General features: G+C 39.5%; 3 protein-coding genes, 1 long non-coding RNA gene and 2 other non-coding genes across 25 annotated transcripts; 4 read left to right on the top strand and 2 right to left on the bottom strand.

Moving 5' to 3' along the window:
• The first annotated feature begins 31,076 nt into the window (after positions 1-31,076).
• Positions 31,077-144,163, top strand: RNF38 (ring finger protein 38). Of its 12 annotated transcripts, none has more exons than XM_032477989.1 (13): positions 31,077-31,417; positions 80,096-80,166; positions 99,254-99,301; positions 111,095-111,288; positions 117,277-117,490; positions 127,608-127,775; positions 129,019-129,189; positions 132,126-132,287; positions 132,742-132,848; positions 134,133-134,217; positions 137,336-137,457; positions 139,129-139,228; positions 140,722-144,163. In XM_032477989.1, the coding sequence occupies exons 1-13, from the start codon at positions 31,165-31,167 to the stop codon at positions 140,782-140,784; spliced, it is 1,758 nt and encodes a 585-aa protein (XP_032333880.1). In that variant the 5' UTR covers positions 31,077-31,164; the 3' UTR covers positions 140,785-144,163. The 12 variants fall into 12 exon arrangements, with proteins under 12 accessions (XP_032333880.1, XP_032333879.1, XP_032333878.1 ...); XM_032477988.1 differs by having other exon boundaries at positions 99,254-99,316; XM_032477987.1 differs by having other exon boundaries at positions 99,254-99,403.
• Positions 144,164-169,622: 25,459 nt separating this feature from the next.
• On the top strand, positions 169,623-169,695 carry TRNAT-GGU. Its single transcript has one exon. It is a non-coding gene; the product is annotated as a tRNA-Thr (tRNA).
• Positions 169,696-174,936: 5,241 nt separating this feature from the next.
• Positions 174,937-222,100, top strand: GNE (glucosamine (UDP-N-acetyl)-2-epimerase/N-acetylmannosamine kinase). Of its 5 annotated transcripts, XM_032477981.1 has the most exons (13): positions 186,811-186,888; positions 190,159-190,330; positions 191,808-192,013; positions 200,753-201,204; positions 204,761-204,913; positions 207,007-207,219; positions 210,275-210,362; positions 211,124-211,334; positions 213,397-213,526; positions 213,889-214,110; positions 215,978-216,160; positions 218,427-218,543; positions 219,104-222,100. In XM_032477981.1, exons 3-13 carry the CDS (start codon positions 191,850-191,852, stop codon positions 219,337-219,339), a joined length of 2,169 nt encoding a protein of 722 aa, XP_032333872.1. In that variant the 5' UTR covers positions 186,811-186,888; positions 190,159-190,330; positions 191,808-191,849; the 3' UTR covers positions 219,340-222,100. The 5 variants fall into 5 exon arrangements, with proteins under 5 accessions (XP_032333871.1, XP_032333874.1, XP_032333870.1 ...); XM_032477980.1 differs by lacking the exons at positions 186,811-186,888; positions 190,159-190,330 and adding an exon at positions 174,937-175,054; XM_032477979.1 differs by lacking the exon at positions 190,159-190,330 and having other exon boundaries at positions 186,715-186,888.
• LOC116663431 lies at positions 195,414-195,515 on the bottom strand. Its single transcript, XR_004319686.1, has one exon. It is a non-coding gene; the product is annotated as a U6 spliceosomal RNA (small nuclear RNA).
• A 943-nt stretch (positions 222,101-223,043) lies between the features above and the next one.
• LOC116663189 lies at positions 223,044-232,414 on the top strand. Its single transcript, XR_004319312.1, has 3 exons — positions 223,044-223,954; positions 224,253-224,381; positions 230,827-232,414. It is a non-coding gene; the product is annotated as an uncharacterized LOC116663189 (long non-coding RNA).
• On the bottom strand, positions 224,114-245,866 carry CLTA (clathrin light chain A). Of its 5 annotated transcripts, XM_006187815.3 has the most exons (7): positions 245,520-245,866; positions 238,818-238,855; positions 236,488-236,605; positions 232,254-232,365; positions 227,734-227,787; positions 226,594-226,629; positions 225,185-225,635 (listed from the first exon to the last, which is right to left on the bottom strand). In XM_006187815.3, the coding sequence occupies exons 1-7, from the start codon at positions 245,734-245,736 to the stop codon at positions 225,464-225,466; spliced, it is 747 nt and encodes a 248-aa protein (XP_006187877.1). In that variant the 5' UTR covers positions 245,737-245,866; the 3' UTR covers positions 225,185-225,463. The 5 variants fall into 5 exon arrangements, with proteins under 5 accessions (XP_032333876.1, XP_006187877.1, XP_006187879.1 ...); XM_006187817.3 differs by lacking the exon at positions 227,734-227,787 and having other exon boundaries at positions 245,520-245,865; XM_032477984.1 differs by lacking the exons at positions 225,185-225,635; positions 227,734-227,787 and adding an exon at positions 225,686-226,080.
• Positions 245,867-254,538: the final 8,672 nt, after the last annotated feature.

The following is a 254,538-nucleotide window of genomic DNA, read 5'->3' as shown; positions in this document are numbered from 1 at the left end:
CCTTGTATACTGTTGATGGGAATATAAATTGGTACAGCCACTATAGAAAACAATATGAAAGATCCTTGAAAAATTAAAATTAGAACTACCGTATGGTCCAGTATTCCCAACAACTGGGATTTCAAAGAATTGAAATCAGGATCTCAAAGAAATATCTGCACTCCCATATTTATTGTAGCATTGTTCATAGTAAACAAGATATGAAAACATCTGTCAACAGATGAATGGATAAAGAAAATGTGGTTGATATATACATATCAACCATTGAACAACATGGGCTTGAACTGTGAGAATCTGCCTGCACTGGGATTTTTTTCAATAAATACGTACTACAGTACTGTACCATCCACAGTTGGTTGATTCTGCAGTTATGAAATCTTGGATAAGGAAGGCTGACTATAAACTAATATATAGATTTTCAACTGTGGCGTCCCTAATTCCCGCATTGCTCAAGGGTCAGCTCTGTATAATGAAATATTATTCAGCCATAAAAAAGAAGGACATTCTGCCATTTGTGACAGCATGGATGAACTTGGAACACATATGCTAAGTGAAAATAAGCCAGACATGTAAAGACAAGTACTGCATGATCTCATTTATATTTAAATCTAAAAAGTTCAGCTCAGAGAAGCAGAGAGTGAAATGGTTGTTGCCAACGGCTGAAGGTGGAGGAAATAGAGATATTGATCAAAGAGTACAAACTTTTACTTATGAGTAAGTTATGGAAAGCTAATATACAGCATGGTAACCATTGCTAATAGTACTATATTGTACACTTGAAATTTGCTGAGAGCAGATCTTAAATGTCCTCACCAAAAAAAAGTAACTATGGGATGTGATGTATGTGTTAATTAGCTTAATTGTGGTGATCATTTTACAGTGTGTATGTATATCAAATGATCACATTGTACACCTTAAATATATATGATTTTTATTTGTCAGTTATACCTCAGTAAGGCTTGGGAGAAATAAAGAAATTAAACTTTATTCTTCCTGAAACTTAAGTTCTGTTATTTCTGTAGCTTGGTAAAAGCTCCTCTCAAGTCACATGGGAATCCTGCCCCTTTCCTCTTCTAAATGTTGCCATCACCGAGATGTGCTTCTCCCCAGCTGGGCTTCAGTCCCTGTCCCATGCTTTGCTCTCACATCTTCCCTTGATCCCAACCATGTGACTTTGAACCCAGGCCTCTTTCAGCTACCTCTGTGCCCCTCTCAGGTCCATGGCGATCAGTCAGCATCTCCAATGCTGTGCAGAGTCATAGGGCCTTCAAGTTGCTGTCTGAGGCCTTGCCTGCCTAGTTTCTCAAATTTTTCAGCTTCAGCATCACCAAGATGGCTTGTTAAAACACCAAGTGCTGGGCCCAACTTCTGATTCAGTGGGTCTGGAGTGAGGCTCAAGAATTTACATTTCAAACAAGTTCCCAGGGGATGCTGATGCTACAGATATGAGGACCAGGTTTTGAGAACCAGGAGCCTGGACTTATTCTCTGGTTTTACCCCTCTCAGGGGCTCTAATCAGGAAGAGGGTCAACCCTCTGCATTCAGATTACCTAAACAAACCAGAAGTTTTATTATTTGCTGTTCTTCATTCTTTATCTCCCAGGGTTTGGTTTACTGGGGAAGAGAGACAGGGGTCACTCTGTGGAAGACCCACAAAATCTACACATTCCTTACTTCTCCAACTGTCCTCCTCCCCTAATTTGGAAGTCTTTATCTAGACCACGGGTCAGCAATACTTTCTTTTCTGTATGAGGCCAGATAATAAATATTTTAGGCTTTGTGGGCTATATAGTTTCTAATGCAACTACTCAAATCTGCCATTGAAGTGCAAAAGCAGCTATAAACAATATATAAATGAATGGTTGTGTTTGAATAAAACTTTATGGACCCCAATTAATTCTTAGGATTAGTCTCATTTTGACTATTTTCAATCATTTAAAAATGTAAAAATCATTCTTAGCTCATGGACTTTATAAAAACAGGCAGTGAACTGGATTTAGGCCTCAGGAAGGATGTAGCCTAGTGGCCATAATTTTCTGAGACTTAACCTAGATCATAACTTTTGCACAAGCTTTCCCAAATTTGAAATCTGGCTTTTAGGGGATGGAACTTGGTAGTAAGTTACAAATATATGGGATGTCTCCACTTCAGCTTTAGACAAGAAATAAAGATGACTTTTACATCTCATTTTAACTGTTGGGTGGAGAATGTGTCTAGAACTTAGGGCTAAATCCTTACTTTATTTCAAACATTATTATTATAAATGAGATGAGGTTTTGAGAGAATTGTGAAGCCAGGAAGGAAAAGTAACTGATCATGATTCACATTCTGCAGTTTGATATTGATAAATAAATAGAAATCTCCAGCTTCTCTAAATAACTCGCCTATGTGAAAAAGATACCTAATATTCTGTTTAAATGAGCACGGTGGTTTAGCAAAATAACATAGCAGAAGTTCAGTAATATGTGAGTATCTTTACCTTTAGAAAAGTGATTCTCAACCTTGGCTGCATTTTAGAGTCGCCTGGAAAGCTTTTTCAATTCCAAATGCCTAGGCTGCACTGTCTGACACAGTTGAGTCAGAATCTTAGGGATGGAAACTCCCCAGGTGACTCTAATTTATATCCAAGGTTGAGAACCACTATAGTATATTATTCAGAATTTCTGCTCTTTGTCCAGGTGCTCTGTGTCATGTTCAGTGTCAAAGGACACAATTTGCTATACTTGTACAATCCTGTGTACTCTAACTCCTAAGTAGATTCAGATTCTTCGATTATAGACATCTGGCCTGTCTTGTCTTGAACATGTGTGCTAGGGCCAGGTGATCTCCAGGTGGGCTTCTGGATTCCATATCTGTAACCTTGGCAACAAAGAATTCTGTATGTACAAATGAGCTTTTTTTAAAAAAGCAAAAGGCTTGAATAGACACTTCATGAAAGAGGTTATATGAATAAGCACATGAAAAGGTTCCCAGTGTCTTTAGTCATCAGGGAAATGCACATTAAAGCCGTAATGAGTTATGATTTCACACCCACAGACAATACCAAAAGACTAACAATACTAAATATTGGCAAGGATAGAGCAACTGGAACTCTCATACAATGCTGATGAGAGCATAAAATGGCACAACTACTTAGATAAACTGCTTAGCAGTTTCTTCCAAAGTTAAATGCTCACTTATCCCATGATCCAGCAATTCCACTCCTGGGAAATAAAAACAAATGTTCACTAGAAATGTTCAAGAGTGTTCATAGTAGATACTAACTACTATATATAAAATAGATAAACAACAAGGTTCTACTGTATAGCACAGGGAGCTATATTCAATACCTTGTAATGGCCTATAATGAAAAAAGAATATGAAAAGGAATATATATATAAATGAATTACTATGCGGTACACCAGAAATTAACACAACATTGTAAATCCACTATAATTCAATAAAAAAAGAATGTTGATAGTAGCTTTATTCATAATAGTTCAAAACTGCAAACAACTCCAATGCCCATCAACAGAGAAATGGATAAACAAACTGTGTTATATTCATACAATGGAATAGTACTTAGCAATAAGAAGGAATGAACAATTAATCCACACAAAAACACAGCAGAATCTCAGAAACATTATGTTGAGTGAAAGACACAGAGTACATACTGTGTAATTCCACTTATATAAGGTTTAAAGAGAGGCAAAACAAATCTATGGTAATGGAAACCAGATCTATATCTGGGGGATGGGGAGGGGAGGTGCACAAGGATTGACTGGAAAGGGGCAAGGGAATAAGGGAACTTTTAGAAATGATAGAAATATTCTAAAGCTTCATTTGATTGGTGGTTACCCATGTGAATACAACTGTCAAAACTCAGAACGGTACACTTAAGATCCATGCATTTTATCATATATACGTTATACCTCCGTTTAAAAATCAGGTAGGAAGAAGGCTGGAAGCCCTAAGACCACATGTCATTGATCCCTCTCTCCAGGAGGCTTATCGACCTTGGCTGAGGTGAGGATGGGCATAAGGTGAGGAAGAGCACTGTGACCAAGGCTGGTGTCCCAGAGCTTCCTCCCCACCAGAGCAAAGGCCCAGAGGTGGCCCAGAGGAAGCAGCTTTTGGAGAATATCAAGTCGTAGTGTTCTGCACATCACAGTTCTGCTGGAGCGTGGGATTATGTAAAGGGGAGTCTGGGAAATAGAAATGGCAAAGAGACCCTTGAATGCCAGGCTGAAGAGCTTGATCTTAACTGTAGGTGATGGAGTCTGCTGGAGGTTTTGAACAAAGGGTGCTTCTCAAATAAAAGCCTTCTTCTTGAGGGTTTCACTGATTCACCTTTAATTCCTTCTTAATGCCTTTTGGAATTCAGAGGAATTAACAAAACTTACTAGCTAAAGTTCTTCCTCCTGGATTCTATCAAACTCATAACCTTCGTCCTCCGATAATGAGCAGAAGCATGAGGGCTGTTGTTTGCTTTGGATTCAGATTTGTTTTATCCTCTCCCAATACCAGGGAGATGCTTTCATGGAAATTTTCTTGAGGAGCTTACTTTCTGGCTCCATTTTCCTCATCTCCAATTCACTCTTCACACTGTGCAATCTTATTCTTCATTCCACTGTTCTTCTTAAACCACTCTCACACACGAAGCCTATTAATTAGGGCTCTATATTAGTTCATCAAGTGCTGTGGAACAAATTACTCAAAACTTAGGTTCATTAAAATAGTGGTAATCATTTATTATCTTTCATGTTTTTTGTGGGTCAGGATAGCAGACACAACCACCAGAATGACTTGTCTCTTCTCCTTGATGTCTCGAGTCTCAGCTGGATGACTTGAAGACTAGAGGCTGGAATCATCTGAAGGCTCATTCATTCACATCTAGTGATTGATTCTGGCTGTCAGCTGAGACTTTAGCTGGGCTTGGTGATAAGAACACCTACACATGGCCTCTCTAAGTGGCTTTGGTTTCCTGAAATATGGTGTGTGGGTTACAAAGGCAAGTAGAGAGAGAGTAGTGGAATCTGTACCTTTTTATACCTTAGAGTCAGATATCACACAGCATCACCATACCATCCTCCACTGGTCTGGACTGTCTCTATCCCCACCCAGACTCGAGGCCTGGGAACACAGACCCCATCCCTCAGTGGGAGGAGTACCAGTCACAATGCAAGAGGAGCACATGGAATGGGATAAATATATTGATGCAGCCATCTTTGCAAAAACAATCTGCTACACTCTTTCTGGTTTTCTGTTTATTGACTCACATATGTGAAAACTCCAGAGGTAGGGCTGACTCCAGATGAGGCTTGAGTAAATCTTAAGATATGCCTCTTGAAACCAATTTCTCTTTCATCGTCTCTGGGCTCAGTTTCTTCTGTAGAAGCTTGAGTCTCAGATTCTCCCCTCATAGTGACAAAATGCTGCCATCTACCTTCTCTTGCTCAATTACTTCAGGAAAAGAGAAATTTGCTTTTCTGACATTTCACAAAAACATCCTAGAAACTGAGTTTCTTTGGCTCTAATTGTCCTGATGACTTGGCCTGTGCCCATCCCTGGACAATTTGCTGTCGTCAAGGAAATGTTCTGTATGAACTGGTTTAGGCCTGAGTCACACATCCACCTCTGGAGCTAGGGGCAAGGTCAGCATCACCCTAAATCACAAGTCTTCTGCAACAGAGATTAATTCAGCCCTACCCCTGGAGTTTTCACATATGTGAGTCAATGAATTTCCTCCTTGTTTAAGCCAGTGAATCTTGAGTTTTCTGTAACATGAAACCAAAAGAGTCAGTAGCAGATTGTATTTTCCAAAGATGGCTGCAGGAATGTATTTATCCCACTGCATATTCTCTTCCTGCAATGTGACTGATCCCACTGAGGGGTAAGGTTTACATCAGGAGTTTATACTTCTCACATCACAAAAAATCAAGGGTCGTACAGCTACTGGTGCCCATTCAGCCGGCCAATGATTTAGGGCTGGTAGAGCTGTGATTCTCTTGATCTTTTTGCATTTTCTTACAAGATAAACATCCCAGTTCTAGTCATCGTGTTTGTCTAGACAGTCTGTCTCCTTTGTAAGTACCATACATCACATTGCCACTGCTTGCTGTAAAGTGTGAAAGTGAGTACAGGTGAGGCAGGCAAAGGAAAAGCTGGTTGGGAATGATGTTAGGTTATCCAACCCACAGTGCTACATCGACCTGGGACAAGGAAGCCACCCATGGAAATCCAGTTCACCTGAACCACATGGCTGTAAGTAAGAAGGGCTGTCACTTTCATAGCAAAATTGGAGTGCACTTAGCAAAAGAAGCCTAATGAGATGCTGGATGGCAAACATAAGAAATGATCACTACCTCAATGTCCTTTTTTTAATTCTGGAAAACTCTTTTCTTTCTGTGGGAAACTCAGAAGAACTCTAGTGACCTCTTACTGGTAACTGCCAAATTCTATAGAAATTTAAGTAATGTTCTTACTGGATCTCTCTTTTGCATTTGATGTTGTTGGTTATTCTCTCCTCTCTGCAACTCATTACTTCTTCATTAAAACTTTGTTTCCCTTGCTCTGTGATGCTGAGCTCTTTTGGTTGTCCTTGAACCCTCTTGCCATATGATTTATGCATTTGAGAGGCTCTTCTTCCTCACCCTGCCCCATACCCGTGGACCTGACTGCAGCCAAACACCTTTTTTATTCTGTCACCCCCCTTCTCTTTGTCAAGTTTCTTAACTTGGCTGCTCAGCTCAAGCGTTTTCATTCATATTTCTATAATAAGGAAATTTAAAGTTGTTAATCTTCCTATAAGTAGAGATTTGGCCCATTCCCATAAGCTTTGTTATATAGTGCTCTCCCTTTTGTAAATATCTAAATAGATTTTGCTTCCCTTGAATTTATTTTGTAATATGAATAATGCATATTCTGCTTTCTTTTTGTTTGCACTTGCCTGTTGTCTTTTCCTAAAGGTTATGTTTAATGTTTCTGCTCATTCATATGTTGCACACACTTGACTTAAATACACACACTTGACTTCCATCTAGTACACAGATGGACCCTTGTTATTCTCCATGTTCCTTAGTTTAAATGCCAGTGACTGTACATCCAGAGGTTTCTGAACTTATGGCCCTTTGGATGCCTTTGATAAACTTCATGGAATAGGTACTGAGGGAGCTGTATTAGAGGGTTCTTTGGTTGCAAGCAACAGACAGCTCTGGCTAACCTAAGAAAAAATGATATGGGCTAGCTCTCAGAAGAAAAGGAGAAGCTGAAGAATTCAACTCATTCATCACCCCCAGGGAAACATTCACATTTGTTAAACAGTGGAAAATGACCCTTATTCTTTCCCTGAGTCAGACACTATTCTAGGCACCAGAAAGTCAGTGGGGAACATGATGAATATGACCCCTGCTTTCAAGACACATATGTTTAGCATTGATCTAGACCCAAGGTTATGGCTCAACGGCCTCGTTTCCTGCCACTTTTCAACATTCATCCTAAATCATCAGCCATGCACATTCCTGGTGCATCCGATTCTTTAATGTTTCCATAACTTTGATTATGCTACTCTTTCTGCCTATAATGCCTTCTCCCCCATCTTTACTTGGTAATCTTCTATTTCAGTCTTCAAAAATCAAGCAAAATGTCACCACTATTGGGAGGTCAATACATGACTCTCACCTTTTCCCTGCTCAGTTCAGAATTATTTGAGATGTAGACAGAGGAACTGACTGAGATTAAAATGTCATTTTTATTATTAATAAAGTCTAGATTGGAGAACCTGGGCTTATGTTTGAGGCCAAATGACTTTGTTAATATTTGTCCCTATAATTAGTCAGACTTTTAAAAAATTACTCAAAAAAATATTTTATCTTATTTTATTATTAGGTGTAGAAAATACCTATTTTAAATAATTTTTAATAATTTGTGATGATACAGAAATCTGAAGGTCTGTTCTCATTTCAGCTTTTTTGGGTGCTTTGTTTTGAGGCTGTCTTAGCTAAAAAAGATGCTTCACAATGATATGTAGATCCAAGACTTTGATATGTATATCAAAACCTGATTTCCTCTTTCAATTATATACTCCCACTGCTTTTTGTTGAAATTCAGCAAGTAAATTTCCATCTTCCTTTATGCTAATCATTTTTTCCTACAAACTATTTGCAAGATGTGGCATTTTAATTTTTAACAAATCAGCCTTTTAAAATCCCACTGATACTCTTTATCTTGAAGATTTTAAAACTAGTTAACAGTTTTTTTCCATTTTCTATGTATGTATATGTAAATTTTATAGGCAACTCTCATGCACTTTTACAATAAAATCATGTTATTATAGAAAATCCTTTTTCACAATTCTCTCTACATTTACTTATTTAGTTTTTTCCCCAACTTTACTGAGGTATAATTGAGATATAATAAACTACACATCTTTCTAGTGTGCAATCTGGTAGTTTTGACATTCCTGTATACTTGTGAAACCATCAACATAATCAAGATAATGAACATATCCATCACCCCTGGAAGTATCCCATACCCCTTTCTAATATGCCCCCTGACCTTCTCCTCATTCGGGTCCAGGCAATCATTGATTTCCTATAACACTTGAGGTATAAAGGAACAGTTCAGAGTATCTGCCAGGTCCATGTGGGCTTGTACCAAAGAAAAAGCCCTGTATGTGATATTCCTTCCTCCAAACTCACCAGGCACCAGTCATAACCCACTACTTCTCCATTTAAGTCCCTCCACGGGAATGCATGAAACCTGGGATAAGGAAGTTCCTTCCTCAGTAATCCCTGTGATGCATTGCCCTCATCCTCATACGGAGTCCATAACTCTTGTGGACTCCCACTTTATGAACACCTCTGTAAGAAGATGGAAAAAACATTACTCAGCAGAATTCCTGGAGGACTGGGAAAGGAAATATTGAAACTGCTTTCCATCAGGGAAGCAGCAGGGTGTAGGATGCCAGGAAAGTGGGCTTTTAGAAGGTGGTGGACTATCAGAGATAGTTTTCAGAGACAGCTGAAAGTTGCATCTTGTGTGATATCATCCCACCTCCATTTACTCTATGATAATAAGCATAACTGGATTTTTACACATGTGAGAAAATGGTGTTGGGCCAGAGATCCAAGATCAAATTTGATGAGGTGCAGAAGAGAGGCAATGCACCAGTACTGAGAGAACCACAAATTTAGATATCCAAAGGTTTTTCCAAGGGGCATTGTGGTAACACCTCTAAGGTGGCCTCAAATGATTCTCCTCTCCTGGCATTCACTCCCTTCCACAATGAACAGAGTGGCTTGTGTAACATACAGGATGTTTTGGTAGTGATGGGGGAGTGACTTCCAAGATGAGGTCATAAAAGACAGTGTGACTTCTGCCTTGCTCTTTCTTGGATCACTCACTCTGGGGGAAGCCAGCTGTCATGCTGTGAGGACACTCAAGCAGCACTATGGAGAGGTCCACATGGCAAGAAACTAAAGTCTCCTGAGCAGTTACATGAGTGAGTCCATTCTCCAGCCTCCAGGCCAACATCTTGACAGCCAGCTCACAAGAGATTCTTTACCATTGACCTTATCTCATGCTTTGCAAGCTGTCTGGTTACTCAGCTGCCTCCCTGATGGACTCTGAGCTCCTAGAATCCTGAGCCTTTGACTTAGTCATTTTATTAGTCATTTAACTCTGTCCCTAACATAGTAGACAAACTAAAGACTCAAAGAAATTGCATGGAATGTGTGATAGCTGTCCTCTAACCAAATGAATAAATGAATGAGTGAGGAAGAGATTCCTAGGGATCTTAAAGTCAAAAGGCACAGACTTCATCTAAGGGTCTTTCTGAAAAAACCAGACCTAGATCTCACAATAGCAACATCCAAGGGAGAGACTACTTTCAGACAGACTGTGAAAGACTGCCAAACCCCCAAAATAATGGGTAGTAGGAGGAGTCTAATTGGGCATTCTTTAAATATATATTATATTATGGTACTGTGCTCAGAACTTTATATGCTTTTTTACTTAAGTAGTTCTGCCCTCCTGGGAGGGAGGTGTAGTTATTCCCATATTAGAAATGAGGAAACTGGAGATCAGAGGGCTAATTAATTGCCCAATGTCACACTACTAGAAATGTGGAGTAACTAGAACCTAGGTCCCTCTGACCCTCCAGTTTCAATCCTATGTCACCTGTGTGAATTAAAAACAGGTACCTCTGCCTCGGGAAGAGCTCATGGACATGGGGGAACATCTTCTGAGCACTGGTCGTGCATTCTGCTTCCAAGCTCATGGCCCTTAACCACTATGCAATAATGGTTTATCAAAAGAATGATGATATTTTCAATATGATAAATCTGTATTAATTCTGCAATTTCTCTCTTTCAATTTTTATTCTGTACTGAGAGAATGGGAAATAGAGATTCAGTATCTGCTGGCATACTATAAGAAGCAGATACAAGAAAAGGGAAGAGAGTCATACTGCTCAGACACAGTGACACCACATCTTGGTCAGCAATGAAGAGAACCCTAGAGATCTGGGTTCTAGGGTTACCTTCCAACACAATCTAGCTATTTGACTTCTGTCTTGGTTTTCTCATCTGCACAGTGGTATAAAAAAGGGATTGAACCAAATGAATTCTGAAGTTCCTTCCAGCTCTAAGGTCTATGTTCCCAAGAAAAGATGAAGGTGCCCAGTGGGGAGATGTTTTAAAATCAGCCAGAAACCTAACAAATGAAAGAGAATAGTAGAAGATAGGCAGACTACAGAGATCTGAGACATTGAAAAGTGGTATCTAGTCTCAGCTGAAATGAGCCCTTGCCCCCGTGAGATGGGCCATGGCATTGTTGGCTAGTTCTGATGGTTAGAATTCCTTATAATGAGTCAAGGTTGCTTTCTTAGTCCAAGCTGTGCCATGGGGACACAGAGACCATTTCAAATACACTTCCCCAAGATAGTTGTATAAATATTGGAAAACAGGAGTATGTCTTCCCAGAGTTATCTCTTCTCCAGGCTAAATGTCCTCTGGACTGCCATTCATCCTTCAAAGAACATGGTGTTAAGTCCCTTGACCTAGGCTCATTCATTCAACAAACATTAATTAAGCATATCACATGTGCCAGTTTCTGTGGGAGTAACTTGGAATACAGAAGGGGAATAAGACACAGTCCCAGCACTCAAAGGGTTTAAGTATGGGCCCAGTTCGTGGCACCCCAAAACAAATACAATAGTAATATCAAAGATCACTGATCACAGATCACCATAACTAATAAAATAATGACGAAAAAGTTTGAAGTACTACAAGAATTACCAAAACAGACATGAAGTGAGCTGTTGGAAAAGTGGGGCTTTTAGACTTTTTAAGACTTGCTCAATGCATAGTTGCCGCAAACCTTCAATTTGTAAAAAACTCAATGTCTGTGAAGTGCAACAAAACAAGGCATGCCTGTATTATCTAATGGGGATGACAGACAAAGAAGCTCCTAAACTATTGCACCAACCCTAGTAGAAGGTGTGCAAGTATAGTGGGAGTCCAAGAGGAGACAGTCAGTTCCACCCAGGAGGTCAGGACGGCTTCATGGAGGAGGTGAGACTTCTGCCTCCGTAGGTCCATGCATAAGTCACTTTATCTTCCTCTTCATCCAAGGACTTTACCTCCTTCTGCATTCTTTTCTTGGCATTTCTCTGACACATCCTGTTGGAGTGTTATGTTTCAGGAAAATTTTTTAAAATATATTCATCTGCCACCTTAGAAATGTTTTCATAAGAAGAAAATATAGCAGCTTGTGACAAGAATGACTATTTCAGCACAAAGTCTGAGATAATTTCACCAGCTCCCATTCTTCTGACAGTCCATCCAACCTGGCTTCCTCTCTTTTTTCTTCTCTTTTTTTCCTCTCTCTTTCAGTCTTTCTCTCACTCTCCCTTTCAAGGCATTTTTATAGTCTCATGCTTATTCCTTACAACACAGCTTTTTGATAAACTCAAAGGGGTTAAGAGACTTGGCAGAGGGCACAAGCTGGGAAGTGGCAGAAGCAGGATTTGAACCTAGGTCTTCTGATAAATATTCACATTCAATTACAGGAAAGAGATCACCGGGTTTCTACCTGACCCTTTGCTAATCTAAGAGTGCATATTTGAAAATATAATTATTTCCATGACACACCAAAACTCAGGCCTAAGTCTCCCATCTAATTGTCATCTAACCTTCCTGAATAAAATATCCTCTCCTAACTGCTTTTAACCTTTTTCTGCTAAATGTACATATATTCAACCATTCAATCATCACTTTCACATTAAAAACTTGTCTTCTCACAATTTCCTGAGCAGGTAAACTTTTAAAAGTCCTTTATCTTATCTTGAAGGGATGCAGCATGATATAATAAACACACTGTTTCCTAAACTTCAGTAATTTGCATACTTCTTTCATAATTTTTATCACGTTCTTGTACCAGTTGCAGTCCTTTTAAAAATATTTAAATTTTAATTCATTCACATTTTCTACCTAAATTTTAAAAGAAACTTCAGATCAGTATATAATATCCCTATCCATAAAATCAAAGTTTGATGTGCTTTTTATGTTTCCTAAACATTAAGATAAAGGCATAATTATTCGTATCTTTAAACATTTGCCCGGCACTACTTAAAGTAATCTCAGGAGCACATCAGTGAAGCCAGGGCTGCTGCATTTAAAAGTCTAAGTGTGCCATTTACATCATGGTCACATCAGAGCTGTTCAGGGGCACACACGACCTGTGTAACCCAGAGTAAATCTTGGGAACTTTAAAAAAAAAAAAAAAGGAAAATAAAGAGAGCATATAATGGGAGCCTATAAACCTGTGCTGTAGCTGAGGCACTGCCACTGATTTGCTGTGTGACTACAGGAAAATCCTTTCACCTCTCTGGACTCCAGCTTCCAGATCTGAAAAATGAGAGTGTTGGATTCGAAGAGCTATAAAGTCCCCTTTTAATAGCCATAATCCTTCTTTTGAGTAGCTCTTGTCTTGCATATCGTTTTGAGGCTTTTCCTAACTTTTAATCCCAGAGGAAAGCCTTGTTATTACTATAATTCAGCCAGACACAATGGGTACTTACAGACCTAAGGAAGAGAATTTTCTTTGCTCCTGTGTTCAGTTGGGGTTCATGTTGTGCAAGAGGGCAGCTCCAGGCAAAATTGTGGGTTTGATGTTATTGTACAGAATCAGATGCTATCACTATGGTTAAATATATTGCTATTTATGAACTTTTCCCCCTCTTGACTAGAGAATAAACTCTTTGAAGGCAGAAGCTGAAATCCTCATAGTACATTAATGCAGTAGGATCTTAGTAACTGTTCAAAATTGGGAGCAGAGGGGAAAGAGATGAAGGAGAAGAGAGGAAAGGAAGGGAAAGATGGGAAGGGAGGGAGATGGGACTGGAGGGCTTACCCTTTTATTTCTTAGAATAAACTAAATCATTTTGGTTCATCACAGGAGTAACACCTAGATCTGAAGGGGGATTTTCTTCACTATTTCTATTCACTGTCTTAATTTTCAACAGTGCATTATTTCATGTAGTAGAAATCTCATGTAGGATGTTTTTCTAATCCTTTCACCACAGTTAAGGCTATTTTGAGATTTCCCTTATGTATCCTCAACCTATTATTCACAAACGCACCTTATTTAAACGACTTAAATGCATTGCTAATTATTATATATTTCCATTCATTTATTCATTCATTCATTTATTCCAGAAATTCTTTTGAGCCCCTACTATGTGTCAGGAACCATGTCAGATATTGTCGAAACTATAATGATGATTAAGATATGGTTCATGACTTAAAAGTTTTCATAAGCTATTTTGGGAGACAGGTAATTTAGAAGTGACCCTTGACATTTGTGAATTATTATTCATTGTTTCAGCTATTCAATTTACAGCCTCAGAGACTCATGAAATGAATTTAATTGTATTGAGAATAATTGTACTGATACTGTGGGCTGTTGAGAGGATTAACTGAGATAATATATTTTAAAATACTTAGCATGAATATGAATCAAGAACATTGTAAGAATCTTGTACAGTTGGGACTCACATGGCTGGCCAAGACAAACACAGAGTGAACAAATGGGATAGGTTGCAAGAAGAGGGAAATGTGGGCAGAATATCCAATCCTCCAAGTTTGGGGGAGAGATAACATTTCTTATAATCAATAGAAATATGGCAGACCATGAAAAAATATATGAAATCAGTGGTACAAATTATAAAACATAAGTCACAGTCCAGGTTCTTATGTGGCACTATTTTAAAAAATCACAAGCTACTTACCAAGACTGAAAAGAAAAAGCATGAGCACACTGGTGTAAGTCCGATGAAGATCATTCCTCTCGCCATCTCTTCCTGGATGATGTTCTGCATCCCTGTGTACACACAGAGTTATTCATATCAATACTTACACAGTTTTGCATCATTTAGGACCAAATTTGTGATTCAGCTGCCAACCTTTGTTAACTCTTATTACATTATTCAAAATTGTCAAAAGAAAGAAATTTTTTCTTTTTTCATTTTTCCTCCCTGGCCTCCTTTCATTGGGAATATTCTGAGCAGCCCCTGTTCCATGTCTGTTTGTCTCTCTTTCAGCTCTTACTGTTTTGCTTTGTTTTGTTTTTCTGGCCATTGCTTCTTCCTTACCTCATCAGAATTGTTTGGTGAGGTGGTCATATGGAATTAGTGTCTCAGAGACTGGAGAAAACAACTGTGTCCTAGTGTTTGAAGGTTCAGGACCTTGGACAGCAACACAAGTGCCCTCCCCATTTAAACACTCTCATTATGCTATGCCTATGCAGACAATAATGAACCGGAATCACAAATGTGTGTGTCAGGGACCCGCCATAAGACTCAACTTGGTACGTGTTATCCTAGCAGAATAAACAAAGTTTGTAGAAGAACCAAGGAAGGAGAGATTTAAACTTCCTAAAGAATCCAGGAAAGTTTCATATAGAAGGTGACACCATACTGGGACCCCACAGAATAATAATCATAGTATCCAGCGTTATGAGCTAAAAGGGATCTCAATTTCATTTTATACAATTTTAGGTTTAAAAACATTTTGCTTTAGTGTGTCAGGATTAGAATTGGCTGCTTATAACAGAAAGCCTAAATAAATAACTTTAAAAAACAAGACAGAAGTTTGTTTATTTCATATAAATGAAGTCCAGGGATAGTTTATATAGAGCTGATACAGAGACTTCACAGTCATTAAAGACCCAAGATCATTATATATTTCTCTTCCACTATCCTTAGTGAATTCAGTTCTGTGGAGGGCAACTCATGATGCAAGACAGCAGCTCAAATGTCAGCCCTTACATCTATATTCCAGGCAGAAATAAGGAGAGGGCAATAATGATACCTCTATTATCTAGGTGAGTCTCTTTTAAGGAGATGTCCTGGAAGTCCCTCCCTACAACTTCCATTCACACCTCTATGGTCATCCCTAGCTGCAAGAGAGGTTGAGCAAAGTAATATTTTAGCTGAACACATTACAGCCCATGACAAAGTCAGAATTTTGTCAGTAAGATAGACGAGGAGAGTAAATATTAGATAGGCAATCTTCAGTCTCTGCCACATTGAGTAGCCTCTGTAAGGGACCTTGTGGACCATGTTCTCTGTATTCCAGAGAGTAGCACAGTGAATGAAAATGTGTATGAATAAACTGCATTTTGGGAAAATTGCAAGGTCTCTGATTCCCCATGGAGGGTTCTCCTCACTGCACTCTATTTCCCAGAATTTCCATTCACTGGTCCTTTTTCTCCTCTGAAGTCATCGGGATCAGTTCTGCCTTTTTCTTACACGGCAAACGTTCAGATATATCTGGAGACACTTCTCTTGTCCTATCCTTTTCCCCAAACCCTTAATTTCCCAGAACCATGATCTCCACCCTCTTAGCCATTTCTCGTAAGATGTGACCACTGGATTCTCCCTTTCAATTTAGCTTAATGGCAGAAGCCAGGAATGAATGAATCTATTTCAACCATGGGCAGGACCTAATTTCAGGTGCTGTCTGGGCTCCAAACTGACTAAAATAAGGCCTTATAAATTATTTTATTAAGTTTCCCTGCAATTAAACCTATTACAAAATGGATGGGGGGAAAAGACATGTGAAAATTAAAACAACATCCCCAAAGCTGTTACTTGATATTCACAAAATATTACCTCCCTTGTGTTTTATATTAAAGCCCCTGGCATAGTGGAGTTTTGCCTTTTGGTTGCAGTCCCAGGTGCTGCTTCCCTGCTTCCCTTGGGAGTTGAACATCCAGCCCCCACACCCTTATTTTTCTTCTCTTCAAAGCCTTGGGTCTCTCTTATTGAGACACTATTCACACACTGTATTGTGGGGCTTGTATGCAGTATCCTGCATAATCAGTGGGAGCTTTTCTAGAAGATGCAGCCTCCAGCCCAAGGCCTCAAATTTGCCTGATCTCCCATTAATCATCCCACGCACCCCTGGGTCCAGCCTACCTTTCTGCTCTGGATTCCCTGATTAACTCTTCCTCCACATATTTTATGAATATATACACCCACTCATGTAACCACAACATAGATTAAGATACAGAATATTTATAGCTCCTAGAAGTCTCTTTTGTACCGCCTTCTAGTCAATACTCACCCCTCAACAATAGCCACTGTTCTGGTTAGTTTTGCCTGCCTTTGGACTTCAAATAAGTGAAATTAGCCTGTACATACTCTTTTGTGTCTGCTTCTCTCCTTCATTATTATGTCAGAGAGGTTCATCCATGTCATATATAGCAGTTTTTTGCTCTTTTCCATTGCTGTGTTCATTGTAGCAAGTGATTCAAATATCATTTCAATTTGAGTCTAGTGCATAGCCAAGATTGAGAAGCATGGCTCTAGAGTCAGAAAAAAACAGGGTTGGAATCCTATCTTCTTAACCTGGATTTGCCCCTGAGATGTCCATCATCAGGTGGTCTTTGGGCTCAGATAGACATTCAGCCTCACTTGGTTACTATAGGCCTCACTTGGTATCAGATTAACTCACAAGGGACCGAGGTAAGAAACAGGATGCCAGCAGGACAGCATCTGGTGCTTCTCTTCAGCAAGAGTTCTTTTCTTTTTAATTTAATTGAAATATAGTCAGTTTACAATGTTGTGCCAATTTCTGGTGTATAGCATAATGATTCAGTCATACATGAACATACATATATTCATTTTTATGTTCTTTTTCACCATAAGTGACTGCAAGATATTGAATATAGTTCCCTGTGCTATACACTATGAACTTGTTTTCTTCAGAGTTCTTGTAGTCATCCAGTCTTTGGCCCCACCAAGTACCAAGAGACAAAATCACATCAGCAAGTGTGGTGATAACCTTAGCTTAGAAATGCCCTGTCCCAAATAAGAATCAATACTTTGTGTCCCATAGGCATAGCTTTCAGGTTCTCTGTGGAAGATGAATCTAGTCACAAGAGTCACTGTGCTTAGGGAGGCCCAAAGCCATGGCTTCCCACCTGGTAACTTATATATCCTCGCCCAAGATGCACTTTACTAATCAGGGGTTATTTTTACCATAAGCAATGCTGCCTAATACTATAGCTGACTTCACACCTTTATTAGATTCCAGAGGGACAGAGCTATAAAGTTAGACCAAATCTGTCCTAAGAGAAGGAGAAAGGAAAACACTCTATTCATACCTGCTTCAGCTGACATGCTGAACTTTACAGAGTAGTTAACCAACAAGATTAGGTCTGAAAATGTCCCTGTTCCTTGAGTCAAAAACAGTTTTAGGCACATGAAGATGCTTCATCAATATTTGTTAATAAGCAAATTAATGATAAATAACAACAACAAAACTACTTGATTTTATGTTACCTTGGGCAAGTGTTAATTTCTCTAAATCCCTGCTACTTCTTTTGTAAAACGAGAATAATAATAGTTCCCTTCTCATTAGGAGTGTTGTGAGGGATATGAGATAATGTATATAAAAGATATTACAAACAGCTACACTGAAATTTTATTATTATAGATGGAGAGAGGAGGTCTAGAGAGAGAGAGGGATGTGCACTAGGTCCTATATGGTGGCAGAACAGTTCAGGTCTCCTGACTCCCCAGTGCCTGTCCGTAATGCCATGTGGGTCCTTACCCAGTTAATGTATCAAAAATCATAAATCTCAAACCAATTAGGATTTTTGTCCAGGAGAGAAAACTTTTGTGAAGATCTATTTTGCATTGTGTTCTCATCACCCATCCTTCACAGAACACAGTCCATTCAGGTGCATTTCTCCAAGTGTTCAGGATGAAATCAAGATTTTTCTCAAGGGCATGAGAAAAAGTGAAAATTATGCCCTTAGCAGACAAACGGCAAACAGAACCTCTAAGCATTCATTCTTGAAAGCTCTGGTTCCTTTTTCCTTTCCATCAGCCACTGCAGGGAGGGGGATGTGAAAGCAATATGATCAGAAAGTAATGAAGGAACAAATCTCACTGGGAGTCAAATACCATTGTTTAAAAAAAAAAAGGCACCATGGGCAGAAGCCCAAAAATCAGAGGCTTCCCCCAGTGTTCTTTGAATCCATTTTTTAAGCTGTTAAAAACACCCTTAAAATAAACCTACCATCTTGTGAGGACAGAAAGAAGGTTACCCATCTTTCCACCACCATCTGCAGGGCTAGCTCAGCTTTAGGCTTCCTTGAGCCACACTCTCCCGCCTCCAGCCTGTTCTTTACAACATGTCAGGGTGGGGTTGAGTATAGTCTTTTCCCCTAACTTAGCAAAATTCAATTACAGTTAAAATTTGAAGTGAACCAAGAAGAGACCATAGAAAATGTAGTTCATTTCACAATGCATTTTATTCTTGCGGCTTCACATTCTCGAATACAGCTGACCCCTCAACAACGCAAGGGTTATGGTGCCCACCCGCCGCGCAGTGGAAAATCCCTCTGTAACACAGACTCCGCACTGGCGGTTCCTTTATATGCGCGGTTCCACATCTGCAGGGTCAGCCAATCGCGGATTCAACAAACAGTGGATCCTGCAGTACCTGAGGAAAAAATCCTCTGTAAGTAGACCTGTGCGGTCCAAACCCGTGTTGTTCGGGGGTTAACCGTAAGTTCTACTATTGTGCTTGGCCCGCTTGTATTTATCAGTCTGGGTATGGATCGGTTAGTTTGTGAGTAGGTTCAGGGCTCAGGATACATCCAGCATTAGAGATCAGTCTGCTGCTGGGGTCATGGCTCAGACTGTGGTTGGGATCAAGGTCCACCTGGCAGCTGTGATTAGGGCCCAGTCTGTGGTGGGCTATGTGTATAGTCTGAGATTAGAGAAGAGACCTGTCTGTGATCAGCGTTAGGGCCCAGTCTATATTGGAATCAGGTCTCAGCCTGTAGCAGAAATCACATTTGTCTGTGGTGAGTGCTGCGATTCAATCCATAGCTGGGGTTATAGCAGGATAGATAGGGTTCTATTCAAGGAAAGACGGGCAGGAAGCATTGATCAGGAGTGAGTAAAGTCCACTGAAGGGCCTATAGACCAGAGGACTGAACAGATGGGAAACAGAGAACCGAGGTGGGGGTGAGAGGGTCAAAACAGAGTTAGTTACCCCCATCAAAATGGCTTAAATTAAAAGGACTGACAAAGTGTGGATGAGGCTGTGGAGCACCTGAAGCTTTCTTATATTAGTGATAGGAGTATAAATTATACACCAACTTCGAACAACTGTTTGGCGGTATATATAAAGCTAAGTATATGTGCACTCTGTGGTTCATCACTTCCACTCCTGGGATGAATAAAAACAACTGCTACATACAACATGGGTAAGTCTCACAAAATAGTATTAAGCAAAAGAAGCCAGACACCAAAAAGCAGACATCTTATGACTCCATTTATGTGAAGTTCAAAAACAGGCAAAATTAACCTCTGGTGGCTAGGAGTCAGAATAGGAATTACATTTAGGGGTGGTATGGACAGGAGGGGCCTAAAGGAGCCTTCTGGAAAGATAGTATGGTCTATATTGTGAAATGGATGGTGGTTACACAGGAGACCATATATAAAAATTCACTGAGATGAACATTTAATAATCGTACACTTTACCATATGTAAGTTATATTTCAATGTGAAAGAAAAAAGAAACAATATAGAAGTGTGGTTGGCTAAAGACTGGGGAGTTAATTCTACAGTCATGATTTTTCTGCCATGACAATTGTGATATTACTGCCAAGGCTTCTTGAGCCTGGGAGTGGGCCTGAGGGGTTTGGGGGGTGCAAGGGGGCAACCCTTGAAGCAACCACATTAGGCAATGATGTAGTATAAAAAGCTGCAGACTCGGAGTCAGAAGTCCTGAGTTTGGATCTCAGCACTCTGCTTGGTATTTAATCCAGTGGAAAGCACTGGTGTGTTATAATCGGTCATGAAGTGAGTTACAAATTATTCATTGGTAATTATAAATCACTGAAGCTTTTAGTAATTTTCTCTTAATTCATTTGAATTCATAATACATGCATTTGGTTAAAAACAAATTAAATCTTATAAAAGAGTATACAGTGACAGGTCCATTTTCCTCCTGTCCCTGACTCCAAACATCAGTCCCCCAGTCTCCCTCTTGAGAGGCAACCCCTGTCATCAGCTTCTTAAATACCCTTCCAGAGATAGCCTATGCATATTCATGAATGAGTTCCTTGAAGAAAATGAGAGCAGATTCAAGGTATTCCTATAATAATGTTGCTGGCATACTGAATACCTTATTTTCAAAATGGAATTAGATTTTTGTTATAAAAATAATACATGATTATTTAAGAATTGTATGAAATAAAAGTAAAAGCTACCCCCATACACTCTGCCACCTCTCACTCCTCAATTCCAGAGTTAACCACTGTGAACAGTTTCCTATGTGGCCTGTCTAACAACTTTATGCATGTGTAAACATACATAGGATATTACATAAATAGCAAGTTTGCAATCTAATTTTTTTCATCAACAATATATCAGAGATATAATTCCACATCAATTGCATGTAGCATCTTCTAACCCTTCTGCAAGCCTGTGTAACATTTAATTCTTTCTAGTGGGAGAGAAAGGAATGAAATATGGCAGAAATTACACAGGGGAGTATGTCCACCTGAAAGCATCATCTCTCAAAATGTCCCAGAAGAAAAATGTTGACAGCAGCTGATTTACTCCATCTGGGTCTCAGTTTCTTATCTGCAAAATGGAGACAATAATGCAAGCCCTGATTGCCTAACAAGATTGTCATGAGGATTATATAGGAGAATGGATAACAGAGTACTTTGAAAACTGAAAAGTACTGTGCAAATGTGAGACACTATTATTCCTGGAGGGGAGAAGGAAGGTGCAATAGTTGCAGGGTCTAAAGTCTAACAACCAGCACTAATAATAATTGCTTTTCCTGCCTTTCTTAGCCAAATGAATTGTTCATCTTTACACAATAATTGTGAACATTTGTTGAGTTCTTACTTTGCCCAGCATTCTTCTAAGATATACATATGTGTGTGTGTGCACATAGTATATATTATGAGGTAGGTACTCTTACTATCCTCATTCAACTGTGAGCCAACTGAGGCTGACATAGTTAACAAGTGGCAGTCTTATTTCTGAACTGCACCAAACGCTGTGCTATTCATTTTAGAGGCTTTTGCCATACTTCAACTATGTGATTTGCCTGTAACTTAGACAGTTAGAAAGTGCATTGAAGAAAGAAGTGGCTCACTCTACTGGTACTAAAAACTAAAAAGCAACTAAGGAATCAAAACCCTGAGTCTCACAGATAGTCACACAGGTGGTCACACTGTAACCTGCTCCAAGACCCTTCATGACTCCCCTCTTGGCTAAATAAAAGCCAAGCTCCTCAGCCTGGTGTTCCAGATCTTCCTTAGTTCAGTCAAGTGCTCTTTCCAGGCCTTTGTTTTATACTAGGAACTTCTTAAACCATCTTCCCCATTATTTTGTACCTGTCTGGGAACCTGTTAGAGGTTAAATTGTGTCCCCTGAGAACACATATGTTCAAGTCTTAGCCCCCAGTACCTCAGAATGTGAACTTGCTTGGAATAGAGTCGTTGCAGATGTAATTTGTTATGATGAAGTCACACTGGAATAGGGTGGACCCCAAATCTGGGATCTTATCTTGTGCTTTTGCCTGGAATATATTCCTCTGCCACCTCATTTTGTCTAAATTTCTATTTGTATTTTTATGTAGGTTAGTTACATTTCTTGACCTTGGAGAGGTGGCCCTCTGTATGAGACATCTTATATGTCTCAGCAGTGCACTCTTCTCTTGCCACCCAAGGGCCAGGGTCCAGCTAGTCCAAGGGTAGATTCTGGCCTGTGTTTGAGGACTCTTTCCACAGGCTGTGGAAGTATTGTTTTCTTACTTCTGGTGTCTGTCCCCTGGTGGGTGAAGCTGAATTAGAAGCTTATGCAGGTTTCCTAGTAGGAGGGGTGGGTGCCTACCCACTGCTGGGTGGAGCTGGGTCCTGGTGGGCAGAGCCATGTCTAGGGATGTGTCTAGAGGTGACTGTGGGCTCAGGAAATCTGCTGATGGGTAGGGCTGGTTCCCGCCCAGGTTTTTGTTTGGCCTGAGGCTTCGCAACACTCAAGCCTCTAGGCTGTTGGGTGGGGCCAGGTCTTGGCACTAATGTCCAGCCTCCAGGAAAAGTTCATGTAGATGAACACTCCCCTAATATCCACCACCAGCTTCTATGTCCCCAGGTTGAGCCACAGCCTCACCCCACCTTCCCAGGAGAAACTCCAAAACCAGCAGACAGGTCTGGCCCAGGTTCCTATGAAATCACTGCCTCTGCCTTTCTGGACCCCTAATTCAATATGACTGATGCCCTTATAAGAAGAAGGCCACATGAAGAGACAATCAGGGAGAATGTCATGTGACCACAAAGGCAGACAATCAGGGAGAATGCCATGTGACTACAAAGGCAGAGATTGGAGTTATGGAGCTGCGAGCCAAGAAAGGCCAAAAATTGTTAGTAAACGACCAGGAGCTAGGAAGAGTAAAAGAACGATGATCTTACAGGTTTTCAAGGGAGTGTGGTCCAGCCAATACTTTGATTTGGGGCTTCTAGCCTCCAGAACTGTGAGACAATAGATTTCTGTTATTTTAAGCCACCCAGTATGTAATACTTTGTTACCACAGCCCCAGGAAACCAATATAGAGCCTTAGCCATTTAACCCCCTGATACTGCCTTAGGCCTTTTTTTCTCCTGTCCCATTCCTGTTCTCTTAGCCAGCCATAGCATCCTTGGAGGTTTGCTTTTACAACACAATCACACCCATGACATTCCCCAGCTCTTCTGGCAGGCAGCACACCAATGATCTATTTACTTCCAGACACACTCTGCGCAGGGCCAGTCAGGTCCCCTGCCCCCTGCCTCTTTCTGGCTCAGGGCCAGCCCAGCCCCTCTGGGGAGACAGTAGATTGAAGCCCCCTTCTGGGTTGCCTAGGCGACAGTGCCGTCTGAGTGCCCTGGAGCCAGGCAGCTGTGGCTGCAGGGAAGGGAGGGACCAGAAGAAGGGGGAGGGAGGGAGGAGGACTACAGGAAAGACCCAAGGAGAGTCCTTAAAAGTGGCTCTAGTACAAACCCAGAAGGTGAAATTAAAACTGCCTCTCCATAACCAGCATTATAAAGTAACATGCAAGACTTGAGATTGAGAGGAAGTCTCTACTCAGGGGATTTTATACAGAGATCAGCTCTGTGGGTCTTTGAGTCCAAACCCCATTTAAACATATGCTTTGAGGCCTTTTGACAGCATAAGAGATCAAAAGATAACAAAATTCAGACAAAGAGGGACTGGCATTTTGCATACCAAAGGCAAGTCATCTATAAACTGCTTTGAGGTGTACAATAATGAAGGAAAGGGTGCCTGAGATTTTTAGTTCAAGATAAGCATTGCCTGCTGTGTGCAGGGAAACACACAAGGTGTTGGTTAGTTGGGGAGGGAGTACAAGGAAGAACAAGATGTTATACTTGCCCTCAAGTAGCCCATAATCCTTCCTTCAATCATTATTGCAGGAATGGACTTCTATCATTGCATGCTGGAACACTCCAAGACAGTTTTTCTTAGTCCATGGGATTAGATCGGGCTTCAGGGGGGCATGGGACTTAGTCCTAATCAATCAGGTTATTGCATTGCCCTGGCTACAGATTGGTATGGAGGTGAGCACATACACAATCTTAGCCAGTGAAGAGTACTAAGTCTTTCACTAGGACTGATGAGAGGAATACATGTTCTCTTTTCTGTGCTAGCAGCTGCCATCACCATCTTGCGACCACATGGATTCTTGCATGAAGCCAGTGTGGTGGCGAGCACAGTTGAGAGATGCAGGAGGGTTGGGGAGCTGATGACATCATTTGAGCCTGCTGAATCAAGCCATGCCAGATCCACCCCAGATTTTGGGTTATAGAAGCTAATGAGTTTTATGTTTCTTAAAGTGGTTTGTGTTACTTCCAATTCAAATGGTTCAAAAAAATATGTATTAGAAAATCTTTTAACTGATTAACTGGATTAACCAATGCTTTTCATTTCCTATGTAAAATATACTGATTTATGTCTCTGTATACTGAACACTCAGGGTCAAGAGGCTGCTTTCTGGTATTTTGTCCCCCAACCTATCTATGTTAGTTGTATTTATTACTGCAATTATGTTATTTAATTAAATACTAAGTAAACTGAAGAAACACAAGTGCAAAAGGAAAGAGTTCCTGGTTCTATGAAAACTAAATTAAATGCTTTTGAAAGACCTGATAAAAACCGAGGATTTCAAAACTGCCTTTGGGTTAGATATGGATACACACATAGTTAAAAATGAAACAATAAAAATATGAATGGGTTTTGCACTCAGCGTTGGAAGAGTCTTTAGATTTTTTTTCTCCTTTAAAGAACCCAGTGCTGGAAATAGTGGATGATGTATATTGGATGAGAAAGTGACCATTAATTGTCTTATAAGAAGCCTTTTAGTTTTGACCTGGGACACTTGGAACATTTTCTCTAGGGGAGCCAGGCACTATATAAGAAGTCCATGTAGCCTGGGACCACCATGCTGTTAGGAAGCCCAAACTAGCAACATTGAAAGAAAGAGAGATGCCCTGCTAACCTCTAGCTCTTCCAGCCATCTCAGCTTAGGGACCAGACAAGTGAGTGAGGAAGCCATCTGGGGTATCTGTCCCAGTCCAGCTTTCGGATGACTTGAGCCCTAGCTAGAATCTGACTGCAATCTTACAAGAGATTCGGAGAAAGAACCACCCAACTGAGCTTAGTGTATGTACAGAACCATGAGAAATAATAACAAAAATTATTGTTTTAAGCCACTTGATATTAGGTTGGTTTGTTATACAGAAACAGATAACAAGTCTTTTGTGGATGAAAGAAGAGAGTTACAAGAAAAAGGAGGTGGCCTCTAATGTCAAATATCATAAAGAGATCTTGGAAGATGAGAAAAGCCCATTGTATTTATCAGTTGAGAAGTCACCGTTGTCCTTCAAGCACTGCAGTTTCAGTAGAATGAGGTGGGCAGAAGCCAAATTGGAGGTGTTCTAGGGCAAGTGAATGGTAGGAAATAGATATAATGCTAGATTGGTCTGTCTTTCTTTCTTTCTTCCTTCTTTCCTTTCTTCCTTCTTTCCTTCCTTCTTTCCTTCCTTCTTTCCTTCCTTCTTCCTTCCTTCCTTCCTTCCTTCCTTCCTTCCTTCCTTCCTTCCTTTCTTCCTTTCTTTCTTTTCTTTCTTTCTTTCTTTCTTTCTTTCTTTCTTTCTTTCTTTCTTTCTTTCTTTTTTCTTTCTTTCACAGTTTAACATTTACAAATGATCCTCACCTGAATCAATTATCTCATTGGAGATTGCAAAATGGTGACTTTTCCAATCCTATCAGTCTTTCTACATTTATTAGCTGACATTCTTCTGTAAAGAAGAGTTCTCCCTCATCAATTGGGAATGAACCTAATTTCTTCCAAAAATGGCAGGTTAAATGCTTCATTCTTTCCCTTTAATTACCAATTTCCTGACAAAGGAGCTGGTGTCATAGTATTTCTATTGGTTACAAATGAGTTTTTTTCTCCCTTCTCTCTCTTCTTCTCTCTTTTGAGTATCATTATGGACTCACGTGTGGACTCATGCATCACATTTATTCAATGCGTTACAATCAATTACAGACTAAATTAGTCTTTTAAGAAGCAATGGAGGATAGGGCTAAGGATGTGGTCAGATAATTCCTGGAAGAATATATTGGTTAAAAATATACGCACCCACACATTTATCCTTATTAGTAATCAAAAAATGAAAATCAAAACTATATAAAGGAGAAAAAAGCTATAAAATATTAGTTCTAATTCTACTACTGGATATATAACCCCCCCAATTCTCACACAGGTCCCAATAAGGGACATGTATGAAGATATTCACAGCAGTGTTGTTTTGGGTTGTGCGGAGTTGGAGACAATTTGGATGTCCATAACTGAAGAAGTCCTTAGGCAAAATGTAGTGGGTAGAGTACTAAGCAGTAGTTAGAAGCAATGGACTAGATCTTTAAAATATATTTTAAATAAACACCTACAAACAAAAGGATACACATTAAACACACTGGAATGATTTTCTATGGTGGGAAAGAGGAATGAAGTTGGAGAATATGAATAAAAGAGAATAATAAATAAATAAACCAATGTGAGTGGCTTTGTAAGTGAGGAATAGGATGAAGTCAATTCCCTCTTTTTAAGTATAAATAAATAAAGTGCTACTACAATCATTCTGCAAAGTAAAATACTTTGACCTAGAATTCTACTTTTAGTACTCTAGCCTAAGGAGATAGAAATTAATGTTTATTAGTGTTATAACAGTGAGAAAAATGGTCAGTATGTGTTCTTTTGCCCCCACTCACACCCTGCAATATGCATCCCCACATGCTTTAGGGAAATCTGAGAGATATTTCATAGGTGTTGGTGATGTGCTTGTGAACAAGTGTAGTCACATGGTATTGGCACTTAAATTCATCATTTCCCGCTTCCAGCCTCTTCCATTTGGCATTGCTATTTCCACTGCCTTTACTGGGCACGATTACAACCATCAATGAAGTTCCATCTCATCTGAAGTCCTTCAGTTGTTAAGGCTGTGGAGTGTTATTCTACAGCATAGCCAAGACTATCTTGCTTTTATTTTGGTTTCACATACTTTTAGAAGTCTATTGTTGTTCCAATTTTTCAGGATATAACTCTTTCAGTATTGTCTTATAACCTCCTTCCCTTACCAACACCCTGCCTACCCTCTCTTTCACAAACCAAGCTGGAGGACATATATAAGTAACAGATATGCTGGACTTGAAAGTGAAATAAGAAATGCAGATCAAAACCACAATGAGATACCACTTCACATCCATTAGGATGGATAATATAAAAAAGAAACAATGGAAAATAACAAGTGTTGATGAGGATGTGGAGAAATTAGAGCCCCTGTGCATTGCTGGTGGGAATGCAAAATGGTGCAGTCACTGTGGAGAACGGTTTGCTGTCTCCTCAAAAAGTAAAGCCTAGAATAAACATATGATGTGGCAACTCCACTCCAAGGTGAAATTTAAAAGCAGGGACTCAAGGAAATATTTGTACACCAATGTTCATAGCAATATTATTCATAACAGCCAAAAGATGAAAGCAACATAAATGTCCATTGATGGATGAATGGATAAACAAAATGTGGTATATACGTACAATGGACTATTATTTAGCTTTAAAAAGGAATGACATTCTGATACATGCTAGAACATGGTTGCACCTTGAGAACATTATGCTAAGTGAAATAAGCCAGACCCCAAAGAAAAAATATTGTATTAAGTACTGACAATAGCAAATTCATAGAGACAGGGAGTAGAACAGAGGTATCAGGGGCAGCAGGGAGGGGAGAGTGGGTGTTTTTGCTTAATAGATACAGAGATTCTGTTGTGAATGATGAAGAAGTTCTGGCAATGGATGTTGGTGATGGCTAAATAATATTGTGAATGTAGTTTCTATGGACTGAATTATGCCCCCTTCCCTAATTCATATGTTGAAGTCCTAACCTCCCAATGTGATAAAAATTTGTAGACAGGGCCTTTGGGAGATTTTACATTTTGAGCTTATAAGGGTGGGGCCCTCAAGATGAGATTAATGACCTTATAAGAAGGGACACCAGACAGTTTGCTCTCTTTCTCTCCCCACCATGTGAAGACTCAGTGAGAAATTAACCATCTATAAACTAGGAAGGGAGCTCTCACCAGGAATCAATCATGTTAGCATTTTTGATCTTGGACTTCTAGCCTCTAGAACTTTGAGAAAATACATTTCTGTTGTTTAAGCCACCAGCCTATGGTATTTTGTTATGGCGGCCTGAAATAAGACAGTAGCTAATGCCACTGAATTGTATACCCAAAATTGGTTAAAATGATAAAATTATGTTATATATATTTTACCACAATAAAAAAAAAGGAAACAAAAAAGCAAAAGGGCAATTCTGCTATCTTGCCTCTCCTTTGCAAATCTCTGGGTCTCAACCTCAGAAGGACATTAGTAATTTTTAGGAATGACTCAAGACAACTCCCTGAGCCCTTCTGCCTTGTATGAATGAGGAGAGTGAGAGTTACAGAAATGAACTGATTGAACTAGGATTGTAGTTCTGTTTCTTATCCTGTATTCCCTATTTTTAGAAATGGCTCCACTATCACCTAGTTACCCAAGCTAAAAATCTTTGTCATCTTTGATTCTCTCTCACCTTCCTCAACTACTATGTCTTGGTGATTCTACCACCTTACTATCTCTCTATTCCTACCAGTGCTGCCTCAGTTTGGGTCACTTTCATTCCTTGCCTGACATGATAGCTTTTTAGCTGGTTTTACACATCTCTTCTTGTTCCCTTCCAATCGATTTCCTACATAGCAGCCAAAATCTTTCCAAAATCTAATCTGATCATGTCATTGTCACTAAACCATTCAATAGCTCCCTTTAGTTACTTGGGTTAAGTTCAAACGCCTCAAAGTGGCATTCAAGACTCCTCATGATCTTCTGGTCTCCTCTTAACTCTCCAGTCTGATCTCTTCTCTCAACTCAACCAGGCTGTGCTCCAGTCCTATTAAACTTGTGGTTTCCTAAACACATCATGCTCAACTCTTCCTGCTTATTGCTGGAGGATGGAAATTTTCAGAGATAAAGTTCACAGCACACAAGGATGTGGTCCATTCTTTCTTTTGCATCCCTTAACTGGCAAGGTGAGGTGGCTTAGGGCCTGGCCTAGCCCTCTCCCTTATTTCTTCATGTCCTGGAAGGCAGCCTCAATGGGCTCCTTTGGTGACTGGCTTAAACTGCTTGCCTGTCCCTTTTTTTCTAGGCATGGTAGGCAAAACATTTGACTAAATTAAATTTACTATAGCTGAAACTGGAGTTTGGGCTTTGGAGTGGAAATAGGCCTGATTTTATTTAAGGCTGTTAGGGCTATCAAAGGGGAGAAAAATGTCATAGTTTATGGGCATTCTACAGTAGGCATTGGGACTAAAGCCCCAGCCAGTAAATGTTATCTGTCTCCTCTGTGACCAGAAATTCAAGGATTCAGGAACTACTAGGTCCCTTGGCCAATTATAATCTTTTTTTTTAATTGAAGTATAGTCAGTTACAATGTGTCAGGCCAATTATAATCTTAATGTCTTCCCAGTCCACTTTCCCCCAACCTGCTCCACCTGGTGAAATCCTACTCATCCTTAAGTTCTTAACTTCTAAGACTATATCTCATCGGCCTCCAAGGAGATTGTAAACGCTTTGAAGGCCTGGACTGTATCTTTATCATTGTACCCCCAACGGCTAGCATTGCTCACGACTGTATAAATGAAAAGATCACACACCTAGTTAAGTGTCACGGTGGTATTTGAAATGTCTGTTGACAAGGGTTTATCCACACTTCTCTCTCAAGGGGTCAGCCTATCACTGTAGCACTGTGCCTTGTCAAGTTGTAGCTCTCTCTGCTCAGTCCCCAGTTGGCAGCTGCATGTGGGGAAAGGCTAAGGATAATACTTTATTGAAATGATTTAATTGTACCCTCACAGACATGGCTGTACTTAGAGACACTCCTAGTACATGATTGAGTTTGTTTTGCTCCTCTATGGCTTTGATATTAGAGTTAGAGAAACATGAAAGGAAAATGGGTTCAATAACTAACATCAATCCAAGGAGAGGAGGGTGGCCAAGGGGGTCATGAATCTGCAGAATTCTTCTCTCATAGGAAAACTGTCAGCATAGCTCAATAGCATTTCCGCACCTCACAGTCTTTCCCTCTGTCGGGACTAGGCCCAGCCGGGTTGGATGGTTTCCTGTAAGTCTTTTAACAACAAGGGCGTTTAAGTAAGAAAGAGGAAGAGAAAGTCAGAGAAAGGGGCGAGGGGCCAAGGCTGAGCCAGGCTGGCTTCTGTTCATAATTCAAGATGGGTCTCTGGACTCAGAGAAGGCAGCACATCTCCATCTCTTTCGTTTCTGCTTCTGCTACCCACTCTGGGTCCGCGGGGATTGATTAACTACTGAGGTACAGCCCAAGAAGGGAAGGGAGTTTCTTTCCTTAGTGTCTGAAAAGGAAAAACTTTGAGGGAGAGGGAGGAGGAGAGGAGACTGTGGCCCCAGTGTGGGGAGAGGTGGAGGAAGGAGGCCGAGGCGGCACAACCCATGGAATGGGAGCCCGTGGGCGGGCGCGCGGGCGGGCAGCGGCTACCCTGGCCAAGCCCTCCGTACATTCGCGGGCGCCAACACAGGCGCCAGAGGTAGCCGCGCAGCGGACCCCAGACGCAGCCGGGCCTGGGTCGCACGAGGCCTCGCCCCGGAGGCCCGGGGCGGAGCCCCAGGGGCGGGCCGGGGGCGGAGCAGCCCCCAGAGCTGGGCTTTCCCGGCGGACGGCCCTCAGCCTCCACGCCTGTGCGAGCGGCAGCAGCAGAGGATGCCCCACCGCGCCGCCCGCCCAGCCCGGGAACCACGGCTGGCCGAGGAACCCGCCGCCCATTGGCGGCGGCGGCTCGGCGTCCCCGCCCTCTCGGCGTCCCCGCCCCCTCCGCCGCCGCTTCCCGGCTCCGCCTCCTTCCCCTCCGGGAGCCGCCTCCGTCGCCGCCACCGCCACTGCCGCTGCCGGCCGGGGCCCAGCCAGCCCCCGCCGCGCCGGAGTCGAGTCGCAGCCGGAGCCGCTGCCCGCGGCCCCGCCATGAGCGGAAGCGCCGCCGCCGCGGTCGCCGCCGCCGCCGCTTCAGCAGCTGCGGCCGCCGCGCACTTCCAGCCTCAGTCGTCGTCTCCCAGGCCGGGCCCCGCCGAGCTCGGGCCCCCGCGCCGCCCGCGCCCCCCACCGCCGCCGCCCCGGCCCGAGCCCGCTGCCGCCGGTCGCCTCAGCCCTCAGGGCCACGGGCCTCTCCGAGCGGGCGCCCAGGGTGGCGGCGCCTGCAGCCGAACGCCGGGAGCAGGTACGGGGTCCAGGGAGCGGGCCAGGCGGGGAGGGGCGTGGGTTGGTCCCGGGGTGGGGGGGCCCGGAGGCGTGTGGTCCTGCCGCCCGGCCCCACGGAGGGGGTGGAGCGTTGTCCGGGTCAGCTTTGTCCGGCCCCGGAGCCCCTGTGAGCTCTGCGTCCCCGCCGCGCCGAGCGGCTCACAAAGCGTTTTCCCACCGGGTGGGTAACCCCCTCCCCTAGGGTGGGCAGGGCAGGACCTCTCTAGGTCTCCGCTGGGCGGAGGCTTATGGGGGGAAGTGACTTGCCCAAGGTCACATAGCCGGCGAGAGTCGTAGCCTGCCTGGGACCCAGGGTCACTCTGGGCCGGCCCGAGCCCCGAGCAGGGGAGTCTGGGAGGAGGAAGCGCCCCCAGCCCGGGAGAACCGAGGGAGATTGATCGCGGAGAAGCGGGCGCTAGGCCCCGGTACCAGGCACGCCCACCCTGCGCGTTTTGGGCTGGCTTAGGAGAAAGAATCTCCTGCAGGCTGGGACCGAGGAGCGGGGGCTGCTTTGGGGGCGCAGTGGTGTCCTTGGGAGCCGATTTGGGGAACTGCAGGGGGAGAGACTCCTGTGAGGTTGTACTCTCTAGGAAGAGGGCTTTCTTGAGTGAGTGGGTCAGAGCTTTGGAAACTTCTCATCGCGGGGACCATTTCATCTCTGCCAGGCCACCTTCCTCACCACTGCACAGACTAAACCAATCCAGCTGGAATTAGTGTAAAGGAGGCCTGTCTGCTTTTGTGGAGACGCACCCGTAAGGTGTCTTTTTCACGAAATGGCCCGAGTTTCGTTCACGCCCCAAACAAGTGGCTCTAGTAGAGGCATTTCTGCCACAGAAGACCGAAGGAGGTTTTCCCAGGTAGTCTGGACCTGTCACACTTGAGGACCCTCCAGAGAAAGAACAGCTATCCCAGACGTGAAGGGGGAAGGAAGTAAGAGGATTGGGACCCGCCTGCTTGGCGTGTAATAGGGCCATGTACCGCATGGTGTTCCCTTTTTTCTTTTGGGTGGGTGATTGGGTGGGTTGTTTTCACTGTGGATGCATCTTGGAAAGGGACTTGCGGTTCTAGAGGCCAGAGAGAGAGAGAGAGCAGAGTTTTAGGCAATGAAGAGGGCCCTGTGGAGCTAGAAAACAAGCTGTAGAATTAGGGGAAAGGAGAGGATATTTAGTCATTTTGGGGGAAGGAAGACGAAAGGGTTGCTGAAGGGAGGGGGACAGTGTCTAGTGTAGGGAAAAAAATTGGGCTGTTCCAATGAGGGAGCCAAAGGTAATGAATTTGAAAGGAGTCTGTTAGAGGTAGATGGTATCTTACAAGGTTGAGTAAAAGGTATTGGTCTGCAATCACTTCATATTCTTTGAGTAGAGACAGTTGTAAGCACTTTGAAGATAAATGTTTTTGCTCGGTACTCCCCACCCCCATTCTCTCTTCCATTCTAAGGCTGTGGGTTCGTAGTATTGTCTTGGAAGTAAGGCTTGACAAAAGAGGGAAGGGAAAGACTAATTAGCAAATGCATTAATTAGGGCCCTTTGTCCTAGATGGTTCCATGTTTAAGCCAGCTGTTTGCTTGTTGCCCTCCCATACCTCAGCTTTCCAGCTGTGGCGGCTGTTGGCAGGGTTCTTTGGGAGGAAGTGCCTTGATTCAGACAAGATGGATTAAATTTTATTAAAAAACTGAGAAACATATATTTGAGAGATATATATCTCTCTCTCTATATATATATAAAAGCATGAGAACTTACCTGTCAAAGACTTAAAATCAAGGAAATGCAAACCAAAACATCAATGAGATGCCATTTCACACTCACCAGATTGGCAAAAATTTAATGTTGTGATAACCAAGTGTTAGTAAGGTTTTGGGGAAATCACCTTTTGTATACTGCTAGTGGGAATGTAAATGGATGCCACCACTTTGGAGAGTAGTATAGTGATGTCTAGTTGAAGGAGGGCAAACTAAACCTATGTACCTAAAATGTCCATTTCTGGCTATATACTCTAAGAAATCTTTGCACACTTGTCTAAGAAAATAAGTACAAAAGTTCAAGAATATTCATTGCTGTCTAAGAAAATAAGTACAAAAGTTCAAGAATATTCATTGCTGCTTAAATGTCCACCAACAGGGGAATACATAAATTGTTAGACAGTTCCACACAATGGAATATTACAGCATTGTGAAAAATAAACTATAGCCACATGCATTAAAATGGAATCTTACAAATATAATATGGAGTAGGGGAGAAAGTAACAGAAGAGAATGTTTCTACTTGCATAAAATCATAAAAGGTGCAAAATAATATTGTCTGTATCTGTGTACATACATAGTAATAGTATAAAAACATGCATGGTAACAACTAACACCGGATTCAGAGTAGTGGTTATCTCTGCCAAGAGCAGGTGAGGAATGGGATTGGTCAGGGGTACACAAAGGGCTTTAATTACATCTAGTATTCTATTATTAAAAAAAAAACTGAATCAGATAATTGCAAATGAAGATTTGCTTCTTTTGGATGTGGGGTACAGAGATATTCATTATATTATTTTAAATATTTTTCAGATGTTTGAAATATTTCTCACATGTAAAAAAATTTCTTGTTTACAAAGCCCAGGGTTTTTAGTCCCATAATAATGAAACTAGCTACAGGCTCCAGCCTAGCACAGCCTGTTAAGCATGCAGGCTGGTGATCCTTTTCTCACCCCTTTCTGACCTGCAAAGCCTAGTTTTGTGATGGATGACTTTTATTTTGGAACAGCTGATAGGCGTGGAGGATTTCCCAGTCTTTCTAAACTTCTAGTGGACCCAGGTCAGCAGTTTAAGCTTTGTCAAAATATAAGTGCTCCAGGACATTCTGATCTATCAGATACAGGGAGGGACCCAGAAATCTGATTCTGAGCAAGTTCCCCAGTAGATTATGATGCACACTAACTGAGAACTACTGCCTTAGGTTTCTTATGACTCTGGGCTGTGTTCCTTTGCCCAGCCTAGCCCCCAGGCTGCCTTCTGTTGTCCCTCCTGCATGACTGGGACTAATTTGGACCCATGTGATATTTAGCTTTTTTGTAGGGCGTAAAAGAATGGTAGAGTTGGAAGCCATTGAATGTTAAGCCCTTCATAATCCAGTTTGTCTATTCCTCTTATTTTCATGCAGGTAGCTAAGGGGCCCACCATCGAAGAGGGTTGTTTATCAGGTTTTATAAACCTTAACCACTTGTCAGTATATATGGTTTTAATAGTTAGAACAGAAGCAAAGAAATGTCTGACTGAGAAGGAAAACTAGCAAATTGGAGAAAGTAAACCCCCAGAAGTAAATGCATGTGATCATACCTTTCTCTGCAGATGTTAGTGATTGTTTTAGTGTTTTAGCTTAGAACATGTATTTGAAGTTCAGCTATTTGAACCTGTAGTCAAAGATTAGGGGCTTTAGAAACTACTGATTATCCTTCTAGGTGGAAGAGTTTTCTTCTCCCAAATTTGCTAGTTTTCCTTCTCTGCTAGACCTTTTTTGCTCTTGTCCTAATTGAATGAATTTATATTAACAAATGTGAGGATTTCTGATAATGAAATTTGTGAAATGCCTGTTTGTCTTTGGTGAGGTTCTTTTGGAAACCTACTTGGAGGTGTAGTGTTGCCCCAGGTACATTATTGCAGGGCTGCTATATAGCTTGCATCCAGCACAAGGGCACTTGTTTTGGTTAGCAAGTGGGAGTGGAAATCCATTTTGTGCCCCAGTTACCAAGATGAACACCTTGTGTGAAAGAAAATGTGTCCCCTTAGAAGGGGCACCCCTTTTTCATCCTCACAAAGGTGCTCTATGAAATAGCACGGCCCTGCGACTTTGGAACTGTTGGTCCTGCTGTAACCTGACCATACTCACCATAGGCTCTGCCAAGAGAGATGGTTTGTGCTGGACCTGGGGCTCCCAAAGAGTTATCTCCACGTGAACTTTTCATGGGAAGGGACCTACCCCTGGCTTTTCATCACCATGCTCGGTTGAACCGAAGAGTTCAGCTCAAAATTGTAAAATTTGTTATCGAGCTAGAGAAGTATATACAGACTAAACAGTTTGAAAAAATACCGTTATTTCTGAAAAGAAGAGAGAAATCATTAAAAAGATGAGCATCTGGCAAGTGAAGGAGAGAAAGTAGCTGTGCACCACATTTGCTCTTGCATTTGTACAGTGCTCACTTTGAGGGGGAATACGATATTATTTTTCTCTCCCTATTTCCCCCTACATCAGCATTCCTGAATTTCTTAAGACCTGAGGCTTTTTAGCCAATTTTGAAAATATTTACCCATTTGTATTTTCCATTAAGTGGTTGTTTATGCTTCCTGCTGTTTCATTTTTTTTCTTGGAGAGAGGAAGGGGGAGTGCTGAACCAAGGACAAGGCTGGACTTCCTACTGCTTTTGCAAATAATGGCAGTGTGTTTTACAGAACAGTTGTCATGGAAGAGTGCTGTTCTGCGGGCTCAAGGGAGAGATACAATTTGAAGTGGTTTCTGTTGGATTTTTTTTATTATTATTTTTAAACATGATTGAGGGTGATGGGTAGAGAGTTCCATTGTGTTTTTGCTACTGTCTTGAAGGAGTTTTTTTTTGAAGAAAACATACGTAAACAAAAGCTGAGAATGTTTAATGAAAATGGTTGTGCCTACACAAGGAGAATAAATAGTTCTTACCTATAGGCCTTACCCAAAGCAGTTTCATAGTGTTTTTTTTTTTTTTCCTGTTCTGTTTAAATGGATATTAGTGCTATTCTACAGACTGCTTAGAACGAACAGTTAACCAGAGTGTTGTTGGGCAAGTGGAGGAGATTGATGGGATTATACTAGGGTTTATCAGTAGCTTCCTCCAGCCGTGATACGGAGAGCTGTCACTGCATTGTCCGCTTTTGTGAGAGAGATTTGTGGAGAGATTGTGAGTTTTGATATAACCTTCTGACCTTGATGAAAGAAGGGAAGTAGTGGTAAGAGAAGAAATACCTAAGTGGAAGAGAGAGCAGCAAGCAATTAAGTCCTAGGACATTTTGTAGGGCTTCCAGGATGTTCCTTGAGTTGAGAGTTACCTGTCTGTGTTCTGCTTCAGCACCTTTGATTTCAGTGTTTGTAGTTGCTGCTCACTGATCTTCAGTTGAAACTTGTTTCACTGTCACAGAGCTGGAAAGTGAGCAGTTTTGGAGATAAGACTGAAGTAGCAGGGTATGGTAAAACAAGCATTCATTTCATAATCACTTTTGCAACTAGGAGGTGGGACTCTCATAATTAACAAAAAGTATTTTTGGTGGGAGGGTATAGCTCCAGTGGTAGAGCACACGCTTAGCATGCATGAGGTCCTGGGTTCAATCCACAGTACCTCCTCTAGGAATAAATAAATAGACCTAATTACCTCCCCCCACATAAACAAACAAACAAAATGTGCTTTTCAGTTGGCTTTTACGCTATCCTATTTTTAAAAAAATTTTAATAGATTTGTCTTCCTGTGCAGATTTTTGTTGATGTCTCAATACGTATTTGAGTGAGCACCTATTGCTGGTAATATCAGTACTAACGCTGATTCATTGGGGTGATAGCTTCACTGTCCAAGACTTCATTACCTGCAGTACTGAGCGCAGTATAGAGGATGATGCTTCAGCTACTGCTTTCTCTTCTGCCTATTTTAATTCTTCCTTTTGCTCCCTGGCCTTCTGGGCTTGGTGGTGATCTGCCCATCTGTCAGGACAGGCCCTGTCCCTTCCTCTCCTTGTGGGAGGGGTGCAGAGGCTCTGCTGAACCTTTGGCCTGGGCTCCCACAAGTAAAACCCCTTGAACAATATTGAGCCAGACCCGAGGGCCACCAGCGTGGCCCCATCTTCTCTTCCTTCGTTGCTGTCTGTGTTGCCACCACCCACCCTTTGCTGTGGAGCCTGGAAGGCGCCCCCCTCACCCCCAATCATACAAAGAGGCTTTGTGCTCTGAGGATGTTCTAAAGGCGGGATCACTGTAATTATAATTCCCTAAGCACAACCAAGTAATGGGGGAAGGCAGGGTAAAGATGGTATCCAAGTACTTGTTGGTAGGGAGAAGTCAGGCGGGGATTAGAAATCATCTGGAGACAGTACCAAAATGGATAATGGAGTGTTGTTGGTAATGCTGACTGGAACGTGTTTAAGTGAATACATTTCAGGGTTTTAAATTCTAATACTTGCAAGATACGTGAAGCTTTAAAAAGCACAAGACAGCTGAAACTTTTTTTTTCTAGTCTAAAATTGTAACTGCAAAGTACTTTAGAAGAAGGTATGTAGAAATCCAGGCCTACTTTGTTTAGCCAGAATGATTGCCCAAGAAAGCCAAATACATAATTTGCTTACTATCTAGGAGGTGTTCTTACTAATCTGTTTCTTTTTTGTTTGTTTTTTTTTTGTTTTATGTTTCTAAAAGTTAGCACTGACTGACATTTTGGGAAGCTGATTTTCCCCTGCCACCACTAGGAAAAAATCAATTTACCTGAAAATATGTGCTTAATAAATTTATATCAACCATCCTGTCATGATGTGCTTCTAAGCTCTGTTGGCAATCAATCTTCGAGTGAACACTTTTTTTTTTAACTATGTTAACTATTAGTATAGTACTCCTACTAGTGTCTCAAACAAAATTTTTTCCTCTCCTCTTCTCCCCCCACCTCTCCCCTCCCCTCCCCTCCCCTCCCCTTCCCTTCTTTCTTTTCTTTTCAGAAATGCACCAAGCAATTGACTGCAAAGGTTATCTTTAGACTTTAGGATAGTGGACTCCAATTGTCCTCACTCAAGGTGAGGGGAAAGGAGTCCTTTTTGTTGCATTTAGCACTGATATCTGTGGTTGATGAAGCAGCCAGGTAGATAGTATATACGCCACAGAAACCTACAGCTACTGTGAGCTGACCCTTCCTCTACTTGTTGGAGTCAGGTCAGGAGTTGTACCTTTATTTTTGTTGTCTAGCATGATTTTTTTTTCCTGTTTGAAATCAACCTTTTTTATTGACGAGTAAAATTGTGTATATTTATAAACTGTGCAATGTGATGGTTTGATATTTGTATACCTAGTGAAATGAAGACCACTATCAGGTTAATTAATACATGCATCACCTCACAGTTACTTTTTTTTATGAGAATGCTTAAGATCTATTCTCAGCAAATTTTGAGAAACAGCAAGTACAATATTATTAGCTATAGTCACCGTGCTGTACATGAGAGCCTCAGAACTTATTTATCTTATAACTGAAAGCTTGTGCCCTTTGACCAACATCTCATTTCCTCCACTCCCCAGACCCTGGTAACCACCGTTCTAGTCTGTTTCTATGAGTTTGACTTTTTAAATTAAAAGAATTTTTTCTTTTTCGAGTCTGCGTATAAATGAGATATACACAGTATTTGTCTTTCTCTATTTGGCTTATTTCACTTAACATTATGTTCTCCAGTTTCATCCATGTTGTCACAAACGGCAGGATTTCCTTCTTATGGTTGAATAGTATCACACTGTGTGAATATACGATGACATCTTCATCCATTCATTCATCAGACACTGAGGTTCTTTAGCTTAGCTCTTGTGAGTAATGCTGCAGTGAACATCGGAGTGCAGATATCTTGAGGAAATCTACCTTAAATTTATCTTCACATAAGAATATGGGGAAAGGGGGTGGGAAGGGATAAATTTCGGAGTTTGAGATTTACAGATGTTAGCCACTGTATATAAAAATAGATTTTAAAAAGTTTCTTCTGTATAGCACAGGGAACTGTGTTCAATACCTTATAATAGCCTTTAATGAAAGCAATATGAAAATGAATATATGTATGCATATACATGACTGGGACATTGTGCTGTGCATCAGAAATTGATACATTGTAATTGACTATAGTTCAACAAAAATAAAATAAAACAAGAGCACACTGGTAAGAATCATTAAGTATTTAAAAAGTTATTAGAACACATAAATCTCTTTAACGTGTTATGATTTCACTTATTCTACTACTGTTTTGTCTCATAAACGTGAGTGCAATAAAATTCTAAAATTCAGGGGAAAACAATAATACTGGGGAGTCCATTACAAAGATATTGCCCAAGTAATCCTTGAAAAGACTGTACCAATTTGACAGCTAAGTTTTTAGGAGATTTTAAAATATGCAAAGATCCATTTTATCTGCTTTTAATGAAGTCAGGTTGATTCCCGTCCCCCTCCCCCACACTGTTTTAGGCAAATGTATTGATCAGCAGTGACATACGTTTTAGCTTAATTATGAACTGTTATTTGGCAACTTTGTTTGCTTCATTTATCATTTCTTTTCGAGATTAACCTCTGTTTACTTCACAGCTCTCTGGAGGCCAGTAAAAGTAATGATAAAACATTTTGAATGCCTACTATGTACCATACACAGTGAAGGTTTCAGATATGATTCAGATATGCAACAGTTTAGCAGTAGACTCCTGCAGTGTTAGCTGAATGAGTGAATTTTGGGGTCTGCTAACCCCTAATAGGAGGGCAGAAAACATCAAAATTGCACTAATGGTAGTGATATTATATAACCATTTATAATTAACATTGCTGAAGCACAGATCTAATCAGATCAAAAGTTTAAGTGGCTGCCTTCTAAGTAAAAGAAACATTTTTTGGTCTGGCATTCAAGGCCAGCATAATTGAATCTTCATTATTCCAGTCTCTACTATTCTTCATGAATATTCTCCAGGGAATTAGAATGCCCTGTTGTCCTTATGTGCATCACTTCTTTCACCTCTGCTCTGTTGACTGTTACTTGAGCTTGGAATGCCTGTCTTCCTTCAGTTTTTCCAAATCCTACTTATTTTTTAATGTCTAGATAATAATGGTCACTTATTGTGCGCTGATTATGTGCAAGGCTCTGTTCTAAGTGGATTAATTCATTTACTTTTCACTACAGCCCTCTAAGATTGATGCTATTATTATCCCTTATTGTGCAGATGAAGAAACTGGAGCATAGAGAGGTTAAGTTACTTACTAGAGATGATGCAGTTATTAAGAGTGTTATCTAGGATATGAACCCAAGTAGTCTTATTCCAGAGTCTGTATTTTTAGCCAACGTGCTTTACTGCATCTCACTTTATAGATAGCCTAAGCAAACATAGCAGTTGGTTTTGGTAACATAAGGTTGAACTAAAGAGATTTCAGTGTTCAATTTTACCTTCTGTCTTCCTGAGAAATACACCTTTTTTTTTTTAAGTTCTGAATTTTTGTGTTAGGATTATTTAATTGATTTTCTTTTTAGTCATTCATTACTTCTTCATGTAATAAGAAGTAGGAGTACCTGCATCAGAGTGGGTTCACTTCAGATCAGATATATTTAAATTGCTTCTTAGAAAATCTCCCATGTTCTATGATTCTGAACATTGGTCTTAACTGAGTGCTTATTTGAGCACTTAAGCAGATACAAACAGAACTTCCCCTGGAAAAATTTGGTCCCACTCAGAGGAGCTTATGAATCCTACGTTTCTGTGGGTATGAAAATCCCTTTTCCCAAAATTAGCACAGGAATGGATGTTAGACTTCTTTTTAGCCTTCTTAATTTCCATAATAAACTATGATTTGTCACAAGCTAAAGCATAAACATATCCCTTTATTTAGCAGCATAGAATATGGATATTTCAGGCATCACTTTGAGAGTCTTGTGCTGTGTTGATGTTGTCTGACCCAGTAGATTATTTGAGGAAGATAATGTAACATAGAGGTTCCCAAAAGAACTACTTCAAACTTGGTTGGAATGCTTGTTAAAAATTCTCTGTCTTTAGGTGGCCTAAAGTTGGAATCTGAGTTTGAGTAGATTTTTCTCAAGCACTTTTAGTATTTCTAATATTTTGTCCATGTTGCAGGCTTAATAGGCATTTGTGGGCCAACCATTTAGAAAATGTTCAATGGGAAAATAGGATTCTAAGGTCAAAACCAGGTACAGTAATAGACTTTTGGAACATGGTCTTTTTTTTTTTAAGTTGTGCACTGCCAACTCAATCTTTTTCTTCTGCTTTGTTTATGGATACCTGTAAAGGAAAAATGAGTTTTCCGTCTTTCAAATTACTAAGCAAAATGAGAGTTAATTCATAGGAGGAAGATGGTCTTTCCATTCAGGCAGGATGAAAGCTGATTAAATCCGGATAACTCAGGAATTTCCACCCATTTACTGGTTTGCATTTCTTTGAGAACTTTAGCTTCAGAACATGTCTAAGAGTTACAGTATTTTGGGGGCTCTAATTGAAGACATTATTATTACTGTCTTTACTATGTATGAAGAATATGAATCATGAACTTTTGTGATCTAATTATCCAATGTTTCTATTAAAAACTGTGCATGTATTATTGAAATATATAACAGGAATTACTATTCCATGATAATTTTGAGCTTTAATTTTGAATAAAAGCTACCATTTTGTGCTTAAAAACAACAATGGCAATAAATCCAAAACGCAACAAAGGCAACAGGTCAAAAGATTTGCTTTCTTAAAGTGAATTTGTGTGCAGTTCATGAAGTTATTTATTTCGCTGTTGAAATCAAAACTAAAGTCAGAATTTGACTGCAGAATATTTAGATAATTCTGTATATATTTTGAGTCTAACTATTGGTAGAATAAAATCTTTTAAAAAATGAACGCTGCCTCAATTGACTTAAGTGGTTTTAACATAAATAATTCTGTGATGTGGGGGTAGAAATCAAACTAGTTTTACCATACCAAAATCTTTTTATAGCACTTTTGAGATGTAAACATGTTTCCTTTTGAAATCAAATTATTTGATAGAATAGTTATATTATTTTTCCTGATGCTATGTAATTAAAAATCCAAGACCCAAATTTAAGTCTTGATTAAAACTTTCTTTCTATAGAAGAAAAGATAGCAAATTGAAAAGGGGCTTTAGAAATTTTGATTCTGAGATTACTTTAAGAAGGGAGAGGCAAGTCAGATTGGGTTTGGGCCCCACAGAATTTACCGTGCTAGTTCCTGAGTCAGGAAAGCTTGGAATTGAGGGGGCTGTGCTGCACTGGGGCGGGGCATAAGCTTGGTAGGAACTAGAAGTGAAACTGGAAGTGCCTTAAAAAAGCAGATCTTTGTATTAGCCTGAGTCAGGCTGCAATGAGCAGTTGAGACAGTATGATTCTCAAGCACAAACGTGAATGTAGTTACCCTGGCAGATTTCCTGAGAAAGTCAACATGTTTTTGCCTGTGACCCAGGACAGACCTGAAACTCAGTGGAGGAACACGGGAGAAGAGCAAAGGAAGAGGCTGAGGTAAGGGCTTTAGGGTGCAAGTTTTAAAATAAGATTTCTGAGCCTTAGAGGGAGGCAGTGGGGAGTTAAACATGAAATTCCGGGGACCTTTTCCCTTCCCCATAAGCTATGTAGAGGTGGAGGCTGCAGCATGGAAGTGGAGGGTTGATACACTTGTAGATGTTGATAAAGGTATCCTTGTTAAAGTGGAAAAGGTGTATCTCAGTGGTTTGTTTTAAAATGGATTCCTGTTACAATATTAGTGATACAAACAAAGGTTAGCTAGTCTTATATAATTTTATTATGCCTGGGGTTAAAATTGGAGTTCACTTATTTTAAAAGAAAAATGAGAACTTATGATATAACATTGACACCTAAGAGCAATACATTTCCAGAGTAGTTTAATGGTAGTTATGAGCTATCTGTCACGCACCAAAGATGACACTGCTAACATGCTCTGCCTAACTAGGGCATGCAGTGATGATGTTTTTCCCACAGGAGTGATAGATTTAAGTGCAGAGAGGATAAAAACCATTGCTCTTTCTGCTGGCCTCCCCCCTTCCCATCCCCAAAGCCAGTCACAGATACTCTGTGGGCAGGTAGGTGCAGGTAATATGTATTGGGGTTAGGTTTACAGCTCAGAGCTAGACTGGCATTTCACAGTTTACTTCTGTGTCACCCTGGGATGTAGTTAAAAAGCAGATTTCTAGCTAGGGCACAGGTGATGGAGAAGTGGCCCTCAAACTTTGAGGCTGCATAATAGGGGAGGGCTGGTTAAAAGGAAGATTACTGGGCCCCACCTCCTGAGCTTTTGATTCACTTCACGGCGGGGTGTGTGTGTGTGTGTGTGTGTGTGCTTTTAAACAGATTCCTAGGTGATGCTAATACAGCTGGAGGGGGAGGGGATATTTTGAGAGCCACTGAGATAGAATATAAATAACCCAGAGGCGACTCAAACCATTCATCTTGGTTTCTTGAGTGTTATTTTATAACTGAACTGAAAGTGGTGAAGAAAAAAAAAGGTTACAAGAAGTAATAGAGTAATTAATACTGTTCATGTTAAGCAAATAACACTTCACAATTCTATATAGTTTATTGTGGTGAGTGTGTGTCAATGACAAACCCCATCAAATGATGATAATAAAGGTGATTACTTCTGGAGAAGGATTGAGGATTATGGAGGATGGGATTTTAGCTTTCTATGTAAGGTTTTAACTTTTACTGAAGATACTGTTCTTCTATTTATATAATTAATTTTATAAAAAGATAGGGGAAATCTGGGCCAGATACCCTCCGCTTACTTCTCCAGACCTGTCTTTGACCCCTTTTTCTCCTGGCTATTTACCCCAAAGAAAGAGTTCGCAGGTCTTCTGGCTTCTGTTTGGTTCAGCCTTAAGAGGAGAGTGAAGGGAAGGAGGAGGGTGAGGTCAGCATGTTTATCCCCTCTCCTCTCAGGGTAGCATGTGTTATCTTACCTGGATTCTGGTGCTCTCTTGTCCTGATTTTTTTGGGGGCCAGAGCAGTAATTGTTCTGCTATTGCTAGTCCTGGTTCCCGTTCATCCCTGTGGTTTCTGTAGGCCTCACCTCCCAATTTTGTAATTATTCCTTTCCTAAATAAAGCCCCTTCAGATTATTCTGAGTTTCCCATCTCTTCACTGTGAGGACAATGACTGATGGACTCTCCATTCTTGTTCCTCTCTTTATTGTAATCCCAGAGGTAGTGACAGTACTATTTTGGTATGTGTATCTTTCCAGACATTTTCTATACACGCTTGGCTCTTTAATTAATCAATCACAAGGGATCACATTGTACTTCCTATTCTCTATGTTGGTGGATTTTTTTTTTTTTAAACATACTATACTGTGACCATCTTTCTACATTGGTATACTCCATCTCATTCTTAAAAATTCTGCAATATTCCATTTTATTTGATAATGGATTACCTCAATTTAACCAGTTCCTTATTTAGTTAACATGACATTTTAAATCATACTGAATTTCCATTAATGCTTAGATCTGTTTCTGCACTCTGTTCTATTGATCTGTCTCAGAATTCTGGCACCAGTATTGCACATTTCACTTGTTGTAGTTTTGTATGGATAAATGCATGGTAGGGCAGCTCCTTGTAGTTATTTTGGAAGCAGACTTGGCTTTCATAACATGCTTTTTTTCCATTTCCAGATATATTTTTTAAAAAGTTTTTGTCAGGATTATTACAAAAATCCCAGTGATACACAGATTGGAAAAGCATTATATTTATTAAGTTGGAAATAATCAATCTTTTCACACTATTGAGTCTTTTCATCTATTAACTTGATTTCTTTCCACTTGCTCTTTTTATGCGCTGTAGTATGTACCTTAGCAGAATTTTGTAATTTAATTCACCTGATGTCAGTTCCATAATATTTTACATTTTTCTTGCTTTTGACACTGGGATGTTTTTCATCATACTTTTTGAGCTTTGCTGATGTTAGGAAAAAACTGCTGATTTTTATGTATTTAAAAACCTGCCTGTTTGCTGAGTTCTTTTAGTTATTTTAATAATTTTTTTATAGATTTTTCCTGGGTATTCCAGTTGGACAGCTTTATTATTGGCAAATGTTGCTAATTTAGACTCCTTTTCAATATTTTCCTCTGTTATTTTTTTCTTGTTTTATCGGCTAGACTACAACATCCAGAAAAATGTCATATACTTGACTATAGTCAAATGAGGCTGCCTCAGGTATGCATCACTGTTTTTCTTCACTGAAGTGTGCTTCATTGTGAGGTTGGCTGTGTGGGTCTGAAACGTCACAAATTAAAGAAGCAGTATTTTTATTTATAAAGTGCTTTTCTTAGAAAGGATGTTTGTCAAAAGTCTTCCAACCCAGTTATCTACCCTTAGAGATTATGTCTCTTTGACCTATTTATGTGCTGAGGTACATTAATCAATTTTTAGTACGGAATTATCCCTGAATTTTTGTAATGAATCTTACAGTACTAGATTGATTTGTTAGTATATAGGGCTTTGGTATGTCCCAAATTACAAAATTGTAGGAGAAAAGGCCTGTAATTTTCCTTCCTTGTGCCGTCCTTGATACCAGGATTTTGGTAGCATGAAAAAATAGTCTTTTTGGGAGGATGAGGCAGTAACCATTTCTGTTTTGTTTTTTGGCTTATTCCATTCAGTTTTCAGTTGGGGAGTGTGTGGGGGAAGTAGTTAATTTTGGTGAATTTTTTTTTTTAAGAAAATTATATCATTTTCTGGCTTTAAAAAAGTATGAGTGAGTTCATTGTGTTATGTTTAAAAATTTTCTTTGAAAATATGATTTTATGAGCTTTCTTATTCTTAATAAACTGTATTTTATTCTGTTCTGATTGGATTAAAATCTCTCTTTTGTCCTATTACCTGTAAAATCTATAAAATAGGTATAATGAAAGTTAGCTAATGTATATGCCTATGACATAGTAAGCAATCAAATGATGGTTGCTATTATTTAAAAAAAAGATTGTCTTTTATTCTTGGATTTATTATTTCTATATTTTTGTAAAATGATTCAGGAATTTCTTTTCTTACCTTTATTATTTTTGTATGCCTTAAAAGTTTTTTAATGTATGCATTTATTATCTTCTGATTACAAAAATGCACATGGCAAAAAATTCAAACATTACAGAAATATGTGTAAGAGAAAATAAAAGTCCCTTTACTTGAATTCTTCAGAGATCACTGAGAACAGGTTGGTGTGTATACTCGTCTGTGTGTGTGTGTTTTACTGTGCACACACATACATGTATATGTGTAAATTTATAAAAAATGGATCATACTGTATATAGTGTTTTGAAACTTGCTTTGTTTCCATTTTATATCTTGGATCTCTCAAGTTAGTACTTAATAGATCTAGTTATTCTTTGCTGGAACCTTTATTGGATGTATGATATACATATAAAACATGCACGTCTTGTAAGTTTTCAGCTTTAAATCATCACAGTGTGAATACACTTTTGTCAATTCGTAGGTCAAGAAGTATGATATTACAAGTACCCCAAACACCTCCCATTGTGCCCCTCACCTCATTCTTTTATAAAATTCAACAGCTTTATTGAGATATAACTCACATATCAGATAGTTCACCCATACAAAGTATACAATTCAATGACTTTTGTTATTTTTGTATATTCACAGTTGTACAACTCTCACCACTGTCTAATTTCAGAATCTTTTCATTGCCTGGAAAAGAAACCCTGTACCCAGTACCCATTGGCAGTTACTCTCCATTCCTCCCACCTTAAGCCTAGGAAATGACTATCTACTTTCTTTTTCTATAGATTTGCCTATTCTGGACCTTTTATACAAGTGGAATTATATAATATATAGTCTTTTATGATTGGTTTCTTCCACTTGGCATAGTATTTTCAGGTTCATCCATGTTGTAACATATATCAACACTTTGTTCCTTTTCATAAACAAATAATATTCAGTTTGTATATACTGCATTTTATTTTTCCCTCTAGCAGTTGATGGACATTTGGGTTGCATCCTCTTTTGGACCTTTATGAATAATGCTGTGATAAACATTTGTGTACTAGATTTTGCATGGACCTATGTTTACATTTCTTTTAGATATGCACACACACACCTAAGAGTGGAATTACTAGGTTAAATTATAACTATGCCTACCCTTCTGATGAACTGCTAAACTTTTCCAAACTGTTTGCACCATTTCATTTTACGTTTCCACCAGCAATGTATCAGAGTCCTAATTTCTGCACATTCTCATCAGTACCTGTTTTTATCTGTCTTTTTGATTCTAGCCATCCTCCAGGGGGTACATCGGTAGTTCATTGCAGTTTTGATTTGTATTTCCCTAGTGGTTAACAGTATTGAGCATCTTTTCATATATTATTGGTCCATGTAGATTTTAAAAAGCCCTTTAAATTTTCTCTAATTGTCAGAGGCAGAGCTAAATAGTATCTTTTGTATCCTTGTAATTATTATTTTTTATTTTTTTAACATTTTTTATTGATTTATAATCATTTTACAATGTTGTGTCAAATTCCAGTGTTCAGCACAATTTTTCAGTTATTCATGGACATATACACACTCATTGTCACATTTTTTTCTCTGTCAGTTATCATAACATTTTGTGTATATTTCCCTGTGCTATACAGTGTAGTCTATTCTACAATTTTGAAATCCCAGTCTATCCCTTCCCACCCTCCACCCCCCTGGTAACCACAAGTCTGTATTCTCTGTCTGTGAGTCTATTTCTGTCCTTTATTTATGCTTTGTTTTTGTTTGTTTGTTTGTTTTTGTTTTTGTCTTTTAGATTCCACATATGAGCGATCTCATGTGGTATTTTTCTTTCTCTTTCTGGCTTACTTCACTTAGAATGACATTCTCCAGGAGCATCCATGTTGCTGCAAATGGCATTATGTTGTCAGTTTTTATGGCTGAGTAGTATTCCATTATATAAATATACCACATCTTCTTTATCCAGTCACCTGTTGATGGACATTTAGGCTGTTTCCATGTTTTGGCTATTGTAAATAGTGCTGCTATGAACATTGGGGTGCAGGTGTCATCCTGAAGTAGATTTCCTTCTGGATACAAGCCCAGGAGTGGGATTCCTGGGTCATATGGTAAGTCTATTCCTAGTCTTTTGAGGAATCTCCACACTGTTTTCCATAGTGGCTGCACCAAACTGCATTCCCACCAGCAGTGTAGGAGGGTTCCCCTTTCTCCACAGCCTCTCCAGCATTTGTCATTTGTGGATTTTTGAATGACGGCCATTCTGACTGGTGTGAGGTGATACCTCATTGTAGTTTTGATTTGCATTTCTCTGATAATTAGTGATATTGAGCATTTTTTCATGTGCTTTTTGATCATTTGTATGTCTTCCTTGGAGAATTGCTTGTTTAGGTCTTCTGCCCATTTTTGGATTGGGTTGTTTATTTTTTTCTTATTGAGTCGTATGAGCTGCTTATATATTCTGGAGATCAAGCCTTTGTCGGTTTCACTTGCAAAAATTTTCTCCCATTCCATAGGTTTTCTTCTTGTTTTATTTCTGGTTTCCTTTGCTGTGCAGAAGCTTGTAAGTTTCATTAGGTCCCATTTGTTTATTCTTGCTTTTATTTCTTCTAGGAGAAAATTTTTGAAATGTATGTCAGATAATGTTTTGCCTATGTTTTCCTCTAGGAGGTTTATTGTATCTTGTCTTATGTTTAAGTCTTTAATCCATTTTGAGTTGATTTTTGTATATGGTGTAAGGGAGTGTTCTAGCTTCATTGTTTTACATGCTGCTGTCCAGTTTTCCCATCACCATTTGCTGAAGAGACTGTCTTTATTCCAATGTATATTCTTGCCTCCTTTGTCAAAGATGAGTTGACCAAAAGTTTGTGGGTTCATTTCTGGGCTCTCTATTCTGTTCCATTGGTCTATATGTCTGTTTTGGTACCAATACCATGCTGTCTTGATGACTGTAGCTCTATAGTATTGTCTGAAGTCTGGGAGAGTTATTCCTCCAGCCTCTTTCTTTCTCTTCAGTAACGCTTTGGCAATTCTAGGTCTTTGATGGTTCCATATGAATTTTATTATGATTTTTTCTAGTTCTGTGAAATATGTCCTGGGTAATTGGATAGGGATTGCATTAAATCTGTAGATTGCCTTGGGCAGTGTGACCATTTTAACAATATTGATTCTTCCAATCCAAGAGCATGGAATATCTTTCCATTTTTTAAAGTCTTCTTTAATTTCCTTCATCAATGGTTTATAGTTTTCTGTGTATAATTCTTTCACCTCCTTGGTTAGATTTATTCCCAGATATTTTATTACTTTGGGTGCTATTTTAAAGGGGATTGTTTCTTTACTTCCTTGTAATTTTTAGATAAGCATTTCAGTACATCTGTACTTCTCCATTCTCTTTTTTCTTTGTAAATATTATCTATAGTTTTATTTATTTGTCATTTTTATATGTTACATATTTTCTTTTTAGAATGATTTTTTTTTTAATGGAGGTACTGGGAATTGAGCCCAGGACCCAGCACACGCTCTACCATTGAGCTATACCCATCTTCTTAGATTGATTTTTTAAAAATGTTTTCCTGCAATTATGTAGCCAAATTTACAGTAGTTATTTAGATTTATCTGTATTTTAAATTGTTTTGCTGTTGCCTTCCATTCCTAGCTATACAATAAATGTACATCAGTTCATTGGGTGAGTACTGTGAATTAATTTGTTGGATGAGTACTGTAGTTTCCAGGATCCATATTTTCACAGATTCTGTATAGGATTACATGAGTTGATGATCTATATGACTGATAAACCTGGTTTAAACATTTAAAAGATATGATTAAGGTTTGCATTTCATTGACATAATCCAGAGCTTTGCTTGCTCTTAATTCATCAAGAGTTTCAGGGTAGTGTTTTTCAGTCACCCTTCCTGGGAGAGCAGCCTGAGTTAGGGATTTTGCAGAGAAAAATGATACAGTCTGTTTCTTCACAATCAGGGAGATGAATAGGGAAACCAGATGGACAGACTGGAGAGTGTAGTTCCGTTATTTGGAAGAATAAGCTAATCTCAGAGCATCATACCTACTTGTCTTTGTTCAAATATAATATGTACATATCTTCATATACGTGTGAGTCAGTACCGTCATTCCTCCATTACTCCTTCTCTGAGTTGTTTCAAATAATTTTTGCCCAGTATAATTTGCCTTACCCCAAAGTTCATATTGAAAACAATTGATAATGAAATCTAAATGGAAATACTTCTTGAAGAGCCTCTGGGTTATGGCCCCCAGGATGATACTGTTGTGAGTTTTCCAGGGCCTGGGGGCTAGTATTCAATTTCATGGGCCCAGAAACTGGACTTTTTTTTTCTGCATATCTATAGGCAATCAGATTCACACTGTCTAGATAACAGGAGACTTGTATCCAAATTGAAAGTACAAGTTTATTAATTTGTAACATGGAAAGTCTTTTCTAATCACTTAAATGCAACAAGTAAATATGTCTGCTGTGTACCAGGTCACTTACTGGATATACGGTAGTGAACAAGAACAGGTTAAAACCTCTGCTCTTATGATGAAGTTTACATTCCAGTGATGTAAGACAGACAATAACTGATAAATATATAAGATGTCATAAATATGGTAAGTACTAAGAAGAAAAATACAGCAGGGTAGGGAAAGATGAGCAAAGAATGAAAGGAGTGGGTGCTATTTAAACCCATCAGCCAAAGAAGGCCTCTTTGGTGTGGTGACATGTGAGCTGAGACCTGAAGGAAGTGAGGATCAAACTGTAGGTGGAGAAGCCCTGAGGCAGAGGGGTGCTTGCTGTCTTCAAGAGGCAGGAGGGAATTCTGAGTGGCTCAAGGAGGAGAGTAGCAGGAAGTAGGGTGATGACCTTCTTGGCCATTATAAAGATTTTGTTTATGACTTTTGTTCTGAATGAGATGTGATCACTGAGCAGAAGAATGATGATAGGATGTGACTTACCTTACAATTCTCTGGCTTCCCTTTCATTTTTTCTGCACAGCAGCCAAGAGAGCTTTTAAAAGAATGGATCATATGGCTACTTAAAACCATTCATTGGTTTCCTGTTGCACTTGAACTTATCCAGTTTTTCCTTTCCCTCTCATAAGCTGTTTTTCCTGCATAGACTGTTCACTGTGCCCTTTGAGTGCTCAGTTCCTACTCCTCCATTAGCATTCAGCTTTCCTTGGCCTCCCTGTCTAGGGAGGTTCTGCTTCTCTGCTGTCTCATTACACTGTTTTTTCTTCATAACCCTTAACTAAATTTACAATTACTCATTTATGGGTTTCCATATGTGGCCCTATGCTTGTCCCACTGTGTCTGGCAGGACTGATGAGTCTGTCCTTTAGCAGAAGAGTTTGGTCTTGATTGTAACTGATCACAAAGAAAGTGAATCAGAAGAGGCTGCAGATAATTTTTCACTTTGTCTTGAGTGAGTTCCCAGAAGCCCATTCTCCTTTGACTTCCCTTCCTTTTCTATAACCTTTTTTTTTTTTTGGCCAGGAGCAGGGCAATCTTTGACAGCTTGTGTTCAAGCCTGGATTAGCTACTTCCTGGCTTCATCTAGTAAGGTGGCTTTGATCATCATATTCTTCAAAACTGAACATTTATAGGACAGACCAAGACCTCTCTCTTATTTAGCCGTCTCTCCTAATATAACTTTGGTATGTTATCCCAGTGAACGTTCTCCTAACCAGGAGTTTGGCATGGGAAGAATGACTCTTGTGTTCACCATCATGATGTTCCCAGTGCTTATATAATGCCTGGCACTTAGTAGCTGCTCCGTATGAAATATGCACAGAATGGAATTAGAGCAAAAGCAGGTAGCTCATCTTGTGAGAATTTCATGTGGGTGATGGGGGATTTCATGAAAAAAAATCTCTTTCTCTTAGTGGTATATGCCTCTAGTATCCAGAATATTTGTGCCTGTTCCCCTCTTCTCCCATCTCTCATCTGGGAAAGCTGGACATAACGAGTGGTCTCAGAAACTGTTTCTCATTGCTGATGGCGACCTTCTGGTGGCCCTTTGTTTCTTTATACTTGTTTATCCCTCTGGTTACACTAGTTGCTTCTCCCAGTCCATTACGTGTTCCTGGGCCTAGGAAAAGCCTGTTTTCTACCACTGTGTTTTGATTTCTTCACTCTCTGAATCAACCCTGTTCTTGTGGTGGGGGTAGTGTGGGGCAGGCACTTGCACCCACATATTTTGTTGTCACTCCATTTGCATTTACTCCAGTATGTATATGTATATGTGTATGTGATAGCTTGACTAAACCAATAGAGATAAAAGTTCTTTTTTTTTCTGCCTCTAAATTTACTATTTGGTTGCTTAAATTTTGGGCTAGGTTAGTTTCTTCCTTCTTATGGTCACTTATGCTAGAGAAGTAAACCATCAATTTTGCAAAAAGCAAAACCTATTCCTTCTCCTTCCTTCCTTCCGATATATATAATTGTTTATTTTGAGGTAGCATTGGTTTATAACATTATGTTTCATGTGTGCAACATTGTATGTCTAATAATGTATGCACTACAGCATGCTTACCACCAAAAATTGTTTGTATCCATCATCATATAGTTGATCCTCTTTACCCATTCCACCCTCCACCCGCGCCTTCACCTCTGCTAATCACTAACAACACCCTATTTTTAATACTCTCCACTACCTTCTTTGTTTGTCAGACACCTGTATGGAGTTGTGGAGAAGGTGTGCTTATATCAAATAATTGTGCTGTGCCTATAAATGGGAGAATTGGAATTTCTAATGTGTTTATTGGTCATTAATGTCTTTAATCCTCAAATTGTTTTATAGGCAGTTTATCAGGAACTTAATAAACCACAAGAAAAATTTTTTTTTAAAATACATTTGTGATCTTTAATTAGAAGCACTGATACTGGCCCTGAGTATAGTTTTCAGATATTAAGAGGTATGATTTTGGTGAATGAATTGAATTTCTCTGCCTTTTAAGTTAAAAAAAATTTTTTTTTGCATCAAGATAAGAATTTTTCCTCTAAAGTATTACACAGCAATAGTCTAAAAATACATAGGTGTAAAACAGCATTTGTGCTGTGTTACCACTGTGAAGAATCTTGTGTTCACAGATTTCCTGAATAAATAATTCTTTCTCTGTTTTTCTTTTGGAAGAACACCGATATCAGTTGAAACTCATTCTTAGCATTTTACATGGTAGTAGAAGATGAATAGGAAAATAAAAATTTCAAAGATCTACATGCCTTTAAAGTGAAAAATTAATAATCATTAGTGGTGGTGGAGGGAAAGGATTTCTGTATAAGCAACATACAGTATTTAGGGTTAATGTTTTATGCGTTCTGTATGTAATGGAATGTGGAGTATGTACACATACTCTCTAATACACACATATACACACTTTCTTTTTCTCTCTTTCTCTTGCATCCAAGGTGTTAAACATTAAATAATTCTTCAGTGTTGAAAACTCTAAGGGGATTGATGATCACAGCTTATAAAATCATGATAATGGATTTATTCTCAAAATATTAAATATTCAAAGTACCAGATGAGGACAATATTGCATCCCTGATGTTTGACAAAAAGGTTTTATTTTTGAATGAATAAAAGGGATTAATATCTTAATACAATTAGTAAATTTAACCCTAAGAGGAGATAGTACTAATTGAGATGAAGTAATTTCAGGGTAGGTTTTTGCAAGTTTGTGGTTGCTAGAAGGTTCTTTACCTTAGGGACTCCCCCATCATGTCTCCACCCCTTACTCCTTTTCAGTGTATGGCCATGGAGGGCAATCTTGCTTTCTTAAAAAATATCTTGGAGGGGAGGGTATAGCTCAGCTCAGTGGTAGAGTGCATGCCTAACATGCATGAGGTCCTGGTTTCAATCCCCAGTACCTCCATTAAAAATAAATAAATAAACCTAATTACCCCCCCCCCAAAAAAAAAACAAACAAAAAATATCTTGATGCTCTATGATTAAGAGACAGAATTGGTGATATGTTGGTGGGAAGATATAGTAGACTTAGTATATATAATGGACTTGTCTCCCAATCTTGTGACTGGGGAACTCTAGTTTCTCAAGATTACCACTGTTTTGAAGTTCTGCATACCAGAAAGGTTGGTGTGTGAAGAGAGCAAACTTTTGTGTGTGTATGTGGAGGTAATTAGGTTTATTTATTTATTTATTTGAAAGGAGATACTAGGAGTTGAACCCAGGACCTCGTGCATGGTAAGTGTGCAGTCTGCCACTGAGCTATACCATCCCACCCACCTCTCTAATCCCCCAGAGCAAACTTGTTGTTGGGCATTCTGCAGCCAGCAGTGAGCTAGCTGTCTTGCCTCCACAGCCTGAAAACTTTGTATTACTGATAGTGACTCTGATCCTTTTGATACAGCTGTAGATCTTCTCTCTTAACACATACATGTGTTATTTTGAACAAAGACTTTTAAACTATTTAAATATTACTGTCTATGCCCATTTGCAGACTATCAAAATTTCATGGTGTGAGCATAATTCTGTTGAAAGGATAGATGCATGCCGTTCTCTTATAACTCAGTAGAAAAAAGTTAAAAAATAAAAGATGAATTGCCAAATGAATGGTTTAAATTCAGAGAGAGTCTTTTTAAAGCATGTCCTACTCTAAACTATTACCTGAATGCAGAATGTGTGGTTCTGTGAGAGAGTTATAGCTTATGTTTGGTTTAAATAGGACTGAGTCCTGAGTCAGGTGCCTCCATGTTCTGGAAGAAAGCGAGCACCTGTGATAAAGCTAGTCCTACCTTAACACAAGTTCATCTAGCAGAAATCAGATTTCTGGGTTCTGTTGTCTTATTCCTAGAAGCACTAGTGTGCTTGAACTTAAAGAATTTTGGTAAAGTTTGGTTCCCTTAGTGGTTTTGTCATCTTGTACCTTATTGTATGATAATCTTGGAGGCTGTGAGTGTTAATGTAAGTAGTGCAAAAAGCACTTGGACTAGAAACCAGCAGTTCTGAAATATTAGTATCTTTTCTGCCACTAAATAACCCTGTGACTGCAGATGAATCACTTCATCTTCCTGGAGTTTACTCATCTATAAAACAGGGAGATTGAATTCTTATCACTAAGGTTCTTATATCGTATAATTCTAAAATACATTTGTCATTAAAGAAGTCAACACGATGATCAAAACAACCCAGTCTGCTGGTCTTCATATCTGGTAAAACATGGATGTAGCAATTCTGGACCCACCCAGGTGTGGGGCTTTTGAGCTAGCCAGGAACAGAGGCAATGGGCACTCATAAAGAGTCTAGTGTGCTAAGAGCTGAATTGCAGGAAGAGGCCAAGAGAAACCCTCAGCCCAGGAGGGACAAGTCAGAGCTTAGATCATTGGAAAAAAAAAACCCCAAGAGCCTGGCATTCAGGAAAGCAAATGTCTGGTTCTCCTTTGATTCTATAGTAGCATATATTAGAGTTTGATAATTGATGTTAATGATGATATGTATCTTGAAAATTTTTTAAATACTTTGGATTTAATGTTTTATAAAGCAGAGGAATGTATGTTATATTTTGGAATAGTATCAGTAAAGATGGCTGAAGTAAAAATTATTTATTAGATTAACTGATATAAAGAAAATTAATCAGGTGTAGCTTCTACTCCCTACTGATGCTAGAAAAATTAAGAATTACTGGACTGATTTTTCTGTGATCTGGTCAAATGGTGATCTATGTAAGAAAAAAAGAATTAGGGAAAAAGAGTGCAATTTTAGATTTATTGGCCTCCTAGCTTCCTTCCACTGGAGATGGTTGAGAGTTGGCTCCTTTGTATATTTGTGCTTAAGAAACAAAACCTTCTTAATTGAGATAAAGTTCAGTACCGCATTTGCAGTTCCTCCTGAATTTATTTCTGTGTACATTTGAGAGTTGAATACTGATAAATTTTGATTTTTCACATTTGTAGCTAATGAAGTTTAGTAGGATATAACACAAAGTTTTTGTTAACTAGTATAAATATGTAACCTTGAATATCTACTATCTAGTTACAAGATTTAAAATTAATGTGGCAATTATTTCCCCAGGTTTTAAAAATACCTGAAGAAAACAGTATTTGTGCAATATTGATGTATGAAATGCAACAGGTACATTTTTTTCTAGAGTTTAAAAATTGAAATCTGTATATTTCTCTATTAGTAATATTGTAGGCATACTTCTAATGTTTGTAATAGAAAATTTTAAACATGTGCAGATGTAGAGAGACTAGTATAATGAACCTCTGTGTACCTATCATCCAGGCTCAGCAGTTACCAGACTATGACAGTTTTATTTCATCTACACTTTCACTTACTTCCCTGTACCTACCTTGGATTTTTTTTCTTTTAATGAATCTTTATTATTTGCTACAGAACAGTGTCTTGAAAGGATAGAAAATTTGTTCAGAGATAAACTCCATTTAGAGCTTGTCTAATTTTTTTTTTATTGAAGTATAGTTGATTTATAATGTTGTGATGTTGTGTTTCTGGTGTACAGCATAGTGATTCAGTTATACATATGTATTCTTTTTCATATTTTAAATTATAGGTTATTACAAGTTATTGAATATAGTTTCCTGGATTATTTTGAAACAGTTCCCAATCTTGGACAGCCATGACACTCTCTTGCCACCTGGTGGCAGCATACCATAGTTTGAAAATTAGTAAAACCTTTGAGAATGTAATTATAAACAATAAAGGACAGGGGAAGGAGGAGTTATTGCTAAATGGTTACAGGGTTTCTGTTTAAGGTAGTGAAAAAGTTTTGAAAACTGGTGGTTGCACAACATTGTGAATATAATTAATGCCACTGAATTATACACTTAAAAATGGTTAAAATGGTAAATTTTATGCCTTGTATATTTTATCACAATTAAAAAATACCAGGAAAGGTGGGGATAACCTCATGACAGTGTATGATAGCATACAAATACATGAGGAGATTCAGTAGTATGGTTCTTGTGAAAGGAACTAATACGTGTTTGTCATGCTGTCTTCTTTTTGGGGAGAAAGACCTAGACTAGCTTTTAAATCAGTGAGCTTCCAGAATTTGAACAGCAAATCCATGGTAAATTGTTAAGAGAAGTATTTGTAGAGGAGATCCAGGTATCAGATGGGTGTTTTAACTACTTTATCTTGTTCAAGTCTATTTCAACCTAAGATAATTGTATAGTCAAAACTTTTTGGTGGCGGAGGGCGTGGATGTAGGTACTTTCTGGAGAACGTTGCAGATTACAAGAAAACGTGTTTAGTGTTTTAGATGCTCTGAGTTTCAGAGCTGTATAAGAGGTCTTAACATTATTTAGTTCAACCTCTTTTTAAAAAAAAATGTGCAAACTGAATTCCAGAGAGATTGGCTTGAACAAGTACCACACAGGTAGGCAGTCAGTGGTAGGGCTGGGCTCTGTACTGTACCATTACTGCTTTATAGCATGTCTAGAGACAGGACTAGTTACTCATTCTGCTTTATCCCTTTTCTCATGTTCTTTTTCCTGATAAATGTGAGGTTCAGTTATCAAAACTAAACTGGTAACCAGAAAACTAAATCAACTAGAATATATGGTTCCTCTGAGGAGTCTGCTTGGGAAGGTTTTGCTATATTTGATCATTTCAGCTTGCATTTGCATAATACTTTGAAATAGTTTATCACAATAAACACAGATCTAGTAACTGCAGGGAGGTGGTTTGGATTATTAGATCACTGGCCTTGGCTTTTAAGATTTCTTCTGCCCTGGCTCTGCCATAAACTTTCTGTATGTCCTGAGACAATTATCTTCCCCTCAGTGGACCACAGTTTTATGCTAAGTGGAAGAGTAGAGGTTGATTTGATGAGCTTTAAAGGTAACTTTCAGCACTGCCATCCAGAGCTGTTAAGCTGAATGTAGGCTTCAATACTGAAGTGAAGAATCACCTTCTTCCATGCTTTTAGCTAAAAAGAATCCACAGGGTAGAAGCTGCCTCTTGGTTGCCCATGACAGTAATTATGCATGTAGTGAAAACAAACCAGTTAAGAAGTTTACATGAGTGAATTTTTATTTAGGTTTTAGTACAGTTAATAAATTTTTTGAATGTTGAAATCTCAAGCTTCTTCTTGGCCTATGTCCTAAGGTTACTGGATTTGAAAAAAAAAAAGTAAATGGTAGTTGCAAGACCACTTCTTTCTGTGTTTGCATTTCTGTTACTTATTCAGTAGTTATTTTGAATCCCAAGTACACTAAGAGGGCTCAAGAATTCAGAGTCTGTAGAATACTTGTATTTTTTTTTGCTTCTCTAGGGACTTACTCCTTTCCTTGGTTATTTATTTTAGCAGGTCATTTGTTACTTAACATTTTTTAGCATCACATATTTCCAAATGCCCACACATCTAGGGCTTGAAGTATGTAGCTATTTATTGCTAATTTGAAATCCTTCAGAGATAGCAGAATTTTGGTTAGAAATTTGTCTTCTGAGTTCATAATGAGTATCATGTCTTTCCATTCAGAAGTGTTTATTTACCTGTTATGTGCCCAGTGCTGTACTGGGCTTGGTATATCAAAACAGTAAGTCTTGGCTTCTGCTCTCAAGCAGCTTTTGGTCTGGAAGGAGAAGCAAAGCGTTGTGGTGTGTTTTGACGTGTTCTGCAGAGGTCTGTGGCAGCACAGAGGAAAATCTAGATCATGCTATTTAGTCTTAGTGGTAAGACTCTGGAGTCAAAATTTCTAGCCACACTTAGTCACGAGAGCTTAATTAGTCTAACTTGATGTGTACATATTTAAACTTAATAAACAATTTTTAGATTTCATTTTTATTTTAATGCAAAGAAATAAACAGTTGTTTCCAAACCATTATTCCAGATTTTCTTTCTAAGAAGCACAGCAGGAGGCAGCGGGGTGCAGCATTTCATATAAAATGTTTTACTGAATTCATATTGTCCTCAATTCTTAAGAGATTGTCAGGAAAATCCTTACTGTGTATATGAGCCCTTTATATTAACTCCTTGCCCTAAACTCCAGGAATAGAAAATAACCTTCATGTGATTAAAAATCAGTCTAACGTTGCCAGAGCCTACTCTTGAAGGGCAGAAGTCCTTCCTAGAGGCTGTTGACATGGTTAGGACTTTGCAGGGCTAGCTCACGGAGCAGCTCTCAAAGATGAGTGAGGTCCAGTTGTGCATGTGGACCATACAGAGCAGCATGTGAGTTCCTAGTGCATCACAAAGCTTGGTAGACTTTCCTGGGAAAGGACCAAAAGTTTAGGGGAAGGGGAAGGAGGAAGACAAGGAATGGATTAGAGCAGAATGTGCCTGGGAAATTTGACGATTCAAGTCCTAAATGTACTTTGTGGGACTGGCTCATGTTATACTTCAAGGTGAAGTGTTTCAAGCTTGGATGAGAGTTGAAAGGGAAAAGAATTTCAATACATCTTCTCCTAGGCTGTCATTTCAGGTGACATGTTGAAGCTGTGAGTTGTTTTTGTAAAGAAACATGTTCGCTGCTGGTGTTTGTTGTTTTGTGACACTTCTTGAGATCAGCTGACACTCAGAAGTACCGAATTGAAAACTTGGTTCAAGTAGTTGTGGCCTGGTTTTCAGAGAGCCACATGCCTCTTTGCTTAAGGAGAGTCTTTCAGTAGCTGGTTCTCTCTCTCTCTGTCTCACCTTCCTCAGGTCTTCCTGGTTTATGGTTTGACTCCCTTGTCTTAGCATGGACTGTTTTCTTACCCTGCCTCTCATCCCAACTCCATAATTCATTTGTAAGCATCTCTGTACCAATGTAGTAGGCTCCATTGCTTTGATACATATGGCAACCATTTATCCAGTCTCAAATTGTGTATGCATTTGACAGAGTATTTCTTGATTTATAAAACTATTAGTGTGAAAAAGAATGGAGTAAATGATAATTAAGTCCATTTAATTATGCAATTAACAAATAACTATTATGGAAAAGAAAAAAATTACATGAAATCATATTCTCTCAAAACTGGGGATTCATGGCCATGATACCTACTTTGTATGTCTACTGTCTGTTTCTCTAACCATGTTCAGTTTCTCTGCCATGTTCAGATTTTCTCAGCAAGCATCTCATGTTTAATTTCTAACCACCTGGAATTTTTTTGGTTGTTGTTCTTTGTTTCTACTTGATGTTTCTTGTTGATAAGGTGCCTTTAGGTGTTCCTAAGTCACATCATTTGTGTGTACCCTCTCTGTCATTATAGGATGGAAGCATCTTGTCATAACATGCTGTCACATGGTAAGAAAGAGTGAGGTGGTCCACCCTTATGGATGCCGAACCCTGGTAAGGCACCATGTGTCCTGGGTCAGCTAGTGTAGTCAAGAAGATTTGAGCCTTTTGGTCTTTGAAGAATTTACTGGGGCCTGAGGAATAATGGATTAACCAGAGTATATCATAAGTGATCTCCAGAGATGGCTATGAAGAGAAAGAATGATTCTTAAAGCTGCAGTATGAAGTCAGCATTTAACATTAATAGCATTTGGTGGGGGTGGGGGAAGGGAGAGCATTCCTTTACTTAGATTTTACTCTAAACTTTTTTCTTCTGAAAAACTAAACTATATAATTGTAATATTTGTAAAGCTGTTGATTTTAGTCAAGGATATGTAGAACATTTTATTAGATTAGCAAGATTTTCTGAACTACACATTCCCTGAGTTCTCAAAAATGGCAGTTTACTGAAGTATTTTGCTACAAAGTAGCTTCCGGCTTACTGTCTCTTCCAGGCCTTTATTCCGTCAGTGAATTTCTAGTGAACTGAATTCTTTGGACACTTTTCAGTCTTGATTTTTATTTGAACTTCCTTTTTATCACTATTTTTGAAATCCTGCTCCTTTGTTCAGTGAACTGTTCTGTCCTGATCATTCACTGTCTCTGTTTAGTATTCCTATTTAGGTGCTTTGGTTGCTTTTTCTTTGTTTGTGCCTCAAATCAGCAACGGCAAACTGGCAATCTATGGTTCAAATTTGTTTTGCTAACATGTTTGTCTGGCCCTCAAAGTGTTTTGAAAATGTTTATAGTAGTTGCCAGTAATAAAAATACAGCATTTTACATTAAGAATCTGAATGTAGCTTTTGGGGGGAAGTGCCCTGGCTGCACTGGGTGGCCATTCCCCTGTGGCAGTGATCCTCAGAGCTGCTCCTCTGGGAGGGGCACGTGTTTGCTCCGGTGGCCTTGGCTCCTTCCAACGATGTATGTTAATTAAGACTTTTTATCTGTTTGTAGTGATTCCTAACTCATTTGAGTCTTCTGTGTCCCAGCAGCTGAGTGGTTGTCATTATGTGCATATAAATGATATAAAGATTGAATTGCTTTGTTTTTACTTTTCAATAAAAGTATATAGCCGCACTGTCAGTTTTCTCACTCTGGCAACTTTCATAACTTTGCTTTAATGCCTTATGTAAAACCCTGTTTTTGAGTTTTATACCATATTGCCCTTTACCCCTCTTTGTGATTATTTACTAAAACTTCTAGCACAGACATTTCTTTCATCCTGCTCCCCTCAAGTCATGAGAGATTTTGTTACCTGGTTCATAGTGTTGCTATCCTCACTCTAAGTATTGCCGCCTCTATGTCTGTGGACAATCCATTTAATATGCCACCCTGCCCTCTAGGAGTGTAAAATCTACTTGGAGATAATACACATAGTAAGTACGTAAAAAAGGCTTAAGTAAAAATAACATTTTAAGGCATCTATAAAAGAAGTGGCCTAGGTCTACGGTTGATAAATTCCTAATCAAATTATATAAGCAGTTTTCTGAAGGGCAAAAATCTCTTTTAGCCTAGATTTCATGTTTCCATGTTGAGGGACATCACTGCTTGTATTCCCTTGGCCTATCTTTGTCCCAGGGAGGAGTGGCTGATCTTACTGGAGAATTCAGGCAAAGAACTAGTTGGGGCCTAACTCTCAGTCCTTTTCCTTTTCCCTTTCCTGGGGAGCCAGCCAGTGGTGTCTGTTTCTCCAGGGTCTCCAGAAACAGCTCCATGTGGGGAAACCTGTGATATTGTGACTTTGACTGTGATTGGATGGGTGAGTTGGCTCAATTCTGGGATGAAGTTTTAGGAAGTTTTAGGAAGACATTGTTGCTATGCCTTTAAGTTATGTTTTAAAAATATGGGCTTTATCTACAATAAAGCCAACAGTTTGATCTCCATCTCTTTGACTTTTTTGTCTTATTTCTCAATTATTCCAGAAGTAGGTGGGTAGATAAATGGAAAGAAGGGATTTTAGTTAATGATCCCCTAAGGCCCAATAGTAATCTGCTAAAAAGTTCATAGGGAAATTATTCTTTCTAGCTTTTTTGAGGTTTGAGCTGGGTGTTGAGAGATGGCAGAATTCAGATAGGATTTTAAAAGTGTAGACTTGAGAAAATTCAGGCAGATAAAGCTGAGTTCAAAGAACAGGAAATTGATAGCCGGCCTAAGTAAAGGGCTTTGGTAAGATGTTGACAGTGATGAGACTAGGAAGGTTGGCCAGGGCAGATCACATAGGACTTTGAATGCCTGATTAGAGGAATGTGACTTTTTTATCTTTAAGTAGCAGCAAGCAATTGGTGGTTTCTATGTAGGAGGATGATAATGTTAAAGAGATGTGTTAGGAAAGAGTTTTATGAATTGATGTTTTAATATAGTATAATATATAAAAGAATATATTATCATTAGTGGCTAAGAGCAGGCTAACATTCAGTGGTAACAGATAATAGGGGACAATCTAATGTTCGCTGTAAATCATTTTGGAAGTAAAAATGATTTAATATACCAGGAAATAATTTTCTTGAAGGTAGTCATTCCTTAAGTAGCTATGATTTCTTTGAACAGAAGGCCGCTTGACAGGCGAATTTAGATGGATTTGAAGTCATCCTTCAGCGTTAGTATTAACTTCCCAAAACAAGCCTTTTGAAGGTGGTATACAAGTTTTTTATTGAGGGGTGTGTTTATGAATATATGTTGGACCGTTTGTAGTGTCTGGCAAAATAAAATGAGGTGAGAAAAATAGTTTTGGAATCCATTCAAGGTGATATAATTCAATATTAAGAAAGATTTGGCAAAGTAATTTAGTAACCCTGAACAAGTAAGAATCCTGCTAAATGAAATTACATAAATTACATCTTTACTTACCTGCTGACATTTGTGGAGAGGTTGGCTGTATGGCATATAAATAGCTGAGTTCACAGTAGGTACCTACCAGTGTGGGCAAAGACCATTTGTTGTAACCTCAGCAGTACAGAATGAAATAGAGGAGGGTACTCTTTCCGCTGAGCTTTTTCCTTCTCATTACTCTCACTTTCTCCTCTACCATACCAACACCCCATTCCCCACCCACTAGCCCCTATTGTGGTTAAAGAAGCCATGCCCAGCTTTGCCTTGGCTGTGTTAGATTGGCTGGCAGATGGAGCCAAAAATAAATCTGCTTGTGGGGTTTTCAGGACTGTCAGACCATGAGCTACTTTAGGAAAAAAATGTTTTGGGTAGAAAGGTTAAATTGGTATCTGAGATTATATAAGTGTTTTGTATAAGTAGTTTTTATTTTAACTATACAAGTAATACCTTTTCTCTCTTGTTACTAATTTTCAAGTTTGCAAGTAGTGCTTGTAATTGAAGATGCAAACAATACAAAATATGTAAATACCCCCAGTCCCATTATCCTTTTCAAGGATAATTACTGTTAATAGTTTGTGTATAACCCCAGATACACTGGACCTTTTTATATTATTGTTCTGCAGCTTGCTTTTTTTCACTTAACAATGTATCTTGGTGGCCTTTCTGTGTCAGTAACTTTCAGGAGGGCTGTATAGTAAGTATATCATAGGAAGGAACAGCTATGATTTATTTAACCTATGATGGATACGGATAAGATCTTCCCCATTGCAGACTATGCCAGACAGTTTCTGGAGGGCTAGAGAAAGGAGGTCGGTACTTTAACTTTTCCCGTATAAGATTAACCACTTATTAACCTTTTTTAAAATGCCAGACACAGTGCTAAGTTCTTTACATACATCATATAAACTTTGCAACAACCTGTGTTGTAGGTGTTACACCCCTTCCCAGAGCAGGGAAAAAAAATTGAAGCTCACTTTCCCAAGATCTCACAGCTTATGATGGAAGAACAAGGATTAAAAACCAAAGCCTGTCTTATCACAAAACCTTGCTTCTTTTCCACTTCTCATTTCTTGTTTTAAATATATTATTAGCAAGTAAAATGTTTTGTTTTGTTTTGTTTTGTTTTCTGCCAGTGATGTTAGAATTAGTTTGAATATAATTTTTGTGTTCTATTTAAAATTCATTTCTTGTTTATTTGTAGTTCTGTAGTTTTACTTTCTATTGCTTTTCATGCATAGCACTATTCTGCATAGATTTGAAATACGGCAATGTGAAGTGGCCCCTATGACTCATTTTACCTCCTGTTCTAGTTTGTGAGCTAGAGAGTAGTTGATTTAAATGTCCATGTAGCAGTATTCAAAGCTGAGAGAAATGTCTAGTAATATTTCTTAAGCTTCTGACATCTGTGCTGTAAAACTTACCTCGTGTGTTGCTTTGCCCTCCCCCGGGCTATGGCACTCTAAGGTAGTGAGAGCAAGAGGGAGTCTCTCCCCAGGCAGGGGAAGGTGCCAGGCCTCTTACCTAGCCAGCTGGGTGAGAGGGAGGTTTTCCCTCTCAGTGAGGAATGGCGTTGACACTTCCCCCTCCCCCTACCTCTTTGGCTTCTGGAAGGTAAAGAGGTAAATACATGGGAGAATGAGTGTTGCTTTCCTACCTCCGGGCCTTCTGCTCAGGGCAGTGAAAGCACTGCTCTGTACTGTACTCAATGTCCTGAAACTCTTCTGCTTGTAACTGTATTGGAGTGACGTGGGGAGGAAGGAATCTTGAACATTTGGTTATAGAGTAGTGAATCTTAACTTTTTGAGAATCCTGGACTGCTATGAGGATTTGTTAAAAACTACTCACTGTATTGCCTTTGCACTTACAATCTGAAGTAAACCATCTTGACACGCTATTTTAGGGTCTTTCTCTGATATTTAGGCTTTCTTCCCCTTCCTCAGTTGAAAGCTGCCTGAAGGTGGGGACCATCTTTTTGCTGCTTTTACCCTCCTTCCTGCACCAAGCTCAGTCTGACAGGGAGTAGCACTGATTGGCTTATCACTCTTCAGGTGATAAGTGAACACTTTATGTTAGAGTGTTGACTGTAGAAAGCTTTGAACTCAGGTGGAAAGGATTAGTTACACAGATCGAAGACAGACATTTTACAACCAAGGATGTGTGAATAATTTTCGGCGAGATACAACAGTAACTGACCAAGCTTAGGTAGATTTTCCTCTGAGTTGATTTTACTTACTGGTATTTATACTTGGGTTCACTTGCCTCGTCATAGATAACCAAGCTTTGATATAAGAAGATATTTTAATTGTAAGATTTGTTAGGGAAAAAAAAGCAGATAGTATACATATGACCCATCTGATGCTGTGTGAAGAGTGGCATCTTTGATAATAAGATTGACACATGAATTCTTACTCTTTCTGCCCTGCTCAGCTGAAATGCCAGGAGAAGGAGGGAAAGCCTGGCCTCCTGCCAGTGCAGCCTCAGTGACCTTGTTAAGTAGCCACTCCTATCCTATTTGCTTCCTCAGTGTTTCTCTGTAGGGGCAGCAAAGAGGGAAAAAGGAAGGGCCTGACTTTTTGCTTCTCTGGTGGTAAAAAACTGCTTTCTCTCAGAATTAGCAAGTCAAGAAACAAATGTCAAAGATTACTGGCCCAAGTTGCCATGACAAAGCTAGAAGATGGATAATTATTCATTTTTATATTATTTATTCTCATGTTCCGATTCTTTAGTGCTAATCTTATTGTGACTGTTACCTGCTATTGATTATGCTTCTATAAATTAGTGTATTTCCCACACATATAGGAAGAAAAAAAATGGATGAATCTAAGATGATAATTTAGAATATGCTGTGTAAATCTGATTACTATTTTAATATTGGGCAGTCATCTCTCAGAAAAGAAGTTGAGTGGGTTTAGCTCTTTCCCAACTGAATTGAGCTCTCTTTTCATTTAGATTATCAGTTTAATATCAGCTTTCGCATGGAGATCATTTGTCATCCCCAGATACTTTACAGGGAACTTTTCCAGTTTTTTACTTTTCTACTCCTCATGTTTTTGTTACCTTCCTCATAAAAACAAAACAACATCCTGCTACTACTTAGGAATGATACAAGCCTAATTTCAGTGGAAGATTCATCTGCAAAATGTTATTACACAATTGGGAATACACATGCAGAGAGTACCCTTAGCGTGAGGAGCTGACAGCTTCAAATGGAAAGCTTTATATTTAAATGAATTGCTTTGTGATTTTGATGTTTTTTAGGAAATAAAAATCTGCAAGTCCTAGTTGATAAGAAAATAGAATTGCAAAGAAATAGATTATATTTGTTGCCTAGAAAACTGCTATCCTTAGAGCTTATCTATTTCTGAAATTTTGATGACTATCATTTTGATACAAACACAGACTGTGACATAATTATGTTGGAGTACTGGACGAGATAGGAGGTGGAACGAGAGGGATGGAAGAGTTTAGTTCTCTGATAGCATGACAGAAGCTCAATAAACAGCTCATAAAATTTGATGACCAAGAAATAGTCATATAAGCACATTATGCAGGAGAATTGAGGTCAGTACTGGAGGAAATATCTGTAAGATTTGAGGATACTTGCCTCTGGGAAGGGAGACTAGAAATCAGGGAAGGGGGGTTAGTGGAGTTCTTTTTTTTATCATAAACCACCTCATTCTTCATTTTATTTTATAAACTTAGGTACATGTATTACTATTACATGCTGGTATTTCACAGAATTGACTGGGAAATGCATCTTTATAGAATTGGTTAAAATAATAAGGTACATGAAGGGCAGAGACCTTGTCTTATATATTTATCCCCTGTCCCTAGTGTCCAGGATAGACCTGACACAGAGTGGGAGTTGGATAAATATTTATTGAATGAATGAAGCAGTTGCAGAGATGAAATTTCTGGAGAATGAATGAGATTAGAATCTTCAGGATAGAAGGCAAATGGTCTTCACTGAGCTGTAAGCTCTATAGAGCAGAGTCTTGCTTGCTTTTTGCTGTGTCTTGTACATAGGTGTCTGCTACAGAGCACATACTCAATAAATGCTTTAAAATAAGCCATTCAAGCATTACAGCTCCGAGAGTGAGAAGGAAGGGGACTTCCCCCAGCTGTGTCTTGTTGCATCTATCCAGTTGTAGTGTGCTGTTTGCCTCACTTGATTGATTCCTTTACTAGGCATAAAATCAGTTATTCAATTGCACGAAGTCTTTATATATTCGGTAAACTTTTTTAGTGAGGCTTTCTATGAACAAAACTTGGCATTAGCATATTTATAACTGCTGAGGTTATAAATATGAATAAGTCTCAGTCTCTAACTCCAAAGAAAATGTAGTCTAGAGGGGAATATCAAATTTATCTATATTTAACTATTATATACAAAACATGAGGCCTAAGCAGCTTGTGTGGGAGAAAGGAAGGTGTAATTAAATCTCACAGGGGCAGCGGGGTTGGGGTAGTGGGAGGGTAGAGAGACTGATAGAAGTGTAGACTAGAGAAGGGAGAGGATGAATCAGGAAGGCTTCCTTTCCTTCCTTCCCCCCATCCCTTCCTTTATTGTCCATAACTCTTATTTCCTTTCTGCCTTCCTTTGTTTCTGCATTTACTTACTGCCTGCTATGAGCCAGGAAACTCCGTGCTAGAATATGAAAAGATAAATTAAGGAACTTATGGTCTGACGGTTGGAGAGACAGACATGTAACCAAAAAATTACAGTATGATGAGTGCAAGGAAAGAGTTCTGGCAAAAAATTAAGGAGTTAGGCAATGTCTCACAGGCAAATCAGCAGCCTTGGTTTGAACAGAAGTGTTAATTATAACACCATTTCTTGAATTGCTTTGTCCCAGGCATTGTGCTGTGAGCATTTTCATACATTTAATCTCTTTTTTCCCTTTTTAAAAATTTTATTTTTATTTTATTGAAGTATAGTCAGTTTACAATGTCGTGTTAATTTCTGGTGTACCGCATAGTAATTCATTTATATATATATTCCTTTTCATATTCTTTTTCATTATAAGCCATTATAAGGTATTGAATATAGTTCCCCATGCTATACAGTATGACGTTGTGTATCTGTTTTATATATAGTAGTTAGTATCTACAAACCCCAGACTCCAAGTTTATCTCTTCTCACTCCTTTTCCCCTCTGGTAACCATGGTTTGTTTTTTAAGTCTGTGAGTCTGACTCCGTTTTGTAAGTAAGTTCCTTTGTGTCCTCTCACCTTTTTTTTTTTTTTTTTTTAAAGATTTCACATGTAAGTGATATCAAATGGTATTTTTCTTTCTCTTTCTGGCTTTCTTTACTTTTTATGACTATGTCCAGATCTATTCATGTTGCTGCAAATGGCATTATTTTATTCTTTTTTATGGCTGAGTAATCTTCCATTGTATAAATATACCGCAACTTCTTTATCCAGTCATCTGTTGATGGACATTTAGGTTGTTTCCATGTCTTGGCTGTTATAAATAGTACTGCTATGAACATTGGGGTGCATGTGTCTTTTTGAGTTAGAATTTCCTCTGGATATATACCCAGGAGTGGGATTGCTGGGTCATATGGTAAATCTATTTTTGATTTTTTAAAGAATCTCCATAGTGTTTTCCAGAATGTCTGCACCAGTTACATTCCCACCAACAGTGTAGGAGGGTTCCCTTTTCTCCATAGCCTGTCCAGCATTTATCATTTGTGGGCTTTTAAAAGATGGCCATTCTGACTGGTGTGAGGTACTCCCTCAATGTAGTTTTGATTTACATTTCTCTGATAATTAGCAATATTGAGCATTTTTTTCATGTGCCTGTTGGCTATTTGTGTGTCTTCATTGGAGAAATGTTTGTCTAGGTTTTCTGCCCATTTTTTGATTGGGTTCTTTGATTTTTTTGTTGTATTGTGTGAGCTGATTGTATATTCTGGAGATTAAGCCTTTGTCAGTCGCATCATTTGCAAATATTTTCTCCCACTCCATAGGTTGTCTTTTTGTTTTACTTATGGTTACCTTTGCTGTGCAAAAGCTTATAAGTTTAACTGGGTTCCTTTTGTTCATTTTTGCTTTTATTTCTATTACCTTGGTAGACTGCCCTAGGAGAACATTGCTAAGATTTATGTCAGAGAATGTTTTGCCTATGTTCTCTTTTAAGAAGTTTATGGTATCTTGTCTTATGTTTAAGTCTTTAAGCCATTTTGAGTTTATTTTTGTGTATGATGTGAGGTAGTGTTCTAATTTAATTGATTTTCATGCGGCTGTCCAGCTTTCCCAACACCACTTGTCAAATAGACTGTCTTTTCTCCATTGTATATTCTTGCCTCTTTTGTCAAAGATTAATTGACCATAGGTGTGTGGGTTTATTTCTGGGCTCTCTATTCTGTTCCTTGATCCATATGTTTGTTTTTGTGCCAGTATCACACTGTTTTGATTACTCTAGTTCTGTGGTATTGTCTGAAGTCTGGGAGGGTTATTCCTCCAGCTTCATTCTTTTTCTTCAGTATTTGGCAATTCTGAGTCTTTTGTGATCCCATATGAATTTTAGGATTATTTGTTCTAGTTCTTTGAAAAATGTCCTGAGCATACATTTAATTTTAATAATAATCCTCAGAACAGCTCTGTGAAGTAATGTAAGTAGATATTACTGTTCCCACTTTAGAGATGAGGAGCACATGTGATTTGTTAAATGACTTGACAAAGATCACATATTAGTAAATGACTGAACTGTATGTCTGACTCCAGGGTTCATTCTACTCAAGAAACAACCAGAGGGATCTTTATATACTGCTGGCAGAATTGTAAAATGATGCAGCCACTTTGGAAAATATTTTGGCAATTTATTAAAAGGTTGAATAGAGGTACATATGACCCAGCAGTTCTACTAAGAAATGAAAACAAATATCTACACAAAAACAAATGCCATAACAGCATTATTCATAATAAGACTGAAATGTCCATCAGTTGATGGATAAACAAAATGTGGTTATTTATACACTGGACTATTATTTAGTCATAAAAAGGAAGTGATGTATGCTATAACATGGATGAACTTGGCAAAAATCAAGCTAGGTGAAAAGAAGCAGTTACAAAGACCACATACAACATTATGATTCCACTTATATGAAATGTCCAGAATAGGCATATATTTAAGTTAGATAAGTGGTTGTCAGGGGCTCATGGAAGGGGAAAATGAAGTAATGGCCTTTGGGTTTCTCTTTAGGGTAATAAAAATGTTCTAAAATTGATTGTGGACCCCCCCAAAATTAAAAAAAAATTCCTTAATGGGGAGGTTATAGCTCAAGTGGTAGAGGGCATGCTTAGCATACAAAAGGTTCTGGGTTCAATCCCCAGTACCCTCTCTAAAATTAAATAAATAAGTAAACCTAATCCCTCCCATTTTTTTAAATTAAAAAAATTAAAAATTTATTGTGATAGTGGTCACACAACTTTGTGAATGTACTTAAAAATTAATTTTACATTTTAAATTGATGAATTATATGGTGAATGAATTGTATCTCAACAAAGTTGTTTAAAATAAAACATCCCAAGACTCTGAAATTGAATTTTCTGAGTTAGAAGTATCAAAAAGACCTTACTGTAACAGTAAATAATTGGGTGATCATCACTTACAGAGTAAGAGTGACTTTTTTTCTCGTATGTTTTTTTATCAACATTTATTTCACATTAATAATGTCTTCAAGTGTGTTAGCTAATAGTGTTGTGTAGATTTTAAGTAGGATTTCTAAAAATGGTGCCATCTGTTTTTATTTTTGGTTTTTTTCTTTTTTTGAGGGGGGGGGAGATTTATTTATTTGTTTGTTTTTTAAGAGGATGTACTGGAGATTGAACCGAGGACCTCCTGCATGCTAAGCATGCACACTAAGTACCATATGAGCTATATCCTCCCCTGTGCCGTCTGTTTTATAAGTTCATTTGGAGAAAGCTTGAAACATTGAGGATAGATAAGTAAATAAGGTTGGATTTTTATCAGTTGGATGATACTTGAATCTTTGGAGCAGATATATGGAAATTGTTAGTTGGTTTTGAAGACTCAGAACCTTCTTGGCACATTTCTTTGCAGCTGTGCCATAGACTCTGCTATCCAGGCAGCAGTTGTGAAGGCTACTGCAAGTGATGTGATTAAAACCCAGAGAGATCATGTTCCAGAATTTAGTAAACTTCAGGCCAACTATTGGATAAGGCTCAATATGTTTTTGTGTCCTGCTATAAAATCAGGCACTTAAAAAATTCTTTCTGCTAGAGTGAAAGGAAAAGAGGCCTGAAAAAACAGTAAATGGGAATAGAACCAGAAAGTTAGACTTAAGTGTTGTGTCTCTTTTAGACAGTAATTACAGTGCCAGTTGCTTTAAAAGTACAGGCAGATTTCCTGGGTCTGGATTTTAAAAATGTCTATTGTCTTCGTGTAGAATGAACAAAAATGTAAATATTTAGTTTTCTTTTTTTTAAATAGTATTGAGTTCAAATGCTTTTTAGTATCTATATCAACTATTTGGATCATGGTGGCTGGCAGGCTAATTAAGTTTTTGAAAGACTGATTTGGAAGGGTTGTTAATACCTTAGAAAATGGAACCAGATTTCAGAACAATGAATTAAATTGTATAGAATACCCACTATGTGCAAGGGCCTATCCCATTGTCCGAAAGGATCTAAACAGCAGTGTGAGACCTAGTATCTTTTATCCAAATTGTACAGTTTCTTTGTAAGAACTTGTACATCTATCTGCCACAATGTATGACTGAATTCTGCTTTGCTAGCCTGTCTTTGAATTATCAAGGAGATCCTGTCTGAGACATGGCTTCCATTTTGGTCCACATGTGACCCCAAGTTAACCACTTGGCCTCCTTGGAATGTATGAACAATAGTTGTTCCAAGCCTTGATCATCATCTTGTATACTTAATTGGTGTATAAGAAGTTCTGGTTAAATCACTGAGGCATGAGGTTTTGTCCTACTTGCCCAGGGTTGTCCTTGAGCCAGCCCAGGTCAGTGATTCTATATTTCTACTCCCAATTCTCTGTATGTGTTTGAGGGAGGATGGGGTGGAGAGGAGGGAGACGTCGCCTTTGAGGAATTTCATGAACAAGCCAGGCAAGTGCTCATAGGTTGGTCTCAACTGCCTTCTCCAAGGTACTTTTTTCAGAAGCCATTACAGATTTGGACTGGAGCTTAATAACAACATGAATGGAGTAAAAATATCCCTGCCTAAACTTGGGCTAACAATTGAATCTTAGCAGAGTAGAGCATCTTCTTAATAGTTGCCACCAAGATCATTTTGCGGATAGAAGCTCAAAGGAGAGAGAAGGTAATGGATAGTTCACCTCAAGAATCCTGGGGTCATGGGGTAATGTTGGAATCCTCTGCCTTTTTTTCTTAAGTCTGTTTGTCCCATTTGGTCTAGTATTCCTAGAGATACTGGGAGCTCACTTGGAACTAGGCTCTTTTTTTAATGGGCATCATAGAAAATCAGAAAATAAAGATGAGCAAAAATAATTTAAAAAATTTCTTCCTGTCACCCAGGGATTACCATTGTTAGTATCATAGTGTATATTCTTCTAAATGTTTCCTTCACATATCTATGTACATGTATGTGTACTTACTTAGCTATCATGAAATCATACTATTCATATTCCTCCTTACCCTTTTTAAACATTTTATTTCAGTAAGTTTTTATCTCTTCTAATTTTACCATATTCATATTTCTCCAGTTCTCTCCCCAAAATCCTTTTAAACTTGTTTATTTAAACTAATATACAGTCTGGCATGCACATGGTATTTGATTATTTCCTTTAATCTCTTTTAATCTAGCACAGTTTCTGTCTTTTTCCTTTTAGAATAATAATTACACTGACTTACTGAGAACTTCTGCAGAACCAACTTTTGGATGATCTGATTGCTTCCTTGTGATGTCATTTGTTCTTCTATCCCTGTATTTCCTGTAAACTAGAAATTATATCCAATAGTTTTATGGAGCCACGCATTCTTTGCTTGAATGCCAGAGGTTAAGTCTGAATTTCACAGTGTGTCATATTAGACATCATATCTGGTTGCCCCACTGTTAATAATGCTAAAATTGGCCGTTGGATTAAGATGATGGGAGTTTGGTCTCTTAACAGTGTGGTTAGGTTCTCCTTGCAACTGCAAATAACCTGTTACACACCCCCATCAGCCATTCATCTAATGATTTTAGCCTGTTTGATAACCGTTGCCTGAATCAGCAGTTTTCTGGGGTTGGCAAAATGGTTTTCTAATTCTGAAATTTCTATATGTATTAGCTGGCATTCTTCTACAATGTAGAATTAGGTAGAACTAGGGCTTTCAGTTACCTTAAAAGGTAGGATAAATGCATGATTTTTTGGTTTTAATGACCAAGTTTTGAAATGAGAGGTTGTTTTAATAGACACCTTAAGAAGTGATAGTTGAGATTTTACTTTTCCCTTTTTAAAAAGTTACCGTTAAGGGGCTCCCAGATTTTCGTTGATACGATGTGTTTTGGTCAGCTACAGTCTTACCTTTCTTTTCTTGCTTAAACTGGTAGAACTTTGGCCAGTGGGAGCTGTTGCTCTTGGTCCTGTAGAACAGGTATCAGAAAGCATCAGGTTGGTGCTGTTGTTCTCCCCACTGTCCCATTTTGTAGCTTAAAACTTTCACTTTTAAACCCTCAAATCTTTGTTTCTGAGGTGACAGGCTGCTAGCTGTTGAGTTCAGGAAATGCTTCACTTTTCCACTTCGTACTTCACTTTACAATGCAAACCCCCATCTCAGATGTGCACATTGAGAAATAATTCTAACGGTGCTCAAGAAGCCACACTTCCATGACAGCTTTAAGAGCCTCACCACTTTTAAAGAGATGTGCACATTTTGCCCAAGTATCTGTAATTCGGTTTTGTGGTTTAATGCCTCTTGTTTTTTATACCTAGATTTCAAGGAATATGCATATATCTCAAAGTGTTTTTCTTCTGATGTTTATATAAAAAGATTGTATGTTTATGTTTCACAAACTCAATACAAGTGGTTGTTTTTTTTTTTTTTTTAACAAAGCAATATGCCAAAGTCCAGTTACATTCCAGCTATCCTTGAGAGAGCTTGTCATTTGGAAAACAATGCTGCCTGTCAACAAAGGGGATGTGAGTTCTGGATGAGCCTGGCACTAAGAGGCCATATCGCTGCATATAAAGAACTGTTCATGGTATTGTCTGACAATGTTTTAAGTATATTGCATACTAGCATGATAATTTGCTATGGAGTTTGTTTACTGTGTTCTAGTTTCCTTTTAGGAAAGAAGTGGTAGGAGATACAATCAGAAACGTGTAGGATAGCCAGGTCATGTGATACCTTGTAGACCAAGGAGTTAAGGATTGGATTTTATTTTGAGTGAGAGAAGGAACCAAGGTTTTAAGTGGAAGAGTGTCATAATCCATCTGAACCTTTAAAAGGGTCATTCATGCTACTACGTGGAGAACAGACTGGGGAGGAGGTAGGGAAAGTTCACGGGGAAGAGTGGAACTAAGGACACTAGTTAGGAAACTATTACATCAGTCCAGGCTTTGGCTTGGGTAGCAGCAGTGGAAATGATGCTATGTAGTTAAATTTCAGGCATATTTTAAAAGTAGAGCCAGCAGGATTTGCCAACTCATCAGCTGTGGGATGTGAGTGAAAGGGAGGAGTTGAGGAAGATGCAAAAGGTTTTGGCTGGAGTAGCTGGCAAATAGTTCTGCCATTTACTGAAACTGGAGGTAGGTTTAGAGGAGAAGATCAGAAGCTCAGTTTTGGACGTGCTGTGTTTGAGATGCTGCTTAGATATCTAAACAATATTGAATAGGTAGCAGAATATACAAATCTGGGTTTCTTTGGGGTGGGAGGTGGGGGAGTCAGGGCTTGGAGATAAAAATTTTGGAGTCATCAGCCATGGGACTTGTTGGAATCCCTAAAGGAGTGAATATAGATAGAAAAGAGAAGTCTGAGGTCTAATCCTTGGGATGTTCCAACCTTTGGAAATTGGGGAGATGAGAATCCAGCAAATAGACTGAGAAATTGCAGTCAGGGATATAGGAAGTTTTCCTGAGGCCAACTGAAGAAAAGCATTTCCACAAGAGTGAAGTCAGCTGGGCCAAATGGTCCCAGTAGGTCAAGAAAGACAAGGATTCAGAATTGACTGTTGGATTTTGCAGTGTAGTGGTCTCTGGAAACGTGACAGTGTCTCTGCTTTACCTCTCTACCTTCCTCTGAGGACTAAAGACTCTAGCTGATATTCATGGCAGTTGCTCTGAAACTTCTCCACTTCCCCCACTGTTTCAAACTCGACCTCTTTGTGTTCCCTAATTCTAAACTTTGGGCTTCACACCCTGACTTGAGTCCTCACTTCTGTTCTCTTCCCTTGATTTCACATATTTGCCTGACTCTTCCTAGAATGTTACTCGTCTCTTTCCCCCTATAATGCTTCTTATCTAGTTTGTTACTCTGGACCCAGTATCTTCTGCTAGCCAAAGTAGGGTTTGTAATCGTTTAGATGTGTGTCATGGACTCCTTTGGTAATCACGTTTTGCTTTTTTTCCCCTTCTGTTTTATGAGGGGGAGGTAATTGGGTTTATTTACTTATTTATATTTGGAGGAGGTACTGGGGATTGAACCCAGGACTTCGTGCATGCTAAGCATGCGCTCTACTGCTTGAGCTATACCCTCCCCCCTCCTTTGGTAATTGGATGAAGTTTATAGGCCCCTTTCTAGGAGAATATTTTTAATTGGATAAAATAAAACACATGAGATTATAAAGGAAAACACGGTAGTTATCAAAGTATTAAAAACTAATTTGTGATAAAAATATATTTGAATCCTTATTAACGCATTAAATAACACATTCTAGCAGTGGGCCTAATGCTGTTGTAAATTCAAAGTAGTGATAAGTATAAATGATATTTCAGTATATCTGAAATATCAGCAGCAACTGTATTATATGAAAATATATGTGGTTTTTATTAGGGACAAAGTCACAGGTCCTGTCAGTCCTAATGTGATTTGTTCCTATGTTCATAATAGAGTGGAGTTTTACATTTCAGTTTCAAGTGAAGGAAAATAAAGTTAAAATTTTATTGTTCATGTAAGTCTTGGGTCCCAGGTTAAGAAGCTAAATAGGTGAGAGCTGTCGTGCTGGTGTGAGCAGAGCACTGAGCGCTCCCTTGCCAGGTAGAAGAACAAGCTTTGTCTGCAGGGAAGCATACTGCCACCTTCTTCACAGAGGAGGGGTCAGACATGGACTTTATGGCATGAGTTAGAGCGCCAGGGTAGGTTCTCGAGCAGGAATAATAACTTTATAAAGTGTATTTTGAAAAAAATCAGAAAACTCATGGTAAACACTGTCATTTAATGTAGAATGTTTGGCTAGATTCTTTTAAGTTTCAAAAATTGGCCCCCTTATTTTAGTATGAAAAGTTTCTTCTTTTGCAGCTGTGTACTCCTTTCTCTGATTACCTTATTCAGAGTTGCCTTGAGACCTGTATTTTATTCTTTAGGAGTTCAGTTTGGGTGATCTTGTCTATATCCTTTGTCTTGTGGGTTGGGGACAGCTCGAGAGGGAAGTAGTGCTTGTGTCCATTCATTCACCTCTAGGATGGTTCTGCATTGTTTTCCAGCAAAAGGCTTGTCCCTTAGTGCCAAAGGAGTGAATTTTGATATTCAGGGGAAAAGGTAAAAGAGAAGCCCAGCCCAGCCCATTGAAAAATTGGGTTGTATGTTTTCTTACTGTTGAGTTTTAAGAGTTCTATGAATACTTTTGGATGCCAGTCCTTTATCAGATATACATTTTGCAAATATTTCCTACTAGTCTGTGGCTTTGTCTTCATTATTTTTAACAGTGTCTTTCATAGGGCAGTTTTAAATTTTAATAAGAAGTCCATCTTACCAATTTTTTTTCTCTCATGGATGGTGCTTTGGTTTTAGATCTAAAACTCATTGTCAAAACAGTCACTTAGATTTTTTTTCCTTTTATCTTTTAGAAGTTTTATAGTTTTGCATTTTACATTTAGTTCTATGATGTGTTTTGAGTTCATTTTCGTGAAAGTTGTATGGTCAGTGTCTAGGTTCTTTTTTTTTTTTTGGTATGTGGCTATCTGTTTATTTATTTTTAATGCTCTCTTTTGGAAGAGATTTTTAAGTTGCTGAATAATGTCTCTCAACCTTCATTTTTCCAGCCCTCATGGAATCCAAGTTTTTGACAATGGTCCCAAATGGTGGTCCCCCCATAGTCACTAGATGGTAGTATGTGAACTGTTGGAAGCACAGTTTTCATTTTTCTTTAATTGTATCCAGTAGAAACACATATAACATGATATGTTAAATAAAAGGGTTTTGTATAAGAGTAAGATAAATGTCAGTTTTGGTACCTCTTTGGAAACCTATCTAATGTATGCTTAAAATCATCAGCTCTTAGGGTTCTTTTCACCAGTCTAACTTTATTATTATATGATATTAGATTAATAGGAGACTGAAAGTATAATTTTTACTAACTCCTTGAAAAACATCTTCAATATTTTTGACACAGCAGTTTACGTTGTGATTTGATTTGCCATTCTACTATCCTAGGAGATTTTAGTATTTAAGGACATTGTTGTATATATATTCTTTCTTCCAAATCATGGTTGTTGAATATGTTAAATGCTGTTAACTGATATCAGTATCAGCAAGAACTCTATGGTTTATATTATGATTATCCATAATTATACCTTTTTGACAACTATACCTTCCCCCTCCTCATCCTTCCTAGAATTGTCATCCAGCAAGTTTTTCACTTGCTAAGCTTATTAGTAAGTTTATTTCTGAAACATAGAAATTGATAATAAATATTAGCAAATGCTTTTTCATCATTTTAATGTGATCAAACTTTTAAAAATTGTTTTTTGATCTAATACTTTGTTGATAAATTTTCTTTGATTGAGTTAGTTTAGGAATCAGGCTTTCCTTAGGCAAACATGAATGGTTTATGGTGACACATTATGTTACATGTGTTGTCACTATACTCTGTGTGTGTATATATATTGTATGCTGCAATTTTATTTATTATTTTTATTCTTGTTTGAGATTAATGTTTTCTCATTTTAATGCTTTTTATATTTTATAATCAATATTATATAAAATGAATTGTAGACAGTTTACACTGGGAAGTTAGGAATAGTCACTGTCACTGGGATTATTTCTGTACATTTAAAGAAAATAACTGGTAATAAATCTATCTAGTAAGGAATTTTTAATCCTTTGTAATTTTTAATAAATTTCTCTGCTATTGCCAATTTCATTATTTCTCATTTTCTTTTTATGAATGTACAAGAGTAATATATGATAAAAACCTATCTTTAAACAAGTCTAAAACAGTTATTTCAGTAAGTGTAAAATAAAAATTTTTAGTATTAAAATGTGTCAAAGTTTGGTTGGCTGCATTCTTTCTGAATGGCGCATGGAATGATTGGACATCTGAATTGATAGCATTATAAATTTTACCAAATATGGTGTTTGTCAGTATAATGTCCACAGGAGTGGTGGTGGAATGTCTTCTTAGGTTCAACTAAACATTTATACATTTAGACTGGTAAAATCATCGTAGGTCTTCCTGGGCAACACTTTGTTAGAAGGATATAGGACAGAAACTATAATTTGTCAGTACGACAGTGGGAGTCCTTGCAGCAGTTCATTCTTTCTGAAGTGCTGCCCTCACAGCTTCAGAGAGAAGCTCATAGGTTCAGAGAGAGGAAATCCACACGGAGTGGTGTGGAGAACTCCGTGGGCATAGTTTCCAGGGTCCTCTGCAAAGGACTTGCCTAACTAATTACATGTCACCACGCTCTGAGAAGCTCAAAAACATGGCTTCCTACTAAGTGTTTATTGTACTTCCAGTCTAGATGCAGTTTACTGATTTGGTCATTTCTTTTGTAAGCAACATTACCAGGTAACAGAGGTGGCATGCTGTCTTAATCAGGTTAACAGGGATTAACCTAAGGTCAAGTTCTCAGCAAAGAAGGGGTTTTGCTCATCTTTGGTCCACACTCATGCGTGCTCATTTTTCATTTATGGCTTCTTGTTTTAGTACCATCTTTTAGAAGGTTTTTCTTACTCCAAGTTTAGTTTTTAAATCTACATTTTCTTTTAAAATCAGTTTTATTTTTTACATTCACACAGATCTTTGAGCTACCATCTTCTGTATGGTGAGGTAGGAGCTAAAGCTTTTTTTCAAATGGCTAATCAGTTGTTCTAATCATTTATTGAATAGTTATTTATTTTCCTGTTGTTTAGAAATGTCATTATTAGAGGAGTTATTAGGAGATCTTCAAATTAACAAACGGTTGGTTATATTAAAAATGTGCACTTTCTAAAGTAATAAAAACCTATTTATAATCTTGTGAATGTGTATTAGATTTTGTTATTTGTATACTGAGAATTTATAAGGTCAGTTATTTTCTCAGGGAAGGTATGTGTAGTCTGAAAAGTAGTATAATTTTTTTCTTAAAAGGAGTTTGCCTTAATGAAGGCTGTTGTGCTTATTTAGGTGGCCCTACTCTGAAAACTAACCACTCCATGTACTGGAAAGTACTGAATTAGGAGTTTGAATAATGGGGTGTGGTTTCAGACCTGCCATTTCACTGACTGCTGTTTTGTGCAAGTCAGCCTCTCCTGTGTTTTGTTTTGCTCAGTTAAACTGCACCAATAACAATCCCCATCCTTCCTACTTCCGAGAATTGTTGAGGATTCGATGAGATAATGGATATAAAGGCACTTTTAATTGGTAAAGCAGTTTAAATGTAAGGAATTATTGCATCTTAATTTTTCCTCCCTTTCTCTTGTAGGTAGTGTTGGTGCTTCTTTTCAGTGCCAGTCCATCCATCACGACCACATTTGTCATGATGACAGTGACAAGGTGAGGTCCGTGTTGATGTCTACAATGGTGAAAATGCATGCTGCCCTTATGTTGCTGAATTCACTTGCCTAACTCTGGACGGAGGGCGAGGAGAGTGTGACTTGGGGAGCACAATGTTGTGATGGCAGAGGGCCTTGCTGGTTTGTGTGCCAGATTATTAGACTGCTCCAGAAAACTTGAGGATAATTTCTCAGGATGTGGGCTGGACTCCTAATAAACCTTCCATTTCCTTGCCCCCATCCCTTTCTCTGTCACCATGCTTCCTCTTTTCCTGCACAGCCTGGATGGATTATCTTAATATATGAACAGGCGCTCCCAAAGCTGATAAGTATCTCAGCAATTTCTGTTTCTAATTTGAAATATCTTAAACATTCTGATTTGGTTTGTTTCTGTAGTAGATTGTATTGTAGTTTCTTCTCATACTTACTTTTTTTGGCTCTGTTTCCAAAGCTTGATCTAAATGTTGAGGATTGAGCATGGAACCTGTCTGATTCATGCAAAAGAAACGTGCATTGGGCCTGTTTTGTTTTTAAAATCAGGTCCTAACTTTTGGTAGTTTTGTTTCATTTTGGTATTTTGTTTCTGTTCTTTTTATCTCTAAAGAAACTGGTCTTTGAGGGGCTTTCCAGTACACATCAGTACCCTTGATGGCCCAACCCTTGCAGTAGTTACTAATGTGGGCTTGGTGTTTGGAACATCTGGCAGCTAATATTGGATGGGCTTAAATTTATTCTTTTCCATCATCAGTTTCCAGTGGTTTCCCTCCCATTTCCTGTGTCTCGTATGCAGGAATCTATCACTCCCTTGGTAGTTTCCCCAGGCAGACCAATCCAAGCGATCTTTTTCTCTGCTGTTTTAATCAAGATCCTCCTCCCTCATCCTTTTGGAGCTCAATCAAGAAGTTGGTTCATCATTGGGATTTTCCAAATGGCCTTCTTTGTTCGGTGTGCTGTTTTGTCTCTGAGCTTTGCTCAGTCAGATTTCAGTCTATTTACAGAGAAAGTGGTATGCTTTTAGCATTCCAGATTCTCTTTTATTATTAGAGTAATCCAGAGGGTTTAATTTTTAACTTCTTTTAGAAGCAAGCCACTGAAGGAGACTTCTAGACTATATAGTTAGCTCCATGAAATTAAGTGTACCAGATTTTAGAAATGAACATTTGAAAATAAGACTAGTGATAGAAGGGAAAGGTAAAATCACTTTAGGTCAGTAATATTATAAACAATTGCATTTCATAATTGTAAAGATGTTAGAAAGTTAAATTTTCTTTTCCCTGCTAAGTATAATATGCCTCTATTCATGTTTGTTTATGGTGGAGAAACCAGACTATGCTCTGTTCTGTCTCTAGGTTTAGCATCTAGAGATGAGATTTCTGTCCACCTCTGCCAGATATTTTTCATCTATTTTAAAATGGTTTTCCTCTTAATTTCTGAATCTTTGTATGACTGAATTTATGCTTTTAGGAGATGGGATCTTTCCTGAAATATATTGGGAGGGGGAAGAGAAATTTTAAGGGATTTTGTCACTTGATCAGCAGATCAGAGAACTCAGAAATTGCTTTCCTGTCTCTCCTGCCTACGAAGGATATACATATGATTGTTTCCCAGAGGGAAATGGAGAGAATGGATTAGGGTCTCTTGACTCTGTTTATAATTCAACTGGTTCAGTCAGCAAATAATATTTGTTGATTGGCAGCTATGTTTCTTGGCACTTCGGGAATACATCAGGATACAAAACAAAGATTACTGTTTTTTTATGACTATGTAGTCTAACTGGGGGAGGCAGACAATAAAAATAAACATAATACATAAATTTTATAGTATGTTACAGTAAGCACAGTAGGTTAAAGAAAATGTACAGCAGAGTAAGTGGGATGAGGACCACTAAGAGTTGGATGGTACAGATTACAGCTTTGAATAGGATCATTAGACATCATTCTGGGAGGCGAGTGGTGGATAGATAAGATAAGAATCAGACCTCTGTGTTTGCAGCAGTTTCTGACTTCTTTCTATGATAAATGGGTGTTGGTTTTGCAAAGCGTTAACAACCTGGGTGTGTGTGTTCTCTCTCCCTCCATCCCTCCCTCCCTCCCCCTCTCTCTGAGAAGTGAAGGGATTCTAGAGCACAGCTAATTCAACCTTCTTTTTAAAAATAAACTTGGAACCTGTAACCCTAGTGGGAGAAAAGACTTGTTCAGGAGTCACCGTGCAGGGCTGGAGCTAGATCAGATCTTCTATCTCTGATGCAAGCCGTGTAAAATAATTGTCTAGCTATTCTGAACACACTGTCATAACACATGTTGATGCTTTGCTTATTATCCACACTTTCAGGCATGGTCCATTTCTCAGATTTGGGAACAAAAGGCGATTTTTCTTAAAAGTTGTCTTAATTTTAACTAATCTGTGTGTGATGGTGGTGGAACTAGGGTTCAGGCAAGGAGAAAGAGGGTGAGTCCATTTGTTGGACCTCCCTTCTACAATCTTGGAAATGGTGGCAAGTCCCCAAATTCCATGGTTTGGCCTGTTTTCCAACTTAAGTTTCTCTGCTGATGTTCATTGGTTTTTACACCTTACAGTGCTGATTCCAGCTGTGAGGTTTACTATTAAATACTGTGAGTTACAAACTTTCATATTATCAGTTTATATTGGGCTTAGCAATTCACACAAGCCCTCCAGCAATATTTTTATATTCATTCATAATGTCATAGCCCACAATTTCCAGGTAGCAAACATTTATTTATTATATATTTGAGTATCTACTATATACTGAGCATTGTTCTAGGCATTGGGGACAATGCATTGACCAAAACAGACAGGAATTCTTACTCTTACGAAGCTTGCTTTATGTTAAGTGGGTTAGGGAGGTGGCAAGACGGTAAGTAAAGAAATTGTTAGTTCATTTGTGTTATGAAGAATAATAGATCAGGGAAGGGATATAGGAGTATATATACCCTGTTTTAGTATATATATATACTAAAACAGGGTAGTCACAACAGGGATTTAAAATAGGGGTGGTTTTATCCTCATTTGTGGATAAAGACTGTGAGACGAAGATTAAGTAATTTGCCCAATTAGTAAGTAGTAAAACTGGGATTCACTCCCAGGCTAACCTAACTCCAGAGTCTGTGCTTGACCATCTGAAGAAATCTTAGCTTCACCCACTCAACTGTGACATGCTCAGAGCAAAGTTTATCTTCAAGCAGAGAAGGTCCTAGGGAATCACAGTGAAACCAAGTCAGTTGTCAGGCAGTCTTTGCCGGTCAGTTTTTTCTTGCCCAGCCTCTTTTGGCCTCCATTGTGATTCATGACTGTTTACTACTATTACTCCAGGCTTCTCTAACCCAACACCCCTGCCCTGCTTCATACTCAAAATTCTATGTGTCTTTATAAGAAGCCTCCCATTGTGTGTTACTGTATTGCACTGATCAAATGTGATGGTTATGTAGAAGTATACTTTAAAAATAGAAAGTATAACACAAAAATGTGATTGATTGTGAGAGTGTATTTGTTTCACTTAGATACTGAAATTAACCTAACTCAGCTAATGTCACCTTAGGATTAAATAGTCATATCTTCAGAGCAAGAACAAGCTTGGCATGGGGTCACCTGTCCTGAGGATGAGATAAAACATTGAACAGTTTGATAAAAGGAGACTATTCCTTCAAGTGAGATGAATTAATTTGTAGCCTCAATGGTATACTTTTCCAGAGTGGCTTGGTATACTTACAGGAAGGCTGGCCATTTGAGAGAAGGAAATGAGAGAATTCTTTCTGAACTGCCGGTATGTGAGTGACTACTCAGAGCAGAAGTCTTTTCTGGACAAAACTTCCTTGTGCTAGCCTTCAGTCCATTTGTCATGGAAGAAGACACCAATCCAGTTTGCGTACAGGTAATCCCACAGAGACTGCTTTCAGAAAGGTGGGAAACATGCTACTGGTTTTTCTTCTATGACTGTATACTTCCTTTTATCTTAATCTTTTAAGTTTTTAGTTTTTATAAAACTACATGTTGATTGTAAAAAGATACGCAGCACTATCTTCAATCCCTCTCCCCAGAAGTAACAGCAATTGGAATTTTAGTTTTAACGGGACTTTAAAAAGTTATATTTGTATAAAAATGTCTCATCAAAAAAAAAGTCTCATCTTTGCAAACAGTGGTTTTTAGTATATTCAAAGAATTGTGTAACTATTCCCACCATCTAATTTTAGAACATTTTAATCAACCCCCCCCCCAAAAAAAAAAACCCATACCCTTTAGCAATTACTCCCCTTTATTCCTTCTCTCCCAGCTCCTGGCAACCTCTAATCTCTCTGTCTATGGATCTGCCTATACTGCACATTTCATATAAATGGAATCATGCAATATGTGGCCTTTTGTGTGTGACTTCTCTCAGTTAACATGATAATTTCATGGTTTGTCTATGTTGTAGCATCTATCAGTACTTCATTCATTTTTATGGGTGAGTAATATTCCATTGTATGGATCTAGCACATTTTATTTATCCATTCGTCAGTTAGTGGTTATTTATTTCCATGTTTTAGCTATTGTAAATAACACTGCTGTGAACGTTTGCCTGTAAGGATGTTTATTGGTCACATGATAGATTTTTAACATTTTGAGGAACTGCCAGGCTTTTCCAAAGTGGCTGCACCATTTTGCATTCCAGCAAATAAATGCTTGAGGGTTCCAGTTTCTTCACATCTTTGCCAAAACTTATTTTCCCAGTTATCTTTATAGCCATTGTAGTGTGAAGTGGCATCTCATTTTGGTTTTAATTTGCATTTCTCTAATAACTAAGTAAGCTGAGCGTCTTTTTATGTTTATTGACCATTCCTAAATATTGTATGATCAGTTAAAAAAAAAGTCAAAGATCCTTTTATTGTTTGACCCTTGTGCATTATATAGTTAGGGAAATGTGGGGAAATAGAAATAGACCCATGTCATAAGTAAACTCACCATCTTTCAATAGATAACACCCCCCTCTTCTTTTTTTTGGACAGTGATAAGATCTATTTTTATTAATTTGTTTTTTTTTATTATTATTAATGAGGCATAGTCAGTTTACAATGTTATGGATAATACTCTTAATATGCATTTTTTTCCTTCAAATTTTTCTTTGCATTCTCTGCTTGGATAATAAAACTAAACTGTTCTGATTATCTGTGGCTATGTAATGAATTATCCTAAAACTCAGTGATGCAAAGCATATTTTTTGTATCTTTCATGGTTCTGGGGTTTCCCGTGCTCAGCTAGGTGGCATGGGCTTCCTCACAGTGTGGCAGCTTGATTCTAAGAGTGACTGTCCCAAGAGGACCATGCAGATGCTGTATGGCCTTTTATGACCTAACTTCAGAAGTCACAAAGCCTCACTTCCACCATAGTCATGGGCCTGCCCAAATTCAAGAGGAGAGAGTATCAATCCCACCACTAGGTAGGAATGTGTACATAATAAGAAGAGAATAAAGGATGAGGGAGCTTATTATGGCCATCCTTGAAAATATAATCTGCACATTAGATATACATGAAACATCAGTTAAGATGGCTGCATGATGTTCCACCACAAGGATACATGGTAATTTATTTTTCTTGTCTTTACTTGTGGAGCTTTAAGTCATTTAAAAATATTATGCATTTATTCATTCAGCAAATATTTATAAATGTCTACTATGTGCCAGGCATTGTTGAATCACCAGGATACCATGGTGAAAAGACTGACCAGGAAGTTCTTTTCATGCTTATTTTTTGTGGAAGGGGCAGAAAATGAACTGTATATGTAAACCAGTAAATAATCAGATACTTTTAAGTACTATGCAAGTACTTGGGCAGTTGGCTACTCTAGATTAGGTGTTAGGGAAGGCCTTTAAGAAGGTGACAGTCTGAATGATGAGAAAGAACAAATCAAGAAAACTTGGGTCATAGGAGAACATTCCAGGGAGAGGAAACAGCTAGTGCAAAGGCCCCAAGGCTAGAAATATCATGCAAACCAAAAGAAAGCTGATGTGCATAAGGTGGATGAAGGTGGAAGTGGTATGAGATGAGGTTGAAGAGGTCAGTACAGATCAGTGCAAGAGAATCTTGGTAAGCCAGGGAAAATAGTTTAGATTTTATTTTGTCTCTTATGAGAAGGCTTTGGAAGGTTTTAAGAAAAGGAGTGACATCTGGTTTATATATTTTAAAACATTCCTTTTGTTGCTGTAATGAGAATTTTAAAAAATTGTGGTAAAATATGCCCAACTTAAAATTTACCGTAACTATTTTTAGGTGTACAGATCAGTAGTGTTACATTGTGCAGCCAGTCTCTAGAGTTCTTGTCTTGCAAAACAAAAACTATACCCACTAAATAATAACTCATTCTCTTCTCCTCCCAGTCCCTGGCAATCACCCTTCTACTTTTTGTTTCTATGAATTTGAGTGCTCTGTGTACCTCATATATGTGGAGTCATACAATATTTGTCTTTGTGACTGGCTTATTTCATTTAGCGTAGTATGGTCGAAGTTCATCCATGTCTCAGAATTTCCTTCCTTTTAAAGGCTGAATAATATCCCATTGTTTGTATATAACACATTTTGTTTATTCATTCAACCATGGATGGCCACTTGGGTTTGCTTCCACATTTTGCCTGTTGTGAATAGTACTCCCAGGAATATAGGTGCATAAATACCTCTTTTTAGACCCTTCTCTCAATTCTTTTGGGTATATGCTGTGGAATTGCTGGATCATTTCTATTTTAATGTTTTTAGGAACCGCTATTCTGTTTTTCAAAGTGGCTGCACCATTTTACCTTCCTACCAACAGTGCACAAGGATTCTAGTCTTCTATATCCTTGCTAACACTGGATGGTTTTTGTTTTTAATAGTAGCCATCCCTATGAGTGTGAGATAGGTAGTATTTTATTGTGGTTTTGATTTGCATTTCTCTCCTGACTAGTAATGTTGAGCATCTTTTCATGTGCTTATTGGACATTAGTACATCTTTGGAGAAATGTCTATGTAAGTCCTTTGCCCATTTTATAATCGAGTTTTTGTTTTTGTTTGGTTGTAGTTCTTTGTATATTCTGGATATTAACCTCTTATCAGACATGATTTGCAAATATCTTCTCCTGTTCCATAGGTTACCTTTTCATTCTGTTGCACTGCTGTTTTTATTTTGAAGTAATCCAATTCATCTGTTTTTTTCTTTTGTTGCCTGTGAGTTTCAGAATGAGATCGTCCTTATATATGTTCTAAGATTCTTTTGTTAGAAATAAGGAAAAGACAGAAAATCTGACAAATCCATAACTACTCAAGAAATCTAATTCCAAGTTCAGTTGGCTAACTAGCAAATTCTAACAAACATTTAAAGAAGGCGTCTAACACCAATCTTACAGAAACTCTTGTAGAGAACAGAAAAAGAACACTCCCTGATTCATTTTCTGAGGCTAGCACAATCTCTAACAAAACTTGATAGGGACATTATAAAAATGGAAAATACAGTTAATTGCACTTAAGAACACAGATGTAAAAATTCTAAGCAAAATATTAGCAAACCAACTCCAACAATACATAGAATAATGCAGTATGACATGATTCTATTAGGAATGTAAAATTGGTTTAAAACCTCCAAAAAACAATTATTGTAATTCACATAGTAACAGAAAAGTCATGATCTCATAGATGCAGAAAATTTTGATAAAATTAAACATCCATTTATGATAAACTTTTTATGAGTTACCAAAAAAAGAGAGAGAACTCCTTTCATTTCCTAAAGGGATCTACAAAAAACCTATTGCCAACATCATACTTAACAGTGAAATGCTGGAAGTTTTCCAGTTTTGGAATAAGACAAAACTGCCTCTCTCACTGTATCTAATAGCACTGTGCTGGAGGTCCTGGTCAGTGCAGTAAGACAAGACAGGTTGGAAAGGAAATTGAACAGTCATTATTGGATTGTATGTGTAGAAAACACAGAAGAATAGAGATAAACTGTTAGAATAAATAATTATATATAAAACCTAGAGTAAACTCAAGAACAAATGTACATGACCTCTGCAGAAAACTGTGAAGCGCTATTTAAAAAAATTAACAACTCAGGTAAATAAAAGAATGCATCTTATTTATAGACTGAAGACTCAACATACCAGTACCCCCTAATTCATCTCTAGATCCATTGCAGCCCAATAAAAAAATCTAAGCTGTTATTCCCATGTATTAGAATGGTAGGGTACCAGGGTAGACAGTCCCAATCACCAGATACATTTGAAGGAACTGCAATATTTTCATGTTTGGTAAGCAGCATATTGGTATATTTTTATTTTTGAAGTTGAGGGGACTTATATGACTTGGGTGCCTCAGGAAGAAGTTTTTAGTAGTCATTCACAGTTTTCACTTCTGTCATGAAAACTAATTTTAAAGGGCAGTCTTGGAGTCAGAATTCTTTAAAAGCTCTTGGTACAAGCAACTACTTTTTCTAAAAGTGCTGTGCTGTCCCCTAGCCACATGTGGCTATTTAAACAATCCTGTTAGTTAATTAGTTGTACTAATCCCATTTCATGTGCTCAGTGAAATATAGCTAGTGGCTACCTTTTGGGTGATGGAGATGTTGAACATTTCCATCATTGCACAAAGAGTCATTGAACACCTCTCCAACAAGACTTCCCATCTTTTTGGATAAACGTTAAATAAAATTTTAGGTTTCATTCTGAAAATGACAGGCAACAAAAGAAAAAACAGATGAATTGGATTACTTCAAAACCGAGCGACTGGTCTGTTATAATGTACTCCCTACCACATTTGGTAGTCAGTGGCTCACCTTAAAATTTAAGCTACTCATTGGGTGTTTAATAGCAGGGTACCAGATTTTCTGATCAAGAAAATCAATTAGAGAAGAAATTGCAGTACAGATTTCAAACTATTCAGCATTGAAGTTTGGAAGCATTGTTTACATGCAGACAGACTTTTTGGGTGAACGCTTCAGATGCCAGTTAGCTAAGATCTCAATCATTTGAGAAGAGTTCTCAAAGAGTTTGCCTCACAAAGGATTGGCTGAACCCAGGAAGAATTCACTGTAAACCTAAGGGCGAGGAACCTTAGAGGGACTGTAATAGATTTTTGCTGCTGAGATTCAGCACTTGAGGAATCTGACTCTTATGATTGGACAGCTTCCAAATGGTAATTTCCCTCCCTGTTTCCAATTTTTTCCCTTCATTGCCCTCTCTCATCACATACTTCATATCCAAGTAAACAAGAAAAGCTGTTTCAAGGTGATTTGCATTATGAAAGGAAGCTTGTATAGCTAAGATTCTGTTGGGAGATCTGTAATGCTAGGTGAATCCACAGCAGTGAAGGAGGAATTATGAGAGATTCAGAGATTAGAAATGGATTACATTGGATGCCTAAAGGTGATTGGGATTCATGACTCTGTAGTATGAAATGAAAAAACAAAACAATTTGGATGTAATCATCTGTAAATCGACTACTTTGGAAGACTGGCAGAGGGCTTTGTGGGAAGAGTTAGATAACTGGGCTACATAATGGGGGTGTATCGGGGGCTCGGGGGAGGAGACGTATTCATGGGACCCTGTTATTTCATTCTAGCTTCTCTTTGCCCAGGAGTTGCAAAAGCCCGTGACGTTATTGCTGGAACTTTGAACTTAGCAGTTGCTAAGCACCTGCTGTTGTGTTTTAGGCTGTAGGTTTGGACCTTGGGGTTACAGAGTCAAAACGGCTCCAGCGCTCAATCTAATATGGGAGAGAAATGTACACAAATAATTACCATTTCGTGTTATTCTACGTAGAAGTGCAGTGGGTCCTGGAACATCATTTTCGTCTTATTCCCTAATTTTCTACCGGAGGCAGCTGAGGCCCAGGCAGGAAGGAGACTGGCTTAAGTAATGCCAAAACAACTAGCATCTGAGTTTTTTGCTGATGGGACTAAAATATGACCACCATCCTTGAAGACATCATCGAATTCCTATCTGCTTAAAGATAACTTCTCCGATAATGTCCCCTTGACTGCCCTCCTGTCCTCCGATACCACTTACCTTGTCCTTATATTCATTGTGCTTTTTATGGAAGATCTTGCTTCCTCTTTTAGATCTTAAACGTGATTAGGAGAGGCAGCATGCTAGCTTCGGCCTTCATACCTATCTCATTTCCCATCCTCAGAACAATCTGAATAACTGTCAGGTTAATTGAGCCTGACAGTGGGACAAGTTGGGTTCAAACCTGCTTGCTCTATTGTGAGACTCCTTGTACTACTCATCTCCCTCTACATCAGTAAAAATTCCTCACATTCGAGCCACATGGATACATATATTGGGAACTTGAGTGAGGTCAGTTACTGTCTGATGGCTGAGGTTTGGAGGAGGGAGACACGGACGAGCAGCAACAATTAGGCAGAGATGTATACGAATTGGGGACCCGCCCGTCCGCGGTCCTGTGTGGCAGCGGCCTTGCCAGGCGCGGAGTGGGCGGGGGAGCGGCAGGGGCGGGGCTGCGCAGGGGTGCTGCGCGACAGCTCTGTTGCCGGAACTAGTCGGAGTCGCGCGCCGGATCGCGCTCCACGCGCCCCATCGCGCTCAGCGCGCCCCGCCTCTCGCTCAGCCCGCCCCGCCCCCCCTCCCCTGCGGGTGGAAACAAAGGGGGCTTGGCGCGAAGAGACTAGCCCAGGGGGGAAGGGGCGGAGCGTCTGGCAGTCTCCGGCCTTCCTCTCGCTAGGTTTGTTCCAGCAAGAGGGCGGGGCGGGGCGACCCAGACCCGAAAAGTGGGAGGGCCGCGTGCTCGCGCATTTTGCGGCCTAGCGGCGGGGGGCGGTGCCTGCGCGCGCAGCAGAGGGTAGTGCGCCGGCGCGCGGCGAGCCCCGTCCGCGAGCACCGGGGTGGGGTGCAGCGGGGCGGGGCGGGGCCCCCCTCGTGCAGTGGTGCGGGGCCGTGAGGCGGCCGGGGCGGTTAGGGCGCGGGGGCGGAGAGGATGGGGCCCCCGAGGCGTTAGCTGATTCTGTCAGCTCTGGGCGTGCAGCTGTCGTTTCCTGGTGCGCCCCGTGTGATGGTGCCGGGAGGAAGGAAGCGCCGTGACAGCGCCTCGGTCGGAGCCCGGGTTCCGGGGTTGAGGAGGCCCGGGAACGGAGAATCTGGCGAGCTGGCCGCTGGCTGGGCGAGCAGTCACAATAGGAGGCGGCGGCCCAGCGAGGAGCCGCGGGAGTAGCCCCGCAGGGCGGAGCCTCCCCTCGCAGGTACTGGCTGCTGCGGCCGTTGGTTCCCGCGCGAGGGCGGGACGGGCCGAGCTTGAGGCATTTGGGAGCCTGCTGGGACACGCTGGCTGGAAATGTGGTTGTTCCATGCTTGGCGGGGCGCGGCGCGGCCGCCTGGCGCTCTTTGTTCCCAGGGCAGCGGAAAGGAGGTGCGGGCACAGCCCGCAGGAGCGTCGGCCCGCAGCCGCCTGGCAGATGGCCTCGCTCTCTGGATCCCTCCCTTTTTGCCAAGGCGCAGGTGAAATGATGTCACCCAGGAGAACGCGGAACCCGGTCGGAAGGGTCTTCTCTCGCGTCCTTCTGCCGCCGCGAGTTTCCGAACAGGCTGCGTTTTGTTCTCGGGATGGAAATTCTTCCTTTCAGGGCTGAAGAATGAGAGAGGTTGGTTTTAAACCCAGAGTTTTCAAATTATTGAAGGCAAAAGAGAATAAAGTTTTCGTTTCCATATGTAGGACTTGTAAGGGACCTTACTTTTTTTTCTGCTGTAAAAATGATGTATCCTGTTATTCGGTAAAAGTTGGGTATGCTCATTCTTCCACCGTAAATAGAAATGAATACTGTAAAAATGAACTGCCTTTTCTGCTTTCTTAGGCGCACTTAAAACAGGAAAATTTAAGTGTATGACACTCATGCACAGTCGTTTTGTACCTCAGAATTGCAAGCGTTATAGGATTCTGTTTGGCCTTGATTGAAAATTCCATTAAATAGCTAGCAACCAAGGTAATTAGGCTTAAATTAAAAAAAAAAAAAAAAAAAAGGAAGAAAGAAAAAAAAAACAACACCTTCCCTCAGTTTTTAAGAAATCAGAGCTTAATAAGGATCTGGGGACAGTTGGAAGAAATTGGACTTTTGTAGAAGTACCAGTACAAGACCAAGTGTTGATGTGAGATCAGTTGCAGTGCAGCTGGCATGAACTTGTGATAAGTAGATGAAATTACTTAGTGGATTTTTAAGTGGTTATTGTGTCACTTCATGTAATCCTTTCTCCCGGTCTTGCTGGCTCATAAATTCATTAGCACAATATATTTCACTTTTCGAATACCCATTATTAAATGTATTCATTATAGGGGTTCAATTTTAAGTTGATATATGTAATTTTCTGTAAGGCTTGTTTCTAAGGGGCTTGGTGGCCTTTTGAGGCTATAGTTAACATAAATTTTGCCACAAACTAGCCATGTGGGCCTCAGGTTCTCATCTATAAAGTATGAGAGTTAGATTTAAATGAACTCTCTGGCCCCTCCACTTGTAATATCTTCTGTGACTCTGGAAGGTAGTTTGTTTCTGTACTTGAGATTTATATTCCCATGTTGTTTTTATAGTGAGACTGAGTTGGAAGTTAATTTTGAGAATTTTTTGTACTAGAGCAACCTGATTTTTGAGGAGGGGTGGACAGGGGATGGCATAGTTAGACATAACTGGATATATTAGCATTATAATGTGCAGCGTAGGTCTATTGTGTCTCTGCCAACTGCTTTGGGTGAGGCTTTTAGTTACTTTCCCAGACTCTTTTCATTTGTGCTTTTTCACTTTTTCCCCCTCTGAGCCTGGGGGTTAGGAAGTATGAGTGAGAAATCCTTAGATAAAAATCTCTGAAATGATTGATCAGTATAGAAAGATTATTGGTCAAGATTATCTTTGCCTTCTACTTCCAGTCTATTCCATCTATTTCTCTGTGCTGCCCCACTTTTGTTTAGGCCTCCACCATTTTGTAATTCATTTTGCTGGAATGGTAGTTCTTGGTTAGTCTTGTGATTGTTGTGTAATGTCTGGGTCTACTTACTAGTTTTTTGATTGTACTTAGCACATATGTCAGACATCCATTTTCATATCGGTTCTACTTTGGTTAAATCATAGTTCGCTGTATTTTTCTCTGGGCAGAGCATACAGATTGTAAAAACACATTTGAGCTTTTAATTCTAATCTAGTTCATTTTTTCAGCAAGTGTTAAATTCTTAATAGGACATAGTTTATGTGGAGATCAAGCAAGTACTTGAACTCTGTATAGTAAATTAACAAGTGAGAAATTTGAGCAGTTAGAGAGGGGCCATGTACATAGTCTTATTTTTTCCCCAACTCTTCTATCATCTTGTGTTCCTTTTTTAAGGATCTGAACACCTTACCTTCTCCCCTCTGGCTATGTTAGGGGGCCCTATTGTCTTCATTTAGTTCTTACTGAATTGCCCGTCACTAGGCTGAATCTCTTTGAGGGCAAGAAATATTTCTTTTTGTGTTTACAGTATCTAGCACATGATAGACATGCAATAAATAGGAGTTAATTATGACTTATTTAATACGAATCGTAAAGAGCTCAGTCACACTTCATCTTATCCAATGTATGTGTTTGTGTAGAAATTGTTTTTTATTGATTTGGACTGTTCATGGGCTAGATATTTGCCAAATCCATGTAATTCTTAGAGATAATTCCTGAAGAGATACATTAGAGCAGTCTACTGAGAGGCTACCAGCCTAAGTAAAATGATTTTAGACACAATTCCTTGAGAGGAGAATAATCTTTGTGCAGGGAAATCTGTATTGTGGAAGTGAAGGAAAGAAAACTTTGTTAAAAGGATGTGTAACCCTTATTTTTCCTAACCCTTACGGTACCCTGCTCAATATATGTAATGGTTAGACCTTCGTTGCATGTACCTCCCTTGCCCCTCGTTCCCTTTAATTTGTGGTACTGTGGTGTGCGGTAGGCAGAGAGTGGAGCCTTTCAGCTATTTTCATCAACCCTGGTTCTGCTCTGCTCCCAGAAAGACATGGGCTCAGTTTCTTGTTTGCTTTAACTCAAGAGTGGAAATAGTAGTTTATTTTTAAAAATGCTTGTCTCAGTGCTGGGCAGTAATAATCCTCCCCAGGTAAGTAGTACTCATTCTTGAATGGTTTAATGACTGCATAATAGTCCGCTGAGCATACATACCGTAATCTTGCTTACCAAATAATTACTTGTTCAATGTTTAGGTTACTTCTAGTTCCCTTTTAAATTGTGGCTCTGATGTGATGACCATGTTTGTGTATGTGGCTTTTCTCATATTTTGGAATATAGTCTGAGAATTTATCAGATAAAAGATCACTGATTCAAACTGTTAAGTTGTTAATAAAATCTGCCTGATTACTTTCCAGGAGATTAACATTTGCCATCATGGAAGCAGTGAGAATATTTGGATTTTTAGATAATTTGAATTTGACCAGTTGATTTTGTAGGTACCCAGACTTGGATCTAGAGGAGAAAGGGAGTTTTTGGACTCAACACCAAGCCCCTGACTCATCATCTTTTGTTTTGTTTTTTTCTCTTCTAATAGGTTATGATTTGAGTACCTGTGAGCAGTTGGTATGCAACTAATAACAGTGAACAGTTTTTTTTTCCTGGAGAGTAGTGTGTCCATTTTGGGGAAGGCTGTTCCACCTTCTGAGCAATTTGTTTTGTAGAAAGTACATTATTTAATACTAGCCAGAGGTCATATACCTGTATGTTCTGTACTTCACTTTTATGAGAAAAAATGCAAATGATTGAGGAAGGCAGTGGTCATCAGAAGCAATTTTGGAGGAAGCAAGTTCTGGGACAGTATCTGGACCTAAGTCCCATGTTATTTTTAGCACAATAACTGGTAATACTGCATTCTCCAAGACAGAGGTTAAATTGTTGATTACATTATGGTTGCCAAGACTGGGAAAGGCCACATTAACCAAAAGATGTCCTTAAAATAGAAATGTGTTGGTACTTAAAAGGTTAAACTGTTTTCTATAATTTTAGTCTGGTGAAATGGGGAACAGTTTTGCTGGGTGAATTAGTCATAGTTATATGTAAATAAACATTAAAAATGAGAAGTGTGGGGAGTTGCAGATTTAATTCCATCTCAGGGATGTTTTCATGGCAGGGCTTTTGAAACAGGTTGCATCTTGAGAGACTGCTGAAGTTACCATGTCTTTGTAATGCTCACCAGTTGGTAGGTTAGGGGAAAATAGAATTGTGTATCGATTTTCAGATATAGTATAACCTCAGTAATTTTAACGAAGGAGCAGTTAGGGAAGTTTATGTCAGAAACAACTTAGAAAGAAACATTTATTTTCAAATACTTAAAATAGCTTTAAATAGGCCTTGAGGAATAATTGTTAATTACTAATACAACTAAATTATAAAGAAGGGTGTTACTTTAAAGTTTTTTCAACTACATGGTGTTTGAGTTGAGTCTGAAGCTTAGAGCCAGATAGACTTGGCTTCATATTATGGCTCTGGTATTTATGAGATAATTCACTTTAAACAAGTCACTTAACCCTAACTTACAATATGTGAAGATCAGAAAACCTCGTTCTGTTCCTGGCATGAAATTAACTATTACCAGATTGAGGTTTTTAAAAATGCTGTATTGAATGGGGAGGGCATAGCTTAGTGGAAGAGTGCGTGCCTAGCATGCACAAGGTCCTGGGTTCAATCCCTGGAACCTCCATTTAAAAATAAATAAAAATAAATAAACCTAATTACCTCCCCCCCAAAACAAAACAAAAATTTTTTAAATGCTGTATTACTTAATTTATATCTTCATAATCAAATTAATAGAGCTAAAATTCTGGAGAAGAAATTTTCCTTGAGTATGGTACAACAGTTTTTATTTTATCATATACGTTTATGTTGTGTTAGTTTTCTGTTGTGTGTAACAAATTACCACAAATATAGTAGCTTAAAATACAAACCTACTATCTTACAGTTTCCATGGATTGAAGTCCCCGTATAGGTTAGGGCCTTGTTTGGCTGGAGCTGTGATTTCATCAGAGACTTGATGTCCTCTTCCAAGCTTACTGGTGGTTGTTACAATGTGGTTGTGATTGTAGGACTGAGGTCCCCCATTTTCTTGATACCACTCTCAACTCTTAGAGGGTGCCTTCAGATCTCTATCACATGGCCCCCTTCATATGCCTTCTCACAGCATAGCAGCTTAGTCTGCGGGGTTGACAGGAGAATCTCTTTAAGAAGGGCTCAGCTTCTCTTTTGAGAGCTTTCTCTGATTATGTCAAGCCATAATCTCCCCCTTTGATTAACTGAAAATTAACTGACTTAGAATCTTAATTATAGCTGAAAATCCCTTCACCTCTGTGAAGGGGTTTATAAATTTAGGTCATATAATTTAACCTAATCATGGGAATGAAATTCACCATATTTACAGTCCTACCCACACACCAAGGAGGGATGGATTATACAGGAGATGTACACCAGAGGTGGGAATTCCTTCTTCCCTTCTCTCCTTCTCTCGCCCCCCCCCTCCCACTCAGTGTATGATTTTATTTTATCCAGTGGGGGCACTTGGTTTTGATCAAACTTATCTATCATTTTGTCCTGAATCTATAGTAACTACAGAATTTGAATATAGCTTTTCTCCATTGTATTGTTTGTCCTCCCTTTTTATGAACAAAGTGGAGGTCTGACCAATGGAAATTGATGTGGGTAGGAGAGGAATATGCCTGAAAATTATTAACTTGTGGTCACAAGGGTCAGATTTTGCCAGTTTTTTACTTGTGTATTTCTGAAATCTGTTTTCTCAGCCAGCTACTTGTACTAGCAGTTTGTAAGAGGGCTACTCACAGACTGCTTTAGTTTGGTAGTTGGAAGGTAGATGGCCTTATTAAAACACTCTTTAGAGATACTGTGCAAATTATAAGCATGAGAAAATTGCAGAATATGAAACCTACATAAAGGAATAGACTATTTTGAGAAAGGAGGGAATTGCTTTAAAGTGGTAAAAGTACTCCTTAGATTTGAGTAAGGAGTCAGGAATGTGAAATGTACTTGTTCCTATGAAATATTTTCTTACTCTTGCCGTCAGGTAAACCCAAGGCTCCTACCTCTATTCTAATTTTTGTCTGTATTATGATGTTTATTCATTTAATATTTTTATTGAAGTATTTTTTATTTAATAATTTTATTGAAGTCAGTTTACAATGTGTCAATTTCTGATGTACAGCACAATACTTCAGTCATATAGGAACATACATATATTCATTTTCATATTCTCTTTCACCATAAGTTACTACAAGATACTGAATATAGTTCCCTATGCTATAGAGTATAAACTTGTTGTTTCTCTATTTTTTTTATATATTAGTTAATATCTACAAATCTCGAACTCCCAATTTATCCCTTCTCCTTCTTCCCCTGCTGGTAACCATGTTTATTTTCTGTGTCTGTGAGTCTGTTTATTTATTTTTTTTAAATAAATTTGTCTTTTTTTTTTTTTAAGATTCCACATGTAAGTGATATCATACGGTATTTTTCTTTCTCTTTCTCGCTTACTTCACTTAGAATGACATTCTCTACGTTGTATTATGGCATTTAAGACATTATTCTATAGTTGGCTGCTTGTATCTATTTTTTTTTTTTTAACTAGAATAAGCTCCTTGAGGGCAAGATCCATGTTTTATTTCTTTTTCTAACATAACTGTTTGCTTACAGGAGGCAGTCAGTAAATATCCCTTGATTCAGCCATTCATACTTCATAGTGGTAAAGGAATGAGCACATTCCTGTTTGTTGTACAGAGATAAGCTTTAGTTCCTGTCCAAAACATTTTGTGGAGCAGTGCTAATGAAATCTAAAGTTACTGCCCTCAGGTGTTTTGCTTTTAATCCTCAGAAGGTCTCTGGAAGTAATTTTACTCTTAGCAACAGGCCTGGTTATCTCTTTACCAGGTTCATAGCAAACCAGAAGCAAAAATTTGTGAGAGGACTAAGGAAGATTGTTATAGCAGGATTATTCATAAAATTAGCATGCCACTTGATGATCTGTCTCTGCCTTCCTCTCTGGCAACTTCCTAACTACCAGCTATGCTGAACATTTTGCAGTTTCTTGACTATACTGCTGTTTCTTACCAGTTACCTCTCCATAGCACCAGTGTGGACCATTATCACAGAAAGATGATACGTTTTATATTGTATGGTGATTTGCTCTTGTTTCATTTTTTATAGCATATACTTCTTGAAGGTAGGAGACCATGACTATATTTTTGGTTTAGTGCTTGGCACAGAATAGACGCTTATGTGTAAAGAAATGAATGAGGCCATGAAAGTAAAAACAAGACTTCCTTAAAGCACATAGTCTTTAGTGTAGGGACAAGCAGGTCCACAGACCTTATCCTCAAGGGCAGTTCACTCCACAGCACAGTAGAATAGGTGATATTCTTGATACCTGAGATTTAAAATGTTACAGATTAAGTATACATATAAGTTTAAGGAGATGAACTCAAAATCTAGTCACACATTTAAAACATGCCGTTGTTTACTTTTGAGCTTATGATCTTTTTTAATTCCTCAGGAAAGTTGCTAGGTTTGTATTGACTATAGCTGAGATCTCCAGAGTCAAATTCTTGTTTTTTATACCTATGGTCACTGTGGAAATTTTGCCACAGATGTTCTGAAATCTCTTCCTCTTCCCTTCCATGGTCATTGAAAGGTTGATTAAAAAATAGAATGAGAAAAAATTAATCATAGTCCAGGTTGACACAATCTTTCCCTACTTAAGTGATTTTACCTCAGGTTTTCTTAACATGAAGTCTTATCTGTCGTTTAGGATTTCCAAATAATGCCAGCAGAAAAGATAGTAATAGATACTGTATGGGAAATATAGGAAGGACTTTGCATTCTTGAGCAATGCTGTTTTGTCTTTAAAATTTTTTTTTTGTCAGATCCATTGCCAGAGGCAACCTTTGTCATCCTTATATTTGTTTTGATGTTTAAGATTAATATTTTCTTTCCAGTCTCTGCTAACAAAATCATCAAATACCTAGAAAATCCTGACTGTCCTTCATAGGCATGATTCTCCACATTGGTGCAGCTAGCCATGAACTATCCTTTTCTTCTCCCTCTTTTTCCCAGATATCTCCCGGGGCCAATTCAGCACCTCTACCTGGCCATCCTAACAAGGTGATTTGTGAAAGGGTGAGACTTCAGAGCCTGTTCCCTCTCCTCCCAAGTGATCAGAACACTACCGTTCAAGAGGATGCTCACTTCAAAGCTTTCTTCCAGGTTCTTATATGTTTACCCTTTCCCTTCATAGGGCTGAAAGTCACAAGATACATTCTAGGTTGTTTCTAGGAAGACAAAACATTCTCAGTATCTTCTTGCTTTTTATTGTATGTGGGAATGAGTATTCTTCTTAGAGGACCTCTTTAACATAGCTTTTTCAGCCAGCTTTTCTGAACAATGTTTATCTTCCCTTGAGATGCTGTTATTATTTGACCACTTAATGTTCCTTGTTTTTGATCTTTTGGTCTTAATCGCTTGTCTTAATAGGTCAAATTCTGTACAAAAGCAGCTGATATTACAAAATATGTGAAACTGTGTAGGGAAGGAAAAATGGAAGCATGTAAGATACTTTCAAAAGCCATTACTACTTATTTGCTTAGCATCCAGAGTTTGATAGTAATGCATATTTCAAAGAGAAAACATGGTTACTTGCCTTCTATAACTTTTAACACCTGTGGGTAAAGTGTGTTTAAAAATTTTGTTACATATGAAATGAAAACAGAGTGAGGTATGAATGGACTGAAGCTGTCATTAGGTTATTAAAAGATTACTAGGATGTATTCACATAAACATTGGCTGCTATGTTTGTAATCCATTACTCCTAGGAAGCGTGTTTTGGTAATGGAAATCATTATTACCACAAAGGAAACAGTTCCCAAATTGCTTATGGATGCTACGGTTGGGGGCCAAGTTATGTATTGTATATGTGTGTATAAACCTGAGGTAGTTGAGAGTTGCTAATCAAAGCTAGGACTTTTGGATAGAGCCAGCTCATTTTCTGTTTGTGTGGGAGTGACAGGCTGGGGCCTGGGACTAGCTCTGAAAGAGAAATGCTTAATGACACATTAAATTGGAGATGTAGAATTTCTGAGGATAGCTATGCAGGTGATACAGGGCTCTTCAATCTGATATTCCTCGTAGGAATTTGTTCCAGGTTCTCTGCTTTGCATGTATTCTCTCCTTCTGTTTTTAACCCTCATAATAAACTAGTCATGGATGGTTTTCTAGATAAAGAAAGGCTCAGAGAGTCTCACAGAGATGCCCAATTACATATCTAGTTTAAATTAGCAGAACAGACTCAGATCCAACTTTTGCGATTTCTTCTCTACTGTGTCATATCATACCACCTTTGGATGTCAACAGGTATTTCCGTAAACACAATTCAGTGTGTGTTAAGAGACATCATTGTCTGTATTGAATGGAATGGCATATTGACTGCTATTTTGGATACAGCATTAGCTTGTAATTGCTTGATCTTTATTAGTAGACCAATATAGCTAAGGAAGAAATTGACTTGGTACCTTCACTACTGCCACCAACAAACAGTTATTTGACACTTTCTGTGTTCTCCAACCTTCCTTTGAGTCTTCAGGCATTAACTTAACATTAACTTTAAACTCAGAGGGTAGCTGCCAAATGCAATAGATTTAAACTCATGTTTTGAAAATAAAACCAAAAAGTTAGAGCCAGTTCCATTTGGGTGTTGCAGAAAGGTGAGAGGTATTATTGTTAAGGTTTTTTTGTGTGTGGGGGGGTAGTTAGGGGATTGAACCCAGGACCTCCTGCTTGCTAATAAGCATGTGCTCTCCCACTTGAGCTATACCCTCCCCCTGTTAAGTTTTTATTTATAGTCCTTATTTAACTTAAATCTTAACTTTTCTGTAACTATAGAACAAGGCCCACAGTGTACTTTGCTCCTAAGAGAGACTGGAAATTTTCTCTGTCCACTTACTGCCCTACCATTGTTCTGCATGAAGCAAAGTACAACCTTCTCACATCCCTTTTGAGTTACTAGGATACCTTCAACTAATTCTTACATGAAAATGGGTGTGATTTCTCAGTTTCAGTTATGCTTCACTTCCTTAAAAAACTTCGTTGCCATGTGAAAAGCAGAACCTACTCAGCCATCTCCTATCCTCAGAAAGTTATTCCCTTAACGCTTTGTGTTTTCTTAGCTCTTGGCTTTCCCCCACGTTCCTTCCTTCCCAGAGCTTTCTACTTTTCTTTCCCTTTGAAGCCCTCCATCTATTCTAAATAGACTCACCTACTTCCATTTTTTTCTTAAAGCACCCTCTTTACTTCATATTTTAGCTGAAACTAGTCTCTTTTCTGAGAACATTTTCCCTGGAAGCAACCTTCTTTAGGGATAAAGAAATTACTGAGTTTTTCCTACTTTGAGCATGCAATTGGGTATGTGGCTAGTAAGTAGGATGGTCATAGAGGAGAAGGAAAGTGTTGAAACTTCCTTGGATCCTTGTTTCTAACCACCAGTCTTCTTTGAACAAAAAACTTATATTTGTTTTTTTTTTGTTGTTGTTCCTTTTTGTCATTCATTTCCACTACTTAACAATTTTGTATCACTATCCTTGTTTAAGTCTTTTACACTTTGCTCCTTTTTTACTTGCTTGTTTTTCTAGTCAAAATCTTTCAAATTTTGCATGCTTTTTTACTTTTTAAAATTATGAAATATTTCATATATTCAAGTTATAAAATATAAAGAAAACACATGTATAATTTTTAAAAACCCACCATCCAGTTTAAAAAATAGCTGTTACCAATGTTTTTGAAGCTTCTGTATTACTTCCAGGTACTGTACCTTGGGAAAACCTCTGCTGAATTTTGTGTTTAGCATCCCTTTGCTTTTCTGTATGGTTTTTCCACAGAGTATCCCTCAGTACTGTACTGTTTAGTTTCTGAACTTACTGTAAATTGTATCATACCTTGTATATTTTTGTCATATTGAGATTCATATTGATGCATGTGGCTGTTTACTGTAGCTTGATTTTCCTGCTTTTAGTATTCCATTTATGTAGATGTACTACTGTAGTTTATCCCTTCTCTTTTTGATGGACATTTGAGAATTTTTTAGTTTTATATTAGTATTACAAGCAGTGCTGCCATGAATATTCTTGTATGTTTCTTGGTGTACATGTGGTTGGTATTTTAATGTTTCTGTAAAAATGATGGCTTTGTGTACTTACTGCTCTGGATTTTTTGTTTCTTGTTTTTTGTTTTTTTCTGGAAGAGGTATAGGTATAGGCATATTTGCATCTCCAAAAATAAGCCTATATTTAAAATTAGGATTGAAGTGCCTCCTATAATTTTTTTAAATTAAAATTAACGTCTAGTTAACGTACAGTCAAATTCACCCTTTCTGTGTACCTGTCTGTGTTTTTGACAATACAGACAGAGTGGAACCACTGCAATCAAGATATAGGACAGTTTCATCAGCATCCCCAAATTCCCTCACGTCTCCTTGCTATCAATTTTAAAATTAGCAGTTTCTGTACTACCAACCAATTCAGTGATTGTGATTAAAGATAGTATGGTTTCATGAAAACCTCAGGTACATTGTAGGGAACTTGAATTTCGTATGTGGCACAACCCTTGATTTGCGGGGTAGGGGGTGCATGTGCGCACACGTCTTAATGACAACTGTGATGCTTTATTTTGTACACTTACTAAAATTAATTAGGTGATTGAATTTTTCATGACTTAAACATGTAAAGAAATATACTAGATTTCTGAAAGAGAATACTAATTACTGTAAAAGTATCTTCTCCAGCAAATTTATAGACTTAATAAAAATATTAGCCAAAAATATTGGAAATTTTTTACTTCAGAACTTTACTTTTACCCTTAAATAAAGAAGGTTATCAAAGGAAAGACAGGGACAAAAGCTTTTCCAAAAATTGTCATAGAGGGAAATAATGCCATAATGATACTAAATTATATTATAAGGAAATAGTTCCATGTCAGTGAATTCCATCGTGTTAAATACAGTGGATGTTTTTCAGCTCTCATTCTACATGACCTCTTGGTTGAATCCTTGAAACTCCATTACACTGGCTTTCACTACCATACTCCATTCTCCTCTTATCAGCTACTCAGCATAAACTGTTGGAGCTTCTTAAGATTCAAAAGGACCTCCTTTGCACTGCAAAAACTATTGTGAACAATTTTGTCCATGCCTGCAACTTCATTGACCTACCATCTATCTGTATACCAAAACTAAATTTGTATTTCTAGACTGAGCTTCAGCTGTCTGCAGAACAATTCCACGTGGGTAGTTCAGAGGGATCCCCTGATTTCGAGTTGGTTCTCAATACCTTTTTTTTTTCATTGGTTTCATGTTTATGCTTCAGATTATTTTATTGATATATGTTTACAATACAATATGTAAAAACATTACAATTACAGCATCAAGATAAATCTTTTTTGCAAACCAATGTTTTTATGTGATTAAAAATTAAGAAAAATCTTGGACTTAAGGTTGCTAGTGTTATTCAGAAATTAGCCATACAGGCCTACCTAAATTCAGCAAGTTATGGCCAAGGATATAGTAACATAATATTTTCATATAATATTTCATCCTATTCATTATAATGGGATTGCAGTGTATTATACCACTAGAGTCCCTGTCCGAGCACTCACTGTACATAAAACTGTTCTTTGGCTTTTTTGAAAAGACAATCTTGGACCATATCAGAAAGAAAAGTTCTAATTTTTTTTTAATGCATGCTATGGTGATTCTTTAAAATAGAACATTCAAAGCCTCTTTTCCTTCCTATATCTACAAGTGAAAAACGTCCCAGGAGGATATACTGTTAGTCTGGTTATGAGGTTGGATTTTATTCTGAAATCTTTTGAGCTGAGGACTATCAGAGCTGTCTGCACATCAGAAAATTAAACTCTTGTGTGAATTACATAAAACAGGACTATATATGTTGTGTAGTTCAAAGGCAGTACAGTCACTGAATTGTCTTTGGTACATCTTCACTAGTAGGGACACATTTTACATAAATCTGAATATAGTTTAGTGGGTGGGGGTATAGCTCAGTGGTAGAGCACATGTTTAGCATGCACAAGGTCCTGGGTTCAATCCCCAGCACCTCCCCCCATTTAAAAAAAAAACAACTGAATACAGTTTAAACAAAGACCAGTTTCTGGAGAATTAAATGAGAAAATGTATAGAGACCATTTTGTAAATTGTGTAATTTAAATATAAAATTGTTAATTTCCTGCTTTCCCCTGCTTATATCCTTCCTTTGGAAACAAAAAAGGACTTACCTTGTTGGTAATTCTTTCTTTTACTAAATTAAAATTTTTTTTATTGTATAGTTGTTATACAATATTATATAACTTACACATGTACAACATAGTGATTCACAGTTTTTAAAGGTTATACTCCATTTATAGTTATTATAAAATACTGGCTATAGTCCTCATGTTGTACAATCTATCCTTGTAGCTTATACCTAATAATGGTTTGTACCTCATAATCCCCAACCCCTATGCTGCCCCTCCCCCTTCCCTCTCCCCACTGGTAACCACAGTTTGTTCTCTATATCTGTGAGTCTCCTTCTTTTTTGTTATATTAGCTAGTTTGCTGTACTTTTTAGATTCCACATTTAAGTGGTATAATACAGAATTTGTCTTTCTCTTTGACTTACTGCATTAGCATAATACCTTCCATGTCCATCCATGTTGCCTCAAATGGCAAAATTTTGTTCTTTTTTATGCCCGAGTATTTCGTTTTGTGTGTGTGTGTGTGTGTGTGTCTCTATATATATACACACATACACACACATCATCTTTATCCATTCATCTGTTGATGGACACTTAGGTTACTTTCATATCTTGGCAGTTGTAGATGGTAATTCTTCATTAGCAAGTTGCTTTATGTAGAATGTCTTAATTTTCTAAGTGCTTTCACATCTATTATTTTAAATGAATTGAATTCAGTGAGTTTTCTCTCCTGGGCCATTTAAATTTGAAGGTTGTGGAATGAGAAGTTTCATCTTTTGTCAAAGATAGTTCAGGCAAGTAGAGAGAGTCTGGGAGTTTTAAAGAGGATAGGGGACTCTTAAATCAAGCTATGCTTATTTATTTGTAAATCTGAGATGAATGGTAGTGCTGAATAAGTGGAGGAAGGACCTGGTTTTTGGAGATTTTACCTCCCCCTACTCTAGTTGCCCCCTTGCTCCTTTGAGATTGAAGTCCTTGGGGGCTTACTTAGTGGTTGCTGAAGTCAGAGGCACATTTCAGTTACCAATTTTTATCTAGACCTTGGAACCTGTTTCAGTTTGGGGGAGAGTTTGCTTGGCACAGCATGTCCCATTATCTTCAAGACTGCTGACTGAGGTATTTTTATCAATCTACCAATCCACACACAGACAGATACATATTATTTGTGTGTATGTATATACATGTATATGTGTATATATATGCACATACGTGCATTTTTTTTCTTTAGCATTTAATGATTTCTGTTTTTTGTTTGTTTGGAACCATGAAATGTTTTCTCACGTGTTCGCTTCTAATAATGATGTTTGGTTGTTAAGATTTGGTGTTAATAGAGGTGTAGTCCTGTACTTATTTTATCACATGCTAAATGTTAGGTATAAATGCTAGCTTGCTTGTTTTCTTTTGTCCTTCCTCCCTTCCTTCCTTTATCCCTCTCTTCCCTCCCTTGATCTCTAAATCTGCACCTCTATTCTGTACTGTACTATCTCTACACTATTCTGTACAGCTAGAGACAATATGTGAACCTGATTTGAATCAACATCTTATGAATTTAGGTTGTCACCATCTGGTGCTTTGTAAAGTCAGCCTACTGGCACAGGGTCAGCAAGGAGGGACGGAATCTTCTCTCCCTGAGATTTCAAAATGTGAAATTTTCTGTTGTGGTGAGTTTATCCTAGGGACTTTTCCTAAGAGGATCTCAGTATCTTCAGTGGTTCAGTTTTTCCCAAAGTGTAGTCTCAGACCAGCAGCAGCAGGTGTCATGGGGGGTCATGTTAGAAAGCAAAATTCTTAGGTCCCAATCCAAACTGTCTGAATTAGAGACTGGAAAGTGGACCCAACAATCTGGTATTTCTGACACAGGCAAAAGTTTGAGAACTACTGGCCTAGGTATTGGAAGTATCCTTCCAGATTCTGCTTTGCATTTATTTCTGTCAAGAGTCCATGTGGTAACATAGTTCTGGATTAGTTTTTATATTAACTTCTAAGTTTAGAGGTTCATAGACAACACGAGTAGTGAAAAATTTAAACTCCAGTCTTGGTGTGAGGAGCTGACCTGTGGTTTGAAATCTCAGGGAAATGATCCCTCCTTCAGTTCTCAGTCCATAAAGAGTAGACTCTCTGTGCCAGTGGATGCCTTTTTCTAGTCCTCCCTTTTATTGAAAGCATAGTACTTGGAAATTTTAGCTTAATGCAGGGGTCTCAGTGGTAAGACCATATCTTCTTTCCCTTCTGGGAGCATCAAAAAACAAATCTATCTGTTTTTTAGTTTTCCTCTTTGTTTCTTGTCCTTGGTAATTTCTCTTTTTTTTTCTGAATCCAGCAGTGCATTTAAAAATTATTTTTGTTGTATGTAAGCCATTATTTCTAGATATTTTATATTAGGGTTTTCACATTTAGTCCATGATTTTGTCACAAAAGTTTTCATAGTTACTTTATATCAAAGTTTGCAATACTTATGTTCTATTCTGTAACTATAACAGTGATCTTTCATGCCTTGTCCTATGTTGGTTATAATAATTGAAAACCAGTAAACATTCTTTTCTTCGTAGTGTTAGGAATATCTGTAAAGTCATTGCAGAACCAAGTAGCATGTTTGGTCCATGGATGAGGAGATATAATCGTCTCACTACTTGTAGAATGCTTTAGGTGACAAAATGATACGGATTTGCTTTTGTCTTTGTCCTCCACTCTGATTGCCTTGTATATTCCTTCCTTCCTTCCTTCCTTCCTTCCTTCCTTCCTTCCTTCCTTCCTTCCTTCCTTCCTTCCTTCCTTCCTCCTTCCCTTTTTCTTTTTCTGTTTTTTAATTGAAGTATAGTTGATTAACAATGTTGTGTTAGTTTCTGGTTTACACAGTGATTTCGTTTTATATTTTTTTTCATATTCTTTTCAATATAGGTTATAAGATACTGAATATAGCTCCCTGTGCTATAGAGTATGACTTTGTTGTTTACCTGTTTTATATATAGTAGTTAGTATCTGCAAATCCTGAACTCCCAACGTATCCCTCTCTACCCCCTTTTCCCCCTGGTAACCGTAAGTTTGTTTTCTATGTGAGTCTGTTTCTGTTTTGTAATTATTAATTAATTTATATCTCTCTGGTTTTTGTTTGTTTGTTTTAGATTCCATATATAAGTGATATCATACAGAATTTTGCTTTCTCCCCCTGGCTTACTTCACTTGATATGATAATCTCTGGGTCCATCCATGTTGCTGCAAATGGCAGTATTTCATTCTTTTTCATGGCTGAGCAGTATTCTGTTGTATATGTATACTACATCTTATTTATCCCCTCTCTGCTGATGGATGTTTATGTTGCTTCCATGTCTTGGCTACTGTAAATAGTGCTGCTGTGAACATTGGGGTGCATATAACTTTTTGAGTTTCCTCCGGATATGTGCTCAGGAGTGGGGTTATTGGATCAGAGAGTAAGTCTATTTTTAATTTTTAAAGGAATCTCCATAGTGTTTTCCATAATGGCTGCACCAAACTACATTCCCCCCAACAGTTTAGAAGGGTTCCCTTTCTCCACACCCTCTCTAGCATTTATCATTTGTGGACTTTTTGATGATGGCTATTCTGACCAGTGTGAGGTGCTACCTCGTTGTAGTTTTGATTTGCATTTCTCTGCTACTTAGCGATATTGAGCATCTTTTCATGTGTCTGTTGGCCATCTGAATGTCTTCTTTGGAGAAATGTTTGTTTAGGTCTTCTGCCCGTTTTTGGTTTGCATTGTTTGTTTTGTTACTGAGTTGTATAAGCTGTTTGTATATTTTGGAAGTTAATCCCTTATTAGTTGCATTACTTGCAAATATTTTAACCCATTCCATAATTTGGGAGGAAATTTTTGTTTAGAGTTTCCTTGCTGTGCAAAAGCTTATAAATTTAATTAGGTTGCATTTGTTTATTTTTGCTTTTATTTTGCTTTTTATTTTTATTTTGCATTTTGTTTCTATTGTCTTGGTAGACTGACCTAGAAGAACATTGCTATGCTTTGTATCAGAGAATGTTTTGCCTGTGTTCTCTTCTAGGTGGTTTATGGTGTCTTGTCTTACATGTTTTAAGTGTTTAAGCCATTTTGAGTTTATTTTTGTTTATGATGTGAGGGAGTGTTCTAACTTCATTGATTTACATGCAGCTGTCCAGCTAATATTTCTCACAATAAAAGAGCCATGTACTTAAATTTTAATCATACTGTTCTCAGTTATACTATTTGAATCTACATTGTTTATATTGTTTGTATTTCTCTCAGTGTCCTCTGACTTCTAGTTCTAATTTGGAATGATTGCTTTTCAGACCTGCAGTGATGCCATCATCCTGGGATTTCTTTTCATTGCTCTTCTGGGTTACTTCTGTTTATTACATCATATGTATATCTCCTCAAGTGAAAGAGAGAACATGCACATACAGTCAATCAACTAAATTTTTTTGAATGGATATGTGAGAAGCAACTTTGAATCTGTGTACATCTGGCAAGTTCTTTGTTTTTGCCCCTATACTAGATTAATAGTTTGGCTGGAATATAAAACTCTAGGTTCAACATTATTTTCCCTCAGAGCGCTTGAGCATCTTTTGTTTTCTCTGGGAAGTCTAATGCTAATTTAATTCCTATTTCTTTGTAGGTTACTCCCTGTTTCTTTTTCTGGAGATTATGAGGATTTTTTTTTTTTTGAGTTCCTTAAAGTATAAAATTGATAAGGAATATGATGAAACCATGTAGTAAACTAACTTTTTAAAATGTTTCCCTGTTTTTATCAAGTACGGTTTCCTACTACTTTGAGTGAAAAAGTACGACTTATTACCGTAGTACTGATGAATAGCTCACTTCCACTTAATTCCCTTCACTTTCTAGTCTTTGTCTCCTCTTATACACTGAGAACCTTTTTCCAACAACTCAGAGATGGGGAACTTTATCAGTTTTCTTTCTTTATCTCCACTCTTAAAAGCAACACATTTGTTGTAAAATAAGAATACGCTAACCTGCGACTTGAAAATCACTGAAAATATGTAAAGGTTGGTAGGCTAAGTTTTTTCTGGTCTTTTTTATGGATCTGTGGCAGTCTCCTCCATTTTGGGCAGTGTATTTGTAGAATTCAAGTTCCATATCTTAGCTTGCTTTAAGCTTTGCAGTATAGGATTATACATATGAAAGCTAGTGATTATGATTTGTCACTAACATTTTGTACTTAAAGAAAGTCAATGTTAGATAAATCTGTTTTACCAGATATGGAGATCACTTATTTCTAATGCTTATGTGCAGTTGATGTATGAGTTTGTCAAGTGTTAGTTGTTCTGCCATTTTGTTTTATTCAGAATATCTAAATTTCAGTGACTATTTTTTAAGTTTGAGGATTATCAGAACATAACTGATTTTCTTATTAAAATCAAGGGGTTAAAAGCAAGTATACTTTTAATAGCACCTAGATAAATCTAGGGAGAAAATAAGGTTAGTGTGGTGAGGAAAGTAACAAGAGCATTTGTATATGGTTCTGAAAACTATTTTCTATTTTAGTTGCAGTGACAGATTTGGATCATAATCTTAAATATAGAAGGAAAAGGATATGGTTTTTTGAATATGTCTGCTAAATAATCTAGAATGATCAGAAGTAAACATTCAGTAATTTAATTTATTCCTATCAGTTTAGTCAGTTTTGTTTTATATGCTTATATCTTAAAATCTAACATTGTATTATGTTGCCCCATATGTTCTTCAGCTAATATTAACATGTTTTTTTTTTTGCTAGCAGCAGGTGCCAATCAAAAGTGCTCAAATAATTAGAATTTGCAGGAGTAGACTGGAGATGGGAGAGGTTCTATTAGAAAACACATAGCCCTCATCAAGACTTATAGCTAATTTATAATTTTGGCAGTTTAGTGAGACTCGATTGGAAAATTGAGTTGTGTGGGGAATCCTGGAGAGTTAATAATTTAATTATGCTATCCTCACCAATTTTACAGCTAGTAAGCAATGCTGGGACCCTTGAAAACTTGAGACTGTGCCTCTGTATTAACAGGTGTAGGTTTTGAGTTATCCACTACTTACCTGATCAACCTGAAACTCTCTAAAATGTCTTTGCCAAAATGCTGTGATATTCTAGTTAAGAACTGATGTACTAGGTCAGCTGACTTTTTTTCTGTTTTATATAAATCTTAGTTTGTTCACATAACCTTTATTAATTAATAAATGTGACGTCCTTAAACAACAGGAATACATAGGCAGACAGGTGTGATTTAGAATCAAATCAAGGGCTTATTTAAATTATACCCTCATGAATAGATCTCTCAGCTGAGACCTGATGCTTAAAAGAGTAACTATTAACTGATGGGAGAGCGTAGTAGAATTTCTCAGTCGAATTGAAGTTTTAGAGAGATGGTCAAATACCATACAATTGCTTATTGCCTTATTGTGTACCTTGTATTTGTTACCTGATGAATTTTATGATGAGTTTTAAGAAACAGTTAACTTTTCATTTGATACTGTTTGCTGTACATCTCCCTTTCACACTCCACCCCATTCTCCACATTTTTTAAAGGTAATTTAATTTGAGTTGATAGTGTATATTTTACCTCCTTTAGGGTAAACATAGACACTTATGCGTTTAAACAGTAATGCAGAATTCTTAAAAGGTCTTATTCAGTTGACTGATCTTGTTGCATTGGCAGAGTGAAGATAGCCCAAGTCCCAAGAGACAGCGCCTCTCTCATTCAGTCTTTGATTATACATCAGCATCACCAGCTCCCTCACCACCAATGCGACCATGGGAGATGACATCAAATAGGCAGCCCCCTTCAGTTCGACCAAGCCAACATCACTTCTCAGGGGAACGATGCAACACACCTGCACGCAACAGAAGAAGGTTAGTTGGTTACAGTTACTTACTAAATTTTTGTTTATTGGTAGATATGTGAGGCTTTTTTTTGTTAACATCAGAAAGCATTCTTTCTTTAGGAGTTTTATAAACATACCAACACCTTTGTACTTGTACACACATGCACAAGCAACAACATCATAAGTTGTAGGCTTCTGCACTAGATCATGAGAGTTTATTTAGCTTGTCAATGACAGAGGAAGAAATTGAAAGAGACTAAAGTGATTTACCTAAAATCAATCCATGCCATTATATAAGAATTAAGCCATCTTATGGTTTAAGACTTTGTGGGTAGCTTTCAATCCTGGTTAGAAAAATGCATTTTATAGTTTACAACTGTAAGGAAATATGGAAGTCTTAGAAACAAGCAGCCTCTTCTACTTCCTTCTTAGAAATGAATACCGTCTTCTCCACCCCATTCCTATTCCTTCTGTGTTCTCTAAGGCAACTGGGAGGTTTCTTATGAAATTGTGGAGCCTGTAATATGAAGAGAGAAGTTTAGTTTAACTTTCAGTCCTCTCTTCCTTATGAGACTTGGCCATTGCCTTTCCTTCCCAAGGGAATACATTTCCTGAAACTGCTTCCTCCTTAGTTGTTCCCTCAGATCATACCTTTCTTCTTCCAAGGAAATAGTGCCTCTGTGGAGTGAGAACATACTTACATGTTCAGGATGTTGATAATCTAAGAAATACTGATAATGTTGAGCTAGGAAGATGTTATGGACTGAATATTTGTGTCTCCTGGAAATCCATATATTGATGCCCTAACCCCAAGTGTGGATGTATTTGGAGATGGAGCCTCTAAGGAAGCAACTAGGATTGAATGAAATCCTAAGGATGAGGCCTTGATCCAAAAGGATTAGTGTCCTTGTAAGAGGAAACACCAGGAAGAGAGCTCTCATCAGAAACCAGCCTTGATTTTGGACATTGAGTCTCCAGATATATGAGAAAATAAATTTTTATCATTTAAGCCACCCAGTCTATGTTATTTTGTTAGGGCAGCCCTAGTAAACTTATACTGAAGAGATCTTAAAACTCATCATTCATTGTTCCAAATGAAACAAGATAAACCTATTCCTGAGCTATATTCTATTGAGATGCCAAGACTTTTAAATTTCTGGTACATTATTACCTAATTATATGGAAATGTTTAATGTTATGCCAACTAGGTAAACTATTTAATAGCATTGAGGAAATATGGTTGATTGTTTCAAGGTGATAGCTGGAGCACCTGCTGTAATCTTTCCTATTATTTTATGATGAAATGTTCCATACATTTCAGGAGAACATGTACAACAAAAGGATTGTACCCAACACCTAGGTTACAATAGAACATCAGAAGTTTTCCTTCTCCTTTGTAGAGGATAAACCCTATTTATCATTTCCTTGATATGTATGTATTCTAAAACTATGAATGTATTCTAAAACAATATAATTCTAGTTTTTGCCTTTTTTAGTTCATTTAAGTGTATTCTTTGACTTTGTTTTTCTAAACAGTTCAATGTGGGTAAATCATTTATTTTTACTGTGTTATCTTTCATTATATTAATGTACCATAATTTATCCACCTACTGTTAGGTAATGGTTATGCCCAGTTTCTTACTATTATGAAAAGAGTGCTATTAGGAACCTTTATATACACACCTCTTGGTGTACATGTATAACGTTTATTAGGATATAAGCCTAGGAGTACAACTGCTAGGTCATAGGAGATGCTCTGGACCAGAAAGAGAATGACAGAGGGTCTGTTTCTAGATGGTAATGGTAACTAGCTATGGGTTCCCAAATTGAAGAGAAGCATTGTGCCCTGCCCTGTATTCATGGGAACACAAAGGAGAGATAGGGAGCACTTACCTAGAAAACTAGCTGCAGGTTTACTGTGCCCAGCACTGTATGTTATTCCTTGCTCCATTCTTACTTTAATACTTTGTTATAGACTAGATAAAAGCTGCCAGATTTTCTACCAGAAGCAAGCTTTATAAGCAGATGCAGTATTCAGCAATAGTCTTGCATAATTTCAAATACAAAGATGAGTACACCAGGAAATTACCAAACATTTGAGGAAAGGTAAAAACATTTGAAGGGCACTAAAACTCAATAAAACAAAGAATTGAAGAAACAGTTAATAGGATAAACAAAATAGAATTTTAAAATAAGTGTAACATGAGAGAGATGCAAGAGAGGGGATTATTATATCCATAAAGTCAACTGAAAATCTTACTTGGTAAAATTAATAAATGGGCAGAAGAAGTATCTTGGTCTCTGAAAAATCAAGTGGAGGAGTTTCCCTAGAACATAGTATAAAAAGGCAAAATGGAAGATGTGGAAAAGAAGTTTAAATATAGACATACATCAGTTCTAAGTATGTGTAATCATATTTCCAGACAGGGACAATAAAAGGGAATAATTTTTACAGAAGTAGTACAAAATAACTTTCAAGAATTAAAGAAGGACTGTTAGAGGTAAGGTCGTGGTGGGATTTCAGAATATATACAAAGAATAAATAAAAAATTCACAGATACCTCAAGATAGAAAACTGACTTATCATTTAAGGGTAAAGCCAAAATATAAAAGCATTTCAAACATTTAAAGTTGATTAATAAGAGAGTTTCTCTGAAAGAATTATTAAATATTGTACTCTATCTAGGAAGTAGAAGAATAAATAGGATTCAAGGCCATTTGGTTAGCAAAGGAAGCAAAAAAGACACACTGCCAAGTCTGAATGAAGGTCTATTTAAAAAGGAAAAAACAGAAAATATCAGAACATAAAATGGAAACACAGCAGAGAGAAGTTAAGGAAAAGTACAATCTAGATGTTTTTAGAAAAATGAAAGTTTTTGATTAAAAATTTAAGTAGTCACTAGAAAAATTGAACTGGAATGTATGGCTTCTACACAATGAAACAGATAGACAACTTACATAGAAAACTCAGTTCAACAAATGGCAGGTAAGTGAGGCCAGGAGGAAATAGCTTTGTGCTTTTTACAAATGATACACCTGGTGGGTGGGTATTGCTCAGTGGCAGGGTGCATGCTTAGCATGCGTGAGGTTCTGGGTTCAATCCCCAATACCTCTGTTAAAAATAAAATAACTTTTTTTTAAAAAGTGATACACCTAAAACAAAGTGACAAAATAATATCAACTGAAGTCAAGTGAAAGTCATCTGAAAGAAATATTTGTCCATCTTTTGTCACTATTTCTTATTTCTAGATTTCCCAGTAATTCTGCTTTCTAAATGTTATACTTCAATGACACACATACCAGGTTTAATGAGAGGAAGTACAGGAAAGACAGGGACCAAAAGTGTCAAGAAATTTAACATGCCAGCAAGAGGACTTGGATCTCAATTTGTGTTAAGTTTGAGTTATTGAAATTATGTTTGAGTAAGGAAGTAAGAGCAAGAGACAGCAATAGAATAAAACAGTATTAGAAAGGGCCTTTAATGCTTGTGGACAGGTTGAGTGTTTTTCAGGAGATTTGTGATCTGGGCATATTTTCTATTTTGATTTTAAGGTGCACATTTTTCCATATCTTAACATCTAATAAAGACTTTAAATTGATGGTGTATTATAGTCTAATTGGCAGCTTTTCCCTTTTTAGTGGTATATAAAACAGTCTAAAATATTTGTACAGATATAAAGATATGTTACCTGCATATACATGAGTTAGTACACATAGCTAAATTTTCTTGTTCTGTTCTCTTAAGACTAGAAGTAGTGAGCACACTTAGCTTCTAAACACCATTCTGCAGTTAAAGGAACCAGGACTTTTTAGAGAACTAGTTAATTCCAGAATTGGTTAGGGAAAATACAGGATGAGGCTAGAGCATATTGTGGTGCCATATATTAAGGAAGTGCGCAAAAGGGTAGGGACAGTAGTGAAAGGGCCAAACTAAAAGGGCTCCCATTGTTCAAAGTTGAAACAATTTGAACAACAAAATAAAACAATAGTGTGGATTATAACTTAAAGAATAAAATAAATATCCATGAGCCCATACTCATTATAAATAACTGAATAAACAAATAAATAGGAGAGAAGGGACAACTTGTCCTTATAGAGTTCCAATTAATACATGTGGAAGAAATGAGGGGAGTAGAAAATCACCATTAGAATATCATTAATAGTGATTGCTGAAGATCCATTAATGCATGCTAACGTTACTCAAAACTTTCAGCAGAAGCATAATATTTGCATAATCTCAAAGTATCTCCCCGCCAGGTATTTGGTAATTACATAGGGAAGAATGGTGGGTTTTTTAGTAGAGGGTCTTGGCAGAAACTAGTTTAGCCAAGTGATCAGTCATATACATATCCACCAGTGATGCATATTGATGTCATATGCCTCTTGATACAGTGCACTGAAAGGGGCATAGCCCCTCTGTAGTATCCTTTCCAGTAATACATAACCTCATGCAGATCATGAGAAAACATCAGACAAACCCAGGTTAAAGGACATTCTGCAGAGTAAATAATGTCTTAAGAGATATCAATGTCATGAAAGACAGGGAAGGACTGAAGAACTGTCAGGCTGGAGAAGATGAAGGAACCATGACAGCTGTCCTCCACTGGATTCTGAGACAGTGAGGAAATGGCATTGGTGGAAAAACCAGTGAAGTCGGAATGCATTCTGTTGTTTAATTAAGTACGATACCAAGATTTATTTCTTAATTTTGATAATTTTTCTATTCTTATGGAAGAGATCAACATGAAGGAAAGCTGGATGAGGGGTATAGAAAAACTGTATGAAAATCATCTCAAAACATTAAAAAAGTGAATTCTAAGGTGGATGGCATCTGAAATTCAATGAAATACAACATGTAGGTTTCGAAGCAGAAATGCAAAAAAGAGATGCTTAAAGTAAAGATAAATGAAGCAATGAATGGTGGAGCTGAAACTGGGGGGATGGTATTAAGAGCACTATTGAGGAATTAATGTTGTAGAGGGGATGTCCCTTGTTCTCTTTAAGACTGGGCAGTTGGGGGTGAGAAGACACAGATTTGGAGGTACAGAGTGCAACAATTAAGGGAGAGGTGACCTGTCCTCAGTAAAGACTGCTGAATTGGCTGTTTGCAGCTGTGTCTAGAAGGGTGCATGCAGCTTGGCTTCTTTAGCCCTATGTGGAGTACATTTTTAATGAGACCTGCTGCTTTTTCCAGTTGTTATTGGCGCTGAGCCATTGTAAAAAGCAGTGGAGCTGAATTGTGGGTTTAAGTGGAAAATGGAAGTCTACTCACAATAACAACTGGTTAAAATTTGTGTTAAACTGTGCAGATGATGAGTATATGGGGAATAAAAGTGGTTTCCTTAAATAAATAGATTCTACCTAAAAATTCTGTGTATTAGAATATTAATGCTGATGCTATCTTGTAATCATTTCCATTCTCAGCATTTATCAATTACTGATTATTTACAGTTGTCAGCGGATTAAATGTTCTTCAGTTATTTCATGCATTTTTACTCTTTTTTTTTTTGGTCATTTTGGGCATATAGAAGCTGTGCCTTTCTGTATGTCTTAGCCAAATAGACAAACATAAAGTGCCCATTAGGCATATGTGGATTACTGGCAAGATATATGCAGATGAAAATCTGTCATATAATACTTATAAAGGAAGCAAAATAATAGGTTAAGCCATATGAAGTTATTGATATTTGACCATGTTTTGCCTGTAAAAAGGCAGTTTCATGCAATTAAACCCCCTCCCAAAAAATGACAGTTGTTCGCTGTTGATTTCTAAATACTCTCAGAGTTGAATACCAGTTTTGTTTTCTTCTGCTGTTGTTTTTTTAAAAAACATATACATTCTATTTAAATTTGTAAGTGGTTAGAGCTAATGATGGTGAACCATGGCAATTATTTAGTACTCAAGCTTACCTTAGCATTTACTATTGATGGATTGCAAAGAGAAACAATACAGAATCCTAATGGATCACAATAGTAAACATTATAAAACTTTTTTGACTTTTTTGCTATATTACAGTCCTCCTGTCAGGCGCCAGAGAGGAAGAAGGGATCGTCTGTCTCGACATAATTCCATAAGTCAAGATGAAAACTATCACCATCTCCCTTATGCACAGCAACAAGCAATAGAGGAACCTCGAGCCTTCCACCCTCCGAATGTATCTCCCCGTCTGTTACACCCTGCTGCTCATCCACCCCAGCAGAATGCAGTGATGGTTGACATACACGATCAGGTATAGTAACAGAATGTCCAGGAAATACAGATACTAAATGTTGGTAGCAGTTTATTGAGGTTGATGGGGTTTTTTGTAAATTTCTTTTCATCTTACCTAAAAGGAGACAGTTTTACCAAAAATGAAGCTATTTTAGAAAAGTTCATCATTCTTCATTGAGGATTGAAATTGGAATTCTACACCGCTTCCTTAAAAGAAAGTTGAACTTCAAAAAATGAGAACCGGTGTTATGAAAGTGACTTCTTTGTAATAGTTGGTTTGAAATGATTGATATAGGATTAATGGATATCAGACAGCTGGTGGTTTGAGTATATATTCCTGTCTCCCTCTCCCTTCCAGTTTCTTCTGGAATAATTCAGTAGGCAAGACGGTTGGGTGCATCTTTGCTTACATGTTTCCCTAGGTCTCCAAGGAGATGACAGGTACAGAGCTTCATTTTGCTCTGTTCTTGACAGGAACTGAGGGACTAGATAAGAGGAGGGCTTGCCAGTCTTCAGAGCGTGAGACTAAAATTCTGTTATTTATCTGAGGTCAAAAGAGACACAAATTTAGACATATTTTTATAAAGTTGCTGGGTTTAGGGATGAGGAAAAGAATCTTCCAAGTTTATAGATAGAAGAAATTACAAAGGGAAAGAGACTTAGACTAGCATTCAATTTTTCATCTACTGCATTGGATGATAGAAAACAATGAAAGTACCGTATACTGACAGTTGAAAGAAAATAAGATCTTGCCCAGACACCATTCTTTTGTCAGCCATGTTCTCTTTATTGTAATGAAACACTTTTTAAAAATTTGATCACATAATTTATAAAAAGAAAAGTTTTTCCAGACCACATTCTTTGTGGTCACAATCTGCTAAAACTAAAAATTCTAAGTAAAAAAAAATTTTTTTTTTAAATTGACACTGAAATATTTGAGGCAAGATTATAAAGGAAAAATCATATCATGGTCTGTAGGACATGCCAAAGCTGTTTGCCAAGAAAATTTTATAAACCTTCAATATCTATTTTAAACTTTGAAAATAAATGAACTAATTATTTGAGTGATTGGGGGGGGGAATTGCAGAGTCAACCAAAGGGAATTGAGATGAGTAAATTAGCAGGAAAAACAACTAAAATTAATTATACAAAAATCTATTTTTTTAAGAAAGAAGTAGCACAAAGAAAACCTAATCTTGGTGCTTTGAAAAGTTGGTAAGTATGGCACACCTCTTGTGAACTTGGTTAAGGAAAAAAGAACAAATGTAAAGAAGAGTAGGAATGATTTAAAAAAAAAAATCCACATGTGGGAACCATTCAAAGAATTTGTTGTTGTAAAACAAAAATAACACCTATTTCATAATGGATGTTGAAAGAATTAAGAGTTAATCCATTTTGAGCACTTAAAGTAGTACAAGTAGTAACTGCTTAAATACTGCTTCATTATTAACTAGTATAATGAAATTCTGTATATAACCCTGGGAGGGGGACAAAAGAAAACTTAAAATTGACCCAAGAATAATAGGGAAGTTTGAATTAGCACAGTAGTATAGAAAGCTAATCAGATACTTTCCATTGAAAAGGCACAGTGATCAGATGAGTTTACAGCTGTTTTTTCTAACCTTCAGGGAACATTCGTTTTAACCATACACAAATAATTCTAGGTTTTTTAAAAAGCCAACTCTATTTTCTGAAATCAGCATAATTGTAATACCAGAAGCAAACAAGGATTCCCCAAAAACCTCCATAATACGTAGGAAGAATTTCTAAATAGATGTTTAGAAAATACAAATATAGCACCATATCAAGAGTAAAACTATGACCAAATAAGATCTATTCCAAGTAAGAGAGGATAGTTTAATATGAAAATTATACCACATCAAATAATAGAAGGAAAACCATCTGATTATAATTAAAAGATGTTGAAAAGTCAGTTAAAATTTAATAAAAATGCTAATAAAATAGCAGAAGAAGGAAATTGTTTAATTATAATAAATAAAGCTAACAGCAAGTACTCTAATCTGTGAGTGACAAAATCAGCAACTAGAGAGATGCTTGCTCTGTCCATTTTTGTTTAATGTTGTAAGTACTACTAAATGCATTAAGGTATTGTGATGGATATAAAACAGAAGAAATTATTGTATCTTTCTCTTCATTGTTTAATTGTAGTAGAAGAAAACACAAGAGATTCTAGTTTGAAAGAATTTGATACAGTGCCTAAATGCAAATTAAATGTACTGAAAGCAATAACTTAATGTCAATCAGCTGATGAATAGATGCAATATGGTATATCTATACAATGGAGTATTATTCACTCAAAAGTAGCGAAGTACTAATTCATGGTACACCGTGGACTAACCTTGAAAATATGCTAAGTAAAAGAAGGCAGTCACAAAAGGCCACAGATTGATTGTATACCATTTATATGAAATGTCTAAAAGAGGCAAATCCATAGACACAAAGTAGGAGTAAAATGATTGCTTACCATTAGCACAGTAGTAGAATAAATTATGATACCTTCATACCATGGAATGTAACTATTACAAAGAATTAGAATTATGTCAGGAATGTGAGCAATACCTGCAAGATACTGTTGAGCAGGAAAACACTGAGAGAAGTGTTAATGTCTCATTTTGTAAAAACATGATTAAATATATGTGTATACATTGGACACTGAACACAAAGGAGAATATGGAGAAATGTGTACTAAGCTGGATGGGGTGGGTGCTAAAGTGAAGGGAAAGGGAAGGTAGGTAGAGATGGAACCAAAGAAAGAAAAGGTGAAAAGACTTTATTTCAGAAAAGGTGATGTCTTATTTCTGTAGAATTACTTACTGGCTCTATGTATTGAGAAATGAAGCAATTGCATATGTAAATACTAGAAGAATGCAAGAGATAGAAAACCTGAACAGGCAAATAGCTGTGGCAGAAATTGAAGGCAAAATAAAAAACCTTTCTTTAGAAATTATATCTGATTTCTGTCTAACCTTTAAAGAACTAAATAAGAAAATGAATATATGTATGTATATGCATGACTGGGATATTGTGCTGTACACCAGAGATTGACACATTATAATTGACTGTACTTTAATTTTAAAAAATTAAAAATGAACTGAAATTTACAATTTAAGCTATTCCAGATCATAGACAAAGATAGAAATTCTCCAAGTATATTTTATGAAGCTTATGTAATTGTAATAATGAAACCTCATAGACAATACAAAAAATGAAAGCATTGAACTCATTTGCCTCTTGAATACAGATGCAGGTGCTTTAAATAATAAACCATAGCTAGTGTTAGAGTAAAGTAATCTATTAGGATTATTGAAATAAGATTGTTGGAGTTTATTTTCTGGCAAGACAGGATAAGTTCAACATAAGGAAATCTTTCAAATTTTTAATTTCATCAAAAATTGAAAGGGAAAGTTTTATTTTGCTAATAGGTGCAAAAATAGAAAATTTAGTTATGTCTAATAAAAGATCTTAAATAAAATGGAAAAGGGACTTTTATTTTCTAGAGCTGGTAGGCAAGATTATTCAGAGCATTCCCTTTGATTGAGGACAACTGACTATGCTTGATAAAATATTAACAATATCCTGAAAGCATCAGAAGAGCTTAAAGATCAGAAGGAATTGCCAGGTCAAAGTCTAAGGGGGAGTAGGGATGCTAATTCTGTCCTGTGAGCATTCTTGTTCATTTATGCAAACTTGAACTTCAATTTTAAGTCTCATCATGAGGCAAAAGAGACAGAAATCAAAGACTACTTAAAGAGTCCCTCCCTACATAGGTGACTCTTCCTGCACATAGTAGGCTGTATCCTCAGGATAAGAGTTACCAGAAGCAAATGTAATTTGCAGCCAAATTCACATCAGTCTGTGAAATTAAAGTATTTGGGACTGCAGGGGCCTAGAAAACATAGATTCTCTTTGGAGGAAGAAATCTTCATTCCAGTTCTCAAAGAATTCCCTCAGGTAATTTTTCAAGGACAGTGAGCAGTAAACAAAGTTAAACAAGTATGTGAAGAAAGAAGGACTATAAATGAAAGCCAATAAAAACAGATCTACAGTGAGTTTAGATAGCCTATTCAAAAAACGTAATTAATGATAAAACTTGGAGTGCTTTCCTCCTGATACCTGAAATAAGCCAGGATGATCACCGTCACCATATCTATTCAGTATCCTGGAGACTAAGATGACTGAAAGCAAGAAAAAGAAAGTGTATGAAGAATAAGAAAAGAGCAAGTAACACCATCAATAATTGCAGATGAAATGATCTTATGGGTAGAAAATCCCAAATTTATTAAGAATTGAACTGATAGGCTACAGGAACAACTATGCAACAAATCAGTTGTATTTCTTTATACCAGAATCAAACATAATAAAAATACTTTAAAATATATATATACACACACTAAACCATCCAGTTTTTTCAGAAAAGCTGTGGCATGAGGGGGACGAGGAGAAATGCAAGTGGCAACTATAAATTTAAAGAGACATTCTATACTCCCTCACACCCTACACAAAAAAACCTCAAAATGACTTACAGACAAATATAAGACATAATACCATAAACCTCCAAAAGAGAACACTGGCAAAACATTCTCTGACATAAGTCATAGCAGCGTTTTCTTAGGTCAGTCTCCCAACATGATAGAAATAAAAGCAAAAATAAACAAATGAGATCTAATCAAATTTGTAAGCCTTTGCATAGCAAAGGAAACTATCAAAATGAAAAGACAACCTTCAACTGGGAGAAAATATTTACAAGCGATGTGACTGACAAGGGTTTAATTTCTAAAATATGCAGATAGCTCATACACTGCAACAACAACAACAAAAAACAATCCAGTTAGAAAATGGGCAGAAGACCTGAATAGACTTCTCCAAAGAAGACATACAGATGGCCAATAGGCACGTGAAAAAATGCTCAATACCACTGATTATTGGAGAAATGCAAATCAAAACTACAATGAGGTATCACCTCACACGGTCAGAATGGCCATCATCAAAAAGTCCACAGATAATAAATGCTGGAGTGGGTGTGGAGAAAGGAGAACCCTCCTACACTGTTGATGAGAATGTAGTTTGATGCAGCCACTATGGGAAACAGTATGGAGCTTCCTTAAAAAATTAAAAATAGACTTGCCCTATGATTCAGCAGTCCTACTCGGGGGCATATATCTGGAGGAAACTCTAATTTGAAAAGATACATGTACCCCAGTGTTCATAGCAGCACTATTTACAATAGCCAAGACGTGGGAACAGCCTAAATTGTCCATTGACAGATGACTGTATAAAGGAAGTGTGGTATAAGTGGGGGAAGAATATAGCTCAAGCGGTAGAGCACATACTTAGTATGCACAAGGTCCTGGGTTCAATCCCTGGTACCTTTCTAAAAACAAATAAACCTAATTATCCCTCCACCCCACTACAAAAATAATTAGATAACACAATAATAAAATTTAAAAAGAAGATGTGTGTGTGTGTGTGTGTGTGTGTATACACGTATACACAGTGGAATACTACTCTGCCATAAAAATGAAATAATGCCGTTTGCAGCAACATGGATGGACCTAGAGATTATCATACTAAGTGAAGTAAGTCAGGAAGAGAAAGATACCATATCCCTTATATGTGGAATCTAAAATATGATACAAATGAACTTATTTACAAACCAGAAAGAGACTCACAGACATAGGAAATAAACTTAGGGTTACCAAAGAGGAAAGGAGGGGGAGGAATAAATTAGGAGCTTGGGAAGAGCAGATACAAACTACTGTATATAAAATAAACAACAAGATCCTGTATAGCATTTGGAACTATATTCAATGTCCTGTAATAAACCATAATAGAAAAGAATATAAAAAAGAATGTATGTATATGTATGTATGTATATATATATCTGAATCACTTTGCTGTACACTAGAAACTAACATAATTGTAAATCAACTATATTTCAATTAAAAAAAACATTCTAATTGCAGTATGTAAGCCATTCTTGGATCCTGATTGATAAAAAGAAAAAAAACCTGTTAAATCATTTATGACACAATTGGAATTTTGAACACTCACTTAATATTATATTTCAAAGAACTTTTTCTTAAGGTGTATTGATAATGCCATGGTGGTTATTTTAGGTGTTGTCTTTTAGAAACAGTACTGAAATACTAATTAATAGGTTCCTGGGATTTGCTTCAGCAAAGTACAGGAAAGGGAGAAGTTGATGGGAGTAGATTCGGCTATATGGTTTAGTGGTTTTGGAGTCTGGATAATGGATATGGGGGTTCATTATACTTAGTGCTGAGCATGTTTGAAATTCTCCAAAATGAATATGTAAATAAAGTACTACTGAAAAATCAAAATAATATGAAGAAAGTTAAGAATCTTAACAAAAGATGTTCAAGTCATCTATGTAGTCGATTACAAAACTAAAATAAATACTGATAGATTTGGCTTGAAAGATCCAATTTTGTAAAAACTCATCAACTGGCATACAGGATATATAAAATTAGTGCATTCCCAAGTAAATTTCCAGTAGGTTTTTGGTGTAGCTTGAGAAGCTGACTTTGCAATTCCTGTAGCATTTTAAAGGACCTGGAATTAATCCAGAGCAGGGAAAAGCAAACTATTGTTGGCTGTTTTTGTAGAGTTTTATTGAAATACACCTTTGCTTATTTATCTGTAATCTGTGGCTGCTTTGTGCAGGGATCAGGATGGCCCACAAGCTTGAAATAATTACTTTTTTGGTCCTTTACGATACAGTTGGCTGACTAATACTCTGGTCTAAAGTCTCTTAAGACCAAGTGGTTGGTTCTCAAAGTTATGTCCTGTATCAACTGGTCAACAGCAGCAGTATCACCTAGACATTTACTAAAAATGTACTTTCTCAGACTGTTTACTAGACTGACTGAATCAGAAACTTAGGTGTGCTACCCAGCAACCTGTTTTAACCCAGGTGATTCTAATGCACACCACAATTGAAAGAGCCACTCGTGTATAAGCCTAAAGTAGAAAAAGTGGGCAGAGTAGCTCTTCCAATTATTAAGGACTTCTTATAAAGCTTATATGAAGGCATTTATGCCAGAATAATTAAATAGTCTAATGAAACAATATAAAGCCCAGCGATAAACTAACATTTTTATGAATACTTCGTATGTGTTGTATAACTGCTGATGAGTTGGGACAAGACAGAATTTTTAATAAATGATGCTGGGACAGTTGGGTATCCAAATGAAAACATGAAACTGGATCCTTTATCTCATACCATTCACGAAAGTCAATTCCAGGTAGATTAAAGACATAAATGTTAATGACAATAGAAGCTTTTAAGAAAGTAACATGGGAATGACATCATGACCTTAAGTAGGGAGTGCTTTCTTAAACAAGACATAGGAAAAGCACTTAACTATACTGAGAAATGGTTGATAAATTAAACTTAAAACTATAGGACTCATGTTTACTGTGAGAAATAGACTTAAACATATATTTTGGTCACTTAATTTTTGGAAAAGGTGCAAAGGAATTCCAGGAGGGAAAGGAGGGTCTTTTTCATTAACGGTGTGAAAACAACTGGATATTTATGTAGGTGAATTTGAACCTTGGCTCCTACTTCATATGTCACACAAAAATAAAGTTAGGTTCTGTGTTCTAAATGTGAAAGGTAAAGAAAATAAAGGAGCTGTCTTCATAAGGTAGACAAAGATTTCTTAAATAGAAAGTATTGGCAACTTAATAAACCCACATACTGAATTTCATTAAATAAAAAATTTCTGCTCATCCAAAAGACATTATTTAAAAAGCGAAAAAGCAAGTCACTGTCTGGAAGAAAATACTTACAATACTATTTCTGAGAAAGGACTAGAATCCAGAACATTAAAAAAAAAATCAGTTTATATTTCCATTGAAGTCAGATATAAGATAGGTGCCTATGAGCATCAGTTTTTGAAGCTTTTTTATTACTAACTCAAAAAGACAAATAATTGTGTTTAATCTTAGCAGATGTAGTTGTATACATAGAAAAAGGTTCTAATTTTTTAAATTACTAGAATTAAGAAGCTGAATGAGGTTGTTAGGTTTGAAATACATACATAAAAAAACAGTAACTTTTCATTACCAGGATTTAACCAATTTGACATGGAAATAGAGAACAGTAATGTATCAGCAATATAACAAAACTTACATGTAGTGTCTTTATGAAGAAAACTAATTTCTTGCAGTTACAGTACTATAGTATTGAATATGTGGTAGCATAATATTCCAATGAAAAGCCTTAATATAAAATTATGTTCTTTCTAAAATAACACTTAATACAATTAAATTAATACAGATTAGTTTACCAGTGGGTTTTGAAACTGGGTAAAATTATTTGAGTTTATTTACATAAGAATAAATATGTGAAAATGGCCCAAAATAAAGTGAAAAGAAAGTATGATAACAAGAATTTGTGTTACTAGATATTACTATAGTAAGATACTATAATTGAAACTGCATGAATTTAGCACAAAATAGATCCAGGTATATTTGGGAAATTATTGAATGGAAATAAGAGATGTTTCAGTTTAGAGGTGTAGGGATGTTTTAATAAATGAAACAAGTATGATGGAAAAAAAATTAGAGCCCCACTTCACACTATAAACAGAAACATTTTAGTTGGAGTATAAATTAAATGAAAAAAATAAATGTATTAGAAAGTTTAGCAGCATATTTGTATAACCTTATCAATAAAAGAAACCCAAAAGCTACACTCTGATTACATTCAAACAACATAAGGGGGAGGGTATAGCTCAAGTGGTAGAGTGCGTGCTTAGTATGCCCAAGGTCCCAGGTTCAATCCCCAGTATCACCTCTAAAAGTAAATAAATAAGTAAACCTAATTACCTCCCCCTCCAATAAATAAACAAACAAATTAATTAAAAGTTTATTTTAAAAAGATCATGAAAGATAAAATTTACCATTAAATAAAGGATTTATCAAAAGATAAAACAGACAAAAAATATTTTTGTTATACATATCTCTAAAAAGCCAAACGATAACGTGAATGGAGAACCTAATAGAACATGGGCAGTGAGCAAAAGATATAGATTATTTATAGAAAAGGAAAATTAGATGGTTAAAAAACATATTAAAAGAGAAATGCAAATTTAAAGCAAACATTGATTTTTTTTTTTGTTTTTTTGTTTTTTCATTCTTCTAGCAGGTAGTTATATCTACTTTGAGCAGAGATGCTGGGAGTCCTGTTGTTGCTGTTGGGGTGTGATTTAATCCATCCATACTTGCTAGTTTGAAATACATTCACCCTTTACCCATGAATCCTTATGAAATAAATGAAACTAATATGTAAAGATATTGTTCAGTGCTGTTTTTTACGGTTGTATTTGTATTAGGTGAAAGAGTGAATGTAACTTGAGTGTCCATTAGTATATGAATAATAGGACTGTGTTAAAGTTATGAGTGTAGTTGAAATGTCTGGTTAGTGTCAAAAAGCATGAATTCCCTTTAATTCCCTTGAAGAGATACTACAATATTAATGGAAAAGAGTAATTTGCAGGGTAATATCTCACTTCTATTAAGAACAAAACCAAACATGACAACAGTTCATGGGTATCATGCTTGTATATGTTTATATGCTCATGAAGGAAGATGTGGAAAGACATGTTTTGCCTCAGAATTGGTAGGATGGAAATAGATCTGGCCAAGAGAAAAGGAAATTATTTAACTTTTAGAAAATACTAATTACTTTACATTGTTGCACTAGTTGCAATTAAACAAAAGTTTTTTCCCCCTATTGAATGTGACCAGATTATTAAAAGATAATGTTTCATTTTCCAAATTTCCTCTTTAGAGAAGCTTTCTGCTCTATGGAGCAGGCTAGAAAAGTTAATATGGCAATTCATTATTCTCCTGGACTTTTTGAGGGAAGAGTTTAGACCCAACTCAGTGGATATCATATACTACTACTCTTGAAACAGTCGGCTTTCTTATACAAGGACAATATTCTGGTTGAAACTGTTGCAGAAGTACATTGTGAAAATCTGTGCAACTAAGGGACTCAATAAATGCCTAGATTTAAATTTTTAATAGTTGATGTTTTATCCAAACAGCTGAAGTTCCAATGTTTTGCTTTTCTCTCCTAATAGCTCCATCAGGGCACTGTCCCTGTTTCCTACACAGTAACTACAGTGGCACCACATGGGATTCCACTCTGCACAGGCCAGCACATCCCTGCTTGCAGTACACAACAGGTCCCAGGATGCTCTGTGGTTTTCAGTGGACAGCATCTCCCTGTCTGTAGTGTGCCTCCTCCAGTAAGTCTGTGCAGTCTTTGTTTAGAGTGGGGAAATGTGTTATGTAAGCAAACAAAATTTAAGAGACTTGTAGTTTTTCACTTTCAACTAAAGCAGTTTTATTGCAATAGAAATCTTAGTAGCATTTGTACAGTAACAGTTTAATAAAATTGGCTTTAAAACCTGATGTGTTTTTACATTAATTAAACATTTTTTAATATCCTGAAGGTCAAAACATGTTCCTTCACATATCAGCACTGTTTATAATTAAACTTTGATAAAGGTTGGCCTTGGAGTGTTAATAGGATATTGGGCCGGTTAGTAATACAGTCTCAGAAGCTTTAGTGTCAGCAGTAATAGTCTGAGCACTTCCTGGGTTTAACAGGCACTCTGAGCACTTGGTCTTACTTACTCCTCACTGCAGGAAGCCTGTGATGAAAGTGATGTCCCCGTTTTCTGAATGATGAAATTGAAAATGACTTAATGCCATAGAGACAATTAGCATAAGAAAGCAGAGATTCACACCCACTTCTTTATGCCTCTTAAGCTTATGCTTTATTCTTTACCACCCCACCCAGTCCAGCCTCTTTATTTCAAAAAGCAGGTTGCTGAGATCCAGAGGATTTAAACTTGTTGAAGGTCAATAATGTCTTCAAATTAATGCACTTTGTTAAATCTAAATATAACCCTAATACCCCTGTCTGAATTTGAGATTAAAATGAGCACATACAAACAAATACCAACACCAATGTAACAGATTAATTTACCCAAGTTTGGCTTCTCAGTAATAAATTATAGAACCAATGTGCTAAATTGGCAAACTAAAATGCTGTGAGCCATAGGCATTTAGTTGCGATTTGGGCTCTTAAAATTCCTAGAAGTAAAACCTAGAAGTAAAAAGACGTTCAAGATTGAAAAGGAGAGCTTCTTGGAAAGTTGTAATATCTGCTGTATTTTAAACCAAGTGAGATTCCTCTTTTACGCAGTACTTTCCTCCCGCTTCATAGGTGTTACAAAGGCTAAAGTAAAAGTTAGGTGTTTAGACTGATTTGTAAGAACTATATAAAAACACAGAAAAATTACTAGTTACCATTATTTTACTAGTAGATGCAAAAATACACTAGTATTTCATTGTTAGTATAGGTTTATAATATTTTGGTATGATTTTGGGAGGGGTATACAGTAACATTTCAATCTCACTGTAATGTTTTAAAATTAATTATATATTTGGAGACTTCTAACAAAAAAATGATTTCTCTTTCAGATGCTTCAGGCATGTTCAGTTCAGCATTTACCAGTACCATATGCTGCATTCCCACCCCTTATTTCTAGCGATCCATTTCTTTTACATCCTCCTCACCTTTCTCCCCATCATCCTCCTCATTTGCCACCTCCGGGCCAGTTTGTCCCTTTCCAGACACAGCAGTCACGATCGGTAGGTATCTCTGCTCTTATGACTTTAATTTTCACAGAATTTTTAGACCCAAAAGGCAGATTAATTTAGTAGATTAAGTTGTTACCATTTAAAAGCTATAACTTAGCCATTCTTCTGGTTCTTAAATGAATTAGAGTCCCCACACATACAAATTAATACAGACATTCTCTAGGTAGAATTATCTTGGCTTCTTAAGTTTTCCTAGTTATTTTGTATGTCACTTAAATTAAAAATTTTTTTTTCATTCACTGTGCTGAACATCTTTCTATTTGATCTAGTTTAAATTTTATTCCTTTGTATCTGTAATCCTTTGAGAAGTAAATCTGAAGAAAAATAAAGTTCTTCTTTTTCCTTTTGCATGTTTCTAAAATGGAAAATGAAAATATTATAAAATTGTTTCTACCTGTTAGAATAATATTTGTATTCATATAGGCAAGTAAAGTGAACCTCTGAACCTCAGTTGTTTTTTTCAGTATGTCCTGATGAAAAGTAGATGAGATAGTCTACTAACATAGTTAACTCTGTCCTAGGGCTGGAATATAGCTGAGAGGCATATTATTTCAGGGGGCTGGAGGAGGTAAGCAGTGTCTAAGGAAGGGCACAGTCCAAGTTGAACATCTGAACCATCAGGCATTAAGGGAGAATAGCAGCACTATATACAATACCCAAAACATGGACGCAGCCTAAATGTCCATCGACAGATGACTGGATAGAGAAGTTGTGGTATATTTATACAATGGAATATTATTCAGCTGTAAAAAAAAAATAAAATAATGCCATTTGCAGCAGCATCAATGGACCTGGAGATCATCATTCTAAATGAAGTAAACCAGAAAGAGAAAGAAAAATACCATATGATATCACTCATGTGGAATCCAAAAAAAAAAAATAAGAGGACATTAATGAACTCATCTACAAAATAGAAAGACTCACAGACATAGTAAACAGTCTTATAGTTACCAGGGAAAGGGGATGGGAAGAGATAAATTTGGGAGTTAGAGATTTGCAGATGTTGACCACTAGATATAAAAATAGATAAAGAACAAATTTCTCCTGTGTAGCTCAGGGAACTACTCAATATCTTGTAGCAATCTTTAATAAAAAAGAATATGAAAATAAATGTGTGTGTGTGTGTATGCATGACTGGGACATTGTGCTATACACCAGAAATTGATACATTGTAACAGTGTACTTCAGTTTAAAAAAGGGAGAATAGGACAAAGAGCATATGGAAATGGTTAGAGTGGAAGTGGAGGGGAAATGGCCCTGTGAAAGGAACTCTTACTGTTCCTTTCTTACTGAACTAGACTGTTACTCTGAGCCTAACTATCCTTTCCTTAGGATTTATGCACCATGCTTAGTCTCAAGCAGAGTTGAGAGGTGAGCTTACCTGGCTGCTCTCCTGAAAATTACAGAAGCCAGTTATATGACAAGTTTGGCTATCTGAAAAGTTAAAGCTACTTCTACAAGAAAATCTTCTATTAGACTCGGGACAGGATTCATGCCAGGGTGTTCCTTAGCTTCCAGTACCTGGGAATTCCAAGGGTAAAACTAAATGTAGCCATCACTTATATCTAAATTTGGAATTCTTTAAAAGGTCCAGTCACATAGCCAAATCAGAACTTAGGCTCACTTGTGTTGTCATAGTGTCAGCAGGTGTGATTTCTCTCAAGTGTACATAAGTTTCCAAATTAAAGTGTTAGCAGTTACTTGAATTTGAATAATGTGTTGCTGTTCTCTAACTGGGAAGAAGTTAGACTAACATTTAAGAATACACGTTCCCAAGAGAATCAAATTGAATACATCAGCACAAAAATGCGTACACAGATGTTCATAGCAGCATTATTCCTAATAGCCAAAAAGTGAAAACGGTCACGATGTCCATTAACTGGTGAATGGATAAATAAAGCATGGTATGTCTGTATAATTGATTAACTATAAAAAGGAATGCAGTACTGATACACAAACTTACAAGATGGATGAACCTTGGAAACATGCTAAATAAAAAAAAGTCAGATATAAGGACCACGTATTACATGATTCCATATACATGAAATGTTCAGAATAAGAAAATCTATAGAAATGGAAGCTAGATTAGTGGTTGTCCAGGGCTTGGGGAAAACAAGGGGATATTATTAGATAGTGATGATGGTTGCCCAACTCTTGTGAATGTACTAAAATGAAAATCCCATTGAATTGCATCACTTAACAAGGTGAATTTTATAGTAAGTGAATTATATCTTAAGATACTTTTTAAACTACAAAAGACAGCATGTGCTAGGTGCTTTGCATAGCACTGTGTGCTTTTTGTATATCGTCTCAGTGTTCACAACACACTTTTGAAGTAGTCTATGAACATGTCAGTTCTATAGATGACAAAATTGAAGTTCAGATTAAGTAGTTTGTATAAAAGCCACATGGCTCATGAGTGGCAACACCAAGCACCTGTCTAGTGCCAAAGCCCACAAGGTTCTCCTACAGCATACTGCCTGCTGTATCCTATCCCCTTTAGGCCTAGTTCTGATTTGTAATACATACCATGTTTTATTTCATCTGTTAAAGTGTCTGAAAATCCTGTCAGTGCCATGACTAACAAAAGTTTTTACTTTCATGTAATTGGCTTATTACTACATGATTTTTTTTGTCTTTCCTCCTCTCATTTTAAGAGAAGTTCAAATAGTAAAAGAAATGTATCCTTTAGTGGATAGTGGAAATGTTTAATAACATGTTTCAGAGACTTTCTTATTGAAGTTCAATTAAAGGCAATAAGATTTTACTATAGGCTGTATGTCCATGTGTGTGAATTTAGATTGATGTGAACATCAAGAAGTACATGACCTTAAAGACTTCTTTGTGGTTTTTTAAATTTTTATTGTTATAAAACACAGTTTGTCTAAACACTGAAAGTATATTAGTTTGCTTTTTCTCCCCCTCAGCCTCTGCAAAGGATAGAAAATGAAGTGGAACTCTTAGGAGAACATCTTCCAGTGGGAGGTTTCACTTACCCTCCATCAGCCCATCCTCCAACATTACCTCCATCAGCTCCTTTGCAGTTCTTAACACATGATCCTTTGCATCAGGAAGTTTCCTTCGGAGTAGTAAGTTTTCATTCACTATTATTAGTTTATTACTTGCCTTGATAACTTACTATTTTGAGTCCTGTTTTAATATAACTCTACGTGTTTAGAATTTTAAATGTATTCTTGGGAGGTAATGTATAGCTTAGTGGTAAAGTGCATGCCTAACATGCACAAGGTCCTGGGTTCAATCCCCAGTACTCCATTAAAAATAAACAAATAAATAAATACCTGATTACCTCCTCCCCAAAAATAAAAAAAAATAATTAAATGTATTCTTGCAGTCAGTTGGAAAACTGTATTTAGAAATCTAAGTGTTTTAAACTGTTGTGTTTATATTAACATTTAAGAAATATTAAATACTACTTGAACAGTAAATATCTAGGTTTTTAAAAAAAGAAGAGACTTTTTTCAACAACTTAAATGTTGTGAAGGTAAAATAATCTTAAATTGTTTGAACATTTTTCCTCTACAGCCTTATCCTCCATTTATGCCTCGGAGGCTCACAGGACGTAGTAGATATCGATCCCAGCAGCCAATACCACCTCCCCCTTATCATCCCAGCTTACTACCATATGTGTTGTAAGTTCTGTCTTTCATATTTTAATGAGTTCTGAATTTTGGCTCCCTTGAGATTCTCTTTCCTTTATGAACGTTTCTATGTGGTATATAATTTAGAGTGTGTTAGATGCTTGTTTGTATTTTATGTTAAAGGTTTGGTGTGGGGGACTGTTTAAGGGTGAAAGAAACACAAGAACGAGAACAAAGGAGACATGTGGGGAGACAGAAAATTTGTGAGCTGGAAGATAGGTTTAACAAATCAAAAGGTAGAAAAGTTTAAAATTTTGCCTCTTTTACAGCTGACGTTACTTGCCAACCTCTGATTATCTAGCATTTGATGCTGCTGCTTCTCAAAAGAAGAGAGAAAGAAAAGTTATTTCTGTGCCTTAGAAATACTGTTAGGATTAAGTTTGTAACAAAAACACCCATGGGTTAAATATGATAGTTCTTTATTTCTTTCTCATGTGATAAACTCTAGAAGTAAGCAATTCAAGGATGGTTTGTTACCTCTGTAACTGAGGAATGGTTCTACCATCCTCAGAATTTTATAACTTCCTCCTCATGATCTAAGATGGCTCCTCGGGTGCTAGCCATCACGTCCACATTCCAGCTAACAAAAATGAAAATGGATCTCTCTGCCTACCTGCTTCCTCTCAAGGATACTTCCTAGAATTTGCATGTATTACTCCTGCCTACATTCCACTGACCAGAATTTAGTCTCATGTCTATAAAATAACTACCTTTTAGGAAGGCTAGGGAACATTGTCTTTATTCCAGAGGGCCATGTGCCTATATCACACTGTTTTGATAATTATAGCTATATTAGAAACCTTAAAATTAGATGGTATAAGTCTCCCAACTTTGTTCTTAAAATGATTTTATTTCCATATAAATTTCAAAATCAATGAGTCAGTTTCTACTAAAAAAAATAGCTTGCTGGGATTTTGGTAATGATTATGTGAAATCTGTAGATGAGTTTTGGAAGAGAATTGACATTTTTAACAATATTGAATATTCTAGTCTACTTACACAGTGTATTTTTCTATTTATTCATCTTTTAAAATTTATCCTGGCAGTATTTTTACAGTTTTCATTATACAAGTCTTGCACCTGTTTTGTTAAATTCATCCCTGTTGTTTCATGGTTTTTTATACTGTTGTCTGGTTTTTACTAGTGAAGTCAGTTTCTTTAGAGGGTTGTCACTGATCAGCATTGACCATTCTTTATCACAGTAGCACTGGCCTTGTTCTTCTCCTGTTCATTGAAATAATGTGTTAACACTTGTGTTGGTTGTTTTCACTGCAGATCAATGCTTCCAGTGCCACCTGCAGTGGGCCCAACTTTCAGCTTTGAATTGGATGTGGAAGATGGAGAAGTAGAAAATTACGAGGTTAGTAGGTGAACCTGTGGATTAATTTGGGGAGTTTCATAAGCATAAAAATATTGTGCTACTCAACTCATTCATTTAATTAAACATTTGCTAGGTAAATCCATTGTACATTTCAAGATATAAAAATGTCCAGAAAAAGTGTTGAGCATCCTTAAAGCTGTTTCGGGGTGTACCACAGTTACAATCATGAGATGGACTTCGGTGCTCTATTAGAATTACATACAGTTCCTATGAAAGGATGTCAGTGAGAAAATGGTGAATTATGATTGGATATTCTGAAGAGATTTTGTGGCAGTAGAAGTGTTACAGCCAGTTCTTGAAGGATAGGAAGGCTTTTTCATGCCTAAGGTTGAAGTAGGGAAATGGTGGATATTGATGAGGAACAACATACAGTCTGGCTCAAGTGAGCGGGAGAAAATGGAGATATGATTGAAAGATTCAGCTGATTGTCTTTGAGTGCCCTGTTCTTGCCCTGCTAGAGAAAAATGGACATAATTTTGAATATTGTTGGAGGAAGGAGCCACTAAATGTTTTGGTGCTTATGGTATCAGATTGCTACCTTAAAGAGCCAGAACTCTGCTAGTAAGTGGCATGAAGGAATAAATGGGAGTGGTTGGAAGGTGGTGGCAGGGTAATCTATCAGCCAATAAATTATAAAATTATGTAAGTTCTGTTCTGTGGGAACTGCAAATAGAACAGAGTACATCTTGAAAGACATTTCAACACTAGAGTCAACAGGATTTGACCACTGAATGGTTTATGGTAGTGTCAGGGGTGTGACTAGAAGAGTTGTAAGAGAAGATGCTGTGTAAATAAGGACTGCAATAGCTTGTGAAGAAGGCAGAATCAAAGGTGACAGAGCAAGTAGATGACATCTAATGTAGGTGGTGGTGACATTGTTACATTATTTGAGGTTAGGAATGGGGCGGTTTTAAGGGTTGGATTTGGATATGTTGAATGTGGATGCCTATGTGACTTTGTTTTGGTGCTGTCTGGTGTCTCCTGCTTACCCCAGCCTCACTCAGTCTATTTATACAACATGAATACTGAAACAGGTTTTCTGTTTGTTTTTTAAGGTGAATTGAACCTGGGAACAGGGAGGAGAAACTAACATACAAACATAATCTTACAGCGCTTTTCTCCTTTTTTTTTAAATGCATATGGAAGAGACAAGGCCAAATGCTATATCCTTTTGTAGTTTTCAAAATGCTATTATGTTGCTTTCTTTCTGCATATACCATCACACTGCAGTGTACTTTGGATTCTATTCCCACATTTATTAAGAAAGGGGCGAAGTTAAGTTTTTGATTTTGTTTCTACACTGTCTTAGTTTTGTACAGAGCAGTAAGAAAAGGAACTGGTTATCCTTTAGGCATTTTTGGTACTGAAAATTAAGTCATAAGTCATGTAGCTGAAAAAGACAGCTCTTTGTTAAACAGATTATATACATATCAGTGGAAAAAACTGATAGAATTCCAGTATACAAAATATTTTGTCTTTGGCATTGGAATCCCTTTCTAAATTGTATTTGGGGATGACTCTGTTTGATCTTCTGCAAAGTTGCACTTTAATCCAATCAGGAAAGTCTTACTTGCTTTTCTGATTTTATCTCGTAGTGTACACTCCCTAGTCCAGAGTACTTACCATTTTTTGAGTCTACCCTATACATTCTTGCCTAAGTGCCTTTACCCCTCTTGACCCTTCTGCCTAAGAACTTTCCCCCTTCCTGCACATGGCCGTCTTTCAAGACCCAGCTGAAAAACTGCTACCTCTGTGAAAATTCAAATGAAAACCTTCATTCCCAGGTCTAAATGAGTCTTTCCCTCCATTGTGCTCTTAAATGTCTTATAAAACCTGACATACTAATCATGTCCTGCCTTCAGTTGTCTTGCTGCTAGATCATGTAGATTTGTTGAGGGTTCAATTATCATTACCTTTTCCATCCAGTAAGAGCTTAGTGAACATGTTTTATTCAATATAATTGTCATAAATTCTATTAGTTGACCTGAGTGTCCTATAGAATATAAAACAGAAGTATAAAAGATATATATCAGCTATATCACAAATTTTATCTGAATTTTATAGCTAATTGTAATCATCAATTAAATTTAATAATTTACCATCTATTCTAGCATTTAGAAAGACTTAAGGGCATGCATGGTGAAGAGGGGAGCAGTTTATTTTAAATAACCCAGTTCTCCAAATAAAGCTGTACCAAAAGCATTATTGCAGCAGCATCATATTAAAACACACAGCTGTCACAGCACTGATTTTTGAGATTATGGGAAATTAAATTTGTTCCTCTCGTCCATCATCATTTGTTTGTCACCTGTTCTCTTAAACTTGTGGCAGCCTTTAAAAGCGGGGGCAGAGGGGAAAGCAGCATGCAAATGGCTACCTGGTTGTAGAATAAAGCAAATGAGTAATTAGAGCCATTGAAAACTGGGAGAAAGGAGGTACTTACATAAAATCAGATAAGAGATAGCTGTAATATGTTGAAACATATTAACTATGTTAAAACCCATGAGTTCATAGTGATACTTCAAAAAATAAAAGAAAAAAATGAACTCATTGATCTTACCTATTTTATATAAATTATACTTCTGAGTACAGTTTTATAAGTCAGTTGACCAATATAGAAGTATCTATGTCTAATAACAATGAATATATGTTCATGTATAACTGAAAAATTGTGCTCTACACTGGATTTTGACACAACATTGTAAAATGACTAAACTCAATAAAAAATGTTAAAAAAGAAAAAGTATGTCTAATAAATGAAGAAAGAATGATAGGATATTACCATTTTGCCATCTTTAATAAATTAATGGATCTAAGCAGTGTTCCATCAGTGCTCACATAACAACTAGCCATGCTGAGCCTTATGATGGAAATAGTAAAATCTGTCAATTTATAGGAAGTGCAGGGGACAAGGAATAGATAAAATTAGTCATGAATTGTTGAGCCTGGGTAATGGGCATATGGAAGTTCTTTATACTGTTTCTCTACTTTTGTATATATTTAAATTTTTTCCATAATAAAGGTAATTTTAAATATATATATATTGAAATAGAAAATTTAAAGAAAGATGCAGATATGTCTCCCATTCCCTTTATAGGCCCTGTTAAACCTAGCAGAACGACTGGGAGAGGCCAAGCCTCGAGGACTGACTAAAGCAGATATCGAGCAACTTCCGTCTTACCGGTTCAATCCTAACAATCACCAGTCAGAACAGACTTTGTAAGTACATTTTTCTGACATCATTCTGTGTTAAATTTCCTCTTCCACTTTATGAAATAAAAACTTAAGAGTCAAAAATAACTTGATAAAGATAAATGATGACTGTTTCATATTCTAGGCCTATGCTGTCCAGTAAGGTGACTGCTAGTCACATGGGGCTAGTTAAAGTTAAAATTTTTGGTTGCACTACCAGTGATGCTACATCTGAGAAAGAGATGTAGAACATTTCTTGTCACCTCAGAAAGTTTAGTGGACAGTGCTGTTCTGGATTTTTAGGTTGCCTAGAAATTTTATGGTGTTTAATTCAAACTCTAGAATGTTTTGTATTAGATTGAAAAGTCTGATGATACCTATAAAATTTGAGGGTTATACCTAAAGATTCTGCTTATTATGGTATCTTTTTTTATAGCAACTCTGAGATACAATTCACATTTAAAGTGTACAATCCAGTGGTTTTTAGTATATTTTTAGGGTTTTGCAACCGTCATCACAGCCAAATTTACACCATTTTTATCACCCTCAAAATCAACCCCTTACCTGTTAGCAGCCACTCCCCATTTCTCCCTAACCCTCTCCACCCCAGCACAGCCCCTATACCCTCCCTAATTTACTTTTATCTCTATAGATTTGCCTATGCTAGACATTTCACATAAATGGGACTATACAATATATGGTCTTTTGGGCCTGGCGTCTTTCTCTTAGCATATTGTTTCTAAGGTCCATCATGTTGTAGCTTGTATCATTTCATTCCTAAGTGGCCACACCATTTTACATTCCCACCAGCAATGTATAGAAGTCCCCGTTTCTCCACATCCTTACCAATGCTTGTTACTGTCTGTCTTTTGACCCTAGCCATCCTAGTGGGAGTGCAGTGATACAGCATTGAGGTTTTGATTTCCATTTCCCAAGTGCCTAATGATGCTGAGCTCTTTTACTGTGCTTATTGCATATATATATGTATCTTTGGAGAAATGTCTATTCACATTCTTTGCCCATTTTTAAATTGGGTTGTTTATTGAGTTGTAGAAGTTATTTATGTATTATATACAGGTCCTTTATGAGATATATGATTTTCAAAAATGTCTCCATTCTGTGAGTTAGTTGTCTTTTCACCTTCTAAAATGGTGTCTTTTGAAGCATTTTTTGTTTGTTTGTTTTTATGAAGTTCAGTTTATCTACTTTTTGTTGTTGTTTCTTGTGTTTTTGGTATCACCTCTAAGAAACCATTGCCTGTTTCAAAGTCATGAAGATTTACTCCTGCTTTTCTTGTAAGAGTTTAATAGTTTTCAGCTCTCATCTTTAGGCTTTTGATTCATTTTTGAGTTAATTTTCATATATTTTGTGAGGTAGGGGCCCAACTTCATTCTTTTGCATATAGGTACCCAGTTGTTCCAATACCGTTTGTTTAATATAATAGTATTTTCAGTATTAAGACTGGTGTGGGTTTTAAACCAGAAATTTTCTTGATCTCTCATTCAGTAAAGCAGAACACTCTTACTAAATGTCTTAACATCATGCTTTTTTTTTCACGGTATTAATAGATTGTTTTACCTTAAAATTTAAATGATATTCTGATAAGTGAGATGGTAACTGGTTTTGTAGGCTTAGATGGTTGTAAGAAAATAGAAACCACTTGGCTTTATGGTTAAACAATCTTTTTGCTTTTTTTAGGTGCGTAGTATGCATGTGTGATTTTGAGTCAAGGCAGCTACTTAGAGTTTTACCCTGTAACCACGAGTTCCATGCCAAGTGTGTCGACAAATGGCTTAAGGTAAAGTGATGGTATCTGAAGAGAATAACCTTTAGTTTTCTTTTTTATTGACCATAGTTTCACATAGAATAAGTTCATAGTTTAGTGGGGGGAGATTAGGGAGACATAATTGAAACACAGCTTTCAGTATGATATCTGCAAATAAAGATAAAAGACCAGTAGAAATTAGTATATTTTTAAAGTTTTTCAACTGTCAGTAGACATTAACTACAGTCATCAATGTGGGAGTGATTGTGCAAAATCTGAAAATGAGTTTTCTGTCCTTGATAATCAATATGTCCTGACTTTCTCATGGTAGATAAGGATCAGATCTGAACTTACAAGGCCAGTTTCCTCTAAGGAGTTGAAAAGAGGACCTCACTGGAGCTTCTTTGTGAGATATTTACTGGGAAATAAACCTCTAGTGCTTTTATGTAATTCTGACCATATTCTCGTTTGTAGATTGGGGGGTGGGCAAAGCACATGAATTCTAACAGTTGTTATGCCAGGGTGAAATTATTTCAGGGTCTTCTTATTTTCTCTTTTTTATAATAGTAGAATAAAAATATGATGCAGTAAAATAATTTAGTCAACTTTATGGTTTGTTTGATTATTCGGAGTAGGAGATGATAATACTGAGTTAGATAACTTCACGGTTTAGTGAGGAAGACAGATGAGTTAAAATCAAATCAGTCCTCTGTATGAGCACAGATTAAGGATACCCAGTTTAGCCCAAATGGGATCCTAAAGGCAAAGCATCTTAAGTTTTTAGAAAAAGAAAGTTATTACATATGCATAGCCCTGATGTGTGAGAACAGAGAATGATCAGAAAACCACAGGTTCCGTGTGGCTGGTGCCTAGAGCATGAGGAGTGGCAAGAGAAGAGGGTTCAGAGAGAAAAGCAGGGCCAGCTTGTTATGAAGTCACTGTGAAGTATGTGGGAGTTTGGACTTGGTTCTGGAAGCAGTGTGGGAGATGTTTTACAAGACCAAGGCCACTGTTTGAAGAATGGAATAGAGATGATTTCTGAGAGACAGGGAGATGGAATAAGGATGTCTGGGTCAGATGGGGAACAATTAGTGGAAACGGGATGAGACGAGGACTTGATTTGAGAGCTCTCATCATGTAGAAATGAGAGTATTTGATGAAAAAATGGGTTATAGAAAGTAAGAGAGCACATGATGATGCCTGTGTTTCTGGTTTTAGCAACACCGTAAATGGCAGTGCTGTTTGTTGAGATGGAGTTTTAAGCCAGTTATTATATTTGCCTGAACTGGTGATGGGTAATCTTGTCAATATGTTAAAACAGACCTACTAAAAATTATTCTTAGGTTATTAATAAGTCTTTGAGGTTTGTGGAGTATTTTTTAAAAGATAGATTAAATGATTACCTTATAACTTAAAGGAACAAAGAATATAAAAACTAATATGGAAAGTAAAAATAGTTCTGTTGCTCTTAATATGTTTCATTGTATAAGTAAAAATTCAGACAAGTATTTTCTTTTATGTTTTAGGCAAATCGTACTTGCCCAATTTGCCGAGCTGATGCTTCAGAAGTGCATCGGGATTCAGAATGACCAACCTAAGAGCACAAATTTAGTTTGGGTGTTCCTCATCACATGTATATACGGACTATCCATTGAACTTAATCTGTGTGGCTTCCAGCCCTCCCTTTACCAAAAGGGTCAATGGACCTTTCTTTGCACTGTGTGACTTAATCAACTATAAAAGCTTACAATTAGTCTTCACAATTATGGGATTGTTATACTAACTGTGTGATTGGAACTCCAAAGACTTTTTCTTTAGCTTAATTTTGTGTGTGCACTAACATTCCCTGGTTTTTGTGTGATCATTCCGAGTGTTGCTGCAAGATTACAGTGGACGTGATCTTTTAGCATGTGCTTTTATAAAAAGTGGTAGCTCCAGATGATATAGCAATCTACCTTATATAGAGCCTTCAGAAACTGTGAGTGGAAGTGAGTGCATCGTATGATTGTTGGTGATAAATGTATCTGTGTGTGTGAGAGAGTGTGTGCAACTACTTGTGTGAGGGCATGGTAGCTAATGTGTGTATGAGATCCTATATACCAGCATGTACCAAGAATGTGTGTGTAGTTTTAATTATGCTGCAATGTATAATCTGGTGTGTTATTTAAACAGCACTAGTACTGTACACTGGTTTTTTCCCTTGTGTTTGCTGTTGCACACTGATTGCTAAGGGTGCATCAATTATAAGCATTGAATACTCATCCCTTTTCCTCCCAATGAATGGAATGAGAAAAGCCTTCTTCCTTTGCTTCAGGCAGCTGTCACCTTCCCTTTGTTGGTGATCCCAGGTGGGTCACTTAAGGAAAACAGTGTAACAGATTCTAACTCCATAAACCTGATTTTTTGATTCTGTTTTGAAAAAATTTTTTAAATCTCCAACTTGCTGTTTCCAAAAAGAAGGTGCAATATCATTCATCATCAGTTAGCAATATTAGCATTTCAATCAAAGATTTGAATGTTGATACTCTTGTTTTTTTCCTTTACATTTCCTTTACTTCTTACATGAAGTACTTGTGGGGTTTTTTTGTTTGTTTTTTTAATGTTTAGATTTGTAGTCTATTCTGAAGATATTTGAGTAATATATTTCTAAGAATACCACTGGTCCCATGAAGTCTCACCTCCTCTACTTCCACCAGAACAAAATCTGTTAACTCAGCTTGACTTCTGATACGTGTTCTTTGTTCAGGCTCCTCCCATAGGCAACTAAATTGCTTTAAGAAAATTATATTTCTGTTTCTATTAACTCACCTGCCTAGCTCCAATCCTGAAAGTTGTCTAGTTCTTCCCTCAGTAAATGTGCTTCTCATCGAAACCCTCATTTCCAGGATGGATCAAGTGCTGTGACAGCTCGAGTTCCTTAGACCCGATGTGCTTTGATGTTTTCTTGCTTTTTACTTTTTGTTTGAATGAGAAAAAGTTTAATATAACAGGTGTCCAGAATACTTGCAGTATAAATGCAGATTTGATTTTGTATAAAAATAATGCTGTAAAACAGGAATTGACCTTCATTTAGTTGATCTGAAAATAATACATAGCTGTGTGGGGTTTTTATAGGTTCACTGAGCGTAATTCAGATTGTTCAGTCATCTTTGCTCTTTGCAGCCACGTTTGGTTCCTCTCTCCTTCTTCTCGTGTGTTCAGCATTGTCTGCCTCTTCCTGCAGTTGATGTCATTGCTGTTTGCAGTAGCACAAGCTACGTAATTCCAGTCAGGACTGTGATGACTTGCTGCCAGCCTCACTCAACTTTCAGTTGGCTCTGTGTCAGTTTTCTACTCGGACAGTATTAACTACTTGTTACTGCCATGCTACTTGCCTTCCCTTGAAGACTCTATAAGCTCTCACAGCTCAGAGTTCAGTAAAGTCAATTCACACAGAAGCACAATTTTGCCCTTTTCCAGACACTGTTGCCTCTGTCTAGTCATACAGGAAGGATTTTGCATCCTTTCTCTTTGCCCCTGTATTTGTCAGTGCATCAGAAATACATCTAAACAGTGGTAAAATGTACATGTTACTTTTAAATCATTAACATATCCCCCACCGATTCCTGATGAATAAAGTTGTTAACGACCAAAATTGTTGGCATAATAATCAGCTACATTATAAATCACGTATAGTTTAATCTTTATTTTTTTTAATTAAAAAATCATGTTTAAAATGGCAAAAGCCCATCTTATACATAGACTCTTTTATATAGCTGTAAAAAATTTATATCTGTACAGATCTAACATAACACTACTACACTCAGTATTCATTTTATTGAAGCATGCAAGTAAAGCACTTTTTCTAATTTATATAGATACCTAATTAACAAGGCACATTGTACTAATGACTAGGAAAAGTAGCTCTTTCTTCCTTCCCTCTGACGATGAATTCTTGTCATAATACTCCTTTTCCAATAAATTTTGAGAGGCAGTTGGCAATGTAGGAGGCAGCAGGGTCTATTTTGGTAAAATCCTGAATTGATTGTTGCACTCTTGTGACTGATCTCTCTTTGGGAATGTCTTTTCTTTGCATGGGGCTCTTAGAGATGTGTGCAGACTTGCTTATTAAGTGGTTTTATTGCGTATTAGGAGCATACATGCATGTGTTCTGAACCAGCTCAGACTAGCCACAGAGCAACTTTGTGACTAGCAGAAGAGAAAGAACAGTTGATTGGTACCCAGCTGTTGTGACCGTGGGTGATGCACCAGATAGCAGGCAGATGTTGGTTTGTTGCCTTCTTCCTCTTTCTTCCTAAAACAATACTGGCTTTACCATCTTGACTCTGCTGTGTTTTTTGTTTTCCTTTGCATGAGATACCATCTTTGATTTTTTTGTGTGTGACCCCCCCCCAACAGAACAAAACAGAAAAAAAGGCCTCCAGGTATTGAGATCTCATTAGGATTTTCTGTCCTGAATTTTTTTGAGCAAAATCTGGAAAATGTGAAAGCATATTTAGATTTTATATACTCTGAAATGTGATTTGTTAAGATTCTTAAATTTGGGCCTCTTACAATATTTTGAATGAGATCTACTAACTCAATTTATGAGAATATTTTTCACAGATATCTTTAGGCCTTCATTAGAAAGCTATTCTCCCCCTGTTGGTACATTTGGTTACCTCATTTTGCTGTTTGTTTCAGATTATGAAAGCTTACAGGGGTGTATTTTGGAATCATTTGCTGAGTCATTTTCTCAAATCATATTCCATTGTATCAGTTAACATAGTTTTAAATGTACGTATTATAAATATCTGTAACCAAATCATTTGAAGGCTTGATAAATTTTTAACAAAGTTTGTACATTTTTTATGAAAGTTACTAGTAATGCTTTACTAAGTAGTGCAATGAATTTTTATTTTTAATCCCTGTGCCCAATTTTGGAGTTGAGAGGGTTGTTGGTAATAAATGTATGATGTACACTTAAAACATTTTGTTGTGTTTCATGTTACTGTGTTAGGGAAAGGTAGGGTTGTGTGTGTTTGGAGGAGGGGTGTTAGGGGGATTCTAACAGGAAGACAGAGCTGTTGCTTAACTAAGCAGCCTGATTTAATTTCTAGACTATAGTCCAGATTTCATTTCTGCAGTGGTGTAAACAACTTAGAAACGTAAAAGCAACTTACATTATAACATATGGTACATATTTACATCTTTAAAAAGGCCAAGAAAGCTGAGAGTAGGCGCATGTGTGGTGTAAGCTTATTGAACAGTAGACATAAATGGGTAACCAGATTTCTTTCTCTGTATGGCAACCATAAGATACAGGAAATAAGAGAACAATAGATAATTGGGCAGATTTGTTCACATTAGTTACAGTAGCTTATGTCCAACTTGTCAACATAATATGGAAAGAGGATCCTCTGCTTGTCATTTTCCATACATGTTTGTGTAATTGCTTTCTTTTGACTAAAAAAGGAAGAAAGTAAAGCAATCTATTTACCTATATGCTGAAAGTAGAAACAAAATTCAAAAAAATTGAGGCTAAATAGTAGATCCCAATTCTTCCTCTTTCAGGAAGCAGTTCTTTGGCTTAAGGGAAGGTGATGCCTTCTGACTGGCTCCAGTACTTAACTGACAGGAGCATTCAGAAAAGTGACCAGGTCCTCCTTGTTTCCCTCACTTTCCAGCATAGTTGAAAGAGTGTGTTGGATTTGGAATGTCTCAAAACTTGCATTGTCTTATTGCAGAGGCATTTAGTGCTCAGTAAATACCTATGTGTTCTCTCCCTTCTCTGTACCTACAGGAAGGCAGTGAGGCCTATGCCGCTGGTTCTGACCAAAGGACTGTGAGCTTAGGCCATGTGGGAGCATTTTAAGGCAACTCTCTTTACCTCTCCTGTGGTGATGGCAGCCCTGTGTCCTCTGAGTCACTACCTGGAAGAGAGCTGTCCTAGAAAGACACTGGACCATGCAAGTTTTCTGTTAACAAAAAATGTAGGTCCTTAAACTACTCTTTATCAGGGCTTCATCTTTGCCAATTTATTTCCCCCTTTATTAAGTTTTTTTAATCTTATTCTAACTATGCTTTGATAATACTAATCCTCAGGTGTACCGAATGTGCCAATTAAATATCACCTGGCCACAATTAAGTTTGCAGTAGATCACAAGACCCGATATTTGCACCAGAGGATATAATTCTTGTGAATGTGGTCAGATCTCTACCAAGTTTTTGAGGTCTCTTGTGTGCTTTAGAGTAATGAACCTGTATGGACGAGGCTGTCCAATAGAAGTATAATTAGCCACTTAAGTAATTTTTTAAATTTTAGTGACCACATTAAAAAGTAAAAAGAAACAGTTAAAAATTTAAAATGTATTCAACCTAACATGCCCCAAATATTTCAATCTGTAGTCAGCATAAAAGATCTATTGTCACATACCAAGTCTTTGTAGTCCAGTGTACATTTACAATACATCTCAATTTGGACTGGCTACATTTCAAATGCTCAAACAGCCACATGCAGATGTTGGAATGTTGGCCACCATGTTGGAACGGGAAGGTTTAGATCAAGACTGTCAGGTTATCTGGTTTCCAAATAAGAACATTGCCCTTGATACCCCAAGGCTTCTTAATTTTTTCATTGCATGCCTTAATAAACCACAGTATGATTAGAAGTAATTTACTCTTTGTGTAGTTGAATGTAACTTGTTGCTATATCCAACATACGAATTTGTAAAAAGCAGACTTACATTGCTGTGAACATCATGTATAACTTCCCTGGCTAACATTCAACAACAAAGTTCCTTGTTTGTCAGTAAATTCCCAAGTCAGACATTTGCTTTTAGCACCTTCAGGATTCATACCTATTTAAAAGATTAACTTGCCAATCAGAAAATAGGGCATTCTGAAGAAGTGAGAGTAAGACTAGCAGCCCACATTGAAATGGGTAGAGAATTATTCGAGAAGGAACCCACATTCCCTTCAAACCTCTGGTTCTTGGTCTACACATGGAAACAGTATAGTGGCTGGTTAGTAAAAGGACCTATACCCAGCACTCTGCCAGTCCCCAGCAAACGTTCACCAGCTGCCTTCTTAGCCTCCCTTTCCTTGTTAGAACCCTTCCCCACAGCCCCCCCTTAATACCAAACTTAAAAGATTTGAAAGCAGCCTCCCTCTTCCCACTACCCTAGTACTTGCAGGTTTAGACGAGGAACACATTTTATATTATCCAACTTTCTTGGTAGTTACTATCTTTTAGCAAAGAAGAGTTCTCCAAACATGTGCCAAGGTATGTTTCTGACAGTGCTTATTAATCTTGGTAATAATAGACATTTCTGTAGTCAGTGCAAGCAATATGGTATCCACATGTTTTAGCTGGTTCTTTTTTCCCCTTCTTGTGGATATGTTAATACTGGACTTCAGCTAAGTCAGAGGAAAATAACCTTGACTCCATTACAAAACAAGGCTAGCTTTGCCAAGAAAAAAAAAATGTATCCCTATCCATGACAATTCAGGCCCCAGTTTTGTTCTCAGTAAGGAGGAAAATAAACTGCATTTACTCTGGCTCCAGAATATCTAGCGGAAACTTGGATCCTGTAATCCAAGCTACTAAATTTTAGTTGGGGAAGCAAGTCAGAGAGGAAAATGTGAGTTCAAGGTCAGTTAATGCCTGTGCCCCATGAAATAAGGAGAGACTTGAGTCCTTCCTAAGGAGTGTTCACAGCTTGACAGTGCTTTTTATTAAGCACCAGCCTATGCCTGGAAGTGGGAGTTTGAGTCCTTAGTTTATTAGTTTCCTAGGGCTGCCGTAACAAATTATCACAAATTTGGTGGCTTACAACCAATTTAATCTCTCAGTTTTTGGAAGCCACAAGTCCAAAATCAAGGCGTTGCCTGCGCTGGGCTTCCCTGAAGACTGAGGGAGAATCTTCCATGCTTCTCTGCCCTGGGAGTCCTTTGGTTTGTAGACATTGAACTCTATCTCTGCGTGTCTACTCATGGGTCTTCACAGGTTCCCTGCATCTGTGTGCCTTCACCTGAATGGAAATCCCCACACCTTCACTAGAAGTCAGCAGCAGGGGACTTAGAAGCCAAGTTTGTTTCATCTTAGTAAATTATTTGAATCTGTTTCAACAAATTCCGAATTCAGAATTCCTTATAAAGCATTACCAAAATAATTTTGACTGGGAAAATGTTAAAGAGGCTCATTCCTTTACCTTCAGCTCATTCCTGCAGCCAAAGATAGACCGCAGTCATGGTCTCACAGATTGACTCAGAGCAGCACAGCTTCCTAGTATATCCATGAAATTCAGTTAGCTGTGAAAGTTAACTACAAAATGTACATCAAGTAAGTGAGCAATTAGCAAATTTTTTAAAAGATGAATAAATAGGAACAAGCATGCAACTTAAGTCCCAGGTGTATGATTTGATCCATGATAGTTCCTTTGTTGAATCAAAATCTGAAAAGAATTGTGAAAACATTATGTAAGTGAAAGAAGTCAGACAAAAGGCCACATCTTGTATGATTCCATTTATGTGAAATGTCAAAGGCAAATCTGAAGATGCAGAAAATAGATTAGTGGTTAATTAGGCTGACTTAGGAGGGTTGGAAGTGACAGCTAAGGAGTTTCTTCTAGGGGTAATGAAAATATTCTGAAATTGTGTGATGGATACACAATTTGGTGAATCTATTGAAAGCTGTTGAATTGTACCCTTTAAATGGGTGAATTGCGTAGTATGTGAATTATATGTCAATAAAGCCGTTTTAAAAAACCACAATACCCATCAGAATGTCTTTAATTAAAAAGATTAAGAATACCATGTGTTGAGGATATGAAGCAAATGGAATTCTCTTACACTCTTGATGGGAATATAAATTGAAACGACCAAGTTAGAAAACTGTTTGACAGTATCTCCTAAGTTTAAGCATACCCTATAACCTAGTAATTTCTCTCCTAGGTATATATACCCAACAGAAGTGCATGCACTAAAAGGCATATGTAAGAATGTTCATAGTGGACCCTAACAGCCCTAAACTAGAAACAACCCAAATTTTTTTCAACTGCTGAATTGTTAGATTATAGTTGAGTCTTACGATGGTGTTTTAGACAGCAGAGAGCATGAACTACAACTCCACAGAACATCATGGGTGAATCTCAACAAATAGACTGAATAAGACACAAAAGAAAACATACTAGTTATTCCAATTATCGAAAGTTCAAAAACAAGCAAAATTGATCTGTGCTATGAGAAGGCGTGATAGCTGTTACCCTTGGGGTGGTGGTGACTGAAGGAAGCAGAGGGCATGGGGGCATCTGTGCTGTCAGTAATTTTCTGTTTGTTAGTACACATGCTTGATTACACAAGCTTCAATTTGAGAGGTTCACTGTAATCTATGCTTATGATTTGTTCAATTTGCTGTATATGTAATTTTATAAACTATTTTTAAAAATAAATGGTGGGTCCTACTCTGACCTTTGGTAGAAGCACAATGCATGTGGACAAATGAATCTTTATCACCTTAAATGAGTCATACCCAGTACATTAATATCCCCAATGTTGCATCACATAAAACTTTAAAAACCTCCCCAAATCAAACACTTCCCCCATCCCCAAACATCTGTGTTTTGAACTTGCTTTTTAAGTTAAGTGGGAGAGCAGCAACTATTTCCAGAATATTGTCTCCATGCTAATAAAGAGTAAGTATTTAAGCATGGCATCCACACCAGGGGGCACTATTGTACAAAACCAGTTCCAAATAAAAGCCTTTCAACGTACAGGTCAGGATTGATGTGGTTATGAATGTCCAAAATGTGCTTTAAAGTTGCTTTTATTTACAGAAAGTATCCATTAAATAATCTGTTTCCCAGAATAGTACAGGATCACTACAGCTCAGAGACTCCTTCCTTCCAAGAAATGTGTTTATTCCATACCAAGTAGGGTTTCTAAAATTAAATAGTTTTTGAATGTTTAATGTAAAACCGTTTTCTTTTTTTTCCTTGTTTTTAGTTGTGTTCTAAAGCGTAACTTTGTTTAGCTTTCAAATCAAGCTCTATGTTGATCAAGACCGATTCCTGCATATGAGCTTGACTCCCATGCTCCTTCCACATACACACAAGTGCAGTGAGATCCGGGCTACAGTATCTGCCAAGATAACCAATCACAAGTTCACCAGTGGCTTCCTAAATGACAAGCCTAATGAACATTTCCAGTCTTGCTGGACTTCACTGTGGTTTGTGATGCTACTCATTTCTCCTCATTTCTGCAAGCTCTCTGCCTTTAGGCTTTTACGGTCCTCTTCTCACTCCATCCTCCCTGTTTCTCTCCGCGTTCCTTCTCTCTCCCATCTCTGGGTTTCTTTGGCCTGCCATGTTAATACCAGGGCTCCCAAGGACACGTTCCTCACGCTCCGGTTTTCTCACTCTGTCCTCTCTCTGGAGTGACCACATCCTCTTCTACTGATTCAGTTGTTTTATCGGTTCTCATGACCCTCAGATTTACATTTCCAGCCTCATCTTCTCCCCAGAGCTTCTGCCTGTGTTTCTAGCTTCCTGCTGAACACTTCCTCCTGAACACTTCCTCCTGAACAGCCCCCAACCCCGAGCAGCCCAGAGGCACTCACAGTCAGTATCCCCCAGGCTGGTTTCTCCTCCTGTGTTCTCTATTTCCATTGCTGACCCCACCACCCCACAAACACCCCAGCCAGAATCAGGGAAGTCATCCTTGACTCATCCATCTAGTCAGTTGCCCTGCTGTCTTCCCTTCCTCCACAGCCCCCTGGTTCAGGTTCCATCATCTCCTGCCTTTTCACGATCTTGCTTCCAGCTTTGCACCCCACCGCCCTCATATTCAAAACTCTCCAGAGCCTCCAAAGCGAGTCATTCAAAATGTGAATCTGTCTCCCTTCACCTCTGCTCCCAACCATAGCCTCCAACCCTTAGATGGTTCTCATTGCCTGCAGGACACAGTCCAGGCTTGCAGCACGTCCTCCTCTCCAACAAAAGCCCACCTTGTTTTGCTCCTAACTGTGGTTCCAGCCTCAAGACTCAAGATGCTTTTGCCTTGTATTTTACCCTCTTAGAGCATCAGTCTGCTTACGGTTTCCCAGACACACTGTGCTTTTTCTTTATTTTCTCAGGCAGACCCTTCTAACTGGAAGGCCTCTTTCTTTCTCCTCTCCCCTCTCATGACTCAATGCAGATATCACCAGCAGATCTTTCCTGATCCTGGAGGTTGGGTCAGACTGTCACCCCTCCTGCAGCGTCCTGGAATTAGTCATTTCCCTTCCTCAGGGTGTGTCAGCCCTTGGTCTTGTGAGGTTTCCACTCCCCTGTGAGCATCTTGAGTCTGCACTGGGGCACGTCTTTACCTCCAGAGCCCAGCACAGAATCTGGCACATGGTAGAGGTCCAAGAAATGTTTCTGGACTAAAGGATTGGAGAATGACTCCCTGGCTTGGTGGCAGGTGGAAACAATCCCCCAAGAAATTAATCTGCAGGGGGAGGGGGTTCTGACAAAAGTGAGGATGGGACAGGAGAGTGTGTGTGAAGGATGTGGACCTGGACTTTAGACTCCCTGTTACGTGCACACACACGGGCAGATGTCCAATAGGCAGTTGGATGAGCAGGTCTGAAGCTCCAGAGAGAAGGTGGGGCCCTTGGGTGTTGGAAGGATTTCACTGTGTCAGCTAAGAAGACAAGGCTCAGGGGCCCTCAGAAAAGGAGTCTCGTCGGGGCTGTCTAGGGGCCCTGCTCCACCTTCCTCCAGGAACTGGAGCATGCTGATCCTGGCCAGGCTAGCGTGGCTCTGGCGGAGGATAAACAGACACTCTCTTGGTGAAACATGCCAGGGAGAAGCTGCCATGGCTGCCTGTGGCTGTCCTGATTCTGAGTGAACCGCCCTTCCTGGATTTGTATGTGGGGTGAATTAGGTTCAGGTCACTATCAACCTAGGCAGGTGAAAGCTGCGCCCTACACGCTCAGCACACAGACTAGGAGCTGGGAGCAAGCCCGGGCCCGTGCACAGAGCACAAATGCCATCAGCCCCTTGACCACCCAAGGTCCAGCAAGGCCGAGTGTCCAGAGAGGGCCTCGCTTGTCCCCCAGGGGCTGGCACGTTATGATTACTCCCAGGAATCCACCGCCCAAACCCAACCTGCAACCAAAGGCGTGCTGGAGGAGATGCCCCTGAATTCCCTCACCCGGCGCTGTGACAGGGGACTGTGAGGTCCCAAGCGACTACTTCATCCCCGGCTCTCGGTCCACTTTGTGAAGCAATCGCACAATAAACAGCCGCGGGGGCTGCCTGGACAAGACGCCCACGGACAGAGGAAAAGTGGGCAACCGGCCGAAGTGGTGGGCTCCCAGCTCCTTTCCCAGAAACACAGCGGCCAGAAGTCCCTGCCTGACCGCGCGGAGGCGGGCTCGCAGCTGGTCTGCAGAGAAGGCACGGCCTCTGGGTCACCCGCTCGGCTCACCTCACCGCGGCCTCCCTGAGGCGACCCCCACGCAGAGCGGCGCCGACGGCCGCCATGTTGTGTGAAGTCGCCCCCGCGGCGGGCGGGCGCCTCCTCCAGGGTCCGGGGAGCCGGCGAGAAAGCGAAGGACCGCGAATTTAGCGGCCCCGTCTTCTGCCTTCAGGCCTGGAAGAGCAGAGAACATGTCACAGGAGGAGAGAAGAATGAAGCAGAAGTAGAGGTGAGTGGAGACGAAAACAAGTGACTTCTTTTTTCTAAGTGAGGTATAGTTGAATCACAGCATTGTGATAGTTTTCGGGTGACAGCAAAGTGATTCAGCTATACGTATATATATTCTTTTTCATATTCTTTTCCATTATAGCTGGTTACAAGATATTGAATATAGTTCCCTGTGCTATATAGTAGACCCTTGTTTATTTTATGTAACAGCCTATTTTATATAACAGTTTGTTATATAATTTGCTAATCCCAAATTCCTAATTTCTCTCTCCCCAGCTCACCACTTTCCCCTTTGGTAACTGTAAGTTTGGTTTCTATGTCTGTGAGTCTGTTTCTGTTTTGTAAATAAGTTCATTTGTCTCATTTTTTTTAGATTCCACAAATAAGTGATATCATATAGTATTTGTCTTTCTCTGTCTGACTTACTTCACTTAGTATGATAATCTCTAGGTCCATCCACGTTGCTGCAAATGGCATTTCATTCTTTTTTATGGCTGAGTAATATTCTATTCTCTCTACATATCGAATAGAATGTGTAATTCTCTCTCTCTCTCTCTCTCTCTCTCTCTCTCTCTCTCTCTCTCTCTCTCTATATATATATATATATATATATATATATATACACACACCCCACAACATCTTTATCCAGTCATCTGTTGATGAACACTTAGGTTGCTTCCATGTCTTGGCTATTGTAAACAGTGCTGCTATGAACATTGGGGTGCATGTGTCTTTTCAAATTAGAGTTTTTTTCTGGATTTATGCCCAGGAGTGGGATTGCTGGATCATATGGTAAGTCTGTTTTTAGTTTTTAAAGAAATCTCCATACTGTTCTCCACAGTGGCTGCACCAGATTACATTCCCACCAACAGTGTAGGAGGGTTCCCTTTTCTTCACACCCTCTTCAGCATTTATTGTTTGTGGATTTTTTAATGATGGCCATTCTGGCTGGTGTGAGGTGATAACTCATTGTAGTTCTGATTTACATTTCTCTGATAATTAGCAATATCTTTTTATGTGCCTGTTTGCCATTTGTATGTCTTCTTTGGAGAAATGTCTATTTAGGTCTTCTGTCCAGTTTTTTGATTGGGTTTTTTTGTTATTGTGTTATATGAGCTGTTTGTGTATTCTGGAAATTAAGTCCTTGTCAGCTGCATTGTTTGCAAATATTTTCTCCCAGTGCATAGGTTGTCTTTTCGTTTTGTTGATGGTATCCTTTGCTGTGCAAAAGCTTCTAAGTTTGATTAGGCCCTATGTGTTTATTTTTGCTTTTATTTCTATTGCCTTGGGAGACTGACCTAGGAAAATATTGCTACGATTTATGTTAGAGACTGTTTTGCCTATGTTCTCTTCTAGGAGATTCATGGTGTCCTGTCTTATGTTCAAGTCTTTAAGCCATTTTGAGGAAAGAAGAGACTCTTGATGGCTCTTCAGTCCCTGGTTCTTGTCCCAGCTGTGTCTCGGCTCAGGCTCCATGAGACACCCTTAGATCCTTATGACGAATTTCCTGGGTTTTGACTCAGCTAACTCCACTCCAACTCACTAAGAATCCTAATTAATCCTGGAAATGTGCTGCTAATTAGCTCTGTGCCCATGGGTAATTTGCTTAACCTCTTTGGGCATCATTCCCTCATCTATCAACTAAGGATAATTAGATTCTTCACAGGATCAAAGGGACTAAATTAAATAATTTAGTGCAAGGGAAAGCGCTGGAGACGGTACCACCCACGTGGTAGGCTCGTAACTGATCCCTTTCCCGTTGATTCCTTCCTTGAGAGACCAAAGTCCCCTTTGAAAGTCTGCAGTGAAGATTCCAAAATCATTCACACATTGTGATGGGTGGTTGAAACCCAGAATTGAATGAAAAATGAATTATTTCACACCCTAAAAGAGGACTAGAGCATAGAGTGTCTTCTAAAACTGAAGAGGCAGCATATCTCTGGACTATGTTCCTAGGGTTGCAGATCTAGACATTTGTCTGCTGGACATTTTTCGTTGCCTACCATTCCCTCGTTTTTTCGTTAAAGTTCCTACCACCCTCCCCCTACGCTGCATGTTCTCATGAAGGGAACATGACTTCAGTGTTAGCTCTGGGATGGGCCCCGGGGACTTAAAGCCAATGAGAACATTCCTTTCCTTTGGGACAGTCAGTGCTTTGAGGGGCAAGTTTTGGTGAATCTCCAGTTCTTACTTGGAATGTTGGTTCAGAAATGCCCTCTGTCCCCTTAATATAAACATGGAAGTATATGTCCCTCCTGGCTACTGTCAGTCATCCTACAAGAATTAGCCTCAGGATGAAGCTGACCCCACGAAGGCAAAGGATATATGGAAAGAAATGGGCCCCAAGTCCACCTTTGTCTGACTTCTGGCTATGTGAGCCCGCAAAGCCCCTGTTCAATTTGGCTTTTTGTAACTGGCAAAATAGGACCCAGCTGATAGAACCACACAAACATCTTCTGGGGTTCCTGATTTTATAAAGTTAGCCATTTGTTTGAACAGTGCCAGTGTTTAAACAGATGCAGCACTGGTATTTGAGATCAGATCTCTTCCCAAACAGTGGAGTTTCTACCCCAAGGCAATTCCTCCAATCACCTGGGTTTAACTATGGCCCACATGTCAACAGTGACCAGATTTGCCTCTCCTGAGTCTCAGATGACATGTCCCCCAGGCAACTTACAGCTCAACGCGTCCAGACACACATTTGTCCTCCTTCCCAAACCTCTTAGCCTCCAGTGCCCTCAGATTTTGTCAAGGGCTCCATCATTATCCAGACCACCCAAGCTGACCCAGCCAATCCAGCCCCCCAGCCCTCCCACCATGCCTCCCAAGTTCTCATGCCAACCTCCCATTGGCCACCTAGTCTAACAACTTTACCTCCCAAACATTTCTCTCTTCTGCTCCTTTTTCTCCATTACCTTTGTTTAGGCTCTCTTCCTTTCTTTCCTAATTACTAATTTATTGTCCTAATTACTAATTGAATCATATTTGTTGCTTTTTCTTTTTTCTTTTTGAATCGAGGTGTAACTAACTTAAAACACCATATTAGTTTCAAGTGTACAAAATGATGATTCGACATTTGCATACACTGCAAAATGATCACAAGTCCAGCCAACCTCCATCACGCTCCATAATTACCCTCAATTTCTTTTTCTTGTGATTTTTTTTTTTGGATAGGTTTTTTTTTGTTTGTTTGTTTGTTTTTACGGAAAGTTGGGATCTTGCTGCATATTCGGCATGTTAGGTGAAAAGGAGGGGGCAAAACTGTATACAATATGATCATTCCTATCCATCACTAAATAGTCTTTGCAGAAGGGATTTTTTTAAATTGAAGTATAGTTGATTTACAATGTTGTATTAGTTTCTGTCGTACAGCAAAGTGATTCAATTATATAGATGTATTATATATAATGTATATAATATATATTATTTTTCAGATTCTTTTCTATTATAGTTTGTTACAAGCTATTGAATATAGTTCCCTGGGCTATACAGTAGGAACTTGTTTATCTATTTTATATATAGTTTGCATCTGCTAATTCCAGTCTCCTAATTTACCCCCTTTTCCCCTTTGGTAACCATAGTTTGTTTTCTATGTCTGTGAGTCTGTTTCTGTTTTGTAAATAAGTTGATTTGTCTCATTTTTTTAGATTCCACATATAAGTGATATCATATATTATTTGTCTTTCTTGTCTTACTTCTCTTAGTATGGTAATTGCTAGGTCCATTCATGTTGCTGCAAATGGCATTATTTGATTCTTTTTTATGGCTGAGTAGTATTCCATTATATATATACCACATCTTTATACATTCATCTGTTGATGGACATTTAGGTTACTTCTGTGTCTTGGCTATTGTAAATTGTGCTGCTGTGAATATTGGGGTGCATGTCTCTTTTCTGAATTAGAATTTTGCAGGAGGGATTTTTAAAGTGGCCTGCTAATCTATTGTATGGCTATCAAAACTTATTTAATCATTTTCCTACTACATTTAGGTTGCTCCATCCTGGGCTATGAGAATTTTTGTCAATCCAATTATTTTCCCCCCTTGAATCCACCCTTCATGGCAAATCTTGATGTGTCATTCCTTTGTTAGAGCCCCATTCATGGCTCTGTGTCACCTAGATGGCACCCAGGACCTTCCTGGACCGCCTTACCTTTCTAGCCTTATTTCTTGCTAGTATCAATTTTGCATTTTACACTCTAGAAATGGAAATTATCTGTGACTCCCTTACACACACTCCATGCTGCCTTGTGCTCCAAGTTTTCCCATCATGCATTCGCTTCTCCCTGGACCATTCTTCTCACACTTCTTTGCCTGGAAAACTTCTTTTTATTCACTGAGACTCAACCCAGGGGTCATTTCTCCCAGGAAGCCCTCCACTGCCATCTCCAACTTGGTACTTTCTACATAATAATGCTTCTATTTCTGATTATATACTTTCTCCATCACTGATCATAGGTTGGTTTCTTAAGACCAAGGATGATGTCTTGTCCATCTTTGAGTGTCTAGCCCCTGGCATATGGTATGTGCTAATTTTTTTTAAATCAACCTGAACTTTTGTCCAGTGGACTGGGAAGAAGAGAGGTACTCAGGTGTTAACACTGTGGCTGGAAGGTTGATAAATAGGAGTCAGCTCTATTAATAACTGTTGGAGGCAGGAATAGTTGGATATGATGGAGGCCCACGGCCACCACGTTTACTTCAGCATAGATTTTTAATGGGGAGAAAGGCAAAGAGCAAGAGAGATCAAGAGAAAGACAACCTGTAGTCAGGCTGTGTGTTTTATAAAAGAATCTGCATTATAAGGCAGGGCATTCATTTTTTGCTGTATAACAAGTTACTCCAAAATGTAGCAGCTTAAAAATAATAAACATTTATTATGTCACAGAGTTTCTGAGGATCAGGAGTCCAAGAGTGGCTTAGTTGGTTCTGACTCACGGTCTCTAATGAGGATGTGATTGAGCGATCGACTAGGGCTGCCGTCTCTGGAGACTCAACTGGAGCTGAAGAGGCTGCTTCCAAGCTCGTTTAGGTGGTTGTTGGCAGCCCTCACTTGGGGCCACTTTATAGGGCTGCTTAACATGGTAGCTTGCTCCCCCCAAAGCAAATAATCCAAGAAAGAGAGCTCAAGTCTTTCTTAAACTGATAACCTTACCAGGTAACCTTATAACCTGGTAACCTTAAAACCTAATCTTGGAGGTGAAATGCCATCTCTTTTGCCATCGTCTATCAGTCACACAGACCAACCCGGGCACAGTGTCGGAAGGTACTACTCTAAGGTGTGGATACTGGGAGGCTGGCTACCACAGTTCCCCCTACCAACAACACATCTATTTGCTCTTCAGCAAGTAAATGGGTTTGACGGGGATTTTTTGTTTTGTTTTTTAAACACTGGCTTCCTAGGAAAACTGAAGAGAGCACTCTTTACTTAATCTGCCCCTGTGTAAACCTCAACTTTACCTGATAAGAAAGCCGGAAGCTCTGTTACACTGCAATCATCTCCTGTTCCGCCCCCACCCTACTTCACGTTAGCTGGGGTGATTAGAGAAACATTCCTGGTGCAGTAAATCTGATGGCAGAGCCCTACAGCCCAGAGCTTGGCTCCCTGGTGCCAGGGCGGCCAGCTGCCAGCGAGCCTCTCCCCCCTGGTCCACACCCCCTCTGTTGGCTCGTGGCCATGCCTGTTCATCCCCCACCCTGACTTGGGGTGGCCCTGGTCCACGTGTCCTTGACGCATGGTCAGACTCTACAATAGCCTTCTTAATGAAACAGGGAAACTGCAAAGTTCAAGTGGGTGTTTAGTACTCAGCTTTGGCTCGTACACTCAGTGATCAGATAGCAGTAGAATCTTCAAACAAAGACCATAATGTTCATCTCGACCTTCGTGAGGAAAAGATGTTTGGGGTCTGGGAGTTTTGCAGTAGGCTGGGCAGGAGCTAGGAGTGGGCTGGGAGTTTTAAGCAGACAGCTGCTGAGTCTGTTAGGAGCCTGCTGCTGCTGTGGCCTGAGGGATACCCCAACGCTGGGGGCTCTGAGTCTCTGCTGGTTCAGCTCTAACTTATGAACTTAGATTCGGCAGGACAATGTGATGGGGGATGGCGGTGAGGAGTGTCAGCCGTGACCTCCCCTTTCTGTGTGTCCCTGGGGCCCTCCACCCAGTCTTCTCCCAGCGTCTCTGCCCTGTTATAAGTTGGCTCTCGATCAACTTTCTAAGGCAAAAGACATGAGCAACAAAGGACTTCGTGTCTTCTGAAAAGGATATTGAAACGGAACTCAGTATGTTTTGTGTTTTCAGAACCTCCCCTTTGCTGGCAGCTGTTCTGGGTTCTTAACCTTTCTGTGTGCCCTGACTCACCCCTCTGGCTGGCCGGCGAAGCCTACAGATCGCTTCTCACAATGAGGATTTTAACGTGTAAATCAGCACAGACGACAATAGAGGAGCCGAGCATATTGAAATATAGTTGTCAGAATCAAAACAAATTTGTAATATGGGGAAGAATGTTCCTTTACCAATGCATTAAATGATGAGGCCTAGCAAGAGGTCTAATTACAACTTTGATTTTGAAGAAGTGAAAGACGTAAGTGATATTCTGAGGTCTCTGGGACGACCAGAGTGTGGTGTGAAAGCATCTGAGATTCTAGTTGAGACAAAGTCACAGTTTTTCTAAAGCACATGGTTTGTTGCTTTCATGCTTAACTGAGGGAAAATGTAAATTGAAGTTAGAGGTTAATGAAAATCAGGCTGTAATGTTTTCCTTGCTGAGGAAAAACAGACCCTCTTGGGTCTATTTGGGTGCCTCTGACTGTGCATCCCGGAGTCAAGGCTAGTGCCTGCAGCAGGCTCGTTGCCCAGTGTGCTGGCCGGGGTTCTGCAGGCTGGCTCCCCCCTTTATTCTCACCTCCCACTCTCTCTCTCCCCTCTTCTCCTGGGTGCTGTTCCCTCAGGGCTGAGGGTTAACATTTTCCTATTAAGTTTGGCTTGGCAAGAGGTGGGAATTGTGCATATATAACTCCTCCACTGGCCCCAGTGACCCTACTATATATATAATTTTCTTTATCCATTCATCTGTTGATAGACACTTAGGTTGGTTTGATACCTTGGTTATTGTGAATAATGCTGTAATGAACAGTATATCTTCGATATAGTGATTTAATTTCCTTTGGATATATACCCAGAAGTGAGATTGCTGGATCATATGGTAGTTCTATTTCTAATTTCATGAGGAACTGCCATGCTGTTTTCCGTAATGGATGTACCAGTTTACATTCTCATTAACAGTGCAGAATTTTTCTCCACATCCTCTCTAGCATTTATCTCTTGTCTTTTTCATAAGTGCCATCCCAGCAGGTGTGAGTTGCTCTCTCATTGTGGGTTTGATTTGCATTTCCTTGATTATCAGTGATGTTGTGCATCTTCTCATGTATTTGTTGGCCATTTGTATGTCTTCTTTGAAAAAATATTTATTCAAGTCCTTTGCCCATGTTTAAATTGGGTTATTTGGGTTCTTTGTTTTTTGGTGGGTTTTTTTTTTTTTTTTTTTTGGTTTTTTGTTTTTTTTGCTATTGAGTTGTAGGACTTTCTTGTATATTTTGGGTGTTAATCACTTATCAGACATGTGGTTTGCAAATGTCTTCTCCCATTCCGTAGGTTGCCTTTTCATTTTGTTGATGCTTTCTTTTCCTCTTCAGAAGCTTTTTAGCTTGATGTATTCCCACTTTTTTGTTTGCTCTTCTTGCCTTTGCTTTTGGTCATCAGCAAGACCAATATCAAGGAGCTTACCACCTATGTTTTCTCCTAGGGGTTTTATAATTTCAGGTCAGGTCTTTAACCCATTTCGAGTTGATTTTTGTGTATAATGTCAGATAGTGGTCTAATTTCATTCATTAGCATGTGGCTGACTAGTTTTCCCAACACCCTTTATTGAAGAGACTGTCCTTTCCCCACTGTATGTTCTTGGCTACTTTGTCAGAAATTAATTGACCATGTATGTGTGGGTTTATTTCTGGGGTCTCTATTTTGTTCCGTTGACCTATATGCTTGTTTTTGTATCAATACCATTCTGTTTTGATAACTATAACTTTGTAATATAGTTTGAGATCAGGGTGAGTAATGCCTCCAGCTTTGTTCTTCCTCAAGATTGCTTTGGCTACTTGGGGTCTTTTGTTGTTCCATATTAATTTTAGAATTTTTTTCCTCTGTGAACATTCCACTGGAATTTCTATAGGGGTTGCATTAAATCTGTAGATGGTTTGGGGTAGCCCATTTAAAAACTGCTGTTTTGCTTGCTATAGTCCTGGGGGCCTTGTGAATACAAGGCCCGTTGGCTGTCAGAGCTGGATGATCTGGGAGACTTTCCTTTGGGTGGCAGCTCTAAAAATTGGGGCACTAGATTTGTGGACCAGCTCCTTCTAGGGAGATACTGATGACTTAATTTTATTGTTGGAATAAACTAGAGGGAGAAGGTGGAGAGGTGCCCACCAGTTTCCCCAGACTCTGGACTCTGGGGAGGACCGCAGCCAGCCCTTAGGTGTGTGCTAACTTACAAGCCCAACTCTCAGGCAGCAGCTTGAAAAGTCTGCAGTCAAGCCTCTTTTGTGGAAAGACTGGGAGGGAGGTATTTTTTTCACACACTCACTCTGCGCTGAGTTGCAGTGAATTTGCTACAGTCCTATGGGTGTGGTGGACACAAACCCCGTTGGCTTTTAGAGCTAGGTGTTTGGGGGACTTGTCCCTCAGGTGGGGGTCTTAAAAGCTGAGGGACTAGATATGTGAACCAACTCTTCGCTCCTCACAGGAGGGAAATCACCTCCTTTTTAAAAAGCCAGGTTGTGGAAGTGAATTGCTCAAGATCATGTAGCTTGTTTGCAGTAATGTTCCTTCTTTCCAACCTAAGGCTTTCATTAGGAAAAAAGTAACTATGTGTGTGGATTTTAGAAGGCAAGGCAAATCAACTGTCAAGTTATTACTATGACTTACACCCAGAAAACAAATATGCCCAAGATGGTTTATCCCGGAAAGATCCTGGGGCTGTAAGAAGTGTCAGGGCTATCCAAACATTACACTTCAGAGCAAACAGAGGCCTGAAATTGCCAAAGAAAAACTCAAAAGGACTGGTGGTTTGGGGGGAAAAAGTTCCCACATACTGTTAGCAAAAATTCTGCTCTTGGATTAGGATGGATTTGCTGTAAGTCAGAGTGGCAATTCCCCACTCGTTTATTCTTTAATTTGTTTGGTCATTCAACAAATGTTCCCTAAGCATCTCTTAAGGAGTTCACTTCAGTGATGGAGACAGATGAGTAACCAGTAAATAAAATCAATGTGGGACAGGATGAACTGATGGAAGCGGCCCCAGTAAAGAATGAGGAGAGCATCTGAAAGGAATAATAGTAACTCATCTTCTGGGGCACTCACTCCATTCCAGTCATCTTCTAAGGGCTTTACGTGTATTCATTTATTTAATCTCCACAAAACCCCTGAGGTGAGCAGTAGTATTCTCCCTAAATTTGCCTTAGAAAATTCAGGCACAGGATGGTTCCATAACTAGCCAAAGATCACAGAACTAGTGAGTGGATTCAGGTGGCCAGGCATCTTCTGTGATCTCACTCCAGCTGTGAAGACAAGGCAAGTGGTGAGGTCATTTCTAACCAGAGGGATCAGGGAAGACTTCGTGGGAGAGGTAGTATTTGACTTAAGCCCTGAAGGCGAGGAAAAGAGCATTCCAGGTTGAGAGAGGAGATACAGAGATACAGGGAAAAGAAGTTGTATTGGGGGTAAGCATCTGGCTGGCAGGAGTAGGTGGACAATATGAATGGGGGAGGTGGGATCTCTGATAAGTTTGCAGATTATTCCGTAGGTACTGAGAAGTCAAACAATGTTTCTGAACAGAGAAGGACTCTATTCAAAATGTCATCTATCCCTTCAATCAGTATTCGCTTAACATCTAATTAGACACCTGTTTAAACACCTAATTTAACATCTAATGTTGGATGGTGGTAGATGGGGATGGTTTCTGCTACCAAAGAAGTACAACTTTAATTGAAGACACAAGAAATAACACTTTAAAAGTTGTGGAAAAGCTGAAAAATTTGACACAAGAGGTGTTCCAAGGTGGTACGTCATGAATTGTTCAACAAAGCATCTTGTGAAATTTGACAAATTTCAGGATATATTCATTATCTCTCTGGCTTGGGTGGAGGGTTTGCAAGGGCAAAGAAGGAGAGCAGTCTGGGAGGCCTTTTGGAGCAGTTTGTGGAGGAGCCTGTAAATGATGGTGCTATAAATGCAGCTGCCCTCGAGCTACTGAACACAGGAACAAAAGGGTTAATGGAACTAGCTGCCCCAGCACCCTCTCCCTAATCCCCATAAGGCCCCAGGAGAGGAGAATGCCTGTCATGGGAGCCTGGGAGTAAGGAACTGGCTAAGATAGAAGCCTGGGTGTGTCTAGACTTAGGCTGTCCCAGACTGACTTTGTGGTCCCAAGATTCAGAGCAAGAAAATTCCAAGGCCTCCCTCCTAGACCACATCCTAATGGTACAGGTATCATTGGGAAAACTTGTCTAAGATTTGGAAACAGGCAAAAGAGGATTAGGTTTCCGTTCAGTGGAATGCTTATCATTGCCTGCTGGAATTTCTGTGATTTTCTGATTCAATAGATTTGTGCAGTTTGATTTCTTACCAGCTATTTTGCATCTCCAGAGGAGTTGAAGTAAACTTGTAGGAAAAATGTATAGTAATGCAAAAGATTCTTGTCCATAGCAATGCCAGTGAATTTTGTCTGGTGAAGATACAGTTGATTTCTCCTCTGTAGAAAAAGTAACCCCAAACATTACATTTTATTCCATGAGGATATTAAACCAGTTTTACATGTATTAGCAAAACCATTTTATCTTTCCTTATTGCCTCTCCATTCCTCAAATTCTCCTTTGAAACAGTCTTAATATTTCACTGGTGCCCTTGTTAATTAATGGGTACTAGTAAGATGCCCATTAATTTATCTTTGACCCCTGTTTATTTTATATTTGTGTGAAAGTTATATTTTCACATTAAAAAAAATCATACACTCTTAATTCCTTCAGCTTTTTCCAGCATCTAGGTTAATCAATCAGAAGAAAGAAAATGCCACAATTTCCATTAGTGGACCAAAAGTAGTTTCCAGAAATTCCAGCTGTGGTGCTTGTTGGCAATACTTTGAGAATTCTACATGGAGTTTTAAAACAGATGCTTTATGAGAATTTAGGAAGAAAAAGGAAAAAAATTTACTATTATATTGCCAATTGCAGCATATATTACTTTAATCCCCGGGAAATCTTTCAAATAGGTATTATTGTCCTAATTTTGCAGGTGAATAAACAGGAAATGTCTGATTAAGTACAGTAACACCTATCTGCTGATCAAGTAACATAAGTGGAAAATTATAGTAATGATTCATAAATCCCAGTGGTTTAAAGGGCACATTGTAAACAAAGGTGTAAAATTCAATAAAGATGTGAGTGAAAAGACAACCAGCAAAACTAAGGTCATAAACAAGAAAAACTGGTGCCAATGCTTGGGCGGGAGCTCTTAATTACATGGGCACAGCTTGAAGGCTTCTGTAGATATCTTGTTTCTTTAGACCTCACTTAAGGACAGACCTGCCCAAATGTCCACCCTCTGCCATCTGCAAGCCTTCCTGAGCAAGAGAGGGAATTTAGGGACCACTTCCATGCCTGCCTTCCTACACCACGACCTAAGTACCATGACTCTTTAAGGGATGTGGGGGAGGGTATAGCTCAAGTGGTAGAGCACATGCTTAGCATGCATGAAGTCCTGGGTTCAATCCCCAGCACCTCCTCCTAAAATAAAATAATAAACCTAATTACCCCCCCAAAAGTAAAAATTAAGGGGATGTGTACTCCCCTGCCACAAGGCAGCCCCACTGACCGTGGAACTGATGGAGACGAAGCAGCCTCTTAGAGATAGAAAGAGCAGATTCCTCCACTGCATCTGTGATAACTATTCTCTCAGCTACAAAATCTGATGCACAATGGCATAATGCTAACTTTTATAGCTGGCTTGTCATATTTTTCTCTACTTACCTCTATATTTTATCCAAAATGAGGGTATCGTTAAGAAAAAAGGGAAAATCTGGAGAGGAAAATGCTTAGATTATTTGTTTTGATTTTAACCCACACTCTACAAAGGTGGAGGAATGCAGGGATGGTGCCAGGGGTTCTTAACAAGCCCTGGGGATCTGGTGCTGCCTCTGCCTCTCCCAGACCATGGGCTCTTCTCATCCATGCCTTGCCTCCTTTGTCAACAGCCCTTTTTGTCTTCTACTTGATAGATAACCCCTACTTTTGGGCCCTGTCTCTTGGAAAGTGCAGGATAACTCCTGGAGGGCCCACACACAGAAGACCTGCTGCTTTAGGCTATGAAAGTCTCTTCAGGCCTCATCTCCTCCCCTGGCTCTTGGGTCCTGACTGCAGGTCTCATGCTACCCTATCATCCAGCTCCTCCACTCCTCCTCTCTGTGTCTGCGTGCTTTATTTTATATTCTCAGCAACATATCCCCCATCAAACACACACATGCACACACATATGTCCGTGGTCCAGACTGGTGTGCTAGGGATTCTGCAACTGATTTTCAAATATCTGTTGATAAAAAGCAGAGACTGGGGCTTCCTGCCTGAGTTGCTTGAGGCTGACTTGTCCACTCTGCCCCCAGAAGCTGTCGCTGTAACCAGGTGGAGGGGAGCCCACCGGTCTCCACTCCCTCATTACATGCTGGTGGGTCAGCCCAAGCAGTTTTAAGGAGCTGGGGCTTCCTGTTGCAGCAGCACCCGGGCGTGGCCCTGGGAAAGCACCTTGCGTTCCTCCCCACGCGCCTGTTTCCTGACCAGTGTACAGCTTGCTGCCGGCTGCGGTCAGAACCCACTGATGTCTAAAACAGGTATTGCCCCTGCCTGATCAATGGAGCATCTGTCAGGGCCTCCAGATCTGTGCAGAGTGCTAGCACTCAGCGTAGGTGGATGAGGAAAATAACGCAATCCCTGGAGCCCCTCCCCGGCCTCCATTTCCCCCTCAATACGACCCGAGGCACCTCAGGTCACTCAGACACAGTCTGGTGCCTCAGCACGTGCCTTCTCCCTGTGTTCCATCCACAAGTGTTTAAGGTAAAGGGTTTCACCTCACTCTTCCCTGGTACCCGGGTTTCCCTCGTGTCCACAGTCTATACTGATGAGCGGTGGTGGACGCCCTCTGCCCCAGGCACCCACATTTGCACACGGCCCAGCAGCTCACTAGTTCGCCTGCTCAGCAAAGGGCAGGGTGGTGAGTCGGCCGGGCCCCCTTCTTTACGAATCTCCTGGTTCCTCTGACCCTCCTGACTCCCGGGAAGTCTCACGCTTCCTTTCTGAATCCCGGAGTGGTTCCCACCGGCCTTCCCAGAGGCCTGGTCCTGAGGCTTTGGAGGTTTCTATTTTTAGTTCTGGCCTCCCAGAGGGAAGGAGAACGAGCCAAGGGTGGTGCCTCTCTCTCCTGTGAAGGCTGAGGGCACGGCGCCCTGTGGAAGGGCAGAGGGGACGCAGGCCAGGCCAGACAACACAGCCCTCAGGGCGCCCTGGTCCTGCGGGGAGGAGGAGGGGGTCGGCTAGGGGGAAAGCTTTGGAAAGGAGCAGCACGAGGCCGTCTGGTGCCGGTGCCCAGGGAGGGTCTGCCCGGCCCAGGCTGCTGGGGTCAGTGAGTGGCCTGAGAAGGTCTCTGCTGACCCATGGGAGAGCAGTCTCAGGAGGGTGGTGGGACCAGAAGACAGACCAGAGAAAGTAGGGAGCGAGTGGGTGTCTGGCAAGTGGAGACCCTAGGTGCACCCCATTCTCCCAGCATGGTGTCATGAGGAAGGCCGGCCTGGCGCTGACACTCAAGGGTACACAGCAGGGAGGACTGGCTTGGGCTCGTTGTGCTTGTTTTTGCCACAGAGGAAAATGTTGGTACTCGGAGGCGAAGGCCCTGAGAGAAAGGTACAGCCTGAAGAGGCAAAAGACAAAGGACATATTGGACAGAGTCAGTCTCAGTGAGGGAGGAGCCTTGGAGAATCACACTGAAGGTGGGAGTCCCCGTGTGAGTGGAAGCAGTGTGTCAAACCCCCAGTACGAATCCGATGGGGTCCGGGAAAGCTGGGCTGGAGCTCTGGGCTCAGCCTAACGGTGGCATCTCCTAAACTATCCCCAGTCTCAGTCTTGCCATCTGGACCTGAAGCCCAGAGCAGAGTTGTGAGAGGAACATGGGCCCCTGAGGAAGAGGGAAGAGGGTGAACGTGGCTGGCTGGCCAGTTGCCATAAGGCCCTGAGCCCGTTGACTCATGAAGCTGCCTGGCAAGAAGAAATGAAGGGAGAGAAGACACACACACACGATGGCCAAACCCACAGAGCAGACTTGAGTCAGTTTTTCTTTTAGTCACCTATGAGGAAGAATCAGATGGAAAGCAAGAAGATGCCTAGGGCTTAAAATATATCCCCTATCTCTTCTAACCTCCCTCCCACTGCATGGGGGCAAACGCAGAGCAGAGGAAAGCTCCAAGCCCAGGCCTGGGCTTTAGTGCACCCAGACTGGGCTTCTTGGTAAACACAAGACAGAGCTTCCTAAGCAGTACGGCAGATAACGGACTGACCCTCTGAGTCCCGGGAATGAGTGAGGTCTGGGGTCACCTGCCTTGCTTGGGTGCTCGGAGCCTAAAGCAATGCCAGGCTGTTCTCCTATCTGCTGAATGAACAATGACCTGAACGTATTCATTTGGATGTGTATTAGAAGAAAGGTCTATAAATAGCATGTTCATCCCATTGTGAGCATAAAAGTTACTCTCAAATGAGTGACTAAGTGTATTTACTGTGCACTGGAAAAATTATATCACTAGAAAGTTAAACCCATGATTTCACAGATATTATTGGCTAGGAGAAGGCTAAGTTAAAAAAAGAATTGATTTAATGTTGATTCAGGAAACAATGTAAGTAAAGTAACATTACAAGCAGATAGGGAAGTCATCAGACCAAGATATACTGTCTCCCCCATTGCCTGCATTGTCCACAAGAGCCTTGTCACTCTTCTGCCTGGGCTGGGGGAGGGAAGAGAAACTCATGGAGCATCAGGTGTTGGATATGCATTGTGTGTCAGTGTCTCCCTCAACCTGAGAACAGCCCTTGGAATATTACCTCTTCAGAAGTATTATCAGCCTTCGAGAAGTTAAGTAACTTGTCCAAGATCAATCAACTGTAAATGGCAGAGCCAAAGTTCAAACCCAATCCTACTTGTCTCACTGCCGAGCAAGGAGGAGTGAAGGACTCAGTCTATAGAAAATGCTCAGCTTCAGGTAGGAAGCAGGAGGGAATTCCTTGGAAGGTTCTCTGTCTCCACAAAGTCATTGGTGAGTCCATTTGCTCAGCTGCGGCAGAGGATTTGAGAAGAAATCACCATCACTGAAGCTTTCATCCTGATCTGATAGAAAATTAAAAGACATAAGAGAACTGGGAAAGGAAGACCCTCAGAGAGTTTGTGACACTCACGGCACCTCGTGTCAGGAGCTAATACTGATGGATTTGTCCACGGCAAGATACTTTTTACACTGATTCCCAATTTGAGGGAAGTCTCCAGTTTTCACAAGTTCCCCTCCCCCAGGGATCCCTAGTTCCTTGCTACTCAAAGTGTGGTCCATGGACCAGCAGTAGGATGACCAGCCATCCTGGTTTGCTTGGGGCTGAAGGTTTTCCTGGGACAAGGATCTTTCAGTGCTAAAACTGGGATAGTCCTGAGATGAGTTGCTGAGAGAACCAGCAGCACCTAGAAGCTTGTTAAAACTGGGAACCCTGAGCCTCATGCCAGATCGATTGAATCAGAATCTGTACTTGAACAAGATCACGTGCCCATTCAGGCCTGAGAAGCAGTGCTGCAAATGAGATACTGATGTAGTGGGTTGATTGGTGCCCCCCCACCCCCGTATGAGTCAGGGTTCTCCAGAGAAAAAGAACCAATAGGATGTGTGTATATAAAGAAGTTTATTTTAAGGAATTGGATCACATGATTGTGGAGCCTTAGCAAGTCCAGAAATCTAATGGGGGAGGCAACAGGCTGGAGACTCAGGAAAGAGTTGTAGTTTGAGTCCAAAGGCAGTTAGGCTGGAGACCCAGGAGAAGGCAATATTGCAGATGAAGTCTGAAGGCTATCTGCTGGCAGAATTCCCTCCTGCTCTGGGGAGGTCAGCCTTTTGTTCTAGTCAGGCCTTCAACTGATTGAGGCCCACACACACCATGGAGAACAGTCTGCTTTTCTCAAAATGCATTTAAGATTTAAATGTAAATCTCATCCAAAAACACTCTCATTGAAACATCCAGAACAATGTCTGAGCACATATCTAGGCATCATGGCCAAGCCAAATAGACACACAAAATTCATCATCACACTCCCCTACAAGATAGGTCCGTGTCAAATCCCTGGAACCAGTGAGTATTGCCTTATTTGGAAAAAGAGTTTTTGGAATTGAGTATCTTGAGATGAAGAGATCATTCTGAATCATCCAGGTAAGCCCTTAATCCAATGACAAGGGTCCTTATAGGAGATGCACAGAGGAGAGATACACAGAAGGCCCCATGGGGACCAATAGGAGGTGGGAGTGATGTGGCCACAGCCAGTAAGCCCCTAGAAAGAGGCAAAGAAAGATTCTCCCCCTGGAGACTCCAGAGGGAGTGTGGCCCTGCCAACACCTAGATTTTGGACTTCTGGCCTCTGAACTGTGAGGGAATACATTGCTGTTGTTTTCAGCTGTCCAGTATGCAGTAATTTGTTGTGCTTCTCCTGGAAATGAATTCAGCTAGGAAATGGCGAGCAGCTCCTCCTCCCGCATTTCTGTGCTGTGGTCCCTCACCCCTGCACTTCCACACATGGGAAGGAAGGCAAGAGGCAGGCCTCTCTCCTACTCCTTGTTCTATCTGGGGGCTTTGACTCCAGGCCCTCAGGCCACCTAATCAGGACCCTTAACCTCTACGCTCCTCAAGCCTCCTGCCCAGGTCCCACTCTACCAAAGCGGCTCAGTTTGTCTCCCCACTGCTAGTAAGAATCTCCTGCCTACTCAGTGCTCCAATCCTGGGTACCTCCTCCTCACACATTGCCTGGCTCCAGGGATGTAGTCCTGAGTCTCTTTCCAGCCCAGGAGGACTTAATCCTTCTGCTCAGCCCTGAACCCACCTACTGTCCCCATCTCTCAAGTCAGCAGCATTTGTTGTGTGTCTACTGGGAATCAGATACTCTTTGAAGTATGGGGGGCACCTAGAAGTCCCCACCCTCCATAAGTTTACTGTCTGCTCAGTAATTTCCCATCCTCTCGTCTGAACACATGGCCTGTGGTCACTGATTTCCAGCACCTGCTTAGTGCCTGCTCCTCTGCTTTTCCGGGTGCAAGGATCCCACTGCATAGGGTATTAGAACCAGAATCTGACAGTGGACCCTTTTCCAAATGTGCACAGTGTCATTTGTTGGTCTTTGCTGTGGAAGAAGCCATAAGCCAAACGGAATTAAGGCAGGGCCTGGATTTTACACCTGGAGTTGTAAACCATTATTTCCTCAAAGCCATAGAACTCACCCTTAGTCATGTTTGTATGAGAAAACATAAGGAACAATGATGTTATGTTTTCCAACTAAGAGTAGTTAAAATTTACATAAGTGTTAAGATAGTCACTAGGAAAATGTGAGATGAGGCCTGATGTGAATCCTGCATCTTAAAAAAATTTGCAGGGGGAGGGTATAGCTCAAATGGTAAAGTGCATGCTTGGTACGCATGAGATCCTGGGTTCAATCCCCAGTATCCCCTCTATAAATAAAGTAAACCTAATTAACTCCCTCCCCCCCAAAAAAAGAAATGTTAAAAAACAATTTGCATTGTAAAATCCACTTCAATAATCAAGATATTTCACTAGTATAGATTTGCATTTATTTATCAAATATCATATTCTTTGAGTGACTATATCTGATTTTCTTTTTAAAAAAGAATCCTCTTTCATATCTTTGATACAGTCATTTTCACTTTCAATAACCCAAAACATGTGTAATCACTTTTCATAGATCAAATTATCTACTCTAGACATAAAATCATATAAATTAAGACTGAACCGACCTTCAGTACCAAAGACACCATTCTGTCTTTCTCAGGTTTCTTTAGCCTCCTCATATGTACCTTATCCTAGCCCATTTTAACTTAATTCAGAATTTATCTGCTGTGTTTTTGGCACTATGCAAGATTCTGGAAATACAAAGATGATCAAAATAGCTGTGGCGACCCTAATGGAGTTTTCAGTCTACTCCCAGCCCCAGGCTGTTGAACTGTCATGAATTGGAGTAGCGGTTCTCAAAGTGTGGTCTGGGGACCCCTGGGAAGAGAGGAGGAGTCCCTGAGACTGTGTGTGAAAGGTTGTGTGTGAAGCCCAAACATATTCCTGTGTTCATAGTAATACAGTGTATTCTCACTTTTTGCAGTGCTTAGATTCTATGAAGTTGCTGTGAACGCTGTATTAGTGAATACTGAACTGTTTATTGCTCCCAAGGGAAATATAAAGTTAGGTTCCTGTGAGCCTCTGGTCACAACATTTTTGTCAACTGGTCGGTATATAACTTTGCTGTATGTTTCTGTTTAAACACACCTTCACATGAGAGAATGGGAGGCTTGTAGGCCGTCTCCCATCCATCTCCCTACCTCCCCTGGGAGGATATTGTGACATTTCTTACTTCCTTCCAGGTTCTGGGGAGGTATGGGGCTTTCTGCCCCAATCCCTTCAGAATAGGGCTGCAGAAGGTTAAACTGCTTGCTACAGCCTGGAACAGCCTCCTCAGCTTTGGGCACATCCACATTACAGTCCCTGTGCTGTCCTTTGTGGTGTGTGTGACAGGGAGCAAGAAGCTGGCTAAACTGGCTTGTTGTATCTTTACTCTTCAACCGGTCAGGACTCGACCTTGGCCTGGTGTGCGCTTTACAAACACAAGCAACTGAAGGGCAGATGTTGCAAGTGTGCCCTGCGCAGGGACTCTGCTCCCAGCGGAGCCATCTGGCCCCCAGACCCCTAGCCTGAAGCCCAGTGACGAGCACATTCTCCAAGTCTGAGCACTCAGAGCTGAGCTTATTGATAGAGACTAGAAAAGGAGGGAGAGGACTTTTTTGTTGCTGTTTTAAATAGGATTTTTAGTTAAGTGAGAAGAAGCAGACTAGATATGAGGAAATAGATGGGAATGAAGAGTGGACATTTAACCAAAAAAATGTTGCTCAGGGTTGTGTATATACCCTTCATCATATTTGGGAAATGTAAGAAAATTTTTGAGTTATTTTAAAATTACTTTTTGGTGGCCCAGCTGTTTTCTCTGATTGTAACACTGCTTCAAGTTCAGACTGTGGCTTGCTTCATAGTCTGTAAATACAGAATGATTAATTAGGAATTTCTGTGCCCAGAGGGAGATCCATGATGCCTAACACCCTTGAGCTTCCCAAACAAATTGCAGAAGACAATTCTATTATTTATTATGTAATTACAGATTCCTTAAGCTTTCTACATATGCTAAAAGGAGAGCAGATATAGTTTCTTCAGCAGAATTTCTTAATGGAGTGGTCCTGCCATTTGGGGCAGGAGAATTTTTTGTTGTGGAGGACAATTTCTGGCATTGCACCAAAGTTCTTACCCAGTGAAGCCAAAAGCACCTGTTCCTCATTGTGGCAACTAAAAATACCTCTCCTACCCTCACACACACTTTTTGGAATATGCCCCTGTTGGGGATGGAACTCCCTCCCTGGAGAACAGTTGCCACCCAGGAGTAGATGGGGAACATCTGGGAAATTCAGCTCAAACCTCCCTCTGCTTAACCACGTCATACTGTTAATTTCACCCCCACAGCCACCCCATGTTGATGGGGCCGGATTGAAGGGGGCTTATCTTTCGAGGCATTGTTATGAACTAAGTGTGTGTGTCCCCTCAAAATTCACAGGTTGAAACCATCCTCCCTGCTTATGATGTATTAGGAGGTGGGACTTTCAGGAGGTAATTAGGATTCTATGAGGTCTTGAGGGTGGAGCCCTCATGAATGGGATTAGTGCCCTAAAAAACCAAGGGGGGCGCTGGCTTTTCCTCTGCTCTCCGCCACATGAAGTTACCACAAGAAGTGGAGGGATGTGTGCGTAGTCTGCGTCTTGAAAGAGCCCTCACCAGAACTTCCCCACATTGCCATCCTGATCTCAGGCTTTCAGCCTCCAGAACTGTGAGCAGTAATTTTCTATTGTTTATCAACCACTGTATGCTCTGTTGGAGCTCTGGTGGTTTGTTGTAGCAGCTCCAACAGACTGAGATAGGCATTCCAGGTCCCAAATGGCAAGTTGGGCAAACTCTCCTCTATTTTTGGCATCCTTTTTCACCTGTCAGCACCCCAGACCACACTCCAGGTTTCAGTCTGGAGAGGGAGAAATACAAGTCGTGCTCCCTGGTCACTTTCCCCTTACCCCACCCCACTCCCATCTTCCTCCCATTATCCAGTGAGGCTGGAAGAAGAGGGCTTATTTTCTCTCGCATCAGTTTCCCCGCTTCATTTCCTTGCCGTGATGGCATTTGACCTCTCGCCTTTTCAGGGGTCACAGTGGCGGATGCAGTGGAGGAAGGTAGGAGAAGGTGAGTCTGGAGGTATTTGTAAATTTTGTGTTGTTGCATTGTACCTTTCGAAAATCTTGGTATGGCACTTTGACAATGGCCAGGTACTCCCAGTTTGGAAGGGAAGCTGGAATGGCAACAAGGTTCTTTCCCTCCCCCAGAGGTGTTTCTACGCGCTTCCCCAGTGGGCTTCCCTGAGCTTGCCTGGCATCTTGAGCCTGGGGTCCTGCCGAACCCGGTGAGCAGCTTCTATGGAGGAGAGAGGAAGCAGTGCTTGGGAGGAGGCTTCTGGGTGCTGCTAACTGTCCATTTTTTTTTTTAACCTGGAAATGGCTACACAGTATATTCACCTTGTGGTTATTAAGCATTTGTTTGTGGTATATATTGCAAATATTTTTCCCGGTCTTTTGCTCTGAGGAGTTTTAAATTTCTTTTTAATAAAATCTATCTGTTTTTTCTTATGACTACTGAATCTTTCCCACCCCACAAATATAAACATATTGCCTTGTATTTTCTTCTTTTATAATGTAGATCTCGAATCAGTCTGGATTTTTTTCTGAATATGGGATGAGGTAGTGATTTACTTTATTTTTTTCCCTTATTGTCCTTGTACTGTTTTTTGAGTAATCTTTTATCTTCCCCACTGTTTAGAAATTCCACCTTTATCATATGCTAAATTCCTAGGAGTACATGGGTCAATTTCTAGACTCCATTCTCTTTCATTAATCCATATGTTTATTCGTACTCCAACATAACATTATTTTAATTAGTGCAGTTTTATAGATTGTTTTCATATCTGGTAGCACAAGTTCTCCACCTCATTTTTTCCCCTTAAATTATTTTTTGTTATTTTAGTTTATTTTCTCTTCTAGAAGAATTTGAGAAGTAGCTTTTCATGTTCAGTTAAAAATCTTTTGAAAATTTTCATTAAGATTGCCTTGGATGTGTAGGTTATTTGGGAAGAATCAACATTCTTCCAGTAAGTTGTCTTCATATAAGTCTTGCACATTTTTATTAAGTTAATTCCTAGGTACTCAATTGTATTTGTGGTTCTCATGAATGGGATTTTTTTTCCTGTTATATTTTATTTGTTATTACTGGGGATTTTTTATCTAGTCACCTCAGTAAAGTCTCATTAATTGTAATAGTTATTTGAGTTGATCCTCATGGAATATCTAGGTAGACAACTACATAATCTATAAATAATAATGGCTTTAATTCTTGCTTTCTAATATTTATACTTCATATATTTTTCTTATCTTGTTACACTGGTTACAACTTTCAGTGTAGTGTGAACAGTAATTGCAATGGCATAAGAGGACTTTTGTTTGATCATCACGCGTGATGTTTGCTATGGATTTTGGTAGTTGTAATGAGTTAAGGAAGCTTCCATATATTCTATATGGCAAATATATTCTATATTTGGTTTTGGTTTTTTAAAAATTAGAAATGGGTGTAGCAGCTTTTTCAGAATCTAACTTACATAGTTTTCTCTTTTGTTAATATAACAGATTGTATCAAAAGATTTTCTAAAACTGAACCATCCTCATCATCCAGAGATAAATATTATTTAGTCATTTGGTATTATTCTTTTTGTACATTGGTCGAATATTTACTAATATTTTGTTTAGGATTCTTCAAGTCGATTTCACTCTGGTTTGTGGCAGGCTGTGCTTGTCTACATGGTCCGCATTCTGTTCATTAGCTTTTAAAAACAGCAGTGTAAAGTGTTCTCTTCTTAAAAGTGGATTACTTTTTATTTTAGCTTTCCTTAGTTGAGTGCAAAGTTGTGTGGTAGATAAGGCTAGGAGAGTGATGTGTTCAGATGAGTATATACCAATCAAACCCAAATAAGCAGCTCATCAGCCTGTATCCCTTGCCACCAATCTGGCTATGGGGGTCCCTGAGCACCGAAAGTATAAGGTACATCCTTTATAAAATGTAGCAACAGTTTTCTATTCTAACGTAACTTAGGTAAAGTACAACAATCTTGATTTTTCCTTCAATCTCATGAAACTAAGGGTTCTGAACTTGTTGAGGTCTGTGACTATTGACGAACCTTAAATTCTCTAGTTTAATCTCTTTACTTCTTTGCTCTAAGTAGTGTATCAATAAATGTTTTGAATGTACCTGTGTGTGAAGACAATGTGAAAATGACTATTGAGATTCTGATCGTAGATTTTTGTTTTTACCTTCAAGAAACTCAGAAGAAAATAATTTTTCTAGTGGAAAATGAAATCATCAGGTAGAACGGTGTGTCAGAAACAAGAAAGTAACACTCAGACACTGTCCTCCTATTTTCAAGCTACTGTCCAGGAATACAGGAAGACTTCAGAGTCTTTTTTTTTTTTTCTTCCTTTTCAAAGAGGCGGGGCTCAAGATTTAGTCTGGAATTCAGATGCCTGTTAATAAGTGCTCTGTGGCAGTTAAACCAAGAGAACAAATAGCCGCCCTGCTCATTAAATCAAACAGCACCAGGTACGGAGTTTGTGCTACAGGATGGAAATCAATGTGTATCCTCACCAAGCCTTGAGCTTTCCAGGCCCTCATGTAAGTAACTTAGGAATTTGACAGAACTTTATTCTTTGTCATTGAAATTGCAGTCGGGAAAAAAAAGAGGAAAAGACAAGGTGGGAGAGGAAAGCTTTGGTTTTAAATCTATCACATCCACCTTTGTTTTCTAACGTCATTTTTTTACTGCTCACTCCTGGTAGTCGTTCTGTGGTTGCTATTTATTTCTCAGTTACTGTGCTGAAACTCATGGTCTCTTAACAATTCTAAAGTATAATGATTTTTTAAAAAAAATTTTGAGGGGAGGTAATTGGGTTTATTTCTTTTTAATGGAGGTACTGGGGATTGAACCCAGGGGCTTGTGCATGCTAATAAGCAGGCACTCTACCACTGAGCTATATCATCCCCCTTAGTAATTCTAAAGTGAAAGCTGGAAAAGAACTCTTTCCTTCAGATTCCTCATGCTTTCATCACATAAAGAGGGTTAGCTTTTACTTTTTACTTTGCTTCATGAATGCAGTTTATTTCCAGAAGTGCACTGTAGACTACAACTATTTTTATTTTTACCTTTGTATTTGAAACATGGTATATAGAGCTGCCTGGCTTATAGTACTTTTTCTCCCAGCTATCTACCTATTGATTAACCACACTGGGGAGGGGAGTGCGTTTATTCTGAGTCAGTATCTAAACCAAATTAAGTGGAAATCACCATATTTATCAATATAAAAGTATGCCATATAGTGTACTATAGTATAACATAGTTTATTTAACCTAAAATTTTTACAGAAGCATATGGAAGTCCAGATGTTATCGGAAATCAACACATTTCAATTTGGTGGTTTTTAAAAAAATTCAATGTATTGAATTGAAAGATCATTTATACTTAAGGAATTGGCTTATAAGCACTTTTCAGTCAAATGATGTCATTCTTGCACTTATTTTCAACACAGTCTACCTCTAGTTGTATCACTAATGCCTAATTTCAATTTGCCTTCTTCAATGAGAATGTATTATTTTTAATTTTTAGTAGCACTTGCACTTAGATTTAAATTCCAGGTCAGCTCTTCTGAGCTTCCAGTTGGAACTTCTTAAGTTTGTTTTTCCTCATGTCTTCAATGTAATGTAGGAAATGTTTGTTTCTAGTTACAAAGGTAATAGTTGCTCTGACTCCCGTTTTTCAAGTCACTGATTTTTTTTAAGTGCACCTTGAAATTACCTTTTCATCATCTGCCAGATGTTTCATGGTTCTATGACTACATCAACTCTGAAATCCTCTATGTTGCCTCAACATTACCTTTCAAGGTGCTCTCCCACTTAATAATCCAACCGTATTTTGCAATATTTCTCAACAAAACTTCTCCTGCAGGCTAGTCTCACTCCCTTCCTGTTATCTTCAGTCATACTGTTCTCATGTAGGGAAATGCTCCCTTACAATGTAAAAGGTGGGATTTCACGGCAGACTAACTTTGAGAGAGAAAGAAGGAGAAGTCAGGGCTGGCTCCCAGGTTACTGGGTGGATGGTAATACAGTCACTGAGAATAAGAATGGAGAAAGCCCAGGTTTATGGGGAAGAAGAAAACTTCATTGTGGCAAGTTGATTTGGGGCGCCTATGGAACACATCCCAATAAAGATGTCCTAAAAGGAGTTAGATATTTGGGTTTGGACAGAGAAGACTGGGTTAGATATTCTGATTAAGAACTAATTTTAATGGTTGTTAAGTCACACAAGTGGATGAGGTAACACTATGTGTGTATGAAAATGAGATGAAAAGAAGGCTAAATACAGAATCCTGGAAAACATTAACTTTTAAGTAGGGGTTTGAGGAAGGATCGCAGCCAGAGAGGTTGGAGGTAGGCGGGAAATCGGGAGGTGTCATGTCATGAAGCACAGGAAGAAGAAAGTTTCAAGAATGAAGCAGTGACCAAAAGTGTAAAGAAGGGGTAAAGAGAATGGAAGCTGGAGGGCAGAAAAGATTAGGTGCATGGGCAGTTGAATGAAGTGAATTGGAAAAGAGGGAACATGGCCAGGAAAGCACTGCTGAATGTGTAACAAAAAGTGCAATAAACTGGAGTTCCTTGGTTTCCACAGAACTTTACTCCCTATGAAATGAAATTTAATAATGTCTAAGAGTCTGATTACCTACGGCTTAGATAACTACTATATGTAATATATTATGAAAAGAGCTCTGAACTGGCCAAGAGTAAAAGTATAACAAACTGGGAGTCAGGAACGTTAGAAAAATCTGGTGAAACAGGTAGGACAAGAAATGTAGTTGGGCGCACTGGGCTAAGAGTGAGCAATGTATTTCAAAACAGATACACATTTTATTAGGTGAGTAATGCCTATCACAAATCTGTCTCTCCAACCATATCTTTCTCCAGGTCCTCAATCTCATGGAAACGTCCTTTAGAGGCTACAAATTAAGCACATCTAGATTAGATCACATTATCTTCTCGCCTACTCCAGCCCATCTCTAAACCTGCTTCTCCTCTATTTCAAGTACCAGCATTGCCAGCCACCCTGTTGTCTGAAGGGGAAACCTTTGTCATTCATTCTCTTCATCATCATCCCTTTGGTCTCATCTCTGCCATCAAGTTCTGTCCATTCTGTCTCCACATTCTTCTGATTCCATCCTCTTACTTTTCATTCCCACCACCACCAACTGATTCAGGTCCTGAAATATTATTCCTAATTGGTCTGCCTTCTTCTAGATCTTTCTCCTCTTCCCAATCCGTCTTCCACAACTCTAAATAAGCAAATCTGATCATGTCCCTCTGCTGATTAAAAAAAAGATCTCCCAATTCCAGTGAGGAGAAAGGAAGTCTTTCCTCCTTAGCATGACATCATGCAAGGCCCCAGCTGACCTGGCCTTGCCCCACATCTGAGCTGCTTCTCAGCAACTTTCTGCCCCCACACATCTGTCTTATAACACCACTAAGTTTCTCCTTAATCTTCAACCCACCATGCTCTTTTACTCTTGACTCACTATAAAGGCTGAGCAAGTGTTGTGCTACTAAGATCATAAGCTTGGGTGCTAGAGGAGGGTAGATGAGAGAAGTTGAATGCAAGTGATTTGGACCAGCCATAGAAAAGAATAGGGGTGGCAGTGGCTTTTTGATAAGAGATGTGATTCCCCCTGTTGGACTCAATGCTTATTAGGCTATATTTCTGTGTGTGTGTGTGTGTGTGTGTGTGTGTATGAGATCTGGATTGTTTGTTTGTTTGGAGGAGAGGTAATTAGACTGATTGATTGACTGATTGATTTAATGGAGGTATGTACTGGGGATTGAACCCAGGACCTCATGCACACTAAGCATGCCTTCTACCACTGAGCTATACCCTCCCCCCAGACTATTTCGTCACTAAGTCATGATTTAAGGAACGATCAGGGAAGCAAGTATACTTCACAGAGCTAACTTCAAGGAATTTATGATCTGATGAGAGAAATAGGACAGTGAGGTAACTAATGTGACTGATTTTCTCAGGTTCATTATAAAACATCAGATGCATTATTTTATATATATATATTTTATATATATATAGATACCAGATAACTAATAATAAGTGTGAAATGAGTAGTCAAGACAAGTCCTACAGGAATTTAGAGGAGGAAGAGATTATTTGGGGAGAGGGAGTTTACATTAGTTTTCACAGCAGATATGGGACCTGAAGCCTGAGCAGGGTGTAAGTAGGAGGAGGATAGCTTTGTAATTGTGGAAATGATACAGACAGAGGCAGAGAAGGATCTGGTTCAGAGCAGAAGGATCTGGGTACGGGAATAATGTTGGTAAGGACCAGGAAGAGGTCAGTGCATGATTGTGGGGACCTTTGATAACTTTACCTAGAGGGAATGGGGAGCCACTGAAGTTTCCTGTAAGCAGGAAAAAAAAAAAAAGACCATATGGAAGCAGTCTTTTAAGGAGATTAATCAGGTAGTAGTTGTGCAGGACAGATATGAAACGCAAGGGAACACAGACTGGAAGGGCAAGTGGAAGCACATTAATCTAGGTCTGAGATGCTATAGTTTTTTATTCTAAGACACTATGGACATGACATACTTTTGTAATAAGAAACTCTACACTAAATGTATACACTGATTATAAAATAAATCTTGATTTTAGGGATGTAAAAATTATGAAAATATAGGCATTTCAGAATTCAGGAAATAAGAGGATGAAGATCTGAACCAAACAGGAAGGAAGAGAAGATGCAAAAAAAAAAAAAAAAACCACCCAACATTTTGAAGAATTTGAGAGATTGGATGTTAAAAGTCAGAGAGAGAAGATTAAAATATGACTCTATGATTTTTGAGTTGGAATAAAAGTGCCCAGTTGGTACCATTAAAAGAAATAAGGAAGTGAGAGGTGAAAAAACCAAACTAAATGTTATATACTGAGTTGGAGGTGAGGAAATAGCTAGCAGGCAGTTGAAGATAATGGACTTAGAACTAGGAAGAAAGATCAGGCCAGAGTGTGCATTCAAGGAATTACCTCCGTGGAAGTCAGAATGGAAGATCTGAGAGTGAATGAAATTCTGAAAGACCAAGTATGTAGAGGACCAGGGGCCGAGGTGTAATCACAAGGGAGTGCACATTTCCAGAGAGGAAGCAGGGTAGGGAAGAACAACAGAAATGATTTGAAAGGTTGAAGCAGATACACTCCAGAGTAGGGGCATAAAGACATGAGAAGAGAGAGGGTGAGGCCTTATGTTCATGCTTAGGATTCATGGTCATTAATTACATATACTTGGATGTGTCTTAAGCATTTGCACTTAAGCCCACAGCAGTTCTCCAAAGGAATGTCCACATGGGCTCCCAGCTTCATCTCAGCTGGATGCTGACTACTAACTGTGGGCAACTCCTCAGCTCCAGGAGTTTTGGACCAGTATCTTGGCTGCTTCCGCAGCCTTTGCTGGGAAATCATGAAATTTCTCCAAAGGCTTTTGCTGGTATCGAGTGTGGTTGATCTTAGCCAGATCCTTTAAAGTCCAAAAGAACATACTTTCCATGTAACTCCTTAATAAGCAGTTATTTAACAACATAATTTTATTGATCCAATTTTTTATAACAGAGTCAAAGTTAAAAGCAAACTAGTTTTTAACACTTTTCCAGTTCAGCTGGAATAGCTGTGCCAGTTAAACTTTCTGAACCCCTGTTAGTCAGGGATGACTGACTTCTCTCTGGCTTAGCTCATTTCCCTAGCAGACAGATAAGAAATAAAATTCTTTATCAGATTAAAATATGATAGTTTTAGGGTGAAGGGTATAGCTCAAGTGGTAGAGCACATGCTTAGCATGTAGGAAGTCCTGGGTTTAATCTCCAGTACCTCCTCTAAAAATAAATGAATAAACCTAATCCCCCCCAAAAAAACCTTAAAAAATAAAATATGATACTTACATAGCCCATAAAAATACATTTTTAAATTGTCCAACAAAGGGCAGTATTTCAGAAAAATGAGCACAGAGTCATTGTATTTATTTGTACTTTTCTTCTATAATGGGGAAAGCTAGCACAGGATGGCTCGCTAACACAGGTGCTCTAAAAATCTGACATGATTAGTAATTGAGGCTATGGATAGTGATTATGTGGTCCTGAAATACAAATTTCAAAAAGGCTTCTCTCCTTATCATAAGTATCTTTATCAGTACATTTGTAAGCGTATCTTTCAATCTCATGCTCTTATGAACCTGAAGTTGACCCATATCATTTAGGATGTTATTGAATTATTTTCAGCCAGTGTAAACTTAGCCTTTACGTGCCTGTCCCAAGAGGAAGAGAACTGCTTTCCCATTTATGTAGTGTAACCTCATCAGTACTAGAGGGGCCATTCTCTCTGTTCTGGGGAGGCATCCGTATGACTTGGTTAGGCTATAAACAGTCGGGCTTATGTAGTGATGTCTGGTTTGTGAGATATGTTTTACCTCTTTATATACTCGAGATTCTGGCAATTAAAAGTGTTGTGGCTGAGATACAGAGTGGGGCGAGGGGAACAGCGAAGGGGAGGATATTTATTAAACAAATATCTAGCTTAATATGGTGATTAATTACTCAGTTTTTTTCCAGCTGTTGATTGATTTCTCCATGATATTGGCTAAAAGCAGGAATGGTGAGTATATAGCACCATCTCTGCCTCCCTTCCACACCCTACCCCCACCAAAGAAAAGGAACTACGTGGCAGATACCATGATAATTGTTTTCCACTGAACTCAGCCTCAAGAGTCATTTCCCACACAGTTCTCCAGGCAGTCATTACCAATCAGTTTGAGTTGGGAATCGAAATGATAGGGCTGGGGGCTCTTTGTGGCTTACAGTTTTGTTATTCATATCTTGTGATTACAAGGAACAGGGCATCTCAAGAAAAAGGGGATTTATTTTAAATATACACAAGGGTTGAAGTCAGAGAGTTGTTCAGGATACAAGGCAAGTCAGGGACTAGATTCTCTCCTTATGACCCACCTTTCAACCTCTCATAATGTATCTGTATCTTGGTTTTTAGTGTGCCCCATTTCCCAACTCACTTCCAACTGGCCAGTCCTCTTTGCATTCCATAGTCCAAATGCTTCAGAGAGTGAGTTTGCGTGCTTTGTTAATTACCACTTGTTAATTACCAGTGTCTGCTACTAAGCATAGCCATGGTGCTAGGTTTTTTTCATGGATCATGGATACTGGTAATGTTTTCTTTCTTTATCTTGGTGACAGTTATCCAGGTGTGTTCACTTCATAAAAATTCAAAATTCAACACAAGCTTATGTGCAATTTTCTTTGTTATATTTCAGTGAGAAGTTTATTTTTAAAAAATTGTGCCAAACTGATCTCATTTTCTTTTCTGAAGGCTTTATCAAACTAGTACATCAGGAGAATGTCATTGGCATATACCTTGATTTTAAAGAAGATATCTTAAAAAATTTCCTAAGACCATTATGTGTAACTCAGAGAGATGTGGGCTGGATAAATAGAAGAGTTAATGTGAATTCTTAGCTAGTGGAACAGCTTACCCAAAAACTGATGATCAAGATCAACCTGAAGATAGATTTTTGTCATAATGTATAAAGGCTCTGTTTAGTATAGAAGGGAAATATAGGATAGTGGCTAAGCATGTGGGACCAAGGGCTGGGCTCTTCTGCTTAATAGCTCTTTGACCTTAGGGAAGTTTTCCTTCTGTGCTTCAGTCTTTCTACCTATAAAATGGGGGTGATAGACTCTATATCTTAAGACTGTTAGAAATACTGAGTGAACATAAATAAAGTGTTCAGAATAGGAGGTTACTAATATGTGGACAGAATTTGTAGAGAGGAAGAGTACTTCATTATTAAATCACCAAGTTAATTTATTTACAATAGGCAAGACATGGAAGCAACCTAAATGTCCATCAACAGATAAATGGATAAAGAAGATGTGGTGTATATATATACACACACACAATGGAATACATTGTGTACAACCATAAAAAAGAATGAAATAATGCCATTTGCAGCAACATGGATGGACCTGGAGATTATCACACTAAGTGAAGTAGGACAGACAGAGAAAGACAAATACCATATGATAGCACTTATATGTGGAATCTAAAATATGGTACAAATGAGCTTACTTATAAAACAGAAACAGACTCACAGACGTAGAAAACAAACTTTTGTTTACCAAAGGGGAAAGGGGGTGGAGGAGGGATAAATTAGGAGTTTGGGATTAGTAGATACAAGCTACTACATATAAAATAGATAAACAAGGTCCTACTGTATAGCACAGGGAACTATATTCAATATCCTGTAATAAACCATAATGGGAAGGAAGATGAAACAGAATATATATATATACATCTGAATCACTTTGCTTTACACCAAAAACTAGGACAACACTGTGAATCAACTACACTTAAGAAAAAAAATGTTAAATAACAACAACAATAAAAAAAAAAAAAAAGAAAATGGAGAACTTACAACAAACACAATAGAAATACAAAGGATCATAAGAGATTACTGTGAAGAATCATATGCCAATAAAATGGACAACCTAGAAGAAATGAACAAATTCCTGAAAGTGTATAACCTTCCAAGACTGAATCAGGAAGAAATAGAAAATATGAACAGACCAATTATCAGTAATGAAATTGAATCAGTAAGTAAAAACAAAACCAAAAAACTCCCAACAAACAAAAGTCCAGGACCAGATGGTTTCATAAGTGAATTCTACCAAACATTTAGAGAAGAGTTACATCTATCCTCTCAAACTATTCCAAAAAATTGCAGAGGAAGGAACACTCCTGAACTTATTCTATGAGGCCAGCATCACTCTGATACCAATACCAGACAAAGATATCACACAAAAAAAGAAAATTACAGGCCAATATCACTGATGAACATAGATGTAAAAATCCTCAACAAAATATTGGCAAACCGAGTTCAACAATACATTAAAAGGAGTGTACACCATGATCAAGTGAGATTTATCCCAGGGATGCAAGGATGGTTCAGTGTCTGCAAATCAATCAGTATTGTACACTGCATTAACAAATTGAAGAGTAAAAATCATATGATCATCTCAATAGATGCAGAAAAAGCTTTCAACAAAATTCAACATTCATTATGATAAAAACTCTTCAGAAAGTGTGCATAGACAGAACATACCTCAACATAATAAAGACCATATATTACAAACCCATAGCTAACATCATATTCAATGGTGAAAAGCTGAAAGCATTTCCTGTAAGATCATGAACAAGAAAAGGATGCCCACTCTTGCCACTTTTATTCAATATAGTGTTGGAAGTCCTAGCCACAGCAGTCAGACAGGAGAAAGAAATAAAAGGAATCCAAATTGGAAAGGAAGAAGTAAAACTGTCTCTGTTTGCAGATGACATGATATATACATAGAAAATCCTAAAGACACCACCAGAAAACTATGAGAGTGCATCAATGAATTCTATACACTAACAATAAACTATCAAAAAGAGAATTTAAGGAAACAACCCCATTTACCATCACATCAGAAAGAATAAAATACCTAGAAGTAAACCTACCTAAGGAGGTAAAAGACCTGTACTCAGAAAACTGTAAGACACTGATGAAGGAAATTGAAGACTACACAAACAGATGGAAATACATACTGTGTTCATGGACTGGAAAGATTAATATTGGTAAAAGGACTATACTACCCAAGGTAATCTACAGATTCAGTGCAATCTCTTTCAAAATACCAATGGCATTTTTCACAGAACTAGAACAAATAATTTTAAAGCTTGTATAGAAACACAAAAGACTGAATAGCCAAAACAATCTTGAGAAAGAAGAACAGAGCTGGAGGAATCACGTTCCCTGACTTCAGGCTATACTATCAAGCTATAGTAATTAAAATAGTATGGTATTGGCAGAAAAACAGACACGTAAATCAATGGAACCAATAAAGAGCCCAGAAATGAACCCACATTTATATGGGCAATTAATCTATGACAAGGAGGCAAGAATGTACAAGGAAAAAAAAACCCACTCTCTTCAATAAATGGTATTGGGAAAACTGGACAGCTACATCAAAAGAATCAAACTGGACTACTTTCTCACACTATATAAAAAAATAAACTCAAAATGAATTAAAGACTTAAATGTAAGACCTGAAACCATAAACTCCTGGAAGAAACATAGGCAGTATGCTGTTTGACATTGGTCTTAGAAATATTTTTTTTAGATATGTCTCAGGCAAGGACAACAGAGGAAAAATAAACAGAAGTGTCTACAACAAACTAAAAAAATTTGCACAGCAAAAGAAACTATCAACAAAATGAAAAGACTACTTCCTGAATGGGAGAACATATTTGCAAGTGAAAGAGGGAGGCAGAAGAGTCAGAGAAGGAGATGTGACAAGGGAAGAAGGAATCAGAGAGGCCACAAGCCAAGGAATGTGGGCAGCCGCTACACCTTGGAAAAGGCCAGGAAGCAGATTCTCCCCTGCAGCCTAAGGAAGACAAAGCTGATACCTTTTTTTTTAATTGAGATATATTTGACATATAACATTGTATTAGGTTCAGGTGTACAGTATGTTGATTTGGTATATGTATATATTGTGAAATAATCACCACACATAGTTACAAAATTAACATCCATCACCACATACAGTTACAAATTTTTTTTCTTGCAATGATACCTACACTGCTGCTTTGATTTTAGCCCCATGAAACCCATTTCAGACTCCTAACCTCCAGAACTTCAAGAGAATACAGTTGTGTTGTTTTAAGCCACTAAATTTTATGTAATTTGTTACAGCAGCCATAGGAAACTAATACATCATCTATAGTCTGGTGAATGTGTGTCCAGATTCATATATCTTATTGCCTATCTAATAGCTTCCTATGACTATCTCTTCGGCATCTCAAACCTAACATGTTACAAATTAAAACTTTAAACTCCCCAAAACTGGTCACTCCCCCAGCTCTTCTCATCTTGGTAAATGGCACTAATCACCCAATTACTAATGCCAGACATCTGGATGTCAATCTTGTTTCGTTCCTTTTCTCTATCATCTCCTCATACCATAACTAAGTTTCATCAATTTTACTTCCAAACTAAGTATCATCTCCATCTACTTCAATTGAATTTCACTACCACCATTTTTTACAAGTAATTTTATTTTATTCTCTTTTATACAAAATGTGTGCATATACTACAAAATACAAAAGGTATTATAAATAGGAATTAAGTGAAAAGTCCATCTCCTCCCAACCCTACCAGGCGCAATGAGTGATACCAGGCTTTTTTGGTATCCTTCCAGAGATTTTGCCACCATTCTTGACTCCCACCCAATTCATTCTCGACTCCCACTGAATCCATTCTCTGCACAGTAGCCAAAGTGATATTTAAAAAAGAAGCCGGCTGGTATTTCCTTGCACAAAACCACTTAATGTCTGTCCTTTGTGGCTGATGCGACCTTTTGGTGGCTCTAAGCTAGTTCCAAGGGAACTAACAGTTCATAAGTATTCTGCAAATTAGAGCTTCATCATTAACCAAAATACAAGTGCAAATGATTGGACTCAAAATTCACTTTATAGCAAGAACCTTCAATGAATTAGTAGACTGTTTAGTTTCACCTGTGGTGAATTGTTTAATAGGTGTAAAAAAATATTTTAATGTTTTGTATTAACAACTCAAGCTGACCAAGTAATTTGAAAAGGCCGTTTAAAGTCTTTATGAGGAGTCGCGTGAACCCGTTCCCGTTACTTTCTCTGCCACCTCTGTGCTCCTCTCTGCACGTCTCTGAGGCAGCCCGGCCTGGGGCTTCTCTGCAGGGAAGACCGAGGCTGAGCTCATTAAAAGCCTCAGCTGGTCTCTGCCTCGCCTTGGCCATCAGCATTTAACGGAGCCTTCTAACAGACAGGCTTCTGGAGTGGCACGGCTTCTTTCAGGAGAGGGCTCTGGGTGGACCGCCACACGACCGTATTGTTTTGGTCATGCGTATGAAATGACTGCGGGGATGAGAGGCTTAAGAAACTGCACCTCAGGCGCCAGACCAAGACAACTACCGGCGTGGAACTCTGGTTCCGAGCGTCCGTGCGGCGGGCGGAGACTGCGGGGCGGGACCACGGGTTTGGAGGCGCCACGATCACGAAAGGCCCAGCCCCGCCCCGCCCTCCCGCACAGCCAATCGCCGAATTCCTCCGGGCCACGTAAGACGTGTCCGCAGGCTAGCCGCGCGGGTGGGCGTGCGGAGCGCGCGAGGTGCACGAGGCGCACGGAGCCGGAGACGTGCGCGCGCCCCCGCCCGCGGGGCCCAGTGGCGGAAGCCGAGGGGGCGGGCTCGCGCCGTTGTGCTTTCCGGCGTGGCGCTCGGCTTTTTCCCGCGGGGCCAGGCCGTGGCGGCGGTGCGGGAGGAGCGGCGTACCGGTTTCTGGTGAGAGCCGCGCGCCTGCTGGGGACTCGGGAGGCGTGGAGGGGGGAAGGCGAGCTTGGGGAGCGCAGCTTTTTGGCCCCCGGGGCTTCCTTCGGCCCTCGCCCAGAGGCCTCAGCTCCTCGGCCGGCGGCTCCGCACGGCACCCGGCCCGGGCCTCGCTGTCTCTCGCGGGCCTGCACGCCAGAGCCCTTTAGTCTGGTGGCGGGTCCCGCTTTAGACGCAGGTTGCAGGCAGGTTGCGTGCAGACCCCGGGAAAATGACCGGGAAGTTGAAGCGCAGGGTGTTAGAGCGAAGCCCGGCTGTACTCTATCCCCACCGGCTGTCCTGAAAGATAGCGTCCCGTCGCGGGGGTGTGCAGGAGAGGGCGGAGAGCTGCGGGGCAGATAAGTGGCCCTCCGGCATCAGGGATCGGACTGAAAGATAATCTTGAGTGTCTTCACTGAACCCTATACTCGGAGTCTGAGCTTCCTTGGAAGTTTAATATGTGTTTATTTCCCTTCCTACCCCGCACCCCTAATCTTGAGCACACTTGTAAAATGGTGAGAGCACGAAAAAGTATTAGTTTGGAATACTGATGGAGAAGAGGGATTGGGTACAGCTATAGCATTTAGAGATAACTGTTTAACCCACTATAGAAGCTCTGGAAGAAGTCACACTGGAGTCTAGTTCAGGATAGGGTTCTGAATTTCAGACCACTTTTTATAGCCTCCTCCTTATTCCTGTGAGTCTCATCCCCTCTGCACTGAGGGAAAAGCGATGCCTGGCAGGCCTAGGCGTAGGGAAGATTCTCCCTTATGGGTGTTTATGAAATCAACAGACACAGGCAAACACTGGACGTGGGCACTACCTGAATGCAGATTTGGTGTTTGGTTCTGGCAATTATCTGTGATTTGGGGCAAGTAAATTGATTTTTGCTGTACCTCAGTGTGCCCATCTGTCAAATGAGACTAATGAGGTGGGGCTGTGAGGATGAATTGTGTTGATGCTTGTAAAGCTCACCTGTGCTTGGCAGATATTGACTGTGATGGTTTCCTCTGCCCCGAGACTGTTTGAGCCAAGTGTTCATCTTTTTTCCATTGTTGGGTGGGACAACAGTCTTTATTTTTCTGGAAAAGGTCACTTTTTGTCTGTTTATAATGGTCAGTCTTGAGAGAATGCAGGTTTCTCAGAGATTACCAGTGAGTTCAAGGTGAAGGCATATTTTCTGGCATCTATGTTTCGGTGGCACTTGTTACTATTACAGAATTGAATGAAATGGATGCAAATATCCAATCCGACCTGCTTTCTGAGCTTTAGGCTTTAAGGACTGTGGACAGTGCATCCTCAGTGTCTGTGTAAAAGAGGATTCCCTGTTTTAGGTATGGTGTTTCAAATGTGCTGAAAGGAGAGAATATCACATCTTCTACCAGTCATCAAGATTTAACGTGTATTAATGTGTTACCATGTTTGTTTCAGACCTCTACTTACAATTAAAAATAAATTTTTACATGGACAATGAAAACCCTTTAAGCCCCCGTTTCCTTTCCCTTCTCTTCTTCAGAAGTAACTACTTTCCTGAGTTGGTGTGTAATTTTACTATAGCTTAATAAACAACGTACAGTAATGTTTTACATATTTTTAAGTTTTATTTTTTATTGAAGTGTAGTTGATTTTAAATGTTAGTTTCAAGTGTACAGCAGAGTGATTCAGTTATACATATACGTGCATATATGTACTCACAAATGTTTTTAGGTTCTCCATTTTAAGTTTTATATACATTTTTTAAATGGTGCCCTATTGTATTTAACTTTTTAGAATTTTCTGTTTTCCTCTGACATTATGTGTTTGAGATTTATCAATATTGACATGTGTAGACACAGTCCATTTGTTTTCATTGCTGTCTAGGATTCCACTCTAAAGAAACTAGTTTTATCTTGTTTTGCATTGCACTTTATGCAACATAAATCCTCCTACTATAGTTTAAGTCCATTTTGGCACATTTATTCATCCTATACTTGTCATGAAGACTCTGATCACAGTTCTCAGTATAAAAATGGATCTTTGGGCTTGATATTCAGAACAAAAAATAATGCATATGGGGCAGAGAAAGAAAATGTATTAATTTTCTTCCTCGTGCTTCTGTTTGGGCAAGTGAAGTTAAGATCTATTCTGTGGCCTGATGTCATGACTAGACTATAAGTTCCTAAGAATCAGAGGTGAGGTCTTTCTCAGCTCCACATCTCTCAGTGTACTTTACAGTCCTCTGCGCAGAGACGGTTTTCAATAACTCTTTGTGACATTGGTCAATTTTACTTTCAGGGCTCTTATAGCCCTATATATATTTGAAAAGTTGATGGCCAGTAATTTTCAAAATTGCACTTTTAGGTTTGATATTTCTAATCAGACTTTAAACTTTCCCATTTTATCACTAATTCAGAAACTTAATTAGGAACAGTTTAAAAAGCAAGGTAAGCAATAAGTTTGTAGAATATAATACTAATTGCATGATACACACTGTGTATTTATAAAATACGTATGTATTTATATACGTAAAATATATGTGTATTTATTTATAAATGCATAGCAGAAGGACAGATAAGAGATAAGAAACTAGTAACTCTAAGCATCCAGGAAGAACTACATATCTGGGAACACAGATGAGAAGACTGTTTGCTATATAGCCTCTTGTGACTTTTCAGTTTTAAATCATGTGAATGTACTACCTAATCAAAAAAATAAGTCAATTAAAATTATTTTTGAAAAAGAATTCCCCCCTTAAAAAGGCATTTTACCATTATTTCCTTTTTCAGATTTAACTTTTTTTTTCCTTAAAGTTTTGGCCCTAGTAATGTGTTTTTCATAGTTTATATAGCTACCTTACTTTCAGTTTTAGTAGAATAACCTTTGAGTTACCTGGTAAATACTAAGCATTTTAGAATTGCCAGATGAAAAGTTTGCTGTTCTTTTAAAATAAATACACATTTACCAATCATGAATGATTTGCTTTGCCTCACTCAGCAAATTAAATATCACTAACAATTTATTCAGCCCAAATTTAATGATGCATGGAAGAACGTTTATGTACAGGGACACTTAAAACAGCCATTTTTGGAAAAATATTTTTGTCCCTTTGATGATTAGGTAGTGCTTAGATCTTACAAATACAACTCTCTTGACAGAATGCTCACTTCATTATCTTCTTAATGCCTTCTGCTGGGTGGAAGTAGCTTTTACTGGAGATTATTAATTGATATGAATGGGCTTAATGATGGGCAGTTTGTGTGATTACAGTTCTAGCCTAAGAGAGATGAGGCATCAACAGCAGAGGTGGGATTTCCACTGTCCAGAGTCTACTCTGATTTAAAAGGCAGCTCCCTTTTTATTGACATCCTTCTCAAGCTTTTCTGGATTCCTGATTGCAAATTCTGAATATTGATACACTTCCTGAGACATATGCATTGAGGTCAGTCCATGAAGTAATTTACATCAATATAAGCAAGTTTAAAAAGCTCCCTGAAACATAGCTCTTATCCCTTGCCCCTGGTTTTTACTTTTTGACTGAAGGGTATGGAATTCTGGGGGGATGGGTGGGCAGAGGAGTTGAGCAATAGTTTGTGTGTGGTGGGCAGGGCCATAGTGCTCCAAGGGAGGCTGCCTCTAAGAGAGGTGGGGTGACGAGGAACTGAGGTTTATGTGAAAGCTTTCCAGAAGATGGGGCCCTTAGACTGAGTTTTAAAGGCTGAGGAAGAGTCCAGGCAAGAGGGAAGGGAAGTTTTAGGTGGAGGTACTTGCGTCTAGAAAGGCACGGAGACGTGGAGACCCACCAGTTGAACTACACGCACTTGGGTGTGGCTTTGGCACAGAGTAAGGGTGATTGTAAGTAAGGGAGAAATGGCTGGAAGGATGGACTAGGTCCAGATCAGCAATTTGGAATTTGTCCATAGGTGGTATATCCTGTCTAGCAATGTAATCAGATTTATGAACTTTGGCAAGATCACGCTGAAAGTTTGTGGGAGGCAGGGCAAGACTAGAGACAGGCAAACCACTTTGACAGGTGTGAGAATAGTTCAGACCTAAGATGAAGGATTGGGCTAGGGGATGTCCTGGTGGGTGGGGATGGAGAAGAGATAGATTTGAAAGATATTCTTTCAGGAGTTTGAATTGACGGGGCTTTGGAGGTACAGGGCGAGGAACTGAGACAACAAGGATATAAAGGTGTTTGGATAAACGAAGTTCATGACCGAGTCAGAAAACATGGAAGGAGGAACAGGTTTGTAAAAAAATGAGTTCGGTTTGGAACAGTGACTTTAAGGTGCCTGTGGGATAGGAGACAGCTGGTAGGCATTTGGAGTTGTCAAGTTTGTAGGCACTGGCTATGGTGCTAAGGAGGTATTTTTGTTTTATCTTATTCATCTTTCTCTTCCTCAGCACAAATCATAGTGCTTTGTATATAGTGTATAATGTGAGGGTGAACAGCTCTCATTCCTTTTAAGGTGTGGTCTTAAATCTTGAGGAAGGAATTTCCTTTCTCAAGACTTGTTTCTCTTTCTGTAAATGAGGGAGTTGAACTAGATCAGTAGTTTTCAGCTAAAGTTTTGCTCTTGCCTGGTATATTGGGATCAGTTGTGAGGAATGGCAAGTAATTCTTAATTAATAGTAAACAGCTGATGTTTGCTGACCTTTTAAATGAGGGTTGATTTATGTTATTAACTGCATTCCAGTATGTTTTCTTAAGTGTAAGAGAAAGGGGTGGAGTTATAGTTGGTCTGCTGGAATTTCATAACTTGATATACCAGTAGGTGTGTCACACAGACGTTGGGGTGGGACTAAAGGTTAAGAATCACTATACTAAACGGTGATTAAGAACTTAACAACTGCAAAATTTTATATCTAGGACCTATCGTTCAGATTATAAATAATTTTTATTTTTGCAACTCCAGGAACTCTATTTTAAGAACCTCACAAAAAAGAAAAAGCAAATCATGGAGAAGAAAGAGAATAACCAAAAGCTTCGGGTTTGTGTTGCTACTTGCAACCGTGCTGATTATTCTAAACTTGCCCCGATCATGTTTGGCATTAAAATGGAACCTGAGTTCTTTGAACTTGATGTGGTGGTACTTGGCTCTCACCTGATAGATGACTATGGGTAAGATGAAAGTATTTTCTTATGATATTCTTCATTGGAACATGGTGTACTGGAGAGAACTTGGATCTTGGAGCTGTGTGGACCCAGCTTCAAATCCCAGTTCTGTCACTTAATTTTCATGTGGCCTTGGAGAAGTTGCCTAGCATCTCTGAGCCTCAGGTTCCCCAGTTATAAAATGGATTGAAAATTTGTGTTGTAGATTATTGTGAAGAATGGACATAGTGATATAAAGTTTATGTCTATATAGTGATGCTGCTTAATATATGCTTGATAAATTATAGCTATCTTTATTCTTACTATTATTTGCTATTACATTCAGAAATGCCATTTATAAATACATATTGTGTGACTATAATATGATTCTAGGTAATCTGTTTTGTGAGTTGTAATGGTAATTCTACATTAAAACTGCATATAAGGGAGTAGATATGGAACAAGATTTTAAAAATCTAATTGATCTACAAGATAAAGTAGAAATTATATTACCACTACCGTTGACACTTATTTTGGTGACTTTAGGTTTGTTATCGATCACAGTCTAAATATGAAAAATGAAAGTTGGGAAATCTTTGAAGAGGCAGAATGTATAAACGAAAGATGAACATTCATTTTGCTGTGTGCAATAAAGTGGCATTTAGTGCACCCTTGTGGCATGAAAACATTAATGCAGCCTCCAAAGATGATCAAAAATATAGTGTTAAATATGAAAGAAGCTTGTGTTAAAATAAAATTGTCTTTTTTAGGCTTTTTTTTTTTTTTAACTAAGATAGTAACAGTGGCAAAAACAAACAAAAACTTGCCTCCAAAAGCCGATTTAGCAATTTGCTCTAAGAAAATACTTAAAAGAGAAGAACTTATGGATTGCCCAAAAGGTCATAGATTTTCAAAATGTGAATGAATGCTGGCTAACAAAACCCACTTGGGTTTTCCTACATTATTGGACAAAGATAGGACAAAGTTGAAGAGAAAGTTGAGCTAGATCCCGAGATGAAAGGCTAAGTGGGTGCTTTCACTCCTATGAGAAGAGGTTGAGACAGGCTCTCAAGGAGATAGCGGTAGGTTTCTTATCTGCCTACCGCAGTAATTACGGGGGAGAGGTAGTATTTGTCAGGTGAGACTGTTAAATAGGAAATTTGACTAGTACTTAACGGAAATGGAAGTTTATAGTGCATTCTAGCATAGGAAATTGGTTGCTTCTGGGGAAAGAAACTGGATGATGGGGAAACAAGTGAGAAGTAGCCTTTTCACCATACAGCCTTTTGTGTCTTGAATTTTAAACCACATAAATGTATTTATTTTAAGAAGATATTAAACCAACAGAAAAAATAAGCTACTTTTTTACTTCAGTTACTTGGGTTTTTTTTTTTTAATTTTTATACTCTTATAAATTGGGCAAAAAAGGACATCAAATAAATAACATAGACTACTTAAAAATTCATTTGGTCATTTAGTTATTCAACACACTTTTTAAAAGAGACTAAGAATGTTTCTAAACATTCTCCAGCGCACATGTCAGCTCCCACAACAAAGTTCTTTCTGGCCTAAAATGCCAAGGTGCCGACATTGAGAGACCCTGCTCTGTGGTATTCCTCTGACAAACACGTGGGAAAAATGATTAGAACAGTGCTGTATTTTGGACTGGACAGTTGTGTTACTAGCTAAGCGACTTGCTCCCCTATTAACAGTAATCTCAAATAGATGGGGTTCAAATTCACACTTAGCTCACTGCACATCACTTCATGACTACATAACTCGGCACTTCAGGAGCGCTTGAGAATTTTAAAGTCATGCATGCCAAAAATCTGCTGTCCTGTCTGTGTGTGTGTGTGTGTAACCTCCTTTTGCTCTCTCTCACACACACACACACAATATTTAACACAGAGTGCACCGCACTGTATACTCAACTGGTGCTCATTACATTGTGAAGACTGGTTCCCATACCAACCAGTTGCTCAGATAGAGAGGGTTAAAATGACTGTCTTGGAGTCAGAGGGGTTAATATCCTAATGTCTAAAGGAAGCTCTGGATAAGAAGTTAAAATAAATTCAGTCTTAGAATAAGACTGTCAAACATGCTGATTAATAATGGAGGTGACAGTCTTGCTGGAAGAGATTAATTTTCAAGTCTAGTTGACTAACAAAATAAGTATCTCAGCATAATTGTGCATAACTTTTGTATCTCAAGACATCAGATGGTTGATACTCTTTATACAACTGTCTGAGTGGTAGAGGGGTTATCACCAATGTGAAAGCTGAGGAGAAAACTTAAACCCCTGAAGGATCAGATTCCCTCTGCTGATGGGAAGGTGAAGTTTGAGAACTGCTGGTGATGTTTCTTTACACTTTTAATATGTGGCAGCACAAAGAAAAGAGGTAATCAGAAAACAAAAACTGGTAGGTCATTCAGTTGATTTTCATCAAAGAAAGATGCTTCCAAATTAGAGACAAGGTTATTTGAAGGGGGAATGGTACTGTCAGTAAAGATTAATGAGAAAGTTGGTTGTGGTGGTATGGGTACTGTGGGGACCCTACTGCTGTGAAGAGGTTCAGTTTGAGGACTTTAGACTTGATCCAGTGCATTTGTTTTATTTCATTTAGAGAGTATATTGATGACCTAGTTTTGTTACAGTCCCATAGTTTTTGAAAATGTTCAAGTTTGGCAGCAGTTCAAACCAAATACTTAAAACTTGTTTGTTTAATACAGAATTTAGAAGTAAAGTCAGTATTTTGGTTTAACTCAGGCTTCAGCAAATTCTTCAAGTATATTTGGTGTTATGGGACATAATGTTTTATATTTTGAGATACTATTTCAAGGGGATTCTGATTCTGGTTCCTGAAAGATGCACATGGTCAGGTATGAACATTATGTAGGTGGGACAGTCTCAGAATTAAAGCGATGGTGCATGAGCTGTTCATCACAGATAGAGCTCCAGAAATCCAGGTCCTTCAGCTAACCTGTCATTGCTCAGAACCAAAATGCATATTTAATCACATTCTGCCCTCCATTAAAAGAAAAAGTATGGCTTTGAATTCAGGGAGTGAAATTATTTTGTGGCCTTGGGATACAAAACTAATCAGTTAACATAAAACACGAAGCAGTCCAAAATTCAAGCTCAGCTAAGTTAATTCCTGATAGAATTTATATCCTGAAAATAGTATTTTGGCCTTCTTGAAATGTTATTACTGTGAAGGGACTTTTGTTGTTGTTGTTTTTTAAATTTTTATTGAAGTATAGTCGGTTTACAATGTTGTGTTCAATTTCTGGTATATAGCATAATGATTCAGTTATACATAAATATATATATATTCCTTTTCATATTCTTTTCATTATAGGCTATTACAAGATATTGAATATAATTCCCTGTGTACAGTAGGCCGTTGTTTATCTATTTTATATATAGAAAAATATGGACCACTTCACGAATTTGTGTCATCCTTGCACAGGGGCCATGCTAATCTTCTCTGCATCATTCTAGTTTATGTGCTGCCAAAGCTGAGCATGACTTTTCTTTCTAATTAAAGTTATGTAACTCAGCTTGGCTACATGTGCAAAGAATCTCTGCAAATTCAGCACATATTTATTAAGCATCTGGAATATATCAAGTGGCAAATAAGAGAGAAAGTCCCTGCTTTCATAGAACTCAGACGCTGGTGGGGGAGACAAATGATAAGCAGATAAGTAATAAAAATAAAAGATAATTTTAAAAGGAAATAAAATAATAAAGGAAAACTTTTAGTTAGAAGTAAATTTATGGTCTTATTTACTTTCTATATGAGGGGGGAAAATAAGGAGTAACTGAACTAAATATTCAACTCAAGAAGTTATAAAATACTTTTTAAGGAAAAGAAGCCCAGGCTTTAGTAATGACAGAGCAGCTTGTATCTGACTAACTCTCCTGCAGCTAACCCTTATAAATTCTGGACACAATATTTTAAAAAGTTAAAGGCACTGGAGAGTGACCAATAGCAAAAACTGGAGGGGATTTGATCCTCGAGAAAAAGAGGTGAGATCTGTGTTTAAATGGCTTTTCCTGGCAGTGTTCCCCAGTCCGCACGGTGTCAGTTGGCTAGAACTGAAGCAGAAAGCCACGGTTGTTTAGGGTGAAGTGGAACTTGGGCTGTACAGTATCTGGAAATTGAGGGGAGAAATTGTGAAGGAGCCCAGAGAAGCCCCAGAGCACCCCAGAATCTGGATATAAACTCTTCTCAAATTCTTGTTTGACCACTGAGCTGCACAGGCATGGGGGGCGGTGGGGGGTACTCCAGGAAGCCTAGGAGAAAATAACAGCTGGAGGCTGGTGAAGCTGAGAAGGTTAACTGCTGACCACCTCAGGGTGGAGTTTGGAGCATGAGTCCTACCACGTTAGAGGGGCTTAGTCACATGTTCTCCGGCTTTTTGTTGAAACCCGAATGGCCGTACCTTAGGAGTAAAACCTACATTCCACTTGCTCTTTAAGAGCAAAGCTGAAACAGATTCACCCTAATAAAATGTTAACCTGAGCTTCCATAAAGTGCTCAGACAGTTAATTGCCTGCTTGATCAAAACTCAGAGGACTTAAGATAACAGAATCCAGGGTCTCTATAGTGTTTTATCCACAGTGGTCAGTATATAATCACAAGTTACTAGATATGTGAAGAAACAGGAAAATTTGACCCAATATCAAGAGAAAAAGTAGTCAAGGTCACAGACTCAGAGGTGGCTCAGATGTTGGAATTAGCAGACAGGGACCATCTCCATGAGCGGCTATCTCAACAGAGAAGTGGAAACTGAAAAAGAACCAGATGAGTCTAGAACTTATAAGTACCGTATATGCAATAAATTCACTTGATGTGGATGCTGCAGAGAAGAGAGGGTCCGTGAACTTGAAGACAGATCAATAGGAGTTATCCAGGTGAAGAACAGAATGAAAAAAATTAATAAAATTAAGAACAGAGCCAGGGTGGCTCTGGGACAATATTAGAAGCAATCTAATATACATGTAATTTGTGTCTCAGAAGGAGAGGAGGGGAAAAATGAGGCTGAAGAATCTTAGAAGTAATGGACAGAAGTTTCCAAATTTGGTTAAAAAAGAATCAGTGTACAGATCCAGAAAGGTCAACAACCCCCAATAAATAGTTAAATACGAAGAAAACTACATATAGACATAGCATAGTCAGATTGCTGAAAACAAGAGAAAATCTTGAAAGCAACAAGATAAAAATGACATTTCTTACAGGGGAACAATGATGAATGATACTTAACTCACTATCTGAGACAGCAGAGGCCGGAAGACAGTGGAACACCTTTAATGTGCTTAAAGCTAGGGAGAAAAAACCTTGTTAACCTAGAATTTTTTTATCCAATGAAAAATCCTTTAAAAATAAAGTTGAAGTAAGGATATTTTCGGAGAAAAGCTAAGCAAATTACTACCAGCAGATATGCACTACAAAAAATGCTAAGGCAAATTCCTTAAACTGAAGAGACATGATACCTTAAATCTACAGGAAGGAGTGACTAGAAATGGTAAAATATATGGGTGAGTAAAAGGAAGACTGCCTTTTTAAAAAAGACTTTATTTTTTAGGTCTAACAGCAAAATTGAGCAGAAGATACAGAAGCTTCCCATAGACCTTGCTGCCCCTATACATGCTTCGCATCCCCCATTATCAGCACCCCCTACCGCACCTCAGTGGTACACTTGGTACAGTTGATGAACCTACACTGACACATCATTACCACCCAAGGTCCATACTTCACATTAGGGTTCAGCTTGGTAGTATAAGTCTTCTGGGTCTGGACAAATGTATAGTGACATGTATCCACCATTATATCATGCAGAGTCATTCACTGCCCCCAAAATCTTCTCCACTACCTTTCATCCCTTCCTCCTCCCACCCCACAGTCCCCTGGCAACTACTGATCTTTTCACCATTTCTGTAGATTTTTGCCTTTTCCAGAATGTCATATAGTTGGAATCATACCGTATGTAGCCTTTTCGAGTTTGCTGCTTTCACTTAGTAATGTGTATTTAAGTTTCCTGCATGTTTTTTCATAGCTTGATAGCACTTCTTTTTCGGGCTGAATAATATTCCACTGTATAGATGCATGATAGTTTACTTATCCATTATCCTTAACTGAAGGATATTTTGGCTGCTTCAAATTTCAGCAGTTGTGAATAAAGCTGCTGTAAATATCCATTTTGTATATTTTTGTGTGACATAAGTTTTTAGCTCATTTGGATAAGTCAAGGGACATGATTGCTGGATTGTATGGTAAGAGCATGTTTAATTTTGCAAGAAACTGCCAAACTGTCTTCCAAAGTGGCTGTATCATTCTGTATTCCCCCAGCAGTGAATGAGAGTTCCTGTTGCTCCACATCCTCACCAGCATTTAGTGTTGTCAGTGTTCTTGGCTTTTGGCCATTTTAGTTGGTGTGTAGTGGTATCTCACTTTAATTTGCATTCGTTGATGACATATGATGTGAAGCATCTTTTCATATGCTTATTTGCCATCCTTATATCATCTTTGGTGGGATGTACGTTAAGGTCTCTAGTCCATTTTTTAATTGGGTTGTTTACTGAGTTTTAAGCTCATGGGTCAAACAAGAAAACCTAAGGGAAATTAGAAAATAGTTTGAACTGAATAATAAATATTACAATATATTAAAACTTGTGGGTGTAGATAAAGCAGTGGTTATAGGGAAATTTATAGGTTCAAATACATTAAAAAAGGAAAAAGATCCATTTCCACTTAAATAAACAGGAAAAAGAGAAAATTAACCCAAAGTAAGTAGAAGGTAGAAACCAGAGTGGAAATCAGTGAAATATAAAAGCAGATTAAACAACAGAGAAAATTAAGAGCCCAAAGTTATTTCTTTGAAATTATTAATAAAATTGACAAAATCCTACAAAGCACAAGAAAAGGAACAGAAATTACCAATTCAAGATGGCAAGGAGGATACAACTACAGATCTTACAGCCATTAAAAGAATAAAAGGGGGATATTAGGCCAATAAACTTGACAGTCAATTTAGATGAACAAACGCCTTGAACAATGCGTACCAAAACTGACAAAAAATAGAAAATCTCAATAGCACTGTATCTGTTAAAGAAATTGGATTCATTATCAAACACTTCCTATAAAAATAATTTCCTACAAAGATGGCCTCACTTTTGAATTCTATCAAACATTTAAGGAAGAAGTAACACCAATCTTACACCAACTCTTTTCAGAAAATAGAGGAGCCGGGGGACTTCCCATATTATAAAGTCAGCATAATCCTGATACCAAAACCTGACAAAGACATTATAGGAAAAGAAAATTCAAATCAGTATCCCTCATGAATATAGACATAAAAAATTTAAACAAAAAAAATTTAGCAAGTCATAGCCAGCAATATAAATAAAAGAAATAATACGTCATGACCAAGTGGGTTTATCTCAGGAATTCAAGGTTGATTTTATGTTTGAAAATCAGTGTGATTCACAGAGTAACAGAATAAAAGAGAAAACCAATACAACCATTTCAACAGATGTTTAAAAAAGCATTTGACAAGATTCAACAGCTAGTTATGGTGAGAACTTTTAGCAAACTTGGAATAGAAAGGAAATTCTTCAGTCTGATAAAGGCCAGCTGTGAAAAACCTGTAGCTAATATAAAATCTACGCTTTCCTCCGAAGATTGGGAACAAGGTAAGGATACGCACTTTCATCACTTCTGCATGTACTGGATGTAACAGCCAGCACACTGAAGCAAGAAACATAAATAAAGGCACAAAGGTTGTCTTTATTTACAGACAATATCATAGCCTTTGTAGGAAAACCCAAAGAAATCTATAAAATGACTGCTAGGGCAGTATAGGTGCCCTACGTAAAGGATGCTTCATGATCTGAGAAAGTTTAGTGTTAAGTGGATTAAGTAGATTACAGAATTATACTGTGCTGTGTTCTCAACCATGTTAAATTACTATGCATAAAATGGCTAGAAAGAAAAATCAAAATGGTAATACTGGTATTGCTGAGTGGTAGGTTTATGCATGATAATCTTCTGTATTTTCCAATTTTAACAAAATATTATATATTCAGAAAAAAGTCATGTATCTTTTAAAATTTAGTCAGACAGGAGACTTTAAGGCATTGAAAATTTCTGCTGTTATTGAAGCATGAAACAGACCCGAGACTGCATTTCACAGCCAATTTAATGCTATAAAACCTACATTTTCACCCCAGTCAGAATTATGCTGCATTAATGGTGCCATACAAAGAGAATTCAGGAGATAATTTCCATCATTCAGAAATTTATATTGTAGTGATCTGTCAGGGATCCTGGTTTTGTAGTATTTTTTGTATGAGCTTTACTTTTTTTTCCTATTAAGCAGCATATTCCTTTTTACAAGTTTATATATATATTTTAAAAAGCAAAAGTCATGACTACTGTAAAATTTGGTCTCTTTTTTCCTAATAAAAACATCTTTCTCCGCTGTTTCTCCCTCCAGGGAGGCACAGTGAGACCTTCCAGGTGCGTGATGTGTTGATCTGGGTGGTGGCAACAGGGGCATTTGTGTAGAAAAATTAAGCCATCTGTATACTTATGGTCTGTGCTTTTAATTTTTGTAAGTTATACTTAAGTTTACTTATTTTAGCAAGGTAATTTTGTAACGTATTTCTTCCTTCCAGGCTAATTTTAGGTTCTTTTCTCCTGTGTTTTTATAGCCCTGTACTTAAGAACATGCTCTAACATTTTCATTTCTCTCCTGCTCCAGAAACACATATCGCATGATTGAACAAGATGACTTTGACATTAACACCCGGCTACACACGATTGTTAGAGGGGAAGATGAGGCAGCCATGGTGGAGTCAGTAGGCCTCGCCCTTGTGAAGCTACCAGATGTCCTTAATCGCCTAAAGCCTGATATCATGATAGTTCACGGAGACAGATTTGATGCCCTGGCTCTGGCTACCTCTGCTGCCTTGATGAACATTCGAATCCTTCACATCGAAGGTGGGGAAGTCAGTGGAACCATTGATGACTCTATCAGACACGCCATAACGAAACTGGCTCATTATCATGTGTGCTGCACCCGAAGTGCAGAGCAACACCTGATATCCATGTGTGAGGACCACGATCGTATCCTTTTGGCAGGCTGCCCCTCCTATGACAAACTTCTCTCCGCCAAGAACAAAGACTACATGAGCATCATTCGGATGTGGTTAGGTGTGTATCAGACTTCATTCGGTCTACTGGTTGCTTTTGTCAGAAAGTTTGGATGTGTTTCAGTCCTTTTTTAGAAACTGTGTGGATAGAATATTCCATTAGCAGTCAGAAGGCTAAGGCTTTTAGTTCATAGATCTTGCCCAATGGTTTGACTTCATCTCTCTGAGACTCACCTTTTCTGTAAAATAGGTTTAATGATTGAATTTTTTAAATCTATACTATATTTATACAATGGAATGCTTTTAATCTATTAAAGATAATGTTATGGGTGAGTATTTAGTTACAGGGACAGATCCTGACATACCAAAAAGGAAAAAAAAAAAAAGCAAGCTATAAAAGTATACATATAATATGATGCTATTTTTATAAAAACAATAACATAATGGAAAGGTTGGTAAGTATGTACACTAAGTCATTTACAATATTTACTTCTGGTTAGTTGAATTATGAGTGTTTTTATTTTTGTTTTCCTTTATTTTTTAGTACAATGGAAAAATCGTTATTTTTAATTTTAATGCCTTTCTTATAGGCTTGTTAGAATACTCAGATAAGATCATGAATGTTGAAAGCAGTGAGCCATAAATACTTATTAATATAAGGGATTATGATTATTATGAAAAAGTAAAAGTCATAGTGGTACCATTAGAGTTTGTTACCTCTAATTAAGCGTTAAGGTCTGAAATCTTCAATGATCACTGATCTAGATTCCTGGAAATGACCTTTTGCTAATCAGAGGCAAAGAAAATAGGTTTACAAACAGGATGTCAGTTGATTACTTTATAGTGAGTACTATCAAGAGGACAAATCAGGACTAATCATCTGTTTAGGTATTTAGGACTCTCCTTTGTGAAGAGGTCGATCTGTTGAATAATGAAGTTAATGAATAGTAAATTGATTTAGTGACCATGTAATCAAAGTGACTGTATATATTTTAAATCCGGAACACATTAGACAGGAAAGAAATTGGGCTTTTCTATTGTGTAAGTTAATTCGTTCTATATATTTCGTATCCTCGGGCACATTCGTAACTGTCAGGGAACTTGTCAAGACAGTGCTGGTGGAACAGTCTTCTGCCTCTGCAGTCTCCCCTTCTTTTGTGCTTCTAAGTAAACAGCCCTGCATTCTGTTCTGATTATACTCTTAGCTCTGTATGTCTTCTGAGAAACTTTGTATTTCTGAAAAACTTGCAATGAATAGAAAATAACCCTTATAAAGCAGAATGCAGCAAAGCTGTACTTGTAGGGCTTAAGGTTCTAGCTGGAATCATTTAAGCAGTTTCTTTGTGAAAAGAATAATGACAGAATAGCAAAAACTCAAAAAAATTTTTTAAACCAGTGGATGGGAAAAAAAAAGACATTGAGCCAAAGTCTAGCTGTACCTTTTGTGCAGAGCCCTGCCTGCAATTTCTGATGTTATGCCTCTGCTTAAAGGGAAAATCGCATTGGGTAAGCCACTAAGAACATTCAGCTTTATCCAGAACATTAATAAATAACAATCCTAATAAAAATATTGGCAAAGTTCAAAGGACATGTTATATTCCTAATCATGAGAGAAATACTTTACGACACAGAACCAGATGATGGTAGGGTAATGAAAAGGGCTGTGTGGAAGGGCTGAAGCTGCTGACTTGTGGAGACAAAGGCAGACAATGTCAGAAGTTGTACATTGAGGAACAGGTGCAGGCTTTGCACGCAATGTTTTGTTGCCAGGGATGGGTGACTCTAGCTTCATCACCCTGTTTTCTTTTTCACTGTCCTTTAAAAAAAAAAAAGATGCCCAGTTTTTGCTCTTTTGCTGTCCTTTTTAAGTGAAGAAACTGCTTAAATGGCTCCACATAGAGCTGTAAGTTACAAAGTGCAGTCCTGCTGCATCCTGCATTATAGGGTTATTTTCTATGTACTACAAACGGTTCTTAATCACAATTGAAGTAGGGGATAAATGACATGTGGAAAGCTGTCATGGGGCACACTGCTGGAGTTTTTCTTCCTCTTCTTCCACTTGCCCCTTAGCAGTAATATGACTGTATTGTATAGAATAATCCTCTACATGGAACCACAGAGGCTCCATAAATCCTCATTCAAAGAACTGCCACCAAAAAGGAAAGGCACACAGATCAGAGACTTGCCCTGTAAGTGTTCTCAAGACAGAGCACATGGGCACGCTGAACCTGGAGAGAGAGCTGGGGTGAGGGGCCTGGTGACAAGTACTGCATTTCTCTGCAGCTTGTTGTGTGCATTTGCCTTAGGGGCAGTTTTATAATCAGCCACAGGGAGTCATGTATGAATAAATCAGCTGCTACATTAAAGACTGATATTATTCCTCTATTTACCAGGCACAGATGAGATAATTCACGTTGTAGAAATACACATTAGAGAAGGACCAACTTGTGCCTGTGGCTGGGTTGCAGCACATACATAATATTTTCATGTCCTTTGCAGCAGACACCTCTTTTATTGCTGTTCTTCTCCCCAAGTTTTTAATTCTCTCTGAGATAGTTTCTTTCTAATGGCCCCAATCTGTATCTAGTAGATTACCTGAGTTTGTGATGATCACATCTTTCTAGACTTCTGTTTCTGATAGATTCTTTTAAGCTTTTGAGTCTTTTTTCCCTACTTTGTACAAAAATTTAATAATTATATGCCCACCCCACCCCCATTTAGAACATGATATGGAACCAATAATTTTTTAAAATAAAAATTTGGAGGCTGTAGTCTTTTATATCTAATACTTCTGAAGATTCTTAGTAAAAACTTACCATTAAATCATAAAAGATAACTGCTGCTAGTTGAATTTGGATCAATGATAAACTTACTGTTTATGATAAAGTTGATCATTAATATTAATACCACAAAGAAATGTATTCTTTCATTAAAAATAAGCGAGTAGAGCTCATTTTCAGTTTTATGGGATAATCTAGGCCCTGTTTCAAAGTGTTTTTGTGTTATTTGGCATAGCAGTATCCATCCAAATCTTTTACACTTACACATTTTTGCTGTGGAACTGTCCTTTGGATCCCCAGCCTGGGGATGAGTGAAGCCTTTCTAGTCCTGTGAACAGAGTAAGAAACACTGGCCGTTTGTTGAATCTGGTGGGTAACGGTATGGGGAAGCTTCTGTGCATTATATGAAATGTATTTAATGCTCATTCAATCTCTAAATGCCCTGATTTGCAACATATTATTACTCATTAACATTTCTGATAATTCATTAGAAACACTAGTTAAAAATTGGAAAGATTCACATTTTTCTAATGCTTTGAAATATTTTGGATTTTAAAACAATGAAGTCTAGTGCCTGCTATTTAAAGTTACATATTTTGTCTGTGATAGCAAAAACCTTTGTAAAGTATTAAGTTTGCTGAAAAATCCTTGGATTTGTTGCTGTAAGTTCTTATCATTTGATCCTAATTTGGATGCCCTGCCTAGAATGTGACCAAATTTTTTTTCCTTATAATTTTTAAAAGCAGAGACTTTGGGGTCTTGCTTTTTAGAATTTGCATCTTCCTCTTTTAAGATTCTTAACTAACGAAGCACTGTGGTTTGATTTTCTTTTCACAGGTGATGATGTAAAATCTAAAGATTACATTGTTGCACTACAGCACCCTGTGACCACTGACATTAAGCATTCCATTAAAATGTTTGAATTAACATTGGATGCACTTATCTCATTTAACAAGCGGACCCTAGTTCTGTTTCCAAATATTGATGCAGGTAATTGAACTTGGAAAGTAAAGTATACCACCTGCTTCCCAGTTTCATGTTCCTATTTTGTCTTCTTTTGACTGCCCTTCCTTTCTTCCTCGTCTTATCACTGAAGGCCATTCTATTCCAAAATACAATGAAGTTCAATTTTCAAAGGATCACCAGTTTTGCAGTAGATTGAAGAGTTCATGATATTATTGTCAAGTCTAGTAGAAACCTAGTAGGAAAGAAAGAAATATTTTAAAAAATCTCTTATCTCCATGCTAGTTTCATGTTTAGTCTCCTCCCTCCCAATTTCCATCCACGAGAAAATGCAGTGGCCAAGAGATACAAACCATAGAAGTTGAAAGAGTGTCTCTAGGAAAGTAATGATCCCACTGACCACAGTAAAATAGCCATTATTGTTACTTCTTGTTGTCTTATATATGTTAGCTATGCCTTAACTTAATCTTGAGCTTCAGCAGTTTAGATCTGGTTCCCAACCAGTTGATCTTTAACCGTAACCTGACTGATCACCTTACTAGTAGGTGGAACTGTAATCTTTGGGGCTGGTGAGACCTTAGGCAGGTTAATGGGGGGGATACGAGATACAAATGAGAGATGCTGGAGCAGGGCCTGCCACTGAGGGGTTTTCAAATACTTGTTGTTATTAGCTGACTCCACTCATTGCTGAGCTCTGAGGCGTTTTTTGGTAAAGGAGGCAGGACCCCTTCTCTGCAATGCCAAGATGTCACCATCTTACTCTGAAAGAATCCTTCTCTTAGTGTGTCTTGAATCATATTTTCTGTTACGGGAAACAAAGTAGGATGTTAGTGGAAAAAAATTTAAGAACCACTCAACCCAGATTTCATCCAGCTAATGTATCAGTATTTCAGAAACCTTAATATTCTTTTCTAATCCTTTAAACTGTATAAATATTTATAATGTAAGTATATCTCTTGTTCATTATTCACTGGCAGTGTCATTCTGTTTGTATTATACTTTCCTTATTGTATATAAGTTATAATTAGAGATATTTTACCCCTGTGGAAGTAAAGGGTCCCAGGAATGCCTAAATCGTAACTGTCACTCACCTCTCCCTTTCACAGGGCTTTCAATAAAATATATACAAGGAACAACAGGGAAATAGGAGTCAAGGCATCACTTTCTCAGTATCTGACTTAGTACTCAGTTCCCTAATGTAGGATTCCCTGGAAAACAGGTTTAGTGCCTGTGATTTAGACATAAGGCCAAAGAGAAGCCTTCAGCTGAGCTCAAATCTGAGTCTTGGAATAGTAGCACCTTCTGGTGTGCCACACACTGTAGTGATCACAGGTGATGACTGGTGCGTTCTGGCAGGAGAGAAGTGGCCAGACCTGCTCTAAGGAGTTGGACCCTCAGTCTGTTACCTACCTGGCCACAGAGAGAAAGTTAAAAAGACAGAGAACACCTACACGCACAGCCTCTGTTAAATCCGTGGCTCCTGCCACTGGTGAACATGGTGTGGCTGCTGTCCTGCCTTCTAACCAATCAGATTAGCCGTGTTCCCTCCCTTGGGAGGCAGCAGCCAGGAAGGGGTGAGTAGAGAGGCGTTAATAAATATTGCTCCCCCTCATACATCTGTAACTTTTTTAAAAATCATGCATTTAAAATAAAATATCAGCCACAGTATCAGAACCTATCTGTATTTCCTTGGAGCTTAATCCACTTACGTGGGCCTGCTTGCTGTCCCATTGTTCATGTAAATGTGCGTGTAAGGCCCCCTGATCAGCTTGGTGTGTGGAGTGCTGAGGCCTTTCCATTGAGGAGCTCTTGGCTTAAGGGATGGAGACTTTTGAGCCTCTTAATTGTTCTTTAAAGTAAAGGCTTTGCCTAGGGCATTAGTATTTGCTTTGTGGATGCTGTCTGAAGAGACCTCACTGCTGCTGTTTCAAGTTCAAGCAGAGGGCTGACCAGTCATTTTAGATATTCATCATTCATGAAAAGACTAGTAATTAAAATGATTATTTCCCTAATAACTTATGAGTTTTATAGAGGAGATTTCTCTAAGTGGGGCCTATACTTGCCAATGAAGATTGTCAGCTCAGAAACCATTTAACAATTGTTGCTTTTCATTTTCACAGGGAGCAAAGAGATGGTTCGAGTGATGCGGAAGAAGGGCATCGAGCATCATCCCAATTTTCGTGCAGTTAAACATGTTCCGTTTGACCAGTTTATACAGCTGGTCGCCCACGCTGGTTGTATGATTGGGAACAGCAGCTGTGGGGTACGAGAGGTTGGTGCTTTTGGAACACCTGTGATCAACCTAGGGACACGTCAGATTGGAAGAGAAACAGGTATTTACCTTTGCTTATATTTCAACTGACTAGGCTTAACACCTGTGTATGAGCTATTATCAGGTATGCATGGATCAGTGCCGGCATACGATTTTATCGGTGAGTGAGTGAGGTTAATGATCAGTTGTAGCCTGAAGTCTACAAATAGCACACGGTGATTACCGAGTTTTTTTAGGGCTCTTACATTTTTGTCTTTGTTTTACCAGAGCTAAAAGTTCCTTAGTTAATTATGGCCTTTGATGGCTGTGTTTAAGAGAGAATGTGGTTGTGTGTGTTACAGCTGTGTAAATGCTAGTGTTCATTTTTCTGGGCCCAGTAGAGACCCTGTAGTCAGTACTTTGGAGCATGGCAAATCCAAATAAGAGGCCGCTAAATAACTAAAGTATAAGTAGGATGTCATTAATGAATTTGCTGAACTGAGAGAGATCTCATTATTAACATTAGTTCAAGTTCTTATGCTATTTACATGCAAATATATTTCTGTAGCTACTGGGAAAATGTAGTTACTGGAAAAAGAACTGGACTGGCATCCAGGAGATTAGTTCCAGCTCTGCTCTTTCTCCTGATTCGCACAATTGCCACCCTAACTTTCTGTTATCTTTCAACCTTCTTTCCCAACATATTACTTTGTTCCCTACTTCACAGAAAATAGAAGCCATTAGATGAAAATTCTTTCGGTTTAATTAATGCATTCATTAAGAAAATATTTAATAAGTACCTGCGAGGTGCTGGGCACTGGGATTCAGACTAAACTAAACTGGACTAAAAAGGGCTGAGCTCTCATGTAACTTCCATTCTAGTGTCTGGGAAGAGATGAGATGGTAGACACACACACACACACACACACACACACACACACACACACACACACAAAGAAAAGAAGAGTCTATGATTTCTGTGTGCTGTGCGGGTTACAACACAAGGTAGGGTAAGGGTTACAACACAAGGTAGGGTAATGCTGGACTGGATGAGGGAAGGCCTCAGGTAGGAGATGATGCGTAAGCTCAGATCTGCACGACGGGGAGTCAGCTATGTGAGGGTCAGGGAAAAGCAGAGGGAAAAAGCCAGTGTGAAGACCCTGAGACAGGAACAAGCCTGATGTGTCTGAGAAACAAGAAGGGCCCGTGTAGCTGGAGAGGAAGAGTGGTACAGGATGATGAGAGAGGAGGAGGAGGACCTTTGTAAACCAGGGCGAACAATCTGGGATTTTTTCTAAGTATGATGGGAAGCCATTTTAAGAGAGGATAGCACAGTATGACTTGAATTTAGAAAGATCACTCTGGCCGCCCCGTGGAGAGAGGAGTGTGGTGGGGCAGGAGTGAAAGCAGGGAGACCAGTTAGGAGGCGTTCTTTCAGTTCATGTGAGGGATGACAGTGGCTGAGACTACACTGTAGTGTTAGAGATGGAGGAAAGTTAGACTTGGGGTTTGTTACAGCACTTGCTGTGCTTAGATGTGAGTGGTGCGGGGAAGAAGGGAATCAGCAATAACTTAGATTTTGGGGTTGAGCAGCGGGGATGTGCTTTCCTGGTACGTTGGCTTCTGAGGAAGGAACAGTTTGGGAGGGGGCAGAATTAAGAGTCCTGTCATGGCCATGTTAAGTTTGAGATTATGGCAGATAAGCAGCTAAGATCCAAATCTGAAATGATTGGCATATAGATGGTGTTTAGTTAGGATATCAGTTCAGCTGCTGTAACAGAGAGACCCAGAATAATAGTGCCTCAAATAAGTTAGATTTTCTTTGTTTCTCGCTGGTGTGGCAGCTCTGCAGTCATCAGAGACAGCCTCCCTCTGTCTTTATGGTCGCTCCAGCTCTTGCTGTCAAGTCCACATTTTAGCCATTGGGGAAGGAGGAGAGGGGAAGATGTCCTTCCCTTTAAAAGCACAACCTGGAGATCGCAGGCACTTCTTCACACGTCTTCAGAATGTTGTCACATGGCCACGTCTAGCTGCCAGGGAAGCAGGAGAATACATACAGTCTTTAGCTGGGTGATCAGTGCCAGCTAAGAGTTCTGTTATTAGTACAAAAGATACTGAGGATAATGGTGCATTCTGCGAGAAATGGAGCCCAGGACCAACCTCTGGAGCCCTTCTGATGAGGAAGGAGAGGCCAGGAGGGAAGACTGGAAAGGAACTTCAGCAAACCAGGAGTGTGGTGTCATTAAAGCCCAGGAAAGAAAGCGTTTCAAGGAGATGGTGCTGAATGCTGCTGAGAGTTCAGATAAGTGAACAGAGAATTGAACGCTGAATTTGGCACCGAGGTCTCCTTTCAAAGGCAGTGTGTACTTTCTGTCACCACACTTCCATAAACACATGTCCTCCATCCTCTACACCTGCCTTTACATTGGAGGGGCTGGGGTGGGATCACTCCTGCCGGTCCACTGCTCAGCTCCCTACCTGTGTTCTGAATCCCCTGCCTTCCCAAGGACTGTCAGTCTTCCTTTCTCTTACATGTATGCTTAGCCTCTTCATTTTAACATGCCTAGGCCTCTTTTACCTTAGAAACAAAACAATACAAAACAACCCCTTCCCTGACCCCACGCCTCTCTCCAGCCACCACTGTTCTGCTCATCTCTTCTTAGCCAGGCCTATTGAAAAACATGTCACTGTCACTGTATTTACTCCCTCAAATTGGTCAGAAAATATATGGGGAGAAAGTGACTGCCTCAACAGCTGACTGGCTAATTGACGAACTGACTGACCAGCTTATTGAACTGAGTAGATGGAAGGCAGGGCAGATGGAAAGAGTGGACATTGCTGGAAGAGTAGATGAGTGGTAGGTGGCTACTGGATTCATTACCTTATTTACTTCAGTAAACAAAAGCATGATTTCTGCTCTTTGGAAATAAAGAAACCTAGAGCCCTTAAGTATTTGATCTATGGAAATACTGCAGGGAGTGCTTTGAAAGATAGAAAGTAGAAAGTTCTCTCTGATAGAAAACTTGTTTGAAGTCTTCTGGGTTTCAAGGCTAATTGTGAACACAACACACTGCTGATTCTATATTCTATGGTTTTTCCCACTTCTGAATCATTGTAACATCACTGGATTTACCTAGGGGAGAATGTTCTTCACGTCCGGGATGCCGATACCCAAGACAAAATATTGCAAGCACTGCACCTTCAGTTTGGTAAACAGTACCCTTGGTGAGTGTATATATATATATTTTTAAAAGTGATTTAAAAGGAGGAGCTGCCTTGGGCACCATTTTCAAGCTGTCATCACTGTTTAGTCATCCTAACAGCTCTCATTCTACAACCCTAGGGTCCCCAGCTGCTGGTGAGACAGGGCTTGCTAATATACCTCCTATTACTCTACCAAGGAAGGGTTCCAATGGAGAATAATTTATTTGTCTCAATTAATATAGCATTTCTGTTAGGAAATACTGCTTTAGCCTACTTTGACTTTCTATAAGTATTAGAGAATATAACTGATTTTCTTTAAAAATAGTGTAGTTCAGCTTTCTAATTTAGACTGTCCTCCTTTCTATTTCAAATTAATGAGGTCTTCCTGTATTTGAATCTTTTTTTTCTGAAAATAACTTTTTCCTCCATGAAAGTAAAAACAAAAAGTACAAAAGCAAAAAAAAAGTACTGTCCCAAACTATGATTTATTCTGAAATTGGCTTAACAAAGATAATTTTTCTTTGATGATTCAGGCATTTTGTTGGTATCTTAGGCTGGAAATAGTTGTATGTCAATCAACAGTGTATTAGGTATTCCACTGATAATGTGAAGGTGTTTAGTTACAGTGTTGCTAAAGAGATCCAGAGGTGGTTATTTTAAAAGGAAGAAGCACACACTATTTATTACCTGAAGTCTCAGATTCCATTAATACCATGTCCTTAATATAATTAAATATGTATGAGAGAAACATTTTAATTTAATTGACTTTTTGGACATTGCAGTTCAAAGATATATGGGGATGGAAATGCTGTTCCAAGGATTTTGAAGTTTCTCAAATCTATTGATCTTCAAGAGCCACTACAAAAGAAATTCTGCTTTCCTCCTGTGAAGGATAACATCTCCCAAGATATTGACCATATTCTTGAAACTCTCAGCGCCTTGGCTGTTGATCTTGGTGGGACGAACCTCCGAGTTGCAATAGTCAGCATGAAGGTAAAATAATTCCTAAGATCTTAACTTTATATCCCATATAAAACAGTTGATTTTTTAAAAGTGTGGTTGGAAAGTTGGACAAGAAACATACACAAGAGCTTATAATTGTTTGCCCACAGTATTGACTCCTGGATCCTTCACAATGTTTGTCTCTCTATTTTACTAATCACCAACATTTTAAAGAAGTAAAATAATTGGAATCCAAGTTGGTGGACTTGAGTTGACAATGGGAGACCCATCAGGTACCAGAGAGGGCGTCTGCCACCCAAGAGACCTGAAATTCTGTACTCAGTGACAACTTGGAGTATGGAGCATGCTGATGACTCTCACTGACCAGAGGAGGGTATCTGCAAATGGGGAGGGGAACTGCTTCTCCTCTGGAACATGATTTTAGTTGAGTACAGTGTACCTTCAGTCACGTAACCAAACCAGTACCACAGTGTTGACAGAGCGTTCATAGAACACCATGTTGTCCATGTTAAAATGATCTCTGTAACTTAACAAGGAAGAAGAAACCTACCAGAAAAATCTTTGTTTGAAACATTATAGCTGTACGAAGTTTGGAGGATTTTAAACAGAAAGTTGTTTAGATCAAGTAAAGAAAAGCAAAATAAAACATGATTTTATCTAGTGAAGCCAAAAGGTCTCCTTTAACCCTTTAAAAAATGCTAATGGGAGAATATTTTCTTAACATAAAGATGATAATTTTCCATATCAATGGCCAATACCCTTTGTAGTGGTGAAATTCTAGAGGCATTCCTGTTAAAATGAAGAGGAAAAGAAGGATGTATTCTGCAACATTATTTAACATAATTCTCAAAGTTGTGAAGGGAATAAACCGAGGAACAGACAGCAAAAATGGCGATTGTGGACTGGATAAAACAAAAAATATTGTTTATAGACAATATGAATAAACCAAGAAGCTCGTGGAATTAAGACCATTAAGTAAAATGGCTAGATATGATAAATATATAAATATCAATAACTTTCTACTTATATGAAATTGTCCGCAAAGATTTGAGTTTTCCATAGGTGAGTATTTATCAACCCTGATTGCACATTAGCATTACCTGGAAGCTTTAAAAATTATATGGATGCCTGGCTCCCAACCCAGACTTAACTAGATGCCAATCTCTGGGGCGGGGCCAGGCATCAGGATTTGTTCAAAGCTGCCAGGTGATTCTGATGCAGAGTGACGGCTGAGAAGCACAACTAGGTTTATTTTTAATGACAGTCGTTACTGACAGCTCTAACCCTTGTATGTGAACAAAGATCCATTAATAACAAGAATGGAAAAAGAGGTCTTGTTTAGAACAACAGAACTTCTAAGAATAATCTAAACTAGAAAATTATGTGATGTATATAAAGAAAATTATAAAACTTTAAAATAAAAAGGCTTGAATAATGTCCTGGATGGGATTGCTGAGTATTTTTTAAATGTCAGCACTTTCCAAATTGAATTGTAAGTTTAATCTAATTCTAGTCAACATTTCAGTGAGAGTTTTTTCAAAGTTTAACAACATTATTCTGAAATTTACTTAAAATAATGCACAAGTGAGAAGAGCAAGGAAAAAATTTAAAAACAAGATTAGGAGGGACTATCCTTGACTGATACTAAAACATGTCACCAAGCACAGTAATTTAAACATCATGGTGCCTTACCGTTATTGGCTTCAGTTAAGGGAGCTAATTAAAGCTTAACTACTTAGGATATTTACTTAGTTGCTTTAGTATTTAAACAAGGAAATTCCGTCATCCTGAAAGAGTAAAATATGACCTTTTAATGAAGACTTGGATTAGCCAGCGTTCAATTTATGCTTAAGAGAGGGCCCATCTGGTTGGCTGTGGAGTTGTCATTGCCTCAACAGCCATATGGCAGGTTGGCTTCCCAGGAAACTACTTGGGTGTATCCCAGGACTGGCCCAGGCCAGGCAGTGGCTCCCTTCCCCAGCAGTCATCTAAATCTGCAGTACTGTCCTAGAGCGATGTCTGATTTAGCTCAAAAGATTCATTGTATGCTCCTTAGCTAAGCAGTGAGACGGACCTGTTTTTTCTCTTTTAGGGTGAAATAGTTAAGAAGTATACTCAGTTCAATCCTAAAACCTATGAAGAGAGGATTAATTTAATCCTACAGATGTGTGTAGAAGCCGCAGCAGAAGCTGTCAAACTCAACTGCAGAATCTTGGGAGTAGGTGAGATTGTGAATTACATGTCCAAGCAGTGTTCATTTTCATGTACAGAGTTTGCCGAGTTCTGATGCATGACGGAACATCAAGTCACTGTCTGCCCTGTGTGTAGTGGCTCCAGGTTCTGTCTGTGGAGCCCAAGCATGGGGACTCCCTGGGACCCCAACAAGCATTATGGGAGAAGCTTTGATGGAATGATCAGTCTGTGAGGAGCCACAGATTGAGCTCAGAGCAGCCTTGTTTCCTTGCAGTGCTTATTTGTCTTAGATCTTGGGTGGGTTAATTTGTGCTCCAAGCCTAGGAAGTCAGCACACTTTTCTGAGATTGCTAATCAGAATTACTCTCCTTGTGTTTTTGGTGGAGCTCAGGCATTTCCACAGGTGGCCGTGTAAATCCTCGGGAAGGAATTGTGCTGCGTTCAACCAAGCTGATTCAAGAATGGAACTCCGTGGATCTCAGGACCCCCCTGTCTGACACTCTGCATCTCCCCGTGTGGGTGGACAACGATGGCAACTGTGCCGCCCTGGCGGAAAGGAAATTCGGTCAGGGAAAGGGCCTGGAAAACTTTGTGACGCTTATCACAGGCACAGGTAAGAGGAGAAGGAGAAGGTCTTTGCAGGAGCCAGCGCGTGTGTTGGGGCACGTGCCCTCACTACTCGGCCAGGCAGTGCTGAGCTCCGCTTTCACCTTCACTGCCTGCTTGAGCAGAGCCTGGTAGCAATCGCTCAGGGCCCACCCAGGTCTCCTCAGAGCATGTGCGTGGCCCTGTGCAGGCTTGTGGCTGTCTGCGTTCCCAGCATCTGGTCAGAGCCGTTCAAGCCCTTCTTCCCCAGAGCATCTCATCTCTCATTCCCCAGCTTTTCCTCCCACTCTCTTTGGTTAGTGTATTGTTCGTCCCATCTGTTGTCCGTTGTCCTAGGCAGCAGAGCCTAATACATATATCTTTAAATGTTTTGACAAATGCCCCCTGGGTTGCCCCCTGAGCCTCAGGAGTTGGAAGGTGGGTGAGATAAAGGCAGGACTGAGCTGGTCCTCTAGGAGCCACCAGGCAGGTCGAAACTAACCAGTTCTTTGAGAACAGGGTTCATCTGCCCCCTCCGGTGCTGCCATCTGTGCTGGGAATGTGGGCTGTTACTCAAGGCCACCGCCAAGCTGAGGGGTGAGGAGTGGGGCTGATGGGACCAGAAAATGCCAGATATCTATTTAGATTCAGTTGTTTTTTTCTTGATTATTCCCCTGGTTGTTGCAAACTTTTGGTTAGTTTCCAGAGTTCCAAAAAAGTTGATTCTGACCATTTTTGCCAGTTTACTCATTGCTTTAGCAGAGGGATGGAATTTTGGAGTTCCCTACTCTGCCACTTCTGCTGATGTCCCGATTTGTCTTTTAAATGAGGAAACAGACTCAGCTTGTAAGTGGTCGAGCCAGCATTTGGTCCCACACATGCCCAACTTCAAAACTTGGGTGCTCTTAAACTCCACATTATGCTGTCTCCCTGCACTAAGCTCATGCCCTTCTCTTGGTGTCGGACACAGTTTTAGCAAGCTTGGCTATCATTTCCTGGTTCAGAGCAGTAATAACCTGTAAATTAGAGGGGTGGGGTTTGACTCAGTGCCACAAGAAGTAATAAATGGCAGGACAACTCTAAACGCAGAGCCTATTAGAGTGAAACGCCCTTTACTCCCTAGTTACTCCTGAACTCCATGACAAAAGGTAGTCGTTGATATTCATAATTATTTGAACCATAGATTTTTATAGACATGGTGGCATTAAGAAGAGGCAAAGTCATATTTTATATTCCATTTAAGAAAGCAGGTGGTATATGATACTTTTAGAAAGATTGTCTTATCTTGAGTTCCCCCCAAAGCAGAGCTTGAGAGAAGGATTTCAGAGTGTGGGTATTTTATTTTGGAGGTGATTCTGAGGAGCGGCAGTGAGGGAGTAGGAAGAAGGCGAGCCATTAGAGGGTGTGTTGTTAAAATTGCCTTGAGGGGAGTGGGGGTTGAAATCTACCAGAACCTCCCAGGAGGCCTGCAGAATACCATCCGGAGTTGTCCACTTAATCTGCTGGCTCCCCTCTCACCTTGGTTGAGGGTTGCCTCTGGGCACTGTGCTTGCATGGCTGCTAGGCTCTTACTTTAGTGTTGGAGAAGACCTTGGTGAGAACCACGGGCAGCGTGTGCTGGAGGTGTTACACTGTCTTCGTGAGGTGACTCTGAGGTTGCACGGACTGTCTTCCACAGCTGTGGTTGAAACCAGCCAAGTACCTGCTAAAAATATTTCCATCCAAAATGATTCCAGAGAAAGTTTTGATACTTAGTAAGTTTCAGCTACCTAGGAGAGTAGGCACTACGTAGGAGCTCACAGTCCAAAGCTTTGCTGCACAGACCAGGCATGGCCATAGCACAGTTTCTGTTTCAGATGAGGGGCCACATCAGTGACTGTCGTCTCTCGCTGTAGGAATTGGCGGGGGGATCATCCATCAGCATGAACTGATCCATGGCAGCTCCTTCTGTGCCGCGGAGCTTGGCCACATTGTGGTGTCCCTGGATGGACCCGACTGTTCCTGTGGAAGCCATGGGTGTATTGAAGCCTATGCCTCTGGGATGGCCTTGCAGAGGGAAGCGAAAAAGCTCCATGACGGTCAGTTTCTTTCACCTGTGCAATTAAATAGCCAAATGGTAGACAAGTCCTTCAAAGTAGATATTCCAAAGAAAGCTGAACACTGAAGCCAGAACATTTCCCCTTCTCACCCCCTAGAGGAGAAGCAGCTGTCTCCTTGACCTGCACTCTTCCTCTCCAGCAGCGGAGGTGGACGGGTGCTGAGCTCCAGGAGAGCAGGGGAGATTTCTTTCATTGTTTTCTCAGCCCCTAGCACGGGGTGGGTACTTTATATAGATTTTAATGGAGACCTAAATGGATGAACATAGTACAGTTTTTGAATTCTGAGGGGTCTACTTGAATTACAGCTGTTTCTGGACATGTTAAAAAGTCAGGATGGCTTCTAGTCTAATACAAGAAGGAGTCATTTACTATCATCACATGGTGTGTAAGCACAATGAGAATGACAGCTAAGGAACGTGGATGCGTATGGGAAGGACCCCAGTGTTCCCTCTGCACACAGGGAAGGGAGCTTTAGGCTGCTGTCCTGGGAGTCTAGTCAGAAAGTAAATAAAATTAACAAGGCAAGTTTGGATGTGCAGGGGAGCACTTCCAAGTACAGGAAACAGTGGTGTTGGTACATGCAAGGCAAGGCAGGCTACAGTGTAGCAAGAGGTAAGCCAGGACTAGCAGCTAATGGAGAAGCCACTGAAAAGTTTTAGGGAAGAGACACAGATCTGAATTTTAGATCCTTCACCAAACTGTAACTTTCATTTCCTAGGGGGAAAATGGTAGTTGAATGGAGGATGACTTCAACAGGGACAATTCTAGGGTGACTTCCAGTTTCCTGGTTGGACGCCTTTGGGGTTGGGATTGTAAGAGGGGGAACAGGTTTTGGCAGATGAAGGTTGGGTGCCAGTGGGACACCCAGGTAGAAATGTGTAGGAGGCAGCTGGCTACAGGGGTCTGATTCAGGGGAGGACTGGGCTGCAGGTGGGAATTAGACCTCTGCCTGCGATTTGGAGTGAGGGTAGAATCCTGTGAAACATCAACATTTGAAGGCAGAGAGGAAAGCCAGGAAAGGGTAAGGTCACAGAAGCCAGAAAGGGTGTGTTTCTGGGAGGGTGAGTAGTTGCTAGTGTCAGGTGCTGAGGAGGAGAAAACCAGAAAAGTTCACTGGCTTTGACCATGAAGAAGGACATAATTTGAAGCCCTAAAACTTATTTTTTCAACCTTGTTTTTATCATCACCCCCACTAAGGAACATATACCACATATAGGTTTATCTGTTTATGTACTCTCTGTATTAAAAGATTTTTTTTTTGCCCCCAAGAACCAGTTTTTGCCCCCACAGGGGTAAATGCATGTCTTAAAAGCTCAGTCAAGTCATGGGAACAGAAGCCTAGCTGCCCTGAGTCAAGGGAGGAAGTGCTGGGAGGGCATGGAATCTGGGAGCCGATGGACAGGAGACAAGGGAGCTGAAGTGAGGCTGAGAAGGCTGGAGAGGAAGAGCAGAGGAAGGGTGGTGGAGTCCTCACCAGGAGGCCCTGGGGACGGGGGAGGAGATGAGCCACAAAGCCCAGGTGGAGGGCCCAGGGAGGGAAAGGAGCGAGGGTGGGAAACAGACGTGTGTAGAGGCAGGGGCAGAAGAACAGGGAAATCTTTTGGTAGCAGGGGCGAGGATAGACCATTTGAGGAGGTGAAGGCTTAGAAGGGCAGGGAGCCGGAATGGGGGAGCGTGGCTAGAGTGAGACCCGGGTTGGTGTCCAGGTCTGCATGCTTGGGGTTTCCTCCCATCAGAGCCCGAGAATAGCAGATGAGGAGGGAGATTGATCTGGGTTGGTGACTGGCAGAGTGAGGGGCAGAAAGACAGCGACTATAGATGACAGTAGAAGTATCTACAGCGTCGGTACGATACCACAGTCTTACAGCGAAGAGAAATGTGTGGAGGGGATGCGACAGTGTCAGGGAGGGCAGCTAGTGGTGGCAGCTGAACCCAGGTCTGACCATTTCCTAGGTGCTGTGCCTTCCTGCCAAGGTGGGGCACTGACAGGTGATGCATCACTGCATCTGGGATGGAAAAGGAAGATGAACTCAGAGGAGTTCTGATAATTTGGGGAAAAACACCTCAAGGAAGGGAAAGTGAGGGAGGCTCTGGTCAGAGTTGAGAATTTTCTGGTTAGGGAAGTTCAGGATGATGTACAGCAGGCAAGCAGAGGCCTCCGGCAGGGGTGTATGGATGTTTCTGAATGATAGAAAGATGATCACAGCTCATGAATGACTGCTGCTTCTCACCTCTGCTCCAACAGAAGACCAGCTCTTGGTGGAAGGGATGTCAGTGCCAAAAGACGAAGCCGTGGGCGCACTCCATCTCATCCAGGCTGCGAAACTTGGCAACGCGAAGGCCCAGAGCATCTTGAGAACAGGTGAGCCTACGGCTGCGAACAGCTCTGCTGTCGGGGGGAGCCCTCAGCCAGCCCGGGGCTCCCGCAGGTGCCCGGCCTCCCTCAGGGCCCACACTCTGCACTGTCTGTCCAGAGGTGTCTTTCCTGCTCACTGAGACAAAGGGTGAATTGCGTTCAGGGTATTTGGCAGCATTGCCTTTTAAAACAGGATTTTATTTTGTTTTACAACTATGAAAAATCTACTTGTTCATTTTCTAGAAATTTAGAGAAATACAGGAGAGTAAGAAAAAGTATCTTTTAGTTTTACCATTCAGAGAGATCAAGTATTAACATTTCCTTCCAGTCTTTTTTTTTCTCTCACATAGTTGAGATCACATAGTATAGTATACATACAGTTTAAACCCAGCTTTTTTCATTTCAAAGTATCACATGATCATCTTTTCATATTAAGGATAAATCACGAACATCTTTAAAAGCACTGCTTCCCATGAGGTGGTGCGAATAACTGTTCTGGCCGGTGCTCTTTTCCACCTTTGACTTTTGTCTCCCTGAAACTTATTTTAATTTCTGTTTTCCTGTAGCTGGAACAGCTCTGGGTCTTGGGGTTGTAAACATCCTCCACACCATGAATCCTTCCCTTGTGATCCTCTCTGGAGTGCTAGCCAGTCACTATATCCACACCGTCAAAGACGTCATCCGCCAGCAAGCCTTGTCCTCGGTTCAGGACGTGGACGTGGTGGTGTCAGATTTGGTGGAACCTGCCCTGCTGGGTGCGGCCAGCATGGTTCTGGACTACACGACTCGCAGAATCTACTAGGCCTCCCGGGCGTGGAGGTGGGCCAAGCCTCGTGAGCTCCTTGGTGGAATCAGGTTGTCTTCTAGACGAGCATTTCTTAGAAAGCAAATTTGGTATTTAAATTTGTTCTTTGGCAGGCGACTTTGGTGGGGAAGTTTTTGCTTTTAGTCTCCTCTTCCAAAGTCATTTTCCCAGCCCTCACTTTTGTAGATGCTGCTCTTTCTGGGGTCACTTCAGCTCAAACCTTGTAGGGACCAGTCACGGTCTTCTGTGCCAAAAGGAACTACAGTAGTAGACGAGGAAGCCTTCGGACTCTGCTTACTGCATGTACCACTCAGACCTGTGGGCCTTGCTTGGGTATGACTTTGATACTGGAGTTTGGATTATTAATCCTTACTCCTCTGACCCAAAATTTAGAACACAGAAAGGGGTCCAGTCAGGGAACAGAAGGAAATCTCACCATGAAAGGCTTAAGTAAACATTTTAAAAAGTTTTATTGAGGTATTTTTTAAAGTGCACAATTTGATAAGTTTTGATGTATGTACATACCTGTGAAACCATGACCATAATCAAGACATTAGACGTGTCTCACTCCCAAGCGTTACTTGTGGAAAGATGTTATTTGTTATTACTCTTGCAGAATCATGAGCAACTTTAGACCAGGAATCTGAATTACAGTGGCCTTAGTGACCTTGTCCTTATCTTCTTAAGGACAGCTGAGAAGCCACTAGGACTTACAGCCTCTGAAAGGAGATTAACCATCCCAAAAGGATCTTTGCTACTGACTGGCAGGCACCTCTCCCTTCAAGAGCTTTTCAGACTATGCTGACTGTGATCCTGGAGTGCCTGTACATATGGCAGTGTTTGCTGTGTGTCATACCTCAGGCCCACATCTGTGAATCCGCATTCTTGCTAAGTAAGATTCCATGCTTGCACTGGTGTCAAGATACAAAGGCCAGGGTTCTTGCTATCAGTTTCAACCTGGAAGAAACACTAACAGCCACCATTTTTTAAGTGCCTACTGTGTGCCAGGCTCTGAACTTGGTGCTTCATACATATTATTGTAAGTTCTCACAACCAGTAAGGTAGGTGTTTTAATTCCCATTTTATAGAACTAAGTCTTAAGTGGCATGCCTAAAGCCATGTGGCTAGTGAGTCTTAGAGACGGGGTCTGATCCTGGGTCCCTCTGTGCTCTTCTGCTAAGCCACACAACCTCTGTTCACATTAAAAACTTTCAAAGGGCAAAATATATTCTAATTTACTCCAGGCTACCAAAAGCTTTCACGAGAATGCCTGCTTATTAAATGACTCGATTTATCTGTGACATTGTCTTCTCAGAGGTGTTTAATAAAATATTCCTGTATGCTGTGGAAATTTGCCAGTACAGTATTTGGTCTAGTGGCAGGTTTTTATGGGTACTTTCAGATGATCTAAAAAAGCAGATGCACATGGGTTTTTTAGATTATTTTAGGGAAACCTGAAGGTTTCTACAAAATAGAGGAATCAGTATCTCATGTGAACTACTTCCTTCCTAGTGGATTAATGTTAAAAGATAGGCTTGCTGATTCCTAGAACTTTATCAGCTCTGAAATAATCTCCAGGTCCTGGTTATTTTTGAAATGTTCCTCATTGATTCCTGGAAAGGAAGCTAGGTGGCTTGGCCATCTGTCTGGGGCAAGCTGGGGTACTTGGAAGGGGCATCAGGTGTTCCTTGGTGAAATCTGTAGCCATTTGATACACCAGACAGTTGCATTGCTACCAAGTTTCATACCAAACATTTGGAAGGATGGTATTGAATCTACAACCAAATCTTAGTTTTTATTAAATTAATGGAAAGGCTAAAATAATATATTCCAGCATAATTATTACATGTAGTTAAATGATCACATCTTAATTTATTTTAATGTAAATATTTTTGTTACTGTTCTGAGTCAAATTCCAAAGAAAAAATAAATATATTTCCTTGTGGAAATTCTGACATTTTTGTATTTTTGTTTTGATCTTAATTAGCTCATTAGCTAAAAGCATTTCCCTTCCCCCCAAAATTTTATATTGTTGCATTGCTTGCTTTTTGAAGGTTATATAACTTCTTTAAAGGCATTTAATATTGATTTAACCACGCCCCCAAAGACTGATAATAAACCATTGTTATATAACTTTTTAAAAAATTGCAAAATAATCACCACACTGTCTAGCTAATATCATCCCCATACGTAGTTAACAAGTTTTTTTTCTTTTGATGAGAACTTTTAAGATCTACTTTTATAACAACTTTCAAATATGCCACATAGTGTTACCAGCTATAGTTGCCATGTTGTACATTATATCCCCAGGACTTACTTATTTCATAACTGGAAGTTTGTACCTTTTGTCGCCCTTCACCCATTTCACTGATTTCCTACCCTCAGCCTCTGGCAATCACCAATCTGTTCCCTGTATCTTATGAGCTTGCTTCTGAGGTTTTTGTTTTTTAAAGATTCCATGTATGAGTAAGATCATATGGTATTTGTCTTTCTCTGTCTGATTTATTTCACTTAGCATAATGCCCTCAAGGTCTATCCATGTTTCACAAATAGCATGATTTCATTTTTTTATGGCCGAACACTATGCTGTTACACACACACACTTTCTTTATCCATTCATCAGTTGATGAACACTTGGGTTGTTTTCGTATCTTGGCTGTGTAAATAATGCTTCATGTAAGGGTGCATATATATCTTTTTGAATTAGTGTTTTCATTTTCTTTGAATAAATACCCAGAAGTGGGATTGCTGGATCATATGGTAATTCCAGTTTTAAATTTTTTGAGGAACCTCCATCGTATTCTGTAGTGGCTGCACCAATTTACACTCCCATCAGCAGTGCACGAGGGTTTCCGTTCTCCATATCCTCTCCAACACTTGTTTCTTGTCTTTTTGGTAACAGCCATTCTAAGAGGTATGAGGTGGTATCTCATTGTGGTTTTGATTGTCATTTTCCCTGATAGTGATGTTGAGCACCTTTTCATTTACCTGTTGGCCAGCCGTATGTCTTATTTTTTGAATGTCTATTTAGATCCTCTGTTTATTTTTAAGTTGGATTGTTTTTGTGCTATTTCAGGCCTTAGAGTCAGGTCTTTAATCAATTTTGGGGTTAATTTTTGTGTATGGTGTAAGGTAATGGTCCAGTTTTCCCAACACCGTTTATTGAAGTGACTGCCCTTTCCTGATTGTATATTCTTGGCTCTTTTGTAATAACTAATTGACCTTCTATGAGTGGGTTTATTTCTGGGCTACTGTGTTTCATTGATCTGTGTGTCTGTTTTTATGCCAACACCATACTGTTTTTGATGACTATAGATTTCTACTATGGTTTGAAATCAGGGAGAGTGATGCCTCCAACTTTGTTCTTTCTCAAGATTGCTTTGGCTATTGAGGGTCTTCTGTGTTTCAAGACAAATTTTAGGATTGTTCTATTTTTGTGAAAAATGTCATTGGACTTTTGATTGGTACTACACTGAATCTGTTGATTGCTTTGGATACGATGGACATTTTAACCATACCCTTTAATCCATGAGCATGGGGTATCTTTCTGTTTGTGTCTTCAGTTGCTTTCATCAGTGTCTGATAGTTTTCAGTGTACAGTTTTCACCTCCTTGGTTAAATTTATTCCTGGGTATTTTAATCTTTTTGAGGCAATCATTAATGGAATTGTTTTCTTAATTTCTGATAGTTCACTATTAGTGTACAGAAATGCAACAGATTTCTGTATACTGATTTTGTATCCTGTAACTTTACCGAATTGACTTATTCTGTTTTTTGGTGGCGTCTTTAGGGTTTCCTATATATAAAATCATGTCATCTGTAAATAGTGAGTTTTATTTCTTCCTTCCAATTTGGATGCGCTTTATTCTTTTTCTTGTGTTCTAAGTGTTCTCACTAGGACTTCAGTACTATGTTGAATACCATGTAAGATTTGACGTAAGAGGCCAAAGTGGCCCGAAGAAAGAGGTTTGAAACTAAATGTTGAGTATTCACTGGCTTTCTGGAGCAACTCCTTCCTTTTTATGAAGCCCCATGTGGGTGATGTAGGCATTAGAAACAATCCAGAGTTACTACTGCTGTGTAATAAACCACCTCAAAACTGAAGAGGCTTAAACAGTAATCATTTTCTCTCATGGTTTCTGTAGGCCAAGAATTTGGAAAAGGCTCTGCTTGGCAGTTCTGACAGGGCGGCCAATGCACTTGCAGTTAGACTGGCTGGAGCTGGAATGAGAGGCAGCTGGAAAACTAAGGAGGGACTAGCCAGGCATTTCTCTTTGCTTGTGGTTTCAGGGTCTCTCCGTGTAGTGTCTCCACGTGGCCTGGTTTGGGCTCCCTCATAGCATGGCGGCTTCAGGGTGGTACCTTTTTATATGGTGGCTCAAGGACTAGCAGCTTGTGTGTTCCAGCAAACCAGCCGTAAGCTACGTCGCCTTTTATGACCTAGCCTTGGAAGCTGTAGAGCATTACTTTTGTCATATCCAGTCACCTCTTGATTCAGAGGAAGTCACAGACTTTATTGACGTCTTACAACTGCCACATCCACCCTCACGAAATCCATCTGGTGTGGGAGGCAAGGCCGGTCCAGACAGCACCACCGAGACAGTATCAAAAGGTAAGCTGTCCCACACAGAGGGCCACGGGAGCTCAGGGGAGGAAGTAAGGAAAGGCATTGTAGAGGTGGCCTTTGAGCTAATTCTTAAATCAGATTTCCACATCTTCAACGGCATTAGCAAGGCCCAGAGGCAACATAGTTGGTGAACAGCAGCTAGTGACGGCTTGATTGCAATCAGAGGTGGCTAAAGGGGAGGAATGAGCAGAGGCCAGAAATGCGGGTCAGATAAGGAATGCCCAACTTAGAAGCTTGGGAACGGGGAGGTAGGCAGAAAAGTAAAAGTTCCTCTCCCTTCCAGACATAATTACCATAAGAGAGACGGTGGACTTCCCTTCTCGGCAATGTCAAGACCTAACCCTGCTCCTCTGCCTCCTGAGTGTGGTGTTACAGGAGTTTACATCAGTCTCCAACTTGGAAATAGTATCAGGTAACTATTAACAGTTTTCTGGAATATGGCTTTATTAGTTACTTTGAATCATCTAAATTATCATCTAAAGTGTGCCAAGTTCTGAGGGCAGATAACGAATGTGTTGATGCCTGAATGGAGCACACAGTCCTCCAGGCACCTGTTGTATAGATCACCTGATCCAGAATTTTCTGTGATGGCGTGAATGTCCTACAATCTGCCCTGTACAACCTGGATGCTACCTAATAACCTGTGGTCATAGAGCATATGAAATGAAGCTAGGGCTAGAATTGTATTTTTAAGTGATTTAAGTAGCCACATGTGCCAGATGGGCTACTGTAACTGCCAGCACAGTTAAGAAGGACTTGACAAGAGAAAAATGAGCAAAGTGCCAGGGGTGGCACAGATGTGGGGTGTGCTACGGGGATTCAGAGTAATGGGCCGGCCACACTCAGGTTTACTGGCTGAATCTAAAGGAGTAAAGGTCTCACTAGCTTATGTTCCCCAGAGACCCCCTGCTGAAATACACCATCCAGGATCCCAAAGTAAGGGACAGAGACAAACAGGAGCTGGGGAAGATATCTAGGGTGCGAGGGGATTCACAGCTCAATCTTCGGTGGGCAGTGAGGTTAACTTTTAGAAACAATGGAAACTTCCACAGACTCCCTACTACAGACAGTGGAAACTCGGAGCTAGTTTAGTTCAAGTCAGAGGTAGGCACCCAAGGGCTATGCCTCCTCAGCCCTAGAAAGGGTGAGAGGAAATTCCTCACCAACCTCACTCCACACTGCAGCACAGCTTGAGGTCAATAATGAAGCTTCATGTTTATTGTTTGAAACAAATTTATTCTCAGAATAATGCATGAGAGCATAGGCTGAGACTGCCGGTGGGAGGCCTCCCTCCCTCCCCCTGCCGCCTCCCCCCACTCTCTGAATGCCAGGGAGAACACAGGTGAAGGAAACATGCAATCACAAACGATGATTAACTCTAAAGACAAAAGGTTTGGTCCAAAAGAACTCAACATAATTAATCCAATTACTGTGAAGAGCTTCACTGAGTAGGATTAAGATATTGCAGATGTAGTGTTTCCACAGAGTGGCTCTTCAGTGTACCAGGGGGGCCTGCTTGAGGGAGATGAGGACAGAACGCATGCGGGAGACATCTTTGGCCTGCTTGCTGGACTTGGGGTTAAAGTCACACAGCCGGGCCACCCGTTCCCACTCAGTGCCTGGGGATGACTCTTCAATGTCATTTACAAAGGCTTCTTCTGCTGCCCTGGAAGCAACAACAAAATTACGTTGGTTTAATGTAGAATTCCCCTGTCCGGCTACCTGGCGGCTGCCTTGTTATATGGAAGCAACTGCCTCTTCATGCCTGACTTAAGGGCATTCTGGTTTGCCAAAGAGTAACAGCCCCTGGCCCAGGTCAGACTCGGGAGCAGACGCGTGGCCAGCTCTCCCAGGCACGGGGTGCCCGGACTGCTGTGTAAAATGTTGGAATACAGGTGTTTGGTTCAGGGCTCACTCTGTTGATACAGAGAATTAAAGCAAGTCTTTAGCCAGCTACTCACTGTCTTCATTAGCAAGAGGCAAAGCAGCAGGCTAGTCCAGAACTTGAACAGTAGTTCATGGTGGGCTGTACTGAGTTCCAAGTAAATTTATAGAGATTTTTAAGAAGCACGAAGGTCACTGCACAATAGCCTCTGGATTTATTCTTAAGGCTGGAGAGAAACAGGGCAGATCAAAAGGAATTCAAGACAAAGCTCCCATGCTAGCAGGCACTAGAGACTAAAGCCATTCTGGAAGGGGTCTGTTAGGACATTCTCCAGTTCAGCCAAAAGTTTGCCGTTTCCCTCCAGCCGGGTGCCTCTCGGGGCACGCTCTGGCAGGGGTGGGCGCCCAACGGCCGAGAGCCAACCAGTGTTAGTTGCTTTGTGGTAGGCTGCTGCTCCAGCGTTCTTTCACACCAAGGTCAGCCCATCCCCAGTTGGGAACTAACTGGTAGGAGCTACAGCCTAAAAGGACAGCAGTTAAGAGGAGGGAAGACACACTATTTCATCTACTCCAACAGGCATCACGGCAAAGCGAAAGCAATGGAGATGACTGGTCTGTGGGGACGGGGAGGGGTGGCACTCTCACAGGGATGGCCGTGGCAAACACCGCTGAAGCCCAGAGCCACTACAACACTGCGACTTCATGGCACACACAGGGGCAGTGAGAAAGGTTTACTTAACTGTTCTAGGCTGTAGCAAGGATGGTTTATGTTTGTGCTTAAAGGTGAAAAGAAGAAAAGAAACAAGAGAAACTTTAGGTCAGATACAGAAAATGAGAATGAGCTCAATGCAGATGGTCAGTAAGCTAGACATGCCCTTGCCACTCTGTGTGCTGGGGACGTGCAGCTGGCTTTGCTGGGCCACCCTGCTGCCCAGCAAACCCAGACTCGACCTTTCCAGTCTCTATTTTGCAAAAAGCAAACCCAATACCACCTGTAAGTCCAGCATTTCACAAGTTTCACTGCAAATGCACCTGGGGGCCCAGGAAACCCAGCTGTCTCCTAACCAGAGGAACAGCTCGAGCCACAGGCCCTAAGAGGCTCTAAAGGCCTCAGCCTGTGTCTGTCTCCCCTTCCCATAAGTTAGTTCCTCTCTCCCTCAAGTCCACCCTCATCTCCCTTCTACCAAAAGCTAGTCCTAATTTCTAAGGAGGAAACAGAAGTGATTCAGCAGTACTGCTTTGAAAACAGAAATCCTTAAACATTTTTCCAGAAAAGATGCAGTTTTCTTTGTGGGAAAAAGCCCAAGTGGCCCACATCAGACAGCTCTGGCTATCTTGCCCTCACAGCTGGGGGTCTCTACACCAGGGTGGGAGACAGGGCATCTGAAGCTGGCCACTAAACACTGATTTCCAATATGTGAGAGAAACAAGTACAGACCCCACAGGAGGACAGCCCCCTCTGCGCTGACACTTCTGCGCCAAGGGAACATGTTTGTCAAAGGAACCAAGTGTAGAAAGTGCTGCCCTCACTGGCTCCTCCCCTAGATGGAGACATTCCCCCTTCCCACCTGGGGCAAGGGGGCAGCAAGAGGCCAGAGCCCACCCTGGTCCCAAAGCCTTCCCAGCCAAGATCACAAATGACCCGTATCTTGAAAGGGAGTAAGCTTGCTTCCCCTCAAAATGAAAAATGGCAACCAGAGTTGTGGGGAGTCGTGATTCTGTGAGACAATGGAACATATCCCCAGCTTAACTCTTAGGCAGCCCCCAGAGCCAATGTGAAATAATTTTAAAAGCAAAAGCGACTTGTGACATAAAAGGAGCATTAACTCTAAATGAAAAGTAGAAACAAAACAAGAAAAGGAATTAGTTTTGCAACATACACATAACCAATCACGTCAGCGAAGGGTTGTTTGTAGAAAGCTTCATCTGCCACCCTAGACAGCAAGAGGTCCAAAAGGCAGGCAAGCAGGCAGGAAAAAAGAGAGAACATTGAGAAGCAGAAACATCTCAAATCCACAATAGAGGCACAACTGTGCTCTGGGGAGCAGCTTCCGGCACCAGACACTCCAGCCACTCCAGCCGTGAGGTGCCCGCTGGCCTTCCCTGCAGGCCTCTCCGCAGTGAGCGCTGCCGCCTCCATCCCCAGCCTGACTCCGGCGACGGCGAGCACTTCCTAGGTGCCCACTTGCAGGCTGAGCCCTTGGCAGAAATCATGTCCATCAATCCTCAACCCCAACACCCTAGGACACTGAGTGTTCTCCCTACACTTTACAGATGAGGTAGCAAGGAACCGAAGCTGAGAGGAAGCACTTGTTCAGCAGCGGTGCCAACAGGGGTGGCAGAACTCACAACCAAAGCTGCCTGGCTCTTTTCACTGCATCACTGCTGCTTCCCACCTGGTGCGTGCCTGGGAAGCCACGTCCCTTCCCGCCAGCTTCATGAAACATCACTGAGCACAAACACTGCCAGGCACCAGGCACCCTGGTCCCAAAGCCAGCTTGTTCTTGGATTATCTGACTACTTCTCCACACTGGTTGGGTGGGACCAATTTTCAGTATCCTGGGAACACATACGGTCATGTCAAAATGCCCACTTTAACAGAAAAAAGCAGCTGGAGGCGAGTAGTGGGAAGACTTGCAGACAAGAGCCCTGGCTCTGCCCCTGGTGTACTGACTGTGTGTCCCTGAACACAACTGCTCAGTCCCTGCCAGCCTTGACTGCTCTGACAAGGTGCAGCTCAGAGGCCAGAACTGCGCCTCTCCTTAACTCTCATTAAGGGAATGGATCAAAATGGCAGCTCTGATCTGGAACAAGGAGGAAAGGGGGGTGCTGGCTGGCTTGGACTCTTGCCCCAGGCCAAGTTCCAGGGCCCAGCCAGCCCTCCTTGTCCACGTGGGTGGGCAGGGAGCCTCCCTCAAGGAGTCTTACCCTGTCCTTTGCCAGGTCAGTTTGGGGGCGTAGAAGTGGAAAGGATGTCTTTTAAGGACAGTCATGCCTGGTCATTAACCTAAACTCATTTATTTGAAGGGAAATTCTAGTAATTTTAATTTATTTTTAAACTCACACATACCCTTCCTTCTTTCCCTGTTTAGTTTATACATAGGAGGTATTTTGTGGAAATTTAAAGACAGCAATAAGAACAGTCTGGTTTTAACTCCAAGCGAGTCAGCAGGAAAACAAGAGTTGGTTCTGGGCAGGAGTGGGAGGGAGAGGAAAGGCAGGCCAGCTTGTAAGCCCATAATCCTTTCAGTTTACACAAAGGGTAAACCTAGTCAATTTCAACTTGTGCTTGCTCCCAGTGGAAGAGAATAAAGGTGTTTAATGACTTCTGTTCACAGCATTACTAAGACAACAAAAGCCTGCGTGTTAGGCTTTTGCTCCTTTGCAGCCAGCCTGGGATGAAAGAGCTGTCGGTGACAGCTCATCCCTGTCAAAGCTACAGCCCCGGAACAAAAGGAAAACCATACACATAAACACAGGTGGCCCCTCCACCTGGTTGTGCTTCACCCACCAGACAGAGGGGCCCAAAAGAAGCAATCCTCAGGCAAGGCAGCGGTGGGGGGACGCACAGGGAGGGCTGGGAGGAGGGGGAGGAACGGCTTCCGGCCTGACGCCAGGATGCTGACCCACATGAAGAGCCCAGAGCGAGCACGGAAAATGTTTGCCATCACTGAGACTCACGGAGTCCCTGAACTTTTACAAGGCTTGAAAGAGGTGAAAAGTCAGTACCAAAGCTAGCTGTGAAAGGGGAGAGGTGTTGCTGTTTGGAAGGGAACAAGGTCGAGGGTTGTTCTCAATGAGTAAACTCGCCCAGCTGTAGGAACCAGGCACTGTTCTGACTGGCTCCTGTGAAAAGGGAATTCTTTTCCACAGGCTGTCACTTAATAATTCATGGCTCTTGAGCAGTGACATTTAGGCCCCAACTTGGGATAAAGGAGGGAGATGCAGTCTGAGGACTGACACCAGACTACAGATGCCAAGACGGCAGGGTCTGTTTGCTGCTGACTGTTGCCCACTGCCCCGCACAGATGTGCTCCCAGAGCTTCGGTTGAAGGCACATGGAAAGCAGGAGGCCTGATGACACTCTTGTAAGAACAGGCCTTGCTACCCCCGAATCTTCTCTTTTGAACTTCTCTGCCTTTCTGCCTGGTCTCTGTGGGCCCCTTCAACATCCAGCTGCTACAAGTCACCTTGGAGAATGACACTTGCTTGGAATGAGTACCTTCATTTTCTTTTCTCAAAATATTCACTATTGGGGGGCAGAGTATAGCTCAGTGGTAGAACACATGCTTAGCACGCAGGAGGTCCTGGGTTCAATCCCCAGGACCTCCATTAAAAAAAAAAATTCACTATTTACCTGAAGACAGACAATGAGAAAGATGAGTCACTTTACACATCTAAGTGTTTAGAGGGAAAGGGGGAAATCTCCAGGGCAGGGTGTGTGCTAATGAAAGAAGTCCCCTGAAGTTGGTCTAAGATGGCTCCCATCCTAGCCCAATGAAGAATAATTGGAATAAAGTGTAAAAACTAACTTTGTGTCCTGGAACTCTGGTGACGGTGGCTAATGTGCCACTAGCTTTAGACACTCTACAAGCTTGCTGCAAGGCAGCAAGTGACCTGGTTTCTAAACAGTCCTGCATGCTCAGTGAGTGGTAAGTTTTAAGGCTGTCTGGAACTTGAGAAGTTCATCTATGAACATCTAACCCAACATTCTACAATTCTAAGTACAGAAAGGTCCCCAAACCCTAAACCAATGCCTGGAGGGACTAAACCTTCAAGACTGAGCTCCTAGAAACAGGCGTGATCACTCTCTCCAAGGACGACTGATTGCATATATAGACAGGTATCCCTTTCTTTATAAGGATACAGTTTAGCAATATTGGCTTGAAAAAATTTCTGCAATGGGGAGCCTGTCTCCAACATGATCATTTTTTAAGTCTGAGAATCTGTATGTCTGTCTGCTTAAACATCAGGGACTCTGAATGTGGACTCAGTTTTACCAGGTTCTTCAGAGCAGACCAGAGGCTGAGGCAACTCACCAGGGTAAATGGCCCCACAGGGTACCTGCACAAAGCACCCTCCCACCTTTCTTCAGAGATCTGAACTTGCACCTGGGGGAAATCATCTTGAAATGAGCACAGGATAAAGGAGCCTGGGCCCATCAGTGCTTCACAATGACCACAATCTCAGCAGAAGCCTCGGTAGCTAACGGTACCCTGAGCAACTGAACCTCAACCAGTCTCCACCATACTTGTCACAGAACTTCAAAGGGAACCTGACAGACACACCTAGAGAGCACATGCCCCCCAGGAAGGTGGGCCGGACAGAGGCTGAAGCCTGGCATCTGAGACCATGACAGAACCAAGGACGGCCAATGGGAGACAGGCAGCTGAAGGCCGATGCACAAAACACTGTTGTGCCACAGCTGCCCCACAGCGGCAGAGGCTGTCTGGCAAAGCAGTCAACTCCCTCTTTTCTGGCAGATTTCCTTCTAACAGAACTGCCAGAGACAAGGGCACTTAAACCCCTCTTTGCTTCTGAGGACAGGAATTTAAGGCTCTTTACCATGAAAATTAAAAGTATCCTCAGGCCCAGCCTGGCCTACCTATACGCTGAAGTGAGCGGGTGACTATTAAGTGAAAACTGGGTTCTGAATCCAGCAGGGAAAGCAAGCCCCTGGCCTCCACCCAGGCAAGCAGCACTGCCCCGCCTCTTTCTCTGAGCTACTTCCAAGTGGACCCCAGGCGCGGAGCATTAAAGACCACAGCTGCTGGTCGGTGGCAATACGAGAATGACTGTTTTCTCCCTACAACTATTTAACTTTCAATAAGTGAGTAAATTCCAAAAAGAGCATTTTTTAAAAGTCAATTCAAGGTTTTCTTAGACACAGATAACAAGCACCCAGAGAACCCTTAATCCTGAAGTCACTGTGTGGGAACATCTTGGCCACCTAAGCACGTCCCTGCTAATGGATCCTCTGGGAAGCAGCCCTCGAGGGCTGGGCTGCATTTTGGGGATGCAGCCCGACCGAGCCTACAGTCATCTCCAGAGTTCTGAAATCCTGGCATAGTCACGAAAGTGGCCTTTCATTCCAGGGTGACATTTTTACATGTGGACTTGCTCTATGAGGTAACTCTTCCTTTTGTGGAATCATACCATTACAGGTGGCACATGTTAACCGAACTCTTAGTTGCAGGACTAGACTCACTACAACAGGGGTGGTGAAAAAACAGGCTGAATTATGCTCATAAAACCCAAGAGACTTGCAACCCTGTTTCAGGTATTTTTCTGAAAACCAGCAAACATTCCACACTAAAAGAAGCGGCTGCTGAAAACCTACACTGGCTGGTGGAAAGGGACTTGATTCCATCTTGGCAAACGAGAAGCACCGTGGACTGACCTGTTGTTTGCTTTCGTCTTCTGTAGCTGCTCGTCCTGCCTCGCATACCACTCTTCCAGCTCCTTTATTGCTTTTTCTTTCCATTCTGCTTCCTGCTTCCGAGAATTGGCATCTTTGAAGGGAAGGAAAGACAACACAAATAAAGCAACATGCAAACTGAAGTTTGCTTCATCTGTTTGTTTGGAGTTTATTAATCTTATGCTGTATGCAGGTGCATGTGTTGGAGGGAGAAGATAAAAATGCTATTTGAAAAAAATTCTGCAATGCGAGGCCTGTTCCCTACATGATCATTTTATACATCCAGCACTCCAACTGAGCAATTCTATTCAGGGTGTTTCACCACAATTTACCCCAGTCCACCTACAGCTTGATGGATGACTAGTTTGGGTTTGTTTTTTTTTTTCAGGGGCGGGCAGAAATACTGACTTTTAATTTTAAAAAGGCTTTTGGGCCAGCAATTAGGGAAAAAGCAATTATTGGTGATCCTTTAATAATGCTGCCACTATTAGTCCAAGTTGGACTACTTATGTTAATCTTTTAATAAAACCTCACAGACTATATTCCCCACTCCACGTTAGATAATTAATGGTTTTGTAAAATGCAAGGGCACTCTCTTCACTAAATACGACAGATGCACTTCTTTGAAGCAGGGAGCTATGAGAAAAATTATTGGAGTAGAGGTGGCTCAGGAACCAGGGAACAGCAGAATATAGATGGAGTTGGGGGGACCACAAAATATCTCCTCCTGCTTTAAACTGCAGAGGGATTCAGCGGCAGAGCTAGGGAAGAAAGAGAAATTCCAATGGGGAGAGTTACAGGGGTGGAGTGAGGGATCATTATTAACACTTGTCCAAAAGGTTCTAGATGAGAGAGAAAATGCACACCTTAGCAGGTTTGCCAGACTGGATTCTCAGCCATGAAGTTTCTGAGGACTAAACATGGGGTTCCCTAAGATACTGAGCTCAAGAAACTTGTCAGTAGACGGTAGGAGAGAAAGACACAGGTCATATTATCACTGCAGTTGACAACCTGAAGTTACTCTGATACTTCACTTTAAGCACATTCTTTAGGACGTCCTCTCTGACAGGTGTTTAATATAGATGTCTCACTTAATCTTTACAATGACCCCAAGAAGGTAAACTACTCCCACACTCAGCAGTGAGAAAAACTACAGCTCAGGTAAGTCTGAGCGAGTAACTTTCCTAAAGGTTATTTAGTATGTGGCAGAACCAAGATTCAAACCCAGGTTCAACTCGAAAGCTTACACATTCTTCATCACACCACCTCCAGGAAGGAGGGACAGAAAGGGAAGCAAGCCCAGCAACAGTCACGAGATGTGACCAGCAGGTGGGCACCAGTGATCCAGACAAGAGCTTGGACAGCGCAGAAGCCAGAGCCCGCTCCTCTCATGACTGTCCTTGAGGAAGAGAGCAGAAAGCAAAGAACCACTTGCAGGGAAGGAATGAAGCATTTGGGGGCAATTTTAGGGCCTTTTCAAAAAAAGGTCTTATAGTAACAACCTGCAGGAGACTACTATTTCTGTAACTACTAGAAACAGCCTAATAGCAGCTAGAAACTCCCCCAGTGTTTCAGATTATAAAGAACTTTTTACTCTGTTATCTAACTTATCAGAAGGTGACCTATTGCTCAGGAGAATTACTTTGCTCTGATTTTCCACTGATGACTCAAGGATACACAGTAAGCTTCTGATCTGTGTCTATCCTTGGCATTAAGTCTATGTGGAACAGCAGGCCCTGTGGTGCAGGGAGATGCTGTGGGCTGACGGTGCCCTGCAGACAAGAAACTGAAAAAAATTTAAAATGTAAGATCTCCTTTCCAAGAGTTGTGAAATTACTTCCAGAAAATTATTTTTGATTGGAGAGCATTTTCTTTCTGTATAGTCTATTATCATTTTGTAAACGTTATTATATATTAGGAACAAAATATCAGGGAAATTTATCTCTGAAAAGTTAATCTAAATAAAAATTGTGACCATCTGCAGAGATTGTGGTTATTGCACAAAACAGTCCCTTTAAATTGTCTTTTACAGATTTGTGAAGTGACACAGGCAGTAAGAGTTTAGAATTCTTAAACGCTTGGCTTGACGGGACAAAGATCCAAGCTGTAATACAGTCTCTCTGAATGTGGGAGGGGGAAGCATGAGGGGAGGGTGAAAAATCCTCTTAGAGAGCAGGGCGCGCCGACAGCTGTCTTCTCTGGCCATCCTCATTACTGTTCGCAGAAGAGAAAAGTATTGGAGAACACAGCCTGCAGTTAAGGTGAAAAACATGGACACTGCTTCTCTATTTTTAACATCTTGCACTTTCTCACAGTTCTTGCAAGGAAGGAAGGGGAAACTACAGAAACACCTAATTCACGGACCACCTTCATTTAACTGGAATGCGAGGCCAAATCTTTGACTTCCCCCAGGAAAGCATCCAGAGTTAAGAAAACAACACTTCATGGAATACTTTCAAAGAGCTCAATTTGATAATTGAATGAGAAAATGCAATCTTTCGACATTCTCCATGTATCCATGTACTGTCTCCACAGAGAAGATGACTTTGTTAAACTTCAGAGAAAGAGAAAAGATAAAACTGGGTTCTACAACATGAAAAATACTCCACTAGTAATGCCAGCTAAGCCTTGCCTCTAAGCCTACTCTGAAGGTACTCAAAGAACAAGCAAGGACCAAGGCTGCTAGCACCATGAAGGCCTATTTGCATCTTTCTAAAGCTGCACTATCCAGTAAAGTGGCTACTAGCCTCATGTGGCTATTTAAATTTATTAAAATGAAATAAAATTTAAAATTCAGCTTCTCAGTCATACTAGCCACATGCAGCTAGTGGCTACCATACTGAACAGCACAGATACAGAACAGTTCCTCATCAAAGCTGCTGTTGGATAGTGCTGTAAAGGTTTAAACCTAAGTGTGCCCTTTGTTTTGAGACCCACAAAAGGTGGGCTGGAGAGAGAAAAGATCTGACACTAATTGGCTGTATTATCTGGGTCAAGTCCCTTCCTATTTCTAGGTGTCAGTTACACCATCTGAGTTACATTTTTACTACTTCAGTGACTCCCAAGAAGGAATAATAATGCTAACACTGTGGTTACGTAAAAGAACATCATTATTTCTAGAAGTACAGCATTTAGGCAAGTATGTGATGTTTATATCTTTAAGTGGATCAGAAAAAAAATTATGTGTACATTCATAATACATATATAAATGTGTGAGTGCATGTGAATATGTAACACATACATGCCTCATTTATACAATAACCCACGATGGCAAGATGTTAACTACTGAATCTGGAGGGGAAGACACACTCTTCTTTCAACTATTCTGTGTTTGAAATTTCAACAAAAAGTTGAGAATTACTTTGTGGATAACATCCCCCACGCTCTGCCACACCTTTCCAACCCACATGTACAGGTAACAACTCTCTCCTGATCTTGACCAACTGCTGACACCCATGGAGAAGGCTCTTTGCCAAAGGCCAGGCTGATCCCAGGCTCAGCCTGCCTTCCAGCTGGAGTTCACTAAACGTAAGGTGGCTGAGGGGACAGGTATCAACTCTGAAGCAGGGCAGACTTCAGCTGCAACTCTGACTCTACCACTCAAATACTTATTCTTCCTATGATCCTCACTTTCCTCACCCGTAAAAAATGTAAAAACTTAACATACAGGGATACTAGGGTAAGAAAACTGAATTGTACATGTTTCCTACATACCTCACTTTTTCTCTTAAGTGTTACCTTAAATTCAGTCTTCAAATGATAAACTGTGCAGTCCCTCACTTGGATGTAATACCGTCAGGTTTACAAAGCACTCGCATGAATACCATCTCAGACTACCCTTGGAGTTGGTAACATGGATCTTACATCACAGATGAAGAAACAGACTCTGTAAAGTTTGAGCAACCAAGTGCCCAGAGCTGGTGCTGTGTAAGAGTTACGGCTGGGCCTGGAAGCCAGTCTTCTACTTCAAGTCCAAGGCTCTTTCCACAGCACCACTCCGCCCTTCCTGGAGGAGAAGATGCACTTGGGGCTCTCTGGACTGCCCCAGTCCCCACCCAGTGGCCTCCACGTGGGTAGCCTTGTGACCTGCAGGTTGAGAAAGATATCTTCCCCCAAACTGGACAAGGACATTATGAGCTAATTCAAGTTAAAAAGGAATAAAAGTAGAATCAAGGTCAACTATTCCACTGAAAACAGACAGAAAGGGATTCCTTACCAAGGGCTTCCAAGCGTTCCATTTGCTCTTCTCTCCATTTACGGATACTTTCAGGCTCTGACTGCAATCGATCCACTTGTGAAATAGCTGCATAACTGTCTGTTGGCCCATTACTCTCCTTAACACAAACACAATTGTGCTCTGTAAGTACCAAACCTCTTCCCAGAAAGTGTGCTTCATCCAAGTTAGAACCCTGGTTATGTGCAGTACTAACAGCTGCTGTAAATGTTAAAGGATTTCCTTAAGAGCAACAACACAACCTTCCTGCCAACAGGGAGCTCTCAGCATTATGCACTTAATCCTTGTGATTCACAAGGAAGGCAGAGTAGTTGTTACCCTGTTAATAAATGGATCATGAGTGGGAGACAGGAAAGTTAGGGAGGTGGGTAATGAACTTATCAGGAAATAGTGTTATCACTATTTTTAGTTTTAGTTTCCTCACTTGACACAGAGATTATGTGACATCTTCAAAGTAACAAAGGTAAAATACACAGCACAGCAAGGCCGAGAACTGAAGACTTCTAATGCTATCATACAATGCAGACAAAAGTTCACTTAATACCACCTAGTCAAAATATAGTGATAAATAAGGTCATACTGTATAGCATAGGGAACCATAGTATCTTATAATAACCTGTATTGAAAAAAATATGAAAAAGTATATATATGTAACTGAATCAATATGCTATACACCAGAAACTAACACAACATTGTAAATTGACTACACTTCAATTAAAAAATATGTATATAGTGAATTTTAGGAAAGACTCCAAAAGAAAATGTAGTTACTATAGTCACACCAAGGAAAAGAACAAAAAAGCAGGCAAACATGAGTCACAAGTGTATGTGGTGGAGAACTGGGGGAGGGGCGGGTTCTTCACAGTAAAGATTTGGGAGCTAGTAAATTTATAAAGACTCAAACAGAATTTAATCTTCAGCGATTATTTCACCTATAGAACTAGGGACTATTACCAGGTTAACCTTAAAAAGATGGGGAAAGATTTACAGTAGTATTAGTAACTAACTTATTAGCACTTTCCATGTGCCAAGCACTTATAGGCTTCATCTCCCAAGTACCTTGCAGGGCAAGTATTTATTCCCACTTCACAGCTGGGGGATTAAACCCAGGCACAGAGAAATGACATATCTACATTCCCAGCTAGTAAGGGATAAAGCCAGGATTGAGTTGTCTCACTCTAAAGGTCAGGCTCTAAACCAGGGATAGGAAATTACAGCCAGGTCAGCCACCTGTTTTTATAATTAAGTTTTACTGGAACCCAGCAACACCCATTCATTTAAATACTATCTGTGGATGCTTCACATTACAGCAACAGAACAGTGTGACAGACACTTTATGACCCACAAAGCTTAAAAAGTTTACTACCTGACCCTTCAAGAAAAAGTTAGTCCACCTTTGGCTTAAACCAATTAGACAGTTTATTTCCTTCTTGACAGTTAAATGGTTGAAGGATGGGCAGAAACCCAGGCAGAAGCAAAAGCACCACACTATATCCTCAGGCTACAGTGATTACTTCCGTAGGGTGCAGGGGGAAATACAGGACTTTTGCTGAGTGGCGGGGAGAAATCTCCACGTTGTTCAAGATACTAACACATGCACCAGTGAGGCCTAGAAATGCGGGAGCCATTTTGCCACCATGAAAGAGCACAAAACTGCACACTCAGCAGGCAGAACCAGAGTCCTAGCGGAACTGAGTCAGAGTCCTGGTCCGAGGACCCCGAGCCTATCTCAGAGCTCTTTCAACTTTTTAAACTAGTAAATTCTCTATGTTTAAGCCCATGCAAGTTGGGCTGGTAACCAAAAGTTTAGTGATGCAGAGGGAAAATGAGGGTAGTCATCACAAATACCAGCCACCCCTACCCCCAATACAATCGAAAAGGTTCAAATGCTGGCCCTACCACATACCACCTGTTATTTATACTCCTGGTTTAACCTCTGTGTGCCTCAGTTTATTCACCTGTAAATGGGAACAATAGTACAGGTCCCTCAGGTTGTTGTGAGAATTAAAGTTTGGTATAAACAGTGTTTGACACAGGGCACAGCACATAGTGTTTCACCACCATCATCATGAAGGGTCATTTTTTGAGAGTAAAGGTGACAACAGCAGGACCAGGTCAATCACATTTTTTAAAAGAATGCTCTATCAATGTCACTTCTCTTCAAATCCTCCCACTTTGGTAGGTAACATACCAGCTACTAATACATCCACGAAAGTCAAAGGACTGGGGTCCTTTCTAGGTCAGACAATTCAAATCATAGGAAAGGAATACTCTCAAGAACTGTCTTTCAACATAATCAGAGTACTCTGTACCTGGTAGTATTCGCCATTCATCACTCCATCAACAGCATCTGCAAGACATAAGATTTTGCTCTGTCAATCAGGGCTAGTCAAATGCTGGGCCAAAGGATTATACAGTATGATACAGAACTGTGTGCTGCAGGTACTTTAAGTTACTGAATACTACCCCCCTGCTAGGTACCAGGCAGAACAATGAACAGCTCTCCATTTAGTGAAGTCAAGATGTGCTTATACACAAATAACTTAACCAAAATGTGGGCAAATCTGCCCCAAGCTCCTAAACCCAAAAGTTTTTGATAGTCTTCTGGCTTGGAGTGGAAGCCTGGCAGAAGAGTCTCACAGAGCAACAGTTTCTCTATGAAAGTTCTGGAGAAAGCAAAGGAGAAGCGTGGCCTGGAATCCTTCAGTAAGCAGAGATACGCAGCTTCACGTTTAAACTAAGGTGCTTGTGGGGTCAGGACCCTCCATCCTGTAGATGGAGTAGGTTTGGCACCTGAGGGTCTACAGTTGACGATTCTTGCTAATCCCTCTAGTCCACCTGGAATTAGTCCAGAACAGTAAGATTCAGGCAAACCAAATTAAGCCAGTGTTTTCAAAGATGTAGGTTATAAAAACCTGAAAGTGTGTACAACCTGATCTCACTGGACAATTAATTATTCATGAGCTAAATGAGAAAGTCCATCTCAGAAATATGAAGAAAAATGTCTTTCTAAATAAAACCCAGAGATTATTAACACATACAGTACAAAATGGTGGTCCACAGGCTGAAAATATTTTATTTAAAATACAAAGTACTAGTTCAGGGAATTTCACAAAACCAGGATTTCCAGGGTTTTGGAGGGTGTGTGGGGGAGGGGTGGCAGGAATGTGCAGAAAGAAGACCTGGTAATACTGGGCCTGCATTCCTGAAACGAAGGCAGGCTCTGGTGACATTGCCAGTCCCCACTAGCCCCTCTTATTTTTAGAGGAGGTACTTGGGATTGAACCCAGGACCTTGTGTGTTCTAAGCATGCACTCTACCACTTGAGCTATCCCCTCCCCTCTTTTAACCCATCTTGTGTGTCACTAATTCAGTTACCCGATTGGCCCCATAAGCATGTGTTTCTAACCCATGCCCTGACCCAACGGCTGTCACTGAGACAGTCTGTACAGGGCTGCACACCAGCTCTCTGGAGTGGCTACTCTGCCTTCCCTTGAAAGCTTCAATACAGGCATCATAAGGTTAGCTTCCACCTACATATTCTGTATTCTTTATCTGTTGGTTGACCCACATTTACTGCCTACTATGCAGGACTTCTATTATTTTGTCCAATTTTTTTCAAACTATGAAGACCATCTTACTGCATGGGGTGGGAGAGGGAAGAGGTGAGAAGAGATGAATCTAAAAGATACAAGAATCCAAACAATAAAAGAAATGCACAGCAGCTAGTGTGGGCCACCACCCCAAGGCCCTCAGAAACATCAGAGCTTTCCTAGAAGCCAGGAGCAGGGTGCTCTCAGCGCATTCCTTCCTTCTAACAGGCAAAGTGGTTTCATCAAATCACTCCTCCTGTCTTCTGGGTTCCTAACTAATTAAACCCAACTTGAACTGCTTATTTTCCAAATCACCGCTAACATTTTATCCACTCTTTTCATTCTCTTGCTTCTCCCAATTACCCTCCTCCTCTTGCTTTGGGAGTACTGAAAACTTTCATTTCCCCAGTGTGTCTCCCTGATACCAAAATATTGGGTTTTTTAAAAGGAAAATGGAGACAGAAGAAAATGCCATGCAAATTTCAATACTCAGCCCACTGATTTCTATTTTTTTCATTTATCTAATGCATATACACAAAATTTCTTTCAGCAAAACCAAACTCCCACAACAGATGCTTTTTAGTAACCCAATCGTCTGTATCATTACATTCTCTACTTTTTTCATATCAAAACACCTACTAATTATTGCTTCCAATGTGCCAGGCACAATGTTAAACCCTTTCTATACATTAAGTTTTAATCCTCACAACAAACCTGTATGTATCAGCACTTCACCAATGATCTTCAAATACGTGCAGGGTTGCTTTCTTGAGAGGTAAGTAAGGTGTTCTTGCAGGGGCAGATAATTAATGACACTGTTTTTGCTCTTCAATTTATTTTTTATGTTTAAGATGTAAGAAAAACACTGAATGCATGCGTTATGAGATAATCAGCACTTAAAAAGTGGTGCAATACCTGAGTCAGCCAGGGCATCAGAGGAAGCGTCATCTGATAATGGGAGGCATGAAGACAAACCACAGGATCTAAGCATTTACTAACCCCCCTCAGCTCTGATGCACATCTCACTTGCCGTGTATGTATCAGTTATTTCAACGTATTTCTCATACTTTTCTTAATTTCCCTGTTTTACTCCTATGCTTTATTTACAATAGTACAAAAATGAGTTTCTTATAGTTTTGTCAGTGGCTTTTCACTACTTCAAGCTGTTTGTGTGACACCTACCCACATAATTTCTGAAGTATCCTATCAAGTTTTAGAAACAGTATTTGGGGGGCATATTCAATTGCTCTTCAGTAATAAACCCCTTGTACAGAACTGACAGGGCATAGGATGTATATTTTAAAAACCTAAACACTGGCCATTTTCCCCCTTTGGCCTACCATTTTTATTTCCACAACCAGCATCAGTGCCCCATTTTTCAGACCTTCATTGATACTAGAGACTGAGTTTTACCATGTTTTTAAATTTCTGCTGATCTGATAGCAGGAAAAAAAAAAAAGCCCTTACGGTGGTTTTTTATGCCTGTGAGGTGATCACCTGATACTTGATTTTCTTCTTTATTGAATTACCTGAGTTTTGCCCAGTTTCTGCTATCTTTTGATCTCTAAGTATTCCTTCTGTATTATTTGCCCTCTCATATTGCAATTATTTCCCCCATTATCTTTTCCTATGGTTTATGATACTTAATACCTAGAACTACTTAACCTGTATGAGACAATAACCTTTCCCCTTTATGATTTCTGTTTTTATGCTGAAGGCCTCTTCTACTCTAAGATAAATATTCACTTTTCTTCTGGTACTTAAAAAAAAAAAAAACCCTCTCTTTAATCCATCTCGAATTTATTTTTGTAGACGATAGAAAAGAGTGAGGTAACTTTAAATCTTAGAACCTACAATGGCTAGTCTGGCCAGGCATACATTCTGGTTAATATATTACTGCTAACACACCAACTATCCAGTTAATACATTCAAACCCAGGGCCACTGCCAGTATGAGAGACTTTGATCACTACTCCAGACACAAAACTAGAAGCAATTCTCATCCCGTAGTTCCGAAGTCACATGCTGCCTGACCTGTAGGACTGAAGACTCATCCAGACCCACTGGCAAGTGCCTTGGGCTTTTGTTAGCTACTGTGCTACTGTACTAACATTCAGCTGGCTCAAGTCAAAAGATTGTCTGTTGCTACAGAAACATGCAGAAGAAAGTCCATCAAGGGCCTTGATTCATTAAGACAATTAAGCTAAGCAACTTGATGCTCCAGAAGGAAACTTTCTAAGGCATCTCAGGAACTCCAGACTGAAACAAACTCCGAACAGAAACAAGGGCCAGAATAAGTTTCCAGAGGTGAAAGACTGTCCCAGATGCACCTTCAACTTTCCATGTTCCCCAACCACTGAAAGTCAAGCAGACCTGGGTCAGAAATCCTGTGGAGCCATGTATTAGTTTGCTACTTTAGAAACACTGCTTAACTTCCACAACAATCCGTTCTCATCTGAAGTAAGGTAACACTGTCACTCTGCCTGCAGAGTTACTGCATGGGTCTGAGGGTGTACAGAGAACCCGGCATGCAGTAAATGTGCAGTATTACACACAATGTCATGCATGAGATTTCCCTGAACTTCCCTTCACCACTGCTACCAAGAAAATTACTCTCCACCTCCAGAAAGTTTTCTTTTAACTTATGTACCCCTCTTCCTGCAACGAGTGCCTCATTGCCATACTCTCTCAGTAGCTCCTTAACTGCCTCTTACATCCTCTATCCTCAGCCCTCTAGATTGAGGGCTTTTCCATAGCTCTAAGCTTAGGCTGCCTTTTTCCTGACCATTTGTTCTTCCTCAATCTCCCTGAGCCACTTCACTTAGCTAGTTACCTCCCTCCTCGAAACTTATGTTCTTCCCGGATCTCCTAACAACTGAGGGCATCATCCAAGTCTCAGGCCTAACCCCTCCTCCATGGGAGTTTTCCCCAAGGCTGGGGGAGTTTAGATACATTCCTCTCTCCTCAATCTCTGTTAGAGCCTCGTGCCTATGTATCTCTGTATAATAACACATTAGATACAGAGCTCTCTCCTAAAATGTTTCTTCAGTAGCCCCCAAAGCCTACAGGCCTTGTAACACCTTTCTCACCCTACTCCCAAGGAATAATAGCCAGGTCTGTGCGCAGTAAAAACATACCAGGGACTGTGTGTAAGCACTTTACAGGTGCTCTCTAATGGAATCCAAGCAATCTTGTGTGGTGTGTTTGTACCTTTTACAGAGGAGAAAACTAAGGCAATGGCAGTGATTATAGAAGCTGTCTGAGACCACAAAGCTAAACTCACACACAAGCAGCCTAGGACAGCACAGAACCTTAACTACTAGAGTGAGACTCAGAGTTTTTGTGTGTGTATGTGAGAGAGAAAAAAAAAAAAGAGAAAAAGAAAAAGCGTCCAAATAGTTCTAATCCCCAAAGGAAGTGCTGACCACTGCACTTTTTTTCTGACCACTGCACTATTACCAACCTCAACTACACTGTCAGAGATCTGCCTTTGTCATTAAATGCTTAGTTCACTAAGAAAGTCCTTCCTAGGAACTAAGTCAGCAAACATCCCTTCCTTCCCTTTGCTGAAATCTTGATGCACATGGAATCCGCGTGTCCAACTCTATTCTTTCCGTTTTACCTCTCCAAACTGCCCACCACCAAGGTCCGCTGGCTCTACAAAGGCCCCCTGAACCTGACATCCTTGCATATTACTTTGTATCTACTATGTGCCACACAACCTGCGAGGCACCAGCGATACAACAATGGGCAAGAATTAACACTGTCCTTGAATGAGGACAGTCTTCTGTGAGTCCCGATTCTCCCAACTCTGTCCTCCCCAGGGCAGCCATAGCTGCCTTTCAGAAATGACAATCTCTTATCCGCCTTTACCCCAGCTTAAACAACTACAACAGGATATGGTACAGCCTCAGGTGGGGAGATGTGGGGCTCAGCTATTAACTTGCCCTTTTTTCTTAAGCATTTCTCTGTAGGATTGTTTTCTCTATTAAATGAGGGAGATAAACTAAGATCTAAAAATAAATTTTATAATTCTCAGGCAAATGGTGAAGACTACCTAACAACAACAAAGAAGCCCTAATCACTTAAAGCCAACTTCATCTTCCAGCCACAGTCTAGTTCAGTCCAACCTGCCTGCTATAAATTGCATTCTCAGGTGTATTACCCCTTCACCTGTAAGCTCTTGCTGGGGAACTGATTTGCTTAGGAGGCAGCAGGGTGTAGCATAAAAATTTAGGCTACAAACTAGCAGTCACCCCACCCCCACTCCCCAAAAAGGTTCTGCTTGGCTGAAGACTGAGATTTCTGAGTCTGAATGCTTTTAGGAAGAACACTACTCAAGTGTACCAAAGCCTGGGCCTCCAACACTCCTTATTACCTTACAATCAGCATGTTTCTCTCATTTATGTTACCTGCCTTGCCTCTTAAGTGTGATTTTAGGGTAGTATAAACAGTCTTATCTGCTCCACCGGAACCCCATTCTCTTTTAAGTGGAATGTTTTTTAAGTAAATGAAAAGCCACGTGTCCTTTCTTCTAGCTCACTTCCTACTTCCCTATACAATGAAAAAGGTCTCTTCCACTCATTCTTTCCTCCCACCACCACAAACCACACTGCACACGGGTAACGCATTCAAAGGTCAAACTGGCAAGCCTACCAGGTGCTTCCTCGCTTTTTTGCTCGAGTTTGGCTGGGGAAAGGCCACACTACATTTTCCATTCACCTCTTGAAAGACAGGTGCAGGCTAATCTCAGGTTCCAGATAAACAATGCTGCCTACCAAAGCTGTTCCTAGACAAAGCAGAGCTCCAGAAGTCCAACCCATAACATGTTCGACAGATGGTAAAACTTACCCTTTTTGGCCGGAGAATCTCTCTCCAGGGCTACACCATGTTTCTTGAGTTCCCTATCCTCATTTCTTCCCCCTTACCAAACACTCTGCACACCTTATGTGCTTAAACACTGAACTGCATTGCCATTTTTGTTTGTCTCAAAAACGATACCACTGTTCTAATTTTTTGCTGCTTCCCTTCCGACTAACTGGCCTTCTTGGGCACAGACTTGCCTGTAAGTTTAGCCAAACTGCGCCAATGAGGCTGAGCCTCAGAAGCCCGGCTCAAAGCACAGCAAGTGCTCACGGAAAAGTTCCTGAATTGAACGAGCTTCTTCGGGCTCCTCCGTCTGTCAGCCTATTTTCTTGGCTTTCTGGCTCCGCCAGTGCCCAAGAGCGCTAGAACACACTCACAGAACGGACTGGGCCTCTCAAGCCTGGGTTTCTGCACGACTGAGCCGGGGTCTCGTTTCCTCTTTCCACTCCTCCTCAGCCTCCCGGTCAGAAGGAACAAGAGTTACACAGAACTCTCAGACCCACTCCTGCCCGAGTTTCCAGACAAATGCTCCCGCCCTGAACGCGTCCGCACTCACCTGGACCTCCTGGCGGCTCGCCGTGCGGCTGGGGCCCGGGTGCGCCGCCGTCCAGGATGGCGAAGGCCTCGTCGTTCTCAATGCCCGCAATCTCGCTCTCCTGCTGCGCCAAGAAGGCCGCGGCCGGGTCTTCTTCGCCGGCACCGGCCACTCCGTTCCCCATTGCGGGGCCGCCGGGGGCGCCGGAAGGGGCGCCGAATGGGTCTAATTCAGCCATGACGGGCAGTTCAACGGCACGGACACCGACGCTGAAAGACACACCAACCGACTCACCGACACCGCGTCCGGGAGCAGCAGCTGCGGCGGCGACTGCGATCCGAGGGCAAGCGGGAGGAGGCAAAAGGCGGAAGCGGAAACCCTGCCCCTATATCCGGTCGGTCTAGGCAGTATTGGAAAGCCTAAAAGGTAACAACCAATCAGAGGACAGAAATGGTTAACGACCCAGCCAATCATCATGAGGGGGCGGGCCCCCGAGGAAAACTCGTGACTCGGGCAGCACCTGCGTGAACGCGCTAATCCCTTACGGCCCGGGGTGGCGGAAGTGGTATGTGACTTAAGGGAGCCTCGCCTGACCCGACTTTGGTGTCTGGACTGACCGCCGCCTCTGAGAGGACTCTCGTGCTGAACCGGGAAATGAGGTGAAGTTAGGGCAGCGATGATTAGCCAGTTGGAGAAGAGTCAAGCTACTTAGGCTTTGTGAACCTCAGTTTCCTCATTTGTAAAATGGAAAGAAGAATGCTGTACTACCTCCCTCCCAGGATTAGTGGGCAAACTGAATCCTTTTACAGCTGTGTACGGACTTTATAATATTTGTGTTTGTAAACCCATTCACCCAGCCTGGGTTATTTTCTCCTTTAGAGCCGCCTGACAAATATAACCGATTCAAATCCACTTTGACTTGTCTCCCCCACAGTAGTGTCATAAAAAGGCAAATATATCTACTTTTACAAAGCCCTTTTGCAGCCAGTACTCTTTTCAGAGCTAGACAGAAGTTTCTAGAACTGGAAAATTCTTTAAGTCTCACCTAGTTCATAGGGAAACTGACGACTCTGGGAGCCCCACAGGGAATCACTGGCCAAGAGGAAACAGATCTCTTGGGCAACTCCATAATGGTACTAGCCACCTCTTGTATGTACACACCTTTCCCACTTAAGGACAGCAGGAACTTTCTTTAGAAACAACGTTCCTTCAGTATTTCTTTTAAATCAGGGTCATGTTAATAACATGGCTAGTTAATTTTGTCTAAACCACAGAAATGATAGTAGAGTGACTCCAGTTACTCATGCTAATGTTGAGAAGGGGGGCTTATGCACTGGCTAACAGAGGGATTTTCCTCCTTTACCACCACCATCCTAAAAAGTCAAACACAGAAACAAACCAAAAACGAGCCAAAGGTCAAAGCTGCTTCCAGAGGTAGTCAGCAAGGGATAAGAAAGTGGTTTCTAAAAGTATATGGTATCTTTATTGGAAAAAAAAAAAGTAAATTGTTTCCTTAAAGCATGTATTTAAAGTCTTTTAAAGTCCTGGATGTAGGAAAGTTTTGAAGAAAAACATTTAAGAAACTTAAAATTATAGGGCCTGCAGCTGATTCAGTTTCCCCCTCCTTGTTTTAATGCCCACCCCTAACATAAATAAGCAACAATGCATGAAATAGTTTCATGTTCATCTTCTCTTTGAAACAGTCTATCCTGCCCCTGTTAGGAGCATAAGGGACAGGGACTACTACCATGAGAGGGTCCAAGGAAGCCAGCCTTTGGATTGCTCACAACAGTAGTAGCTGAGGGACAGGCAGCATTCTCTCTGGAGCAAGTGCATAATTCTGGGGAAGCTGTCCTGAGAGTCACTTGCTAGAGGAGGCACCATGTCCCATCATGCAAAATCAACATATATTTATACACACAGAATTGGGGGAATCAGCAGAGGTGTTTAGGGATGACTTCACAGAGGAGGTGGCTTGGAGCTCAGTTATGGAATATGGGTGAGATTTAGAAGAGTCACTCGTGGTGGCCTAATTTTACCATGGTGCAAAGTTTCATAGCTTGGGGCATGTTTGGAGGACAGAGAGTAAATTAGTTTGGCTGGGCCTGAAGGGCTTAAGAAGAGGTGTAATTGAAGGTAAATCTGGAGACATGCTAGGGCCCTGAATGCAGCCCATGCTAACGAGCCTTAAAGGGAATTAAGGAAGATTTCAGAAAAAGGAATGCTTTGGTCAACAGACTGCTTAAGAGGTTAGTCTTGTCCTTGTGTGCAGGTTGGATGGGAGCAGAGGCTGTGGGCAAAGAAGTTGAGGAATGGCATAATGAAGGTCCAGGCAGGGCAGCGATGTGCAGTTGGATGGAGGGCATTGATGGGAAGTCCTTACCTACGACAAGAAGTAGGGACTGGGAGAGATGCAGGGGGAAAAGATAAGATCATAAATCGTATCTGAAATTGCTGAAGCCACTAGTTTAAGGGCTTTGGGAGAGTTCTGATGATTGCTAGAAGACAAAGATGATTTAGGAGATATCCAGGAAATAGCTAGAAGTACGCACAAGGAGGGGAGCTCCTGGCCTGGAATGGGAGGGATGGGGAGAAGGAAGTACTGGGTGACACAGCTCGGAAGAGCCCTTGGTTCTAGGGGGAGGCAGAGATTGGACTGTGCAGGATCCTTCCTCAGCACTCTGCCAGAGCCAGACCAAGGGCCACACAGTGATGTCTGAAGGGACTTGGCTGAGAGATTAAGACACAGATCCTACCCTCTAAACCCCAAAAGGATCTGATCCAGAAGGGCAGTAAGAAATGCATACGAATTTGCTGTAAGATAGGTGCAGATGGTGATGGGGAGAGGGCAGTGGTGAGCAAGCAAAGAACCGAAAAGACGGAAGGACGCAAGTCATATTTGTTGAGAAGTCCTAGAAAAGTTTCAAACAGGAGATAAGTCCTTTCTCAGCGTCTGTCTCTCCCACTAGACCTTTAGGCAAGGGCAGGAGCAATGTCTGCCTTGCTCATCTTTGTATTCTCAGGGTCTAGGATTATGCTGGCACATAGCAGGTGTTCAGTGAGTATTTGTTGATGGAATGTACTAGTATTTGAGATGGATCTCCAAGGAGAAGGGTTGAGAGAGATGTATGATGGAGAGGGAGAAAGGCAGAGGGTCGTGCTGGGCTCTGGGAAGTGATTTGGCTGGATACTGGAAGATCAGGAAAGTAAATGGATACAGCTGAAGAAAGTGTGTGGGAGTCAAATCGAAGAGGCTTGAGTGCCCAGGTGAGAATTATTGCTAAAGTGCAGAAGCTGTGAGGAGCCTTTGAAGGACTTTATGCAGGCTGTGACTTGGTCGAACCCTGTTCTGGAAGAATCCTCTAGCAGCTCAGGCAGTATAGCGTAGGAGAGGCTTCTGAAAGCAGGAAGGACAGTTAGGAAAGACTGCTGTGGGGGTTCAGGCGGGAGATGTGGGGGGCCAAGAATGATACCCTAGAGAACAGAGCAGTGGGCTCAGGTGGAAGGAAAGGAATGGAGGTACACACACAGTACTTGGTAAGTGATAGCATTTAGGAGGCAGAGAGAGAGGAGATTCACAGAAAATATTTACAGCTTGAAAAACCATTAACAGAAATAGCCACAACAGGAAAAGCCGGTTGTGTGGAATGGGGAAGGAGATGAGATAAATGAGAGTTCAGTGTGGACATACTGAGCACAAGAGACATGTGGGATATTCAGGGACCATTCAACAGGATACTCACAATCTAAGTCTGAAGTTCAGGAGAGAGGAGGTTCTAATTCCAGCAATGGTGGACAAGTTGTTTAGGGCAGCTCCTCTGCTGAAAATAACTAGAAGAGCTGAGCAAAAAGTTTTTAAAAGTCTCTTTAAAGTTTTTAAAAGGCATCAGAGGACCACCAAAGCAGTGAGGAAGTGTGGGCCCAAGTTCTAGGAGGGAAGGGAAGCCAAGAAAAGTGAGCCTAATATTTGAAGCCACTTTTCCTCTCAAGGAGACTGTTCTAAAAGCAGAAGCTGAGAAGCTGAGTACAGCATTCAGTGAACAAGGCTGGGAGAAGAAAATAGTTGAGGACCCACCAAGAAGGAAGGGCCCTGGTAAATGTACCAGGTTTTTTGTTGGGACCCCAAAGGGCTACGCACTGGGAATAAAGGTGAAAATTGACTAAAGCCCAGCTTTGAATAATATAAATCCTTGGTTGAATTAAAAGGATCCAAGACTTCTAGTGCCCTTAGCCTAGAGCTGCCCGTCAAAAGCAAGAGTAAATTCTCTGATTGACAGAAAAAATTTTCATCCAGAAATAACTAAGCAGTAAAGACAGAACATGCTCAGAGATATTTTCAGGGACAGCAGACAAAAGAAATCCCAAGGGCTTCAGATAATGGAATTCTCAGACCTAGACTTTAAAACCACTATGATTAATGAGTTCAAGGAATGAAAATATTGAGAATTTCAGCAGTTTGAAGATTTGAGAACTAAAATTTACAGTAGCTGATACTAAGAATTCAACAGATAGATCTAATAGTGGATCAGACATAGCTAAAAAGAGAATTAGTAAACCAGGGGATAGAACAGAAAAGTATCTAAGCTGAAACAGATTCAGAAGGATGAAAAACACAGAAAAGAGCATAAAAAACATGGAATGTAAGGAATAGGTTTTATAATGTAATTTTAGCAAGAAGGAGAGGAAAGAAAGAATGGAGCAATATTTAGAAGAGAAAATGGCTAAGAATTTCCTAAAATTGGTAAAGGAGATCAAACTACAGATTCGAGAATCACCATGAACTCCAAGCAAAATAAACGTACCCTCCTTAAAAGAAAGAAAATCTACATGCCTCTGTGCATTTTTAAATTGACATCTAAATTTTCATAACTTAATTAATTGCAAGGGATGTAATTTATAATATATTATAAATATTGATCCTTTCAAATAAAATTATTGCATTGCCCTTTTATATTTATCCAGTGGCATCTAAATATCATAGTGATTTGATACTCACCATAATCCATTAAAAAGTGATAAAGCTTTTCATTAATATTAATAAATTTCAGATTCTTACTTTTGCTCCATGAACACGTTCCAACAACTGTCCCTTACCATACTTCCTTATAACAAAAATATGTAGTATAATTGACTTTTTAAAATATCTCATGACCATAAGGCTCTGAATGTTAAAATTTTGTTTCGGATTGACATCATTATAATTATTAGCAGTATACATTTAATCAAAGCAACAAAACATATCAGAAATTTTCACAAATAATTATTGAATATAAAAAACTTTATTAGAAATTCATGTCTTAATGAGATAGATGGGCTTGAATTATCTATTGCTGTATAATTAGAACTTTGTACCTTAAATAAGAAACATTATTTCACACAGTTTCTGAGGGTCAGGAGTCTGAGGGGGCTCATCTGGGTGGTTCTGATTCAGAATCTCTCGTGTGGTTGTAATTAAACTATTTTCCAGGGGCTGCAGCCATTGAAAGCTTGATGGGGGCAGGGGAATCTACCTTCAAGGTCACTCACATGGCTGTGGCAGTTCCTTGCCACATGGGCCTCTCCAAAAGTTGCTCGTGACACACAAGTTGATGTCCTCCGAAGTGAGGAATCCAAGAAAGAAAGAATGACTGACAGAGGCGTGGTATCTTTTTAACAACTGTTTTGAGATACAATTCACATACCATACAATTCACCCACTTAAAGTATACAGTTCAATGGCTTTTATTATATTCACAGAATTGTACATCCACCACCATCAATTTTAGAACATTTTATTACCCTCAAAGAAACTGCACTTCTAGTCACCACTCCTTAGTGCTCTCAAACCACCCCCTTCCCCACCCAGGCAACCACTAATTTTGTATTTTCTGTCTCTATAGATCTGCCCATTAAGACCTTTCAGACAAGTGGAATTGCACAACATGTGGTCCTTTGTGACTGGCTTCTTTCATTTAGCATGATATTTTTAAGGTCTATCCATGTTGTAGCATGTATCAGTACTTCATTCCTTTTTATGGCTGAATAATGCTCCCTTGTATGGATATACCAATTTATTTATCCACTTATCAGTTGCTTAACATTTGGGTTGTTTTTGCTTTTTAACTATTATATACAATACTGCTATGATCATTCATATACAAGTTTTTGTGTACACATATGTTTTTATTTATCTTGAGGATTTATACCTAGGAAAGAAAGAAATGGGTATGATTACCCAGTATATGCATTACTGGGTCATATGGTAACTCCATGTTTAATCATTTGAGAAATTACCAGTCTGTTTTCCAAAGTAGTTGCACCATTTTACAACCCCACCAATGTTGTTGGAGGGTTCCAATTTTTCCACATGCTCACTAATGCTTCTTATTACCTGTGTTTTTAATTATAGCCATCCTAGTGGGGTATGAAGTGGCAACTCATTATGGTTTTGATTTACATTACATTGATGGCTAATGATATATTTTTATCTGCATGTTGGCTATGTGTATATCTTCTTTGAAGAGATGTCTATTCAGACACTTTGCCCATCTTTAAATTTTTTTAGCCCTTTATTATTGAGTTATAAGACATCATTACATATTCTAGTACAAGTGCCTTGTCTTATATGCGCTTTTCAAATATTTTCTCAACTTGTGTCTTTTTACTTTCTTCATGGTATCCTTTGAGGCACAAAAGTTTTTAACTTTTATGATAGTTATTTATGTTTTGGGAATAATATCTAAGAAAGCACTGCCTATCCAAAGTCATAAAGACACCTATGTGAGACTGATAAAAGTTTTGTTTAATTCAAAATCAGAAATAAAAATAGGGTCCCTGAAGATTCTAGTCATTATAAAGATCATAAAAGGATATACAGACAATTGTATGTTAATAAATTTGAAAATGAAATAAATTCCTAGAAAAAATACAACTTAAAAATAACACAAGGAGAAATAGAACTGAATATTCCTATAACTAGTAAAAATTTAATAAATTAAAACCCTTCACACAAAGGAAATCCCATTTGGCTTCATTAGTTAAAATTCCAGTCTTCACAAATTCTTCCAGAAAATTTAAAAAGGAGAATATACTTCTCAACTCATTTTATGGGAAGCATAACCCTGTTACAAAAAACCAACAAAGACAGTAAGAGAAAGGAAAATTATAGGCAAAGTCATTCATGAATATAGTTGAAAAAACCCTGAGTGGGAGTAATAGGGAGTAAGCACATTCCTCCTGGTCTTTCCCACTGAATGCAGCTATAAAACCTAGCCAGAATGCATAGAGCAGAAGCTATTTGAGGGCTCTGAAAAGTAAACAGTGGTAGGTGAATTGGGGAAGACAAAACTATGAAGCACTGAACTGGCAATGAGTTCACCATTTTTTGTCCTCTGGTCCTCCTGCCACTTGATCTCAGACATAGGCACAGCTATGAAAGTTCATGGCAAAGTGGGCTAAGTAAAGATCTAGTTTTTACTTTTCTCTGGCTGGAGAACCAGAAAGAGTAACCCTGGAAACTGAAGCGTACAAGGGAGATCATAGAGAGTGAGGAGCTTGGGAGAATGATCCCATGAAGTTGTTTATAAATTCATCCGCTCAGCCCTGAGCTGTAGTTTGACTGAGACCAGTCTCAGTTTGAATTTACCATCATCCAGGTCCCAAACTGGCCACTCGGTGGCGCAAACATGGGACAAATCCAGATACCATTGCAAAGTCTTTGAAGATTGAAATGAAATTCTAACCACAGCCCACAACAGGTCAGTTGGTACTTATGGTCTGAAACTAATTAGGTCAATTGCTTACTGATACAAAAATATCAACATTGTTCATAGAATTTGAACAAGACCCAGAGTCTCATATCATAGTATTCAAAATATTTAAGATACAATCTAGAATTACCTGGCATATGAACAACCAGGAAAATCTCAACTCACATATAGAAAGACAATCAACACATGTCAATACAAGATGACTTAGATACTGGAATTATCTGACAAAGACTTTACATCAGCTATTATAAAAATAGTCTTGTAATGCAAACATGCTTAGAACAAGTGGAAAACTAGAACATTTCAGTAAATAAATGGAAAATACAAAGAATAACAAAATGGGAATGTTTGAACTGGAAAAATTTAAAATAGAAATTAAAAAAATTTTGGATAGACCCCGAAGCAAAATAGAGATGACAGGGGTAAGTGTTAGTGAACCTTTCCTTCCTTCCTTTCCTTCCTTTTTCCTTCCTTTCCTTCCTTTCCTTCCTTCCTTCCTTCTTTATGGAGGTACTGGGGATTGAAACCAGGACCTTGTGCATGCTAAGCATGTGCTCTACCACTGAGTTATACCCCCAGTAGACATTAGTTTGAACAGTGAGGAAAAAAGAAAAGCTGAAAAGAGCCCTAGGGACCTGTGAAACAACAACAAGAAGTCAACATTCGTTCCATCAGACTTCCAGAAAGAGAGGAGAAAGTGCAGAGCTGGAAAAATATCTGAAGTAAAGAGAGAAGACACAAATCACCATTATCACAGAATGAAAGACCCTGCAAACATTGAAAGGATAATAAGAGAATATTACAAATAACTTTATGCACATAAATTTGACAACTTAAGTGAAATGGACAAATTCCTGAAAGCCACAAGCTACTCAAACTCGCCAAAGATGAAATAAATAATCAGAATGGTCTTTTAACTATTTAAGAAATTGAATTTGTAGTTTAAAACCTTCCACAAAAATAAATCTCCAGGACCAGATAGCAATTGCTAGCCAGTTTAGCCAAATATTTAAAGAAGTAACACCAATTCTACACAATGTCTCCAGGAAAAGAAAAAGGGGGGTATATTTCTGAACTCAGTTTATGGGGCAAGCATTACTCTGATACCAAAAGAAGACAAAGGGAGAACAACAACAACAAAACTATAGAGCAGTATCCCCTAAGAACAGAGACACAAGAAATCCAACAGAATATTTGCAAATTTCATCTAGCAACATATAAAAACAATATATCATGGCAAAACGGAGTTTATTCCAGGATGCAAGGCTGATTCATTTTAAAAATAAATCAGG

The sequence above is a fragment of the Camelus ferus genome, chromosome 4, assembly GCF_009834535.1.
Source record: "Camelus ferus isolate YT-003-E chromosome 4, BCGSAC_Cfer_1.0, whole genome shotgun sequence".
Lineage (NCBI taxonomy): Eukaryota > Metazoa > Chordata > Mammalia > Artiodactyla > Camelidae > Camelus > Camelus ferus.
Note: the sequence above shows the minus strand (reverse complement) of the source record. Positions and strands in the feature narration are given on the sequence as shown.

Coding starts and splice junctions, on each gene's coding strand:
- RNF38 (XM_032477987.1), top strand. CDS start 31,165: ATGAGCGGAAGCGCCGCCGCCGCGGTCGCCGCCGCCGCCGCTTCAGCA. Junction 99,404..111,094: donor ACTTCAAAGCTTTCTTCCAG/GTTCTTATATGT, acceptor TTGCATTGGCAG/AGTGAAGATAGCCCAAGTCC. Junction 127,776..129,018: donor TCTGTAGTGTGCCTCCTCCA/GTAAGTCTGTGC, acceptor TTTCTCTTTCAG/ATGCTTCAGGCATGTTCAGT.
- CLTA (XM_006187815.3), bottom strand. CDS start 245,736: ATGGCTGAATTAGACCCATTCGGCGCCCCTTCCGGCGCCCCCGGCGGC. Junction 238,856..245,519: donor CGAGCCGCCAGGAGGTCCAG/GTGAGTGCGGAC, acceptor TATGTCTTGCAG/ATGCTGTTGATGGAGTGATG. Junction 232,366..236,487: donor GGAACGCTTGGAAGCCCTTG/GTAAGGAATCCC, acceptor TTCCCTTCAAAG/ATGCCAATTCTCGGAAGCAG.
- GNE (XM_032477980.1), top strand. CDS start 175,004: ATGGAAATCAATGTGTATCCTCACCAAGCCTTGAGCTTTCCAGGCCCT. Junction 192,014..200,752: donor CACCTGATAGATGACTATGG/GTAAGATGAAAG, acceptor CTCCTGCTCCAG/AAACACATATCGCATGATTG. Junction 216,161..218,426: donor AGCGAAAAAGCTCCATGACG/GTCAGTTTCTTT, acceptor CTGCTCCAACAG/AAGACCAGCTCTTGGTGGAA.